Genomic DNA, 288358 nt, shown 5'->3' with positions numbered 1-288358 from the left:
AATACTGTGTCCTTATCCCCCTAACCCTCTACCCAATACTGTGTCCTTATCCCCCTAACCCTCTACCCAATACTGTGTCCTTATCCCCCTAACCCTCTACCCAATACTGTGTCCTTATCCCCCTAACCCTCTACCCAATACTGTGTCCTTATCCCCATAACCTTGTACCCAATACTGTGTCCTTATCCCCCTAACCCTGTACCCAATACTGTGTCCTTATCCCCCTAACCCTCTACCCAATACTGTGTCCTTATCCCCCTAACCCTCTACCCAATACTGTGTTCTTATCCCCATAACCTTGTACCCAATACTGTGTCCTTATCCCCCTAACCCTCTACCCAATACTGTGTCCTTACCCCCCTAAGCCTCTACCCAATACTGTGTCCTTATCCCCCTAACCCTCTACCCAATACTGTGTCCTTATCCCCATAACCTTGTACCCAATACTGTGTCCTTACCCCCTAACCTTCTACCCAATACTGTGTCCTTACCCCCCTAACCTTCTACCCAATACTATGTCCTTATCACCCTAACCCTCTACCCAATACTGTGTCCTTATCTCCCTAATCCTGTACCCAATACTGTGTCCTTAACCCCCTAACCTTGTACCCAATACTGTGTCCTTATCCCCCTAACCCTGTACCCAATACTGTGTCCTAACTCCCCTAACCCTGTACCCAATACTGTGTCCTTATCCCCCTAACCCTCTACCCAATACTGTGTCCTTATCTCCCTAATCCTGTACCCAATACTGTGTCCTTAACCCCCTAACCTTGTACCCAATACTGTGTCCTTATCCCCCTAACCCTCTACCCAATACTGTGTCCTTATCCCCATAACCTTGTACCCAATACTGTGTCCTAACCCCCTAACCTTCTACCCAATACTGTGTCCTTATCCCCCTAACCCTCTACCCAATACTGTGTGCTTAACCCCCTAACCTTGTACCCAATACTGTGTCCTTATCCCCTAACCTTGCACCCAATACTGTGTCCTTATCCCCCTAACCCTGTCTTCCAAACTGTGTCCTTATCCCCCAACACATTACCCAATACTGTGTCCTTATCCCCATAACCCTGTACCCAATACTGTGTCCTTATCCCCCTAACCCTGCACCCAATACTGTGTCCTTACCCCCTAACCCTGCACCCAATACTGTGTCCTTACCCCCTAACCCTGTACCCAATACTGTGTCCTTACCCCCCTAACCTTCTACCCAATACTGTGTCCTTACCCCCTAACCCTGTACCCAATACTGTGTCCTTACCCCCTAACCCTGTACCCAATACTGTGTCCTTATCCCCCTAACCCTGCACCCAATACTGTGTCCTTATCCCCTAACCCTGTACCCAAAACTGTGTCCTTATCCCCCAACACATTACCCAATACTGTACCCTTATCCCCATAACCCTGCACCCAATACTGTGTCCTTATCCCCCTAACCCTGCACCCAATACTGTGTCCTTACCCCCTAACCCTGTACCCAATACTGTGTCCTTATCCCCTAACCCTGCACCCAAAAATTTATCTTTACCGCCTAACCCTGCACACACTACTGTAACCCTTATCACTTATTTTACAATATATTGCATGTTACATTTTAAAATATTAAACATTGTAAAGAGGACATATATGTAGGAGGGTGCAAATTTACAGTTTGCAGGCGGCGCCGAGCCTGGAGGAAGGGGCATAAATAGTGTAAGAAATCCAATAATAATAAGAATTAATTGGTTAGTTAGGATTATCGGGTTTGATTATGCTGGTGAATGTGTAATTTATTTTACTGAGTTAATTAATATGAATGAATCCTTTGGATAAGCCTAAACAAGGTTCTGGCCAGGGACCCCCCAACACATGTGGTTAATGGTAGCCGCAGCTAGTCGCCATGTATGAAATAAATTACCAGCGCTAGGAGTGTCAAAAATGTATTCTAAACCTTGTCTGAACTGCCGCGGCCCGCTCCCTCTAAGTCGGCTGTGGCAGTAAGGCTGTTAACCCCGGTGCGCTGGAGGGTAGGGAAACACCGGACATGGCGTTTGTGTACCACAGCCCCAGACCCTCTCCAGCGGCTGCGGTGATATTATAGCATACCCTCCGACACTTCCGAGCTGAAAACCGGTACAAAATTGGAAAAGGGACATGGTCATGGATAAAGGAGGCGTGGCTAAGTGGCGCTCCCATAGGCTTCCATAGGAGACGCTGAAAACCGGTACAAAATTGGAAAGGGGTGTGGTCATAGATAACGGAGGCATGGCTAAGTGGCGCTCCCATAGGCTTCCATTGTAATGGGAGACGCTGAAAACCGGTACTTTTGGCCGTAACAGGCTACACAAAAAACGGTACTGTATCGGCCAAAAAGGTACAGTTGGAGGGTATGTTATAGGGAGGCAGATTGCTGCTGCTGCAGCCAGGACTACTGTCAGGGATGTGGCCAGGGCCTGACTGCCCATCTGGCATTTCTGGCAAACGACAGAAGAGCTGATGGGCAGGTGGGTCGGTTCAGTCCCACAGAGAGCTGGGAAGGTCTCGCGCAGCGCAGCCTCCGGCTCTCTGGTTTAGCCACCCCCAAGGTCTCCCCCGCCCCCAGCAAGCGTCGCCATAGAAATGGGGGGGTGCCACGAATCCACGCCCTCTTGACTCGCGGCATGCCCCTGTACATTGTGACGGCTCCCCCATCCCCCCGCGACGTGCGTGTTCACAAATGTCCGGAGAGAAAAGGAGGCCCAGTCTGTCGCTGGCTGTGGCTGAAGGCTATGTTGACCAGTGACGTGCGGTGGGGTGAGGCAGGTGAGGCAGAGCCCTTCCTGTCATACTTATGTTTGTGCCAGAGTTTTGACTGTGTAAAGTATATGAAAAATATAAATAATTTGTTTGAAATATCTTCTTTGCATTATTCTAATAATTTTTATAGCCAAAACTCTGGAGTAAAAAGTCTATGGCAGGGGAGGCAGTGCCTCACTTACCTATCTTTTCCGCTCATCTCTGATCAAAGCGCACCAAATTTTCAGGGGTTTATACTGCTGCACCTGTGTATAATGCCCAGATGTACCCTTTGACTCATAATAAGAATTTACTTACCGATAATTCTATTTCTCGTAGTCCGTAGTGGATGCTGGGACTCTGTAAGGACCATGGGGGATTAGCGGCAGGAGACAGGGCACAAAAAGTAAAAGCTTTAGGACTAGCTGGTGTGCACTGGCTCCTCCCCCTATGACCCTCCTCCAAGCCTCAGTTAGGATACTGTGCCCGGACGAGCGTACACAATAAGGAAGGATTTTGAATCCTGGGTAAGACTCATACCAGCCACACCAATCACACTGTACAACCTGTGATCTGAACCCAGTTAACAGCATGATAACAGAGGAGCCTCTGCAAAGATGGCTCTCAACAATAAAAACCCGATTTTTGTAACAATAACTATGTACAAGTATTGCAGACAATCCGCACTTGGGATGGGCGCCCAGCATCCACTACGGACTACGAGAAATAGAATTATCGGTAAGTAAATTCTTATTTTCTCTGACGTCCTAAGTGGATGCTGGGACTCCGTAAGGACCATGGGGATTATACCAAAGCTCCCAAACGGGCGGGAGAGTGCGGATGACTCTGCAGCACTGAATGAGAGAACTCCAGGTCCTCCTCAGCCAGGGTATCAAATTTGTAGAATTTTGCAAACGTGTTTGCCCCTGACCAAGTAGCTGCTCGGCAAAGTTGTAAAGCCGAGACCCCTCGGGCAGCCGCCCAAGATGAGCCCACCTTCCTTGTGGAGTGGGCATTTACAGATTTTGGCTGTGGCAGGCCTGCCACAGAATGTGCAAGCTGAATTGTACTACAAATCCAACGAGCAATCGTCTGCTTAGAAGCAGGAGCACCCAGCTTGTTGGGTGCATACAGTATAAACAGCGAGTCAGACTTTCTGACTCCAGCCGTCCTTGAAATATATATTTTTAGGGCTCTGACAACGTCTAGCAACTTGGAGTCCTCCAAGTCCCTAGTAGCCGCAGGCACCACAATAGGTTGGTTCAGGTGAAACGCTGACAACACCTTAGGGAGAAACTGGGGACGGGTCCGCAGTTCTGCCCTGTCTGAATGGAAAATCAGATATGGGCTTTTGTAAGATAAAGCCGCCAATTCTGACACTCGCCTGGCCGAGGCCAGGGCCAGCAGCATGGTCACTTTCCATGTGAGATATTTCAAATCCACAGATTTGAGCGGTTCAAACCAATGTGATTTTAGGAATCCCAGAACTACATTGAGATCCCACGGTGCCACTGGAGGCACAAAAGGGGGTTGTATATGTAGTACTCCCTTGACAAACGTCTGGACTTCAGGAACTGAAGCCAATTCTTTCTGAAAGAAAATCGACAGGGCCGAAATTTGAACCTTAATGGACCCCAATTTGAGGCCCATAGACACTCCTGTTTGCAGGAAATGCAGGAATCGACCCAGTTGAAATTCCTCCGTCGGGGCCCTCCTGGCCTCGCACCACGCAACATATTTTCGCCAAATACAGTGATAATGTTGTGCGGTCACCTCCTTCCTGGCTTTGATCAGGGTAGGAATGACTTCCTCCGGAATGCCTTTTTCCTTCAGGATCCGGCGTTCAACCGCCATGCCGTCAAACGCAGCCGCGGTAAGTCTTGGAACAGACAGGGACCTTGCTGAAGCAGGTCCCTTCTTAGCGGCAGAGGCCACGGGTCCTCTGTGAGCATCTCTTGAAGTTCCGGGTACCAAGTCCTTCTTGGCCAATCCGGAGCCACGAGTATAGTTCTTACTCCTCTCCGTCTTATAATTCTCAGTACCTTGGGTATGAGAGGCAGAGGAGGGAACACATACACTGACTGGAACACCCAAGGTGTTACCAGAGCGTCCACAGCTATTGCCTGAGGGTCCCTTGACCTGGCGCAATACCTGTCTAGTTTTATGTTGAGGCGGGACACCATCATGTCCACCTTTGGTTTTTCCCAACGGTTCACAATCATGTGGAAGACTTCCGGATGAAGTCCCCACTCTTCCGGGTGGAGGTCGTGCCTGCTGAGGAAGTCTGCTTCCCAGTTGTCCACTCCCGGAATGAACACCGCTGACAGTGCTATCACATGATTTTCCGCCCAGCGAAGAATCCTTGCAGCTTCCGCCATTGCCCTCCTGCTTCTTGTGCCGCCCTGTCTGTTTATGTGGGCGACTGCCGTGATGTTGTCCGACTGGATCAACACCGGCTGACCTTGAAGCAGAGGTCTTGCTAGGCTTAGAGCATTGTAAATTGCCCTTAGCTCCAGTATATTTATGTGAAGTGAAGTCTCCAGGCTTGACCACACTTCCTGGAAATTTCTTCCTTGTGTGACTGCTCCCCAGCCTCGAAGGCTGGCATCCGTGGTCACCAGAACCCAGTCCTGAATGCCGAATCTGCGGCCCTCTAGAAGATGAGCACTCTGCAACCACCACAGAAGAGACACCCTTGTCCTCGGAGACAGGGTTATCCGCTGATGCATCTGAAGATGCGATCCGGACCATTTGTCCAGCAGATCCCACTGAAAAGTTCTTGCGTGGAATCTGCCGAATGGAATCGCTTCGTAAGAAGCCACCATTTTTTCCAGGACCCTTGTGCATTGATGCACTGACACTTGGCCTGGTTTTAGGAGGTTCCTGACTAGCTCGGATAACTCCCTGGCTTTCTCCTCCGGGAGAAACACTTTTTTCTGGACTGTGTCCAGAATCATCCCTAGGAACAGCAGACGTGTCGTCGGACTCAGCTGCGATTTTGGAATATTTAGAATCCACCCGTGTTGTCGTAGTACTACTTGAGATAGTGCTACTCCGGCCTCTAACTGTTCTCTGGACCTTGCCCTTATCAGGAGATCGTCCAAGTAAGGGATAATTAAGACGCCTTTTCTTCGAAGAAGAATCATCATTTCGACCATTACCTTGGTAAAAACCCGGGGTGCCGTGGACAATCCAAACGGCAGCGTTTGAAACTGATAGTGACAGTTCTGTACCACGAACCTGAGGTACCCTTGGTGAGAAGGGCAAATTGGGACATGGAGGTAAGCATCCTTGATGTCCAGAGACACCATATAGTCCCCTTCTTCCAGGTTCGCTATCACTGCTCTGAGTGACTCCATTTTGAATTTGAACCTTTGTATGTAAGTGTTCAAGGACTTTAGATTTAGAATAGGTCTCACCGAGCCGTCCGGCTTCGGTACCACAAACAGTGTGGAATAATAACCCCTTTCCCTGTTGTAGGAGGGGTACTTTTATTATCACCTGCTGGGAATACAGCTTGTGAATGGCTTCCAATACCGCCTCCCTGTCGGAGGGAGACGTTGGTAAAGCAGACTTCAGGAACCGGCGAGGGGGAGAAGTCTCGAATTCCAATCTGTACCCCTGAGATACTACCTGCAGGATCCAGGGGTCCACTTGCGAGTGAGCCCACTGCGCGCTGAAACTCTTGAGACGACCCCCCACCGTACCCGAGTCCGCTTGTAAGGCCCCAGCGTCATGCTGAGGACTTGGCAGAAGCGGGGGAGGGCTTCTGTTCCTGGGAAGAGGCTGCCTGCTGCAGTCTTTTCCCCCTTCCTCTACCCCGGGGCAGATATGAGTGGCCTTTTGCCCGCTTGCCCTTATGGGGACGAAAGGACTGAGGTTGAAAAGACGGTGTCTTTTTCTGCTGAGAGGTGACCTGGGGTAAAAAGGTGGATTTCCCAGCTGTTGCCGTGGCCACCAGGTCCGATAGACCGACCCCAAATAACTCCTCTCCTTTATACGGCAATACTTCCATGTGCCGTTTGGAATCCGCATCACCTGACCACTGTCGTGTCCATAAACTTCTTCTGGCAGAAATGGACAGCGCACTTACTGTTGATGCCAGAGTGCAAATATCCCTCTGTGCATCTCGCATACATAGAAATGCATCTTTTAAATGCTCTATAGTCAATAATATATTGTCCCTGTCCAGGGTATCAATATTTTCAGTCAGGGACTCCGACCAAGCCACCCCAGCACTGCACATCCAGGCTGATGCGATTGCTGGTCGCAGTATAACACCAGTATGTGTGTATATACTTTTCAGGATATTTTCCAGCTTCCTATCAGCTGGTTCCTTGAGGGCGGCCGTATCTGGAGACGGTACCGCCACTTGTTTTGATAAGCGTGTGAGCGCTTTATCTACCCTAAGGGGTGTTTCCCAGCGCGCCCTAACCTCTGGCGGGAAAGGGTATAATGCCAATAATTTTTTAGAAATTAGCAGTTTTTTATCGGGGGAAACCCACGCTTCATCACACACCTCATTTAATTCATCTGATTCAGGAAAAACTACAGGTAGTTTTTTCACACCCCACATAATACCCCTTTTTGTGGTACTTGTAGTATCAGAAATATGCAAAACCTCCTTCATTGCCGTGATCATGTAACGTGTGGCCCTACTGGAAAATACGTTTGTTTCTTCACCGTCGACACTGGAGTCAGTGTCCGTGTCTGTGTCTGTGTCGACCGACTGAGGTAAAGGGCGCTTTAGAGCCCCTGACGGTTTTTGAGACGCCTGAACAGGCACTAATTGATTTGCCGGCTGTCTCATGTCGTCAACAGTCTTTTGCAAAGTGCTGACGCTATCACGTAATTCCTTAAATAAGACCATCCAGTCAGGTGTCGACTCCCTAAGGGGTGACATCACTATTACCGGCAATTGCTCCGCCTTCACACCATTTTCCTCCTCATACATGTCGACACACACGTACCGACACACAGCACACACACAGGGAATGCTCTGATAGAGGACAGGACCCCACTAGCCCTTTGGGGAGACAGAGGGAGAGTTTGCCAGCACACACCAGAGCGCTATAATATGTATAGGGACAACCTTATATAAGTGTTTCTCCCTTATAGCTGCTATGTAGTTTATATATGCCAAATTAGTGCCCCCCCTCTCTTTTTTACCCTGTTTCTGTAGTGCAGGACTGCAGGGGAGAGTCAGGGAGACGTCCTTCCAGCGGAGCTGTGAGGGAAAATGGCGCTTGTGTGCTGAGGAGATAGGCTCCGCCCCTTCTGGGCGGCCTTTTCTCCCGCTTTTTACAGAAAAACTGGCAGGAGTTAAATACATCCATATAGCCCAGGAGCTATATGTGATGTATATTTTGCCCAAAAAAGTGTTTATATTGCGTCTCAGGGCGCCCCCCCCCCCAGCGCCCTGCACCCTCAGTGACCGGAGTGTGGAGTGTGCTGAGAGCAATGGCGCACAGCTGCAGTGCTGTGCGCTACCTTTACTGAAGACAGGACGTCTTCTGCCGCCGATTTCTGGACCTCTTCTATCTTCTGGCTCTGTAAGGGGGCCGGCGGCGCGGCTCCGGGACCCATCCATGGCTGGGCCTGTGATCGTCCCTCTGGAGCTAATGTCCAGTAGCCAAGAAGCCCAATCCACTCTGCACGCAGGTGAGTTCGCTTCTTCTCCCCTTAGTCCCTCGATGCAGTGAGCCTGTTGCCAGCAGGACTCACTGAAAATAAAAAAAAACCCTAAGTCTAAACTTTTACTCTAAGCAGCTCAGGAGAGCCACCTAGATTGCACCCTTCTCGGCCGGGCACAAAAATCTAACTGGAGGAGGGTCATAGGGGGAGGAGCCAGTGCACACCAGCTAGTCCTAAAGCTTTTACTTTTTGTGCCCTGTCTCCTGCGGAGCCGCTAATCCCCCATGGTCCTTACGGAGTCCCTGCATCCACTTAGGACGTCAGAGAAATATTGTATGTAAATCTGGCTCTGGGGCCAGCTAATGCCTCCTGAGCCATTTAGCTCACTGCACGTCCCTGATGTTGACTGCTGTGGTTCCGGAGCCAAATCACAGCGGAGCAGCAGGGCTGAGTGCTGCACACACAGCGGGACCATGCTCTCTGTGCGGCGGTGGGGCTGCGTGTGAAGAACTGCTGCAGCCGGGTGTTCATACCTGGGACTGAAGGACTGATTGCCTACTGCTGGGGGCCTCAGCACTACAGGACTTCCGAGCTGAGTGGGTGCGTGCTGGGGGACAGGGAGAATCAGCCCCCCGGGCTCCAGTGCTGAGGGCAGGTAGTTCATATGATTAACCCCCAGTGTGCTGTGCTGCTTGTGGGGACAGTTCAGCAGTCTTTCAGGCTGCAGGGTTGTGTTATTGGAGCCCAGTGCTGCGCATAGTGTAAAACTAAAATGTATTAAAATATATAGGGGGGAATTCAAATGTTTGAAAAGTCAGTTGGGAGTCTGTTGTTTCCTATCTAATAGACAGACACCCAACCGACTTCTCAAACATTTGAATTCTCTCAATTGTGTTATATTGAACTGCAGCCAGGCTGCACAGCCTGGGCACGTGCACTGTGTAAAGCCTGATGCAGGGCACAAAATATGTATTTTAAAAGTATTTATATTTAAGATACCCGAATGTATTTTAAATGAAAGTGCACTTCTTTCTCTGGTGGTCTTGGAGGTATTCAGAGCTTTCGGTTGGCTACTATCTTCCCTGACCACCTCCTGTGGCCAAAAGACTCTGAATTGGGGACCTTGGTTGCAAATCTCTGGAGCTCAGTTTCAGGCTAGAGACGGTGAGCTGGGTTTATTAGCAGATTCCTGGAAGCAGACATAATGGAACCTGGGCTGGTCCTAAAGTGGGGTACAGACGGAGAGATCTGACTAGTTAAGCATGAATCTCTCTGTGTGTATGCCCCACAGCCAGGGCCGGCGACAGGGGGGGTCAAAGGGGACACCTGTACCAGGCCCAAAGGGGCCCCAAGCATATGTCACTTAGTGCACGACAGGCATGTGACCCATCTTGTCCAAATAGGGCAGCGAGCTGTAGGCAGTGTGGGCACATCCTCACAGTGACTGGAACCTCTTACACACAGCGACTGAGGGGGCCCCAGAGATATCACTGTACCGGGCCCCAATATTTCTGTTGCCAGCCCTGCCCACAGCGATAGCGATGCGTGGCCCGCGCTGCGCTGTCGCCGGTGCTAGATTGTCCCAATCTAGCACATCTAGCACATCGCTCATTTCACCGCTCAGCACACATCTCTCTAGCGTGTACGGGGCTTTACACTCCAGGTGACCGTCGGCACAGAGGAGTGACCACTCCCCACTGTCCATAGGCAGACTTGCCGACTTCTGGGCTGCTCTCTCCGGGAGAGAGCAGCCCGTCGGCTCAGCAGGGGGCGGGCGGACAGTGAAGTGACGTGGCAGGGGGGCGGGACGGGGGCGGACCAGAGGTGGGACGGGGCGTGGCTTTCAGATCGCGTCATTTAAGCCACGCCCCCCGTGGTGTAATGCCGCGATTACCGGCATTATACAGCAGGGGGCGTGGTTACGATGACGTGATTCAACAAGAATCGCGTCATCGCCTGCCCGGACCGCCCACTTTACTCGTGAAGTGGGCGGCGGGCAGGGGGTGACCCGCATAAATCGGGAGACTTGCCTGCGCTTCCGGGGGGCCGGGAGGGTCACCCGTTTTTCGGGAGCCTCCCGGCCATTCCGGGAGGGTAGGCAAGTATGTCCATAGGGGACAATGTTAAACATGCATGGGCACAAGGCATGCGCGGCACATGCACTTAATCTGATCGGGTAAAGACAATAGGGCGGAACTAACCCCTGTGGTACTGTATGTTGGATGAAGATAAAAGGAGGCCTGCAAGCCTCAGAATGTGTACATCTTCTGTGACATCTTGAAGTGTGGAACTGCTGTAACCATCTTGTATTCGGTATCGCCTTGAAAAAGGGACGAGTCTTCTTTAAGACTTTGTGCACACGTTTTCAAATTCCAATAGTAGGGTGCAGGTCTAATCAATTTGTATAACTGTAACAACATCACCTTTAAGGTGCAGTATGTGAGACCAGCACACCTGATAGTAGTAGAAAAAACTGACTCATCACATCTGTCCCAATTTTTGAGGGACAGTTCAGTTTTTTGGGGGGGACTGTCCCACCTGTGTGCCGCAGTGTCCTGTGATGGGGGAGGGGACAGTTGGGAGGCTCCTGTCAGTCACTGCTCTGCGTGCAGAGCAGCGGTGAATAGACGCTGTGCGCATGCGCCCAGCGCCTATTTACTAGAGTCCGAGGGACAGGGGGAATGCCAGCAGCTCACAGAGCACTGGCCACGCCCCCATAGTGATGGAAAATGGGGGCGTAGCTTGCCTGTGAAGCCTCACCCTCTTCCATAGGCCACACCCCATTCACGAGTGGGCGTGGCTTCACAGCACAAGAATGTCCCTCTTGATCTTTTACCAATGTTGGGAGGTATGGTATAATGACCAGAGCATTGGCATATAAAAAGATTTACATTTTGTATTTTCAAATGCAATCAATAATTGGGGTATAGCATAGTCACCCATCCAAAGTCATATCAGTTCAGCAGCCATAGTAGTCAACGGTTCCGTTTCGGTGCAGCAAGCACCTTCTTCCCGGACTGCCAGGCAGTAACTATGGACATGCAGACACGTCTCTTTATTAACAGTTTCTTATATATATATCTTCTATAGGGAAATAGGCATATATACACAAGGATAGGTGCTATCTATTGCATAATGGTCCACCAGATTCCAAAGGTTCCTGGTGGGCTGTATGATATGGTCATACAGCAATGATGAACCGGGGTCGAGAGGAAGGATGAGAAGACATGTGAGGATATGTGTGGACTGTGCAGAGTGGATGCAATTTGATAGGAAGGTTTATGAAAGTTATGTGGGCGGTTCAGGAATTTGATAGGCTTGCCTGAAGAGATGAGTTTTCAGGGAACGCTTGAAGGTTTGGAGACTAGAGGTAAGTCTTATTGAGCGTGGGAGGGCATTCCACAGAGTGGGTGCAGCCCAATGAAGTCCTGCAATCGTGAGTGGGAGCGAGTAATAAGTGTAGATGAGAGACGCAGGTCTTGTGAAGAGCGCGGAGGTCGGGTTGGTAGATATTATGAGATGAGTGAAGTGATGTACGTTTGTGTCGTTTGGTTAATGGCCTTGTGTGTCAGTAAAAGTATTTTATATTGAATACGGTAGAATACAGGTAACCAATGGAGGGACTGACAGAGTGGATCTGCAGACGATGAACGTCTAGCGAGGAAGATTAGCCTCGCAGCTGCAGTCAGAATGGATTGCCGTGGTGAGAGCCTATGTTTGGGAAGACCGGTCAGGAGACTATTACAATAATCAATGCGGGAGATAATGAGAGCATGGATTAGAGTGTTTGCAGTGTCTCGTGTAAGATATGGTCGTATTTTGGATATGTTTTTTAGATGCATGCAACATGATTTTGAGACAGAATGAATGTGGGGAACAAAGGACAGATCAGCATCAGGATGTCTCTTCAGTGTACATTAATGATTAAATAATTGCTGATATTCTGTTTGTAAAGTCCTTTTTATGTCTGTCTCTTAGGACTTATGGGTTTTCTACTCTATAATCACTTTTTATATATCTACATTCCAGAGCCCAGTGGAGCGGGCGATGAGTGTTATTGGTAACCATGGTTACCAGCCGGCGCCATGACGTCATTGGAATGCGACCGGAAACTGACAGGAAGGTCTCCTCTCCGGTCGGCAGACAGCACTGACGGGATTCTCTCTTCTTGATAAGGTATGTTCACGGTTTACTATGGTTGTTCACATTGACAAAGAGACGTGCAAGCCCCAAAATGTTGGATGGTTTGATGCCGTGAAATACACTCCTGATATCACAGCATGCTCAATTGGTAGGTTTGCTGCGACTCATGGAGGAACCCCTGTTAGTGGGAACCAATAAAATACATAAACACAATTCCAGAGTGCGCTTATAATTGACACCATAAAAACTTGGATGTCCATTAGAACAATTTATTTTCTCTTACGTCCTAGAGGATGCTGGGGTCCACATTAGTACCATGGGGTATAGACGGGTCCACCAGAGCCATTGGCACTTTAAAAGTTTAATAGTGTGGGCTGGCTCCTCTCTCTATGCCCTCCTACCAGACTCAGTCTAGAAAATGTGTTCGGAGGAGCCAGTCACAGCTAGGGGAGCTCCATAGGAGTTTTTCCAGTTTTATTATTTTAAATAGAGTTAGGCACAGGGAGACTGCTGGCAACGGCCTCCCTGCTTCGTGGGACTTAGGGGGGGGGGGGGGGGGGGGGGGGGGAGTAGTGACCGCCTGCGGGGTTTTGAGCTACTATCTCTGCTGACAGGACACTGAGCTCCTGAGGGTGATGATCATTAGCCATCCGAGGCGACCGCTCACTCCCGCAGCATGCCACCACTCCCTGACAGAAGCAGAAGATTCCGGTGGCGAGTGAGTCACCTGCCCCCTCAGCAAGCGGGGAGCCGGTGTGAAGATGGTGGCAACAGGGAGGGAGCGCAGTATTAACAGTGCTCTGGGGGCTCAACAGTACATAGTGTGGCACTGTGAGGGGCGCCCTGAGCCAGCGCCTATACCCTACGCTGGCACCACGGCTGTCAGGGACCTCGGTAACGCTGCCAGCAACATACCTCAGTCCAGTATAAAGAAGCAAAGTGCGGGAAGCAGCGCCATGTTCAAGGGGCGGAGCTTCTCCTCAGAGCGGACCCAGCAGCGTTCAGCGCCATTTTCCTGCCTGCAGAGAGACGCTGACAGTGAGAGATGTCCCTCCACGCAACTCCAGCTATCCTGTGCGGTACCACGGGCTTGTAGAAGGGGGGGGGGGGGGCTGTGATTTTACTATGTAGTCTATTAAGGTGCACAGTCAGTGCTAGGTAGAGGTATTGCACCTACCTAGGGTAGCGCTGTGTGTGTGCTGGTTCCAAGCTCTGTGTTCTCTGTGCTGTGGCATACTTGGGGGAAACCGTGTCCGACATTTTCCTGTGTGTGTGGGTGTCTGCATTCTTGACCTATTCAGTTCCAGCTGTTTTTATTCGACAAGTCGGGGAATTCGACTTGTCAAATAGTACGTGAATCGGCGGTATAGCTGCCAATTCATGTACTTTTGAGGGAAACGGGGCCAAATTCGACATGTGTTTCCAGACTGTCAAAAAAGGTGGTTTTACCTGTACCTGGATCTACCACTTTAAAAGAACCGGCTGATCGTAAGATTGATACTAAGCTCAAATCCATATACATTGCATCAGGAGTGGCGTTAAGGCCAACTATTGCCTGTACATGGATTTCTGAAGCCATAGTAAAGTGGTCCGGCACATTAATAGAGGATTTGGATACAATGGATAGAAGTGATATTGAATTGTTTTTACGTAACATACAGGATTCTGCGGGTGGAATCCATGAAGGACCTGGGTACGCTGACTGCACGGATATCTTCCATGTCAGTCTCAGCTCGCAGGGGACTCTGGCTATGCCAATGGTCTGCAGATGCAGAATCCAGGAGAAGTGTGGAGAACATACCCTAAACAGGTCAGGCTCTATTTGGATGCGTGGATTTTTCCACGGCAACCGCGTGGGTAAGTTACCTTTTCTTCCTTCTGCTATGCCTTCTACGAAGAAACCATTTTCTTCTGCAGCATCACTGTCCAAGCCTCCTACCACCTTCTTTAGAGGTGGTTGGGCAAAATCCAAAAAGCCTGCACCCGCAGGCTCCCAGGACCAGAAACCTGCTTCTGGTTCCTCAAAATCCTCAGCATGATGGTGGACCGCACAGCCTGGAGGACGGGCTGGTGGGTGCGAGGCTCAGACGTTTTAGCCACGTCTGGGTGTCGTCCAGCCTGGATTCCTGGGTACAGGATATTGTGTCCCAGGGGTACAGACTGGAGTTTAAGAACTTCTGCCTCCCCGATTCTTCAAATCAGGCTTGCCAGCTTTGCTGGCAGACAGGGCTATCCTACAGGAAGCCATCCAAAAATTGGAAAAGTCACAGGTCATTGTCCCAGTTCCGCCTCATATGCAAAACAAGGGTTATTATTCAAACCTTTTCGTGGTACCGAAACCGGATGGTTCGGTCAGACCAGTTTTGAACTTGAAATCGTTGAACCCTTATCTGAAGGTGTTCAAATTCAAAATGGAGTCTCTCAGAGCGGTGATTTCAGGTCTGGAGGAGGGAGAGTTTCTGGTATCCCTGGATATCAAGGATGCGTACCTACACATTCCGATTTGGCCGCCACACCAGGCTTATCTCAGATTTGCGCTGTTAGACAGTCACTATCAATTTCAGGCACAGCCATTCGGCCTCTCCATGGCACCGAAGTGATGGCAGAGATGATGGTCCTCCTCCGCAGACAGATAATTCCATATCTGGACGATCTGCTGATAAAGGCACCGTCCAGGGAGAAGTTGTTGCAGTCCTGAACCTTCCAAAGTCACATTTGGAGCCGACAAGGAGATTGTCTTTTCTGGGGATGATTCTCAACAAGGAAGTGCAGAGGGTGTTTTTACCGGAGGATAAAGCGTTGGTGATTGAAACAATGGTCCGGGATGTCCTGAAGCCTGCCCGGGTATTGGTTCATCAGTGCATTCGCCTTCAGGGGAAGATGGTTGCCTCCTACGAGTCTCTACAGTATGGAAGATTTCATGCTTGGGTTTTCCAACTGGATCTCCTAGACAAGTGGTCAGGATCTCACCTACACATGCACCAGAGGATACGTCTGTCGCCGAAAGTCAGGATTTCACTCCTCTGGTGGCTGCAAATGCCTCGCCTTCTGGAGGGCCACAGGTTCGGGATTCAGGACTGGATCCTCCTAACCACGTATGCAAGTCTCCGGGGATGGGGGCGCAGTCACTCAAGGGGAAACCTTCCAAGGAAGGTGGTCAAGCCTGGAATCCAGTCTTCCACTAAACATTCTGGAACTAAGAGCCATCTACAACTGTCTTCTCCAAGCGGCTCATCTTCTGCGTGATCGAGCCGTTCAAGTGCAGTCGGACAAAGTATCGACGGTGGCCTACATAAACCGACAGGGCGGAACGAAGAGCAGAGCTGCAATGTCAGAGGTAACAAGAATCATCCTCTGGGCGGAAAAACATGCGTTGGCGCTGTTAGCTATTTTCATTCCGGGAGTAGACAACTGGGAAGCGGACTTCCTCATCAAACACGATCTCTATCCAGGAGAGTGCGGCCTCCATCTGGAGGTGTTCACGGAGGTGAAAGATCTTTGGGGTGTACCTCAAATAGACATGATGGCCTCCCGTCTCAACAAGAAGCTTCGGTGGTATTGTTCCAGGTCAAGAGACCCGCAAGCCGTGGCGGTGGACGCCCTGGTGATTCCGTGGGTGTTCCAGTCGGTGTACGTGTTTCCTCCACTTCCACTCATTCCAAGAGTTCTAAAACTCGTAAGGAAAACAAGAGTTCAGGCAATCCTCATTGCTCCGGACTGACCAAGAAGTGCTTGGTACGCGGATCTTCTTGGTCTTCTGCTGGAGGATCTGAGGCCTCTTCCTCTTCCGGAGGACCTACTGCAACAGGGGCCGTTCGCTTATCAAGACTTAGCGCAGCTACGTTTGACGGCATGGAAGTTGAACGCCAGATATTAGCTCGGAAGGGCATTCCGAACAAGGTTATTCCTACGCTGATACAGGCTAGGAAAGGAGTAACGTCTAAACATTACCATCGCATTTGGAAAAAGTATGTATCTTGGGGTGACTTCAAGAAGTTTCCTACGGTGGAGTTTCAACTGGGATGGTTTCTCCTCTTCCTGCAAGCAGGTGTGGATATGAGCCTCAGGTTGGGATCCGTAAAGGTCCAGATTTCGGCCCTATCCATTTTCTTCCAGAAACAACTGGCTGCCCTCCCTGAGGTTCAGACTTTCTTGAAAGGGGTTCTGCACATCCAGCCTCCCTTTATGCCACCTACGGCACCCTGGGATCTTAAAGTGGTGTTACAGTTCCTCCAATCGGATTGGTTCGAGCCTCTACAGGAAATTGAGGTCAAGTTTCTCATGTGGAAGGCTATCACTTTGCTGGCCTAGGATGGGAAGTAACCTGGGGTTACAGCATAATATATGGAGGAGGGGTGCAGAGTATGCTGTATATAGCGGGAGCAGTGTAGGGAGGAGGGGTGCAGAATATGCGGTATATGGCCGGAGCAGTATATGGAGGAGGGGTGCAGAGTATGCTTTATATAGCGGGAGCAGTATATGGAGGAGGGGTGCAGAATATGCGGTATATGGCCGGAGCAGTATATGGAGGAGGAGGTGCAGAGTATGTTGTATATAGCAAAAGCAGTATATGGAGGAGGGGTGCAGAGTGTGCGGTATATAGCAGGAGCAGTATATGGAGGAGGGGTGCAGAGTGTGCGGTATATAGCAGGAGCAGTATATGGAGGAGGGGTGTAGAGTATGCTGTATATAGCAGGAGCAGTATATGGAGGAGGGGGTGCAGAGTATGCAGTATATGGCGGGAGCAGTATATGGAGGAGGGGGTGCAGAGTATGCTGTATATGGCAGGAGCAGTATATGGAGGAGGGGTGCAGAGTATGCTGTATATAGGAGCGTATATGGAGGAGGGGTGCAGATTATGCGGTATATGGCAGGAGCAGTATATGGAGGAGGGGTGCAGAGTGTGCGGTATATAGCAGGAGCAGTATATGGAGGAGGGGGTGCAGAGTATGTTGTATATAGCAGGAGCAGTATATGGAGGAGGGGGTGCAGAGTATGTTGTATATAGCAGGAGCAGTATATGGAGCAGGGGTGCAGAGTATGCTGTATATGGCAGGAGCAGTATATGGAGGAGGGGTGCAGAGTATGTGGTATATAGCAGGAGCAGTATATGGAGGAGGGGGTGCAGAGTATGCGGTATATAGCAGGAGCAGTATATGGAGGAGGGGGAGCAGAGTATGCTTTATATAGCGGGAGCAGTATATGGAGGAGGGGTGCTGAGTATGCGGTATATGGTGGGAGCAGTATATGGAGGAGGGGTGCAGAATATGCGGTATATGGCCGGAGCAGTATATGGAGGAGGGGTGCAGAGTATGCTTTATATAGCGGGAGCAGTATATGGAGGAGGGGTGCTGAGTATGCGGTATATGGCGGGAGCAGTATATGGAGGAGGGGTGCAGAGTATGCGGTATATGGGAGGAGCAGTATATGGAGGAGGGGTACAGAGTATGCGGTATATAGCAGGAGCAGTATATGGAGGAGGGGTACAGAGTATGCGGTATATGGAGGAGGGGTGCAGAGTATGCTGTATATGGCTGGAGCAGTATATGGAGGAGGGGGTGCAGAGTATGCGGTATATAGCAGGAGCAGTATATGGAGGAGGGGGTGCTGAGTATGCGGTATATGGGGGAGCAGTATATGGAGGAGGGGTGCAGAGTATGCTGTATATGGCTGGAGCAGTATATGGAGGAGGGGTGCAGAGTATGCGGTATATAGCAGGAGCAGTATATGGAGGAGGGGTGCAGAGTATGCTGTATATGGCTGGAGCAGTATATGGAGGAGGGGGTGCAGAATATGCGGTATATAGCAGGAGCAGTATATGGAGGAGGGGGTGCTGAGTATGCGGTATATAGCAGGAGCAGTATATGGAGGAGGGGTGCAGAGTATGCGGTATATGGGAGGAGCAGTATATGGAGGAGGGGTACAGAGTATGCGGTATATAGCAGGAGCAGTATATGGAGGAGGGGTGCAGAGTGTGCGGTATATAGCAGGAGCAGTATATGGAGGAGGGGGTGCTGAGTATGCGGTATATGGCGGGAGCAGTATATGGAGGAGGGGTGCAGAGTATGCTGTATATGGTTGGAGAAGTATATGGGAGAGGGATGTGCCCTGTATATAGGGGGCACCAGGGCTTAAAGTGGTCCTGGAGAGGTGGGGGAACTCAGCTCGCCCGCAACGCCGCAGAAAGGGGTGTGGCCTCACAAGGAAGTGGCGTGGCCACACAAAAGTACCATCAATTCAAAATAATGCTTCACAGTAGCACAATCTTATTCACATTGCCCGCCCCACATACTAGTGCCCTTTACACACACAATGCCCACAATAGCAGAGTCCCCCTTATACACAGTACGGCAGACAGAGCCCCCTTTTACACAGTACGGCAGACATAGCCCCCTTTTACACAGTACGGCAGACATAGCCCCCTTTTACACAGTACGGCAGGTAGAGCCCCCTTTTACACAGTACGGCAGACATAGCCCCCTTTTACACAGTACGGCAGGTAGAGCCCCCTTTTACACAGTACGGCAGGTAGAGCCCCCTTTTACACAGTACGGCAGACATAGTCCCCTTTTACACAGTACGGCAGGTAGAGCCCCCTTTTACACAGTACGGCAGGTAGAGCCCCCTCCAGGGGCAAATGCAGGATTTTATGAGGGGGTTTTCCAGATAGATATATGAAACGAAATAGAGGAGATGGCGCCAAGGGAGTTATATCAACGCCCTACCTAAAAACGGACCCTTACAGTACTCTCCGGATAAATGACGTCAGATAACAAATACTAACATAAAAATTTATTAAAACAACATATAAACCCGACACAAATATTCATAAGTATACAGAGTTGATACATTTACATTTGTCGCACAATTTGAACAATCAGTTTGTAGTGATGAGGAAAAAGCGTAGATATATCACTACGATTTCCTCCTTCTCCTTATTGTAGATTCGGAGGTAACATCAGATAATAGATCGATAAATAACCCAACGCGTTTCGTCTTGTTCCAAGACTTCATCAGGGGTAAAATCTCTTCATTTCAGAACATATTGTCAGCACATAAAAGGTCATTCAAAGATGTATGAACAACGTTTCAATATTTCAATGTTCTTGATTGATACAGCGAGGACCATACCTCATATATCATCAGCTTGAGTCTGACATTCAGATATTCGAATATGGGGAAGATTCATATGTGTATAGAATCTAACTGGTTCACAAGCATAAGGAACCTCATCGGTCAGCAGCTTGAACCTGACACTCAGAGACTCAGGAGTGAAGGCAATTCAAATGGGTATAATGTCTAACCAATTTAGAACACGTGGTAGATCCTCCAGTAGTGCAGTGCTGACAGCCAAGTCTCTGTATATATATATGTATATATATATATATATATATATATATATATATATATATATATATATATATATATATATATATATATATATATATATATATATATATATATATATATATATATATATATAGAGGCACTCAGAGTTTTAAAGAAGTGCAAAAACAGACAAAAAGAGTGACATGGCAAGAGAGGGTGTGAGAGACATGGAGATAGAGACATTGCGAGAGAGAGAGAGAGAGAGAGAGAGAGAGAGAGAGAGAGAGTGAGACATGGCAAAAGAGAGAGAGACATGGCAAAAGAGAGAGATGAGAGGGAGACATGGCAAAATAGAGCGACATGGAGAGAGAGAGAGAGAGAGAGAGAGAGAGAGAGAGAGAGAGAGACAGAGAGAGACAGAGAGAGAGCAACATGGAAAGAGATAATATTACCAGCAGCAGCAGCAGCAGCAGAAGCAGAAAGACTGGGCACCCAGAGCTGTGAAATGTAGCAGCAGTTACCCGGAGGTCTTCATGTGGAGGGCGAGTTGCGCTGGCAGGGAGATGGGGAGTGGGTACGAGCATTACTGGCCGCCGCTTAGACTCACAGTAAACTCCGGCGGCTGCAGGGGGGATCGGGCGTTACAGCTCGCGGCTCACACTCCGGCGGTAGCGGCAGCGGCAGAGGGAGGGGAGAGAGGGCACTTTGAATCTGGCACCGACTGTGCGCCATTCACGGCTCCTGGACCGCCAGCTAATGAGAAGCTGCCACTTGGCAGCTTCTCTTTGGCTGGCGGTCTGCGAGCCGTGATTGGCTCACGTCAGATTTTAAAAAAGCCTCCCCTTCTTCTGATTGGTGCTGCAGCTGGTCCGCGAGCCGTGATTGGCTGGCAACCGCTGCCACCTTTACAATGGAACAGGGACATGATGCTGTTGCCAGGCGGAGGCGGAACTGGTTCCGCCTGCAATTAGAGGTGACGGAACGCAGTTCCGCCCCGTTCCGGCCCACTTTAACCACTGGGGGGCACTATAAGGAGGGGTATAGGGGTGCAGTGTGTATATAGGAGCAGTATATGGTGGGGTGTGCAGTGTACATAGGGTGTGTGTGTCCTTGTCCCCATAGTGTCTGCCGGCAGCACCACAGAGGTGAGGAGCAGAATTAGATTAATGTAACCGTAAGAGGAAATCAAACAAAAGGATAGAAAATCCAGTCACATTTGAATGTGAAAGGTTGTTATAAATGGCAACTGCCACACCATAAACCTACCCCTAACCCCCACTCTATCTCTCTCCATATTTAGCAAGTGTGAAACAGTCAGATCAGTGTTGTTAGGTAATTATCAGCAGGCTGTTACATCTCCCTGCATTGTCACTTTCATATTCATTTGGTCTGTGCAGCGCCCTCCAGTGGCCAACGGTGCACATAACAGAGGTGAGGAGCAGTTAGCCTTTTATTATATAGGATATCAAATGTTTATACACAGGAATTGCCTATAGATATTTTTTTATGGGATGTGTGCGTGCATATAAATATACGAGTGTGTATGAATATATATATATATATATATATATATATATATATATATATATATATATATATATATAGAGAGAGAGACAGAAAGAGAGACACTATGGGGGTCATTCCAAGTTGATCGCACATAGCAACTTTTTGCTGCTCGTGCGATTAACCTGATGCCGCCTGTGGGGGAGTGTATTTTAGCATAGCAGGGCTGCGATCGCTTGTGCAGTCCTGCTATGCTAAAAAAGTTTCATGCAAAGCAAGACCAGCCCCGAAGCTACTTACCCTGTGCGATGGATCCTGCGATGAAGGTCCCAGCTCTGACGTCAGACATCCGCCCTCCAAATGCCTGGATCCGCCTGCGTTGGACTCACCACACCTGGAAAACGGTGAGTATCCGCCCCGGAACGCCTCTTGTCTGTCCGTCTTCTTGCCATCGCCGCTGCGATCACTTTTCTCACTGGTGGTGTCGTGGGCCGGCATCGATCGTCGCCAGGCAATGACGCGTGTGCGCAATGCGTCCACCGTGCATGCACATTTCCAACCCATTTACACCGCAGCGAAGAACCGCTGCATGTGAACGGGTCGGAATGACCTCCTATATGTAGTGTGTGTATGTGTATATATATATATATATATATATATATATATATATATATATATATATATACATATATGAATATGTACCACACCAAACTCATCAAATTATGGGGGTCATTCCGAGTTGTTCGCTCGTTGCCGATTTTTGCTATGCTGCAATTTGTTGCTAAATGCGCATGTGCATGGTACGCAGAGCGTATGCTCTTAGTTATTTAACAAAAAACGTAGCACTTTTGCTGTGGATTCTGCGGCGCTTTTCAGTCGCTCTGCTGATCGTTGAGTGATTGACAGGAAGTGGGCGTTTCTGGGTGGTAACTGAGCGTTTTCCGGGAGTGTGCTAAAAAACGCAGGCGTGCCAGGTAAAAACGCAGGAGTGTCTGGAGAAACGGGGGAGTGGTTGGCCGAACGCAGGGCGTGTTTGTGACGTCAAACCAGGAACTAAACGGACTGAGGTGATCGCAATCTAGGAGTAGGTCTGGAGTTACTCAGAAACTGCAAAGAATTATTTATTAGCAATTCTGCTAATTTTTCGTTCGCTATTCTGCTAAGCTATACACTCCCAGGGGGCGGTGGCTTAGCGTGTGCAATGCTGCTAAAAGCAGCTAGCGAGCGAACAACTCGGAATGAGGGCCAATGTTTTTATAGACCATGGTTGTGCACTGGGGCACAGTCATGTTGGAATAGAAAAGGGGCTTCCTCAAACTGTTGCCACAAAGTTGGAAGCCTAGCATTGGGGGTAATTCCAAGTTGATCGCAGCAGGAATTCAGTTAGCAATTGGGTTAAACCATGTGCACTGCAGGGGAGGCAGATATAACATGTGCAAAGAGAGATAGATTTGGTTGGGGTGTGTTCAATCTGCAATCTAAATTGCAGTGTAAAAATAAAACAGCCAGTATTTACCCTGCACAGAAATAAAATAACCCACCCAAATCTAACTCTCTCTGCACATGTTATATCTGCCCCCCCTGCAGTGCACATGGTTTTGCCCAACTGCTAAAGAATTTCCTGCTGCGATCAACTTGGAATTACCACCAATGTCCAAAATGTCTTGTTATGCTGAAGCATTAAGATTGCCCTTCACTGGAGATAAGGGGATTAGCCCACACTCTCCAAAACATCCCCAAACCATTATCCCTCCTCCACCAAACTTCACAGTTGGCAAAATGCAGTCAGGCCGGTATCGTTCTCCCGGCATCCGTCAAACTCAGACTCGCCCATCTGACTGCCAAACAGAGAAGCGTGATTCGTCACTCCACAGAACACGTTCCCACTGCTCCACAGTCCAGTGTCGGCGTGCTTTACACCACTCCATCCGACGCTTGGCATTGGACTTGGTGATGTGAGGCTTGTACGCAGCTGCTCGGCCTTGGAAACCCATCCATTAAGCTCCCACCACACATTAATGCCAGTGGAAGTTCGGAACTCTTCAGCTATGGAATCAGCAGAGCGTTGGCGACTTTATCGCACCATGCACCTAGCAGTCGTTGACCCCACTCTGTGATTTTACGTGGTCTTCCGCTTTGTGGCTGAGTTGCTCCTAAACGCTTCCACTTTCTAATAATATCACTTGCAGATGACCGTGGAATATCCGTCAGGGATGACATTTCACAAACAGTCTTCGTGCAAGGTGTTATCCTATCCCAGTACCACTGAGCAGTACCACACAGTCACTGAACTCTTCACAACGACCCATTGTGTATCACAAATGTTTGCAGATGGAGAATGCATTTCTAGGTGTTTGATTTTATACACTTGTGGCAACGGGTCACTTCTCACATGGCCCTAAATGTGTAGAGTTTGTATATTCTCTCCATGCTTGTGTGGGTTTCCTCCAGGTACTCTGGTTTTCTCCCGTAATCCAAAATATACTGCTAGGTTAATTGGCTCCTAACAAAAAATGAACCCTAATAAGTGTGTGTATGTACATGGGCAGATTAAATGGAACACAAATTAGTTTCTATCTGTACTTAGGCCCTCATTCCGAGTTGATCGCTCGGTAAATTTCTTCGCATTGCAGCGTTTTTCTGCTTAGTACGCATGCGCAATGTTCGCACTGCGACTGCGCCAAGTAATTTTGCTATGAAGATAGGATTTTTACTCACGGCTTTTTCATCGCTCCGGCGATCGTAGTGTGATTGACAGGAAATGGGTGTTACTGGGCGGAAACTGGCCGTTTTATGGGCGTGTGGATGAAAACGCTACCGTTTCCGGAAAAAACGCAGGAGTGGCCGGAGAAACGGGGGAGTGTCTGGGCGAACGCTGGGTGTGTTTGTGACGTCAAACCAGGAACGACAAGCACTGAACTGATCGCAGATGCCGAGTAAGTCTGGAGCTACTCTGAAACTGCTAAGAAGTGTGTAATCGCAATATTGCGAATACATCGTTCGCAATTTTAAGATGCTAAGATACACTCCCAGTAGGCGGCGGCTTAGCGTGAGCAACTCTGCTAAAATCGCCTTGCAAGCGATCAACTCGGAATGAGGGCCTTAGTGTATTGTTGGGTTTCGAATTGTCGGTTAAAATTGTTTTGTATAAAAAAATATTCAGGTTCTTTGGTTATCTTGGCTGGTCCATAGGAATAAATCATACAGTATTTTATTTTAAATAGAGAGAATGTCTCTGGGACAAATGAACCCATCCTTTCTGGAGTAATATTCTGTCAGCTGTTACTTTTGTTTCATAACATTTTGTATTTCTGCAGATGTTTTTTCTGTTTGTTCAGATTTTATATCCCTCCCCCTTATTGTTAACTTTCATAATGAAAAGAAAGATGTAATATCTTTACTGTCCATTAGGTGTCAGCAAATCACAGGCAAAAGCATCAGTTTGGAAGGGGAAAAGGGGTTCACAGGCTATAATGGAAGATTAATGGCCATTTTTGCGTATGCTGACTCTAGGATTATCATTCCTCTTGAAGCTGGCAATATCCCTCAAGATATTAGGAAGCTGGTAATATCCCTCAAGATATTAGGAATTTAATACCTACCGGTAATTCCTTTTCTCGTAGTCCGTAGTGGATACTGGGGATCTGTACTTTAGTACCATTGGGTATAGATCGGGTCCACTGGAGCCTGGCACTTTAAAAACCTTTAGTGTGTATTTCTACTGCAGGGTACACTGGGCTCCGCAAGGATAGACATTGAGGTGTAGAGTAGGATCTTGATCCGAGGCACCAACAGGCTCAAAGCTTTGACTAGTTTTGTAGTTGGTGCTGCAGTAAGCAGGCACATAACAGAGGGGCTGCTCCAGGCAGCCCTAAGAAGAGCTTTTTTTGAAGAAAAAAGTGAAGACTTCAAGGGCAGCAGCAGTGGTAAATGTCAGAAGACATTCACTGCTGCAGCTCCAGCTCTCCCCAGCGGCGCTGTACACTCCCGAGCCCTGGTTGCCGGGTAACTACAGCAGGAGGCTCCTGTTTTCTTCACATCAGGCACACATGACGGGGGCTCTCCGGGATCGCGTGGCCGTGCTTCGGGAGGTGGTAAGTGGGTCCCGCTTGCGGGACCCGGTCTTTATTGCGATCTGGAGCGGTCAGTGGGAGTCGGGCCGCGCGCGCTGGCGGTGGACACTGGCAGTACAGGCGATTCCACTAGATCACCAGGGCATGGGTGCAGGTCAGGTTTTCTCTCTAAACCATTTTCCAGTAGCCCACAGTACCCGGTGGTTTTGCCAGCAGGGGGATAAGGCTTAGACCTGAAGCCCCTCCCCCTGCCCCAGGGCGCCATTTCCCGCAAATGTTCCCGCCCTGGAGCTGCATATCTGTCTCTCCCTCACTCCCTGTCAGTGTCTGGGCGCCATTATCCCTCAGCTCACTGTTCCTGGGAATGCTTGGGCAAATCCTCCTTTGTAAAGCCGCCTGGTTGTCAGTGCTGTGACTTTACAAGACACTTAAGTATTCTACCTGCCTTTTTAGACAGTGCTAGTTAAGAAAGAGTGCACTTAGTCAGGGTTTTATACATCCAGTTCTTACTGTGTACTGTTATATCTATATAGCTGTATATATAAAGCTAGTTCAGTGCAGTATTATTGTTAGTAATAACCTCTGCATTGTACAGACTGTGACTATATGTGTGTGCATTGATAGCTGAGTGGTGTCCATTTCGTGTCTTTCACTCAACCTGCTATCCCTATATTCTATAACCTGAGGGGGGCTTGGTGCGTCAGGTTTTATATTAATATAGGATTTTCCCAAAGGTATACTTTAAACGTATTTCTCTCTGTGATTTTAGTCACCATATCTCTCCTTTATCTCTGCTAGTGCTGACTACACTGCGCAGGGGTTTGGGTTTAGAGGTATTGTGCTGCTGACAATTGTACTGTGTTACCTGATACTGCAAGTTATATCATGTCTGCTTCTGAGGGTAACGGTTCTGGGGCAGAACACACTGCCGGTGTTGCTGAAGCCACAGATCCCTATGAGTAGAATATAGCAGCTGTGGGCTCTGGTTCTGGGGGCTCCTTGCCCCCCAGTGGGACTGTGGCAACGGGGGTACATAATGACCTACCGTGGGACGCTTTTTCCACGCTTCTACATACGCTAGTTAATAAACTAACACCCCCTATGGGACCCCTATGCCGGTACAAACGTATGTGGTCCAAGCAGCTAACCCGCCGTGGGCGGACGATTTATCTGCTCAATTGAAGAAGTTGAACCAGTCCCTGACTACTAAAAAGTCTGACCATCGCTCGCCTAAGTCCAAGGGGTCCTCTAAGCGAGCGCTTGTCTCCTCACAATCCACTGCTGTCACTGACACTTCGTCTGATGAAGACGGCACTTACACTGACCCCACAGATTCTGACACAGATACGGCTGATGGGGAGGGTGGTTCACATGTGGATGTTCCTGATCTTTGGGAGGCTATTAAGTTAATTCTACAGATTACGGATGATCCGGAGCCATCCGTCCCTAAGAAACCAGATAGGTTCAAGCGTCAGAAGGTGATTAAACAAGTTTTACCTCACTCTGACCACCTAGTGGATATACGTCAGGAACCCTGGGAATACCCGGGTACGAAGTTTGTGCCTCAAAAGAAGATGCTGGCTCGCTATCCGCTCGCGCCAGAGCTGTCTAAGAATTGGGAAACGCCTCCTCCAGTAGACTCACATGTGGCTAGGATGGTGGTTTCCTCAGCTCTACCTGTCACTACCGTCACGTCTCTAAAGGAGCCTACAGATAAACATATGGAGGGTTGTCTGAAAGCGATTTACACCCTCACGGGTGCTACACAAAGGCCCACTATTGCAGCAACATGGGCTGCAGAGACTATTGAAGCATGGGCACTAGAGTTAGAAGCTGAAATCTCTTCTGACCATGCTAGACAATGCTTGTCATATATTGTCACAGCTTCTCGCTATATTAAAGAGGCGGCTTCCGATGCCGGTATCCTAGCAGCCAAGGCCTCTACTACGTCAGTCCTGGCTTGCCGGATATTGTGGCTGAGATCCTGATCTGTGGATCTGGACTCTAGAAAAACCCTGGAGCTACTCCCTTTCAAGGGAGATATTCTGTTTGGGGAGGACTTAAATAAGATAGTGGCTGACTTGGCTACTGCTAAAACTGCCTGTCTGCCAAGTACCGCTCCTTCTGTGTCGAAGGCTAAAGGTACTTCCTTTTGCCCCTTTCTCTAACGTCCTAAGTGGATGCTGGGGACTCCGTAAGGACCATGGGGAATAGCGGCTCCGCAGGAGACTGGGCACATCTAAAGAAAGCTTTAGGACTAACTGGTGTGCACTGGCTCCTCCCCCTATGACCCTCCTCCAAGCCTCAGTTAGATTTCTGTGCCCGACGAGAAGGGTGCACACTAGGGGCTCTCCTGAGCTTCTTAGTGAAAGTTTTAGTTTAGGTTTGTTATTTTCAGTGAGACCTGCTGGCAACAGGCTCACTGCATCGAGGGACTAAGGGGAGAAGAAGCGAACTCACCTGCGTGCAGAGTGGATTGGGCTTCTTGGCTACTGGTCATTAGCTCCAGAGGGACGATCACAGGTCCAGCCTGGATGGGTCCCGGAGCCGCGCCGCCGGCCCCCTTACAGAGCCAGAAGAGCGAAGAGGTCCGGGAAAATCGGCGGCAGAAGACGTTCCTGTCTTCAATAAGGTAGCGCACAGCACTGCAGCTGTGCGCCATTGCTCTCAGCACACTTCATACTCCGGTCACTGAGGGTGCAGGGCGCTGGGGGGGGGCGCCCTGAGACGCAATAAAACATTACAGAAATACCTTACATGGAAAAAAATGCATCACATATAGCTCCTGGGCTATATGGATGCATTTAACCCCTGCCAGAATATACAAAAAACCGGGAGATAAGGCAGCCGAAAAGGGGGCGGAGCCTATCTCCTCAGCACACTGGCGCCATTTTCCCTCACAGCTCAGTTGGAGGGAAGCTCCCTGGTTCTTCCCTGCAGACAGAAAGGGTTAAAAAAAGACAGGGGGGCACTAATTAGGCGCAGTATTAAAACATACAGCAGCTATAAGGGGAAAAACACTTATATAAGGTTATCCCTGTATATATATATAGCGCTCTGGTGTGTGCTGGCATACTCTCCCTCTGTCTCCCCAAAGGGCTAGTGGGGTCCTGTCCTCTATCAGAGCATTCCCTGTGTGTGTGCTGTGCGTCGGTACGTTGGTGTCGACATGTATGAGGAGAAAAATGATGTGGAGACGGAGCAGAGTGTCTGTAACAGTGATGTCACCCCCTAGGGGGTCGACACCTGAGTGGATGTACTGTTGAAAATTACGTGACAGTGTCAGCTCTATATAAAGGTTGACATGAGACAGCCGGCTACTCAGCTTGTGCCTGTCCAGACGTCTCATAGGCCGTCAGGGGCTCTAAGCGGCCGTTACCTCAGATGGCAGATACAGACGCCGACACGGATACTGACTCCTGTGTCGACGGTGAAGAGACAACCGTGATTTCCAGTAGGGCCACACGTTACATGATTGAGACAATGGAAAATGTTTTTATACATTTCTGATAATACGAGTACCACCAAAAAAGGGGTATTATGTTCGGTGAGGGAAAAACTACCTGTAGTTTTCCTGAATCTGAGAAATAAAATGAGGTGTGTGATGATGCGTGGGTTTCCCCCCGATAACAATTAATAATTTCTTAAAAAGTATTGGCTGCATACCCTTTCCCGCCAGAGGTTAGGATGCGTTGGGAAACACCCCCTAGGGGGGATAAGGCGCTCACACGCTTGTAAGAACAAGGGCTCTACCCTCTCATGAGATGGCCGCCCTTAAGGATCCTGCTGATAGAAAGCAGGAGGGTATCCAAAAAAGGTATTTACACACATACTGGTGTTATACTGCGACCAGCTATCGCCTCAGCCTGGAGGTGCAGTGCTGGGTTGGCATGGTCTGATTCCCTGACTGGAAATATTGATATCCTAGATAAGGATAGTATATTATTGCCTATAGAGCATTTAAAAGATGCATTTCTATATATGCATGATGCACAGCGGAATAATTGCCGACTGGCATCAAGTATAAGTGCGTTGTCCAAGTCTACCAGTAAAATGGGCAGGTGATGCGGATTCCAAACGGCATTTGGAAGTATTGCCTTTGAAAGGGGACATTTGGGGTCGGTCTTTTAGACCTGGTGGCCACGGCAACAGCTGGGAAATCCACGTTTGTACCTCAGGTCGCCTCTCAAAATAAGACGCCGTATTATCAGGCGCAGTCTTTTTGTTGGCAAGCGGACAAAAGGTTCCTCTTTTCTGCTCATGACAGAGGGAGAGGAAAAAGGCTGCAGAGATCAGCCAGTTCCCAGGAACAGAAACCCTTTTCCGCCTCTGCCAAGCCCTCAGTATGACGCTAGGGCTTTACAAGCTCAGGCACGGTGGGGGCCCGTTCTCAATGAATTTCAGTGCGCAGTGGGCTCACTCGCAAGTAGACCCCTGGATCCTTCAGGTAATATCTCAGGGGTACATATTGGAATTCGAGACGTCTCCCCCTCGCCGTTTCCAAAAGTCGGCTTTACCGACGTCTCCCTCTGACAGGGAGGCAGTTTTGGAAGCCATTCACAAGCTGTATTCCCAGCAGGTGATAATCAAGGTACCCCTCCTGCAACAGGGAACGGGGTATTATTCCACACTATTGTGGTACCGAAGCCAGACGGCTCGGTGAGACCGATTCTAAAATCTTTGAACACTTACATACAGAGGTTCAAATTCAAGATTGAGTCACTCAGAGCAGTGATTGCGAACCTGGAGGAAGGGGACTACATGATGTCTCGGGACATCAAGGATGCTTACCTTCATGTCAAAATTTATCCTTCTCACCAAGGGTACCTCAGGTTATGGTACAGAACTGTCACTATCAGTTCAGACGCTGCCGTAGGGATGGTCCACGGCACCCCGGGTCTTTACCAAGGTAATGGACGAAATGATATCCCTTCGAAGGAAGGAAATTTTAGTTATCCCTTACTTGGACGATTCCCTGATAAGGGTAAGATCCAGGGAACAGTTGGAGGTCGGTGTAGCACTATCTCAGGTAGTGTTGCGGCAGCACGATTGGGTTCTCAATATTCCAAAATCGCAGCTGGTTCCGACGACTTGTCTTCTGTTTCCTAGGGATGATCCTGGACACAGTCCAGAAAAAAGGTGTTTCTCCCGGAAGAGAAAGCCAGTGAGTTATCCGAGCTAATCAGGAACCTCCTAAAACCGAACCAAGTCTCAGTGCATCAATGCACAAGGGTTCTGGGAAAAAATGGTGGCTTCCTACGAAGCAATCCCATTCGTTAGATTCCACGCAAGAACTTTCCAGTGGAACCTACTGGACAAATGGTCCGGGTCGCATTTTCAGATGCATCAGCGGATAACCCTGTCACCAAGGACAAGGGTATCCATCCTGTGGTGGTTGCAGAGTGCTCATCTTCTAGAGGGCCGCAGATTCGGCATTCAGGACTGGGTCCTGGTGACCACGGATGCCAGCCTGCGAGGCTGGGGAGCAGTCACACAGGGAAGGAATATCCAGGGCTTAGGGTCAAGCCTGGATACATCACTTCACATAAATATCCTGAAGCTAAGGGCCATTTACAATGCTCTAAGCTTAGCGAGACCTCTGCTTCAAGGTCAGCCGGTGTTGATCCAGTCGGACAACATCATGGGCAGTCACCCACGTAAACACAGGGTGGCACAAGAAGCAGGAGGGCAATGGCAGAAGCTGCAAGGATTCTCCGCTGGGCGGAAAATCATGTAATAGCACTGTCAACAGTATTCATTCCGGGAGTGGACAACTGGGAAGCAGACTTCCTCAGCACGACCTCCACCCGGGAGAGTGGGGACTTCACCCAGAAGTCGTCCACATGATTAAAAAACTCGACCGGTATTGCGCCAGGTCAAGAGACCCTCAGGCAATAGTTGTAGACGCTCTGGTAACACCGTGGGTGTACCAGTCAGTGTATGTGTTCCCTCCTCTGCCTCTCATACCCAAGGTACTGAGGTTGATAAGATGGAGAGGAGTAAGCACTATATTCGTGGCTCCGGATGGGCCAAAAAGGACTTGGTAACCGGAACTTCGAGAGAGGCTCACGGAGGATCCGTGGCCTCTACCTCTAAGAAGGGACCTGCTCCAGCAAGGACCCTGTCTGTTCCAAGACTTACCGCGGCTGCGTTTGACGGCATGGCGGTTGAACACCGGATCCTGAAGAAAAAAAAAAGGCATTCCGGATGAAGTCATCCCTATCCTGATCAAAAGCCAGGAAGGATGTAACCGCAAAAACATTATCACCACAATTGGCGAAAATATGTTGCGTAGTGCGAGGCCAGTAAGGCCCGACGGAGGAAATTCAACTGGGTCGATTCCTACATTTCCTGCAAACAGGAGTGTCTATGGGCCTGAAATTGGGGTCCATTAAGGTTCAGATTTCGGCTCTGTCAATTTTCTTCCAAAAAAGAACTAGCTTCAGTCCCTGAAGTTTAGACGTTTGTAAAAGGGGTACTGCATATACAGCCTCCTTTTGTGCCTCCAGTGGCAATATGGGATCTCAATGTAGTTTGGGTTCCAAAAGTCACATTGGTTTGAACCACTTAAATCTGTGGAGTTAAAATATCTCACATGGAAAGTGGTCATGCTGTTGGCCCTGGCCTGGGCCAGGCGCGTGTCAGGATTGGCGGCTTTATCCTGTAAAAGCCCTTATCTGATTTTCCATTCGGACAGGGCGGAATTGAGGACTCGTCCTCAGTTTCTCCCTAAGGTGGTTCCAGCGTTTTCACCTGAACCAACCTATTGTGGTGCCTGCGGCTACTAGGGACTTGGAGGAATCCAAGTTGCTGGATGTTGTCAGGGCCCTGAAAATATGTTCCAGGACGGCTGGAGTCAGGAAATCTGACTCGCTGTTTATCCTGTATGCACCCAACATGCTGGGTGCTCCTGCTTCTAAGCAGACTATTGCTCGTTGGATTTGTAGTACAATTCAGCTTGCACATTCTGTGGCAGGCCTGCCACAGCTAAAATCTGTAAAAGCCCGTTCCACAAGGAAAGTGGGCTCATCTTGGGCGGCTGCCGAGGGGTCTCGGCTTTACAACTTTGCCGAGCAGCTACTTGGTCAGGGGCAAACACGTTTGCTAAATTCTACAAATTTGATACCCTGGCTGAGGAGGACCTGGAGTTCTCTCATTCGGTGCTGCAGAGTCATCCGCACTCTCCCGCCCGTTTGGGAGCTTTGGTATAATCCCCATGGTCCTTACGGAGTCCCCAGCATCCACTTAGGACGTTAGAGAAAATAAGAATTTACTTACCGATAATTCTATTTCTCGTAGTCCGTAGTGGATGCTGGGCGCCCATCCCAAGTGCGGATTGTCTGCAATACTTGTACATAGTTATTGTTACAAAAATCGGGTTATTATTGTTGGGAGCCATCTTTTCAGAGGCTCCTCTGTTATCATACTGTTAACTGGGTTCAGATCACAAGTTATACGGTGTGATTGGTGTGGCTGGTATGAGTCTTACCCGGGATTCAAAATCCTTCCTTATTGTGTACGCTCGTCCGGGCACAGTTTCCTAACTGAGGCTTGGAGGAGGGTCATAGGGGGAGGAGCCAGTGCACACCAGTTAGTCCTAAAGCTTTCTTTAGATGTGCCCAGTCTCCTGCGGAGCCGCTATTCCCCATGGTCCTTACGGAGTCCCCAGCATCCACTACGGACTACGAGAAATAGAATTATCGGTAAGTAAATTCTTATTTTCGTCCTTCAGGTAAAGCAAAAAGGTCAGGCGTACAACAAGCAGGCCCGCACTTCCAAACCTGGTAAGCCAAAGCCCAAAAGAGCCTGGGCGGCCCGTCAGTCAGCTTCCAAGGCCGATAAGCCTGCCGCATTACAGGGCGGGCCTCCCCCTGGGGGATCCCAGGGTGGGGGGCCGGCTTCTAGCGTATACCCAGGAATGGTTGAAGACCACTTCAGATGCCTGGGTACGGGAAGTTGTCGCTCGAGGTTACGCCATAGCCTTCAAAAACCGACCCCCTCATCGATTTTGCCAGACAGACGTCCCGTTGGACCAGACAAAGGCAAACACTCTGCATTCGGTGGTACAGACCCTCCTGGATACAGGAGTCGTAATACAGGTGCCTCTTGCGCAGAGGGGCCGGGGGTACTATTCTCCGCTGTTTCTAGTCCCGAAACCGAATGGGTCCTGCCGGCCCATTCTCAAACTCAAGGCATTGAACAGGTTTGTGAAGATTTCCAAGTTCCGTATGGAAACTCTTCGCTCTATAGTTCTGGCCTTGGAACCTGGGGACTACATGGTCTTCCTGGACATACAGGATGCTTACCTCCTATAGCAGCGTCACATCAGCAATATCTGAGGTTTGCTATTGGGAACCTCCATTACCAGTTTCGGGCGTTACCTTTTGGTTTAACAACGGCTCCGCGAGTCTTCACCAAAGTCATGGTTGTGATGACGGTGGTACTCCGTCGTCAAGGGGTCAGGATACTGCCATATCTGGACGACTTGTTAATCCTGGCAAATTCCCCAGAACTTCTCCTAAGTCATCTAGATATGACGGTCCGGTTTCTGCAAGCCCACGGGTGGCTCATCAACTGGAAGAAATCCTCCCTGATCCCGGCTCAGAGCATGGTGCATCTGGGAGCGCTATTGGACACTCACAACCAGAGGTTGTTCTTGTGTCAGGAGAAAGTCCTGAAGCTTCAGGACAGGATTCGTTGCTTCCTTTCTCGTCCGCAAGTGCCGATACATTCGGCGATGCAGGTGCTGGGCCTCATGGTATCAGCATTCAGAGGCTGATTCTAGCCAAGTGGGATGGCCTGCCTCACCGGATCAGGTGCTCTGGTGGCTCCAGGACCAACAATTGTGCAGGGGCTGTCCCTTCTGGATATCCAACTGGGTCCTGTTGACGACAGATGCCAGTCTAAGAGGTTGGGGCGCGATGCTGGAGCAACACTCCCTTCAGGGTCGGTGGACCAATGCATTGAACCTAGCCCAGCATTTAATTCAGAACCGTCCTGTTCAAGTGCAGTCGGACAACGCCACCACAGTGGCTTACATAAATCATCAACGCGGCACTCGAAGCCGTCTGGCAATGAAGGAAGTCTCACGGATTCTACATTGGGCGGCATGCCATCTTCCGGCCATATCGGCAATCTTCATTCCGGGAGTCCTGAATTGGGAAGCGGACTTTCTCAGTCGTCAGGACGTACACGCCGGTGACTGGGGCCTCCATCCAGAAGTGTTTCAACTCCTAGTGGAAAAGTGGGGTCTTCTAGACGTAGATCTGATGGCGTCTCGACACAATCACAAGGTTCCGGTCTTCGAAGCAAGGACAAGGGATCCTCAAGCAGCATTCATGGATGTGCTGGCGGTGCCGTGGAGGTTTCGGCTGCCGTACGTGTTCCCTCCGGTGTCACTCCTGCCCAGGGTAATTCGGAAGTTCAAGCACGAAAAAGGAATTCTGCTTCTCATAGCTCCAGCGTGGCCCAGACGGCACTGGTTCTCAGACCTGCAAGGCCTATCGTCGGAGCGTCCAATTCTACTTCCACAACGCCCAGACCTCCTCGTTCAGGGCCCCTGTGTCTACCAGGACCTAGCCCGGCTGTCTTTGATGGCGTGGCTCTTGAAGCTTCCGTCTTAAGGGCTAAAGGGTTTTCAGCGGCGGTCATTCAAACTATGTTGCGGGCCCAGAAACCGGCTTCTGCTCGGATTTACTATAGGGTCTAGCATTCTTACTTTGTTTGGTGCGCATCTAACGATTATGACTATTCCAAGTTTAGTATAGCCAAGTTATTGGCTTTTCTTCAGCAGGGCCTGGACTTAGGCCTGCATCTGGCCTCCCTCAAGGTTCATATTTCTGCCTTGACGGTGTGGTTTCAGAGAAAAATTGCGACCTTACCTGATGTGCATACCTTTACTCAGGGTGTGTTGCGTATCCAACCTCCGTATGTCCCGCTTGTGGCTCCTTGGGACTTGTCGGTGGTTTTGGAGGTGTTACAAGAGTCTCCGTTTGAACCTCTTGGTTCAGCTGATCTTAAGTGGCTTTCCCTTAAGGTGGTGTTTCTGCTGGCTTTTGCTTCAGCTAGAAGAGTGTCGGATTTGGGAGCCTTGTCCTGTAGTTCCCCATATCTGATATTTCACCGTGACCGGGCGGTTCTGCGGACTCGTCCCGGATATTTACCTAAGGTGGTCTCCTCGTTCCACCTTTACCAGGAGATTGTAGTTCCGGCACTTCTTTCTCCTGATCTGTCTCCCAAAGAGCGGTCTTTGGATGTGGTACGTGCTCTCTGTATCTATGTGAAGAGAACTGCTTCCATTAGGAAATCTGATTCTCTCTTTGTGCTGTTTGGATTTCACAAACAGGGTTGGCCTGCTCACAAGCAGACTTTGGCCAGATGGATTAGAATGGTGATTGCACATGCTTATGTGAGGGCTGGTCGGTCGGCTCCTGCTCACATTACGGCCCATTCTACTCGGTCTGTTGGACCTTCTTGGGCGGCCCGCCGTGGTGTGACCCTTGAACAAATGTGCAAGGCGGCTACGTGGTCCTCAGTGAACACGTTCATAAGGTTCTATGCCTTCGATACTGCCGCTTCCCAGGATGCTTCCTTTGGACGCCGGGTTCTTGTGCCCGCTACAGTGCATCCCCTCCCATAAGGAACTGCTTTAGGACATCCCCAATGTCTATCCTTGTGGAGCCCAGTGTACCCCGCAGCAGAAAACGAGATTTATGGTAAGAACTTACCTTTCTTAAATCTACTTCTGCGAGGTACACTGGGCTCCACAAGGCGCCCACCCTGACGCACTTAGCTTCTTTGGGTTGGTATGGCATTAGCCGCTGACACTTCTCCTGTCGTGAGAGTGTGGTGTATGTGGCTACTAACTGTTATCGTCTCTTTTCCTGCTACTGCATTGGGCTGGTTAACTAAAAACTGAGCTCCTGTGCAGGGAGGCGGGGTTATAGAGGAGGCGACGCTGTGCATTCTGGGAACAGTCAAAGCTTTGAGCCTGTTGGTTCCTCGGATCAAGATCCTACTCTACACCCCTATGTCTATCCTTGCGGAGCCCAGTGTACCTCGCAGAAAGATTTAACAAAAGTAAGTTCTTACCATAAATCTCGTTATGTGTGTGCTGGCTCCTCCCCTCTATGTCCCTCCAACCAGACTAAGTCTAGGAAACTGTACCCGAGGAGACGGACATAATCTGAGAGAGGAATAATACAACAGCGGTGCGGCAACAAGCCAACACACAACCAGAAAGCTACCCAGAACAGAGGATAGCAACACCAACCTAACCAGGATAGCCCGGCTATCCCAAAAACATAATGGGTCCGCAACGGCGGGCCAACCAAAACTTAGAAACATAGAAACATAGAATTTGACGGCAGATAAGAACCACTTGGCCCATCTAGTCTGCCTAAAGGATAAAATAAAAAAGGGGCAATCTCAACCCTTTTTTAACCTTGATTCTTACCCAGGTAACCAGGAATCGAAGCACTGAGGCGGGCGTCCAGTATCCACTACGGACTACGAGAAAAGGAATTACCGGTAGGTATTAAAATTCCTATTTTCTCCAACGTCCTAGTGGAACTGTACTTTAGTACCGTGGGGAAGTCCCAAAGCTCCCAAATGGGTGGGAGAGTGCTTAGACCCCTGTAACACCGCCTGACCAAACTGAAGGTCATCCTTGGCTAAGGTGTCGAACCGTTAGAACTTAACAAAAGTGTTCGAACCAGACCAAGTAGCAGCTCGGCACAACTGTAAGGATGAGACACCCCGATCAGCAGTTGAGTGGGCCTGAATAGACGACGGCAAGGGCAGGGCCGCCGAAGTATAGGCTTGTTGAATGGTCAACCTGAGCCAACGAGCAATTGATTGCTTAGGAGCTGGTCGACCAGTCTTGGTGGCATCATAAAGGACAAACAGCGAATCACATTTCCGATGACGAGCAGTCCGTTTGACATAAACTTTCAGAGCCCTCACCACATCCAAGGACTCTGGGCCAACAGAAGCAGCAGACAAGACTGAAACCACAATGGGTTGATTCACATGAAAAGCTGATACCACTTTTGGCAAAAACTGAGGACGGGTCCTGAGGTCCGCCCTGTCTTCATGAAAAATCAAATAAGGGCTCTTACAGGATAAAACCCCGAATTCAGAGACACGTCTGGCAGACGCCAATGCTAATAACATCCAGGTAAGAAATGTAAACACCCGATGTAAAGGTTTAAACCAGTCCGATTGAAGAAAGGACAGAACCACATTGAGATCCCACGGAGCCGTGGGAGGTACGAAGGGCGGTTGCATATGAAGAACTCCTGTTAGGAAAGTTTGTACTTCCAGTAGCATGGCAAGTTGTTTCTGGAAGAAAATAGAGAGCGCCAAAATCTGGACTTTGATGGAGACCAACCGAAGGCCCATATCCACTCCCGCTTGTAGGTAAATTAGAAAACGACCAACTCTAAACTCCACGGGAGAAACTTTTCTACTTTCACACCAGGAAACATACTTTTTCCAGATACGATGATAATGTTTAGACGTAACCATCTTCCTGGCATGGACCATGGTGGAAATAACCCAGGCGGGAAGACCTTTTCTTGCTAGAATCTCCCTCTCAACTTCCAAACCATCAAACGTAGCCGCTGTAAGTCTGGATAGACGAACAGACCTTGTTGAAGAAGATCCCTTTGGAGCGGCAGAGGCCAAGGATCCTCCAGAGCCATGGTTAGGAGGTCTGAGTATCACGCCCGTCGAGGCCAATCCTGGGAAATTAGAATTGCTTGAACGCTTTCCCTTCTTAGTCTTTTTAGAACCCTTGGGATTAGCAGTAGAGAAGGGAACAGGTACACAAACTGGTACGTCCATGGTGTCGTCAGCGCGTCCACTGCAACAGCCTGCAGATCCCTCGTTCTGGAACAGTAACGGCATAGCTTCTTGTTGAGACGAGAAGCCATCAGATCTATCGGCGCACATCCCAACCTGTGAATTAACTGTTGAAACACCTGGTGATGTAGGCCCCATTCTCCCGGATGGAGGTCGTGTCTGCTGCGGAAGTCCGCTTTCCAGTTGTCCACTCCTGGAATGAATATGGCTGAGATGGCCCTTGTGTTGGCCTCCTCCCAGACGATTATTCTTGACACTTCTTGCGTCGCCGCTCTGCTTCTTGTTCCCCCTTGTTGATTTATGGATCGCCTAATCCTTCAGGAGATGGGAAGCTTGCAGAAGAGCATTGTAAATCGCCCTGAGTTCCAGGATGTTTATCGGCAAAGCAGATTGGTGATGTATCGGCAAAAGCAGATTGGTGATGTAGGCCCCATTCTCCCGGATGGAGGTCATGTCTGCTGCGGAAGTCCGCTTTCCAGTTGTCCACTCCTGGAATGAATATGGCTGAGATGGCCCTTGTGTTGGCCTCCTCCCAGACGATTATTCTTGACACTTCTTGCGTCGCCGCTCTGCTTCTTGTTCCCCCTTGTTGATTTATGGATCGCCTAATCCTTCAGGAGATGGGAAGCTTGCAGAAGAGCATTGTAAATCGCCCTGAGTTCCAGGATGTTTATCGGCAAAGCAGATTCCTGAACCAACCATATCCCCTGGAACTGGGCCCCTTGGGTCAAAGCCCCCCAACCCCGGAGGCTGGCACCCGTTGTCAGTAGAATCCATGAGTGGATATTGAAATTCCTGCCTTCTACCAGGTGAGGAACTTGTAGCCACCATAATAGAAATCCAGGCTTTTGGAGATCAGGTCACTTCCTGATGCATATGAAGGTGAGACCCTGACCATTTGTCCAGCAGATCCAGCTGAAATGGCCGGGCATGAAATCTGCCGTATTGGATTGCCTCATAAGCAGCAACCATACTGCCCAGCACGCATATGCAAAGATGTATGGATACCTTGCGAGGACGGAGCACTGAGCGGACCATAGCCTAGATAGCCAAGGCCTTGTCCATTGGAAGAAACACCTTTTGAGACACTGTATCCAGTATCAGTCCCCGGAACTGAAGACGTTGGGTCAGTTCCAGGTGAGATTTCTGAAAACGTAGGATCCACCCATGATCTGTAAGCAGATGAGTCATCAGATCAATGCTGTGCAGTAGACGCTCCCTGGACATAGCCTTTATCAGTAGATCATCCAAGTAGGGAACTATGTTGACTCCCTTCATGCGCAGTTGCAGCATAATCTCCGCCATAACTTTGGTGAAGACCCTCGAAGCTGTGGACAGGCCAAAGGGCAAGGCATGAAACTGGAAATGGTCGTCCAGGATGAGAGGGCCACATGGAAATGTGTAGGTAAGCATCCTTGACATCTAGAGATACCAGGAATACCCTCTCCTCCAGACCGGACACCAATGCCTGCAGAGATTCCATTTTGAATTTGAACACCCGCAGATACGGGTTTAGAGATTTCAGGTTTAAGATGGGTCGCACCAAACTGGAGTAAAAACCCCTGTTGTTCAACGGAGGAGGTACCAGAACCACCACCCCTGTTTGCAAAAGTTTTTGAATAGCCTCTTGCAAGGTAACTTTTGCAGCAGGTAGAACTGGTAAGCCCGATTTGAAAAATCTGTGAGGAGGAAGTGCTTGAAATTCCAGCCGGTATCCCTGTGAAATGAGGTCCCTCACCCAAGGATCCCGGCAGGACTTCGCCCACAAGTGGGCGAAGTTGTAAAGGCAAGCACCCACCTGAAAGTCACCTTGCTGCTGTGGCCAACTGTCACGTGGAAGGCTTAGCGGCAGGGGATCCGGTCGTCTAGTCCTGGGATGCAGCAGTTGCGGGTTTACGGGACTTACCACGAGATCCTCTCGGAGTGGTGGAGACTCCCCGGCCCCTGCCTGTGAACCTTGCCACACGAAAGGACTGCAAGGAGGGTCCTGTGTAAGAATGTCTTGCAGGTGGCGCAGCCGATGGCAGGTAGGTAGACTTACCACCGGTTGCCTGGGAAATCCATTTATTTAATTAGGCCCCAAACAAGGCATCACCTGTAAGGGGAAGATTTTCTATACCCTTTTTGGAATCAGCGTCCGCTGACCATTGATGTAACCACAGAGCTCTGCATGCCGAAATTGCCATAGCAGTAGTGCGGCCATTTATCTTACACAATTCCTTTATAGCCTCACTCATAAAATTTGCAGCATCCTGTATGTGTTGCAGCAGAGTAATGACCTCATCCTGTGGCAGATTGTCTAATCCATTAATAATATTATCAGACCACTTGACCATTGCCCTGGAAATCAACCCACAAACTAGTGCTGTGCTACGCCTGCTGCCATATATATTGCCTTGAGTGGTCTCAATGTTACGGTCAGCAGGGTGACGGTCTGTAAGGGATATAGCCCCTGGAACCGGCAGTACCAATTTCTTAGACAGTCTGGACACAGACGTATCGACTGACAGGGGTTTTCCCATACCTTCCTGTCCTCAGCTGGGAGGGGAAAATCAGATAATAATTATGAGGAATTTAACATTTCTTGACAGGGATTACCCATGCCTCCCTGGCCAGGGAGTTTAATTCCTTTGACACAGGAAAGGTGGCTGAGGTCTTGGGCCTAACATTAAAATACAACTCCTCATCTGGTTCTGCCTCCTGATCTGGTATGTGAAGAACCTCTCTTACAGCATAAATGAGGGCCTCCACCACAGGGGACAGACAGCTGTACTCATCCATATCATCATCATCCACATCAGGCTGGTCAGTATCAGACTGGAGCACCTGTGGCTGTGAGCGTTTATGTGAAACCAACAGAGGGGGCTGAGAAGCCTTTCTGGTATCTGCTGTTTTAGCCATACAATCAATAGACTGTTTTACCACCTGTCTCTCCTTTTTAGCTGCAGATAATTCTGAATTTACATTCTGAATCATGCATTTAAAATTATCTAGCCAGTAAGGTGCCTGTGAACTGTGCCCTTGTGGAGATAGGGAGCACTGTTCACACATGAGGGACCACGCTGAAGAAGGGGTAGAGTTACAAGCAGCACATATAACCATGTCCACAGACATATTGTATACAACTGTAAGACAGCACAGCTCACTGAAACACCTCCACACAGACCCTAAAGAGCCCCTGGAGTGACACAGAGAAACGGAGACCAACACACAAAACACAGCAGCGCATTGTGCGAAATTATGTGTATAACCTTATAGATGTGCAGCGGTGCTACCGCTGGTGTTCTCCCCCCTGCTGTGACACCCTGGTACCAGTACAGAGTCTGCAACAGTGTGGGTCCATGGAGGAGCAGCGTGCATGCAGCCTGTGATCCGCAGCAGCAGGAAATGACGCCTTCCCGCCAGGGGTGTATCTAGGGGTCTGAGCGCCCCTGGCAAAGTAAGGAACTGGCGCCCCCCACCCAGGGACACAAAGTGGGGAGTTACAGATAGGTTGAGGTCAGGGACACTGAGGGAGAATTACAGGGAGGGTGCGGGTAGGGACAATGAGGTGGAGGGCTTACAGGGAGGATGAGGTCAGGGACACTGAGGGGCAATTACAGGGAGGGTGTGGGTAGGGACACTGAGGGGGAATTACAGGTGTGTGCGGGCAGGGACACTGAGGGGGAATTACGGGGAGGGTACAGGCAGGGACACTGAGGTGGAATTATAAGAAGATGGGGGCAGGGACACTGAGTGGGGAGTCACAGGAAGACGAAGGTCAGGGACACTAAGCAAGAATTACAGGGTGGGTTTGGCTAGGGAAAATGAGAAGGAGCGGCTACAGGGAGGCTGAGGTCAGGGACACTGGGGGCCAAATACAGGGAGGGTGCGGTAAGGGACACTGAGGAGTAATTACGAGGAGGGTGCGGGCAGGGGCACTGAGATGGAATTATGGGGAGGGTGCCAGCAGGGACACTGAGGAGGAATTACGAGGAGGGTGCGGGCAGGGACACCGAGATGGAATTATGAGGAGGGTGCAGGCAGGGAGATTGAGGAGGAATTATGAGCAGGGTGCAGGCAGGGAGATTGAGGAGGAATTATGAGGAGGGTGCAGACAGGAAGATTGAGGAGGAATTATGAGGAGGGTGCAGACAGGAAGATTGAGGAGGAATTATGAGGAGGGTGCAGACAGGAAGATTGAGGAGGAATTATGAGGAGGGTGCAGACAGGAAGATTGAGGAGGAATTATGAGGAGGGTGCAGGCAGGGAGATTGAGGAGGAATTATGAGGAGGGTGCAGACAGGAAGATTGAGGAGGAATTATGAGGAGGGTGCAGACAGGAAGATTGAGGAGGAATTATGAGGAGGGTGCAGACAGGAAGATTGAGGAGGAATTATGAGGAGGGTGCAGACAGGAAGATTGAGGAGGAATTATGAGGAGGGTGCAGACAGGAAGATTGAGGAGGAATTATGAGGAGGGTGCAGACAGGAAGATTGAGGAGGAATTATGAGGAGGGTGCAGGCAGGGAGATTGAGGGGGAATTATGAGGAGGGTGCTGGTAGGGACACTGAGGGGGAATTACGGGGAAGGTCTGGGCAGGGACACAGAGGGAATTACAGGAGTGTATGAGCAGGGACACTGAGGGGGCAGTTACAGGAATGGTGCGGGCAGGGACACTGAGGGGGAATTACAGGAGTGTATGGGCAGGGTCACTGAGGGGGCAGTTACAGGAATGGTGCGGGCAGTGACACTAAAGGGGAATTACAAGGAGGGTGTGGACAGGGGCACCGAGGGGATATATGCACACATACATACAGTTAAAAATCCCTCTCTAGGTGTGATTGCACTACATGTCCCAGCAAATCCAGTTGACAAGGTGTGCTGGGACTTGTAGTCTCAACACAGCTGGACAGGCAGTCACTGGTCTAGATACCTCTCCCTACAGAGATATTTATAACTTGTGAGCCAGACTGCCAGGATAGATCATGCAGGGCAGCTACGGTACCACAGAAAATGTACAGGTACTGTATGCTCATACTGCACTGCTGCTGATTGTAGTGACTGGTGTTTTCTGACAGACTGCGTGGGACCAATGAGAAAGGGAACGGATGAGGAAGAGGAGGTGCCTCGCCCCTCCCCGTACCTGGAAGTGCCCCGCTCCCTGGCTATATTCACCATCATTGTGACTGTAGTCACAGAGAGTGTCAGAGTGCAATATGCGTCTGAGAGTTGAGCAGTAGATGAGCACTGCTAAGGGATGTACTCAGTGAGAACTACTATGACATTCTACTGCCGGGCGGCGCCCCTGGCAAGTGCCATCCCGGCCAATAGGAAGATACACCCCTGCTTCCCGCCTCTGGTCCCGCTCTCCGGGAAACCCCGCCCCTTGTAATGGCATATGGTCCCATTAATGTTTATACTGGATGATTTGAACATAAAACAGTACACACAAAGCCTAAGTGACAGTGAGCACCGCGGGGCATGAGCCCTGAGCCAGTGTAATGACATGCTGCCAAACCGCACCGGGGACCTGCTATCCGGGACCCCGTTGTAACACTCACCGCACCTGACAGGGCTGCATGTGACAGGGGCAGTGACATGATGTGAGGAGGGGAATGGAGGCAGCAGGAAGCCACAGACTGAGGGTTATATAGTGGGAGGAGCAGGGTCCCCAGCAGCACAGAGTATATCAGGAGATGAGTGATGTGTCAGTGAGGACAGGGCTGCATGTGACAGGGGCAGTGACATGATGTGAGGAGGGGAATGGAGGCAGCAGGAAGCCACAGACTGAGAGTTATATAGTGGGAGAAGCAGGGTCCCCAGCAGCACAGAGTATATCAGGATATGAGTGATGTGTCAGTGAGGACAGGGCTGCATGTGACAGGGGCAGTGACATGATGTGAGGAGGGGAATGGAGGCAGCAGGAAGCCACAGACTGAGAGTTATATAGTGGGAGGAGCAGGGTCCCCAGCAGCACAGAGTATATCAGGAGATGAGGGATGTCAGTGAGGACAGGGCTGCATGTGACAGGGGCAGTGACATGATGTGAGGACGGGAATGGAGGCAGCAGGAAGCCACAGACTGAGAGTTATATAGTGGGAGGAGCAGGGTCCCCCAGCAGCACAGAGTATATCAGGAGATGAGTGATGTGTCAGTGAGGACAGGGCTGCATGTGACAGGGGCAGTGACATGATGTGAGGAGGGGAATGGAGGCAGCAGGAAGCCACAGACTGAGAGTTATATAGTGGAAGTAGCAGGGTCCCCAGCAGCACAGAGTATATCAGGAGATGAGTGATGTGTCAGTGAGGACAGGGCTGCATGTGACAGGGGCAGTGACATGATGTGAGGAGGGGAATGGAGGCAGCAGGAAGCCTCAGACTGAGAGTTATATAGTGGGAGGAGCAGGGTCCCCAGCAGCACAGAGTATATCAGGAGATGAGTGATGTGTCAGTGAGGACAGGGCTGCATGTGACAGGGGCAGTGACATGATGTGAGGAGGGAAATGGAGGCAGCAGGAAGCCACAGACTGAGAGTTATATAGTGGAAGTAGCAGGGTCCCCAGCAGCACAGAGTATATCAGGAGATGAGTGATGTGTCAGTGAGGACAGGGCTGCATGTGACAGGGGCAGTGACATGATGTGAGGAGGGGAATGGAGGCAGCAGGAAGCCACTGACAGAGTTATATAGTGGGAGGAGCAGGGTCCCCAGCAGCACAGAGTATATCAGGAGATGAGTGATGTGTCAGTGAGGACAGGGCTGCAAGTGACATGGGCAGTGACATGATGTGAGGAGGGGAATGGAGGCAGCAGGAAGCCACAGACTGAGAGTTATATAGTGGAAGGAGCAGGGTCCCCAGCAGCACAGAGTATATCAGGAGATGAGGGATGTGTCAGTGAGGACAGGGCTGCATGTGACAGGGGCAGTGACATGATGTGAGGAGTGGAATGGAGGCAACAGGAAGCCACAGACTGAGAGTTATATAGTGGGAGGAGCAGGGTCCCCAGCAGCACAGAGTATATCAGGAGATGAGTGATGTGTCAGTGAGGACAGGGCTGCAAGTGACATGGGCAGTGACATGATGTGAGGAGGGGAATGGAGGCAGCAGGAAGCCACAGACTGAGAGTTATATAGTGGAAGGAGCAGGGTCCCCAGCAGCACAGAGTATATCAGGAGATGAGGGATGTGTCAGTGAGGACAGGGCTGCATGTGACAGGGGCAATGACATGATGTGATAAGGGGAATGGAGGCAGCAGGAAACCACAGACTGAGAGTTATATAGTGGGAGGAGCAGGGTCCCCAGCAGCACAGAGTATATCAGGAGATGAGTGATGTGTCAGTGAGGACAGGGCTGCAAGTGACATGGGCAGTGACATGATGTGAGGAGGGGAATGGAGGCAGCAGGAAGCCACAGACTGAGAGTTATATAGTGGAAGGAGCAGGGTCCCCAGCAGCACAGAGTATATCAGGAGATGAGTGATGTGTCAGTGAGGACAGGGCTGCATGTGACAGGGGCAATGACATGATGTGATAAGGGGAATGGAGGCAGCAGGAAACCACAGACTGAGAGTTATATAGTGGGAGGAGCAGGGTCCCCAGCAGCACAGAGTATATCAGGAGATGAGTGATGTGTCAGTGAGGACAGGGCTGCATGAGACAGGGGCAGTGACATGATGTGAGGAGGGGAATGGAGGCAGCAGGAAGCCACAGACTGAGAGTTATATAGTGGGAGGAGCAGGGTCCCCAGCAGCACAGAGTATATCAGGAGATGAGGGATGTGTCAGTGAGGACAGGGCTGCGTGTGACAGGGGCAGTGACATGATGTGAGGAGTGGAATGGAGGCAGCAGGAAGCCACAGACTGAGAGTTATATAGTGGGAGGAGCAGGGTCCCCAGCAGCACAGAGTATATCAGGAGATGAGTGATGTGTCAGTGAGGACAGGGCTGCATGTGACAGGGGCAGTGACATGATGTGAGGAGGGGAATGGATGCAGCAGGAAGCCACAGACTGAGAGTTATATAGTGGGAGGAGCAGGGTCCCCAGCAGCACAGAGTATATCAGGAGATGAGTGATGTGTCAGTGAGGACAGGACTGCATGTGACAGGGGCAGTGACATGATGTGATAAGGGGAATGGAGGCAGCAGGAAACCACAGACTGAGAGTTATATAGTGGGAGGAGCAGGGTCCCCAGCAGCACAGAGTATATCAGGAGATGAGTGATGTATCAGTGAGGACAGGACTGCATGTGACAGGGGCAGTGACATGATGTGAGGAGGGGAATGGAGGCAGCAGGAAGCCACAGACTGAGATTTATATAGTGGGAGGAGCAGGGTCCCCAGCAGCACAGAGTATATCAGGAAATGTTTTTATTTAAAACTTGCATCAAAATTTACAATATATACAGAATAAAACAAATATATAAATACATTATACAAAATAATAATAATAATAATAATAATAATAATAATAATAATAATGATTAACAAACAACTCAAATTTACATCCCTTGAATAAATAATATACACTGTATATATAAATATTCAGAAATAATACTCCAAACCAACCACCACCCTCACCAACACTCCACCCAAATCTACACACTTATGTTTAAGAAAAACTGAGCAAATCTAGTTAAGTGTATGCAAACCTATTCCACAAAACATGAAAGTACTCAAAATCTATGGGATGTGAAAAGGAAGAAAAGACCCTAAAGCTAAATTTAGAGAGGACTTCTACCACCCACTCAAGGGGGTTTCAGGTGGCCCCACCAACGAGACCAGCTGACAGCATCCATCCTCTCCTTATCCAGGACCATCATCCTTTCCACCTCGTGCAGAATTAAATCCACCACCACTTCACAGGGAAGGACTTTATTTCTTATGGACACCTGACACCGTGCCATCCAAGTGTGATATCTAACTGCTAAACTGACTAAAAAAATGGTGGTCAAATTAAATCTACCATATCTTTTGAATGCTCCATAAGCCCACTCAGGGTAACTAAGCCCCGAAAGGCACGGGATACGTAAAGCTCTTGAAACTCTCTTGTAAATTTCTACGTTAAAGGGGCACCTGATGAAGAAATGGTCCATTGTCTCCACCTCCCCTAGACATTCCTCCCGTGGACAACCACGATCACTGGCATTTCTCCACATCATGTTCCCCTTTACGTAAAGCTTCCCGTGGAAAGAAAGCCAAGCAATATCTCTGAACTTCAACGGTATTCTCTCCGAATTAATCAGAGCCAACCCTGCTGAAGCGACATCACTCGGGCAATCCCTTAGTGACAGCGGAACATGAAAGTGGGTTCGCAAAATCCTCTCCCCCAACTCCTTCCTGGAAAGACTTTTGACTTCCCCCACTTCCAGTCCCCAACGCTTTATCACTTTCAAGCACTGGATAACGTAGATCGGGAGATACCCATGCCGAATTTGGGGACTCTTCACTTGGCCCCCTTCTAACCAAAACCTGAGGAAGGGAGACACCCAGATCTCAAAGCCACTTGCCCATCGAGGGGGAGTCTCTAACAGTAGGCTCCCAAAATTAAGTTTTACAAAGGTTGTTACAAAAAAGACCACAGGGTTGACCATACTCAAACCCCCGTCTTTCCTCGACTTATAAGTGATGCCCCTCTTGACTATATTTATTCTGTTCCCCCAAAGTAACATAAAGAACAGAGAGTTCAATTTGGTCCATAAAGATTGAGGCAAGAAGCACACATAGCTGACGTACAGAAAGATCGGGATCAGGTAGGTTTTGCACAAGTCAACCTTTTCCCTGTAAGAGAATTTCCATCTCTTCCAGCTCTCTACTTTCCGGGCAGCATTTTCCAGAGTTCTCTCCCAATTTAGAGTGGCATAGTCACCATGGTCGAAACAGATGCCTAAAATCTTTATCTGTGAACTGGCCAGGGGGAGGCTGTCCGGAAGGCAGAATTCCTCGCCTTCCTCCCCCATCCAGAAAACGTCACACTTCTCATGGTTTATTCTGGAGCATGAAGCTTCAGAGTATTCACAGATGAGATTTTCTACTTCACGTGCCTCTGCCACTGATGACAGAACCACTGTGACATCATCTGCGTAAGCCACTACCTTCAGAGGGAACTCCGGTCCCAGCTGCACTCCTCCCACTGCACCGTTCTCTACCCTTCTGATGAAGGGATCGATCGCGAATACATATAGAAGGGGGCTCAGGGGGCATCCCTGACGAACACCAGAGCTCACGCCAAAGGTAGGACCCACCCAACCATTAACAAGTGGGAAGCTCTCGGCCTGACTGTATATTGTTCTTAGCCAATTCACCACCCTGACTGGAAAACCATACCTTTCAAGCAAGGCCCACAGGTACTCATGATTTACTCAGTCAAAAGCCTTAGACTGATCTAATGCCAGCAAGTACTTTCCCCATTTCTCAGCACGGCACCGCTCTATGGCCTCCCGGACGCCAAGGACTGCACTAAAGGTGCTGCGGCCCTTCACAGTACAGTGCTGAGATGGAGAAAGCAGTTGTTCAGAAAATTCCAACAACCTATTAAAAAGTACTTTTGCCAAAATCTTTCTATCTGTATTGAGAAGGGCGATGGGGCGCCAGTTCTCAATGCGAGATGGATCCTTACCTTTGGACAACAATATGAGAGCAGATAACCTCATAGAAGGAGGGAGAATTCCCTCGTCCAGGCACTCATTATATACTTCTACAAGGCGGGGAATCAAGAGGTCTGCAAAAGCTATATAAAACTCAGATGTTAACCCATCTGGGCCTGGAGACTTCTTTAAATTTAACCCATCAATCGCCTTCCTGATTTCCTCTGCTGTCACATTATTACCCAAAGTTTCAAAAGAGGCATCTGGGTTACGAAGACCAGGAGTCTCCCTTAGAAATGTTTCCATCCTCTCTCTGATAAGTGGCTGCTCAGACAAAAGATCGGAGTAATAGGATCCAATAACATTCAGGATGCCTTCCTTGTCCTCTTGAAGGACACCCTGTCTGTCATACAGACCCCTCACCTCCTTCACCTCAACTGATTTTCCACAGCTCTGGTAGGGATCAGGTGAGTGGTACTTTCCAAAATCCCTCTCCAGAACCAAGGAATCTAGCCGGTTATACTGATATTCCTTCATCTGAGCCTTCACCCGGGAGATTTCCCCACTATCTCCACACTCAGAGATTAAGAAATCTAATTTCCTTCTCAGGTTCTGATAGATATTCCGTCTTATCAAGTTCTTTTTTGCTACCAGCCTACTGAAGAGTCTCCGAATTCTCTTTTTAGTATCTTCCCACCACTCAGATCTACTCCAACCCACCTCCAAAAGTGTTTCCTGGGATTGAAAGAAGTCTCTAAAGGATTGTCTAACCCTTTCTTCCTTTAGGAGCTCAGAGCTCAAGCGCCATAGGCCCCGTCCTTTCTGAGTAGCTTTTGAAGCATTCAAAGTAATAGAGAGAAAAGCGTGATCAGAGAACTCTACTAGCTTTACCTCTGGAGGCAAAGTTTTCGAAGTTCCCTTAACAAAAAACCTATCTATCCTAGACCTACGACTACCACTAAAATAGGTGTAACCCGTGAGGTCTGGGAAATGGCGAACATGCACATCCACCAGACCGGCCTGTCTAACCATGCTAACTAAAAAATTGGAATCAGGACCCAGTGTTGTCCTTGAACCTCCCCTGTCTTTTGGCCTGATAATGGTGTTGAAATCACCTCCAAAGACAATCTGCTGGGCCGTAAAAAGGAACGGTTTTATCTCCCTGAAGAGACATTTCCTGTCCCATGAAGACTGTGGCCCATAAATGTTAATGAGTCTCAGGTCATGTCCCCTCAGGTTGACATCCAAAATCATACACCTACCTGCCTGTAATTCTATAACCTTGTGCACGGTTACCATACCAGTAAAAAGTACTGCCACCCCACCGTACGGCTCGGCCGCAAGAGACCAGTAAGAAGGCCCACGCCTCCACTCACGCTTCACCTTGTGGAGAGTGTCCAACTTAGTAATTCTAGTCTCTTGCAAAAATAAAAAGTCAATCTCAATCGTATTGAAAAAATCAAAGGCCAGAAAACGAGCACGTTCGGAAATTACGGAAGCCACATTAATGGTGGCACATCGTATGGGTTGGGGATCCATGTTTCTTTTGGTTATAGAAGCAGAACCTTGCTCACTTTTCCTTTACATCTTTCCCTGACCCCATATTTGAAGACCCGGCCCCTTGTGTCTCTTTCCCTTTGGGAGGGGTTTCCCTCTCCCCAATGACACCCAACATGCCATCCCCCTTGCCTAACCCTTGGGACAGGCCATCCTTACTCTGTGAGGGTCCAGGATCTGGTGGTTTACGCTCAGACCTGTGTGTCAAGCCTGGAACCCCCCGTGAATCACATGCAGGTGCCCCACTCGGCTTATTTATTGAACCAGAAGAGTCCATGTTAATCTCTTCTTCCTCTACCTCTTGAGTCTCCTCTATTACCATTTCATCAATAGGAGTATGCCCGTTTCCAACTTCTGAATCCTTGGCCACCTCTTTTTCCACCAACTCCGTGCCCATGGGGTCCCATTCTAGACCCTCCTGTACCTCCTCTCCTCCGCTTTCTCCACTATCATCTTCTACCAGTACTTGTTTTTTCTTTTTCCTTCTTTTACTTTTACCCTTTTCAATAGTTACCCCTTCAGATGTTTTTTTATTCTGTTTTGCTTTTCTTTTACTCACTCTGGGTACAAAAATTGGTTCCCCACCATTCCTTGCCACCTCACCCTCCTCTTCCTCATCAGTGGAAAGCACATCAAATCTGTTAGTAAGGATTACCTGCTCATTATCACCTTTCCTCTTTTTTTTATTGTTACCGTTTTTCACCATTTGAAAGGCATCTTCCTTGTCTACAGAACTCCTTGTCCTTACTCCCACAAAAACTGGTCCCTGTTCTTTTCCCTGACCTTCTTTCTTATTCCTAGTTGTTTCCTCCCTCTGCTCTCTCTCACTTTCCATATTGTGACTTGCCCAGGGGCACCTGCTGTAAGGATGGCCATCCTCACCACACAAATTACATTTAACATTACTGCAATCCCTGGAAACATGTCCGATTTTCCCACATAATGTACATTTGGTAACATTACAATCACTGCTCATGTGTCGAAAATCCCCGCATTTGAAGCAGGTGCGGGGTTGCCCTGAATAAAAACATTGAACACGGTCTCGGCCTATATACGCAGCAGACGGCACATGTATAAAACCTCTGTCTGTACTTTTTAATTGGACCATGGCTGACCACGCTCCCCCCCAAACTCCCATTGTAAAACCAACCTTGATCAAGTTGGACTGTACAGTACAGAATCTGGATAACCAGAACAATATATCCTGGGCTGGAATTGACTCGTTCCTGACCAAGATTGTCAGTTTAACTTTATCCTGTTTAGTGACCAAGTTTGTTTTGTAACTACTGTAGGGTGCCACGGATCTGCATGCCTGCTACTTCGTCCAAAACGTCTGCAGTCCCTGATAGGACTGGAAGCTCACATCAAAATCTGGCGTCTTAACTGGATGGATGCAGGCATACAAATCCGAGGCATGGAACCCAAGACTGAAAATCATTTGTAGGAACACTTCTTTAGTGGGAACTTCACCTGTTCCTGCCCATTTAAACTGTAAAAGATTTCTTCTTTTACTGACCTGACCAGGCCCGACCATTACAGGTGACACATTATTAATAACATTTGGCCTTGCAGCCACGTTAGAATAAGACATTGTACCGGGAACAGGCTGTTCATTCACATTTCCAATAGCATTTGCATTAACCACATTTATATTGCTTAACCCTTCGCGCCTCTTTTGTTCCTGGCTAATCAATTCAGCAGCAGCCTTGACCCTGGCTGGGGCAGCCATCTGTCCATATACAGACTGAATAATGTCTTTACCACCATCTGATAGAGTATTTTTATCTAGTGCTGGCATACCCTGTGTTGTACTGCAGGATTGCACAGTGTCCCCACCAGCATTAACCCCCAGAGCCTCCCCAGTCACTGGCACATTACTGACATTTGCTAATTTACTTTGTACACCAACCTTTAACTTTATTTTCTCTGCATTTGTGGCCAACATTAGTTCTGCTTTAATTACCTCCATGCGCAATTGGAAGTCTGTGCGCTTTTCCTCTTCCTCAAGCTCATCCATGGCAGCCATCACTACAGAAGGAGGCCCCACTGCTGGGGGAGCAGGACCAAGCTGAGCTGCTGCTGATGTGGTAGACACCTCTGACCCCACTTGGACCGGCACACCTGCATTCTCCTGCACACCACTGTCAGTCTCCAGATCAGTCAGTAGGCCGGGGTGTGCACTGCTTTCTGTCTGCACTGGAGCCTCTGTGATCATGCTCTGGACACCACACCCGTCTGCTTCCTGAGAGCTCATCTGCATAGACACTTGCAACACCTGAGCTGCAGCTTGATCAGGTAACTCATGCTCTGCTGCTTGGTCAGGTAACTCTTGCACTGCTGCTTGTGCTGCCATTTCTTTGTCTTTTCTCTCTTGCCGCTTTTCATGCAGCTTGCTTTTTACCTTTTCTAGGTCTTTAGAAAGTGACTTGATGGCTTCTCTCAGCACAGGTCTTTCCCATTTAAAGCAAGAGTATCTTCTCTTTTTCTTATCAGCGATTCTTGCACTTATTCTTTTTGATTCTTTCTGCAGCTCCTCCACACTGAGGCTGTCAAAAGTCTCTTCCTCATCATCAGTACTTCCAGGAGACTCAGGCACATTCTCTTTGGCATCAAAGGGCTTCATCCCCTCCCCCACTACTTCACTGTCCATAGGGCAGACAGCGGCTGCTGCCACTCCACCCCATGTTACGGCACATGGGGGAGCACCCTCGGACAGTTTGGGGGGATTTGAAGGCTCTAGTTCCTTCACTAGAGCCACACCGACAGGGCAGGTAGCAGCCGCCACCGCTCGATCCTGTGCTTCCTCACACAGGAGAGCAGCACCCTCCGGTATGTTATGGGGAACTGACTGCGACTTCAGTTGCCTCACTGAATCTGCACCATTAGCACTGCCACTGCTGCCTCTTCTGGATGTCCGCGACTGGCCAGCCGCACAATCTGTCAGGGCACCGGAAGTCTTTAGTCTGGCTGCTGGTTTAGGGCCTGAGCCATGGCCTGCACTCTGGGAGCTCTCTCCCCCAGGAGGATCCATCCCCCTGGGGAAGCCAGCAGGGAAACTCCCTGCAGCACGATATCACAGCTACCACTGATGGAGCTCTCCCGCACACACCTGCTCACAGCACACAGAAGCACAAAGGGGCGGTGACAGGATGTGAGGAGGGGAATGGAGGCAGCAGGAAGCCACAGACTGAGAGTTATATAGTGGGAGGAGCAGGGTCCCCAGCAGCACAGAGTATATCAGGAGATGAGTGGTGTGTCAGTGAGGACAGGGCTGCATATGACAGGGGCAGTGACATGATGTGAGGAGGGGAATGGAGGTAGTAGGAAGCCACAGACTGAGAATTATATAGTGGGAGGAGCAGGGTCCCCAGCAGCACAGAGTATATCAGGAGATGAGTGATGTGTCAGTGAGGACAGGGCTGCATGTGACAGGGGCAGTGACATGATGTGAGGAGGGGAATGGAGGCAGCAGGAAGCCACAGACTGAGAGTTATATAGTGGGAGGAGCAGGGTCCCCAGCAGCACAGAGTATATCAGGAGATGGGTGATATGTCAGTGAGGACAGGGCTGCATGTGACAGGGGCAGTGACATGATGTGAGGAGGGGAATGGAGGCAGCAGGAAGCCACAGACTGAGAGTTATATAGTGGGAGGAGCAGGGTCCCCAGCAGCACAGAGTATATCAGGAGATGAGTGATGTGTCAGTGAGAACAGGGCTGCATGTGGCAGTGGCAGTGACATGATGTGAGGAGGGGAATGGAGGCAGCAGGAAGCCAGAGACTGAGAGTTATATAGTGGGAGGAGCAGGCTCCCCCAGCAGCACAGAGTATATCAGGAGATGAGTGATGTGTCAGTGAGGACAGGGCTGCATGTGACAGGGGCAGTGACATGATGTGAGGAGGGGAATGGAGGCAGCAGGAAGTCACAGACTGAGAGTTATATGGTGAGAGGAGCAGGGTCCCCAGCAGCACAGAGTATATCAGGAGATGAGTGATGTGTCAGTGAGGACAGGGCTGCATGTGACAGGGGCAGTGACATGATGTGATGAGGGGAATGGAGGCAGCAGGAAGCCACAGACTGAGAGTTATATAGTGGAAGTAGGAGGGGAATGGAGGCAGCAGGAAGCCACAGACTGAGAGTTATATAGTGGGAGGAGCAGGGTCCCCAGCAGCACAGAGTATATCAGGAGATGAGTGATGTGTCAGTGAGGACAGGGCTGCATGTGACAGGGGCAGTGACATGATGTGATGAGGGGAATGGAGGCAGCAGGAAGCCACAGACTGAGAGTTATATAGTGGAAGTAGGAGGGGAATGGAGGCAGCAGGAAGCCACAGACTGAGAGTTATATAGTGGGAGAAGCAGAGTCCCCAGCAGCACAGAGTATATCAGGAGATGAGTGATGTGTCAGTGAGGACAGGGCTGCATGTGACTGGGGCAGTGACATGATGTGAGGAGGGGAATGGAGGCAGCAGGAAGCCACAGACTGAGAGTTATATAGTGGGAGGAGCAGGGTCCCCAGCAGCACAGAGTATATCAGGAGATGGGTGATATGTGAGGACAGGGCTGCATGTGACAGGGGCAGTGACATGATGTGAGGAGGGGAATGGAGGCAGCAGGAAGCCACAGACTGAGAGTTATATAGTGGGAGAAACAGGGACCCCAGCAGCACAGAGTATATCAGGAGATGAGTGATGTGTCAGTGAGGACAGGGCTGCATGTGACAGGGGCAGTGACATGATGTGAGGAGGGGAATGGAGGCAGCAGGAAGCCACAGACTGAGAGTTATATAGTGGGAGGAGCAGGGTCCCCAGCAGCACAGAGTGTATCAGGAGATGAGTGATGTGTCAGCGAGGACAGGGCTGCATGTGACAGGGGCAGTGACATGATGTGAGGAGGGAAATGGAGGAGGTCACAGACTGAGAGTTATATAGTGGGAGGAGCAGTGTCCCCAGCAGCACAGAGTGTATCAGGAGATGAGTGATGTGTCAGTGAGGACAGGGCTGCATGTGACAGGGGCAGTGACATGATATGAGGAGGGGAATGGAGGCAGCAGGAAGCCACAGACTGAGAGTTATATAGTGGGAGGAGCAGGGTCTCCAGCAGCACAGAGTATATCAGGAGATGAGGGATGTGTCAGTGAGGACAGGGCTGCATGTGACAGGGGCAGTGACATGATGTGAGGAGGGGAATGGAGGCAGCAGGAAGCCACAGACTGAGAGTTATATAGTGGGAGGAGCAGGGTCCCCAGCAGCACAGAGTATATCAGGAGATGAGTGATGTGTCAGTGAGGACAGGGCTGCATGTGACAGGGGCAGTGACATGATGTGAGGAGGGGAATGGAGGCAGCAGGAAGCCACAGACTGAGAGTTATATAGTGGAAGTAGCAGGGTCCCCAGCAGCACAGAGTATATCAGGAGATGAGTGATGTGTCAGTGAGGACAGGGCTGCATGTGACAGGGGCAGTGACATGATGTGAGGAGGGGAATGGAGGCAGCAGGAAGCCACAGACTGAGAGTTATATAGTGGAAGTAGCAGGGTCCCCAGCAGCACAGAGTATATCAGGAGATGAGTGATGTGTCAGTGAGGACAGGGCTGCATGTGACAGGGGCAGTGACATGATGTGAGGAGGGGAATGGAGGCAGCAGGAAGGCACAGACTGAGAGTTATATAGTGGGAGGAGCAGGGTCCCCAGCAGTACAGAGTATATCAGGAGATGAGTGATGTGTCAGTGAGGACAGGGCTGCATGTGACAGGGGCAGTGACATGATGTGAGGAGAGGAATGGAGGCAGCAGGAAGCCACAGGCTGAGAGTTATATAGTGGGAGGAGCAGGGTCCCCAGCAGCACAGAGTATATCAGGAAATGTTTTTTTATTTAAAACTTGCATCAAAATTTACAATATATACAGAATAAAACAAATATAAATACATTATACAAAATAATAATAATAATAATAATAATAATAATAATAATAATAATAGATTAACAAACAACTCAAATTTACATCCCTTGAATAAATAATATACACTGTATATATAAATATTCAGAAATAATACTCCAAACCAACCACCACCCTCACCAACACTCCACCCAAATCTACACACTTATGTTTAAGAAAAACTGAGCAAATCTAGTTAAATGTATGCAAACCTATTCCACAAAACATGAAAGTACTCAAAATCTATGGGATGTGAAAGGAAGAAAAGACCCTAAAGCTAAATTTAGAGAGGACTTCTACCACCCACTCAAGGGGGTTTCAGGTGGCCCCACCAACGAGACCAGCTGACAGCATCCATCCTCTCCTTATCCAGGACCATCATCCTTTCCACCTCGTGCAGAATTAAATCCACCACCACTTCACAGGGAAGGACTTTATTTCTTATGGACACCTGACACCGTGCCATCCAAGTGTGATATCTAACTGCTAAACTGACTAAAAAAATGGTGGTCAAATTAAATCTACCATATCTTTTGAATGCTCCATAAGCCCACTCAGGGTAACTAAGCCCCGAAAGGCACGGGATACGTAAAGCTCTTGAAACTCTCTTGTAAATTTCTACGTTAAAGGGGCACCTGATGAAGAAATGGTCCATTGTCTCCACCTCCCCTAGACATTCCTCCCGTGGACAACCACGATCACTGGCATTTCTCCACATCATGTTCCCCTTTACGTAAAGCTTCCCGTGGAAAGAAAGCCAAGCAATATCTCTGAACTTCAGCGGTATTCTCTCCGAATTAATCAGAGCCAACCCTGCTGAAGCGACATCACTCGGGCAATCCCTTAGTGACAGCGGAACATGAAAGTGGGTTTGCAAAATCCTCTCCCCCAACTCCTTCCTGGAAAGACTTTTGACTTCCCCCACTTCCAGTCCCCAACGCTTTATCACTTTCAAGCACTGGATAACGTAGATCGGGAGATACCCATGCCGAATTTGGGGACTCTTCACTTGGCCTCCTTCTAACCAAAACCTGAGGAAGGGAGACACCCAGATCTCAAAGCCACTTGCCCATCGAGGGGGAGTCTCTAACAGTAGGCTCCCAAAATTAAGTTTTACAAAGGTTGTTACAAAAAAGACCACAGGGTTGACCATACTCAAACCCCCGTCTTTCCTCGACTTATAAGTGATGCCCCTCTTGACTATATTTATTCTGTTCCCCCAAAGTAACATAAAGAACAGAGAGTTCAATTTGGTCCATAAAGATTGAGGCAAGAAGCACACATAGCTGACATACAGAAAGATCGGGATCAGGTAGGTTTTGCACAAGTCAACCTTTTCCCTGTAAGAGAATTTCCATCTCTTCCAGCTCTCTACTTTCCGGGCAGCATTTTCCAGAGTTCTCTCCCAATTTAGAGTGGCATAGTCACCATGGTCGAAACAGATGCCTAAAATCTTTATCTGTGAACTGGCCGGGGGGAGGCTGTCCGGAATGCAGAATTCCTCGCCTTCCTCCCCCATCCAGAAAACGTCACACTTCTCATGGTTTATTCTAGAGCATGAAGCTTCAGAGTATTCACAGATGAGATTTTCTACTTCACGTGCCTCTGCCACTGATGACAGAACCACTGTGACATCATCTGCGTAAGCCACTACCTTCAGAGGGAACTCCGGTCCCAGCTGCACTCCTCCCACTGCACCGTTCTCTACCCTTCTGATGAAGGGATCGATCGCGAATACATATAGAAGGGGGCTCAGGGGGCATCCCTGACGAACACCAGAGCTCACGCCAAAGGTAGGACCCACCCAACCATTAACAAGTGGGAAGCTCTCGGCCTGACTGTATATTGTTCTTAGCCAATTCACCACCCTGACTGGAAATCCATACCTTTCAAGCAAGGCCCACAGGTACTCATGATTTACTCGGTCAAAAGCCTTAGACTGATCTAATGCCAGCAAGTACTTTCCCCATTTCTCAGCACGGCACCGCTCTATGGCCTCCCGGACGCCAAGGACTGCACTAAAGGTGCTGCGGCCCTTCACAGTACAGTGCTGAGATGGAGAAAGCAGTTGTTCAGAAAATTCCAACAACCTATTAAAAAGTACTTTTGCCAAAATCTTTCTATCTGTATTGAGAAGGGCGATGGGGCGCCAGTTCTCAATGCGAGATGGATCCTTACCTTTGGACAACAATATGAGAGCAGATAACCTCATAGAAGGAGGGAGAATTCCCTCGTCCAGGCACTCATTATATACTTCTACAAGGCGGGGAATCAAGAGGTCTGCAAAAGCTATATAAAACTCAGATGTTAACCCATCTGGGCCTGGAGACTTCTTTAAATTTAACCCCTCAATCGCCTTCCTGATTTCCTCTGCTGTCACATTATTACCCAAAGTTTCAAAAGAGGCATCTGGGTTACGAAGACCAGGAGTCTCCCTTAGAAATGTTTCCATCCTCTCTCTGATAAGAGGCTGCTCAGACAAAAGATCGGAGTAATAAGATCCAATAACATTCAGGATGCCTTCCTTGTCCTCTTGAAGGACACCCTGTCTGTCATACAGACCCCTCACCTCCTTCACCTCAACTGATTTTCCACAGCTCTGGTAGGGATCAGGTGAGTGGTACTTTCCAAAATCCCTCTCCAGAACCAAGGAATCCAGCCGGTTATACTGATATTCCTTCATCTGAGCCTTCACCTGGGAGATTTCCCCACTATCTCCACACTCAGAGATTAAGAAATCTAATTTCCTTCTCAGGTTCTGATAGATATTCCGTCTTATCAAGTTCTTTTTTGCTACCAGCCTACTGAAGTCTCCGAATTCTCTTTTTAGTTTCTTCCCACCACTCAGATCTACTCCAACCCGCCTCCAAAAGTGTTTCCTGGGATTGAAAGAAGTCTCTAAAGGATTGTCTAACCCTTTCTTCCTTTAGGAGCTCAGAGCTCAAGCGCCATAGGCCCCGTCCTTTCTGAGTAGCTTTTAAAGCATTCAAAGTAATAGAGAGAAAAGCGTGATCAGAGAACTCTACTAGCTTTACCTCTGGAGGCAAAGTTTTCGAAGTTCCCTTAACAAAAAACCTATCTATCCTAGACCTACGACTACCACTAAAATAGGTGTAACCCGTGAGGTCTGGGAAATGGCGAACATGCACATCCACCAGACCGGCCTGTCTAACCATGCTAACTAAAAAATTGGAATCAGGACCCAGTGTTGTCCTTGAACCTCCCCTGTCTTTTGGCCTGATAATGGTGTTGAAATCACCTCCAAAGACAATCTGCTGGGCCGTAAAAAGGAACGGTTTTATCTCCCTGAAGAGACATTTCCTGTCCCATGAAGACTGTGGCCCATAAATGTTAATGAGTCTCAGGTCATGTCCCCTCAGGTTGACATCCAAAATCATACACCTACCTGCCTGTAATTCTATAACCTTGTGCACGGTTACCATACCAGTAAAAAGTACTGCCACCCCACCGTACGGCTCGGCCGCAAGAGACCAGTAAGAAGGCCCACGCCTCCACTCACGCTTCACCTTGTGGAGAGTGTCCAACTTAGTAATTCTAGTCTCTTGCAAAAATAAAAAGTCAATCTCAATCGTATTGAAAAAATCAAAGGCCAGAAAACGAGCACGTTCAGAAATTACGGAAGCCACATTAATGGTGGCACATCGTATGGGTTGGGGATCCATGTTTCTTTTGGTTATAGAAGCAGAACCTTGCTCACTTTTCCTTTACATCTTTCCCTGACCCCATATTTGAAGACCCGGCCCCTTGTGTCTCTTTCCCTTTGGGAGGGGTTTCCCTCTCCCCAATGACACCCAACATGCCATCCCCCTTGCCTAACCCTTGGGACAGGCCATCCTTACTCTGTGAGGGTCCAGGATCTGGTGGTTTACGCTCAGACCTGTGTGTCAAGCCTGGAACCCCCAGTGAATCACATGCAGGTGCCCCACTCGGCTTAATTATTGAACCAGAAGAGTCCATGTTAATCTCTTCTTCCTCTACCTCTTGAGTCTCCTCTATTACCATTTCATCAATAGGAGTATGCCCGTTTCCAACTTCTGAATCCTTGGCCACCTCTTTTTCCACCAACTCTGTGCCCATGGGGTCCCATTCTAGACCCTCCTGTACCTCCTCTCCTCCGCTTTCTCCACTATCATCTTCTACCAGTACTTGTTTTTTCTTTTTCCTTCTTTTACTTTTACCCTTTTCAATAGTTACCCCTTCAGATGTTTTTTTATTCTGTTTTGCTTTTCTTTTACTCACTCTGGGTACAAAAATTGGTTCCCCACCATTCCTTGCCACCTCACCCTCTTCTTCCTCATCAGTGGAAAGCACATCAAATCTGTTGGTAAGGATTACCTGCTCATTATCACCTTTTCTCTTTTTTTTATTGTTACCGTTTTTCACCATTTGAAAGGCATCTTCCCTGTCTACAGAACTCCGTGTCCTTACTCCCACAAAAACTGGTCCCTGTTCTTTTCCCTGATCTTCTTTCTCATGCCTAGTTGTTTCCTCACTGTGCTCTCTCTCACTTTCCATATTGTGACTTGCCCAGGGGCACCTGCTGTAAGGATGGCCATCCTCACCACACAAATTACATTTAACATTACTGCAATCCCTGGAAACATGTCCGATTTTCCCACATAATGTACATTTGGTAACATTACAATCACTGCTCATGTGTCGAAAATCCCCGCATTTGAAGCAGGTGCGGGGTTGCCCTGAATAAAAACATTGAACTCGGTCTCGGCCTATATACGCAGCAGAAGGCACATGTATAAAACCTCTGTCTGTACTTTTTAATTGGACCATGGCTGACCACGCTCCCCCCCAAACTCCCATTGTAAAACCAACCTTGATCAAGTTGGACTGTACAGTACAGAATCTGGATAACCAGAACAATATATCCTGGGCAGGGATTGACTCGTTCCTAACCAAGATTGTCAGTTTAACTTTATCCTGTTTAGTGACCAAGTTTGTTTTGTAACTACTGTAGGGTGCCACGGATCTGCATGCCTGCCACTTCGTCCAAAACGTCTGCAGTCCCTGATAGGACTGGAAGCTCACATCAAAATCTGGCGTCTTAACTGGATGGATGCAGGCATACAAATCCGAGGCATGGAACCCAAGGCTGAAAATCATTTGTAGGAACACTTCTTTAGTGGGAACTTCACCTGTTCCTGCCCATTTAAACTGTAAAAGATTTCTTCTTTTACTGACCTGACCAGGCCCGACCATTACAGGTGACACATTATTAATAACATTTGGCCTTGCAGCCACGTTAGAATAAGACATTGTACCGGGAACAGGCTGTTCATTCACATTTCCAATAGCATTTGCATTAACCACATTTATATTGCTTAACCCTTCGCGCCTCTTTTGTTCCTGGCTAATCAATTCAGCAGCAGCCTTGACCCTGGCTGGGGCAGCCATCTGTCCATATACAGACTGAATAATGTCTTTACCACCGTCTGATAGAGTATTTTTATCTAGTGCTGGCATACCCTGTGCTGTACTGCAGGATTGCACAGTGTCCCCACCAGCATTAACCCCCAGAGCCTCCCCAGTCACTGGCACATTACTGACATTTGCCAATTTACTTTGTACACCAACCTTTAACTTTATTTTCTCTGCATTTGTGGCCAACATTAGTTCTGCTTTAATTACCTCCATGCGCAATTGGAAGTCTGTGCGCTTTTCCTCTTCCTCAAGCTCATCCATGGCAGCCATCACTACAGAAGGAGGCCCCACTGCTGGGGGAGCAGGACCAAGCTGAGCTGCTGCTGATGTGGTAGGCACCTCTGATCCCGCATGGACCGGCAAACCTGCATTCTCCTGCACACCACTGTCAGTCTCCAGATCAGTCAGTAGGCCGGGGTGTGCACTGCTTTCTGTCTGCACTGGAGCCTCTGTGATCATGCTCTGGACACCACACCCGTCTGCTTCCTGAGAGCTCATCTGCATAGACACTTGCAACACCTGAGCTGCTGCTTGATCAGGTAACTCATGCTCTGCTGCTTGATCAGGTAACTCTTGCACTGCTGCTTGTGATGCCATTTCTTTGTCTTTTCTCTCTTGCCGCTTTTCATGCATCTTGCTTTTTACCTTTTCCAGGTCTTTAGAAAGTGACTTGATGGCCTCTCTTAGCACAGGTCTTTCCCATTTAAAGCAAGAGTATCTTCTCTTTTTCTTATCAGCGATTCTTGCACTTATTCTTTTTGATTCTTTCTGCAGCTCCTCCACACTGAGGCTGTCAAAAGTCTCTTCCTCATCATCAGTACTTCCAGGAGACTCAGGCACATTCTCTTTGGCATCAAAGGGCTTCATCCCCTCCCCCACTACTTCACTGTCCATAGGGCAGACAGCGGCTGCTGCCACTCCACCCCATGTTACGGCACATGGGGGAGCACCCTCGGACAGTTTGGGGGGATTTGAAGGCTCTAGTTCCTTCACTAGAGCCACACCGACAGGGCAGGTAGCAGCCGCCACCGCTCGATCCTGTGCTTCCTCACACAGGAGAGCAGCACCCTCCGGTATGTTATGGGGAACTGACTGCGACTTCAGTTGCCTCACTGAATCTGCACCATTAGCACTGCCACTGCTGCCTCTTCTGGATGTCCCCGACTGGCCAGCTGCACAATCTGTCAGGGCACCGGAAGTCTTTAGTCTGGCTGCTGGTTTAGGGCCTGAGCCATGGCCTGCACTCTGGGAGCTCTCTCCCCCAGGAGGATCCATCCCCCTGGGGAAGCCAGCAGGGAAACTCCCTGCAGCACGATATCACAGCTACCACTGATGGAGCTCTCCTGCACACACCTGCTCACAGCACACAGAAGCACAAAGGGGCAGTGACAGGATGTGAGGAGGGGAATAGAGGCAGCAGGAAGCCACAGACTGAGAGTTATATAGTGGGAGGAGCAGGGTCCCCAGCAGCACAGAGTATATCAGGAGATGAGGGATGTGTCAGTGAGGACAGGGCTGCGTGTGACAGGGGCAGTGACATGATGTGAGGAGGGGAATGGAGGCAGCAGGAAGCCATAGACTGAGATTTATATAGTGGGAGGAGCAGGGTCCCCAGCAGCACAGAGTATATCAGGAGATGAGTGATGTGTCAGTGAGGACAGGGCTGCATGTGACAGGGGCAGTGACAGGATGTGAGGAGGGGAATGGAGGAGGCAGGAAGCCACAGACTGAGAGTTATATAGTGGAAGGAGCAGGGTCCTCAGCAGCACAGAGTATATCAGGAGATGAGTGATGTGTCAGTGAGGACAGGGCTGCATGTGATAGGGGCAGTGACATGATGTGAGGAGAGGAATGGAGGCAGCAGGAAGCCACAGACTGAGAGTTATATAGTGGGAGGAGCAGGGTACCCAGCAGCACAGAGTATATCAGGAGATGAGTGATGTGTCAGTGAGGACAGGGCTGCATGTGACAGGGGCAGTGACATGATGTGAGGAGGGGAATGGAGGCAGCAGGAAGCCACAGACTGAGAGTTATATAGTGGGAGGAGCAGGGTCCCCAGCAGCACAGAGTATATCAGGAGATGAGTGATGTGTCAGTGAGGACAGGACAGCATGTGACAGGGGCAGTGACATGATGTGAGGAGGGGAATGGAGGCAGCTGGAAGCCACAGACTGAGAGTTATATAGTGGCAGGAGTAGGGTCCCCAGCAGCACAGAGTATATCAGGAGATGGGTGATATGTCAGTGAGGACAGGGCTGCATGTGACAGGGGCAGTGACATGATGTGAGGAGGGGAATGGAGGCAGCAGGAAGCCACAGACTGAGAGTTATATAGTGGGAGGAGCAGGGTCCCCAGCAGCACAGAGTATATCAGGAGATGAGTGATGTGTCAGTGAGGACAGGGCTGCATGTGACAGGGGCAGTGACATGATGTGATGAGGGGAATGGAGGCAGCAGGAAGCCACAGACTGAGAGTTATATAGTGGAAGTAGGAGGGGAATGGAGGCAGCAGGAAGCCACAGACTGAGAGTTATATAGTGGGAGAAGCAGAGTCCCCAGCAGCACAGAGTATATCAGGAGATGAGTGATGTGTCAGTGAGGACAGGGCTGCATGTGACAGGGGCAGTGACATGATGTGAGGAGGGGAATGGAGGCAGCAGGAAGCCACAGACTGAGAGTTATATAGTGGGAGAAGCAGAGTCCCCAGCAGCACAGAGTATATCAGGAGATGAGTGATGTGTCAGTGAGGACAGGGCTGCATGTGACAGGGGCAGTGACATGATGTGAGGAGGGGAATGGAGGCAGCAGGAAGCCATAGACTGAGATTTATATAGTGGGAGGAGCAGGGTCCCCAGCAGCACAGAGTATATCAGGAGATGAGTGATGTGTCAGTGAGGACAGGGCTGCATGTGACTGGGGCAGTGACATGATGTGAGGAGGGGAATGGAGGCAGCAGGAAGCCACAGACTGAGAGTTATATAGTGGGAGGAGCAGGGTCCCCAGCAGCACAGAGTATATTGGGAGATGAGTGATGTGTCAGTGAGGACAGAGCTGCATGTGACAGGAGCAGTGACATGATGTGAGGAGGGGAATGGAGGCAGCAGGAAGCCACAGACTGAGAGTTATATAGTGGGAGGAGCAGTGTCCCCCAGCAGCACAGAGTATATCAGGAGATGAGTGATGTGTCAGTGAGGACAGGGCTGCATGTGACAGGGGCAGTGACATGATGTGAGGAGGGGAATGGAGGCAGCAGGAAGCCACAGACTGAGAGTTATATAGTGGGAGAAACAGGGACCCCAGCAGCACAGAGTATATCAGGAGATGAGTGATGTGTCAGTGAGGACAGGGCTGCATGTGACAGGGGCAGTGACATGATGTGAGGAGGGGAATGGAGGCAGCAGGAAGCCACAGACTGAGAGTTATATAGTGGGAGGAGCAGGGTCCCCAGCAGCACAGAGTGTATCAGGAGATGAGTGATGTGTCAGCGAGGACAGGGCTGCATGTGACAGGGGCAGTGACATGATGTGAGGAGGGAAATGGAGGAGGTCACAGACTGAGAGTTATATAGTGGGAGGAGCAGTGTCCCCAGCAGCACAGAGTGTATCAGGAGATGAGTGATGTGTCAGCGAGGACAGGGCTGCATGTGACAGGGGCAGTGACATGATGTGAGGAGGGAAATGGAGGAGGTCACAGACTGAGAGTTATATAGTGGGAGGAGCAGTGTCCCCAGCAGCACAGAGTATATCAGGAGATGAGGGATGTGTCAGTGAGGACAGGGCTGCATATGACAGGGGTAGTGACATGATGTGAGGAGGGGAATGGAGGCAGCAGGAAGCCACAGACTGAGAGTTATATAGTGGGAGGAGCAGGGTCCCCAGCAGCACAGAGTATATCAGGAGATGAGTGATGTGTCAGTGAGGACAGGGCTGCATGTGACAGGGGCAGTGACATGATATGAGGAGGGGAATGGAGGCAGCAGGAAGCCACAGACTGAGAGTTATATAGTGGGAGGAGCAGGGTCCCCAGCAGCACAGAGTGTATCAGGAGATGAGTGATGTGTCAGTGAGGACAGGGCTGCATGTGACAGGGGCAGTGACATGATGTGAGGAGGGAAATGGAGGAGGTCACAGACTGAGAGTTATATAGTGGGAGGAGCAGTGTCCCCAGCAGCACAGAGTGTATCAGGAGATGAGTGATGTGTCAGTGAGGACAGGGCTGCATGTGACAGGGGCAGTGACATGATATGAGGAGGGGAATGGAGGCAGCAGGAAGCCACAGACTGAGAGTTATATAGTGGGAGGAGCAGGGTCCCCAGCAGCACAGAGTATATCAGGAGATGAGTGATGTGTCAGTGAGGACAGGGCTGCATGTGACAGGGGCAGTGACATGATGTGAGGAGGGAAATGGAGGAGGTCACAGACTGAGAGTTATATAGTGGGAGGAGCAGTGTCCCCAGCAGCACAGAGTGTATCAGGAGATGAGTGATGTGTCAGTGAGGACAGGGCTGCATGTGACAGGGGCAGTGACATGATATGAGGAGGGGAATGGAGGCAGCAGGAAGCCACAGACTGAGAGTTATATAGTGGGAGGAGCAGGGTCCCCAGCAGCACAGAGTATATCAGGAGATGAGTGATGTGTCAGTGAGGACAGGGCTGCATGTGACAGGGGCAGTGACATGATGTGAGGAGGGGAATGGAGGCAGCAGGAAGCCACAGACTGAGAGTTATATAGTGGGAGAAACAGGGACCCCAGCAGCACAGAGTATATCAGGAGATGAGTGATGTGTCAGTGAGGACAGGGCTGCATGTGACAGGGGCAGTGACATGATGTGAGGAGGGGAATGGAGGCAGCAGGAAGCCACAGACTGAGAGTTATATAGTGGGAGGAGCAGGGTCCCCAGCAGCACAGAGTATATCAGGAGATGAGTGATGTGTCAGTGAGGACAGAGCTGCATGTGACAGGGGCAGTGACATGATGTGAGGAGGGGAATGGAGGCAGCAGGAAGCCATAGACTGAGATTTATATAGTGGGAGGAGCAGGGTCCCCAGCAGCACAGAGTATATCAGGAGATGAGTGATGTGTCAGTGAGGACAGGGCTGCATGTGACTGGGGCAGTGACATGATGTGAGGAGGGGAATGGAGGCAGCAGGAAGCCACAGACTGAGAGTTATATAGTGGGAGGAGCAGGGTCCCCAGCAGCACAGAGTGTATCAGGAGATGAGTGATGTGTCAGCGAGGACAGGGCTGCATGTGACAGGGGCAGTGACATGATGTGAGGAGGGAAATGGAGGAGGTCACAGACTGAGAGTTATATAGTGGGAGGAGCAGTGTCCCCAGCAGCACAGAGTGTATCAGGAGATGAGTGATGTGTCAGTGAGGACAGGGCTGCATGTGACAGGGGCAGTGACATGATATGAGGAGGGGAATGGAGGCAGCAGGAAGCCACAGACTGAGAGTTATATAGTGGGAGGAGCAGGGTCCCCAGCAGCACAGAGTATATCAGGAGATGAGTGATGTGTCAGTGAGGACAGGGCTACATGTGACAGGGGCAGTGACATGATGTGAGGAGGGAAATGAAGGAGGTCACAGACTGAGAGTTATATAGTGGGAGGAGCAGTGTCCCCAGCAGCACAGAGTGTATCAGGAGATGAGTGATGTGTCAGTGAGGACAGGGCTGCATGTGACAGGGGCAGTGACATGATGTGAGGAGGGAAATGGAGGAGGTCACAGACTGAGAGTTATATAGTGGGAGGAGCAGGGTCCCCAGCAGCACAGAGTATATCAGGAGATGAGTGATGTGTCAGTGAGGACAGGGCTGCATGTGACAGGGGCAGTGACATGATGTGAGGAGGGAAATGGAGGAGGTCACAGACTGAGAGTTATATAGTGGGAGGAGCAGTGTCCCCAGCAGCACAGAGTGTATCAGGAGATGAGTGATGTGTCAGTGAGGACAGGGCTGCATGTGACAGGGGCAGTGACATGATATGAGGAGGGGAATGGAGGCAGCAGGAAGCCACAGACTGAGAGTTATATAGTGGGAGGAGCAGGGTCCCCAGCAGCACAGAGTATATCAGGAGATGAGTGATGTGTCAGTGAGGACAGGGCTGCATGTGACAGGGGCAGTGACATGATGTGAGGAGGGGAATGGAGGCAGCAGGAAGCCACAGACTGAGAGTTATATAGTGGGAGAAACAGGGACCCCAGCAGCACAGAGTATATCAGGAGATGAGTGATGTGTCAGTGAGGACAGGGCTGCATGTGACAGGGGCAGTGACATGATGTGAGGAGGGGAATGGAGGCAGCAGGAAGCCACAGACTGAGAGTTATATAGTGGGAGGAGCAGGGTCCCCAGCAGCACAGAGTATATCAGGAGATGAGTGATGTGTCAGTGAGGACAGAGCTGCATGTGACAGGGGCAGTGACATGATGTGAGGAGGGGAATGGAGGCAGCAGGAAGCCATAGACTGAGATTTATATAGTGGGAGGAGCAGGGTCCCCAGCAGCACAGAGTATATCAGGAGATGAGTGATGTGTCAGTGAGGACAGGGCTGCATGTGACTGGGGCAGTGACATGATGTGAGGAGGGGAATGGAGGCAGCAGGAAGCCACAGACTGAGAGTTATATAGTGGGAGGAGCAGGGTCCCCAGCAGCACAGAGTGTATCAGGAGATGAGTGATGTGTCAGCGAGGACAGGGCTGCATGTGACAGGGGCAGTGACATGATGTGAGGAGGGAAATGGAGGAGGTCACAGACTGAGAGTTATATAGTGGGAGGAGCAGTGTCCCCAGCAGCACAGAGTGTATCAGGAGATGAGTGATGTGTCAGTGAGGACAGGGCTGCATGTGACAGGGGCAGTGACATGATATGAGGAGGGGAATGGAGGCAGCAGGAAGCCACAGACTGAGAGTTATATAGTGGGAGGAGCAGGGTCCCCAGCAGCACAGAGTATATCAGGAGATGAGTGATGTGTCAGTGAGGACAGGGCTACATGTGACAGGGGCAGTGACATGATGTGAGGAGGGAAATGAAGGAGGTCACAGACTGAGAGTTATATAGTGGGAGGAGCAGTGTCCCCAGCAGCACAGAGTGTATCAGGAGATGAGTGATGTGTCAGTGAGGACAGGGCTGCATGTGACAGGGGCAGTGACATGATATGAGGAGGGGAATGGAGACAGCAGGAAGCCACAGACTGAGAGTTATATAGTGGGAGGAGCAGGGTCCCCAGCAGCACAGAGTATATCAGGAGATGAGTGATGTGTCAGTGAGGACAGGGCTGCATGTGACAGGGGCAGTGACATGATGTGAGGAGGGGAATGGAGGAGGTCACAGACTGAGAGTTATATAGTGACAGGAGCAGGGTCCCCAGCAGCACAGAGTATATCAGTAGATGAGTAATGTGTCAGTGAGGACAGGGCTGTATGTGACAGGGGCAGTGACATGATGTGAGGAGGGGAATGGAGGCAGCAGGAAGACACAGACTGAGAGTTATATGGTGACAGGAGCAGGGCCCCCAGCAGCACAGAGTATATCAGGAGATGAGTGATGTGTCAGTGAGGACTGAGCTGCATGTGACAGGGGCAGTGACATGATGTGAGGAGGGGAATGGAGGCAGCAGGAAGCCACAGACAGAGAGTTATATAGTGGGAGGAGCAGGGTCCCCAGCAGCACAGAGTATATCAGGAGATGAGTGATGTGTCAGTGAGGACAGGGCTGCATGTGACAGGGGCAGTGACATGATGTGAGGAGGGGAATGGAGGCAGCAGGAAGCCACAGACTGAGAGTTATATAGTGGGAGGAGCAGGGTCCCAGCAGTACAGAGTATATCAGGAGATGAGTGATGTGTCAGTGAGGACAGTGCTGCATGTGACAGGGCAGTGACATGATGTGAGGAGGGGAATGGAGGCAGCAGGAAGGCACAGACTGAGAGTTATATAGTGGGAGGTGCAGAGTCCCCAGCAGCACAGAATATATCAGGAGATGAGTGATGTGTCAGTGAGGACAGGGCTACATGTGACAGGGGCAGTGACATGATGTGAGGAGGGGAATGGAGGCAGCAGGAAGCCACAGACTGAGAGTTATATAGTGAGAGGAGCAGGGTCTCCAGCAGCACAGAGTATATCAGGAGATGAGTGATGTCAGTGAGGACAGGGCTGCATGTGACAGGGGCAGTGACATGATGTGAGGAGGGGAATGGAGGCAGCAGGAAGACACAGACTGAGAGTTATATAGTGGAAGGAGCAGGGGCAACAGCAGCACAGAGTATATCAGGAGATGAGTGATGTGTCAGTGAGGACAGGGCTGCATGTCTGCTAAAGAAGGCGGATCCGTTGTACTCGGAGCGGAAGAAGTTCAATGGAAGAGCTTTAAGCATTTCCACCGTAGACTACTGTGTTTGGTGCATTTTAGGAAGTTTTCCCGTGTTAAAAAGGTCCACAATGGGAGCCAAGTGCACAACACAGGGACGTTCAGCAGTCAGGGTTCAGACTGCAGATTTCAGACCCAGGGGGTCAGTTCGGTTAGTAATGTGGTGGAAGTATGGTCCCCACACTGAGACCTTTTGTGATGAATGGACACGAATGACTGTGGGGGATAAAGCACCATTTCCAGGGATGGTGTCTGCTCTGCAAGGTTTGTTGGGATGCTGGTGGGAACCGGAAGGTAAGAATGCAAAGCTATTTTAAATCTGTAAGTTTCTGTTTTGCGCCAAATGCGCACACAATACAAGCATACACCTGTACTCTGCATATCTGATCATATTGTTGCAAAACAAGGTAAAATAACTTCAGGGGCTCGCATGGTGTGTGATTTCTTAGTGACAAAGGAAGCCGCATGGTTTGTCCTCCATTTTGGACTAATCACATGGCCTGTCCACCATTTTGTGTAACCCTCATGGATGTGGAAGGGGGAGGAGCAGCGGACATTTTGGGAAGGTCATTTTTTCTAAATGGCTGATTTTCACTGCCCGAATAATCAGCCATCCTTGGTCAAAAAGAAATCACCATTTATGAGTTACCAATGCATTTATTTAACCCATGCCATAGTCAAGTACAAATAGATTCAGATGGGGCTTAATAAAAGTTAATAATAAGATGAATACGTGATGTAAGAACCACATACAGATATAAACAAAGTTTTTTTCATTACCTCTAGGATTCAGTTAAACTCTGCTTGTTGTAAGATAGCCATTGAAATGCAAATTTAACCTGTGTAACTGCTTTTCCTAGCAGTGAAAAACCACCTTCACAGACAGTCAAAAGCACACAGCATTCATATGCAAATTAGAAGCACTTAATAAGTAAATGAGTCTCAAGAGACCAGTGAATGGTACACATATAATATTATAATTATGTGTGTGTGTTTATATCAATGTATGTTCTGCAAGATAGCTATCCAATATGAATCATACTATTGGAAGCATTGATTACTAGATTCATTTAGACCTGTATTTTGTGTATTCTGCATATCTACTCACTTGTTGCCATTAGCATTTGATTATTAGATACATTTTGACCCATGCTGAAAAATTTGTTGCTCTTTAGTAAAAATATAGAGTAATATTTAAGGGAGTATGTGTAAAACACGCACGCAGCCTGGCCTAGTTATAAAGGTTTATACAGGAGATACTGTGTGGTGTGGGTAAGCAATTATAGTTAAATATTGTTTACATTTATAGAAGTGTGGTATTTGTATTACTGCGGACGTATCCGGCCTTTGTACACATGTCCCGGAAAGCGTGCGGGACTGCGTATGCAACGCAAAGGCCTACACACGTGGCGTATTTTACGCAACGTGCGTACAGGTACGCCCACTAAATACAAAACACACAATAGCATTGTTTCAGGTTAGTCGATATGGTAGCCATTGTCACAACTGAGGGCCTGAGCTGACGGGAGGCAGCCTCAGTTGTAGGGGCTGAGATGTACCGGAACCTGGGAGGTTGTATCAGACCCCTGGACATGTAAGTAACATGAATAATAACTGCCCGAAGGCGTGACCACGACAACTTAGATAAAAGTCAATGATGTTTATTATGACAACTCCGCATCACAGCAGCAATAAAAGAAAACGTAAAAGTCAGCAAAGAATAAATACAGTTCCTGAGTACTACAGCATGGCAGGAGCCACAGGGCACTGGTAGTGTGAGATAGTTCTTATGATCTTCTAGATGGAAAGTCCTTACCAGGCCCGGCTGTAGCAATGGAGATAACCCAGGATTGTACCAGCTGGTGTTCCAGGAAGAGCTGGGTTGCTGAAGGTAAAACAGCTGCTGTGGATACTGGCTGGAACCAGACTGTTGTTAGCACGGAGTGGATACTGGCTGGAACCAGTTAAATAATAAATGAACTTTGGGAGCGATGAAATGTGAACTGAAATGTAGAACTTGAGAGCGGAGAAATAATAATTCCGGTGGAGAGTGGTAAAGTGTAGAAAGGACACCGGCCCTTTAAGGGAAGCTGTACTCTGCTGGAAGCTGAGGCTGGAAGCAGGTAGTGTTGTAGCTGGAAACAGATGAATCCACAATGGATTGGAGAGTCAGGCTACACCGCAGGTGGAATGCTGGTGCGGGTCTCTATGGTGGAAGTCTTGAGACAGGAGCTGGAACCTGGAAGACAATCATAGAAGAGAGACAAACAGGAACTAGGTTTGACAACCAAAGCACTGACGTCTTCCTTGCTCAGGTACAGCTTACTTATACCTGCAGCAAGGAAGGGGTTGGCTAGGCAATTATGCAAATCAACAACACAGACAGCAGATTGGTGGAAATGATCAGATGACAGAATCCAAGATGGCTGCGCCCATGCAGACACTTGGAGGGAAGTTTGGTTTGTAATCCATGTGGTCTGGGAAACAGTAATGGCGGCGCCGGCCACCGGAGACAGGAGACGCCAGGCTGATAGATGCACATTTAACCACGCGGGCACAGCGGAGGCCGCGGCTGATGAAAAGACCACTCTGCATGTGGAAACTCAGGAACAGCGGAATCCGGTCCTGGAACGCTGAGCCCGCCTTAGGAGGCATCTGAAGGGTAAGTAATGGCGTCCAGATACCCGGATCGTGACAGCACCCCCCCCTTTAGGAGTGGCCCCAGGACACTTCTTAGGCTTTAAAGGAAACTTTGCGTGGAAATTTCGGACCAAGGCAGGAGCATGGACGTCAGAGGCATTGGTCCAAGAGCGTTCTTCAGGACCATAGCCCTTCCAGTCAATGAGATACTGAAGTTGACCGTAACGGTGACGTGAGTCCAGGATCTTGGCCACTTCATACTCAACGCCTCGTTGAGTTTGGACTTTCGGAGTTGGTGGAAGTGAGGAATGAAACCGATTCAAGATTAGCGGTTTCAACAGGGAAACATGGAATGTCCTGGGTATTTTTAAGAAGGGAGGTAACTGGAGTCTGTAAGCAACAGGATTGATGACTTGATCAATTTTAAAAGGACCGATGTAGCGAGGTGCAAACTTCATACTGGGAACTCTTAACCTCAAATTCTTCGTGGATAACCATACCCGATCACCCACCTTGAGAGCAGGAACTGCTCGACGCTTCTTATCCGCAAACTTCTTGTACCTGAACGATGCCTTGAGCAGAGCTGATCGTACGCTCTTCCAGATATTGGCAAACTGATGCAAGGTGATATCCACTGCGGGAACAGAAGTTGCTGGAAGCGGTTGGAACTCAGGGACTTTAGGGTGGAATCCAAAGTTGGTGAATAATGGTGTTGAGGAAGATGAAGAATGATACTGGTTGTTATGACAGAACTCGGCCCAGGGAAGTAATTGAACCCAGTCATCTTGAGAGGAGGACACATAGATGCGGAGGAAGGCCTCCAAGTCCTGATTCACCCTCTCAGTTTGACCATTGGTCTGAGGATGGTAAGCCGTGGAAAACTTTAACTTGACTTGGAGGACTTGACATAAACTTCGCCAGAATTTGGCTGTGAATTGAACTCCTCGATCTGAGATAATTTCTTCTGGAAGACCGTGGAGTCGGAAGATCTCTTGTATGAATACTTGAGCCAACTTGGAAGCTGACGGAAGACCGGTGAGAGGAATGAAGTGTGCCATCTTGGTGAACCGGTCAACTACCACCCAGATGGTATTGAACTTGTTGCACATGGGCAAATCTGTAATAAAATCCATCGACAAATGGGTCCATGGTCGACGGGGAACAGATAGTGGAACCAGTTGCCCCGCAGGCGACTGGCGGGATACTTTATGTTGAGCACACTTTGGGCAAGATGCAATAAACTCCAAAACGTCCTTTTTCAGAGTTGGCCACCAATAGGACCTAGAGATAAACTCCAGGGTTTTTTGGATACCTGTATGTCCGGCAAAACGGGAAGCATGGGCCCAATGCATGAGCTTCTTCCTTAGTGTCGGCTTCACAAAACTTTTCCCTGATGGGGGCGTAGAGTCCATCCCTACCGTGGAGAATGCCAACGGATTTATAATAGGATGCTTGTCTGAAGACTCTGACTCATTTTCTTGCTCCCATGAGCGGGAAAGGGCATCGGCCTTGCGATTCTGAGAGCCCGGACAGAACTGGAGTTTAAAGTCGAACCTGGAAAAGAAAAGTGCCCATCTGGCCTGACGAGGGTTGAGACATTGTGCGCCTTTTAGATATAGAAGGTTCTTGTGGTCTGTAAGGATGGTGATTGAATGAGAAGCTCCCTCCAACAGATATCTCCACTCCTCTAGAGCGAGCTTGATGGCTAGCAACTCCTGGTCGCCAATGGCATAGTTGCGCTCCGCTGGGGAGAACTTCCGTGAGAAGAAACTGCAAGGATGTAAATGACCATCTTTAGCCCTCTGAGATAACACCGCTCCTACTCCAACGGAGGAGGCATCCACCTCTAAGATGAAAGGAGAGTCGATGTCAGGCTGTTTCAGGACAGGTGCAGAGATGAACCTCTGTTTTAAAAGATGAAAAGCTTGCATGGCTTCTTCAGACCACTTGGACGGGTTAGCACCCTTCTTGGTGAAAGCAGTAATAGGCGCCACAATGGTGGAAAAGTCTCGTATAAACTTTCGGTAATAATTGGCGAACCCTAAGAACCTCTGGACCCCTTTGAGGGTTAAGGGTACCGGCCAATTCTGGATTGCTTGTAGTTTCTCAGGATCCATCTCTAGTCCGGAACCGGACACAATGTACCCTAGAAACGGAATGGACTTGACTTCAAAGACGCATTTCTCTAATTTGCAGTAGAGATGATTGACACGGAGACGGGACAGAACCTCCTTTACCCAAAAACGATGTTCCTCTAAATCGTTGGCAAAAATGAGGATATCATCTAGATAGACCACGACATGACGGTATAGAATGTCTCTGAAGATCTCATTGACGAAATGCTGGAAGACAGCTGGAGCATTGCTCAATCCGAAGGGCATGACGAGGTACTCATAATGTCCGTCACGGGTGTTAAATGCGGTCTTCCACTCGTCACCCTCACGGATCCGGATGAGATTGTATGCACCTCTCAGGTCCAGCTTTGTAAAGATGGTAGCTCCGCTAACTCTGTCAAAGAGCTCAGTAATCAGGGGTAAAGGATAGCGGTTCTTGATGGTAATGTCGTTCAAACCTCTGTAGTCGATGCACGGCCGCAGACCACCATCTTTCTTCTTTACAAAAAAGAAGCCTGCGCCGGCTGGAGAAGAAGAAGGTCGAATGAACCCCTTTGCTAGGTTCTCTTTAATGTATTCCTCCATAGAATGTGTCTCGGGGAGAGACAACGGATAAGTTCGGCCTCGAGGTGGAACCTTCCCTGGAACGAGATCAATCGGGCAATCCCATTCTCTATGAGGAGGAAGGATATCAGCAGAAGCTTTACTGAACACATCCGTGAAATCTTGATATGGAGGAGGTGGAACATCAGACGACCTGGGGGTGGAAGAACAGACAGGCAACACTTTAAACAAACATGTCTTAGTACAGGAGGAACCCCATGCCAGGATTTGCGTAGTCGTCCAATCAATTGTAGGATTGTGAAGACGGAGCCATGGAAGGCCCAGGACCACAGGATGTGTGGCTCTTGGAATCACTAAAAATGAAATAAGTTCGGAATGAAGAACTCCCACTCTCAGACGAACTGGTAGAGTCCTTAGAGAAATAACTGTATCAAAAATTTTAGTGCCATCCACAGCAGTTAAGGAAAAGGACGAAGGAAGTCTCTCGGTGGGTAGGGACCACCGTTTAACATAGGCTTCAGTAATAAAGTTCCCAGCTGCTCCGGAATCCAGGAGGGCAATGACGTTCTGATAACGTTGAGCAACTTGAAGCGAGACTGGGAGGTTACAATCTTGAGGAGATGGAGAGGAGATCATTACTCCTAGCCGGCCCTCTCCTTGGCGAGCTAGGATTTGGAGTTTCCCGGACGTTTGGGACAGGCATTAATGGTGTGAGACGGAGCTGCACAATACAGACAGAGAAACTCGGAGAGACGTCTTCGGCGCTCAGCAGGAGTTAAACGGGAACGGCCAATTTGCATGGGTTCATCTGTAGTTGGTGACAGTTGGCGAGGAGGAGGAGTAGAAGATTTTGGAGCAGATGATCTTCCACGCTCAGTTGCTCTCTCTCTGAAACGTAAGTCAACTTTCGTACAAAGTGAGATTAGCTCATCTAACTTGGAGGGTAAGTCTCTGGTAGCTAACTCATCTTTAATACGCTCGGATAAACCATGCCAGAATGCAGCATACAGGGCCTCGTCGTTCCATGCCAGTTCGGATGCCAGGATCTGGAACTGTATAAGATATTGTCCTACAGTACGTGATTCCTGGCGTAAACGGAGAATCTCAGACGAAGCTGAAGTTACCCGGCCTGGCTCGTCGAAGATGCGCCTGAATGTTGACACAAATGCAGTGTAAGAAGATAGCAGGGTGTCGGACCTCTCCCATAACGGTGATGCCCAATCAAGGGCTGAGCCACTGAGAAGAGAAATAATGTAGGCAATTTTTGTACGGTCACTGGGAAAATTGCCAGTTTGTAGCTCAAACTGAATCTCACACTGGTTGAGAAATCCCCTGCAGAATCTTGGAGATCCGTCAAATTTTGCTGGCGTTGGAAGATGAAGACGTGGAGCAGAAATGGGTAAGGTGGGTGGGGTTATAGCTGGAGTCACTGTGGTTGACGCACCAGACGCGCCTGATCCACGGAGAGTTGTCTGAATCCCATCCAGCCGAGTAGAGAGATCCTGGAGACAGCGGATGATGTGGCCCTGTGCAGCTTCCTGATGTTCTAGTCGGGCTGCCAGTTCTTGCATCGGCCTGGCCGCTTGATCCTGGTCTCCGGCTGGATTCATTAGGTCAGTGCTTACTGTCACAACTGAGGGCCTGAGCTGACGGGAGGCAGCCTCAGTTGTAGGGGCTGAGATGTACCGGAACCTGGGAGGTTGTATCAGACCCCTGGACATGTAAGTAACATGAATAATAACTGCCCGAAGGCGTGACCACGACAACTTAGATAAAAGTCAATGATGTTTATTATGACAACTCCGCATCACAGCAGCAATAAAAGAAAACGTAAAAGTCAGCAAAGAATAAATACAGTTCCTGAGTACTACAGCATGGCAGGAGCCACAGGGCACTGGTAGTGTGAGATAGTTCTTATGATCTTCTAGATGGAAAGTCCTTACCAGGCCCGGCTGTAGCAATGGAGATAACCCAGGATTGTACCAGCTGGTGTTCCAGGAAGAGCTGGGTTGCTGAAGGTAAAACAGCTGCTGTGGATACTGGCTGGAACCAGACTGTTGTTAGCACGGAGTGGATACTGGCTGGAACCAGTTAAATAATAAATGAACTTTGGGAGCGATGAAATGTGAACTGAAATGTAGAACTTGAGAGCGGAGAAATAATAATTCCGGTGGAGAGTGGTAAAGTGTAGAAAGGACACCGGCCCTTTAAGGGAAGCTGTACTCTGCTGGAAGCTGAGGCTGGAAGCAGGTAGTGTTGTAGCTGGAAACAGATGAATCCACAATGGATTGGAGAGTCAGGCTACACCGCAGGTGGAATGCTGGTGCGGGTCTCTATGGTGGAAGTCTTGAGACAGGAGCTGGAACCTGGAAGACAATCATAGAAGAGAGACAAACAGGAACTAGGTTTGACAACCAAAGCACTGACGTCTTCCTTGCTCAGGTACAGCTTACTTATACCTGCAGCAAGGAAGGGGTTGGCTAGGCAATTATGCAAATCAACAACACAGACAGCAGATTGGTGGAAATGATCAGATGACAGAATCCAAGATGGCTGCGCCCATGCAGACACTTGGAGGGAAGTTTGGTTTGTAATCCATGTGGTCTGGGAAACAGTAATGGCGGCGCCGGCCACCGGAGACAGGAGACGCCAGGCTGATAGATGCACATTTAACCACGCGGGCACAGCGGAGGCCGCGGCTGATGAAAAGACCACTCTGCATGTGGAAACTCAGGAACAGCGGAATCCGGTCCTGGAACGCTGAGCCCGCCTTAGGAGGCATCTGAAGGGTAAGTAATGGCGTCCAGATACCCGGATCGTGACAGCCATGCGATAATAGCACAAATTGATCAGTGTCCAAAATTTAGTTTAAATACCTTTTTTTCTGTATTACCTCTGGGGAAAGCTATCAGTTAACAGGAAAGGATTTTTCTGATTAGAAAACTATAGAATGATAGTTTGGGCTGAAAAAGGTATGAGTGTATTGAACCCCACTTGGTGGTCTTGGTGATCTTGGTGAAGCTTGGTGAAACTTGGTGAAGCACGGTCTAGGTGAACACGTGCGACGGAGTGTGATAAAGTTTTCGTGGTATTACGCTCCGGCTGTTTTGGAGCACAGTAGGGAGACTCCAGTGATCCTACCACTTATAGATAGCAAGTGTCTATAAGCGGTACGATTGGACCGCACGGTTGTATGGGCAACACGTGATGCAACGTGATACGAGGTTTTGCATATTTGTGCGTAAATCTCGTCATCATACGCGTTATAGGAAGCACATGCAAGCATGATTTGTGTAAAGTAAAGGTTTAGGAAATTTTCGCTGGTCTCTCAGGAAAATCTCTAGAGGTAGGGCCTGCAATGGCTACACGTGTCTGCTAAAGAAGGCGGATCCGTGGTACTCGGAGCAGAAGAAGTTCAGTGGAAGAGCTTTAAGGATTTCCACCATAAACTACTGTGTTTGGTGCATTTTAGGAAGTTTTCCCGTGTTAAAAAGGTCCACAATGGGAGCCAAGTGCACAACACAGGGACGTTCAGCAGTCAGGGTTCAGACTGCAGATTTCAGACCCAGGGGGTCAGCTCGGTTAGTAATGTGGGGGAAGTATGGTCCCCACACTGAGACCTTTTGTGATGAATGGACACGAATGACTGTGGGGGATAAAGCACCATTTCCTGGGATAGGTAGTTTTGACTCAGAGGTATTACATAATCTAAGGCTTAGGATTTGTCTGATAAAATCCCAAAAACAGAGGATCAGACACACAAACTGTTTTCATTTATGGCAACGAGAGAGAGTGATATACAGAGGGAACTAGCTTACACAGCTGGTTCTAACCCTAGCAGGAAACTGATAGCAACCGCACCGCCACCGTACATTACAGTAGAGAAAATGGCTACAGTGAATGACATACTGATATATGATAAGAGTGCACTTAATAAATGTATTAATGACAATAAGAGTAAACGTAATAAATGTATTAATGACGATAAGAGTAAAACTGATAAATGTATAAATTCTAACCCGTGCAAGTTGCACCCCATTTTAAACTTCCCTCAGGAGTACAAGCAAGAAAGTGAGCCCAGCACGATGTCGGCACTTTCTCTAGCAGCCACCATACAGGACACCCAGGTGGGCACGGCCCAATCGGTAAAGGCAGTAGTAAAGCCCCCTAATGGAGGGTCAGGTGAGGTCGTGTCCACAGGTAAGTACGGTATTGTACATTATGCACAGACAATTGCACCTCACATTGTAGAGTCAACACAAAATGGTGTAATTGAACTAAATCCTGTCAGGGTGATCGCAGTCCCCAATGGGAGGACTGACGCTCAGGAAGTCACTCCCGTCAAGGACATTGCTATACATTGTCCCTGGTCCCGGGCAGAATTGAGGACAATTATGTCTGAATTTCCCGATCCCAGAAAAGATCTAGCCGCATGTCAGAAGTTTATTAAAGAATTAGGTAATGCCACCGAACCCACAAACTAAGATTGGCGAACAGTGCTACGAGTATGTCTACCCGCCAATATTGACCCTGCAAAATTTATTACTGATTGTAAATTAGACGCAGAAGTACCTCTCACTGAGGAATACACTCAGGAGAATGTACGACAGATCAATCTGCAATTAGGAGTATATTTCCCAACTGTTGTCAAATGGAATAAAATTTTCTCCATTAGACAAAAAGAAGGTGAAAATGCTTCTGACTATTTCCACCAAGCACTGCAGGAAATGGCTAGGTATACTGAGATCAAAGACATTAAGGATAATGTATATCATAGAGAAGTAGCGGTGTCCGTATTAATGGAAGGTTTAAAAGAAACGTTGAGAACCAGGGTACAAACCACTCTACCTAACTGGAGAGGTATCTCGGTGGCTGCATTAAGAGAGTCCGCTATCGAGCATGACCGTAATATCCAGAGAACCAGGGAAGCACAGGGAGAGCAGTTGATGGTGATGAGCATCCAAGCACTGGAAGAGGCATCAACTCGACCAAAACCCCAGGCTCCTGGCACATGGAGGAAGCCAAGAGTTTGTTATCTGCGTAAAAGGGAAGGGCATTATGCCAGCAACTGTAACAGCACACATAAATTCAGACCCCCTAGACAAGAACACGAGCAAAGTTATAACACACGTAATTGGGATCAGGGATCATATAGGAAAAACTTTGGCCCGCACCTGTAGTCTGCAGCCAGTGAAGTTGATTGTGAGCCTTGGAAGTAAACCTGAGGTCACAGTTGATGTAGTTGGCAGATCATTTCTTGTAGATACAGGGGCGGCCAGGTAAACTCTGTGATTTATCTTTAAATGTTTCCTCTTCATCTCTGATGTTCACCGACAGAACTACAGCTCAAACGTCATATGTCTACTCTGTCTTTTCAGAGGTCTGCCCAACCCCAGTATATCTCACCAGCATCATTGTGCCTGGCCATGCACAGAGGGTGGAGAGTGGAAATACTGGTGGGGGAAGACTGTGCAGAGATACCGATAGACATGATGGTGTGACAGCCTGATGGTGAACGGAAATCTGACAATTTTTCTTTTTATTATTCTCTCTCTTTGTTTTTTCATGTTCTACGGATGGTATTTCACACAACAGTTAAACACATGGTAATGCAAGATTTATGCTTCCCACAGAAAGGTCGCTGACTCGGAAAGAATATCGTATCACTGAAGTGTCCGTTCCGGGAAGACTGGGAGGCACCACTGTTGAGACGACATCTGAGCAAGAAGAACAACAAGACTAAAGGCGGTTATCGTACCAGTTTTCTTTCCCTTCTATTATTTTCTTTACCTCCCATTACCACTCTTTCTTTCTCCTCCTGCAAGATGGACTTACCCCAAGAGACTGCTTTCCGTTTTTTCCTGTTGACCCTGTTGTTGACCAGAACAGTCTATTTCAGTGAGAGTAACAGAGAGGTCGAGAAAGGATCTGGAATGGGTTCTGATGACAAGGACGGATTTGTAGAATTCCAAGAGCAACACAGTCACCGAGCAAAGGCGAGTATCAGAAAACGATCTGGTAGTCATGACACTAGGAGACATTGTGAAGGATTGTTAGCTGAGGAGAATTGTATCTGTAGGAATTGTGAAAACATAGTTGAGGACGGGTGCATCCAGAGATGTCAGTCCAGCCTTAATATCAACATGGACCGTCATCCATTGAGTGACTACCACTCATTAGTGGGTAAGGTTTTAAACCAAACGTAATGCTGGGTGTGCTCACAACTACCTCAAGGTCAGAGCAAGTCAGGACTAGTACCATACCCTTAAACAATAGATGAGGTACTTGAATTAAGGGGTGGGAGACCGGTGGACAAGACATTTAATATTTCTAGGCCTCCTAGTTTGAAGCTCCACCAATATCATGTGGATAGGTCCTTAGTATGTTTTAACATTTCCAATCCCCGAAAGCCGGAAAATTGGGAAGTGACATGGAATAACCAAACCATGGCATTTTCACCCAGAGCCGATAGAATGCCTGTAGACCCTGAACTTATACGCCAAATAGCCGACGGTGGGAGGTATTTTCGGTACAGGTATACTCTAGGAAGTAGGACCATGCGGGTTGGAGAAGTATCACCAGAATACTGTGCGCATATCATAGAGCCTGATACGTGTACTAAACAGATGAGAGATATAGGGATAGGATTTTTCACCTGGAAGGTTTGCAATATGGTGATGTCATATTCTGTCCCATATGTTCTCCCCGATGATGCATATTTCATATGTGGGAGGAAGGCGTATAAGTGGTTTGCCCCAAACTCAGAGGGATTGTGTTACATTGGAAGAGTGTTGCCAGAAGTAATGACCATTACCCATATAATAAGATGAAAGACGTTCACCGCAGTGCTCAAGCTCCTTATACTCACACTCACTACGAACACATTGTTAAGAGACACCTTATAGATAGGACAGAGCACGCAGCCTCTGATTTGATCCATGAATCCACCGGGATTCAATTCCTACTCGCGTTAGATATCACCCGTACCGCCAGAGGAATTATACATTTTAGGTACATCCATGCGCTAGCGAACCTGATAGACAATATCACCGAGATGTATGATGACACCTTCAGGTATACTGGGAGGGAATTGCAAGCTTACAAAACGGAACTGATCCAGCACAGGATGGTTCTCAATTACATCACAGCGGTGATAGGCGGGTATTGTGTCACCCTAGCAACTCAGTATGGTGTGAAGTGCTGTACATATATCACAAACAGCACTGATGACCCAACCCAGGTCATAGATCAAAAGATGGACGATATCTTGCAACTGAAGTGGGAGTTCCGAAGGAGACACAACCTTACCCTTACTGCTGTGAGTAATGAACTGACCGGCTGGGTCTCATGGTTGAACCCACGCAATTGGTTCTCAGGTTTAGGAGAATGGGCTCAAAATGTTATCGTGAATGTAGGAAAATTTCTCCTTTGTATCCTGGGAGTTGTCATAATGATTGGTTTGATATTTAGATGCGTTCGGATTTTAATGCAGTGCAAGCGCAGTACCAAAGTGATGAGTTTGAGGAGCGAGGGCATTGTTACAACAACTGGTTTAATTTATGACCCATCAATTGAGACAATGCTGTGATAAGACGTGATTCCACGGTCCGTTTCTTTCACCCGTTTCTCCTTTGTTTTTCTCCAAGGTAAAAAGACATCCACTCGGAAGAAGACCTTTGATGAACATTTCTACAGTCCTTTGATGGACATTTCCACAGACTTTGCGAGACACTTTAGAGACTTTAAAAGACTTCGTATGGACACTTGAAAGACTTTGATTATCACCCACAGCAAGGATACAGCCATCCGGACAAGACTTCAACAGACACCCAAGGACAATTACACACATTATTATGTGAATGTATTTGTGACATGTTTCTTATCTTCATCTCTACAACCTTCAGGAAGTGACACACATAGTCGACAGGTGATATAGGTACATATATTAGCACTCACATGTTTTTCCCCCCTCCATGTATCATCAACTAATGTGCACCCCATTTGTTGGAACAAGAAGCCGAAGAGAGCTCGGTAGTGTTTGTTGGCCCACTTATAGACCCTTAATACGGGATAAGAAGGATTTAATGTATACTTCGCAATACCTCGAAGCTTATCTAGAACATGTACGGCACGATGATACATGCCCCTCAGACATGAATTTCATACACACATGCTTTTTACTATCCCACTAGGTCATACATTTCCCACCTTCTCCTCTCCTCCCTCCACCCAATCATTTATAGGTATTTCATTGTATTGTATATTTTTCTGCTTAATTGTTTAGATAGTGGCAGTTATTGTTGACTGCCAAAGGGTGGACTGTCAAAGTAAAAAAATATCATGATACATATCCCTTGTACTAACCCCTCATGCACATGCACGCTGCTCGTGCACCTGGTCCCCCGTGCGTACACATACCCGCAAATTGCCTAAGAAATGCTCCAGCGACTCGTGCGCATGATGTGTATTTACGGCGGAGTTTGTGAGCGTGTAGCGTGCGACTTGAACGTAGCTTATTTAACCCAAATACTGCATTTTGTAGATATTGTTCCCCTAGACCATGTCAGCGAGTATGATTAGTTTAAACAGTTCCTGGACAGAGAGATTCCTCTTTGCATGATAGGAAGGGTCAGATAAAGGATGAAAGGTGGTGTCTAGTATCCAGCTGTAGGGTATTTTAAGGGTAACATTCCGGTGTTAGTTAGGAAAGGATCGCTCGCTCCTGCGTATAGTTATGTACAGAAGTAGATTATGAACATTAACTGTATTTGCTGTAAATTACACATGCGGCGGGAATCCAGAGGATACCACCCACAAGAGCAGTTGGGGAAAGACACAGCCCACCTGTTCAAATCCACCTATGACCTTTGCTGTAATGTAGAGACATATCCCTGTGTCCAATGAACAAAGGGATTACAGTGACCATTGTATTGTTTTGGATGAAGTGAATAAATAGAGCTTGCAGCAGGCTTGGACACACAAGACTCTGAAGGCTTTCTCCCTGATAGCTGAGGACTGAATTCAGGTTGCGCTTGCGAAACATTCTCACGTATGTTTATTCTCTGTAGCCATCATTATTCTCTGTTATTCTGTTAGATTTCCATGTTAGCTTGTAGTGTATAACTTGTATCTGTTTACCCCTTTTTCTCTGAATAATCCACTGTGGTGTTAGAATCCAGTAGTTTACCACAAACAGAGTTGTGTTTTCATTTTCCTGCCTGGGCTTTTAAAGTAGATTAACTTGTTTAACCTGTTTTGGATTAACCTGCATTGTTAAGGTGTATGCACTGCAGATACTTTGTATCGCCAGTGCTATTTAAGGTTTAAAGTATAAGCATATCATTACATTGTTTCATTAATAAGGTTTACAGTATTTCAATCAGTGTGCGTACGTGCCGCGTGTACGTTGTACCCACAGCACGGCGTCTGATACGCTAAGTGCGTATCAAATACGTTACTCAGTACGCAAATAGCGTACTTAGTCCGTAGTGTGTGTAATAAGTCTAGCGGCCATAGCGGCTCCACGGTAACAGTGTATAGCTTTATGTTTTAAGATAATGGCCCTCATTCCGAGTTGTTCGCTCGCAAGCTGCTTTTAGCAGCTTTGCACACGCTAAGCCGCCGCCTACTGGGAGTGAATCTTAGCTTATCAAAATTGCGAATGAAAGATTAGCAAAATTGCGAATAGACACTTCTTAGCAGTTTCTGAGTAGCTCCACACTTACTCGGCATCTGCGATCAGTTCAGTGCTTGTCGTTCCTGGTTTGACGTCACAAACACACCCAGCGTTTGTTCAGACACTCCTCCGTTTCTCCAGCCACTCCCGCATTTTTCCCAGAAACGGTAGTGTTTTTTCGCACACACCCATAAAACGGCCAGTTTCCGCCCAGAAACACCCACTTCCTGTCAATCACATTACGATCACCAGAACAAAGAAAAAACCTTGTAATGCCGTGAGTAAAATACCTAACTGCATAGCAAATTTACTTGGCGCAGTCGCACTGCGGACATTGCGCATGCGCATTAGCGACTAATCGCTCCGTTGCGAGAAAAAAATAATGAGCGAACAACTCGGAATGACCCCCAATATTTGACATTATCAGAGCGAACAACTCGGAATGAGGGCCATTGTCCCTGTATTTAAACCGCCCTGGGCGGACACTCTGTCTACCTAATTACAACAATTAAATCAATCTTTGGTTAGACAAAAGTCTACCCCGTGCCCCTCTGGGGCCAAGGGGTCATCTAAGCGGACCATTTCTTCCTCACAATCCACAAATAAATCGGATAATTCTTCCGATGAGGATGGGGAATATACTGATACGTCAGCCACTGATACAGTTGCTTCTGAAGAGGAATCTACAACCCAGGTTGATGTTCCTGACCTAGTGGAGGCTATTAAGCTAATTCTCCAAATAGATGTTGACATTGAGCTACTACTGCGTCCAAGAAACCTGAGAAGTTTAAACGTCAGAAGGTTACTAAAGTAGTATTTACATTCTGACCATTTAGTTGAAATACGTCAGGAATCCTGGTCGTTTCCAGGAAAGAAATTTTCCATGTCTAAAAAGATGCTAGCTCGTTATCCTCTCCCTACGGAGTAACAAGTGGTAAACTCTGCCGACGGTGGACTCTCATGTCACCCGTCTCGTGGTGTCATCTACTCTGCCTGTCACCTCACTGAAGGAACCGACGGATAAGCGGGTCCTCCACCCGCTTATCCGTCGGTTCCTTCAGTGAGGTGACAGGCAGAGTTGCCTGAAGTCTGTTTAGTCTCTTACTGGTGCAGTGCATAGACCCACTATGGCAGCCTCCCGGGCTGCAAAACAAATTGAAACATGGGTTCAGGCAGTTGAGGATAGTCACAACTGAGGGCTGAGGCTGACCTGGGGAAGCCTCAGATATAGGGGCTGGTGTGAAAGTGAACCGTGGAGGTAGACTTGGGTTCCTAGACATACAGGAATTCTAGCACCATTTGCCCGAAGGCGTGACCACGACAACAGAGTTGTAAAAGCAAAAGTCAGTTTATTGAACACACAGTAAAGACACTCTGGTTATGCAGTAACTACAGTAGTAGATGTGCAGAGAGATATCGCAGTACAGTTCCTAGAAGCGCAGAGGTAATAAGTGCTGTGGCTTTGCAGAACAGAATGGTATAGTCCTTGCCAAATCCGGAGCTAGGAAGTCCGTATGCCACAGCTAACCGCTGAGGTAATTAACAAGCTGGTACTACACCGCAGATAATACACAGAGGCTGGGTAAACACGGGTGTACAGTAGTTGAGGTAATACTTGGTAGTACTGCAGAGAATACCGGATGGAACCGGATTGAACAAAAGGAATACTGAGCTCACCAATGAAGTCCGATAGTGAGCATCAATGGAGACTGTGGTTCGATGTTGTGTGGTCACGGATGCAGAGCGATATCGGAGTACCGCTGGTAATGTAGAATAACGCTGGAGATGATGCAGGCACCGCTGCAAGGCTGTTAGTGAAACAGGAACACTGTAGAAAGCTGGAAACCCGTGATGAACACACAGAGCCGGCCCCACGCATACGCAAAGTACGTGGCTGTGTTGAGCGCAAGATAAGAAGGGCGCTGCCGCAGATACCCCGCCACCCGTAGCCACTGTAGCTGCGCCTCTCCCGGCTGACTTTTACATGCTGGCGGCAACTCTGGGAAGAGGAGGGGGTCCGCGGCGCTAGATCGCCACCAGCATAAGAACACTGTAGGTAGGTCCCGCCGCGCAGGCTGTTATGCGGGCGGGCTGGGGGGTTAAGGTTTATGCGGTCCTAGAAAGCAGCAGTTGTAAGCTCCGCCACCACAATCCTGACTCCCTCCTCCTGTCCTGTGAAACACTGCCATAATCTGAAGCAGGGACGCTTCACTTGCCCGCCCTCCCTGCACTGTATAGAGTAATGCAGAGATATTGTATTCTGTGTTTCAGCATATGGGAGGGCAGCAGGGGTGTATATAAGTTTATGTTTGGGGGGATGGGCATGTACAGGCAGGGATGTATATATGTACTGTATATATGTGGGGGGGGGGTGTACATGTACAGGAGGGGGTGTATATATGTACTGTATATGTGTGTGGGGGGTGTGCATGTGCAGGAGGGTGTATATACTGTATGTAAATTGGGGAGGGGTATGTGTATATGCATATGGGGGTATGTCAATGTGCAGGAGAGGTGTATAAATGTATATCAGGGGTTATGTGTATATACGGGAGGGATGTATATATGTATATGGGGCATACTTGCCGATATTTTAAATCTCCTCTCCGGGAGATGACCGGAGAGGAAAAGCAGGTGGGCGGTGATGAGGGAGGAGCCAAGCTGATTACATCAGCAGGCCCGCCCACCCACCGGGAAAAGACGGTAATTGGATGAAATTTGGCTAGGGGCGGGGCTAAAATGACACGATTAGCATCTGATCGTGTCATTAGGCTCCGCCCCCCACCTGGTCCGTGATTTTGCGGTGTTATTCTCCCTATTCTGCCCACTTCACTAGGAAGTGGGCAGAATGCGGGAGGGGTGCCCACTCTTCCGGGGGCTGCGGTGGACTACCCGAAAACCGGGTGTCTCCCGCAGAATCCGGGAGAGTAGGTAAGTATGATATGGGGAGGTATGTGTATGTACAAGTCTTAAGAGGAGTGTATATAAACAGTATAACGGTGTGGTGGTGGGGTATATGTGTCTATATACACAGTATATTGGTGGTGTGGGTTTGTCCATGGACCCCATCGTTAAGCAGCTGCCAGCCCCCAGGAGAGAGATGCTCCGACCCCCTACAAGCCCGAGCCAATGTGACCATGGTAGGCGCCAAGCAGGCTCTGGGCCTCTGCAGGGAGGGAGAAGCAGGGATCCATGGAAGGGACTGGATGCAGCCGCTGGGAATCATGTTTATTGCGGATCAGCTGGAGTGGCTGTCTGGGGAAGTTTGGTAATGGGGGCAGCTGGCCTTTGGCTGTTGAATTGCGACTCCATGCATGCGTACAGTGCACGTAAATGTGTGTGAGGATGTGTGTGTGTGTGTCATACAGTTGGTTCTACTGTGGCGTAGCGTGTATAAGGTGCTCTACCATGGCATAATGTGTATGAGGGGCTCTGCTGTGGCATAACTTGTAAGAGCAGCTGAACTGTGGCGCATTGTGTATAAGTAGCTCTACTGTGGTGTAACATGTATAAAGGGTTCTACCATGGTAATGTTTAAAAGGGACTCTGCTGTGGTGTAACGTGTATAAGGGTCTCTACTGGATGGTGCAACATGTATAAGGGGTACTACTGTGTGGTGTAATGTGACTAACGGACACCACTGTGCGGTGTAATGTAAATAGTGGACACCACTTTGCTGTCTAATGTGAATAGCAGACACTACTGTGTGGTGTAATGTGAATAGAGGACCGCACTCTGTGTTGTAATGTGAATTGGTACTATTCTGTGGTCACGCCCCTATATATTCCACTAAGGGGCGCCAAAATATATATTCGCTTACCAAAAAAATTAGGCTCAGGCAGGCCCTGTGAACATACCATGGGGTAAATTTACTAAGATGGGATTTCTATTTAAGATGGGATGTTGCCCATAGCAACCAATCAGATTCTACTTCTCATTTATCTAGCACCTTCTAGAAGTTAATACCTGGAATCTGATTGGTTGCTATGGGCAACATCCCATCTTAAATAGAACTCCTATCTTAGTAAATTTACCCCCATGAAGCATAGAGAGCGATGCTGCAGAGAGTGGAAGCAAAGGACGATCCCAGGACACAGCTGGAGGTGAAGTAGGACCAACGCTGAGAGTGGGAAGCCGGTGTCAGATCGCAGGAGATAACCAGGAGCAATGCCGGAACACTGCAGAAGTCAGGCTGCACCGCGGGATGGTAGCGGGTGCAAGTCTCTTAGTGGAGCTGGATCACAGGAGCTGGAATACCTGGAGAAACAAGCTGTAGAATCCACAAACAGGAGAGACATGCAGGGGCGGATTGGGACGCCGGGACACCGGGCCAGTTCCTGGTTGGCCGGTCCCATTGTCCCCTTAGCGGGCTGACTCACCCCTCCACCTGGCCTCCGGCCGCGATCGGAGCTCAGCTCCGATCAGGCAGAGCTTGGAAACGGCCCCTGCACACAGTGCACAGCAACTGCCAGTGATGCTGCAGTCCGTGCAGCACTTCCTCATACAGCAAGCTCCGGACTAGACATGACGTCATGTAGGGGGCGTGGCTAGCACTCGGCACTGCTCTGCTGCAGAGAGAACTGGAAGTGACTGAACAGACGACTACAGGGGCAGAAGAGGTTCAGTAGCTCAGTGCACGGTAAAGTACAGTATGATGTAGTAGAAGAAAGGATGAGGGAGAGGACAGAGAGGTATATGGATTACTAATGAAAATAAAAGTGGAGTGAAAGAAAATAAATTGAGGTGGCAAAGAAAAGTATGTGATAGAGAGAGTGAGAGAATAAGGCAAGTAAGAGGCTCTATGTCAGGGATTAGAAGAAAAATATGTCAGTAAGCTATTATGGAGAAAAAGGAAGACAAAATAAATGAGACTAAAGTATAAAGACTAAAGAGGCTTCAAAGAGTGTAAAGAGTCAAGAAAAGGGAACAGGTACTTGTGTGTTGTTGTAATATAGAGGGACAGGGACTTGTGTGTTGTAATATAGAGAGACAGGTAATTGGGTGTTGTAATATAGAGAGACAGGTACTTGCGTGTTGTAATATAGAGGGACAGGTACTTGCGTGCTGCAATATAGAGGAACAGGGACTAGCGTGTTGTAATATAGAGAGACAGGCACTTGCGTGTTGTAATATAGAGGGACAGGGACTTGCGTGTTGTAATATAGAGAGACAGGTACTTGGGTGTTGTAATATAGAGAGACAGGTACTTGCGTGTTGCAATATAGAGGAACAGGGACTTGCGTGTTGTAATATAGAGAGACAGGCACTTGCGTGTTGTAATATAGAAGGACAGGGACTTGCGTGTTGTAATATAGAGAGACAGGTACTTGCGTGTTGCAATATAGAGAGACAGGTACTTGCGTGTTGTAATATAGAGAGACAGGGACTTGCGTGTTGTAATATAGAGAGACAGGTACTTGCGTGTTGCAATATAGAGAGACAGGTACTTGCGTGTTGTAATATAGAGAGACAGGGACTTGCGTGTTGTAATATAGAGAGACAGGTACTTGGGTGTTGTAATATAGAGAGACAGGTACTTGCGTGTTGTAATATAGAGGGACAGGTACTTGTGTGTTGCAATATAGAGGAACAGGGACTTGCGTGTTGTAATACAGAGACAGGCACTTGCGTGTTGTAATATAGATGGACAGGGACTTTTGTGTTGTAATATAGAGGCACAAGTACTTGTGTGTGTTGTAATACAGAGTGACAGTTACTTGCGTGTTGTAATATAAAGGGACAGGGACTTGCATGTTGTAATATAGAGAGACAGGCACTTGTGAGTTGTAATATAGAGGGACTTGCGTGTTGTAATACAGAGTGACAGGGACTTGCGTGTTGTAATATAGAGGGACAGGGACTTGCGTGTTGTAATATGGAGGGACAAGTACTTGTGTGTGTTGTAATACAGAGTGACAGGGACTTGCGTGTTGTAATATAAAGGGACAAGGACTTGCATGTTGTAATATAGAGAGACAGGCACTTGTGAGTTGTAATATAGAGGGACAGGGACTTGTGTGTTGCAATATAGAGGAACAGGGACTTGTGTGTTCTAATATAGCGGGACAGGGACTTGTGTGTTGTAATATAGAGGGACAGGGACTTGTGTGTTGTAATATAGAAGGACTGGGACTTGTGTGTTCTAATATAGCGGGACAGAGACTTGTGTGTGTTGTAATATAGAAGGACAGGGACTTGCATGTTTTAATATAGCGGGACAAGTACTTGTGTGTGCTGTAATACAGAGGGACTTGTGTGTTGTAATATAGCGGGACAGGGACTTGCGTGAGTTGTAATAAATAGGGACATGTACTTGGGTTTGGTAATATAAAGGGATAAGGATTTGTGTGTTTTCTAACACAGAGGGACAGGTACTTGTGTGTGTTGTAGTATAGAGGGACAGGGACTTGTGTGTGTTGTAGTATAGAGGGACAGGGACTTGTGTGTGTTGTAGTATAGAGGGACAGGGACTTGTGTGTATTGTAGTATAGAGGGACAGGGACTTGTGTGTGTTGTAGTATAGAGGGACAGGGACTTGTGTGTGTTGTAGTATAGAGGGAAATGGATCTGTGTGCGGTATAATGTAGTATGAGAGCGTGGACAGATAAAAAATTAAGGAAACTAAAAAGAGAAATTTGGAGAAAGTAAAGGACGAAGAGCAAAGATAATGAGAATAATATTACTATGATAAAATAAAGGAGAGACTATATAATAAGTGAAGTGGAACAAGAGTAAAGTGTAGGGCATGACAGAATGTACAAAGAAGAAAGAGGATAAAAGGTACAGATGAGACAGTGCGGTTCGGTATGATTTACCGTCTGTATCCCGACATCGGCATCCTGAGCGGTAGAATGCCGGCAGGGGGTCGAGCAAAACGAAGCCCCTTGCAGGCTCGGTGGCAAGCTTCAATCACCTCAGGTTCTATTCTCCCTCTATGGGTGTTGTGGACACCCATAGAAGGGGAATGATCTACTTCACCGGTATATCGGCAGCAGTATAGTGCCCCCCGCCGTCGGGATCCCGGCATCGGTATTGTGACAGTCGGGATCTCGACGAGTTAACCGCATACCACAGAATGTAACAAAAATATAGTGTAGGAGCATAAGGAATCTAGCAGAACTGAGGATTCAAGTTCAGAATATGGGATCCCTTGGATTAGTATAACTACACTGGTCAAAACAATAAATGTACCATCGTGGGCTTGCGTCGCTTGCCATACTTCGGGCGGGGCGGCTCGCTCCACTTTGCTTGCCACAGGTTACTGTTCCCATTAGATGCCCACGTGAATAGTGAAACTAATAGACCAGTGTTCCCATGTTCTGAACTTGAGCCAGACTAAGCAATGACCACTGATTAGGACAGTAAAGTACTGTATATAGTGAGAATAGACAAATGCCACCATGGAAGGGTTATGTAGTAGAATTAGCATAAATGTTAGCGGCCCAACTGCAGCAAAAGATGCAAGGATGGCTGTGTCAGGCTCTATGAAGAGTATCCCACCCCTCTTAACATACCCCACCCCTTCAACAGACCCCGCCTACATTAGGGCTGCTTCCAGAAATTTCCCGGGCTGGTTTTCCATCCCAATCCGCCCCTGGAGACATGTGTACAAGGTTAGACAACCAAAGCACTGACGATTATCCAGCACTGGAGCAGGATATATTTACCAGCTGGTGAGCAGGCATTGGCTGGATAATTAAGCAGAGTCCAGTGTGCAGCGGATTGGCTGTAGAATAACATGTGATGTGAACAAACATGGCTGCGCCCATGTTTGAGTTAGGAGGGAAAGACTGTTTATAACTTGAATGTGGTAATCAGCAGTAATGGCGGCGGAGGGCAGGAGACGCCATACTTTAGAACAAGTGGGTTTTAACAGTTATGTTGCCATGACAGCGCTGCAGGGATCACAGGAAAGAGACTTGAGGCAATGGAATACAGCGCGCTGCACGCAGACAGCGCAGATGGAATCCAGGCTTGGAACGCTGGGCCAATCTCAGGAGGCTTTTGTAAGGTAAATATTGATGAGAAATTACCCGGATCGTGACAAGGATGAGCTGCCTCAGGATATTTCTGACACTGCCAGACAATATCTGTCTCACATTACCACAGCCTCCCACTATATTCAGGAGGTGGCCTTTGATGCAGGTGTAATGGCGGCCAAGGCGTCTACTACGTCTATCCTGGATCGCCAAATTCTGTGGTTGAGGTCCTGGAAGGTGGACCTGGACTTTAAAAAGACCCTGGAGGTACTCCCTTTTAAAGGGAGACATCCTATTTGGGGAGGATCTGAACAAGATTGTGACTGACTTGGCGACTGCCAAGACTGCGTTTCTCCCAAGTACTAATCCTTCTGCTCCGAAGGCTAAGAGTACCACTTTTGGTCCCTTTCGACCTCCAGGAAAAGCAAAAGGTCAGGCGTACCCGAGACAGGCTCGTGCTTCCAAAACCACTAAGCCCAAATCTAAACAATCCTGGGCCGCCCGTCAGCCTGCTTCCAAACAAGATAAGCCTGCTGCATGACGGGGTGGGCCTACCCCTAGGGGACCCCAGGGTGGGGGGCCAACTTCTGCAGTTCGCCCAGGCCTGATTAAAGACCACTTCGGACGCCTGGGTTCAGGAAGTGGTCTCTCACAGGTACGCAATCTCTTTCAAGAGACGTCCCCTTCGCCAGTTTTGCACAACAAGTATGCCTGCGGATTCGTTAAAAGCACAAGCTCTACACTTGGTTGTGCAATCCCTCCTGGACACAGGAGTGGTAGTGGCGGTACCTCTGTCCAAGAGAGGCAGGGGATACTATTCGACCCTGTTTCTAGTTCCAAAGCCAAATGAGTCCTTCCAGCCTATACTCAACCTCAAATCATTGAACAAATTTGTGTGTGTGTCCAAATTCCGTATGGAAACTCTGCGCTCTATTGTGCTGGCCATGGAACATGAAGACTATATGGTATCCCTGGACATACAGGATGCTTACCTGCACATACCTATTGCCATATCACATCAGCAATATATCTGCGGTTTGCTATTGGCAACCTACATTATCAATTCCAGACCCTGCCTTTTGGATTGGCTACGGCCCCTCGGATCTTCACCAAGGTCATGGCCGTGATGACGGTTCTTCTCCGCCGTCAGGGAATCAGGATCCTGCCGTATCTGGACAACTTGCTGATCCTGGCGAACTCCCAAGAGGTTCTCCTCAGTCATCTGTAACTGACGGTCCAATTCCTACAAGCCCTCGGGTGGCTCATCAACTGGAAAAACTCCTCGCTGGTCCCCTGCTCGGAGCATGGTGCACCTGTGGACACTACTAGACACACAGCCAACGATTGTTTTTGTCTCCAGAGAAAGTCCTGAAGCTTCTGGACGGGATCAGATATTCCCTTTCTCACCTGAGTGTCGATACACTCAGTGATGCAAGTGCTAGGCCTCATGGTGTCAGCTTTCGACATGGTAGAGTACGCTCAATTTCATTCCCGCCCTCTGCAGAGGTTAAACCTTTCCAAGTGGGACGGCCTGCCTCATCGGATCAGGTCTCAAATGATCTCCGTGACTCCGGAGGTTCATCTGTCACTGAGCTGGTGGCTACAGGACCAACAATTGAGCAGGAGCCGTCCCTTCTGGATCTCCAACTGGGTCCTCCTGACAACGGATGCCAGTCTGCGGGGTTGGGGCACGGTGTTGGAGCAACACTCTCTCCAGGGTCGGTGGACCAGGGAGGAATCTCTCCTCCCGATAAACATTCTGGAATTGCGGGCAGTGTTCAATGCATTGACACTGGCCCTGCCTCTAGTACAGAACAGGCCTGTTCAAGTTCAGTCAGACAACGCCACCACGGTGGCGTACATAAATCAACAAGGCGGCACTCGAAGCCGCATGGCAATGCTGGAAGTATCAAAAATCCTCCTTTGGGCGGAACGCCATCTGCCAGAAATCTCGTCAGTGTTCATTCCCGGAGTCCTCAACTGGGAAGCGGATTTCCTCAGTCGTCAGGACGTTCACGCTGGAGAGTGGAGTCTTCAACTGGACATCTTTCAACTCCTAGTGGACATGTGGGGCCTACCAGATGTAGACATGATGGCGTCTCAACACAATCACAAGGTTCCGGTCTTCGGATCAAGGACTGCTCTAGCAGCGTTCGTGGCACTGTCAATTCCATGGAACCTTCGGCAGCCATACATGTTCCCTCCAGTATCACTCCTGCCCAGGGTACTTCAGAAGTTCAAGCAAGAAAGAGGAATACTACTTCTAGTCGCTCCAGCGTTGCCTAGACGGCATTGGTTCTCAGACCTGCAGGTTCTATCGATAGAGCGTCCTCTTATACTTCCTCAACGCCCAGACCTCATCGTTCAAAGCCCTTGTGTCTATCCGGACCTGGCCAGACTGGCTTTGATGGCGTGGCTCTTGAAGCTTCATTCCTGAGGGCCAAAGGATTCTCTGAGGCGGTTATTCAAACTATGTTGAAAGCCTGCAAACCGGCTTCTGCACGGATTTATTATGGGGTATGGAACTTCACATGGTGTGCTGCTATGATGCCTATTCGTTCAGAACTTCCAGACTGTTGGTTTTTCTACAACAAGGCCTAGATTTAGGCCTTCGTTTGGCCTCCCTCAAGGTTCATATATCTGCCTTGTTGGTGTGGTTTCAGAGGAAAATTGCTTCTATTCCTGACGTTCATACTTTCACTCAGGGTGTTTTATGGATTCAGCCTCACTATGTCCCTCCTGTGGCTCCATGGGATCGGTCTGTTGTCTTAAATGCCCTACAAGAGTCTCCGCCCTCATTCCGAGTTGATCGCTCGCTAGCTCTTTTTAGCAGCCGTGCAAACGCATAGTCGCCGCCCATAGGGGAGTGTATTTTCGCTTTGCAGGAGTGTGAACGCCTGTGCAGCAGAGCGGCTGCAAACACATTTTGTGCAGAACTAGACCAGCCCGGCAGTTATTTATTTTGTGCGATGATTGCAGCGACGAGTGACACAGTAATGACATCAGATACCCGCCCAGTAAACGCCCGGCCACGCCTGCATGTTTCCAAACACTCCCAGAAAACTGTCAGTTGACACCCAGAAACTCCCACTTCCTGTCAATCTCCTTGCGTCCACCAGTGCGACTGAAAGCGTCGCTAGAACCTGTGCAAAACCACAATACTCATTGTACCTGTACGACGTGCGTGTGCATTGCTGTGCATACGCATATTAGCCCCATTCTGCCATAAGCTTGGCTGCAAAAATCCATAGCAAACGATCAACTCGGAATGAGGGCCTCCATTTGAACCTCTTGAGTCTGTGGATCTTAAATGTCTTAAGATTGTTTTTTTTACTGGCTATTGCCACTGCTAGGAGGGTTTCGGACTTCAGCGTTTTTTTTTCCTGTTGTCCACCCTTTCTGATTTTTCACTGTGACTGGGCAGTTCTTCGAACTCGCCCTGGTTATCTACCTAAGGTGGTATCATCTTTTCATCTTAACCAAGAGATTGTGGTTCCAGCCTTTATCTCTTCTGGTTTGCCCTCCAAAGAGCAGTCTTTGGATGTGGTACGTGCTCTCCGTATTTACGTAGAGAGGACTGCCTCCCTCAGGAGCTCAGATATCCTTTTTGTACTTTTGGTTTTCACAAACGTGGCTGGCCTGCGAATTAGCAAACCTTGGCCAGATGGATTAGAATGGTGATTGCCAGTGGCGGATTTAGGGGGGGGGGGGGCACTCGGGCCCGTGCCCCCCCCTGTCATTTGTGACACCCCCCCCCCCCCCGGTGCCGCCGCATAGGGAGATGACGGGCGCCCGCTGAGATTGTGTTACCAGCGGGCGCCCGTCTCCCTGCACAGTGGCAGCCGGAGGCAGGAGCTCAGTACTGAGCTCCGGCTTCCGGCGCTGTCACTGTGCGCTATGGGAGAGACGTCAGTCATGACGTCTCTCTCATAGTGCTGAGTGACTGAGGAGCGGACGCCAGGAGGAGGACTGCAGCGGCGCGGGAACGGGGCTCGGTAAGTATGTTTTTTTCTTCCTTAATGCATCTACTGGGGGCTAACTATGGGGGACATTACTACTGGGGGGCATCAACAAGGGGCATTACTACTGGGGGGTCAAACTACTGGGGGCATTATAACTGGGGCATCTACTGGGGGAATCATTACTGAGGGGTCATCTATTGGGGGCAGCTACTAGGGGCCATATTTACTGGGGGCCATTACTACAGGGGGGTCATCTATTGGGGCAAACTCGTAGGGGGGCATTATTACTGGGTGTCATCTATTGGGGCAGCTACTGGGGGGGCATCTACTGGGGGCATTACTACTGGGGGGGTCATCTATTGGGGGCAGCTACTGGGGCATTACTACTGGGGGGTCATCTATTGGGGGTAGCTACTGGGGGACATCTACTGGGGGCATTATTACTGGGGGGCATTACTACTGGCGGGTCGTCTATTGGGGGCAAACTTCTAAGGGGCATTACTACTGAGGGCAAACTACTGGAGGACATTATTACTAGGGGGCATCTACTGGGGGCAAACTGCTGGGGGACATTATTGGGGGCCAACTACAAAGGTGCTAACTACTGGCGGTGTAACTACAGGGGCATTACTACTTGGGGGCTAAACTAAAGGGAGGGGGGTAAACTACTGGGGTCATGACTGCAGGGGAATTACCACTGGGGGCATTACTACAGGCAACATTACTACTGGGGGCAATACGGGCATTGCATAAGGGGCACCACTACTATGGGGTCTATATAAGGGGCACTACCAGTACAGTGGACATTGCATAATGAGGGCTACAACTGTGGGCATTGTATAAGAAGCGCCACCTCACATGCACCGAAGCCGCACGCAAATGTACTTGCCCCTTCCATGGTGCCCTCCCTATCATTTTCTTCTGGATCCGCCCCTGGTGATTGCACAAGCCTATGCGCAGGCTGGTCTTCCAGCTCCTGCTGCTATCAAAGCCCATTCTACTCGGTCTGTTGGACCTTCTTGGGCGGCCCGCCGAGGCGCGTCCATTGAGCAATTGTGCAAGGCAGCTACCTGGTCCTCAGTGAACACGTTCATCAGGTACTATGCCTTTGATACTTCCGCGTCGCAGGATGCTTCCTTTAGACGCCGGGTTCTTGTGCCTGCTAAGGTGCGTCCCCCCCCTCCCATGAGGAACTGCTTTAGGACATCATCAATGTATTCCCTGTGGAATCCCAGTGTACCCCGCTGCAGAAAAGGAGATTTATGGTAGACTTACCATGGTTAAATCTCTTTCTGCGAGGTACACTGGACTCCACAGGGCGCCCACCCTGACCACTTAGCTTCTTTGGGTTTGTATGGCATTAGCCGCTAGTCCCTTCTCCTGTCGTGAGAATGTGGGTCTATGTGACTAACATCCACCTTCTCTTTTACCTGCTACTGCACTGGACTGGTTAACGAAACTGAGCTCCACTGCCTGGAGGCGGGGTTATAGAGGAGGCGGTGCAATGCATCCTGGGAACAGTCAGAGCTTTAGCCGGTTGGTACCTCGGACCAAGATCCAACTCTACACCCCAATGTATTCCCTGTAGAATCCAGTGTACCTCGCAGAAAGAGATTTAACCATGGTAAATCTACCATAAATCTCTCTCTCTATATATATATATACGGTGTATATATATATATATCTATATACACATACATATACACACACAGACACATTTGACAGTGGGCCTTGAACATGGGCCCATTAAGTTCTTAAAACACCCCAGAGTGATGCTATGAGATTTCCTTGATTGACAGGTTCTGGTGATTTGTGTTAGCCTATCAGGTGTAAGGAGGCGAGTTTTATTGCAGTAATATAATCTGGAAAAGGCTCTTACTCTTTACCTGTTGGAGGTTCCCCCCGCCACTTATTTACTGCTTAACCTGGTTATTATTATTATATTGGGCAGTGCCGATGGTCTACAGTGCTTCCTCCGCCACCCATTACTCCAATTTATTATTTAATTTAATAGAATAAGTTACCTAACCTTTATCACCACCTACGTTGTTGTGTATTCATTATAGTGGCGGTGTGAGGAGAATGTCATATCGCGGTTTTGAAACATTTTTCTCCAGCTTTATTCAAGTTATACATGAGTTACCATTACAAGAGAGTGCACTCCATTTAACCCTTTATTTATCTTTAAAATTTTATTCAAGAGACGCACAGCAGATCAAGTCAGAATACAGCTTCAGTTTTATCAAGCACAAAGCAATACAATTACATCATTTTATTGTTAATTGAATCCTTGTTCTTATACATTCAAATATTATTATTAAGTAACAGTCAGGCTTTCCTTTCTAATAACTTTTCCACGCACATCTGTTTGTGCACGGTACTGTTTCTTGTACATGCGTAAAAGTTAGTTCCTCATCTTATAAGTAACTTTCATACATTACATAGGCTAAGGCATCACCTAAGTGTAGTAGGGGGTGCATTTTCCTATATGTACTTGTAAATTATGATTAATCACCTACTAACAGTTAATATACCACAGTTCTACAATAAATGGCAAGCTGTCCTTTATGTGATTCCCGTGTTCCGATATCCTGATCTTACAGAAGATAGCATGTCAGCAAGTTTGTAGCGAGGGGCTTTTCTTTAAGTAGCAATGAACAGTCGCCCCATAGACGACACTTGATAGGACTTGCTGACACACATGCATGTTGGAAATGTGGCACTCCTCAGGCGGATATGCTTCACTGTCTGTGGACATGTCCCTTAATCAGACAGTTTTGGATTCAGATACGAAACTACTTGACGGCCAATCTGGTAAATTATTGGAGTTTGTCTCCGGAGTGGGCGCTCTTTGGTATTATACCACCAAATCAGCGCCTCTCTTTGGGCAGTAAAAAACTGTTGCTGGCAGTTAGTTTGGCGGCTAGAAAAGCCATCCTGCAGGTGTGGATAGCGAAGGATCCACCAACTCTATCATTATTTAAAGCCAAATTATTCTACCTCTTTAGGATGGAATGGATGAGTGTCCTGCTGGAAAAAGACACCAAGATACACAATTTCTTTGAGGTTTGGGAGAGTTATATAATGACCTTGACAACGACGGTTAGGAAACAGCTCCATGACTCATTGTCCAACACAGAATGGTTTCTAACTAGAATGGCTGCGGGAGATCCGCCAATTGTGCTTTAAACGTTAATTGACATACGGGGCACTGTGGAGGGGTTGGGGGGGAATGCGGTACGGCACGGGTGTTACACATGTGTGTACATACACGTATGTGTATATTTTTTATTTATTTTTTTAATTATTTTAATTTCTTTCTTTTCTTTTGCTCGAAAATATATATATATGGGTCAGTCGGCTGAGTTGAATTTCAGATCCGTAAATCAGACGATCTTTAGAGATCATGATACTTACAATTGTGATGCTATTGACTGCTTATAACAGATATATCCCTTGATTAAGGACTCAATTGTATTTTTCTTGTTCTGTTTCCTTACAATACCCTACTATCTAAGATTTGAGACATATTGAACATTTATGTATGTATAACATGTATTGCTTCAATAAAAAAATTATGTTAAAAAGTAGCAATGAACAGCGCAGATGTCCGGTTTCTTGCAGTTTCTCGGAGAGCACAACTTGCATGTAGTAATAACTGACAATGGGCGGCTATTGTACATTAACCACTTAACTGACGATTTTTCCCTTCAAAAGTGTTAACATTGTTTTTTTAAATTTATTTTATTTAATAAAGTTGAAAAAGTATTTTTTAAAAATATTTAAACATTATATTATGCACATCTGCAGAACGGATCTCCTCGTCAAAAACGGGGGGATAGGGAGCGACGGCGCAGTTGCATGAAATCTGACCATGCCAGTTAAGTGTACCAGAGAGTGATCAGGTGTGACACAGATGCGGATTATGATCTGTGGCACCATCACTGTCCAGGGCTCATTATTGATCATGTGGTGCTATAAACCGAGGGAGACTCAATCCTGGTCTTCCACCCACATCCGTGCTCCCTTAACAGAAGGACAATCCCCCGGTGACATCTTCAGACCTGATTGTGTGGAAAGGCTCAATAGGCACCAGTGGTGACAGCAACTTAAATTTGCACCACTGGGACGTAAATACAGGAGACAATGGAGGCTGTTCACTTCCGAGCGCCAGCCCTGGAGAGGACAGCTTGATCTCCGCCATTGCTCCAGTTTCTGCTTCATGCGCCACAGAGCAGCAATATGCAGGGAGCATATGCTGAGGTCCTTCCTCTCCCACAGTCCCCACCCAAGTCCCAGGCTAGAGACAGAACTCCAGCAAGGAAACAGCACCCATGTACATAAAAGGACGGCATGGCCCCTCCCTCCTTTGTTGGTTCATCCCCCTGACCTGCTGCCTCTGGACCTGCTGACTCTGCTGTTGCTGTGGGAGCAGCAAACAGCAAGAACAGAAGACCTCGATCAGCAACAGGTAGGTGTTTGTGTGCTGGGGTTTTACTAGTTAATAGGAGGAGGGTGTGTCTGGGTATTGCTATGGTGTTGGCAGTGAATGCAGGGGTAGGAGAGTGTGCAAATGGGTGCTGCTGAAGAGTTGGGAGTGAATTTGGGTTAGGGGGGAGTACATGTGAGTGCTGCTGGGACTGTGGTATTGGTAGTGAATGCAAAGGGGTGGGGATTAGCACCAACAACTATATTGTTTCCAGGCTCCTAGTATGAACTTATGCCACTGATTTCCACCTATGTCTTTGACTCACATTTACGTCTGCCTGGCAGCTTATACAGTATACTGTAAGTGACCTAAATGGCTGCCTGAAGACTTTATCATCAACAGACTGGTTACAGCGGCGATGGAGTTTGCAGCACCCCCCCAATACCTATTTTCCACAGGCAAAAGGCTAATTTCTAACAATGATGGGGAGGTCAGATTGTGGCTTTGTCCTGATGATCAGGGGAAGGGTCTGGGTGGTTGGGGTTTATTCATCCTGCCAGCAAGGTGAGCAGATCATTTAGGATATTTATATAGAATTCCCAGTGACATTTAGAGCTTAAAGAGAAATGTCACAGCAGTCATTGTATTATAATTATAAGAGTAACAATTGTAATTTCTTTAGTTCAGAAAATAATTTAGCAGATTATTATTATAATTTTTTTTCTTTTTACTAGGCCTCCTATAAAAGGAACATCACATTTTATATAAAGGTGTCCTTCTGTATTTCAGTATTGTATGGTGAATCATTACCAACAACCGTGTCTGAGGTATCCATGGGGGAATTTTCTAAACCGTTGTCACTGAAGTCGGGATCATTTTCCCAGAGACGTTTCAGTTTTCTGATAATGGGCTGCATGTGTACTGGATGCGTAACTTTGTAGATATAATCCTTTAATGATGGTTTATTTGTAACAATTTCCTTAAATGCTTGACGCAAGACTGGAATCGCTACAGCTCCATAAATAACTATGTCAACAATGGACCTTCCACACTCTATCACACGTAATTTTCTCAGTGGAGAAGGAACTGAAAACCCAGCTGAGTGCATTGCCACAAGGTTTCCACATTCATCAAATACTGGAGCCCCGGAAGCCCCTTCATAAAGACGTGTATTATAAGTCACCAACCTTCGATCCTCCATTTCAGACCATTTAGGCAATCTCATTAAATGGAAATCTGAAGACTCCTTGACAATTGTTTTCTGAATAGCCTCAGTACGGTCATGGAAGTTGATCACTGAACACAAATCAATTTGTTTGCACTGACCTCCTGGATGGCCGATGATGGCAGCTGTGCCACGTTCTGGGGGAAGAGCTAAATACTGTAACAAGCCTTCTACAGGAGAAAACTCTGCAACACTAAATAATGCATAATCGTTTTCCACAGAATGTGCTAGAATTTTAATAGAGAATTCATATTTTGAATTACCCACATCTACTTGTTTATCTGGACTTTCATAGACGAATATTATACGAGCTTTGCAATCACCAGTTTTAGTCAGAAGACTTTCTACTACATGGCAACAGGTGAGGAACAGATTATCAATCAGGGCCATACAGGTTCCTTGACGCATGTTACCACCTTCTGTAATCAATATCATTGCCACACTATCAAGGGGCCTTGTAAGGATTCTCATGGTACTCGCATATAGGACAGCTTTTTCTGTATTTTGACTGTAATCCTCCTTGATGAGACGCCATGCATTTCCAGGGCCATTGTTCTGGACATACACATTAACAATATTTTTAACTCTCTCTGCCATTTTTATATAAGCCTCTGTAGACATGAAATCCCCTGGGTCATCACTGGGTGGGTTAGTGGGAACAATAGGATTGGACTCCGAACCATCATCATGTGATCCTACATTTTTATGCTTGCCTACATCCTTATTGTTACCTGCTACACATATGGTGTATGTATCATCTTCTAGGACAGATAATGTCAGTGAAGGCTCATGTACTTTTGTCTTCGTCCCCTCAAGACGGAGCACAGTGAAGTTCTTAAATCTCTTATCATGTTTCAGAGCATGTTCAATGGTTTCATCTTCATATCCAAAGACTGCCAGTGCTGCGTTGTCATCAAGATCGAGTTTGTTGTAATGCAAAATTATTTTTGCACCTCCCAATGGAGTCTTTCCTTTTTTGTTTACTTTAAAAAACAACCCACCACTTCTTTTTGGGTAAGCCGACGTCTCTGGTGGCTTTTTATCTTTTTTCTTTATATAGATTTGTTTTAAATCAAGAGTTTCATCTTTCCCCAGAGGACCACACGGCGCTGACGGATTAATTTCTGCATTACAATTATTACCAAAAACAATCAGATACGATGAATTTTTATAATGGTTTGTAAAGTGATTTGATTTCTTTAGGGCATCAAAAATGCTTTCATACGGCTCTGCCCTGATTTCCATATATTTACTGCCAGTTTTACCACCCCATTTAAAGCTCAGGGTGAATTGTTCTGTAGCTACTATCTGCTTCTGAGCGCTGCCAGACTCCATCTTTTCTTTCTGTAAAAATAAAATACAGTTGTATTACTGAAAGAATTTGCATTTAGAACACACCCATTAAACATACAGAAATATCAGACAATGAGTCGCATGCAGGGCTGATACTGGTGGAGTTAAGCTCGTTAACTACTACAGTGCAGGGAGGTAACTAATCAGACGCATGCAGATTGTCCTTCTTATAATAATAATAATTTTATTTATATAGCGCTCTTTCTCCAATGGGACTCAGATACATAGCGTAATATAGTACAGAAAATAATGAGGTACAGAACAGATTTTCATAAAATACAGAAGCATGTAGATACTAAAGGGACATTATGGAAATGCTTGAGTAAACAGGAAAGTCTTGAGTCTACTTTTGAAGGATTCTATAGTTGGGGCCTCTCGCACTGTGCGGGGAAGCGAGTTCCATAGAGTCGGAGCCGCATGACTAAAAGCTCCACCCCCAGATGAATTACGGGAGATTCTAGGTACTGCTAAAAGTCCTTCATCTACAGATCGCAGTAATCGAGTGGGGCAGTATGGGGTCAGTAGCTGCTTCTTATGTGCGTTATTGGAGTGTCGCAGAAGTTTTTTTTTTTTTAATTTACATATTTTTAAATTTTTTTAAGCAGAGCACCAAATAAGTCACAGGGGGATATCCTATTAGCCCCTGTAAAACGTCAGGTGTGAAAACGTACGTTTTTTCCCCCTACGTTTAACCACCCATTCTACCAATCCAGATCGATCGCCTGTAAAAAAAAAAAAAAAAAAAAAAAAAAAAAGATTTTACTTACCGGTAAATCTATTTCTCGTAGTCCGTAGTGGATGCTGGGGACTCCGTAAGGACCATGGGGAATAGATGGGCTCCGCAGGAGACAGGGCACTTTAAGAAAGAATTTGGATACTGGTGTGCTCTGGCTCCTCCCTCTATGTCCCTCCTCCAGACCTCAGTTAGAGAAACTGTGCCCGGAAGAGCTGACAGTACAAGGAAAGGATTTTGGAATCCAGGGCAAGACTCATACCAGCCACACCAATCACACCGTGTAACTTGTGATAAACGTACCCAGTTAACAGTGTGAACAACAACGGAGCATCAGATCAACCCTGATGCAACCATAACATAACCCTTATTTAAGCAATAACTATATACAAGTATTGCAGAAGAAGTCCGCACTTGGGACAGGCGTCCAGCATCCACTACGGACTACGAGAAATAGATTTACCGGTAAGTAAAATCTTATTTTCTCTAACGTCCTAGTGGATGCTGGGGACTCCGTAAGGACCATGGGGATTATACCAAAGCTCCCAAACGGGCGGGAGAGTGCGGATGACTCTGCAGCACCGAATGAGCAAACACAAGGTCCTCCCTCAGCCAGGGTATCAAACTTGTAAAACTTTGCAAAAGTGTTGGAACCTGACCAAGTAGCTGCTCGGCAAAGCTGTAATGCCGAGACCCCTCGGGCAGCCGCCCAAGAAGAGCCCACCTTCCTTGTGGAGTGGGCTTTTACTGATTTTGGCAGCGGCAAACCAGCCGCAGAATGAGCCTGCTGAATCGTGTTACAGATCCAGCGAGCAATAGTTTGCTTTGAAGCAGGAGCACCCAGCTTGTTGGATGCATACAGGATAAACAGCGACTCAGTTTTCCTGACTCTAGCCGTTTTGGCTACATAAACCTTCAAAGCCCTGACCACATCTAGTACCTCGGAATCCTCCAAGTCACGAGTAGCCACAGGCACCACAATAGGTTGGTTCATATGAAAAGACGACACCACTTTTGGCAGAAATTGTGGACGATTCCGCAATTCTGCTCTGTCCATATGGAAAACCAGATAGGGGCTTTTATGCGACAAAGCCGCTAATTCTGACACACGCCTAGCCGAAGCCAAGGCTAATAGCATGACCACCTTCCACGTGAGATATTTTAACCCCACGGTTCTAAGTGGTTCAAACCAGTGTGACTTCAGGAAACTCAACACCACGTTAAGATCCCAAGGTGCCACTGGAGGCACAAAAGGGGGCTGAATATGCAGCACTCCCTTTACAAACGTCTGAACTTCAGGCAGAGAAGCCAGGTCTTTTCGAAAGAAAATAAACAGGGCCCAAATCTGGACCTTAATGGAACCCAATTTTAGGCCCAAAGTCACTCCCGACTGTAGGAAGTGAAGAAACGGCCCAGCTGGAATTCCTCCGTGGGGGCATTCCTGGCCTCACACCAAGCAACATATTTTCGCCATATACGGTGATAATGTTTAGCCGTCACGTCCTTCCTAGCCTTTATCAGCGTAAGAATAACCTCATCCGGAATGCCTCTTTCTGCTAGGATCCGGCATTCAACCGCCATGCCGTCAAACGCAGCCGCAGAAAGTCTTGGAACAGACAGGGCCCCTGTTGCAACAAGTCCTGTCTCAGAGGCAGAGGCCATGGGTCCTCTGTGAGCATGTCTTGCAGATCTGGATACCTAGTCCTTCTTGGCCAGTCCGGAACAATGAGTATTGCTCTCACTCCTCTTTTCCTTATGATTCTCAGCACCTTGGGTATGAGTGGAAGAGGAGGGAATACATAAACCGACCGGAACACCCACGGTGTCACTAGTGCGTCTACAGCTATCGCCTGAGGGTCTCTTGACCTGGTGCAATACCTCTGTAGCTTTTTGTTGAGGCGGGATGCCATCATGTCCACCTGTGGCAGTTCCCACCGACTTGCAATCTGCGTGAAGACTTCTTGATGAAGTCCCCACTCTCCCGGGTGGAGGTCGTGCCTGCTGAGGAAGTCTGCTTCCCAGTTGTCCACTCCCGGAATGAACACTACTGACAGTGCTCTTACGTGATTCTCCGCCCAGCGAAGAATTCTAGTGGCTTCCGCCATCGCCAGCCTGCTCCTTGTGCCGCCTTGGCGGTTTACATGAGTCACTGCGGTGATGTTGTCTGACTGAATCAGCACCGATTGGTCGCGAAGCAGGGTCTCCGCTTGACGTAGGGCGTTGTATATGGCCCTTAGTTCAAGGATATTGATGTGAAGGCAAGTCTCCTGACTTGACCACAGACCTTGGAAATTTCTTCCCTGTGTGACTACCCCCCACCCTCGGAGGCTTGCATCAGTGGTCACCAGGACCCAGTCCTGAATGCTGAATCTGCGTCCCTCTAGAAGGTGAGAACTCTGCAGCCACCACAGGAGTGACACCCTCGCCCAGGGGGACAGGGTGATTAACCGATGCATCTGAAGATGTGATCCAGACCACTTGTCCAGTAAGTCCCATTGGAAGGTCCTCGCATGGAACCTGCCGAAGGGAATGGCCTCGTATGATGCCACCATCCTTCCCAGGACTCGAGTGCAGTGATGCAGTGACACCTGTTTTGGTTTTAATAGATTCCTGACCAGTGTCATGAGCTACTGAGCACTCTCTATCGGGAGATAAACCCTTTTCTGGTCTGTGTCTAGGATCATGCCTAGGAGAGGCAGATGAGCTGTAGGAACCAACTGCGACTTTGGAATATATAGAATCCAGCCGTGTTGCCGTTACACTTCCAGAGAAAGTGATATGCTGTTCAGCAACTGCTCTTTTGATCTCGCTTTTATGAGGAAGTCGTCCAAGTACGGGATAATAGTGACACCTTGCTTCCGGCAGGAGCACCATCATTTCCGACATTACCTTGGTGGATATTCTCGGGGCCGTGGAGAGACCAGCAACGCCTGAAATTCGTAATGACAATACCGTACCGCAATTCTGAGGTACGCCTGATGAGGTGGATAAATGGGGACATGAAGGTATGCATCCTTTATGTCCAGAGACACTATAAAATCTCCCCCTTTCAGGCTTGCGACGACCGCTCTTAGCGATTCCATCTTGAACTTGAACCTTTTCAGGTATATGTTCAGGGATTTTAATTCAATATGGGTCTGACTGAACCATCTGGTTTCGGGACTACAACATGGTCGAATAATAACCCTCTCCTTGTTGAAGGAGGGGAACCTTGACCACCACCTGTTGAAGATACACTTTGTGAATTGCAGTTAACACTATTTCCCTCTCGTGGGGGGAAGCCGGCAGGGCCGTCGGTGAGGGGGCATCTCCTCAAAGTCCAGCTTGTATCCCTGAGACACAATATCTATTGCCCAGGGATCCAACAGGGAGTGAACCCACTTGTGGCTGAACTTACAAAAGGCGTGCCCCCACCGGGCCTAGCTCCGCCTGTGGAGCCCCAGCGACATGCAGTGGATTTTTGTAGAGGCCGGGGAGGACTTCTGTTCCTGGGAACTCGCTGTGTTGTGCAGTTCCTTTCCTCTGCCCCTGCCTCTGGCAAGAAAGGACGCACCTCAGACTTTCTTGTTTCTTTGTGTTCGAAAGGCTGCATTTGATAATGTCGTGCTTTCCTAGGCTGTGCAGGAATATAAGGCAAAATATGAAATACCAACCAAATAATATGCTAACATCCTATATGGACTATTAATATATAGGGTACAATAGCATGAAGTGCGTTGATCACTTAAGGATAGCCATTACAGCTACCTAATGTCTCACACTATACAAACTTTGGGATAATTCTAACTAATTTGCAACACAAATTAATAGTACAAATTTATGTGACTGGTAACTTGGTGGCATCAAGGGATATAAAAGACAATGCAGCATAATTCTATTGTACCCTATATATTAATAGTCCATATAGGATGTTAGTTAGCAAATTATTTGGTTGGTATTTCATATACATATATATACTGACGTACTATAGCATTTATGACGGTTAATGTGTATGGCTTAGGTATAATGTATTGCATACCATACAGTATGCTTTATCATAGCAACTAGTATTTCGTCTAAATGTTAGCACTATATATATGATCATCTGTTAGCATACCTATATGTCAGTTTTCTGTATATGATGTTGGTGTAGATGCTTGCAGTATGCATTGATATCATGTCCGCTACTTCTTTTACTTTCAGCTGTACGTCTGTTAGTTTTTACTGTGTGTTGTAACTATGGTGACGGGGAGCACGGTACGGGATGATGACGCAGTATTACGTCATCTCCAGGCGCGCTGGACGGAGCGGGCGGCGTCCCGTAGCCCACAGCGCGCACTTGCACATGGGTGATGGTAATCTTTAAAAAGGTAAGATCTGTACACTTGTCTGATTTGACCTGAGGAAAATGACTTAATAAATGTCATTGAAACGTTGTCTACTACCTGCCTGAAAGCGCTATTATTTGAGACACCAGGAGTGCCGCGTTCTTTGTATCTATGCATGACCCTACACGGAGGCACCCGGTGCAGTAAGGTAATTTTATAGGAGAGCCGGATCCAGGGGACATTGTATTACATAGTGCTCGGAGCAGGCATCTCCAATGCACTAATGATCAAGGCTCCCTTCTCACTGAAATGTTCTTATCACTCTGATTCCTCTGCCAGTTTGCGCAGCTGTTATACAGCGTCAGCACTAGCACTTTATTTATGCACTTTGTTTTGCACATTATATGTTTACAATAGAGCTGCTATCGGACGTACTACTGAACACAGAAGTGGGTGGGCATCTATTATTATATCCTGTTGGTGTTGTTTTTGCTGCAAACTTTTCCTGTGGTTAATATGGCTGAATCAAGCACTGATATTGGGGACTGTCCGCAATTATCCAACTATGCTATCGGAGATCTGCACGGCTACTCTGAAGCTGAGGCTGAGCAAATATTATATAATGAAATCATGGAGGCCCAATAGCAAGCTAATACACCTGACAGCTCTTTTAGGGAATTGCTCAAATTACACCGAAAAGAGATAGATTATTACTATCACTGCATCTCTTTGTCGATTATAGAGCAACAAAGATTCCCAGGGGCCTGCGGGTTAGGAACTCACCCACTATAGGCCGCAATGATTTAGGCTTTTGCAAAAAGTGGGTGGGTATCCTTAATAAATGCTCTATGGACCTTATGCTCCTAATAATCGAGCAATCCACCAAAGAAATTAATAACATCAAAACTAAAATAGCGGAATTTGAGGCAGTTCATAAACCCATTCTGCAGGCTGATGTGGGCACCAATTGGTATGAAAAGCTGAATGGGCAACTGCAAATCTACAAACGTGACCTTATTAAATTTAAGGCACAGAAACACAGTAAAGTCAATGGCGATTATGACAACCATAATGTCTATAAATGGACAGATCCATCTACTCGGTATGTACATAAACAGCCATTCTTTCGCCGTAGACGCTATAAAGAGCGAGATTTGGAAACATCACATGAGCATACCCTCACTTCTAGTGAGTCTGACTCCGCTGGACAATCAACTCAAGCGGGACGCCCTTTAGGGGCTTCTATCCGTACTCCGACCAAAGACAAAAGAGAGTTCGACGTACGCCCACAAGAAGGAGCAAACAATGGCAGAGGCAGAGTGGGGAGTCCACCCAAACAACAGAGACGCTAATAGTGAATCTATCTGATTATGAACTATCTGCTGTGGAACAACGTGTGCTCTCCAGGGGTTTATCCTTCGTCCCGGCATGCAAACAAGATCCATTTGAATGGCAGATTGAGAAATACCGCTTGCAACGTCAGCTTAAGCTTAAAGAATACTTCAATAAACAACCTACTACTACGGAACGCTCAGATATACCAGCCAAGTTGCAAAAGATATTGCCCAAATCTAAATTCGAGCCCCAGTCTCATAATGCGTCCATAAAGACATTTACTCGTCTTCTTGATCAACAAACTAGTGCCCATATGGCCCACCAGGAACCGATACGTCATAATCTAACTAAAGCAGAACATGAAGCGCTATGCCAATTATCTGCACAAGAAAACCTTATCTTCCGCCTGGCGGACAAAGGGGGAGCCCTTGTAATCCAAAACCTACAGGAGTATAAAGCAGAAATTGAACGTCAACTACAAGACTCTGAAACATATTGCCTCCTACATAGGGACCCGACTGGTGAATATAAGGAACAACTTACCAGGACTCTTGACAACGCAGTCCGGGAAGGACTAATTTCCAATACCATCCGTGATGCCCTTATTCCCGCTTATCCGGTTATGCCGGTTTTATATACGACACCTAAGATTCATAAGTCCCTCCATAACCCACCTGGGCGTCCCATCATATCGGCTAGATCATCCCTTTTTCAACCCGTAGCACTATTTTTAGATGCTCTTATGCAGCCATGTATACAGGTCCACCCCCGGTTTCTACTCGACACCACTACCCTTTTGCGTAAACTTCAACAGTTACCTAATTTTGACACAGAAGTACGGCTTTGTAGTATTGATGTGCAAAATCTGTATACCGTCATACCGCATGAGATGGGTATGGCGGCAGTAGAGCGTTATTTAGCGAACCACAGGGAATACCAGGGTCCAGACCTTCATTTATGTATGCAGCTCTTAAAGATGACGCTTCAAAAAAAATGTTTTGTATTTGATGGGAAAATATACCTGCAGCGTAAGGGCTGCGCTATGGGGTCCTCTGTGGCCCCTGCATATTCTAACATTTTTATGTTTGAAATTGAGCAGCAAATATTTTTTGATAATTCAGATGTAGCTGGCAATATTTAGTTTTTTTGCCGCTACATCGACGACTTATTTTTAATCTGGCAGGGCCCCCAGGATATGCTTGAGGCCACTATTCAGGGGCACAATGCTAAACAACATCCGATTAAATTGACATATACAATTAGTGATCAGTCAATTATCTAGATGTAGAAATTTCCATACATCAGGGCCGTATTGTAACATCACTTTACCGTAAGCCCACTGATAAAAATAATGTTTTACATTATCATAGTTTCCACCCGCAGCCCCTCAAACGTGGCCTTCCGTTTTCTCAGCTTTTGCGTATCAGACGCATAACATCTGATCCCATTGCAGCGAATTCACAAATGGATGTGATGATTGTTCAGTTTCTACAACGTGGGTACCCGATTAAACTCTTACATGAGGCAAAACAAAAAGTATTAAATATACATAGAAATACATTGATTGATCCTCCCCAGATACATGAGCCACAACGCCCCATGATTCCTTGGGTGACACAATATCATTCAGCCAGTACGGGTATGAATCAAATTTCAAAAAAATTATGGCCCATTGTGCAAAGCGACCCCGACTTACAGCTACATAACACTAAATTAATGTCTTGTTACAAACGTAACAAGAACATCCGAGACATATTGGTTAAAACGGACGTCTCCAAATATCCTGCTAGTCCCAACCCTATGGGGGGTAGACGCAGGGGCTGTATTCGTTGTACGTGCACAACCTGTCAATTTATGGTAGCGGGAGACACGTTCCAACATCCCCATTCGGGTAAGACGCTTTATATTCTACATACCCTGACATGCACCACCCGCTTTGTGGTATATCAGCTGATGTGCCCCTGTGGGCTGTCATATATTGGCAAAACCCAACGTATGTTTAAAGAACGTATGGCAGCCCACAGGTCAGCGATTAAGTTGGCTATTACCAAGGGCACCAGTGAACAACCTGTGGCCAGACACTTTGCCACCCAGCAGCATTCACTAACTACACTTAGATACCGCATGATCGATCATGTGCCGGCCACTAGACGCGGCGGTGATCATGGTGCTAAGTTACTTCGACTCGAGACCCGGTGGATTTACCGTTTAGATACGGTTCACCCACGTGGCCTTAATGAGTCACATGGCTTTAATAGTTTCCTGTAGAGGGTCTCCGAATTATGTTGCATTGTCTTTTATATCCCTTGATGCCACCAAGTTACCAGTCACATAAATTTGTGCTATTAATTTGTGTTGCAAATTAGTTAGAATTATCCCAAAGTTTGTATAGTGTAAGACATTAGGTAGCTGTAATGGCTAGCCTTAAGTGATCAACGCACTTCATGCTATTGTACCCTATATATTAATAGTCCATATAGGATGTTAGTTAGCATATTATTTGGTTGGTATTTCATATACATATATATACTGACGTACTATAGCATTTATGACGGTTAATGTGTATGGCTTAGGTATAATGTATTGCATACCATACAGTATGCTTTATCATAGCAACTAGTATTTCGTCTAAATGTTAGCACTATATATATGATCATCTGTTAGCATACCTATATGTCAGTTTTCTGTATATGATGTTGGTGTAGATGCTTGCAGTATGCATTGATATCATGTCCGCTACTTCTTTTACTTTCAGCTGTAAGTCTGTTAGTTTTTACTGTGTGTTGTAACTATGGTGACGGGGAGCACGGTACGGGATGATGACGCAGTATTACGTCATCTCCAGGCGCGCTGGACGGAGCGGGTGGCGTCCCGTAGCCCACAGCTTGCACTTGCACATGGGTGATGGTAATCTTTAAAATTTAATATCTGTACACTTGTCTGATTTGACCTGAGGAAAATGACTTAATAAATGTAATTGAAACGTTGTCTACTACCAGCCTGAAAGCGCTATTATTTGACACACCAGGAGTGCCGCGTTCTTTGTATCTATTTATATATATATATATATATATATATATATATATATATATATATATATATACTAGGTGATTCATCGCGCCCTACGGGCGCTCTTCACACCGTCGTTAGGGGCTATGCCCCGTTAACCTCTGCACGCCTTTGAACATACGCAGGGCGGTCGATAACAGAATCAGAAATGCAGGGCAGTATAGAGGGCATACAGAAATGGGTTCCGGTTGAGATAAGATAGAGAGGCGTAGGGGGAGAGAAAGGGAATGTACAGACACGCTGTGCGATCGGTAAAGGATAGGGAGAGGCAGGGTGGTAGGGAGAGGATAAAGAGAGGGAAGGTGTTAGACAGAAAATACCGTTGCAAGGGGCTACGATCCATTATCCCCTGCACGGGCTTCAGCTATGCTATAATTGTTATTATATGGAGTCTTAACTATTTTTTTTTTATGGCAGTGGGTAAATATTGTAAGGGGGTAGGGCGTGCGATTGTCAAGGGGGCGTAGGCCTTTGTGAGGGCGTGCAGAGTGGCCGCAGGGCACAATGAATAACAGTGTAGAGTGTAGTGTATATTGCTAGGGTCTGCATTATGAAGTACCAGATGAGTAACAGCAATGCACTGTAGATAAGATACGAAGGTGCTGTGGCCACAGGTAGCAGAGCCGCTTATACACACAATGGCCACAGGTAGCAGAGCCGCTTATACACACAGTGGCCACAGGTAGCAGAGCCGCTTATACACACAATACCCACAGGGGGCAGAGGCGCTTATACACACAGTGCCCACAGATAGCAGAGACGCTTATACACACAATACCCACAGGTAGCAGAACCGCTTATACACACAATACCCACAGGTAGCAGAACCGCTTATACACACAATAGCCACAGGGGGCAGAGGCGCTTATACACACAGTGCCCACAGATAGCAGAGACGCTTATACACACAATACCCACAGGTAGCAGAACCGCTTATACACACAATACCCACAGGTAGCAGAACCGCTTATACACACACAATACCCACAGGGGGCAGAGGCGCTTATACACACAGTGCCCACAGATAGCAGAGCCGCTTATACACACAATACCCACAGGTAGCAGAACCGCTTATACACACAATACCCACAGGTAGCAGAACCGCTTATACACACAATACCCACAGGGGGCAGAGGCGCTTATACACACAGTGCCCACAGGTAGCAGAGCCGCTTATACACACAATACCCACAGGGGGCAGAGGCGCTTATACACACAGTGCCCACAGGTAGCAGAGGGGCTTATACACACAGTGCCCACAGGTAGCAGAGGCGCTTATACACACAATACCCACAGGTAGCAGAGCCGCTTATACACACAATGGCCACAGGTAGCAGAGCCGCTTATACACACACAATACCCACAGGTTGCAGAGGCGCTTATACACACAGTTGCCACAGGTAGCAGAGCCGCTTATACACACAATGCCCACAGGTAGCAGAGCCGCTTATACACACACACAATACCCACAGGTAGCAGAACCGCTTATACACACAATACCCACAGGTAGCAGAGCCGCTTATACACACATTACCCAGAGGTAGCAGAACCGCTTATACACACAATACCCACAGGGGCAGAGGGGCTTATACACACAGTGACCACAGGTAGCAGAGGGGCTTATACACACAATGGGCACAGGTAGCAGAGCCACATGTACACACATTACCCACAGCTAGCTGAGCTGCTTATACACACAATACCCCCAGGTAGCAGAGGCGCTTATACACAGTGCCCACAGGTAGCAGAGGTGCTTATACACACAATGGGCACAGGTAGCAGAGCCACGTGTACACACAATACCCACAGGTAGCAGAGCGGCATATACACACAATACCCACAGGTAGCAAAGCCGCTTATACACACAGTGACCACAGGTAGCAGAGCCGCTTATACACACATTACCCAGAGGTAGCAGAACCGCTTATACACACAATACCCACAGGGGCAGAGGGGCTTATACACACAGTGCCTACAGGTAGCAGAGGGGCTTATACACACAATGGGCACAGGTAGCAGAGCCACATGTACACACATTACCCACAGCTAGCTGAGCTGCTTATACACACAATACCCCCAGGTAGTAGAGGCGCTTATACACAGTGCCCACAGGTAGCAGAGGTGCTTATACACACAATGGGCACAGGTAGCAGAGCCACGTGTACACACATTACCCACAGGTAGCAGAGCGGCGTATACACACAATACCCACAGGTAGCAAAGCCGCTTATACACACAGTGACCACAGGTAGCAGAGCCGCTTATACACAATGGGCACAGGTAGCAGTGTTGCTTATACACATAATGGCCACAGTATTAGTGTTTATAATTAATCCAATGTCCATTGGTAACAACTATACTCACAAAAGTTTGGGGGGTTTGGAAAGGGGGTGGGTTCAGTGAGGTTCCTATCCGTGGGAATCACTTGTAGCGGCTGTGGATGGTGATTCGATGTGCTACGTGTGGTGGAGGGTTGGGTGTGGGAGGGGGTCCAGAGGTGTTGTGGGTGGCGGAGGGGTGGGTGCAGGGGCACGGATGGCGTAAAGCGTGCAGAGGTCCTGTGGGTGGGGGAGGTGTAGAGGGGGCGCGGATGGGGAGTGCAGTTGCTGTTGGTGGGGGAGGGGTGGGTGCGGGGGACTGTGGATGAAGGAGGGGGTATGGAGGTGATGTGTGTGGGAGGGGCGATGTAGGGGTGTGCGTTTGGAGGTGCAGGGTGGGTGAGCTTAGGTGATGGGTTTCAGAAGTGCTGTGGGTGGAAGAGGTGTGGGATGGCACGGATGGGGGATGTAGGTGTTATGGATGGGGGAGGGGTGGATGCGGGGGAGCTGTGGATGGGGGAGGGAGTCCGGAGGTGGTTCGGGTGGTGGTCCAGAGGTGTTGCGGGTGGGGGAGGGGCAGGTGTGGGAGGTCCGCAGATGAGGAGGGTGCCTGTAGATAATGCGGGCGGGTAGGTGCTGTGGTTGTGGGAGTGGCGGGGGTGTTGCGGGTGGGGTACGTGATCTGGATGGGGTAGGTGATGTGGATGTGCGGTAGCTAGGGGAGGGGGTCCGTGGGCGCTGTGGATGAGTGAGTAGTGGGTGTGGGGTTACGGCGGTTGTGGTGGGCCAGGTGTGCTGCTGCAGTGGGTGGGGGAGGGTGCCGGTGCAGGGATACCGCAGTTGGGGTAGGGCGGTTGGTGCAGCTGCGGCGGGTAGGGGAGGGGCAGGAGAGGGGGTGCGGCGGTGGGGAAGGGGCGGGTGTGAGGATGCTGCGGGTGGGGTGGGGGGGGGGGGGGGGAGGGGGTGTGGATGGGGTCTGTAGATGCTGGTGGTGGAGGGGCAGGTGCAGGAGGCTGTGGATGAAGGAGGGGGTCTGGAGGTCCTGTGTGTGGGGGAGGGGCGATGTAGGGGGAGGTGGGGTTGCAGAGGGGGAGGTTGGGTGATGGTTTGTAGAAGTGCTGGGGGTGGGGGAGGTGTCTGTAGATGATGGGGGTGGGGGAAGTGCTGGGGGTGGGGGAGTGGTGGTGGTCCGGATGTGCCACGGGCAGGGGAGAGGCGGGTGCGGGGATGGGGCGGATGGGGGAGGGGATCAGAGGGCGCTGTGGGTGGGTGAGGGGCTGGTGCGGGGTTAACGCAGTTGGGGAGGGCCGGCTGTGGTGGTGTTGCGGGTGGTGGAGGGGCAGGTGCGTGGGTGTTGGGGAGAGGCGGGTGCAGGGGTGCTGTGGGTGGGGGCCATTTGGCGGGGTGGTGCGGTTGGGTGGGAGAGTGCCACGGATGCGGGTGGTGCTGCTTGAAGGGGAGGGGTGTGGGAGCAGGGGTCCTGTGCGTAGGGGAGGGGCGGGGTGCCATGGGTGGAGGGTTGGGAGCAGGGGTGATATGGGTGTGGGAGGGGTTGTGGGAGAAGCTGGTGTGGGAGTGCCGTGGGTGGGGGAGGGGGGGCTGCGGGTGGGAGTTTGGTGCCATGGGTGTGGGGACAGGTGCGGGGGGCAGGGACGGGTGCAGTAGTGCTGCGTTTGGGGTGCGGGAAGCGGCTGCGGGGGTTTCCAAGGGTTGGCGCGGGTGGGGGAGGGGGTGCGGGAGCAGGGGTGTTGCGGATGGGGGAGCGGCAGGTGCAGGAGGGGCAGATGCGGTGGTGGTGCGGGTGGGGTGGAGGGGTGTAGCGGGGTGGAGTGGTGGAGGGGCGGGGGTGCCGCGGGTGGGGGCAGTTTGCCGGGGTGGTGCGGTTGGGGGTGGGTGTGAGGGTGCTATGGTTGCAGGGGCGGGTGGGGGGGTGCTGCAGGTAGGGGAGGGGTGGGGGCGCGGGAGCAGGGGTGCTGTGCGTAGTGAAGGGTCGGGGTGCCATGGGTGGGGAGTTGGGAGCAGGGGTGATGTGGGTTTGGGAGGGTTGGGGGGGCTGTGGGAGAAGCTGGTGTGGGAGTGCCGTGGGTAGGGGAGGGGGTTCTGGGCGTGGGGGCGTTGTGCCATGGGTGGTGGACAGGTGTGGGGGGGCAGTGGCGGGTGCAGTGGTGGTGCGGATGGGGGGTGGAAGGCGGCTGCGGGGGTTCCGAGGGTTGGGGGTGTGGCGTGGGTGGGGGAGGGGGTGCAGGAGCAGGGGTGTTGCGTATGGGGGAGGGGTGGGTGCAGGAGGGGCAGATGCGGTGGTGGTGCGGGTGGAGGATGCAGGGGTGTAGCGGGGGGAGAGGTGGGTATGGGGGTGGAGTGGGGGGGTGTCACGGGTGGGGAAGGGGGCGGTTTGCCGGTGTGGTGCATTTGGGGGGGTGGTGGGTTTGAGGGTGCCACGGTTGCAGGGGCAGGTGCTACAGGTAGGGGAGGGGTGGGGGTGCGGGAGCAGGGGTGCAGTGCGTAGGAGAGGGGCGGGGGTGCCATGGGTGGGGGTGTTGAAAGCAGGGGTGATGTGGGAGGGCTGTGGGAGAAGCTGGTGTGGGAGTGCCGTGGATGGGGGAGGGGGGGTGCTGGGGGTGGAGGGACAGGTGCGGAGGGGGGGCAGGGGCTGGAGCAGTGGTGGTGCAGTTGGGTGGTGGGAGGCAGCTGCTGGGGTTCCGTGGTCCGGGTGCAGGAGGGGTGGGTGCAGGATGGGTGAAGGGTGCAGCAGGGGGGAGAGGTGGGTATGGGGGAGGGGCAAGGTTGCAGCGGGTGGGGGAGGGGCGGGGGGTGCTGCAGGTGTGGGAGCTACGGGTGGGGGCGTGAGTGCAGCGGGTGGGAGCGGATGTGGGACATGCGTTGGGTGCCGCAGGGGGGGCCAGCGGGTGTTGGTGCTGTGGGTGGGGGAGGGGGCAGAGTGCCACGGGTGGTGCGGGTGTTGGTGCTGCGGGTGGGGGAGGGGGTGGAGTGCCACGGGTGGTGGGTGGATGCGGTGGGTGTCGCGGGTGTTGGTGCTGCGGGTGGGAGTGCCGCGGGTGGGGGGCGAATGCGGTTGGTTGCCTCGGGTGTTGGTGCTACGGGTGGGCGGGAGTTCCACGGGTGGGTGGCGCGGGTGTCTGTGCTCTGGGTGGGGGAGGGGACGGGAGTGCCGCGGGTGGTGGGTGGATGCGGCGGGTGTTTGTGCTACGGGTGGGGGCGGGAGCAGTGGCGCCACAACGTGGGTGCGGCCCGCACCCGGGTGTTACCCTCTGAGGGGTGACACCAAAGTGCCGGCTCCTGTCACAGTGCAGAAGCCAGCACTGCAGATTCAGCAGTGTCCGGGTGAAGGCAGTATGCCCCGACCCACAATGTGCCGAAAACGGGGGTCGGGACGCGAAGCCACGCCCCTTCCGCGAAGCCACACCCCCTTTTCACCCGCGACCGCGGGTAAGTGACGGGTGGATGCCGCGGATGGGAGAGGGAGCGAGAGCAGCTGCCAGTGCTCAGCATGTCCCCCTGAACTCTGCAGCAGCCGCTAGTCTGTGAGGCGGGTAGTGTGAGTTCCGCTCACAGTCAGCGGCTGCGGTGTCACCAGAGAGAGTGTACGGGGAGAAGGGAGACGGGGGACTGGGCGGAGATGGGGAGGGGACTGGGCGGAGAGAGGGAGGGGACTGTTCCTGGCCAGATCTGTGCCTGTGACTCCACCCAGCGTTACGGCCAACACAGAGTCACAGACTTGGGCAAATATATAGGAGATATACACACACACATACTAGGGTCTCAATCTCTGCTGATAAGGTACCTGTCCACGCTGCCACAGCGCTATAAACCCATGCCGACACCATCGCCGGTCTGAGTAGTGTACTAGAATGTGCACTCTATCTGCAGGATCCCTGAGAATAGCTGTTACGTCAGGGCTACCTTTTGGGCAAACATGACACACTAGGGGAAGATTCCCATCACATCCTGGCCCTAGTAGGGAAAGGATACTCCCTGAGAATTCGTTGTGGGAAACTGCAGTCTCTTGTCTGGAGATTCCCGCTCTTTTTCCTCATGAGAGGAGAGAAATTTACCTCAGCTTTCTTCCCCTTAAACATATGTACCCTCGTGTCAGGGACAGATGAGTCATCAGTGATATGCAAATCATCTTTATTACAATAATCATATATTGAATACTTTTCTGCCATTTTGGCTGTAACTTTGCATTATCGTAGTCGACACTGGAGTCAGATTCCGTGTCGATATCAGTGTCTATTATTTTGGATAGTGATCATTGAGAGACTCTGAAGGTCTCTGCGTCATAGGGACAGACATGGGTAGATTCCCTGTCTGTTCTCTAATCTTTTGTGCAATAAAATCACCTTAGCACTTAATTACACATATCCAAACAGGTGTCGGCGTTGTCGACGGAGACACCCTCACACACGCATTTGCTCCATCTCCTCCTTAGGGGAGTCTTTTACCTCTGACATGTCGACACACACGTACCGACACACCACACACACAGGGAATGCTCATCTAAAGACAATTCCCCCATAAGGCCCTTAGGAGAGACAGAGAGAGAGTATGCCAGCACACACCCCTGCGCTATTAACCCAGGAATAACACAGTAACTTAATGTTAACCCAGTAGCTGCTGTTAATATTGATTTTTGCGCCTAATTATGTGCCCCCCCCATCTCTTTTTACCCTCTTCTACCGTGTAACTGCAGGGGAGAGTCTGGGGAGCTTCCTCTCAGCGGTGTTGTGGAGAAAAAAAATGGCGCTGGTGAGTGCTGAGGAAGAAGCCCCGCCCCCTCGACGGCAGGCTTCTGTCCCACTTTAATGTACAATTTTTGGCGGGGGCTCATACATATATACAGCGCCCAACTGTATATATGCAAACTTTTGCCAAAGAGGTCTCTAATTGCTGCCCAGGGCGCCCTCCCCCCCTGCACCCTACAGTGACCAGAGTATGTGGGTGTAGTGTGGGAGCAATGGCACACAGCTGCAGTGCTGTGCGCTACCTCAGTTTGAAGACTGGAGTCTTCTGCCGCCATTTTCGAAGTCTTCTTGCTTCTTTCACCCGGCTTCTGTCTTCCGGCTCTGCGAGGGGGACAGCGGCGCAGCTACAGGATCGGACGACAAAGGGTGAGATCCTGTGTACGATCCCTCTGGAGCTAATGGTGTCCAGTAGCCTAAGAAGCAGGACCTATCGGCAGAGAGTAGGGCTGCTTCTCTCCCCTCAGTCCCACGACGCAGGGAGTCTGTTGTCAGCAGATCTCCCTGAAAATAAAAAAAAACCTAACAAAATACTTTCTTATAGCAAGCTCAGGAGAGCTCGCCAAGATGCACCCAGCTCGTCCGGGCACAGATTCTAACTGAGGTCTGGAGGAGGGACATAGAGGGAGGAGCCAGAGCACACCAGTATCCAAATTCTTTCTTAAAGTGTCCTGTCTCCTGCGGAGCCCGTCTATTCCCTATGGTCCTTACGGAGTCCCCAGCATCCACTAGGACGTTAGAGAAAATCCAATTTGCAACAGACAGAGGATTCAATTCCTGGGTCTCATTTTAGATACGATACATCTGAAGGTGTTCCTTCCAGAAGACAAGAGTCGAGACATCAAGGAAATGGTACGTCAGTTTCTACAGAACCAGACGGTCTCTCTGCATTTTTGTGTATAGCTTCTAGGAAAGATGGTAACATCTTTTGAAGCGATCCAATATGGCAGACTACATACCAGACCCTTTCAGCTAAATCTGATTGCTCAGGGGGCAGGCATGCATTTACTTCTTCACCTGAAGGATTCGCTTGTCGCCTCAGGCCAGGACCTCGTTAATTTGGTGGTTGGTCCACAAGAACCTAGCGGCAGGAAAGAGGTTCGTAATCTGGGATTGGAAAATTTTGACGACACATGGCAGTCTCAGAGGATGGGGGAACAGTACTGGACTACCATCAGTTTCAGTGAAGATGGTCACCGCACGAGGTCAGCCTTCCAATAAATGTACTGGAGCTAAGAGCCATTTTGAATGCACTACTTCTGGTGGGAAACCTAGTTTGGGCTCAGCACATGAGAGTGCAGTTGGACAAGGTGACGGCAACAGCATACATAAACCGTCAGGGAGGAACAAGAAGCGGCATAGCTTTAAAGGAGGCCACAAGGATTCTGTCTCAGACAGAAAAGCACAACATAATCCTGTCGGCTGTCTTCACCCCAGTAGTGGACAATTGGAAAGCAGACTACCTCAGTTGTCAGCATATGCATTCAGGAGAGTGGTGTCTACACCCACAGGTATTCGATGCAGTGGTAAGAAGGTGGGGTCTACCGCAGGTAGATCTAATGGCCTCTCGGAACAACCATCAGCTGCCACTATATGTGGCCAGAACGCAGAATCCAGCAGCAGAGGTGGTGGATGCACTGGCGATTCCCTGGACATACGAACTAGTGTTCATCTTTCCTGGCGTTTCCCTTGTTGCCAAGAGTGTTAAAAAAGGTGAAACAGGAAAGAGTGTGAGTATTTTTGATAGCACCAGATTGGCCTCGCAGAAGGTGGTACTCGGACCTGAAGGGACTCCTGGCGGAAGATCCTTGGAAACTGCCGCAGAGGGAGGACCTGTTGTCACAAGGCTCATTTCTTCACCCAGATCTGAACCGTTTACGTTTGACAGCATGGTTCTTGAGACCAGGATACTAAGAGACAAAGGTATCCTGAAAATAGGATTTTGGTACTTACCAGATAAATCCTTTTCTTTGAATCCACAGGGGGCACTGGAGTACTCTTGGGATATGGACGTGCGTTAGCAGGACAGGCACTGAATATTTAAATTAGTAACTCTCCTCCCCTCCATACTCTCATAGTACCTCAGTGTTTTTACTGAGCCGAACAGGAGCGATAGAGAAGATTAACAATGGAGAATTACATATAACATAACGGACAACAATGAAGTTGACACATAACGTAAAGGACAACTAAACAGTTGACACAATAATCGATATAACCTGAACATTTGAACAAGTCAGTGAGAATGTGTTACCATAACATCCACTGAACTTACCCCAATACAGGCAAAAACTGCTCTGGGTGGGCGTCCAGTGCCCCCTGTGGATTCAAAGAAAAGGATTTATCTGGTAAGTACCAAAATCCTATTTTCTTCTTCATCCACTAGGGGTCACTGGAGTACTCTTGCGACGTACCAAAGTTTTTCCCGTGGGCGAGAGAGCTGTTTGGCACCTGTAACACTAGACAGCCAAAGCTAGGTGCTGATGCCGCAAACATATCAAACTTGTAAAAGCGCACAAACGTGTGCACTGATGACCATGTAGCCGCACGGCAAAGCGTAGAGGCCCCACGACCTGCTGCCCATGAAGTTCCCACAGAACGTGTGGAATGAGCTGAAACCGATACCAGCGGCTGTAGCCTGGCATGAAGATAAGCCTGACGTATGGTCAGCTTATTCCATCTGGACAAGGTCTGCGTGGACGCTGGCCAACCCATCTTGACAGCATCATAGAGAACAAACAACGTATCCATTTTACGTACTGTAGACGTTCGGGCTAAATAAACGCGTAGTGCGCGTACCACATTCAAAGTAGCTAAAGCTCCTGAACCTTCTGATAATACAGGAACTACGATTGGTTGATTGATGTGAAAAGATACTACCTTTGGTAGGAAAGCTAGATTCGTCCAAAGTTCCGCTCTATCATCATGAAACACCAGATACGGTGGCTTACATGACAAGGCACCCAAATCTGAAACACGCTTTGCTGAAGCTAAGGCTAGGAGAAAAAATAAGATTTTTACCGGTAAATCTTTTTCTCCCAGTCCGTAAAGGATGCTGGGGACTCCGTAAGTACCATGGGGTATAGACGGCTCTGCAGGAGACATGGGCACTGTAAAGCTTTAGAATGGGTGTGCACTGGCTCCTCTCTCTATGCCCCTCCTCCAGACCTCAGTTAGGACTGTGCCCAGAGGAGACTGACAGTACGAGGAAAAGGATTTTGTTATCTAAGGGCGAGATGCACACCAGCCTACACCATACACACCGTACAACATTGTATACAATAACCAGTTAACAGTATGAACAAAACAGCATCAGCCAGAGGCCGATCTCAACTGTAACTTAACCCTTAAGTATACAATAACTATATACAAGTCTTGCAGAATGTTTCCGCACTGGGACGGGCGCCCAGCATCCTCTACGGACTAGGAGAAAAAGATTTACTGGTAGGTCAAATCTTATTTTCTCTTACGTCCTAGAGGATGCTGGGGACTCCGTAAGGACCATGGGGTTTATACCAAAGCTCCAGAACGGGCGGGAGAGTGCAGCACCGACTGAGCAAACACGAGGTCCTCATCAGCCAGGGTATCAACTTGTAGCACTTAGCAAAAGTGTTTGACCCCGACCAAGTAGCTGTTCGGCAAAGCTGTAATGCCAAGACGCCTCAGGCATCCGCCCAAGAAGAACCCACCTTCCTAGTGGAATGGGCCTTTACCGAATTCGGTAACGGCAATCCAGCCGTAGAATGAGCCTGCTGAATCGTGTTACAGATCCCGCGAGCAATAGTCTGCTTATATGCATGAGTGCCAACCTTGTTGGCTGCATACAGGACAAACAGTGCTTCTGTTTTCCTAACCGTAGCCGTTCTGGCTAAATAAATCTTTAAGGCCCTGACCACATCAAGGGACTTAGAATTCTCCTAGGATCCCGTAGCCACAGGCACCACAATAGGTTGGTTCATATGAAACGACGAAACCACTTTAGGCAGAAATTGAGGAAATTGAGGACGAGTCCTCAACTCTGCTCGATCCGCATGGAAAATCAGATAGGGGCTCTTGAAAGACAAGGCCGCCAACTCGGACACCCGCCTCGCAGATGCCAAGGCCAATAACATGACCACTTTCCAAGTGAGAAACTTCAATTCAACTGTTTGAAGCGGTTCAAACCAGTGTGACTCAAGGAAACATAACACCATGTTGAGGTCCCATGGTGCCACTGGGGGCACAAAGAGAGGTTGGATGTGCAACACTCCTTTTACCAAAGTCTGGACTTCTGTGAGAGAAGCCAATTCCTTCTGAAAGAGTATGGATAAGGCAGAAATCTGCACATTAATGGAGCCTAACTTTAGGCCCATATCCACTTCTGTCTGTAGAAAATGGAGAAAACGTCCTAGTTGGAAATCCTCAGTAGGAGTATCCTTGGGTTCACACCAAGACACATATTTTCTCCAGATACGGTGATAGTGTTTCGCCGTAACATCTTTTCTAGCTTTAATAAGAGTAGGAATGACCTCCTCTGGAATACCCTTTTTAGTTAGGATTTGGTGTTCAACCGCCATGCCGTCAAACGTAACCACGGTAAGTCTTGGAACACGCACGGCCCCTGTAGTAGCAGGTCCTCCCTGAGAGGAAGGGGCCACGGATCTTCTGAGAGTAGTCCCTGAAGATCTGCATACCAGGCCCTTCGAGGCCAATCTGGAACAATGAGTATCGTCCACACTCTTGTTCGTCTTATGATTCTCAATATTTTTGAGATGAGAGGAAGTGGAGGGAACACATAGACCGACTGAAACACCCACGGTGTCACCAGGGTGTCCACCGCCACTGGCTGGGGGTCCCTTGACCTGGAACAATACGTCCAAATCTTCCTGTTGAGGCGTGATGCCATCATGTCTATTTGAGGAGGTCCCCAAGGACTTGTCACCTCTGTAAACACTTCCTGATGAAGTCCCCACTCTCCTGGATGGAGATAGTGTCTGCTAAGGAAGTCTGCTTCCCAGTTGTCCACTCTGGAAGGAAGACCCCTGGCAGAACGCTTACATGATTTTCCGCCCAGCAAAGAATCCTGGTGGCTTCTGCCATTTCTGCTCTGCTTTTTGTCCCGCCCTGGCGGTTCACATGCGCCACGGCTGTGACGTTGTCTGACTGGATCAGAATAGGTAGGTTGCAAAGAAATTCTCCGCTTGTTGGAGGCCGTTGTAAATGGCCCTCAATCTCAGCACATTGATGTGTAGGCAAGCCTCTTGGCTTGACCATATTCCCTGAAAATTGTTTCCCTGTGTGACTGCTCCCCATCCTCGGAGGCTCGCGTCTGTGGTCACAAGAACCCAATCTTGAATACCGAACCTGCGACCCTCTAGAAGGTGAGCACTCTGGAGCCACCACAGGAGAGAGACCCTTGCCCGGGGGTACAGGTCAATCTTCCGATGCATGTGCAGGTGGGACCCTGACCACTTGTCCAGAAGGTCCCACTGAAAAGTCCGTGTGGAATGGCCTCGTAGGCCGCCACCATCTTTCCTAATACATGAGTGCATTGATAAACGGACACTCTTTTTGGCTTGAACAGGTCTCTGACCATGTTCTGGAGTACTTGGGCTTTTTCCTCTGGGAGAAAGACCTTTTGTGTGTCCAGAATCATGCCCAAAAACGACAGTCGAGTTGTTGGAACCAACTGCGACTTTGGTAGATTTAGGATCCAGCCGTGTTGTTGTAGTATTCTCAGGTAGAGAAATACGCTTTGTAACAATTTTTCCATTGAACTCGCCTTTATCAGGAGATCGTCCAAGTACGGGATAATTGTGAAGCCTTGCTTGCGCAGGAGCACCATCATTTCCGCCATTACCTTGTCGGGGCCGTGGAAAGCCCAAACGGCAACGTCTGAAATTGGTAATAACAATCCTGTACAGCGAATCTCAGGTACGCCTGATGAGGAGGATAAATGGGGACATGAAGGTAAGCATCCTTTATGTCTAGTGACACCATAAAAACACCCCCTTCCAGGCTGGAGATCACTGCCCGGAGAGATTCCATCTTGAATTTGAACCTTTTCAGATATAGGTTCAGGGATTTTAGATTCAGAATGGGCCTGACCGAGCCATCCGGTTTCGGGACCACAAAGAGGCTTGAATAAAAACCCTTCCCCTGTTGTAGAAGGGGAACCTTGATAATCACTTACTGATGATACAGTTTCTGTATGGCAGCTGCCACTGTTTCCCTCTCTGGGGAGGAAACTGGCAAGACCGATTTGAAAAATCGGTGAGGAGGCACATCTTCGAATTCTAGTTTGCATCCCTGGGATACAATTTCTACCGGCCAAGGATCCAAGTCCGACTGAACCCAGACTTGGCTGAAGAGTCGAAGACGTGCCCCCATCGGCGCGGACTCCCTCAGCGGAGCCCCAGCGTCATGCAGTGGATTTTGTAGAGGACGGGGAGGACTTTTGTCCCTGGGAACTAGCCGTAGCAGGCGTTCTTTTCCCCCTACCTCCACCCCTGGCAAGGAAGGAAGAGCCCCGACCCTTTCTGAACTTATGCGATCGAAAGGACTGCATCTGATATTGAGGTGTTTTCTTTTGCTGTGGGGGAACATAAGGCAAAAGAGAAGATTTACCCGCGGTAGTTGTGATTACCAGATCTGCGAGGCCCCAAATAAAACTACACCTTTGTAAGGCAAAGTCTCTATATGTTTGAATCAGCATCACCTATCCATTGGCGGGTCCACAGGGACCGTCTAGCAGAAATTGCCATGGCATTGGCTCTTGAACCCAACAGCCCAATATCTCTCGCAGCTTCTCATATATAATGCTGCGTCTTTAATGTGACCCAAGGTCAACAAAATGGATTTAAAGGTAGTTTCCTGTCTGCGATCAGCAGGGTCCTTGAGAGCTGCCGTATCAGGGGATGGTAGCGCCACCTTTTTTGACAAGCGCGTTAAAGCCTTGTCCACCGTGGGTGAGGATTCCCACCGTAACCTGTCCTGGGAGTGGAAAGGTTACGCCGTAATAATTCTCTTGGGAATCTGCAGTTTCTTATCTGGAGTTTCCCAAGCTTTTTCAAACAGGGCGTTCAGCTCGTGAGATGGGGGAAAAGTTACCTCAAGTTTATTTTCCTTAAACCTGCAGACCCTCGTGTCAGGGACAGAGGTGTCCTCAGTGATATGCAAAACATCTTTTATTGCAACAATCATATATTGAATACTCTTGGCCATCCTTGGGTGCAACTTAGCATCATCATCGTCGACACTGGAGTCGGAATCCGTGTCGGTATCAGTGTCTACTACCTGTGAAAGGGGACGTTTATGAGACCCCGAAGGGCCCTGTGACACAGTCAAAGCTATGGATTGACTCCCTGCTTTTTCCTTGGACTCAGCTTTGTCCAATCTTTTGTGTAATAAAGTCACATTAGCATTTAAAACATTCCACATATTCAACCAATCAGGTGTCGGCGGCGCTGACGGAGACACCACAATTATCTGCTCTGCCTCCTCCCTAGATGAGCCTTGCACCTCAGAAATGTCGACACACACGTACTGACACCCCCACACACACTGGGATACCTAATATTATGGGGACTGACCCACAATAAGGTCCTTAGGAGAGACAGAGATAGAGTATGCCAGCACACACCCAGCGCCAAATAATGTGCCCCCCCCCCCCCCCCTCGTTTTGGCCCTCTGTACTAGCTAACAGCAGGGGAGAGTCCGGGGCCGCTTCTCTGCAGCATGCCGAGGAGAAAATGGCGCTGGTTAGTGCTGGAGGATCAAGCTCCGCCCCCCGACGGCGGGCTTCGGTCCCGCTCCAAATCTTTATACTGGCGGGGGATTTGGAATTATATAGCCTCTACAATATATATATATATATATATATATATATATATATATAGTACTCTGCCAGTCTTATCTGAGGTATATTTATGCTGCCCAGGGCGCCCCGCCCCCCCCCCCTGCGCCCTTACTGTGGCGCCTGTGTGTGAGCTGGGAGCAATGGCGCGCAGCATTACCACTGCGCGTTACCTCATGAAGATCTGAAGTCTTCTGCCGCCTTTGAAGTCTTCTTTCTTCTTATACTCACCCGGCTTTAATCTTCCGGCTCTGTGAGGACGACGGCGGAACGGCTCTGGAACGAACGGCGAGGGCGAGACCTGCGTTCCGACTCCCTCTGGAGCTAATGGTGTCCAGTAGCCTAAGAAGCAGAGCCTATCATTTAAGTAGGTCTGCTTCGATCCCCTCAGTCCCATGAAGCAGGGAGCCTGTTGCCAGCAGTGCTCCCTGAAAATAATAAACCTAACAAAAGCTTTTTCAGAGAAACTAAGGAGAGCTCCCCTGCAGTGCACCCAGTCTCCTCTGGGCACAAGAACTAACTGAGGTCTGGAGGAGGGGCATAGAGGGAAGAGCCAGTGCACACTCATTCAAAAGTCTTATAGTGTGCCCATGTCTCCTGCGGAGCCGTCTATACCCCATGGTCCTTACGGAGTCCCCAGCATCCTCTAGAACGTAAGAGAAATTGTTTTCCAAGTGAGAAATTTAACATCCACTTGTTGTAAGGGTTCAAAATATGAAGACTGTAAAAAATCTAAAACCAAGGTGGTATAAATGGAGGCTGTACTCTGAGGACACCTTGCAGGAAGGTGTGTACAGTCGGCAAGAGAGCCAAACGCCTTTGAAAGTAAATTGACAAGGCAGAGACCTGTACCTTTAGTGTAGATAGACGTAGTCCTCCATTCAATCTAGTCTGTAAAAATAGCAAAAAACAGGATAACTTGAAAGATGATGTCGGAAATTTCCGAGCTTCACACCAACCTATATAGGCACGCCAAACTCTGTTATAATGAGCTGCCGTAACTGGCTTCCTAGCACGTAACATGGTTGGTATAACCGATTCCGGAATCCCCTCTCTTCTTAAGAGGGCGGTTTCAACAGCCACCCCGTCAAACGCAGCCGCGCTAAATCGGGGTAAAGGAATAGACCCTGTTGTAACAGGTCCGGACGTAGCGGGAGCGGCCAAGGATAGTCTGCGAGTAGCCTGCGGAGATCCGAGAACCATGCTCTCAGTGGCCAATGAGGTGCCACTAGTATGACTGTGGTGGACTCTTGTTTGATCCGCTTTAGCAACAGAGGAAGCAGCGGAAACAGATACACGAGGCTGTACGGCCACGCGATCGTGAGAGCATCCACTGCCACTGCCTTTGGATCGTGTGTTCTTGACACATACTGGGGTGTTTGAGGATTGTGGCGAGATTCCATCAGGTCCACTTGTGGGTAACCACACCTCTGGACCAACATGTGAAAAACTTCTGGATTTAAAAGCCCATTCTCCTGGATGAAAATCCAGACGGCTGAGATAATCCGCCTCCCAGTTGTCCACTTCCGGTATGAACACTGCCGACAATATCACCTGGTGATGCTCGGCCCAATTAAGGATTTTGAGCAACTCCCCAAATGGCCATGCGGTTTCTTGTTCCTCCTTGTTTGTTGATGTACGCGACTGCCGTCACATTGTCTGACTGCACCTGGACAGTCTGAGACCGGAGCATGTGTACTGCTTGTCGCAGCGCGTTGTATATTTATTTATTTATTTTATTTATTAACAGTTTCTTATATAGCGCAGCAAATTCCGTTGCGCTTTACAATTTGAAATAACAATAACAAACTGGGTGATAACAGTCATAGAGGTAGGAAGGCCCTGCTCGCAAGCTTACAATCTATAGGGAAATAGCACCTTTCCTTGTGTACATATGCCTATCTATTGCATAGAATGAGAAGACGTGAGGATGTGTGTGGACTGTACAGAGTGGATGCAATCTGATAGGAAGGCTTATGACAGTTATGTGGGCGGTTCTGGAATTTGATACGCTTGCCTAAAGAGGTGAGTTTTCAGGGAACGCTTGAAGGTTTGGAGACTAGAGGAGAGTCTTATTGTGTGTAGTAGGGCATTCCACAGAGTGGGTGCAGCCCGATGAAAGTCCTGCAGTCGTGAGTGGGAGCGAGTAATGAGTGTGGATGAGAGACGCAGGTCTTGTGAAGAGCGAAGAGGTCGGGTTGGGAGATATTTTGTGATAAGCGAAGTGATGTACGTTGGTGTAGTTTGGTTAATTGCCTTGTATGTAAGTAACAGTATTTTATATTGAATACGGTAGAGTACAGGTAACCAATGGAGGGACTGACAGAGTGGATCTGCAGACGATGAACATCTAGCAAGGAAGATAAGCCTCGCCGCTGCATTCAGAATGGATTGTAGTGGTGAGAGTCTCGTTTTGGGAAGACCAGTTAGGAGACTATTGCAATAATCAATGCGGGAGATAATGAGAGCATGGATTAGAGTTTTAGCAGTGTCTTGTGTAAGGTATGGTCCTATTTTGGATATGTTTTTTAGATGCATGTAACATGATCTTGAGACAGATTGAATGTGGGGAACAAAGGACAGATCAGAGTCAAGGAGGACACCTAGGCAGCGAGCTTGTGGGGTAGGGTAGATAGTCGAGTTTTCAACAGTGATAGATATATCAGGTTGCTACCTACTATTGGCCGGTGGAAATATAATTAACTCTGTCTTTGAAATATTAAGTTTGAGGTGGCGAGATGTCATCCAGGATGAGATGGCAGAAAGGCATTCAGTGACACGGTCCAGTACAGATAGGGACAAGTCAGGGGAGGATAGGTAGATTTGAGTATCATCTGCGTACAGATGATACTGAAAACCAAAAGAGCTGATTAGTTTACCAAGAGATGAGGTATAGATAGAGAAAAGCAGAGGACCCAAGACTGAGCCTTGCGGTACTCCAACTGAAAGAGGTAGCGAAGAGGAGGTAGATTCAGAGAAGCGAACACTGAAGGAGCGATTAGATAGGTACGATAGGAACCAAGAAAGGGCTGTGTCTTTAAGACCTAGGGATTGTAGTGTCTGTATGAGAAGAGAGTGGTCTACAGTGTCAAATGCAGCAGATAGATCTAGAAGAAGTAGTGAGTAGTGGCCTTTAGACTTCGTAGTGACCAAATCATTAAATTTCACTTAAGTCAGTGCTGTCGCTGTGGAATGTTGGGAACGGAAACAGCCTGACTGAAGTGGGTCCAATAAAGTGTATGAGTTAAGAAAGTGTGTGAGTCGAGTGTAGGCAAGTCTCTCAAGTAGCTAAGAGAGACAAGGGGGCTGAGAGATAGGGCAGTAGTTTGAGAGAGCATTAGGGTCAGAATTTAGTTTCTTTTAAAATGTGAGTAATCACTGCATGCTTGAAGAGTGAAGGAAAAAATAAGATTTTAAACCTACCGGTAAATCTTTATCTCCTAGTCCGTAGAGGATGCTGGGGACTCCGTAAGGACCATGGGGTATAGACGGGCTCCGCTGGAGACATGGGCACTATAAAGAACTTTTAGTATGGGAGTGCACTGGCTCCTCCCTCTATGCCCCTCCTACAGACCTCAGTAAGAGAACTGTGCCCAGAGGAGAAGGACAATACGAGGAAATGATTTTGTTAATCTAAGGGCAAGAGTCATACCAGCCCACACCAACCACACCATATAACCTGGAATATACGCAACCAGTTAACAGTATGAACAAAAACAGTATCAGTCAAAGACCGATTCCAACTGTAACATAACCCTTATGTAAGCAACAACTATATACAAGTCTTGCAGATTTAGTCCGCACTGGGACGGGCGCCCAGCATCCTCTACGGACTAGGAGAAAAAGATTTACCGGTAGGTTTAAAATCTTATTTTCTCTTACGTCCTAGAGCATGCTGGGGACTCTTTAAGGACCATGGGGTTTATACCAAAGCTCCCAATCGGGCGGGAGAGTGCGGATGACTCTGCAGCACCAACTGAGCAAACGCGAGGTCCTCATCAGCCAGGGTATCAAACATGTAGAATTTTGCAAAAGTGGTTGAACTCGACCAAGTAGCTGCTCTGCAAAGCTGTAATGCCGAGACGCCTCGGGCAGCCGCCCAAGAAGAGCCCACCTTCCTAGTGGAATGGGCCTTTACTGAATTAGGTAACGGCAATCCAGCCATAGAATGAGCCTGCTGAATCGTGTTACAGATCCAGCGAGCAATAGTCTGCTTAGAAGCAGGATCACCAACCTTGTTGGCTGCATACAGGACAAACAGAGCCTCTGTTTTCCTAACCCTAGCCGTCCTGGCTACATAAATCTTTAAGGCCCTGACCACATCCAGGGACTTGGAGTCCTCCCAGTCCCCCGTAGCCAGAGGCACCACAATAGGTTGGTTCATATGAAATGAAGAAACCACCTTAGGTAAAAATTTAGGACGAGTCCTCAACACAGCTCTATCCACATGGAAAATCAAATAGGGGCTCTTGTGGGACAAGGCTGCCTATTCAGACACCCGCCTTGCAGATGCCAAGGCCAATAACATGACCACCTTCTACGTGAGAAATTTTAATTCAACCGTTTGAAGAGGCTCAAACCAGTGAGATTTCAGGAAACTTAACACCACGTTAAGGTCCCACGGTGCCACTGGGGGCACAAAGGGGGGCTGGATGTGCAGCACTCCCTTCACAAAAGTCTGAACTTCTGGGAGAGAAGCAAATTCCCTCTGAAAGAATATAGATAGGGCCGAAATCTGTACCTTAATGGAGCCTAACTTCAGGCCCATATCCACTCCTGTCTGTAGAAAGTGGAAAAACAGGCCCAGATGGAAATCTTCCGTAGGAGCATTCTTGGCTTCACACCAAGATACATACTTCCTCCAGATACGGTGATAATGCTTTGCCGTCACCTCCTTCCTAGCCTTTATCAGAGTAGGGATGACTTCCTCCGGAACACCTTTCCCAGCTAGGATTCGGTGTTCAACCGCCATGCCGTCAAACGTAACCGAGGTAAGTCTTGGAACACGCAGGGCCCCTGCTGCAACAGGTCCTCCCTGAGAGGAAGAGGCCACGGATCTTCTGTGAGCATTTCCTGAAGATCTGCGTACCAGGAACGTCAAGGCCAATCTGGAACAATGAGTATTGTCTGTACTCTTTTTCGTCTTATGATTCTCAATATTTTTGTGATGAGAGGAAGAGGAGGAAACACATAGACCGACTGAAAAACCCATGGTGTCACCAGGGCGTCTACTGCTACTGCCTGAGGGTCCCGTGACCTGGCACAATACCTCCGAAGCTTCTTGTTGAGGCATGACGCCATCATGTCTATTTGAGGAATTCCCCAGAGACTTGTTATCTCTGCAAAAACTTCTTGATGAAGTCCCCACTCTCCTGGATGGAGATCGTGTCTGCTAAGGAAGTCTGCTTCCCAGTTGTCCATTCCTGGAATCTGGAATGAAGACAGCTGACAGAGCGTTTACGTGATTTTCAGCCCAGCGAAGAATCCTGGTGGCTTCCGCCATCGCCATTCTGCTCCTTGTCCCGCCTTGGCGGTTTACATGAGAAACGGCTGTGACGTTGTCTGCTTGAATCAGAATAGGTAGGTCGAGAAGAAGATTCTCCGCTTGTCGTAGGCCGTTGTATATGGCCCTCAATTCCAGTATGGTGATGTGTAGACAAGCCTCCTGGCTTGACCATAGTCCCTGAAAATTTCTTCCTTGTGCGACTGCTCCTCATCCTCGGAGGCTCACGTCCGTGGTCACCAGAACACAGTCCTGAATGCCGAACCTGCGACCCTATAGAAGGTGAGCACTCTGCAGCCACCACAGGAGAGACACCCTGGCCCTGGGGGACAGGGTTATTTTCTGATGTATTTGTAGATGGGACCCGGACCACTTGTCCAGAAGGTCCCACTGAAAAGTCCTCGCATGAAACCTGCCGAAGGCGATGGCCTCGTAGGCTGCCACCATCTTTCCCAGAACTCGAGTGCATTGATGAACTGACGTTGTTTTTGGTTTTAGCAGGTCTCTGACCATGTTCTGGAGATCCTGGGCTTTTTCCAATGGGAGAAAAACCCTCTTTTGTTCTGTGTCCAGAATCATGCCTAGGAATGATAGCCGAGTCGTTGGAACCAATTGTGACTTTGGCAGATTGAGGATCCAACCGTGCTGTTGCAGCAATCTCAGTGAGAGCGACACGCTCTTCAGCAATTGATCTCTCGATGTCGCCTTTATCAGATGATCGTCCAAGTATGGTATAATTGTGACTCCCTGCCTACGCAGGTGCACCATCATCTCCGCCATTACCTTGGTGAAAATCTCCGGGGCCGTGGAAAGCCCAAACGGCAATGTCTGAAACTGGTAATGACAGTCCTGTACAGCGAATCTCAGGTACTCCTGATGAGGGGGATATATGGGGACATGAAGGTATGCCTCCTTTATGTCTAGTGACACCATAAAATCCCTCCCTTCCAGGCTGGATATTACAGCTCGGAGCGATTCCATCTTGAATTTGAACTTTTTCAAGTACAGGTTTAGGGATTTTAGATTTAAAATGGGTCTGACCGAACCATCCAGCTTCGGGACCACAAACAGGGTTGAATAATACCCTTTTCCCTGTTGGACCAGGGGAACCTTGACAATCACTTGCTGTTGACACAGCTTTTGAATTTCAGCTAACACTACTTCCCACTCCAAGAGTGAAGCTGCCAAGGCCGACTTGAAAAATCGGCGAGGGGGCACCTCTTCGAATTCCAGCTTGTAGCCTTGGAAACAATTTCCATCGGCCAAGGATCCGCGTCTGGAAGAACCCAGATCTGGCTGAAAAGTCGAAGGCGTGCCCCCACTGGTCCGGACTCCCTTAGAGGAGCCCCAGCGTCATGCGGTGGATTTTGCAGAAGCCGGGGAGGACTTCTGCTCCTGGGAACTGGCCGAAGCAGGTGTTCTCTTTCCTCTACCCTCACCTCTGGCAAGGAAGAAGGAGCCCCGACCTCTTCTGGACTTATGCGACAGAAAGGACTGCATCTGATACTGTGGAGTTTTCTTTTGCTGTTGGGGAACAAAAGGTAAAAAGGTAGATTTACCCGTGGTAGCTGTGGAAACCAGGTCCGCGAGCCCATCCCCAAACAACACTTCACCCTTGTAAGGTAAAACCTCCATATGCTTCTTTGAGTCTGCATCATCCGTCCATTGGCAGGTCCATAGAGCTCGTCTCGCAGAAATAGCCATGGCATTGGCTCTGGAACCTAGAAGCCCCACGTCTCTTTGAGCGTCCCTCATATATAAGACTGCGTCTTTGATGTGGTCTAAGGTTAATAAAATGGTATCCCTGTCTAGGGTATCCAGGTCAGCTGACAAGGTATCTGTCCACGCTGCAACTGCGCTACATACCCATGCCGATGCTATTGCCGGTCTGAGCAAAGCAGCCGTATGCACATAAAATAAGAATTTACTTACCGATAATTCTATTTCTCGTAGTCCGTAGTGGATGCTGGGACTCCGTAAGGACCATGGGGAATAGCGGCTCCGCAGGAGACAGGGCACAAAAGTAAAAGCTTTAGACCTAGGTGGTGTGCACTGGCTCCTCCCCCTATGACCCTCCTCCAAGCCTCAGTTAGGATACTGTGCCCGGACGAGCGTACACAATAAGGAAGGATTTTGAATCCCGGGTAAGACTCATACCAGCCACACCAATCACACCGTACAACTTGTGATCTGAACCCAGTTAACAGTATGATAACAGAGAAGCCTCTGTAAAGATGGCTCATTACAACAATAACCCGATTTTGTTAACAATAACTATGTACAAGTATTGCAGACAATCCGCACTTGGGATGGGCGCCCAGCATCCACTACGGACTACGAGAAATAGAATTATCGGTAAGTAAATTCTTATTTTCTCTGACGTCCTAAGTGGATGCTGGGACTCCGTAAGGACCATGGGGATTATACCAAAGCTCCCAAACGGGCGGGAGAGTGCGGATGACTCTGCAGCACCGAATGAGAGAACTCCAGGTCCTCCTTAGCCAGGGTATCAAATTTGTAGAATTTTACAAACGTGTTCTCCCCTGACCACGTAGCTGCTCGGCAAAGTTGTAAAGCCGAGACCCCTCGGGCAGCCGCCCAAGATGAGCCCACCTTCCTTGTGGAGTGGGCATTGACAGATTTTGGCTGTGGCAAGCCTGCCACAGAATGTGCAAGCTGAATTGTACTACAAATCCAACGAGCAATAGTCTGCTTAGAAGCAGGAGCACCCAGCTTGTTGGGTGCATACAAAATAAACAGCGAGTCAGATTTCCTGACTCCAGCCGTTCTGGAAACATATATTTTCAGGGCCCTGACTACGTCCAGCAACTTGGAGTCCTCCAAGTCCCCAGTAGCCGCAGGCACCACAATAGGTTGGTTTAGGTGAAACGCTGAAACCACCTTAGGAAGAAATTGAGGACGAGTCCTCAATTCCGCCCTATCAGAATGAAATATCAGGTAAGGGCTTTTATAGGATAAAGCCGCCAATTCAGATACGCGCCTGGCAGAAGCCAGGGCCAACAACATTACCACTTCCCATGTGAGATATTTTAATTCCACAGTGGCAAGTGGTTCAAACCCATGTGATTTTAGTAATCCCAAAACTACATTGAGATCCCAGGGTGCCACCGGGGGCACAAAGGGAGGCTGTATATGCAGTACCCCCTTGACAAAAGTCTGGACTTCAGGAACTGAAGCCAATTCTTTCTGAAAGAAAATTGACAAGGCCGAAATTTGAACCTTAATGGACCCTAACTTTAGGCCCATGGACAGTCCTGTTTGCAGGAAATGTAGGAAACGACCTAGTTGAAATTCCTCTGTCGGGGCCTTTTTGGCCTCGCACCACGCAACATATTTTCGCCAAATACGGTGATAATGCTGTGCGGTTACATCCTTTCTAGCTTTAATCAGGGTAGGAATAACTTCATCTGGAATGCCTTTTTTCTTCAGAATCCGGCGTTCAACCGCCATGCCGTCAAACGCAGCCGCGGTAAGTCTTGGAACAGACAGGGTCCCTGCTGAAGCAGGTCCCTTCTTAGCGGCAGAGGCCACGGGTCCTCTGTGAGCATCTCTTGAAGTTCCGGGTACCAAGTCCTTCTTGGCCAATCCGGAGCCACTAGAATAGTTCTTACTCCTCTCCGTCTTATAATTCTCAGTACCTTGGGTAAGAGAGGCAGAGGAGGGAACACATACACCGACTGGAACACCCAAGGTGTTACCAGAGCGTTCACAGCTATTGCCTGCGGGTCTCTTGACCTGGCGCAATACCCGTCTAGTTTTTTGTTGAGGCGTGACGCCATCATGTCCACCTTTGGTTTTTCCCAACGGTTCACAATCATGAGGAAGACTTCCGGATGAAGTCCCCACTCTCCCGGGTGTAGGTCGTGTCTGCTGAGGAAGTCTGCTTCCCAGTTGTCCACTCCCGGAATGAACACTGCTGACAGTGCTATCACATGATTTTCCGCCCAGTGCAGAATCCTTGCAGCTTCTGTCATTGCCCTCCTGCTTCTTGTGCCGCCCTGTCTGTTTATGTGGGCGACTGCTGTGATGTTGTCCCACTGGATCAACACCGGCTGACCCTGAAGCAGAGGTCTTGCTAGGCTTAGAGCATTGTAAATTGCCCTTAGTTCCAGTATATTTATGTGAAGTGAAGTCTCCAGGCTTGACCACACTCCCTGGAAGTTTCTTCCTTGTGTGACTGCTCCCCAGCCTCTCAGGCTGGCATCCGTGGTCACCAGGACCCAGTCCTGAATGCCGAATCTGCGGCCCTCTAGAAGATGAGCACTCTGCAGCCACCACAGAAGAGATACCCTTGTCCTTGGAGACAGGGTTATTTTCTGATGCATCTGAAGATGCGATCCGGACCATTTGTCCAGCAGATCCCACTGAAAAATTCTTGCGTGGAATCTGCCGAATGGAATCGCTTCGTAAGAAGCCACCATTTTTCCCAGGACCCTTGTGCATTGATGCACTGACACCTTTCCTGGTTTTAGGAGGTTCCTGACTAACTCGGATAACTCCCTGGCTTTCTCCTCCGGGAGAAACACCTTTTTCTGGACTGTGTCCAGAATCATCCCTAGGAACAGCAGACGTGTCGTCGGAATCAGCTGCGATTTTGGAATATTTAAAATCCACCCGTGCTGTTGTAGTACTTCTTGAGATAGTGCTACTCCGACTTCTAACTGTTCTCTGGACCTTGCCCTTATCAGGAGATCGTCCAAGTAAGGGATAATTAATACGCCTTTTCTTCGAAGAAGAATCATCATTTCGGCCATTACCTTGGTAAAGACCCGGGGTGCCGTGGACAATCCAAATGGCAGCGTCTGAAACTGATAATGACAGTTCTGTACCACGAACCTGAGATACCCCTGGTGAGAGGAGCAAATCGGGACATGGAGATAAGCATCCTTGATGTCCAGAGACACCATATAGTCCCCTTCTTCCAGATTCGCTATCACTGCTCTGAGTGATTCCATCTTGAATTTGAACCTTTTGATATAAGTGTTCAAAGATTTTAGATTTAAAATCGGTCTCACCGAACCGTCTGGTTTCGGTACCACAAACAGTGTGGAGTAATACCCCTTCCCTTGTTGTAGGAGGGGTACTTTTATTATCACCTGTTGGGAGTACAGCTTGTGAATGGCTCCCAATACCGCCTCCCTGTCTGAGGGAGCTGTTGGTAAAGCAGACTTCAGGAACCGGCGAGGGGGAAACGTCTCGAATTCCAATTTGTACCCCTGAGACACTACTTGCAGGATCCAGGGGTTTACCTGCGAGTGAGCCCACTGCGCGCTGAAATTTCTGAGACGACCTCCCACCGTACCTGAGTCTGCTTGTAAGGACCCAGCGTCATGCTGAGGACTTGGCAGAAGCGGAAGAGGGCTTCTGTTCTTGGGAAGAAGCTGTCTGCTGCAGTCTTTTTCCCCCTTCCTCTGCCCCGGGGCAGATATGACTGGCCTTTTGTCCGCTTGCCTTTATGGGAACGAAAGGACTGATGCTGAAAAGACGGTGTCTTTTTCTGCTGAGAGGTGACTTGAGGTAAAAATGTGGATTTCCCAGCTGTTGCCGTGGTTACCAGGTCTGATAGACCGACCCCAAATAACTCCTCCCCTTTATACGGCAATACCTCCATGTGCCGTTTTGAATCCGCATCACCTGACCACTGTCGCGTCCATAACCCTCTTCTGGCAGAAATGGACAGCGCACTTACTCTTGATGCCAGAGTGCAAATATCTCGCTGTGCATCACGCATATATAAAAATGCATCTTTTAATTGCTCAATAGTCAATAAAATACTGTCCCTGTCTAGGGTATCAATATTCTCAGTCAGGGAGTCTGACCACGCCACCCCAGCACTGCACATCCAGGCTGAGGCGATTGCTGGTCGCAGTATAACACCAGTATGTGTGTATATACTTTTAAGGATATTTTCCAGCCTCCTATCTGCTGGCTCCTTAAGGGCGGCCGTTTCTGGAGACGGTAACGCCACTTGTTTTGATAAGCGTGTGAGCGCCTTATCTACCCTAGGGGGTGTTTCCCAACGAGCCCTAACCTCTGGTGGGAAGGGATATAGTGCCAATAATTTTTTAGAAATTAGCAATCTTTTATCGGGGGAAACCCACGCTTCATCACACCCTTCATTCAATTCATCCGATTCAGGAAAAACTACGGGTAGTTTTTTCACACCCCACATAATACCCCTTTTCGTGGTACTTGCAGTATCAGAGATATGCAAAGCCTCCTTCATTGCCGTGATCATGTAACGTGTGGCCCTACTGGAAAATACGTTTGTTTCTTCACCGTCGACACTGGAGTCTGTGTCTGGGTCCGTGTCGACCCACTGAGGTAACGGGCGTTTTATAGCCCCTGACGGTGTTTTAGACGCCTGGACAGGCACTAACTGAGCTGCCGGCTGTCTCATGTCGTCAACAGTTTTCTGTAACGTGCCGACACTGTCACGTAATTCCTTAAATACGGCCATCCATTCAGGTGTCGACTCCCTAGGGGGTGACATCACCATTATAGGCAATTGCTCCGCCTCCACATCATTTTCCTCCTCATATATGTCGACACACACGTACCGACACCCAGCACACACACAGGGAATGCTCTAATAGAGGACAGGACCCCACTTAGCCCTTTGGGGAGACAGAGGGAGAGTTTGCCAGCACACACCAGAGCGCTATATATGTATAGGGACAACCTTACAATAAGTGTCTATCCCTTATAGCTGCTTATATCTGTATATTTAGCCAAATAAGTGCCCCCCTCTCTTTTTTACCCTGTTTCTGTAGTGCAGGATGCAGGGGAGATTCTGGGAGCCTTCCTACCAGCGGAGCTGTGTGGGAAAAATGGCGCTGTGTGCTGAGGAGATAGGCCCCGCCCCCTTCTCGGCGGGCTCTTCTCCCGCATTTTTCTGGAAAACTGGCAGGGGTTAAATACATCCATATAGCCCAGGAGCTATATGTGATGTATTTTTTTGCCAAAATAGGTAATTTCATTGCTGCCCAGGGCGCCCCCCCCCAGCGCCCTGCACCCTCAGTGACCGAAGTGTGAAGTGTGCTGAGAGCAATGGCGCACAGCTGCAGTGCTGTGCGCTACCTTATGAAGACTGGAAAGTCTTCTGCCGCCGATTTCTGGACCTCTTCTTGCTTCAGCATCTGTAAGGGGGCCGGCGGCGCGGCTCCGGGACCCATCCATGGCTGGGCCTGTGATCGTCCCTCTGGAGCTAATGTCCAGTAGCCAAGAAGCCCAATCCACTCTGCACGCAGGTGAGTTCGCTTCTTCTCCCCTTAGTCCCACGTTGCAGTGAGCCTGTTGCCAGCAGGACTCACTGAAAATAAAAAAAAACATAAGTATACTTTTACTTCTAAGCAGCTCAGGAGAGCCACCTAGATTGCACCCTTCTCGGCTGGGCACAAAGAACTAACTGAGGCTTGGAGGAGGGTCATAGGGGGAGGAGCCAGTGCACACCACCTAGGTCTAAAGCTTTTACTTTTGTGCCCTGTCTCCTGCGGAGCCGCTATTCCCCATGGTCCTTACGGAGTCCCAGCATCCACTTAGGACGTCAGAGAAATAGACTTTAAAGTGGTCTCCTGTCTGCGATCAGCAGGATCCTTGAGGGCTGCCGTGTCCGGAGATGGTAGCGCCACCTTCTTGGACAGGCGTGTTAAAGCCTTGTCCACCCTGGGAGTGGATTCCCAACATACCCTGTCCTGTGCAGGGAAAGGATACGCCATAAGAACTCTTTTGGGAATCTGCAATTTTTTATCTGGAGTTTCCCAAGCTTTTTCAAATAACTCGTTAAGCTCATGGGACGGGGGAAAGGTTACCTCAGGTTTCTTTTCCTTAAACATGTGTACCCTCGTGTCAGGGACCGAGGGGTCATCTGTGATATGCAAAACATCTTTTATTGTGATAATCATACACTGAATACTTTTTGCCACCCTTGGGTGTAATTTTGCATCATCGTAGTCGACACTGGAGTCAGAATCCGTGTCGGTACCAGTGTCTACTATTTGAGATAGGGGACATTTTTGAGACCCAGAAGGGCCCTGTGACCCAGTCCAATCCGTGGATTGACTCCCTGCTTTCTCCATGGACTCTGCTTTGTCCAGTCTCTTATGTAATGAGCCCACACTTGCTTTTAACATATGCCACATGTCCATCCAATCATGAGTTGCCGACAGAGACACACCACTCATCTGCTCCACCTCCTCCTTGGACGAGCCTTCCGCTTCAAACATGCCGACACGCACGTACCGACACCCCCACACACACAGGGATCTAACTATAAGGGGACAATTCCCCAACAAGGCCCTTTAGAGAGACAGAGAGAGAGTATGCCAGCACACACCCAGCGCCAACTGACACTGGAATAAAACCCAGATAGCGCTTTGATATATATATATATATATCAATGTGTATACACTCACTACTCACTGCGCCAATAAATGTGCCCCCCTTCCCCCTCTTTCCAGCCCTCTGTCACCGAGTTCAGCAGGGGAGAGTCCGGGGAGCCAGCTTCTCTGCAGCGTTCTGTGGATAAAATGGCGCTGTTAGTGCTGAGGGATCAAGCTCCGCCCCCACCAGCGGCGGGCTTCGGTCCCACTTCAATATTCAAAAAATGGCGGGGGATCTCTGTATTCACTGCCTCCGCAGCCTAATTTGCCCATAAATGCCAGTCCAGAGGTTTATTGCTGCCCAGGGCGCCCCCCCCTGCGCCCTGCACCCATCATTGCCAGTTCTGTGTGTGTAGTGTGTGGGAGCAAGTAACGCTGCACGCTTACCTCAGTGAAGATCTGAAGTCTTCTGCCACCTTGAAGTCTTCTTTTCTTGTTATACTCACCCGGCTTCTATCTTTCGGCTCTGCGAGTAGGACGGCGGCGCGGCTCCGGGACGAACTGCGGGGTGAGACCTGTGTTCCGACTCCCTCTGGAGCTAATGGTGTCCAGTAGCCTAAGAAGCAGAGCCTATCATTTAAGTAGGTCTGCTTCTCTCTCCTCAGTCCCACGATGCAGGGAGCCTGTTGCCAGCAGTGCTCCCTGAACATAAAAAAACTAACAAAATTCTTTATTCAGAGAAACTCAGGAGAGCTCCCCTGTAATGCACCCCATCTCCTCTGGGCACAAAATCTAACTGAGGTCTGGAGGAGTGGCATAGAGGGAGGTACCAGTGCACACCCATACTAAAAGTTCTTTATAGTGACCATGTCTCCTGCAGAGCCAGTCAATAACCCATGGTCCTTACGGAGTCCCCAGCATCCTCTAGGACGCAAGAGAAATACCAGTAGAGAGAGAGAGATTACAGATGTTAGTTAAGGATGCCAGAGGGTTCAAGTAAAGAACGGAGCAGGTCACTGGCTGCTGAAGAGCATACCATTTCATCTCGGATCTTATCAATCGTAGGAAGCAAGATCCTGTGCCTTGATAGTGGCGGGTGGGGTAGGTGCCGGAAGATTCAGAAGTGATTTAAATGTATTAAAGAGTTGTTTGGGGTTAGAGGCTTGAGCAGAGATAAGAGTTTGGAAATATGTTTGTTTGGCAGTGTCCAGGGCATTTCTATAAGAGTGGTAGACTGTCTTATATGTGAGGTAGTCACTTGAAATACAAGATTTACGCCACTGACGTTCAAGTTTTCGTGTGAGTTTTTGTAGTTGTCTTGTTAATTTGGAGTGCCATGGTTGACATCTAGGTGTGATCGGTAGCTGGAGCCACTTCATCAAGGGCTAGTTCTAGAGTCTCATTCAGGTGTGATACAGCCATCTCAGGAGAGGTGAATGCATAAATAGGTGAAAGCAGTTGTTGGAGTGAAGTGGAAAGTTCTTGAAGATTAATTGTGTTAATATTTCTGCGGGTTTGAGGAAGATTGCAGGACTTCAGCAACACAGGGTTTGAATTAACAGAGGAGAGCATGCAGGTGATAAGGTTGTGATCTGAGAGGGGGAAAGGAGTGTTAGTGAGTTCAGAGATGGAGCATAGTCCTTAAGGCACATTTTAGTGATCTGGAGGGTGATGGAAGACATGTGATGTTTATGATGATTATATGTATATGATATATATTAGAGTATACTTGGCTGATTAAGCCTGGCTGATTGATCCAGAGTGTAGGACTCTAAGGGAGGAGGCTCAAAGGGAGCAGATAATAAGAATTTACACACCGGTAATTCTATTTCTCGTAGTCCGTAGTGGATGCTGGGAACTCCGTAAGGACCATGGGGAATAGACGGCTCCGCAGGAGACTGGGCACAACTAAAGAAAGGTTTAGGTCTATCTGGTGTGCACTGGCTCCTCCCCCTATGACCCTCCTCCAGAGCTCAGTTAAGATACTGTGCCCGGAAGAGCTGACACAATAAGAAAGGATTTTGAATCCCGGGTAAGACTCATACCAGCCACACCAATCACACCGTACAACTCGTGATATTAAACCCAGTTAACAGTATGATAACAATGGAGCCTCTGAACAGATGGCTCTCAACAATAACCCGATTTTTTAACAATAACTATTTACAAGTATTGCAGACAATCCACACTTGGGATGGGCGCCCAGCATCCACTACGGACTACAAGAAATAGAATTACCGGTGAGTAAATTCATATTTTCTCTGACGTCCTAGTGGATGCTGGGAACTCCGTAAGGACCATGGGGATTATACCTAAGCTCCCAAACGGGCGGGAGAGTGCGGATGACTCTGCAGCACCGAATGAGCAAACTCAAGGTCCTCCTCAGCCAGGGTATCAAATTTGTAAAATTTAGCAAAAGTGTTAGATCCTGACCAAGTAGCCGCTCGGCAAAGTTGCAGTGCCGAGACCCCTCGGGCAGCCGCCCAAGATGAGCCCACCTTCCTTGTGGAATGGGCTTTTACTGATTTAGGCTGCAGCAGTCCTACCGCAGAATGCACAAGCTGAATAGTGCTACAAATCCAGCGAGCAATAGACTGCTTAGAAGCAGGAACACCCAGCTTGTTGGGTGCATACAGGATAAACAGCGAGTCAGTTTTCCTGACTCTAGCCGTCCTGGAAACATAAATTTTCAGGGCCCTGACTATGTCCAGTAACTTGGAATCCTCCAAGTCCCTAGTAGCCGCAGGCACCACAATAGGTTGGTTCAAGTGAAAAGCTGATACCACCTTCGGGAGAAACTGAGGACGAGAGTCCTCAACTCTGCCCTATCCATATGGAAAATCAGATAAGGGCTTTTACAAGACAAAGCCGCCAATTCTGATACACGCCTGGCCGAAGCCAGGGCCAACAGCATGACTGCTTTCCACGTGAGATATTTCAAATCCACGGTTTTAAGTGTCTCAAACCAATGTGATTTCAGGAACCCCAAAACCACATTGAGATCCCAAGGTGCAACTGGAGGCACAAAAGGAGGCTGAATATGCAGAACTCCCTTGACAAATGTCTGAACTTCAGGCAGTGAAGCCAGTTCTTTCTGAAAGAAAATCGACAGAGCCGAAATCTTGACCTTAATGGACCCCAATTTGAGGCCCATCGTCACCACTGCTTGCAGGAAATGCAGGAATCGACCCAGTTGAAATTCCTCCGTTGGGGCCTTCCTGGCCTCACACCAAGCAACATATTTTCGCCAAATGCGGTGATAATGTTTTGCAGTTACATCCTTCCTGGCTTTGATCAGGGTAGGGATGACTTCCTCCGGAATGCCCTTTTCCTTCAGGATCCGGTGTTCAACCGCCATGCCGTCAAACGCAGCCGCAGTAAGTCTTGGAACAGGCAGGGCCCCTGCTGCAGCAGGTCCCGCCGTAGCGGTAGAGGCCATGGGTCCTCTGAGAGCATCTTTTGAAGTTCCAGGTACCAAGCCCTTCTTGGCCAATCCGGAACCACGAGTATAGTTCTCACTCCTCCCCTTCGTATAATTCTCAGTACCTTGGGAATGAGAGGCAGAGGAGGGAACACATAAACCGACTGGTACACCCACGGTGTCACTAGAGCGTCCACAGCTATCGCCTGAGGGTCCCTTGACCTGGCGCAATATCTTTTTAGTTTTTTGTTGAGGCGGGACGCCATCATATCCACCTGTGGTCTTTCCCAACAGTTTACAATCAGTTGGAAGACTTCTGGATGAAGTCCCCACTCTCCCGGGTGGAGGTCGTGTCTGCTGAGAAAGTCCGCTTCCCAGTTGTCCACTCCCGGAATGAACACTGCTGACAGAGCTAACGCGTGATTTTCCGCCCATCGGAGAATCCTTGTGGCTTCTGCCATCGCCCTCCTGCTTCTTGTGCCGCCCTGTCTGTTTACATGGGCGACCGCCGTGATGTTGTCTGATTGGATCAGGCTGGTTTTGAAGCAGGGGTCTTGCTTGGCTTAGGGCATTGTAAATGGCCCTTAGCTCCAGAATATTTATGTGTAGTGAAATTTCCTGATTTGACCACAGTCCCTGGAAATTTCTTCCTTGTGTGACTGCTCCCCAGCCCCGAAGGCTGGCATCCGTGGTCACCAGGACCCAGTCCTGTATTCCGAATCTGCGGCCCTCTAGAAGATGAGCACTCTGCAGCCACCACAGTAGAGACACCCTGGTCCTTGTCGACAGGGTTATCCGCAGATGCATCTGAAGATGCGATCCGGACCACTTGTCCAACAGGTCCCACTGGAAAGTCCTTGCGTGGAACCTGCCGAATGGAATTGCTTCGTATGAAGCTACCATCTTTCCCAGGACCCTCGTACATTGATGCACCGACACCTGTCCTGGTTTTAGGAGGTTTCTGACTAGAGATGACAACTCCTCGGCTTTTTCCACTGGAAGAAACACTTTTTTCTGGTCTGTGTCCAGAATCATTCCCAGGAACAGAAGACGTGTCGTCGGGACAGGATGTGACTTTGGGATATTGAGAATCCAGCCGTGCTGTTGTAGTACTTCCCGAGAAAGTGCTACCCCTACCAACAACTGTTCCTTGGATCTCGCCTTTATCAGGAGATCGTCCAAGTACGGGATAATTAAAACACCCTTCTTCCGAAGGAGTATCATCATTTCGGCCATTACCTTGGTAAAGACCCTCTGTGCCGTGGATAACCCAAACGGCAGCGTCTGGAACAGATAGTGACAGTCCTGTACCACAAACCTGAGGTACTCCTGGTGAGGAGGGTAAATGGGGACATGCAGGTAAGCATCCTTGATGTCCAGGGAGACCATGTAATCCCCCTCGTCCAGGCTTGCAATAACCGCCCTGAGCGATTCCATCTTGAACTTGAATCTTTTTATATATGTGTTCAAGGATTTTAAATTTAAAATGGGTCTCACCGAACAGTCCGGTTTCGGTACCACAAACATTGTGGAATAGTAACCCCTTCCTTGTTGAAGGAGGAGTACCTTGATAATTACCTGCTGTGAATACAGCTTGTGTATAGCCTCCAACACTGCCTCCCTGGCTGAGGGAGTTGCTGGTAAGGCAGATTTTAGGAAACGGCGGGGGGGAGACGTCTCGAATTCCAACATGTACCCCTGAGATACTACTTGAAGGATCCAGGGATCCACCTGTGAGCGAGCCCACTGTGTACTGAAAATTCTGAGACGGGACCCCACCGTACCCGGGTCCGCCCTTGGAGCCCCAGCGTCATGCGGTGGACTTAGCGGAAGCGGGGGACGACTTCTGCTCCTGGGAACTGGCTGTATGCTGTAGCTTTTTCCCTCTACCTCTGCCTCTCGGCAGAAAGGATGCGCCTCTAGCCCTCTTGTTTTTATGGGGCCGAAAGGACTGTACTTGATAATACGGTGCTTTCTTTTGCTGTGGGGTAACTTGTGGCAAAAATGTTGATTTCCCAGCCGTTGCCGTGGAAACAAGGTCTGAAAGACCATCCCCAAACAGCTCCACCCCTTTATAAGGCAAAAGTTCCATGTGCCTTTTTGAGTCGGCATCGCCTGACCACTGCCGAGTCCACAACCCTCTCCTGGCGGCAATGGACATTGCGCTTATTTTTGATGCCAGCCGGCAAATATCCCTCTGTGCATCACGCATGTATAAGACAGCGTCTTTTATATGCTCTATTGTCAGCAAAATATTGTCCCTATCCAGGGTATCAATATTATCCGACAGGGAATCTGACCACGCAGCTGCAGCACTGCACATCCATGCTGAGGCAATAGCTGGTCGCAGTATAATGCCCGTGTGTGTATATATCGACTTAAGGGTAGCCTCCTGCTTCCTATCGGCAGGTTCCTTTAGGGAGGCCGTATCCGGAGACGGTAGTGCCACCTTCTTTGACAAACGTGTAAGCGCTTTATCTACCCTAGGGGGTGTTTCCCAACGTGACCTATCCTCTGGCGGGAAAGGGTACGTTGCTAATAACCGTTTAGAAATTACTAATTTCTTTTCGGGGGAAGCCCACGCTTCTTCACACACCTCATTTAATTCCTCAGATGCAGGAAAAACTACTGGTAGTTTTTTCTCACCAAACATAATACCCTTTTTAGTGGTACCTGGGGTAATATCAGAAATGTGTAATACATTTTTCATTGCCTCAATCATGTAACGGGTGGCCCTATTGGAAGTTACATTGGTCTCCTCGTCGTCGACACTGGAGTCGGTATCCGTGTCGACGTCTGTGTCTGCCATCTGAGGTAGCGGGCGTTTCAATGCCCCTGATGGCTTTTGAGACGCCTGGACAGGCACAAGCTGAGTAGCCGGCTGTCCCATGTCGTCAAACCTTTTATGTAAAGAGCTGACACTGTCACGTAATTCCTTCCATAAGTCCATCCACTCAGGTGTCGACCCCGCAGGGGGTGACATCACATTTACCGGCGTTTGCTCCGCCTCCATATCATTTTCCTCATCATACATGTCGACACAGCAGTACCGACACACCGCACACACACAGGGAATGCTCTGATAGAGGACATGACCCCACAAAGCCCTTTGGGGAGACAGAGGGAGAGTATGCCAGCACACACCAGAGCGCTATATAACACTGGGATATCACTATACAGAGTGTTTTCCCCTATAGCTGCTACATATACTGCGCCTAAATTTAGTGACCCCCCCTCTCTTTTTTACCCTTCTGTAGTGCAGGACTGCAGGGGAGAGCCAGGGAGCTGTGAGGGAAAATGGCGCCAGTGTGCTGAGGGAGATAGCTCCGCCCCTTTTTCGGCGGACTTTCTCCCACTTTTTCTGTAATTCTGGCAGGGGTTAATTTACACCTATATAGCCTCTGGGACTATATATGGTGTATTTTTTGCCAGCCAAGGTGTTAGTATTGCTGCTCAGGGCGCCCCCCCCAGCGCCCTGCACCCATCAGTGACCGGAGTGTGAGGTGTGCATGAGGAGCAATGGCGCACAGCTGCAGTGCTGTGCGCTACCTTGTTGAAGACCGAAGTCTTCTGCCGCCGATTTTCTGGACCACCTTCTTGCTTCTGGCTCCTCTGGAGCTAATGGTGTCCAGTAGCCTAAGAAGCCCAAGCTAGCTGCAAGCAGGTAGGTTCGCTTCTTCTCCCCTTAGTCCCTCGTTGAAAGTGAGTCTGTTGCCAGCAGATCTCACTGAAAATAAAAAACCTAAAATTATACTTTCTTTTCTAGGAGCTCAGGAGAGCCCCTAGTGTGCATCCAGCTCAGCCGGGCACAAAAATCTAACTGAGGTCTGGAGGAGGGTCATAGGGGGAGGAGCCAGTGCACACCAGATAGACCTAAAGCTTTCTTTAGTTGTGCCCAGTCTCCTGCGGAGCCGTCTATTCCCCATGGTCCTTACGGAGTTCCCAGCATCCACTAGGACGTCAGAGAAATATAATTTTAATATCAAAGCCTGGACTTAGCCTGGACTAAATACAGTAGGCAAAGGACTGCGATCTCCTCCTAACATCTTATTCTCTTACCTACAGGTAATAAAAATAATTACTACAACTCTCAGCAATTGCACAGTGATCTAGGATACTATACTCTACAGCAGGGCTGGCCAAACCGGTCCTCGAGATCTACCAACAGGTCATGTTTTCCAGGCCTCCAGGAGATCTGTAGGATTGTCAATTAGGAATGAATGCAGCACGTCTTAATTAGTAATGACTACACCTGGGTGGTCTGGAAAATATGAACTGTTGGTAGATCTCGAGGACTGGTTTGGCCAGCTCTGCTCTACAGTGTCTGTTTGCTTAGGTAATCAAAATAATTACTACAACTCTCAGCAGTTGCACAGTGATCTAGGATACTATACTCTACAGTGTCTGTTTGCTTAGGTAATCTGGAGTTATTGTTTTGTGCAGAATTTAGCCTGTTTAATTGTTAAATATTTGAGGAATTTGGGATGTCCTCCTCCCATAACATTATTTGTTTGTTTTAGCTTTATTGCCCACCAGTGGGTGTTGGGCAATAGGTGGGGTTTAAATCAGTGAACCTATACCTTACACATGTTAATGTTAGTTCATATTAGAGCAGTGGTTCCCAAACTGTGTGCCGTGGCACCCTGGGGTGCCTCGGGACCCTTGCAGGGGTGCCCTGGGTTGGTGGTCTAGGACCAATTCCAACTATTAATTGTCAATGTAATAGGTAAAAACAAGTGCTGGTGGCTGTCAGTAATAATATATGTGGACAAACAGAAGCAAATCTTGTCCCTCACCATATAACTGAACCTATGGATGACACAAACAAAATTTCAAAGAGAAACATTTGGCCTAGGGGTGCCGTGAAAAAAAATCTAATACTCTAGGGTGCCGTGATTCAAAAAAGTTTGGGAACCTCTGTATTAAGTATACTTGGCTGATTAAGTCTGGCTGATTGATCCAGGGTGTAGGACTCTAAGGGAGGAGGCTCAAAGGGAGCAGATATATAATTTTAATATCAAAGCCTGGACTTAGCCTGGACTTAACTGGACGAAAAACTGAAAGAAAACATCAAACAACAACCGATGAATTACTTATCAATATCAACTGCATATGCAAATTTATCACCCTCCAACTTTCACTCTGTGAACACTATGCAACCCATTTGCAGAAAAAAACATATGTAAGATCACGTTTCCATCCATAATCAGGATCACAAAGATCTTCTTTGGGACAATTGTGAGTTCATCTTCTCATCTACAAACACTTAAAATATCTAACAGAATTACCATTGCTCCTTAACCCTCTCACAATCCTTTCATTTCTTACAGCCCAAATACATTTCCGCACCCACTTTATCTACGCTTTTGACTCATTTCATACTAAATCTACACCCATTGAGCCTACACTGCTTTTCTCACCTGCATTTCTGCAATTCTTCTGCTCTGATTCCCTTCCAGTCTCCTCTCCTACTTCCACTTTCCCTCAACCTATTTACTTACTTAACACTATGTCAAGACTTTCTTGTACTCCCCACATCACTCAGTGTCTACCTAATAATGTATCTTTATCCTTCCACCCTAGTCTCCTACACCTCCTCCTCTGTCTCCCCTCCATCCCTCTGTTTCCTTCCCCCTCCTTTCCTGTTACCCCACTTTCATTTACCTCTGCCCCATGGTCCTGCTACCCAACAACTCAGCCCTGCTCCCTTTCTCCATTCCCTGTCACCTTCCCATACCCCCATCCACATCACACTGACCTCCTTCCCTGCCCACCTCCTGCAATTTCCCCTCTCAGCTCAGGCACCCGCACCATCACTACTCTCTCATCATCCCTGCCCTCAAAGCTAGTCTCACCTCATCGCTACAGCAACCCTGATAAGCTCATTCATATCTCTCCCACAAACTCATACCCCCTATCCTGTGCCCTCTGGAATGCCAGATCTGTTTGTAACAAACTGGTTCCCACTCATGACCTTTTCATTCCCAACTCCCTACACCTACCGCCTTCTGACACTACTTCTCCTGCTGCTCTCTCTGCTGGGGGCCTCACATTCACACACACACACCCCGACCTGGGGGTCGCCATGGGGGTGGTGTTGTGGTCCTTTTACCTTCTAGTTACTCCTACCAACTCATACCACCAGAACCATCCCTTACATTCTCTACATTTAAAGTCCATGCCATACGCCTCTTCCAACCATCTTAGAGTAGCTGTCATTTACGGCCCCCCTGGCACTGCTTCCAAATTCATCGACAACTTTGCTTCCTGGCTTCCTCACTTCCTCTCTTCTGACATTCCCTCCATTATCCTAGGCGATTTCAACATCCCTATTGACATCCCCACACAATCCCCTGCCTCTAAACTCCTTAACCTCACCTCTTCACTTGGTCACTCCTCACCCTCCCATGGGAATGGGAGTCCACTGGATTTGGTCTTCACTCACCGCTGTGATTTTTCCAACTCCCCATTTCCCCTCTCTGACCACCACCTACTCTCCTTTAACCTATCTCTCTCGACTTCCCCATCTCTACCTCCTAAGGCTACCATCACTAAGCGTAACATTGAAGCTATTGACACCACATTCCTTTCCTCTCTGTTTGATTCACTTCTCTCTCCTATTCTCTCTCTCTCTCATGCCCTGAACAAGCCACTTCCACATACAATGCATCCCTTACTTCTGCTCTTGACTCTGTTGCTCCACCAGCCACTATTCACCCTCGCAAATTAACACCTCAACCCTGGCACACCAAATGCACCAGATATCTGCAAAAATGCTCACGTACTGCTGAGCGACACTGGAGGAAATCACGCTCTAAGGCAGACTTCCTCCATTTCAAATTTATGCTCTCATCCTTCAGTGCTGCCCTTTCTCTTGCTAATCAGTCATATTTCAAGAACCTCATCTCCTCCCAGTCTTCCAACCCCCGGCGCCTCTTTGCCACTCTCAACTCACTCCTCTGCCATCCTCCACCTCGTCTCCCTTCCTCACTCTCTGCTCTTGACTTTGCCACTTACTTCACATCCAAAATTGACTCCATACGTCAGGACATCACATCACACCAGACCATTAGTAACCAGCTTTCTCCCATCCCTTACCAACCCTCCCCATCCCTCGCACCTACTCTGACATCTTTCTCCCATGTATCTGGAGAGGAAGTCATGGCCCTCATTCGTTCCTGTCCCCTCACCACCTCCCCACTTGACCCTATCCCCTCCCGCCTCCTCCGCTACCTCTCTCCTTCTGCTTGTTCCAATCTTTCCCACCTTCTCAATCTGTCCCTCTCATCAGGAACTGTCCCCTCTGCCTTCAAGCATGCACTCATCTCTCCTATTCTTAAAAAACCTACACTTGATCCAAACACTCTCTCCAACTACCGACCCATCTCTCTCCTCCCTTTTACCTCCAAACTCCTTGAGCGAATTGTCTGCAACCGCCTTACTTCCTTTCTTTCCTCACACTCACTGCTTGACCCATTCCAGTCTGGCTTCCGTCCTCTCCACTCCACTGAAACTGCCCTTACAAAAAGTATGCAATGACCTCCATGCTGCTAAATCTAAGGGACACTACTCTATACTTATTCTACTTGATCTCTCCGCTGCTTTTGACACTGTGGACCATCCTCTCCTATTGCAAATTCTTCACTCCATTGGTCTGTGTGACACTGCCCTCTCTTGGCTGTCCTCCTACCTTTCTGACCGTTCTTTCTCTGTCTCCTCTCATGACTCCACCTCCCCCTCACTTCCACTAACTGTAGGGGTACCCCAAGGTTCTGTCCTTGGTCCTCTTCTCTTCTCTCTCTATACATCCTCACTAGGTAAGCTCATTAGTTCTTTTGGTTTCCAATATAATCTCTATGCTGATGACACCCAAATCTATCTTTCCTCTCCAGACCTCTCCCCTGCTCTCCTCACTCGTATCTCCAACTGTCTCTCTGCTACCTCTTCCTGGATGTCCCAGCACTTTCTTAAACTTAACATGTCTAAGACAGAGCTGATCATCTTTCCTCCCTCCCGCATAACCTCACCTCCTACAATTTTATTATCTATTGATGACACTACTATCTCCTCTATCCCCCAAGTGCGTTGTCTTGGAGTAATCCTTGACTCCTCCCTCTCCTTCAAAACACACATTCAGCACCTCTCACAAACCTGCCATTTTCATCTAAAAAATATTTCCAGGATCAGACCCTTTCTGACCCAGGATGCTACTAAGACTCTTATCCACTCACTGGTCATCTCCAGACTGGACTACTGTAATCTGCTCCTGACTGGCATTCCTGACAAATACCTCTCTTCACTCCAATCTATCCTCAGTGCTGCTGCCTGGCTCATCTTCCTCACCAAACGCACTACGTCCACCTCTCCTCTCTTACTAGACCTTCACTGGCTACCCTTCCCTATCAGAATCCATTTCAAGCTTCTCACACTTGCTTACAAAGCCCTCACCCACTCCTCTCCCATCTACATCTCTGATCTTATCTCCCTTTACTCTCCCTCCCGTCCTCTTCGCTCTGCTAATGCACGCCGACTCTCCTGTCTACGGATTACCTCCTCCCACTCCTATCTCCAAGATTTTTCACGTGCTGCACCACTTTGGAATTCCCTACCTCTCCCCCTCAGACTCTCCACCTCTCTACAAAACTTCAAACGATCTCTCAAGACCCACTTCTTCACCAAACCCAGCCAAATCTCATCCTAACCCTCTGTTCTACGCTCTCTATGTACCCCATCTGTGTCACCCCTGTCTGTCTACCCCTCCCCTTTAGAATGTAAGCTCTCACGAGCAGGGCCCTCTTCCCTCATGTGCTTATCCTTTCTTACTTTAATAATCTTCAACTGCACCACATCCAGCAGTCTTCTGCCACCTGATACTTATTCCAGTGTCATCTGCTGATGTAGCTATGTTTATTTACCCTGTACTTGTCCTATACTGTCATCAACTGTAAATTGCTGTTTTCCTGTTTGATTATTTGTTTATGTACTCTGTAATTGTGCGCTGCGGAACCCTTGTGTAGCCATATAAATAAAGGATAATAATAATAATAATTATAATGATGAGGTTAGCTGGATTTCTATGTTGCTGTGAATCAGGTGTATGTGAGCGATGCAAGTGGCTGGGTCCTGGATTTGGTGAAATGTCACCAGCTATCAGAAGCAGGAGAGACAGATAAATGTGGGTTTCAGAGGTTTGTGAAAGTTTTTTATGGTGAGAGGTTGTAGATGTTATTGTCAATGAGTATAGGGAAGTAAAAAGCTCATGAGTGCTAATAAGAGGGGAGTGTAGAACTGAGGGGTCAACATGTACAGAGGGCTGAGTTTCTGGGAGACTGAATGATGCAATGGTCTTTATGAATACTCCATGAAGAGCAATGCAGAAAATCAATTTGTGGAATATAGTTAGTTTGAGATGAAACCAGAGTTATCTAGGCTGAGAATGTAAGGTTTCAAGTTAAAAGTTCAGGTGCCTATTTACTGGTGTTGTTCCGCTGTATGTTAGCTGTGCATGATGGAGCAAAGTGACAAACAGGTATGTACAATCACATGTAAATCACAATGTATATAGTTTTATACAAAATTGGTTGCATTTTGTTCTTAGAGGTCATGAGGATTGTAGTTGGTAAAATATATACATACGCTAAAAATGCACAGATGATTGGGAATGAAAGGAAGGGAGGATGGTTTTCTGTTTTGTCGGTGGAATGTTTCTGTCTGTTTTCGTCCTGGTAAGTCCTGGGTAAGTCTATATTGTAATATTTTCTTAGCCCTTTTAAACAGCCCTTATAATAAAGCCCTGTTCAGCCGGCTGTTGTTCAGTCAAGCATCTTTCCTTATGAATGGTAAGTATCCATGTGTGTCTAGTAATTGCAATCAAGGCCTAACATCCCACCCCCGTTTACAGAGCATGCCATAAAACTCAACTAAAACAAACACTAAGATAGCAGTTACCAACTATTTCAAAGCTGCAATAAAGTTTCATCCTAGAATACAATATAGCAACATCAATCTGCTGGCTATAACAGAAACCTGGCTCACACAATCTGACACAGCCTCCCCTGCAGCACTGGCACATGGTGGTCTCCTCTTTACACACACCTCCAGACCCGATAACCATAAAGGAGGAGGAGTTGGACTTTCTTTCCCAATCTTTTGCATACACTGTTCTACCACAGGTTCCATCACTCACATTTACATCATTTGAAGTACATTCCATTAGGGTTTACTCTCCTTTCTCTCTGCGTGTTGCAGCTATCTACCGCCCACCTGGGCATCCAAAACAATTTGAGTTCCAGGACATTTATAGACAGCAATCTTTTGTGATCTGCCCAGAGACCCTGAAGCTAACAATTTTGTATCACAGCTCCTCAACCTCTGAGACTCGCGTCCGTTGTTAGAATGATCCAATTCCAGACGCCGAACCTTTTTCCTGCGCTGAGATTGTGTACTTCGAGCCACCAGAGTAGTGATACTCTGGCCCGTGGGGACAACCGCACCCTCTGGTGAATCTGCAGATGCGAGCCTGACCACTGTGCGAGCACATCCAGTTGAAAAGGACGCAAATGAAATCTTCAGAATTGGAGCTCTTCGAAAGCCGCCACCATTTTCCCTAACAGTCGAATGCACAAATGTACCGAGACTGTGCGTGGCTTGAGCACTAACTGTACCAGAAGACGAATACTCTGTACCTAGAAGTTGACAATCGAACCGTGCTGAACTAGCACATTGTACGTCAGCAAGGCATGTTGAAGGAGTATCTGTTGAGACAGAGCTTTGATGAGCAGATCGTTCAAGTAAGGAACTATTATCACTCCAAGGGATCTGAGATGAGCTATCACAGACATCACTTTGGTGAATACCCGAGATGCTGACGAGAGGCCAAACGGTAGAGCCCGAAATTGATAATGGTTTTGCTGTACCGCAAACCTTAAGTACTTCTGATGCGGTGGCCAAATTGGAATGTATAAATATGCATCCTTGAGATCCAGCGCAATCATGAATTCCTGTGGCTCTAAACCTGCAATTACTGTCTGCAGGGATCCATCTTGAATCTGTAGTAAGTGATGTACTGATTGAGCCCCTTTAGGTTCAATATTGGTCTGACAGAGCCATCCGGCTTTGGAACTACAAAGACTGGAATAATAACCTTGACCTTGTTGGTGAACTGGGACCGGAATCAACACTGCTGAATCTAGCAGAGACTGAATCGCGATCTGCAGAACCGCCTTCTTGTCTTCTGACACAGGTGGTCCTGTCTTGAAAAAGCGCTCTGGAGGGAGACAAACTCTATTTTGTCACCTTTTAACACTAAATTGCGTCTGTGGATGTCTGGAACCACGCCAAATGGAACATCTGAAGGCGTGCCCCCACAACTGAAGATCCAAGATGGGCTGGGAGCCCGTCATGCCACTGGCTTGACGGTGGTCTTAGCGTCCTCACGACGGGTGGTGGTTTGTGGAAACCCACGTCCTCTACCACGCATACCCTGTGTGGTTGTTCCTCTACCACGGACTCGAAAGGGCTGAGGTCTAAAGAATTTGAATGCTGGTCCAGAGTATTTCCGTCTAGGTACCTGTAGCGGCAAAGGTAGGAAAACAGACTTTCCCCCCATGGTCTCAGAAATCCATTTATCCAATTCAGGACCAAACAACTTCTCGCCAGCGTAAGGTTACGCTTCTATTCCTCATTTGACCTCTGCCTTCGCCTGCCAAGAACGCAGCCAGAGAGCCCGTTGTGCCGTAACTAGTGACTCCGAAAGGCGAGAAGTGACCTGGCAGACGTCCGTAGAAGCTATACATAGGTACTCAGCAGCTTCACAGATTTGATCAGCGAGAAGTATAAGGTGGTCATCTTGTAGGGCGGACCTGAGCTGTGTTATCCATAATCATAGCCTTAGTTACCCAAATTCCAACCGAACCAGGTCTAAGCAGCACCCCTGCTGCTGTATACATTGACTTTAGCATCGCTCCTAGCTTACGCTCTGACGGGTCTTGAAGCGTAGTAGCAGTTGGTACTGGAATGGTTAACTTTTTAGAAAGTTTTGACACAGACGAATCCACCATTGGAGGATTTTCCCATTTAGATGTCAACGACTCTGGAAACTGGTAACTAGACAGAAACCGGCGAGGTACAGAAAACCGTTTATCCGGATTCTTCCATGCCTATATGAACTGCTTATTAAGAGATTCTGAAAAAGGAAAACATACTGGAGATCTGTCGTTTAGTAAATACCACCTCATCATTTGTAAGAGGGTCTTCAGTCTCTGTAAAATACAGAGACTGACGTACTGCCCTGATGAGATTATCAATGCCCGGGCTGTCAATATCCTCACTATCTGACTCCTAGTCCAATTCAATTTCCTCATGTTCTTCTTGCGCAGTGAGGTCTGGCATTGAATCGTCAGAATGCAACATAACAGAAACTGGTAAATTATAAGACAAATCATAACTACCTTTGTAACCTGAACTAGACTTGGACCTTTGCAAGGACTAAGACATTTCCCGAGACTCTTCTGGTATTTCTGCCGGTCTCACCAGAGCCTCAGATCTTGCCGCTTCCCGCTTTTGTCGAACGGCGGGCAATTCTGATTGCAACCCAGCCATTACATCTGCTGGTATTGCCAATTGAGGATCAGGGGATGAAATTGGAGTAGAAATCGTATTTGCAGCTGAATTTACAAAACATACCGTACATGTGGTAGATCTGTCAGGTAACGCACTCTTATAGGCCCTACACACTGGCCGATATACTGAAAGATATGAACGATCTCGTTCATAAATGAACGAGAACTCGTTCATATCTTTCAATGTGGAGACTTAAGCGATGAACGATGCGCGTCCCCGCGCTCGTTCATCGCTGGTCTCCCGTCGGCTGTGCATGCAGGCCAATATGGACGATCTCGTCCATATTTGCCTGCACTTCAATGCAGCCGCGTGACGGGGGGAGTGAAGAAACTTCACTCCCCCCGTCACTGCCCCCCCGCCGCCGGGTCGCTCGTCGGCCGTATCCGCCGTTGGGCAGCTCGGCGGCGGGTCGGCCAGTGAGTAGGGCCCCTTACAGACATTGCAGTTAAACTGCTTTTTTTTTATTTTGCCGATGTCTTACTCATTATGTACACAGACAACACAAATAGACAAAGACACACAAGTCCCACGACTCAGTAAATGTTACTAAGGTGTGTATACGGCCGATGTGCAGTGCACGTGACCAGACTATATGAAACCTGATCCAAAAGTCCTACTAACACCATCCGGCGGAGTTTTGTTGTAGGACAGCCCATCCTGAAAGAAGAAGCAGGAAGTCTAGTTAAAATGGCCTCCAGCCATGTGCTTACATTCCATGTATAACATAGAAACATTTCAGGATATAAAACCGTGCCCCTGGTACATCTATAACTCTTGTTAAAACAATGCAGTCTTTATTAATATAGGCTTAAAAGCCTGTTACAGATTAAACCATGCAGCCTGTATAGTGCTGCAGCAGTGGGCATTATCCCCCCCCCTGCAGCTGCGCTGCCTGTAATAGGGATAGACCGCGGCAGCAGTGAGCGCTGTCCGCGGTCTAAGTGAGGGTTTGAGCCGCCGCAGCTTCCCTCCTCTGCTCCCCCCCCGAATGTGCTACCTTAGTAAAGCGATGAGCCGGGGGGCGCTAGACGCGGTGTATCTGGCAGCGGCGCTGCTGTGACACTATCTCCCCATGTACAGCGACCGGGAGTTGGGGAGCGCGGCAGACTGGGGAGCGGCGGCGGACAGCGGGTGACTGGGGAGCGGCGGCGGACAGCGGGTGACTAGGGAGCGGCGGCGGACAGCGGGTGACTGGGGAGCGGCGGCAGACAGCCGGTGACTGGGGAGCGGCGGCAGACAGCCGGTGACTGGGGAGCGGCGGCGGACAGCCGGTGACTGGGGAGCGGCGGCGGACAGCCGGTGACTGGGGAGCGGCGGCGGACAGCGGGCGACTGGGGAGCGGCGGCGGACAGCTGGGGAGCGGCGGTGGACAGCGGGCGACTGGGGAGCGGCGGCGGACAGCGGGCGACTGGGGAGCGGCGGCGGACAGCGGGCGACTGGGGAGCGGCGGCGGACAGCGGGCGACTGGGGAGCGGCGGCGGACAGCGGGCGACTGGGGACCGGCGGCGGACAGCGGGTGACTGGGGACCGGCGGCGGACAGCGGGTGACTGGGGACCGGCGGCGGACAGCGGGTAGGAGCGGCAGCGTGAGATGACCGTCCCGATCCCCCAGAAATGTATAAATACCTGCTGTAATGTTGAGGCTATGACGGAGCTTCTCATACAGCTTCCTTCCTGCAGCCTCAGCTGTAAAAAAATAAAATAAAACCGAGTTGCTTCTAGTCTATGGCGGTGCTCCTTTCTGAGCGCCGACAAGCTAAGAGCTGCATGCAGCAGCTTCCACAATCCCAGACCCAAGCTTCTTTCTTAAGCTGGGAAGGGACTGAGTAAGGAAAAAGTAAAAATAAAATTAAAAGTATGTGTGGAAGAATCCACTAGTGCTTCTATCCTGTGAGGCACCAAAAAAAACTGAGGTACTATGGGAGTATGGAGGGGAGGAGAGTTATTAATTTAAATATTCAGTGCCTGTCCTGCTAACACCCATCCATATCCCAAGAGTACTCCAGTGACCCCTAGTGGATGAAGAAGAAATTAGATATTCCTACCATGTTGGCGGCAAAAAAGCCAGTCACTGCAGCACACTACTATAGAATCTGGAAGAAGTACATGGACTGGTGCCAGCCTAGGGGTTGGAACCCCAGAGAATTCCACCATATTAGACTGTTGAGGTTTCTCCAAACTGGTTTGGATGGAGGTTTGAGATTGGGATCCTTTAAGGTGCAGGTCTCGGCCTTTTTAATTATTTTCCAAAGACGTCTGGCCTCCTTACAGGAGGCCCAGACAATGTAACAGGGTGTGTTGAGAGTAGAACCACCTGTTCGTCCTCCCACGACCCCGTGAATCTAAATTTAGTGCTAGAATTTTTTGAGATCGCCCAATTTTCGAGCCTTTGGAAAGGGCGGATCTAAAATGTATGAGCTGGAAAACAGTCCTGCTCCTTGCTTTAACATCAGCAAGAATGGTCTCAGAATTAGGAGCCCTGTCATGTAAAAGTTTTTTTCATGAAGACAACAGCGGAGTTTTTACCTAAGGTGGTTTCGGGTTTCCACATAAACCAGCCCCTTTCCAAGAGGGGGACCTGTCCTTGGATGTGGTCAGAGCCTTATGGGTGTACGTACAGGCTACTGGTTCTATTAGGAAGTCTGACAATTTGGAGGGGTTAATCGGCTTCAAAACAAACCTTGGCCAGATGGATACGACTAACCATCAAACAGGCATATATTTCCAGTGGTAGGTGCTCATACCACCAGATCAGTGAGAGCTTCGTGGGCTGCGGCTAGAGGAGCTTCCACTGTCCAACTTTGCGGAGCTGTGACGTGGTCGTCAGCGCACACGTTCAGTGCTGTCAGCCTGCGTGTTATTCTAAAGTTAGTTCAAACATATATGTTAATGGTTATTGGATGCTGTTTGACATTGTAGTGTGGTTGGTTCCTTCCCAGATGGTTTTGTTCTTTCATGATCCCTCTTCTCCCAGTCAGTTTTTTAAACTGGAAGGATGGGCGGGCTTGAAGTGGGAGGAGCCAGCTGTGCATATTTAAAAAAAAAAAATAAGACTTTACTTACCGATAATTCTATTTCTCGTAGTCCGTAGTGGATGCTGGGAACTCCGTAAGGACCATGGGGAATAGCGGCTCCGCAGGAGACTGGGCACAAAAGTAAAAGCTTTAGGACTAGCTGGTGTGCACTGGCTCCTCCCCCTATGACCCTCCTCCAAGCCTCAGTTAGGATACTGTGCCCGGACGAGCGTACACAATAAGGAAGGATTTTGAATCCCGGGTAAGACTCATACCAGCCACACCAATCACACCGTACAACCTGTGATCTGAACCCAGTTAACAGCATGATAACAGCGGAGCCTCTGAAAAGATGGCTCACAACAATAATAACCCGATTTTTGTAACAATAACTATGTACAAGTATTGCAGACAATCCGCACTTGGGATGGGCGCCCAGCATCCACTACGGACTACGAGAAATAGAATTATCGGTAAGTAAATTCTTATTTTCTCTGACGTCCTAGTGGATGCTGGGAACTCCGTCAGGACCATGGGGATTATACCAAAGCTCCCAAACGGGCGGGAGAGTGCGGATGACTCTGCAGCACCGAATGAGAGAACTCCAGGTCTTCCTCAGCCAGGGTATCAAATTTGTAGAATTTTGCAAACGTGTTTGCCCCTGACCAAGTAGCTGCTCGGCAAAGTTGTAAAGCCGAGACCCCTCGGGCAGCCGCCCAAGATGAGCCCACCTTCCTTGTGGAATGGGCATTTACAGATTTTGGCTGTGGCAGGCCTGCCACAGTATGTGCAAGCTGAATTGTACTACAAATCCAACGAGCAATAGTCTGCTTAGAAGCAGGAGCACCCAGCTTATTGGGTGCATACAGGATAAACAGCAAGTCAGATTTTCTGACTCCAGCTGTCCTGGAAATATATATTTTCAGGGCCCTGACAACATCTAGCAGCTTGGAGTCCTCCAAGTCCCTAGTAGCCGCAGGCACCACAATAGGTTGGTTCAGGTGAAATGCTGACACCACCTTAGGGAGAAACTGAAGACGAGTCCTCAGTTCTGCCCTGTCCGAATGGAAAATCAGATATGGGCTTTTGCAAGATAAAGCCGCCAATTCTGACACGCGCCTGGCCGAAGCCAGGGCCAACAGCATGGCCACTTTCCATGTGAGATATTTCAAATCCACCGATTTAAGCGGTTCAAACCAATGTGATTTGAGGAACCCCAAAACTACATTGAGATCCCAAGGTGCCACTGGAGGCACAAAAGGAGGCTGTATATGCAGCACTCCCTTGACAAACGTCTGGACTTCAGGAACTGAAGCCAGTTCTTTCTGGAAGAAAATCGACAGGGCCGAAATTTGAACCTTAATGGACCCCAATTTGAGGCCCATAGACACTCCTGTTTGCAGGAAATGCAGGAATCGACCCAGTTGAAATTCCTCCGTTGGGGCCTTCCTGGCCTCGCACCACGCAACATATTTTCGCCAAATGCGGTGATAATGCTGTGCGGTCACATCCTTCCTGGCTTTGATCAGGGTAGGAATGACTTCCTCCGGAATGCCTTTTTACTTTAGGATCCGGCGTTCAACCGCCATGCCGTCAAACGCAGCCGCGGTAAGTCTTGAAACAGACAAGGTCCTTGCTGGAGCAGGTCCCTTCATAGAGGCAGAGGCCACGGGTCCTCTGTGAGCATCTCTTAAAGTTCCGGGTACCAAGTCCTTCTTGGCCAATCCGGAGCCACGAGTATAGTTCTTACTCCTCTCCGCCTTATAATCCTCAGTACCTTGGGTATGAGAGGCAGAGGAGGGAACACATACACTGACTGGTATACCCACGGTGTTACCAGAGCGTCCACAGCTATTGCCTGAGGGTCCCTTGACCTGGCGCAATACCTGTCCAGTTTTTTGTTGAGGCGGGACGCCATCATGTCCACCTTTGGTTTTTCCCAACAATTCACAATCATGTGGAAGACTTCTGGATGAAGTCCCCACTCTCCCGGGTGGAGGTCGTGCCTGCTGAGGAAGTCTGCTTCCCAGTTGTCCACTCCCGGAATGAACACTGCTGACAGAGCTATCACATGATTTTCCGCCCAGCGAAGAATCCTTGCAGCTTCTGCCATTGCACTCCTGCTTCTTGTGCCGCCCTGTCTGTTTACGTGGGCGACTGCCGTGATGTTGTCTGACTGGATCAACACCGGCTGACCTTGAAGCAGAGGTCTTGCTAGGCTTAGAGCATTGTAAATGGCCCTTAGCTCTAGTATATTTATGTGAAGTGATGTCTCCAGGCTTGACCACAAGCCCTGGAAATTTCTTCCCTGTGTGACTGCTCCCCAGCCTCTCAGGCTGGCATCCGTGGTCACTAGGACCCAGTCCTGAATGCCGAATCTGCGGCCCTCTAGAAGATGAGCACTCTGCAACCACCACAGGAGACACACCCTTGTCCTTGTGGACAGGGTTATCCGCTGATGCATCTGAAGATGCGATCCGGACCATTTGTCCAGCAGATCCCACTGGAATGTTCTTGCGTGGAATCTGCCGAATGGAATCGCTTCGTAGGAAGCCACCATTTTTCCCAGGACCCTTGTGCATTGATGCACTGAGACTCGGCCTGGTTTCAGGAGGTTTCTGACTAGCTCGGATAACTCCCTGGCTTTCTCCTCCGGGAGAAACACCTTTTTCTGGACTGTGTCCAGAATCATCCCTAGGAACAGAAGACGTGTCGTCGGAATCAGCTGCGATTTTGGGATATTTAGAATCCACCCGTGCTGCCGCAGCACTACTTGAGATAGTGCTACTCCGACTACTAACTGTTCCCTGGATCTTGCCCTTATCAGGAGATCGTCCAAGTAAGGGATAATTAAAACGCCTTTTCTTCGAAGAAGTATCATCATTTCGGCCATTACCTTGGTAAAGACTCGGGGTGCCGTGGATAATCCAAACGGCAGCGTCTGAAACTGATAGTGACAGTTCTGTACCACAAACCTGAGGTACCCTTGATGAGAAGGGTAAATTGGGACATGGAGGTAAGCATCCTTGATGTCCAGAGACACCATATAGTCCCCTTCTTCCAGGTTCGCGATCACTGCTCTGAGTGACTCCATCTTGAATTTGAACCTCTGTATGTAAGTGTTCAAAGACTTTAGATTTAAAATAGGTCTTACCGAGCCATCCGGCTTCGGTACCACAAACAGCGTGGAATAATACCCCTTGCCCTGTTGCAGGAGGGGTACCTTAATTATCACCTGCTGGGAATACAGCTTGTGAATTGCCTCCAATACCGCCTCCCTGTCGGAGGGGGACGTTGGTAAAGCAGACTTTAGGAAACGGCGAGGGGGAGACGTCTCGAACTCCAATTTGTACCCCTGAGATACTACCTGAAGGATCCAGGGGTCCACTTGCGAGTGAGCCCACTGCGCGCTGAAATTCTTGAGACGGGCCCCCACCATGCCTGAGTCTGCTTGTAAGGCCCCAGCGTCATGCTGAGGACTTGGCAGTAGCGGGAGAGGGCTTCTGTTCCTGGGAACTGGCTGTCTGCTGCAGCCTTTTTCCCCTTCCTCTGCCACGGGGCAGAAATGAGGAGCCTTTTGCCCGCTTGCCCTTATGGGGACGAAAGGACTGAGCCTGATAATACGGCGTCTTTTTATGCTGAGAGGCGACCTGGGGTAAAAATGTGGATTTCCCAGCCGTTGCCGTGGCCACCAGATTCAGGAAAAACTACGGGTAATTTTTTCTCACCAAACATAATACCCTTTTTAGTGGTACTTGTATTATCAGAAATGTGTAAAACATCTTTCATTGCCGCAATCATGTAACGTGTGGCCCTACTGGAAGTCACGTTTGTCTCTTCACCGTCGACACTGGAGTCAGTATCCGTGTCGGCGTCTTTATCTGCCATCTGAGGTAACGGGCGCTTTAGAGCCCCTGATGGCCTTTGAGACGCCCCGACAGGCACAAGCTGAGTAGCCGGCTGTCTCATGTCATCAACTGTCTTTTGTAAAGAGCTGACACTTTCACGTAATTCCTTCCATAAGCCCATCCACTCAGGTGTCGACTCCCTAGGGGGTGACATCTCTATTACAGGCAATTGCTCCGCCTCCACATCATTTTCCTCCTCATACATGTCGACACAAACGTACCGACACACAGCACACACACAGGGAATGCTCTGATAGAGGACAGGACCCCACTAGCCCTTTGGGGAGACAGAGGGAGAGTATGCCAGCACACACCAGAGCGCTATATATATATACAGGGATAACCTTATATAAGTATTTTTCCCCTTATAGCTGCTGTATATGTTAATACTGCGCCTAATTAGTGCCCCCCCTCTCTTTTTTATCCTTTTCTGTAGTGCAGGATGCAGGGGAGAGTCAGGGAGACGTCCTTCCAGCGGAGCTGTGAGGGAAAATGGCGCCAGTGTGCTGAGGAGATAGGCTCCGCCCCCTTCTCGGCGGACTTTTCTCCCGCTTTTCTGTGGAATCTGGCAGGGGTTAAAATTCATCCATATAGCCCTGGGGGCTATATGTGATGTATTTTCGCCAGCCAAGGTGTTTTTATTGTTGTTCAGGGCGCCCCCCCCCAGCGCCCTGCACCCTCAGTGACCGGAGTGTGAAGTGTGCCTGAGGAGCAATGGCGCACAGCTGCAGTGCTGTGCGCTACCTTGGTGAAGACAGGATGTCTTCTGCCGCCGATTTTCCGGACCTCTTCTTGCTTCTGGCTCTGTAAGGGGGCCGGCGGCGCGGCTCTGGGACCGGACTCCGAGGCTGGGCCTGTGTTCGGTCCCTCTGGAGCTAATGGTGTCCAGTAGCCTAAGAAGCCCAAGCTGGCTGCAAGCAGGCAGGTTCGCTTCTTCTCCCCTTAGTCCCTCGGTGCAGTGAGCCTGTTGCCAGCAGGACTCACTGAAAATAAAAAACCTAAAACTAAACTTTTACTAAGAACTCAGGAGAGCTCCTAGAATGCACCCTTCTCAGCCGGGCACAAAAATCTAACTGAGGCTTGGAGGAGGGTCATGGGGGGAGGAGCCAGTGCACACCAGGTAGTCCTAAAGCTTTTACTTTTGTGCCCAGTCTCCTGCGGAGCCGCTATTCCCCATGGTCCTTACGGAGTTCCCAGCACCCACTAGGACGTCAGAGAAATATATTATTACATTGTGCTACCTCCGGTCTGCATCCTTCACACCCCCAGCTGTTTAGATCTCCAATATCCCCGAGTAGATTCAGAGAAATGGATTTATCGGTAAGTGCCAAAATCCTCTTATTTCAGCATAATGCAAGCCTCATAAAAAAAATAAGAATTTACTCACCGGTAATTCTATTTCTCGTAGTCCGTAGTGGATGCATGGAACTCCGTAAGGACCATGGGGAATAGCGGGCTCCGAAGGAGGCTGGGCACTCTAGAAAGATCTTAGACTACCTGGTGTGCACTGGCTCCTCCCACTATGACCCTCCTCCAAGCCTCAGTTAGGTACTGTGCCCGGACGAGCGTACACAATAAGGAAGGATTTTGAATCCCGGGTAAGACTCATACCAGTCACACCAATCACACCGTACAACTCGTGATATTATACCCAGTTAACAGTATGAAACAACTGAGCCTCTCAACAGATGGCTCAACAATAACCCGATTTAGTTAACAATAACTATGTACAAGTATTGCAGATAAACCGCACTTGGGATGGGGCGCCCAGCATCCACTACGGACTACGAGAAATAGAATTACCGGTGAGTAAATTCTTATTTTCTCTGACGTCCTAGTGGATGCTGGGAACTCCGTAAGGACCATGGGGATTATACCAAAGCTCCCAAACGGGCGGGAGAGTGCGGATGACTCTGCAGCACCGAATGAGAGAACTCCAGGTCCTCCTCAGCCAGGGTATCAAATTTATAGAATTTTGCAAACGTGTTTGCCCCTGACCAAGTAGCAGCTCGGCAAAGTTGTAAAGCCGAGACCCCTCGGGCAGCCGCCCAAGATGAGCCCACCTTCCTTGTGGAATGGGCATTGACAGATTTTGGCTGTGGCAGGCCTGCCACAGAATGCGCAAGTTGAATTGTACTGGAAATCCAACAAGCAATAGTCTGCTTAGAAGCAGGAGCACCCATCTTGTTGGGTGCATATAGGATAAACAGCGAGTCAGATTTTCTGACTCTAGCCGTCCTGGAAACATATATTTTTAGGGCCCTGACCACGTCTAACAACTTGGAGTCCTCCAAGTCTCTAGTAGCCGCAGGCACCACAATAGGTTGGTTCAGGTGAAACGCTGACACCACCTTAGGAAGAAACTGGGGACGAGTCCTCAATTCTGCCCTATCCATATGGAAAATCAGATAAGGGCTTTTACAAGACAAAGCCGCCAATTCTGATAGAAGCCAAGGCCAATAACATGACCACCTTCCACGTGAGATATTTCAGATCCACGGTTTTTAGTGGTTCGAACCAATGTGATTTTAAGAAACTCAACACCACGTTGAGATCCCAAGGTGCCACCGGGGGCTGAATATGCAGCACTCCTTTTACAAAAGTCTGAACTTCAGGTACTGAAGCTAGTTCTTTTTGAAAGAAAATCGACAGAGCCGAGATCTGTACCTTAATGGAGCCCAGTTTTAGGCCCATATTCACTCCTGCTTGCAGGAAATGCAGAAATCGACCTAGTTGAAACTCCTCTGTTGGGGCCTTTTCGGCCTCACACCATGCAACATACTTCCGCCATATGCGGTGATAATGATTTGCTGTAACCTCTTTCCTGGCTTTAATAAGCGTAGGAATGACTGCCTCCGGAATGCCCTTTTCCTTCAGGATCCGGCGTTCAACCGCCATGCCGTCAAACGCAGCCGCGGTAAGTCTTAGAACAGACAGGGCCCCTGCTGGAGCAGGTCTTGTCTTAGTGGTAGAGGCCACGGGTCCTCTGAGATCATCTCTTGAAGTTCCGGGTACCATGTTCTTCTTGGCCAATCCGGAACCACGAGAATTGTGTTTACCCCTCGCCTTCTTATTATTCTCAATACCTTTGGTATGAGAGGCAGCGGAGGAAACACATACACTGACTGGTACACCCAACGGCGTCACCAGAGCGTCTACAGCTATTGCTTGAGGGTCCCTTGACCTGGCGCAATACCTGTCTAGCTTTTTGTTTAGACGGGACGCCATCATGTCCATCTGTGGACGACCCCCACTGGTGAACAATCATTTGGAAGACTTCTGGATGAAGTCCCCACTCTCCCGGGTGGAGGTCGTGTCTGCTGGGAAAGTCTGCTTCCCAGTTGTCCACTCCCGGAATGAACACTGCTGACAGTGCTAGTACATGATTTTCCGCCCATCGGAGAATCCTTGTGGCTTCTGCCATTGCCATCCTGCTTCTTGTGCCGCCCTGACGATTCACATGGGCGACTGCCGTGATGTTGTCTGACTGGATCAGCACCGGCTGGTGTAGAAGCAGGGATTTTGCTTGACTGAGGGCATTGTAGATGGCCATTAGTTCCAGAATATTTATGTGCAGGGAAGTCTCCTGACTTGACCATAGTCCTTGGAAATTTCTTCCCCGGGTGACTGCCCCCCAGCCTCGAAGGCTGGCATCCGTGGTCACCAGGACCCAGTCCTGTATGCCAAATCTGCGGCCCTCCAGGAGATGAGCACTCTGCAGCCACCACAGAAGAGACACCCTGGTTCTGGGAGACAGGGTTATCAAGCGATGCATCTGAAGATGCGATCCGGACCACTTGTCCAACAGGTCCCATTGAAAAATTCTGGCATGGAACCTGCCGAGTGGAATTGCTTCGTAAGAAGCTACCATTTTTCCCAGGACTCGCGTGCAGTGATGCACCGATACCTGTTTCGGTTTCAGGAGGTCCCTGACTAGAGAAGACAACTCCCTGGCTTTCTCCTCCGGGAGAAACACTTTTCTGGACCGTGTCCAGAATCATCCCCAGGAACATTAGAGGTGTCGTCGGCATCAGCTGTGACTTTGGGATATTCAGAATCCAGCCGTGCTGGTGTAGCACTTCCTGAGATAGTGCCACTCCCACCACCAACTGTTCCTTGGACCGTGCCTTTATTAGGAGATCGTCCAAGTACGGGATAATTAAAACTCCCTTTTTTCGAAGGAGTATCATCATTTCCGCCATAACCTTGGTAAATATCCTTGGTGCCGTGGAGAGTCCAAACGGCAGCGTCTGGAATTGGTAATGGCAATCCTGTACCACAAATCTGAGGTACTCCTGGTGAGGATGGTAAATAGGGACATGCAGGTAAGCATCCTTGATGTCCAGAGAAACCATGTAATCCCCCTCGTCCAGGCTTGCAATAACCGCCCTGAGCGATTCCATCTTGAACTTGATTTTTTTTATGTACGTGTTCAAGGATTTCAAATTTAAAATGGGTCTCACCGAACCGTCCGGTTTCGGCACCACAAATAGTGTGGAATAGTAACCCCGGCCTTGTTGAAGTAGGAGTACCTTGATCATCACCTGCTGAGAATACAGCTTGTGAATTGCCGCTAGCACCGCCTCCCTGTCTGAGGGAGCAATCGGCAAGGCAGATTTTATGAACCGGTCGGGTGGAGCCGTCTCGAATTCCAGCATGTATCCCTGTGATACCACTTGAAGAATCCAGGGATCCACCTGTGAGCGAGCCCACTGATCGCTGAAATTTCTGAGGCGGGCCCCCACCGTCCCTGGCTCCACCTGTGGAGCCCCACCGTCATGCGGCGGACTTGGAAGAGGAAGCGGGGGAGGACTTTTGTTCCTGGGAACCTGCTGTCTGTTGCAGCCTTTTTCCCCTACCTCTGCCCCTAGACAGAAAAGACCCTCCTTTTCCACGCTTGCTTTTCTGGGTCCGAAAGGACTGAACCTGATAAAATGGCGCCTTCTTAGGCTGCGAGGGGACATGGGGTAAAAATGCTGACTTCCCAGACGTTGCTGTGGAAACTAGGTTGGAGAGACCATCCCCAAATAATTCCTCCCCTTTATAAGGCAAAACTTCCATGTGCCTCTTGGAATCTGCATCTCCCGTCCACTGACGAGTCCATAAGCCTCTCCTAGCAGAGATGGACAATGCACTTACTTTAGATGACAGCCGGCAAATTTCCCTCTGTGCATCTCTCATATATAAGACTGAATCTTTTATATGGTCAATTGTTAGGAGAATAGTGTCTCTGTCTAGTGTGTCAATATTTTCTGACAGTTTATCTGACCAAGCAGCTGCAGCACTGCACATCCAAGCTGACGCAATAGCTGGTCTAAGTATAATGCCTGAGTGTGTGTATACAGACTTCAGGATTGCCTCCTGCTTTCTATCAGCAGGCTCCTTAAGGGCGGCCGTATCCTGAGACGGTAGTGCCACCTTTTTTGACAAACGTGTGAGCGCTTTATCCACCCTAGGGGCTGTTTCCCAACGTGACCTATCCTCTGGCGGGAAAGGGAACGCCATTAGTACCTTCTTAGGAATTACCAATTTTTTTATCAGGGAAAAGCCACGCTTCTTCACACACCTCATTTAATTCATCTGATGGGGGAAAAACTACGGGTAGTTTTTTCTCCCCAAACATAATACCCTTTTTAGTGGTACCTGGATGTAAATCAGAAATGTTTAGCACCTCTTTCATTGCCTCAATCATGCAGTGAATGGCCTTGACAGGCATTAGATTTGACTCATCGTCGTCGACACTGGTGTCAGTATCCGTGTCGACATCTGCATCTGCAAACTCAGGTAGCGGGCGTTTTAGAGCCCCTGACGACCCCTGAGACACCTGGACAGGCACGAGCTGAGATCCCGGCTGTCCCACATTTGGCATGTCGTCAAATTTCTTATGTAAAGAATCTATACGTGCACTCATCTCTTTCCATAAGCTCATCCACTCGGGTGTCTGCCCCGCAGGGGGTGACATCCCTTCTAAATGCATCTGCTCCGCCTCCACCTCATTATCCTCATCAAACATGTCGACACAGCCGTACCGACACACCACACACACACAGGGAATGCTCAAACAGAGGACAGAACCCACAAAAAGCCCTTTGGGGGGACAGAGTAAGAGTATGCCAGCACACACAAGAGCGCTATATATGTACAGGGACTAACTGAGTTATGTCCCTAATAGCTGCTTTTCAATAAAATATATATAAATATATATATATATATATATATATATCTTGCCAAATTTAATGCCCCCCCTCTCTTTTCCCTCTTACTGTTACTGTAGATTGCAGGGAAGAGCCAGGGAGCTTCCTTCCAGCGGAGCTGTGAGGGAAAAATGGCGCCAGTGTGCTGAGGAGATAGGCTCCGCCCCTTTTTCGCTGCCTATTCTCCCGCTTTTTATGGAATTCTGGCAGGGGTATTTACCTCATATATAGCCCCTGGGGCTATATATTGAGGTATTTTAGCCAGCCAAGGTGTTTTTATTGCTGCCTCAGGGCGCCCCCCCCAGCGCCCTGCACCCTCAGTGACCGCAGTGTGAAGTGTGTATGAGGAGCAATGGCGCACAGCTGCAGTGCTGTGCGCTACCTTGGTGAAGACTGAGTCTTCATGCCGCCGATTTTCCGGACCATCTTCTTGCTTCTGGCTCTGTAAGGGGGACGGCGGCGCGGCTCCGGGACCGAACACCAAGGACTGGGCCTGCGGTCGATCCCTCTGGAGCTAATGGTGTCCAGTAGCCTAAGAAGCCCAATCCGGCTGCAAGCAGGCGAGTTCGCTTCTTCTCCCCTTAGTCCCTCGCTGCAGTGAGCCTGTTGCCAGCAGGTCTCACTGAAAATAAAAAAATCTAAGACTATTACTTTCTAAGAGCTCAGGAGAGCCCCTAGTGTGCATCCAACCTCGGCCGGGCACGAAATCTAACTGAGGCTTGGAGGAGGGTCATAGTGGGAGGAGCCAGTGCACACCAGGTAGTCTAAGATCTTTCTAGAGTGCCCAGCCTCCTTCGGAGCCCGCTATTCCCCATGGTCCCCAGCATCCACTAGGACGTCAGAGAAATAAAAATAAAATTGTATTCCATGTTGTTGTGGCCCATACAGAGCCCAGACCTGACCTTAACGCCATTAAACACCTTTGGGATTAACTGAAATGAGAACTACTGAAGAACGCTTTTGTAGTTGATTAGATGTGAAATCCTCTCATCCAAAATCTAGTGTCAAGCCTTCCCATGATAAAATAGGTTGCTGTAGCACTAAAGGTGGGCAGGTCTATTGTTTGTCAGGTGCACAACCCTATAAGTGACACAACCTTCTCAACTGTATGGCGGGTTCGGTATGTTATCCCAGTCATCCGGATGCCAGTGGTCAAATGACCAACACCGGCATCCAGACATTGAAGATTCTGAGGTCGGAGGGGGTGGCGGCCAGGGCAATCCCTTGGGCAGTAGAGGCTAAGGCTAACCACCCCCTTAGTGCCTAACCCTACCCTCCCCAATACAAGCCCTTGGGATGTCAACCGTCGGTCTTCCGGCGCCAGTCTCCCGAGTGGTGTTGGGATTCCGGTGTCAGCCACATGGCCGCCAGGATCCTGTCCATCCCTTTATGACGTTCTTTGGATTTTTAGCTTAACCTTTATTAAGCAGATTTTTTAAGGAAAAATGTGGAAGTACTGAGAGGGACACAAACTCATAACTGTAGGGGCACTTTCCTACATCTATGCCTGTTATTACCCAGTTTTATTTCATTACTGTTGTTCCCATTTGCAAAGCGCAACAGAATTTGCTGCGTTATATAAGAAACTGTTAATAAATAGGTACAGATGCTCTGTGTAAGTATTATGGGCAGTAAATCATGCCTCCTCCCCTTCTGATGTATGGTTTTACCTTTTCTGTGAATTTTTTTTGCCTTTTCTCTTCCACAGGGATTTGTTTGGAGGCAGCTGAACGTTTTCTCTTCCCCGATGTAGAGGGATTATGCAGCTGCAATGAAATGATGAGTTAGGGATGTCCAACAGATATATACAATGTACAAGGTAACCCCTTTACTCACATCTCCTTCCAAACTATTGTTTTAGATAGACAAATACAAAAAAAATGTATGAACTGTGTAATAATGATAAATACACACAACAATTGTATTATATTTAGGGGTTCTTTAGGAGCACTTTTTTTTGTAGAGGGAATATGTGAGGCCCTCAAAGAAAAGATTATCCCAGTAAAACGAAAAGCTAGGCATAATAACTTACACATACTGTATTCTGGAAAAGTTTAAGAGAAAAGAAAACAAACACTGTAGGAATGTAAACACTCCTCTTTCAGCTTATTATACTATTTGGGGCCCTATTTATCAATATAACCTACCAAATAATATTTGCCAATGCTGCTTTTTGCAGCCAATGTTTGATTAAGTGGCAATTTTGACTATGTAATTTCCACAGAACTCGTCAGAGCTCAGAACCACCAATTTTGGACTATGGGGGTAACTCAGATTTGATCGCAGCAGCAAATTTGTTAGCTAATGGGCAAAACCATGTGCACTGCAGGGGGGGGCAGATGTAACATGCGCAGAGAGATGTGGGGGGGTTATTTTGTTTCTATGCAGGGTAAACAACTTACCGTTGTTAAATCTCTTTCTGCGAGGTACACTAGGCTCCACAGGGAAGGACATTGGGGTGTAGAGAAGGATCTTGATCCGAGACACCAACAGGCTAAAAGCTTTGACTGTTCCCAGAATGCTAAGCGCAGCCTCCTCTATAACCCCGCCTCCATGCACAGGAGCTCAGTTTTTGTTAACCAGTCCAATGCAGAAGAAAGGGGCTCCTGCCCTTCTGTAGTAGCTGAAATAATCTTCTTTGATTCCGACCCAAAGAGAACTCACCTTCAAAGGGTACCGCCGCCAAGGTCTGTTTGGAGTCACAATCGGCATTCCAAACCCGAAGCTAAAGAAACCGTCTTGCTGACACTATCAAGGCAGAAATACGGGAGCGCCGTTTAGTAGAATCAATCAAGGCCTCACCCACATAAGTAAGAACCTCCGAAATTTGTTCTGCTAATTGAATGTCTTCTGATGGATCGTCAGACTGCATTCCAGATATGACCTGTGTTAGTCAGTCATCCGCGGCCCTGAGGATCCAAGCGCCAGCTAGAATCGTAATGAAGAAAACAGATTTAGGCATTGCTGCCATCGTCCTATCTGTAGGATCTTTCAATGTCACCGACTGTACCGAAGGAATAGCCGTAGCTCCTGCTAAATGGGAAATGGAAGCGTCTACCTTTGGGGCTGTTTTCTGTAAAAGAATATAGAAATTTTAACTGCTGAGGGACTTGGGAACGAGAAACCGGCTTAAGTTAGGGCTCCTTTAAATATCCCTGTTAGTAACAGTCTGACGGATGGTGTCTATCAGCACTCTAACACCTGAGCTATTAGACCAATCACTTTCCCAGACCGAAACTTCGTCCCACTCTGGGTGTACGTCCCCATTTTCCCATGGAAATGATTCCAACTCCTCCCCCATAAAGTTATAGCGGGCAACGGTTGTGGCCGTGTTGTATCAGAAAAACTGCCGGTAGAGTTTATAAACTTGTTTAGGGATTGAGTTAAATTAGTAATACATGTGCCCATATTTTTTGAGCCCACAGAGACAGGTCCACAGAACTTCCCTGTTGGACCACCCCAGACGCACCAGAACATGTCCGTTCACATTGTACGCAGGCAATTTAAACCCCCGAGGGTGTCTTCCCCCTTGTAGATCTGTCTTTTTTTTTTTTTTTAAACAAATTCACTACCAAAGAACTATAAACACAGTAGAGTTGTGGACAGTATTGTGAAGCATACTGTGTAATTTATATTGAAACAAATACTGTTAACTTTAATAGAAATCCTCTAGGTGACACTAGGATTGAACCCAGGTCCCTCTATACCACAGATCTCTGTATAGAATAACACAATGCCCCCAAAGTATACTTGCTGTTAGGTGATCCCCCCTGAATAAAAAGGGTGAGTAGTACTGAAAACTTTTCCAAGTTGTGTGCTGTGTGCTGCACCGCGTCCCCCGTACTGCCTCTGGAGAAAATGGCGCCCGGCTCTGTATGTGAGGTAGTGCAGGGCGGGAATCCCTTCTTTGAAGCTAGTAAGCACCGGGTAAGCTCAGCATAGGCGCGCTATAACCGGAAGTCTGCAGATTCTGTGTTCGGGTAGCGGCTCCCGCGCACCGCTACATACAGCGTGTCTCTTCGGGAAGCGGCTCCCGGGTGCCGTTACCTACAGCATCTGTTGTTCTAGCAGTGGCTCCCGCACGCCGCTATGTACAGCGGCTCGATCGGTAGTGGCTCCCGTGCGCCGCTACTTACAGCGGCTCTGTTCGGCAGCATCTAGTAAACCCCCAGGGAGTGACTCACCACTCTCCCGGGCTACTCAGAGGTGACCCCCCCCTGTAGCAGAAATAAATAAATGCTTGTAAGGGAGGTTGGGGGGGGGGAGGGATGGAGGGGGAACATGCAAAGGTAATAAAAAATAAAATCTAATATATATATATATATATATATATATATATATATATATATATATAATGAAGGGAGACGGCGGCACTCAGACTTTCACTTCCAAGTAAATTATCGCAAGAAGTGCATTTAATCGTCAACGTTTCGGGGGACAAACCCCCTTCCTCAGGACACTGCAAACTCAGTTTGCAGTGTCCTGAGGAAGGGGGTTCGTCCCCCGAAACGTTGACGATTAAATGCACTTCTTGCGATAATTTACTTGGAAGTGAAAGTCTCTGAGTGCCGCCGTCTCCCTTCATCCTGCATATTGGGGCTGCCATACCCCTAGGAGGGCACCGGAGCAATACCCCTATGGGGATCATGGAGTGCCGGGCTGTTACCATGGACTATATATATATATATATATATATATATATATATATATATATATATATATATATATAATATAGAAAGATATAGGAAAGGATAGACCAATACTGTCAGAGAGATTGTGTCTATCCTGTACCTTCTCACTGCCGACTTCTTATAAATAGGAATCCAGCCCCAGTGACCGAAGTATGGTGACCTCCAGCGGCAGATTATAGAGTGGGACTTCTATCTAACCCCACTCTAGTAGTACCTGTCACCTGTATACAGGGACTAGGCACTCAAATCATAAAATAAGAAAAAAAACCTAACTAAAATCTTCAGAGAAAAAAATCTGTGTCTGTACTCCACAGGCACAAAACAAAAACTGAGGTACTGGCTAAGCAGGAAGGAGATGGGAGGGGTTAGAGGGGGGAGGAGTCAGGTTTTAATAGTTCTGTGCCAAACTCCACAACCACACACCTCTAACCCACAAGTAATGGCGCAGCGTCCCCCAGATGGATGAAAGAGAAAAGGCTTTTACATGATAAAACCGCCAATTCTGATACTCGCCTGGCCAAAGCCAAGGCCAATAACATGACCACTTTCCACGTGAGATATTTCAGATCCACGGTTTTAGGTGGCTCAAACCAATGAGATTTTAAGAAACAACACCACGTTGAGATCCCAAGGTGCCACTGGAGGCACAAACGGGGGCTGAATATGCAGCACTCCTTTTACAAATGTCTGAACTTCAGGTACTGAAGCTAGTTCTTTTTGAAAGAAAATCGACAGAGCCGAGATCTGTACCTTAATGGAACCTAATTTTAGGCCCATATTCACTCCTGCTTGCAGGAAATGCAGAAATCGACCTAATTGAAATTCCTCTGTTGTGGCCCTTTCGGCCTCACACCATGCAACATATCTCCGCCATATGCGGTGATAATGATTTGCTGTAACCTCTTTCCTGGCTTTAATAAGCGTAGGAATTACTTCTTCCGGAATGCCCTTTTCCTTCAGGATCCGGCGTTCAACCGCCATGCCGTCAAACGCAGCAGCGGTAAGTCTTGGAACAGACAGGGCCCCTGCTGTAGCAGGTCTTGTCTGAGCGGCAGAGGCCACGGGTCCTCTGAGATCATCTCTTGAAGTTCCGGGTACCACGCTCGTCTTGGCCAATCCGGAACCACGAGAATTGTGTTTATTCCTCACCTTCTTATTATTCTCAATACCTTTGGTATGAGAGGCAGAGGAGGGAACACATAAACTGACTGATACACCCACGGTGTCACTAGAGCATCCACAGCTATCGCCTGAGGGTCTCTTGACCTGGCGCAATACCTCTAGTTTTTTGTTTAGGCGGGACGCCATCATGTCCACCTGTGGACGATCCCACTGATTTACAATCATTTGGAAGACTTCTGGATGAAGTCCCCACTCTCCCGGGTGGAGGTCGTGCCTGCTGAGAAAGTCTGCTTCCCAGTTGTCCACTCCCGGAATGAACACTGCTGACAGTGCTAACACATGATTTTCCGCCCATCGGAGAATTCTTGTGCCGCCCTGTCGATTCACATGGGCGACTGCCGTGATGTTGTCTGACTGGATCAGCACCGGCTGGTGTAGGAGCAGGGATTTTGCTTGACTTAGGGCATTGTAAATGGCCCTTAGTTCCAGAATATTTATGTGAAGGGAAGTCTCCTGACTTGACCATAGTCCTTGGAAGTTTCTTCCCCGTGTGACTGCCCCCCAGCCTCGAAGGCTGGCATCCGTGGTCACCAGGACCCAGTCCTGTATGCCGAATCTGCGGCCCTCCAGAAGATGAGCACTCTGCAGCCACCACAGAAGAGACACCCTGGTTCTTGGAGACAGGGTGATCAAGCGATGCATCTGAAGATGCGATCCGGACCACTTGTCCAACAGGTCCCACTAAAAGATTCTGGCATGGAACCTGCCGAATGGAATTGCTTCGTAAGAAGCCACCATTTTTCCCAGGACCCGCGTGCAGTGATGCACCGATACCTGTTTTGGTTTCAGGAGGTCTCTGACTAGAGAAGACAACTCCCTGGCTTTCTCCTCCGGGAGAAACACTTTTTTCTGGACTGTGTCCAGAATCATCCCCAGGAACAGTAGACGTGTCGTCGGAACCAGCTGTGATTTTGGGATATTCAGAATCCAGCCGTGCTGATGCAGCACTACCTGAGATAGTGCTACTCCCACCAACAACTGCTCCTTGGACCGTGCCTTTATTAGGAGATCGTCCAAGTACGGGATAATTAAAACTCCCTTTTTTCGAAGGAGTATCATCATTTCCGCCATAACCTTGGTAAACACCCTCGGTGCCGTGGAAAGTCCAAACGGCAGCGTCTGGACTTGGTAATGGCAATCCTGTACCACAAATCTGAGGTACTCCTGGTGAGGATGGTAAATGGGGACATGCAAGTAAGCATCCTTGATGTCCAGGGATACCATGTAATCCCCCTCGTCCAGGCTTGCAATAACCGCCCCGAGCGATTCCATCTTGAACTTGAATTTTTTTATGTATGTGTTCAAGGATTTCAAATTTAAAATGGGTCTCACCGAACCGTCTGGTTTCGGCACCACAAATAGTGTGGAATAGTAACCCCTGCCTTGTTGAAGTAGGGGTACTATGATTATCACCTGCTGAGAATACAGCTTGTGAATTGCCGCTAGCACCGCTTCCCTGTCAGAGGGAGCAATCGGCAAGGCAGATTTTAGGAACCGGTGGGGTGGAGACGTCTCGAATTCCAGTTTGTATCCCTGAGATACTATTTGAAGGATCCAGGGATCCACCTGTGAGCGAGCCCACTGATCGCTGAAATTCTTGAGGCGGGCCCCCACCGTCATGCGGCGGACTTGGAAGAAGAAGCGGGGGAGGACTTTTGTTCCTGGGAACCTGCTGTTTGTGCAGCCTTTTTCCCCTACCTCTGCCTCTAGACAGAAAAGACCCTCCTTTTCCATGCTTGTTTTTCTGGGTCCGAAAGGACTGAACCTGATAAAATGGCGCCTTCTTAGGCTGTGAGGGGACATGGGGTAAAAATGCTGATTTCCCAGACGTTGCTGTGGAAACTAGGTCCGAGAGACCATCCCCAAATAATTCCTCCCCTTTATAAGGCAAAACTTCCATGTGCCTTTTGGAATCTGCATCTCCTGTCCACTGGCGAGTCCATAAACATCTCCTAGCCGAAATGGACAATGCACTTACTTTAGATGCCAGCCGGCAGATCTCCCTCTGTGCATCTCTCATATACAAGACTGAGTCTTTGATATGGTCTATAGTTAGCAGAATCGTGTCTCTGTCTAGTGTGTCAATATTTTCTGACAGTTTATCTGACCACGCAGCGGCAGCACTGCACATCCAAGCTGACGCAATAGCAGGTCTGAGTATAATGCCTGAGTGTGTGTATACAGACTTCAGGATTGCCTCCTGCCTTCTATCCGCAGGTTCCTTAAGGGCGGCCGTATCCTGAGACGGTAGTGCCACCTTTTTTGATAAACGTGTGAGCGGTTTATCCACCCTAGGGGGTGTTTCCCAACGTGACCTATCCTCTGGCGGGAAAGGGAACGCCATTAGTACCTTTTTAGGAATTACCAATTTTTTATCAGGGGAAAGCCACGCTTCTTCACACACTTCATTTAATTCCTTTGATGGGGGAAAAACTACGGGTAGTTTTTTTCTCCCCAAACATAATACCCTTTTTAGTGGTACCTGGATGTAAATCAGAAATGTTTAACACCTCTTTCATTGCCTCAATCATGCAGTGAATGGCCTTAATGGGCATTAGATTAGACTCATCGTCGTCGACACTGGTGTCAGTATCAGTGTCGACATCTGTCTGTGGTAACGGGCGTTTTACAGCCCCTGAAGACCTTTGAGACAACTGGACAGGCACAAGCTGAGAACTTGGCTGTCCCACATTTGGCATGTCGTCAAATTTTTTATGTAAGGAGTCTATACGTGCACTCATTTCTTTCCATAAGCTCATCCACTCAGGTTTCTGCCCCGCAGGGGGTGACATCCCTTCCAAAGGCATCTGCATATACAAGACTGAGTCTTTGATATGGTCTATAGTTAGCAGAATCGTGTCTCTGTCTAGTGTGTCAATATTTTCTGACAGTTTATCTGACCACGCAGCGGCAGCACTGCACATCCAAGCTGACGCAATAGCAGGTCTAAGTATAATGCCTGAGTGTGTGTATACAGACTTCAGGATTGCCTCCTGCCTTCTATCCGCAGGTTCCTTAAGGGCGGCCGTATCCTGAGACGGTAGTGCCACCTTTTTTGATAAACGTGTGAGCGGTTTATCCACCCTCACACGTTTCCTCCACATCATTATCCTCATCAAACATGTTGACACAGCCGTACCGTCACACCGCAGACACACAGGGAATGCTCTAAACGAGGACAGGACCCACAAAAGCCCTTTGGGGGGACAGAGTGAGAGTATGCCAGCACACACCAGAGCGCTATATAATGCAGGGACTAACTGAGTTATGTCCCCTATAGCTGCTTTTAACTATAATATATATACTGCGCCTAAATTTAATGCCCCCCCCCTCTCTTTTTTACCCTTACTGTGTTGCAGACTGCAGGGGAGAGCCAGGGAGCTTCCTTCCAGCGGAGCTGTGAGGGAAAAATGGCGCCAGTGTGCTGAGGGAGATAGCTCCGCCCCTTTTCCGCTGACTATTCTCCCGCTTTTTTCTGGAATCTGGCAGGGGTATTTACCACATATATAGCCCCTGGGGCTATATATTGTGGTATTTTTGCCAGCCAAGGTGTTTTTATTGCTGCTCAGGGCACCCCCCCCAGCGCCCTGCACCCTCAGTGACCGGAGTCTGAAGTGTGTGTGAGGAGCAATGGCGCACAGCTGCAGTGCTGTGCGCTACCTTGGTGAAGACAGTCTTCATGCCGCCGATTTTCCTGGACCTCTTCTTGCTTCTGGCTTTGTAAGGGGGACGGCGGCGCGGCTCCGGGACCGAACATCAAGGCTGGGCCTGCGGTCGATCCCTCTGGAGCTAATGGTGTCCAGTAGCCTAAGAAGCCCAATCCGGCTGCAAGCAGGCGAGTTCGCTTCTTCTCCCCTTAGTCCCTCGCTGCAGTGAGCCTGTTGCCAGCAGGTCTCACTGAAAATAAAAAACCTAAGTCTATCTTTCTTTCTAAGAGCTCAGGAGAGCCCCTAGTGTGCATCCAACCTCGGCCGGGCACAAGATCTAACTGAGGCTTGGAGGAGGGTCATAGTGGGAGGAGCCAGTGCACACCAGGTAGTCATAAATCTTTCTAGAGTGCCCAGCCTCCTTTGGAGCCCGCTATTCCCCATGGTCCTTTCGGAGTTCCCAGCATCCACTAGGACGTCAGAGAAAATAAGAATTTACTTACCGATAATTCTATTTCTCGGAGTCCGTAGTGGATGCTGGGGTTCCTGAAAGGACCATGGGGAATAGCGGCTCCGCAGGAGACAGGGCACAAAAGTAAAGCTTTCCGATCAGGTGGTGTGCACTGGCTCCTCCCCCTATGACCCTCCTCCAGACTCCAGTTAGATACTGTGCCCGGACGAGCGTACACAATAAGGGAGGAATTTTGAATCCCGGGTAAGACTCATACCAGCCACACCAATCACACTGTACAACCTGTGATCTGAACCCAGTTAACAGTATGATAACAGGGGAGCCTCTGAAAAGATGGCTCACAATAACAATAACCCGATTTAGTTAGCAATAACTATGTACAAGTATTGCAGATAATCCGCACTTGGGATGGGCGCCCAGCATCCACTACGGACTCCGAGAAATAGAATTATCGGTAAGTAAATTCTTATTTTCTCTATCGTCCTAGTGGATGCTGGGGTTCCTGAAAGGACCATGGGGATTATACCAAAGCTCCCAAACGGGCGGGAGAGTGCGGATGACTCTGCAGCACCGAATGAGAGAACTCCAGGTCCTCTTTTGCCAGGGTATCAAATTTGTAGAATTTTACAAACGTGTTCTCCCCCGACCACGTAGCTGCTCGGCAGAGTTGTAATGCCGAGACCCTTCGGGCAGCCGCCCAAGATGAGCCCACCTTCCTTGTGGAATGGGCCTTAACAGATTTAGGCTGTGGCAGGCCTGCCACAGAATGTGCAAGTTGAATTGTGCTACCAATCCAACGAGCAATCGACTGCTTAAAAGCAGGAGCACCCAGCTTGTTGGGTGCATACAGGATAAACAGCAAGTCAGATTTCCTGACTCCAGCCGACCTGGAAACTATATTTTCAGGGCCCTGACAACATCCAGCAACTTGGAGTCCTCCAAGTCCCTAGTAGCCGCAGGTACCACAATAAGCTGGTTCAGGTGAAACGCTGACACCACCTTAAGGAGAAACTGGGGACGAGTCCGCAGCTTTGCTCTGTCCGAATGGACAATCAGATATGGCTTTGTGAGACAAAGCCGCCAATTTTGACACTCGCCTGGCCCCGGCCAGGACCAACAGCATGGCCACTTTCCATGTGAGGTATATCAAATCCACAGATTTGAGTTGTTTTAAACCAATGTGATTTTAGGAATCCCAAAACTACGTTGAGATCTCCCAGTGCCACTGGAGACATCAAAGGGGGGTTGTATATGCAGTACTCCCTTAACAAACTTCTGGACTTCAGGAACTGAAGCCAATTTCTTTTCTGGAAGAAAATCGACAGGTCGAAATTTGAACCTTAATGGACCCCAATTTGAGACCCATAGACACTCCTGTCTGCAGGAAATGTAGGAATTAACCTAGTTGAAATTCTTCCGTGGAGCCTTCCTGGCCTCACACCATGGAACATATTTTCACCTAAGCGGTGATAATGTTGTGCGGTCACCTCCTTCCTGGCTCTGACCAGGGTAGGGATGACCTCTTCCGGAATGTCTTTTTCCCTTAGGATCCGACGTTCACCCGCCCTGGCGTCAACGCAGCTGCGGTAAATCTTGGAACAGACATGATTCTTGCTGAATCAAGACCCTTCTTAGTATCTCTTGAAGTTCCGGGTACCAAGTCCTTCTTGGCCAAACCGGAGCCACGAGTATAGTTCTTACTCCTCTCCTTCCTATCATTCTCAATACACTGGGTATGAAATGGCAGAGGATGGAACACATACACCGACTGGTACACCCACGGTGTTACCAGAGCGTCCCAGCTATTGCCTGAGTGTCTCTTGACCTGGCGCTTCATGTGGGACGCCATCATAACCACCTTTGGTCTTTCCCAACGGTTTACAATCATGTGGAAACTTCCAGATTAAGTTCCCACTTTTCCGGGTGGAATTCATACATGCTGAGGAAATCTTCCCAGTTGTCCACTCCCGGAATGAACACTGCTGACAGTGTTATCACATGATTTTTCGCCCAGCGAAAAATCCTTGCTAACATTGCCCTCCTGCTTCTTGTGGCGCCCCGTCTGTTAACGTGGGCGACTGGTATGATGATGTCCTACTGGATCAGCACCGGTTGACTTTGAAGCAGAGGTCTTCCTAGGCTCAGAGCATTGTAAATTGCCCTTAGCTCCAGTATATTCATGTGGAGAGAAGTCTCCAGACTTGACCACACTTCCTTGGAAATTTCTTCCCTGTGTGACTGCTCCCCAGCCTCTCAGGCTGGCATCCGTGGTCACCAGAACACAGTCCTGAATGCTGAACGTGCTGCCCTCTAGAAGATGAGCACTCTGCAGCCCCCACAGAAGAGACACCCTTGTCCTTGGAGACAGGATTATCCGCTGATGCATCTGAAGATGCGATCCGGACCATTCGTCCCGCAAATCCCCCTGAAAAATTTTTTTGCGTGAGATCTGCCGAATGGAATCGCTTCGTAAGAAGCCACCATTTTTCCCAGGACTCCTGTGCATTGATGCACTGATACCTGGTCTGGTTTTAGGAGGTTTCTGACTAGTTCGGATAACTCCCTGGCTTTCTTCTCCAGGAGAAAACCTTTTTCTGGACTATGCCCAGAATCATTCCTAGGAACAGCAGACGTATCGTCGGAAAACGGCTGCGATTTTTGGAATATTTAGAATCCACTCGTGCTGTCGTAGAACTACTTTAGATAGTGCTCTTCCGACGTCCAACTGTTCTCTTGAACTTGCCCTTTTCAGGATATCATCCAAGTAAGGGATAATTAAGATGCCTTTTTTCTTTGAAGAAACATCTTTTCGGCCATTACCCTGGTAAAGGCCCGGGGTGCCGTGGATACTTCAACGGCAGCGTCTGAAACTGATATTGACAGTTCTGTACCACGAACCAGAGGTATCCTTGTTGAGAAGGACAAATTTGGACATGGAGGTAATCCTTGATGTCCAGGGACACCATATAGTCCCCTTTTTGGTTCGCTATCACTGCTCTGAGTGACTCCATCTTGATTTGAACCTTTTTATGTAAGTGTTCAAAGATTTCAGATTTAGACTACGTCTCACCAAGCCGTCTGGCTTCAGTACCACAATATAGTGTGGAAGACTAATACCCTTTTCCTTGTTGTAGGAGGGGTACTTTGATTATCACCTGCTGGAAATACAGCTTGTGAATTTTTTCCCAATACTGCCTCCCTGTCGGAGGAAGCCGTTGGTAAAGCAGATTTCAGGAACCTGCGAGGAAAAGATGTCTCGACTTTCCAATCTGTACCCCTGGGATAATACTTGTACGATCTAGGGGTCAACTTGCGAGTGATCCCACTGCGCGCTGAGACTCTTGAGACTACCCCCCCCACCTCACCTGAGTCCGCTTGCACGGCCCCAGCGTCATGCTGAGGACTTGGCAGACGTGGTGGAGGGCTTCTTTTCCTGGGAAGGGGCTGCCCGCTGCAGTCTACTTCCCTTACCTCTATGTCTGGGCAGATATGACTGGCCTTTTGCCCGCTTGCCCTCATGGAAACGGAAGGATTGAGGCTGAAAAGACGGTGTCTTTTTCTGCTGAGATGTAACTTGGGGTAAAAAGGTTGGATTTCCCAGCTGTTGCCGTGGTCCCCAGGTCCGATGGACCGACCCCAACTAACTCCTTCCCTTTTTACGGCAATACTTCCATGTGCCGTATGGGATCTGTATCACCTGACCACTGTCGTGTCCATGACATCTTCTGGGAGATATGGACAACGCACTTATCTTGATGCCAGAGTGCAAATATCCCTCTGTGCATCTCGCGTACATATATATAGAATGCATCCTATTAAATGCTCTATATCAATAATATATTTTCAGTCAGGGAATCCGACCAAGCCAACCCAGCACTGCATCTCCAGGCTGATGGCGATCGCTGGTCGCAGTATAACCACCGTATGTGTGTATATACTTTTTAGGATATTTTTCCAGCTTCCTATCAGCTGGCTCCTTGAGGGCGGCCGTATCTGGAGACGGTAACGCCACTTGATAAGCGTGTGAGCGCCTTATCCACCCTAAGGGGTGTTTCCCAACGCGCCCTAACTTCTGGCGGGAAAGGGTATAACGCCAATATTTGCTATCGGGGTAACCCCACGCTTCATCACACACTTCATTTTATTTTATCTGATTCAGGAAAAACTACAGGTAGTTTTTTCACTCCCACATAATACCCTTTTTTGTGGTACTTGTAGTATCAGAAATATGTAACACCTCCTTCATTGCCCTTAACGTGTGGCCCTAATGAGAAATACGTTTGTTTATTCACCGTCTACACTGGATTCAGTGTCCGTGTCTGTGTCGACCGACTGAGGTAAATGGGCGTTTTTAAAGCCCCTGACGGTGTTTCTGAGACGCCTGGACCGGTACTAATTGTTTGTCGGCCGTCTCATGTTGTCAACCGACCTTGCAGCGTGTTGACATTCTCACGTAATTCTCTCAATAAGCCACCCATTTCGGTGTCGACTCCCTAGAGAGTGACATCCCCATTACAGGCAATTGCTCCGCCTCCTCACCAACATCGTCCTCATACATGTCGACACACACGTACCGACACACAGCACACACACCGGGAATGCTCTGACAGAGGACAGGACCCCACTAGCCCTTTGGAGAGACAGAGGGAGAGTTTGCCAGCACACACCAAAAACGCTATAATATATATATATATATATATAGGGACAACCTTATATAAGTGTTTCTCCCTTATAGCATCTTTATATATATATATTAATATCGCCAATTAATGCCCCCCCTCTCTGTTTTAACCCTGTTTCTGTAGTGCAGTGCAGGGGAGAGCCTGGGAGCCTTCTCTCCAGCCTTTCTGTGAGAGAAAATGGCGCTGTGTGCTGAGGAGATAGGCCCCGCCCCTTTTTCGTCTGGCTCGTCTCCCGCTCTTCAACGGATTATGGCAGGGGTTAAATATCTCCATATAGCCTCTGGGAGCTATATGTGAGGTATTTTTAGCCAATATATAGGTTTTCATTTGCCTCCCAGGGCGCCCCCCCCCCAGCGCCCTGCACCCTCAGTGACTGCGTGTGAAGTGTGCTGAGAGGAAAATGGCGCACAGCTGCAGTGCTGTGCGCTACCTTTAGAAGACTGCAAGAGTCTTCAGCCGCCGATTCTGGACCTCTTCTTACTTCAGCATCTGCAAGGGGGCCGGCGGCGCGGCTCCGGTGACCATCCAGGCTGTACCTGTGATCGTCCCTCTGGAGCTGATGTCCAGTAGCCAAGAAGCCAATCCATCCTGCACGCAGGTGAGTTCACTTCTTCTCCCCTCAGTCCCTCGTTGCAGTGATCCTGTTGCCAGCAGGACTCACTGTAAAATAAAAAACCTAAGCTAAACTTTTTCTAAGCAGCTCTTTAGGAGAGCCACCTAGATTGCACCCTTCTCGGCCGGGCACAAAAATCTAACTGGAGTCTGGAGGAGGGTCATAGGGGGAGGAGCCAGTGCACACCACCTGATCGGAAAGCTTTACTTTTGTGCCCTGTCTCCTGCGGAGCCGCTATTCCCCATGGTCCTTTCAGGAACCCCAGCATCCACTAGGACGATAGAGAAATAAGATTTTAAACCTACTGGAAAATCTTTTTCTCCTAGTCCGTATAGGATGCTGGGGACTCCGTAAGGACCATGGGGAATAGACAGGCTCCGCAGGAGACATGGGCACTATACAGAAACATTAGAATGGGTGTGCACTGGCTCCTCCCTCTATGCCCCTCCTCCAGACCTCAGTCAGAGAAACTGTGCCCAGAGGATAAGGACAGTACGAAGAAAGGATTTTGTTAATCCAAGGGGAAGATTCATACCAGCCCACACCATCCACACCGTATAACCTAGAATATACGAACCAGTCAACAGTATGAAACAAAACAGTATCAGCCAGAGACTGATCAAAACTGTAACATAACCCTTATGCAAGCAATAACTATATACAAGTCTTGCAGAAATATGTCCGCACTGGGACGGGCGCCCAGCATCCTCTACGGACTAGGAGAAAGAGATTTACCGGTATTATTATCCTTTATTTATATGGCGCCACAAGGGTCCCGCAGCGCCCAATTACAGAGTACATATGCACATAATCAAAATAGGAAAACAGTGACTAACAGTTGAAAACAAATAGGACAAGTACAGGGTAACTAAGCATAACTACACCAGTAAATGACAGAGATAAGTTCCAGGTGGCCAAAAAACTGTGTGATTTGGGCAGTTGAGAATAATTAAAGTAAGAAAAGGGTAAGCACATGAGGGAAGAGGGCCCTACTCGTGAGAGCTTACATTCTAAGGAAGGTTTAAAATATTATATTCTCTTACGTCCTAGAGGATGCTGGGGACTCCGTAAGGACCATGGGGATTATGCCAAAGCTCCCAAACGGGCGGGAGAGTGCGGATGACTCTGCAGCACCAAATGAGCGAACTCTAGGTCCTCCTCAGTCAGGGTGTCAAACTTGTAGAATTTAGCAAAAGTGTTTGAACCCGACCAAGTCGCCGCTCGGCAAAGCTGTAATGCCGAGACGCCTCGGGCAGCCGCCCAAGAAGATCCCACCTTCCTAGTGGAATGGGCCTTCACCGAATTAGGCAACGGCAATCCAGCCGTAGAATGAGCCTGCTGAATCGTGTTACAGATCCAGCGAGCAATAGTCTGCTTAGAAGCAGGAGCAGACAAACAATTTGGAAGCTGCTCAATCATACCTGGAGATAATTATATATCAGGTGCTGGAAGGGGGAGGGGTCATAGACAGACAAACAAAGAGGAAGGGGGGTGCAAATCCCCACCCCCAAATTCCCTTTCGCACACTGAAAATTACCTGTAACCATCCCTGAATCTATCTGGTAATAAAATTCAGAGAATTCTCTGAATTTTATTACCAGATAGATTCAGGGATGGTTACAGGTAATTTTCAGTGTGCGGAAGGGAATTTGGGGGTGGGGATTTGCACCCCCCTTCCTCTTAGAAGCAGGAGCGCCAACCTTGTTGGCTGCATACAGGACAAACAGAGCTTCTGTTTTCCTAATTCGAGCAGTCCTGGCTACATACATTTTTAAGGCCCTGACTGCATCAAGGGATTTGGAATCCTCCAAAACTCCCGTAGCCACAGGCACCACAATAGGTTGGTTCATATGAAAAGAGGAAACCACCTAAGGCAAAAAATTAGGACGAGTTCGCAACTCAGCTATGGCCACATGGAAAATGAGATAGGGGATTTTGTGAGATAAAGCCGCCAACTCGGACACTCGCCTTGCAGACGCCAAGGCCAACAACATAACCACTTTCCAAGTGAGATATTTTAATTCCACGGTTTGAAGAGGCTCAAACCAATGAGACTTAAGGAACTGTAACACCACGTTCAGGTCCCATGGTGCCACTGTGGGCACAAAAGGAGGCTGGATATGCAGCACTCCCTTCACAAAAGTCTGGACTTCTGGTAGACAAGCCAATTCCTTCCGAAAGAAAATAGAAAGGGACGAAATCTGTACCTTAATGGAACCTAATTTTAGGCCCAAATTCACTCTAGTCTGTAGGAAGTGGCGAAAACGGCCCAGATGGAATTCTTCCGAAGGAGCATTCTTGGTCTCACACCAAGACACATACTTCCTCCAGATACGGTGATAATGTTTCGCTGTCACCTCCTTCCTAGTCCTAATCAGAGTAGGAATGACCTCATCCGGAATGCCCATTTTCAGCTAGGATCCGGCGTTCAACCGCCATGCCGTCAAATGCAGCAGCGGTAAGTCTTGGAACAGACAGGGCCCCTGTTGCAACAGGTCCTCTCTGAGAGGAAGAGGCCACGGATCTTCTGTGAGCATTTCCTGCAGCTCCGGATACCAGGCCCTTGGAGGCCAATCTGGAACAATGAGAATTGCCTGTACTCCTTTTCATCTTATGATTCTCAATATTTTTGAGATGAGAGGAAGAGGAGGGAACACAGACTGACTCGAACACCCACGGAGTCACCAGGGCGTCCACTGCTACCGCCTGAGGGTCCCTTGACCTGGCACAATACCTTGGGAGCTTTTTGTTGAGGCGTGACGCCCCTTTGCCATCTGTGAAGTCTTCTTTCTACGTATACTCACCCGGCTTCAATCTTCCGGCTCTGCAAGGAGGACGGCGGCGCGGCTCTGGGACGAACGGCAAGGGTGAGACCTGCGTTCCGATCCCTCTGGAGCTAATGGTGTCCAGTAGCCTAAGAAGCAGAGCCCATCACTGAAGTAAGTCTGCTTCTCTCTCCTCAGTCCCACGATGCAGGGAGCCTGTTGCCAGCAGGACTCCCTGACAATAAAAAACCTAACAAAATTCTTTATTACAGAGAAACTCAGGAGAGCGCCCCTGTAATGCACCCTATCTCCTCTGGGCACAGGATCTAACTGAGGTCTGGAGAAGGGGCATAGAGGGAGGAGCCAGTGCACACCCATTCTAAAGTTTTGTTATAGTGCCCATGTCTCCTGCGGAGCCCGTCTATTCCCCATGGTCCTTACGGAGTCCCCAGCATCCTCTAGGACGTAAGAGAAAAATCAGATATGGTGACCTACAAGACAAGGCACCCAAATGAGACACCCGTCTAGCAGAGGCAATAGCCAGCAGAAACAATACCTTAAGGGAAAGCCACTTAAGGTCTGCAGATTCAAGAGGCTCAAACTGAGACCCTTGCAACACCTCCAAAACCACCGACAAGTCCCAAGGAGCCACAGGCGGCACAGAGAGGTTGAATCCGCAACACACCCTGAGTGAACGTATGTACATTAGGGAAAGTCGCAATTTTTCTCTGGAACCAAACAGACAAGGCAGAAATATGAACCTTGACGGAGGCCAGGCGAAGGCCCAACTCCAGGCCCAGTTGTAGAAAGGCCAAAAGTTTGGTCATGCTAAACTTGTAAGCGTCATGATTGTTAGATGCGCACCAAGCAAAGTAAGAATTCCAGAACCTATGGTAAATCCGAGCAAACGCCTTTACGGGCCTACAACATAGTTTGAATGACCGCCTCAGAAAATCCTTTGACTCTCAAGACGGAAGCTTCAACAGCCTCGCCGTCAAATCCAACCGGGCTAAATCCTGATATACATCAGGGCCCTGAACGAGGAGATCTGGGTGCTGTGGAAGTAGAAGGGGACGCTCTATCGAGAGACCCTGAAGGTCTGAAAACCAATGCCGTCTGGGCCACGCGGGAGCGATCAGAAGTAGCATTCCTCCTTCTTGCTTGAACTTCATTAATATTCTGGGGAGTAGGAAAACCGGAGGGAACACGTATGGCAGCTGAAAGTTCCATGGAATTGCCAGTGCGTCCACGAACGCTGCTTGAGGATCCCTTGTCTTTGCTCCGAAGACTGGAACCTTGTGATTGTGTCGAGACGCCATCAGGTCCACATCTGGAAGGCCCCACCTGTCCACGAGGAGTTGAAACGCTTCTGGATGGAGGCTCCAGCCTTCGGCGTGTACGTCCTGACGACTGAGGAAGTCCACTTCCCAGTTTAGGACCCCCGGAATGAATACTGCCGATATGGCTGGCAGATGGCGTTCCGCCCACTGAAGGATCCTTGATACTTCCCTCATTGCCATGCGGCTTCCAGTGCCGCCTTGATGATTTATGTACGCCACCGTGGTGGCGTTGTCCGACTGTACTTGAACAGGTCTGTGTTGTACTAAATGCTGGGCCAAATTCAATGAGTTGAACACTGCCCGCAACTCCAGAAGGTTTATTGGGAGGAGAGATTCCTCGTTGGTCCTCCGACCCTTAAAGTGAGTGTTGCTCAAACACCGCACCCCAACCTCTCAGACTGGAATCCGTCGTCAGAAGATCCCAGTTGGAGATCCAGAAGGGACGACCCCCTGCTCAATCGTTGGCCCTGAAGCCACCAGCTCAGTGACAGACAGACCTCCGGACACAAGATCATTTGAGACTTGATCCGGTGAGGCAGGCCGTCCCACTTGGCCAGAATCAACTTCTGTAGAGGGCGGGAATGGAATTAAGCATACTCTACCATGTCGAAAGCCGACACCATGAGACCTAGCACTTGCATCGCCGAATGTATCGACAGTGCGGACGAGATAGGAAGCATCAAAACCTGTCCTGAAGCTTCAGGACTTTCAACTGAGACAAGAACAACCGCTGGATGTGAGTGTCCAAGAACGCCCCCAGGTGTACCATGCTCCGAGCAGGAACCAGGGCTGATTTCTTCCAGTTGACAAGCCACCCGTGGGTTGTCATGACCTGGACAGTCAGATCTAGATGACACAGACGATTTGTTGATCCTGGCAAATTTCCCAGAAATTCGCTTAGGTACGGCAGGATCCTGACCCCTTGACGGCAGAAAGTAGCCATCATCACCGCCATCACTTTGGTGAAAACTCATGGAGCCGTTGTCAAACCAAAGGGTAAAACCCGAAATTGGTAATGAAGGTTGCCCACCGCAAACCTCAGGTACTGCTGATGGTACACTGCAATAGGAATATGCAGGTAGGCATCCTGTATGTCCAGGGAGACCATATAGTCCCCAGGCTCTAAGGCCAGAACAATAGAGCAAAGAGTTTCCATATGGAACTTGGAGATCTTCACGTGCTTGTTCAAGGACTTGAGATTGAGCATGGGCTGCGAGGACCCGTTCGGTTTCGGGACTAGAAACAGAGGTGAATAGAACCCTTTGTCTTGCTGAGCCAGAGGCACCCGTACCACCACTCCTGTGGTCAGGAGGGATTGTACCACTGAATGGAGAGTGTTTGCCTTATCGGATCCACAGGGACATCTGTCAGGCAAAATCGATGAGGGGGGCGATTCTTGAAGGGTACGGCGTAACCTCAAGTGACGACTTCCCTTACCCAAGTATCCGAAGTAGTCTTCAACCATTCCCGGGCAAAACCTAGAAGTCGGCCCCCCACCCTGGGGTCATGCGGCAGGCTTGGCAGTTGTGGAAGCTGTCTGATGGGCAGCCCAGGCCCGCTTCAGTCTGGGCTTGGCAGGTTTGGAAGCACGAGTCTGCTTCGGGTACGCCTGACCTTTTGCTTTACCTGGTGGACGAAAGGGGTGAGGGAAAGTACTTTTAGCCTCCTGTGCGGAAGGAGCCGTACTAGGTAGGCAAGCTGTTTTAGCATTAGCCAGATCAGCCACAATCTTATTCAGGTCTTCACCAAGAAGAATGTCTCCTTTAAAAGGAAGCACCTCCAGAGTTTTCTTAGCATCCATATCCACCAACCAGGATCTCAACCACAGGATACGGCGAGTCAAGATGGACGTAGTAGCAGCCTTGGCCGCCAGCACCCCGGCATCAGAAGGCGCCTCCTTAAGGTACAGAGAAGCCATGGCAATATATGAGAGACATTGTCTAGCATGATCAGAAATGTCGGAATGGCAGCTCTGCCTCCAGCTCCTGAGCCCATGCTTCAACAGCAGCCCAAGTTGCTGCAATGGTTGGCCTATGCACAGCCCCCATTAGGGTATAAATCGCTTTTAGACAACCCTCCACACATCTATCAGTCAGCTCCTTCAGAAAGGTGACGGTAGTTACTGGCAGAGCTGAGGAAACTACTACGCGAGCCACATGAGAATCTACAAGCGGAGGAGTTTCCCAATTTTTACATAGCTCCGCAGAGAGGATAGCGAGCCAAGTCTGTTATGCGGTGTGAATTTCGTACCTGGATTTTCCCAGGATTCCTGACGTATGTCAGTCAGGTGTTGAGAATGAGATAAAACTAGTTTAACCACTTTCTTGCGTTTAAATCTGTCTGGATTTTTAGAGACAGCCGCAGGCTCAGGTTCATCAGTGACCTGAAGAATGAGCCTGATGGCCTCAATCAAATCAGGGACATCCACCAGTGACTTGCCTTCCCCATCAGAAGCATCAGAGTCAGTGTCTGTGGGGTCAGTATACGCACCATCCTCCTTAGGGGATGTGTCTGGGACAGTGGTGGATTGCGAGGATGTAGCGGCCCGCTTAGAAGACGACTTAGTCTTAGGAGGGTGAGAGTGAGAATTATGTTTAGTCAGCGATCGGTTCAAGTGCTGTAACTGTGTTGAGATTTTATCTGCCCACGGCGGATTGACTGTAGGGACCATAAATTGCTGCAGTGGAATAGGGGGTCCCACAAGGGGTGCAAGTTTAGTTACCAGCGTATTCAACAATGTGGAGAAGGTAGCCCAAGGTGGGTCATTAGTTGCTCCAGGTGCTACAGCCCCAAAGGGGGGTAAGGACCCCCTGAACTCTCTGCTGCCATGTTATCCTCAAAACTTACTGCAGCATCACCACCACGCAATGTGGGAGAAGCCCCAGCTCTGTTGCATCGTGTAGCTGACATAACAATAAGCACAATATCAGGCAACCTAGTACAATCTTAGCAGCGATATACCTTAGAAAGAATTCCCAGTGTAGTGTGTCAGCAAAAACCGTGAATCCAAGAGATATATGGGGACTATAAATCACAAAAAAAAAAAATACACAGCAAGTATATCTTGTGAAATGGAAATGCCTATATCAGTTTATAAACCTGACGCACTTAGCCCCCTTAGGTTACAATATATAGGAGCAGCACGCTGAGTGAAATACCTGAGACGGCAGCCACGCAGCAGCTACATGCACACACACATATAGTCACAATAGGACAATGCAGAGATTATACCACACAATAAAACTGCACTGGACTAGCAATACAAAGTAATACTCAGTATAGCTATATATGAACACAGTAGATATAACAAAACACATTAGATACTGGATGTATATCACAGGGTGTTTGTACCACACAACCTTGAATGCATGCACTCTTTCTAAACTAACACTGTCCCGTGAAAGGTAGAATACTTAAGTGTCCTGTAAAATGCACAGCGCGGGCGAGCAAGCGGCTTTACAGAGGAGGATTTGCCCCAGCAGTCCCTGGAACAGCGCAGCTCCGTGTGATGGCGGCTGACAGGGAGTGAGGGGGAGATATGCAGCTCCAGGGCGGGAACATTTACCCAAATGGCGCCCTGGGGCTGGGGCTACAGGTTAGGCCTTATCCCCCTGCTGGCTTCCCCACCAGGCGCTGCAGGCTGCAACAAAACAGGGTTTTAAGAAGAGAAAAACTCCCACCTGTGCCCTGTGTCCAGCTCCCCATGGTAGTGTCGAATCGCAATAAAAGCGGGCCAAAGATAACCCTTACCTTCCCTTGTACCTGCGGCCACGCGATCCTGGAGGGCAGCGGCAAGTGTGTTTGACTAACAGGAAAGACACCGGAGCCTCCGCTGTAGTTACCCGGCAACCAGGGCGTGGGAGTATACAGCGCCGCTGGGGGAATTATGGAGCTGCAGCAAAGGACGTCTGACATTCATGAAAGCTGCAGCCCTTGAAGTCTTCAAATTTCTTATTTTTTCTGAAATAGCTTATAATATAGGCTGCAGCAGCAGCACCCCTGTTGATTGCCTGCTTACTGTATGGCACCAACTTACAAACTGAGCTCCTGTGCACGGAGGCGGGGCTATAGAGGAGGCAGCGCTGTGTATCTTGGGAACAGTCAAAGCTTTGAGCCTGTTGGTGCCTCGGATCAAGATCCTACTCTACACCCCGATGTTATTCCGTGTGTAGCTCAGTGCACCCCACAGCAGAAATAACCCTGACTAAATGAACTTTTTCTTAACTAACACTGTCAGAAGACATGTAGAATACTTAAGTGTCCTGTAAAATGCACAGCGCTGACATGCAGGCGGATTTACAGAGGAGGATTTGCCCAAACAGTCCCAGGATCAGCTCAGCTTGTCCTAATGGCGCCCAAATGCAGACAGGGAGTGAGGGAGAGAGAGATATGCAGCTCCAGGACGGGAACATTTACACTAAATGGCGTCCAGGGCTGGGGGAGAAACTACAGGTCAGAGCCTTATCCCCCTGCTGGACTTCACCACCGGGTACTGTGGGCCTTAGTAAACGGATTTTTTTGAAAATCCGACCTGTGCTCTTGTCCGGGTGGTCTAGTGGGGTCCTTGTACTGCAACAGATCGCGATTTCCTGCGGGTCCCTCCTAGGGACCCTCTTACCTCCCCAACGTGTCCGGCCACGCGATCCTGGAGGGCAGCGGCGGTGTGTGTGACTGAGGAACCGGAGCCTCCGCTGTAGGTACCCTGCAACCAGGGCGCGGAAGTGTACAGTGCCGCTGGGGGTGGTGATGGAGCTGCAGCAGAAGATGTCTCACTGACATCTAACACAGACAGTGCCACTGCTCCAACCCTTGAAGTCTTCAATTTTCACTTTGAAAAGCTCTTCTCAGGGCTGCAGGAACAGCCCCCCTGTTGTATGCCTGCTTATTGCATGGCACCAACTACAAAACTGAGCTCCTGTGCAGGGAGGTGGGGTTATAGAGGAGGCGGCGCTATGCATTCTGGGAACAGTCAAAGCTTTTAGCCTGTTGGTGCCTCAGATCAAGATCCTACTCTAACACCCCAATGTCATTCCCTGTGGAGCCCAGTGTACCCCGCAGCAGAAAATAAGATTTTACTTACCGATAAATCTATTTCTCGTAGTCCGTAGTGGATGCTGGGACTCCGTAAGGACCATGGGGAATAGCGGCTCCGCAGGAGACAGGGCACAAAATAAAAGCTTGAGTATCAGGTGGTGTGCACTGGCTCCTCCCCCTATGACCCTCCTCCAAGCCAGTTAGGATACTGTGCCCGGACGAGCGTACATAATAAGGAAGGATATTGAATCCCGGGTAAGACTCATACCAGCCACACCAATCACACCGTACAACTCGTGATCTGAACCCAGTTAACAGTATGATAAATGCAAAGGAGCCTCTGAAAAGATGGCTCAACAATAATAACCCGAATTTTTTTGTAGCAATAACTATATACAAGTATTGCAGACAATCCGCACTAGGGATGGGCGCCCAGCATCCACTACGGACTACGAGAAATAGATTTATCGGTAAGTAAAATCTTATTTTCTCTAACGTCCTAAGTGGATGCTGGGACTCCGTAAGGACCATGGGGATTATACCAAAGCTCCCAAACGGGCGGGAGAGTGCGGATGACTCTGCAGCACCGAGTGAGAGAACTCCAGGTCCTCCTCAGCCAGGGTATCAAATTTGTAGAATTTTGCAAACGTGTTTGCCCCTGACCAAGTAGCTGCTCGGCAAAGTTGTAAAGCCGAGACCCCTCGGGCAGCCGCCCAAGATGAGCCCACCTTCCTTGTGGAATGGGCTTTTACTGATTTTGGCTGTGGCAATCCTGCCACGGAATGTGCAAGCTGAATTGTACTACAAATCCAACGAGCAATCGTCTGCTTTGAAGCAGGAGCACCCAGCTTGTTGGGTGCATACAGGATAAACAGCGAGTCAGATTTCCTGACTCCAGCCGTCCTGGAAACATATATTTTCAAGGCCCTGACAACGTCCAGCAACTTAGTCCTCTAAGTCCCTAGTAGCCGCAGGTACCACAATAGGTTGGTTCATGTGAAATGCAGAAACCACCTTAGGTAGAAATTGAGGACGAGTCCTCAATTCCGCCCTGTCAGAATGAAAAATTAGGTAAGGGCTTTTACATGATAAAGCCGCCAATTCTGACACACGCCTGGCTGAAGCCAAGGCCAACAGCATCGACACCTTCCACGTGAGATATTTTAAATCTACCGTAGACAATGGTTCAAACCAATGTGATTTTAGAAATCTCAACACAACATTGAGATCCCAAGGTGCCACTGGAGGCACAAAAGGAGGCTGTATGTGCAGCACCCCTTTCACAAATGTCTGAACTTCAGGTACTGAAGCCAGTTCTTTCTGGAAGAAAATCGACAAGGCCGAAATTTGAACCTTAATGGACCCTAATTTTAGGCCCATAGACAGTCCTGTTTGCAGGAAATGCAAGAAACGACCCAGTTGAAATTCCTCTGTAGGGGCCTTCTTGGCCTCACACCACGCAACATATTTACGCCAAATGCGATGATAATGTTTTGCGGTTACTTCCTTTCTGGCTTTTACCAGAGTAGGGATGACTTCTTCTGGAATGCCCTTGTCCTTCAGGATCCGGCGTTCAACCGCCATGCCGTCAAACGCAGCCGCGGTAAGTCTTGAAACAGACAAGGCCCCTGCAGTAGCAGGTCCTTTCTTAGAGGTAGAGGCCACGGTTCGTCCGTGAGCATCTCTTGAAGTTCCGGGTACCAAGACCTTCTTGGCCAATCCGGAACCACGAGTATAGTTCTTACTCCTCTCCTTCTTATGATTCTCAATACTTTTGGTATGAGGGGCAGAGGAGGGAACACATACACTGACTGGTACACCCACGGCGTTACCAGAGCGTCCACTGCTATTGCCTGAGGGTCCCTTGATATAATATCTGTCCAGTTTTTTGTTTAGACGTGACGCCATCATGTCCACCTTTGGTTTTTCCCAACGGTTTACAATTTGGTGGAAGACTTCTGGGTGAAGTCCCCACTCTCCCGGGTGAAGGTCGTGTCTGCTGAGGAAGTCTGCTTCCCAGTTGTCCACTCCCGGAATGAACACTGCTGACAGTGCTATCACATGATTTTCCGCCCAGCGAAGAATCCTTGCAGTTTCTGCCATTGCCCTCCTGCTTCTCGTGCCGCCCTGTCTGTTTACGTGGGCGACTGACGTGATGTTGTCCGATTGGATCAACACCGCCTGACCCTGAAGCAGAGGTTTTGCTTGAATTAAGGCATTGTAAATGGCCCTTAGTTCCAGAATGTTTATATGAAGAGATGTTTCCATGCTTGACCACAAGCCCTGGAAATTCCTTCCCTGTGTGACTGCTCCCCAGCCTCTCAGGCTGGCATCCGTGGTTACCAGGATCCAATCCTGAATGCCAAATCTGCGGCCCTCTAGTAGATGAGCACTCTGAAGCCACCACAGGAGAGACACCCTTGTCCTTGGCGACAGGGTTATCCGTTGATGCATCTGAAGATGCGATCCGGACCATTTTCCCAGTAGATCCCACTGAAACGTTCTTGCATGGAATCTTCCGAATGGAATCGCTTCGTAAGAAGCCACCATTTTTCCCAGGACCCTTGTGCACTGATGCACTGAGACCTGTCCTGGTTTTAGGAGGTTCCTGACTAGCTCGGATAACTCCCTGGCCTTCTCCTCCGGGAGAAACACCTTCTTCTGGACTGTGTCCAGAATCATTCCTAAGAACAGTAGACGTGTCGTTGGAATCAGCTGCGATTTTGGGATATTTAGAATCCATCCGTGCTGACTTAGCACTACCTGAGATAGTGCCACTCCGACTTCTAACTGTTCCTTGGTTCTTGCCCTTATCAGGAGATCGTCCAAGTAAGGGATAATTAAGATGCCTTTTCTTCGTAGAAGAATCATCATTTCGGCCATTACTTTGGTAAAGACCCGAGGCGCCGTGGACAATCCAAACGGCAGCGTCTGAAACTGATAATGACAGTTTTGTACTACAAACCTGAGGTACCCTTGGTGAGAAGGGTATATTGGGACGTGGAGATAAGCATCTTTGATGTCCAGCGACACCATATAGTCCCCCTCTTCCAGGTTCGCTATCACCGCTCTGAGTGACTCCATCTTGAATTTGAACCTTTTTATGTAAGTGTTCAAAGATTTTAGATTTAAGATTGGTCTCACCGAGCCGTCCGGCTTCGGTACCACAAATAGTGTGGAATAATACCCCTTCCCCTGTTGTAAGAGGGGTACCTTGATTATCACCTGCTGGGAGTACAGCTTGTGAATGGCTTCCAGAACTGCCTCCCTGTCGGAGGGAGACTTTGGTAAAGCAGACTTCAGGAACCGATGAGGAGGAAACGCCTCGAATTCCAGTTTGTACCCCTGTGATACTACCTGTAGAATCCAGGGATCCACTTGCGAGTGAGCCCACTGCGCGTTGAAATTCTTGAGACGGGCCCCCACCGTGTCTGAGTCTGCTTGTAAAGCCCCAGCGTCATGCTGAAGACTTGGCAGAAGCAGGGGAGGGCTTCTGTTCCTGGGAAGCGGCTGCATGGTGCAGTCTTTTTCCTCTTCCTCTGCCCTTGGGCAGAAAGGAGTGGCCTTTTGCTCGCTTGTACTTATGGGAACGAAAGGACTGAGTTTGAAAAGACTGTGTCTTTTTCTGTTGATGTGAAGTAACCTGGGGTAAAAAGGTGGATTTTCCAGCCGTTGCCGTGGCCACCAGGTCTGTTAGACCAGCCCCAAATAACTCCTCCCCCTTATACGGCAATACTTCCATGTGCCGTTTGGAATCTGCGTCCCCTGACCACTGTCGGGTCCATAATGCTCTTCTGGCAGAGATGGACATTGCGCTTACTCTTGATGCCAGGGTACAAATATCCCTCTGCGCATCACGCATATATAGCAATGCATCCTTTAAATGTTCTATAGTTAACAAAATATTGTCCCTATCCAGGGTATCAATATTCTCAGTCAGGGAATCCGCCCATGCGACTCCAGCACTGCACATCCAGGCTGATGCGATTGCTGGTCGCAGTATAACACCAGTATGTGTGTATACACTTTTCAGGATATTTTCCAGCCTCCTATCAGCTGGTTCTTTGAGGGTGGCCGTATCAGGGGACGGTAACGCTACTTGTTTAGATAAACGTGTGAGCGCCTTATCTACCCTAGGGGGTGTTTCCCACCGCGCCCTAACCTCTGGCGGGAAAGGGTATAGTGCTAATAATTTATTAGAAATTAGCTGTTTTTTATCGGGGGAAACCCACGCTTTATCACACACCTCATTTATTTCATCAGACTCAGGAAAAACTATTGGCAGTTTTTTCACACCCCACATAATACCCGCCTTTGTGGTACTTGTAGTGTCAGAAAGGTTCAATGCCTCTTTCATAGCCGTGATCATGTAACGTGTGGCCCTACTGGACATTACGTTTGTCTCGTCACCGTCGACACTAGATTCAGTATCTGTATCTGGATCCGTGTCGACCCACTGAGGTAGCGGCCGTTTTAGGGCCCCTGAGGGTGTCTGAGACGCCTGAACAGGCACTAATTGATTTGCCGGCTTTCTCATGTCGTCAACAGTTTTTTGTAAATTGCTGACATTATCACTTAATTGCTTAAACACAATCATCCAGTCAGGTGTCGACTCCCTAGGGGGTGACATCACTAACACAGGCAACTGCTCCGCCTCCACCTCATTTTCCTCCTCATACATGTCGACACACGCGTACCGACACACAGCACACACACCGGGAATGCTCTGATAGAGGACAGGACCCCACTTAGCCCTTTGGAGAGACAGAGGGAGAGTCTGCCAGCACACACCCAGCGCTATATATATATACAGGGATAACCTTATATAAGTGTTAAACCCTTATAGCTGCTGTTTTGTTATAATCTGCTGCCAAAATGCCCCCCCTTCTCTTTTTTACCCTGAATCAGAAGCAGGACTGCAGGGGAGAGTCAGGGAGCCGTCCTTCCAGCGGAGCTGTGAGGGAAAAATGGCGCCAGTGTGCTGAGGAGATAGGCCCCGCCCCTTCACGACGTCCTCATCTCCCGCTTTTTCTGTGTAAAATGGCAGGGGAAAAAATACATCCATATAGCCCTGGAGCTATATGTGATGTATTCCTTTAGCCAGCTAAGGTATTTGATTTATATTGCGTCTCAGGGCGCTCCCCCCCTAGCGCCCTGCACCCTCAGTGACCGGAGTGTGAAGTGTGCTGAGAGCAATGGCGCACAGCTGCGGTGCTGTGCGCTACCTTAGTCTTGAAGACAGGATGTCTTCTGCCGCCGCTTTCACCGGACCTCTTCGTCTCTTCTGGCTCTGTAAGGGGGACGGCGGCGCGGCTCCGGTGACCCATCCAGGCTGAACCTGTGATCGTCCCTCTGGAGCTAATGTCCAGTAGCCTAAGAAGCCCAATCCACTCTGCACTCAGGTGAGTTCGCTTCTTCTCCCCTTAGTCCCACGGTGCAGTGAGCCTGTTGCCAGCAGGACTCACTGAAAATAAAAAAACCTAACTAAACTTTTATCCTAAGCAGCTCAGGAGAGCTACCTAGTTTGCACCCTTCTCGGCCGGGCACAAAAATCTAACTGGCTTGGAGGAGGGTCATAGGGGGAGGAGCCAGTGCACACCACCTGATACTCAAGCTTTTATTTTGTGCCCTGTCTCCTGCGGAGCCGCTATTCCCCATGGTCCTTACGGAGTCCCAGCATCCACTTAGGACGTTAGAGAAATAATGGCTGCTTTATTTTTACACTGCAATTTAGATTTCAGTTTGAACACACCCCACCCAAATCTAATTCTCTCTGCATGTGTTACATCCGCCCCCCCTGCAGTGCACATGGTTTTGCCCAACTGCTAACAAATTTGCTGCTGCGATCAGTCAGGTCTGAATTAGGCCCTATGTGCGATTTTGACTATATACAATTTTGAGTATACTACAAACTAGACTGTACACAATATAGTCAAAATTGCCTTGCCTACAGAGTCTATTTTTTCTTGCGATATCGACCCCACGGGAGTGCACATCGGTGTGATATTTGCTAACTTTTCTTACATTTTTTACTATATAGTGAAAATCGTAAGCACACATCGCACAGTGTGTATGCATCTTTAGTGTCTGTGGCAGCAGTAAACAGATGGAATCACACTACATATATCTAGCTTCCAATAGGCTATTCAATTAAATTCATCATCCCTCCCCATTACATCAATCCAGAGGTATTAAACTTTTGTTATATTTGTATTAAACAGTAGGTAACATAGAAACACCTTTGCTACATAAGGTGAAAGATGTCCATAACGCAAGGGAAAATACTTATCTTAGTTGTATGTATGTAAATGCCAGAAGCATTACTGGTAAAAAGGGTGAACTAGAAATACTTGCAGCAAGCAAACAGTATGATATTATAGGCATTACTGAAACTTGGTGGGACGAATCTCATGATTGGACAGTCAGTCTAGAGGGCTATACACTGTTTAGGAGAGACAGACTAAATAAAAAGGGTGGAGGGGTGTGTCTGTACGTAAAGCCGTTTTTAAAACCTAATATATGGGAAGATATTCAGGAGGGGACTGTAGACACTGTCGAAACATTATGGGTAGAAATTGCATGCGGGGAAAAAGGAATAAAAAAAGTTAGTATTGGGTGTATGCTATAGGCCGCCTGGTATCAACGCACTTGATGAGGAATTGTTACTAAAGCAAATTGAAAGATTAGCAGGAGTAGGAGACTGTGGGGTATATGCAATTGTGGTCGAATTCCCGAAATTGTCGAATTTCGGGTCATTTTCGACCAAAAAAAAAAAATCGCCTATGCAATGCAGTGCTTTCCGACCAAAAAACGGACTTTCAAAATTCGACTTTTTGAAATTCGACTTTTTGCAAATTCGACTTTTCTGCAATGATACAAGTGCTGCAATTCGACCAAAGCATATTCAATTCAAGTTTGGAAATTCGACAGCAGTGCTTTTAGACAGCAAATTCGTCATTTTCAATCCGCCACACTTTGGAGGGTGAAAACAAATAAAAAAATTTTAAACATGTTTTTTTTGGTGTTTTTTTTTTGGGAATAGCAGATCTATTTATATTAGAAGGGATTAGGTACTTTTTTTTTTTTTTTTTTTTGGGAGGCACAAATATTATTTATATATTGTTTAAAATATTATTATTATTATTATTTTTTTTTTTTTATGCTGGAAGGGTAAAATCATAAAAAAAATGGCGTGGGGTCCCCCCTCCAAAGCATAACCAGCCTCGGGCTCATTGAGCTGGTCCTGGTTCTAAAAATGCGGGGGAAAAATTGACAGGGGATCCCCCGTATTTTTAAAACCAGCACCGGGCTCTGCGCCTGGTGCCAAAAATACGGGGGACAAAAAGAGTAGGGGTCCCCCGTATTTTTAACACCAGCATCGGGCTCCACTAGCTGGACAGATAATGCCACAGCCGGGGGTCACTTTTATGCCGTGCCCTGCGGCCGTGGCATTAAATATCCAACTAGTCACCCCTGGCCGGGGTACCCTGGGGGAGTGGGGACCCCTTCAATCAAGGGGTCCCCCCCCCCCCCAGCCACCCAAGGGCCAGGGGTGAAGCCCGAGGCTGTCCCCCCCCATCCAATGGGCTGCGGATGGGAGGGCTGATAGCCTTTTGTGATAGAAAGATATTGTTTTTTCCATTAGTACTACAAGTCCCGGCAAGCCTCCCCCGCAAGCTGGTACTTGGAGAACCACAAGTACCAGCATGCGGGAGAAAAACGGGCCCGCTGGTACCTGTAGTACTACTGGGAAAAAAATACCCAAATAAAAACAGGACACACACACCGTCGACAGTAAAACTTTATTACACACTACCGACACACACATACTTACCTATGTTCACACGCCGACATCGGTCCTCTTCATGTAGAATCCACGGATACCTGAAAAGAAAAGTTCAATATACTCACCTCAACCAGGGTCCAGAGATAAATCCACGTACTTGGCAAAAAAATAAATCGCAAATACCCACTCCATAACGGACTGAAAGGGGTCCCATGCTGACACATGGGACACCTTTCCACGAATGAGACCTGTCAGTGACAGCTGTCACTGACAGGTCTCTAAACCAATCAGGAAGCGCAACTTCGTTGCGCTCACCTGATTGGCTGATCGCTGTCTGAACTCAGACAGCGCATCGCATAGCTCCCTCCATTATATTCAATGGTGGGAACTTAGCGGCTAGCGGTGAGGTCACCCGCCGGTCAGCGGCTGACCGGCGGGTGACCCCACCGCTACCCGCAAAGTTCCCACCATTGAAAGTAATGGAGCGGCTTTGCGAGGCGCTGTCAGAGTCCAGACGCGCACAGCCAATCAGGTGAGCGCCACGGAAGTAGCGCTTCCTGATTGGCTGAAGGGACATCAGTGACAGGAGTCACGTGATGTCCCGGCATTCGGGGAAAGGAGTCTAATGTGAAAACATTGGACCCCTTTCATTAGTCCGGTGGATCGTGTTCGTTTTTTTTTTTTACCAAGTACGTGGATTATACCCTGGACCTGGATGTACCTCTGGACGCTGGAAGGTGAGTACCATTTTTTCACAGGTACCCTCGGATCGTCGGAGACCGTGGCAGTCGGCGTGTCAACATAGGTAAGTATGTGTGTGTCGGTGTATGAAATAAAGTTTTACTATCAAGGTGTGTGTGTCCTGTTTTTATTTGGGTATTTTTTCCCCAGTAGTACTACAGGTACCAGCGGGCCCGTTTTTCTCCCGCATGCTGGTACTTGTAGTTCTCCAAGTACCAGCTTGCGGGGGAGGCTTGCTGGGACTTGTAGTACTAATGGAAAAAACAATATCTTTTATTTTACAACAAAGGCTATCAGCCCTCCCATCCGCAGCCCATTGGATGGGGGGGGGGGGGGGGGGGGGACAGCCTCGGGCTTCACCCCTGGCCCTTGGGTGGCTGGGGGGGGGGGGGGGACCCCTTGATTGAAGGGGTCCCCACTCCCCCAGGGTACCCCGGCCAGGGGTGACTAGTTGGATTTTTGATGCCACGGCCGCAGGGCACGGCATAAAAGTGACCCCCGGCTGTGGCATTATCTGTCCAGCTAGTGGAGCCCGATGCTGGTGTTAAAAATACGGGGGACCCCTACTCTTTTTGTCCCCCGTATTTTTGGCACCAGCATCAGGCGCAGAGCCCGGTGCTGGTTTTAAAAATACGGGGGATCCCTGGCCAATTTTTCCCCTGCATTTTTAGAACCAGGACCAGCTCAAAGAGCCCGAGGCTGGTTATGCTTTGGAGGGGGGACCCCACGCCATTTTTTTTTCCGGGTTTTTCCCGTTTTTTAAAATCGCGGCAAAATCCGCCAAATCGGCCGATTTTCGCCCGCGATTCTGGCGAATCCGTTTTTCATTGAATATGGTGAATCCCGGCAGGCACCTGGCGAATTTGGTCGAATTAAAAAACGGCGATAATTGCCGCGAATTCGACCGCAATTGCATATACCCCATAGTAGTGATGGGAGATTTTAACTATCCAGAGATAAACTAGAAAAACGATTCATGTGATACTGCTAGGGGCAATATGTTTTTATACACACTTAATAATAACTACTTAGTCCAACTAATTAAGGAACCAACTAGGTACAATGCAATCTTAGACCTGGTATTAACAAACAATGGGGATTTGGTATCCGGTATTATAGTAGGGGAATCCATAGGAAACAGCGACCACAATATGGTCACATTCAATATCAGTTTTTATAAATAGCCCTATACTGGCTCAACTAGGACTCTAAACTTTAGCAAAGCAAATTTTGAAAAGATGAGGGTATTTTTCAGGGATATTAAATGGGAAGGTTTGTTTTTAGGAAAAAATACTACGGAGAAAATAAGAATTTACTCACCGGTAATTCTATTTCTCGTAGTCCGTAGTGGATGCTGGGTACTCCGTAAGGACCATGGGGAATAGACGGGCTCCGCAGGAGACTGGGCACTCTTAAAAGAAAGATTAGGTACTACATCTGGTGTGCACTGGCTCCTCCCTCTATGCTCCTCCTCCAGACCTCAGTTAGGGAAACTGTGCCCGGAAGAGCTGACATTACTAGGAAAGGATTCAGAATCCAGGGTAAGACTCATACCAGCCACACCAATCAAACTGTACAACTCGTGATAAATATACCCAGTTAACAGTATGAACAATAACTGAGCCTCTTTCAACTGATGGCTCATAACAATAACCCTTTAGTTAAGCAATAACTATATACATGTATTGCAGATAGTCCGCACGTGGGACGGGCTCCCAGCATCCACTACGGACTACGAGAAATAGAATTACCGGTGAGTAAATTCTTATTTTCTCTGACGTCCTAGTGGATGCTGGGTACTCCGTAAGTACCATGGGGATTATACCAAAGCTCCCAAATGGGCGGGAGAGTGCGGATGACTCTGCAGCACCGAATGAGCAAACTCAAGGTCCTCCTCAGCCAGGGTATCAAACTTGTAGAATTTTGCAAAAGTGTTTGAACCCGACCAAGTAGCAGCTCGGCAAAGTTGTAAAGCCGAGACCTCTCGGGCAACCGCCCAAGAAGAGCCCACCTTCCTTGTGGAATGGGCTTTTACAGATTTAGGATGCGGCAGTCCAGCCGCGGAATGTGCAAGTTGAATCGTGCTACAGATCCAGCGAGCAATTGTCTGCTTTGAAGCAGGAGCACCCATCTTGTTGGGTGCATGCAGGATAAATAGCGAGTCAGTCTTTCTGACTCTAGCTGTCCTGGAAACAGATTTTCAGGGCCCGGACTACGTCCAGCAACCTGGAATCCTCCAAGTCCCGAGTTGCCGCAGACACCACAATAGGTTGGTTCAAATGAAAAGCTGATACCACCTTTGGGAGAAATTGGGGACGAGTCCTCAATACTGCCCTGTCCATATGGAAAATCAGATATGGGCCTTTACACGAAAAAGCCGCCAATTCTGACACTCGCCTAGCCGAAGCTAAGGCCAACAGCATGACCACCTTCCATGTGAGATATTTTAACTCCACTGTCTTAAGTGGTTCAAACCAATGTGATTTCAGGAAATCCAACACCACGTTGAGATCCCAAGGTGCCACTGGAGGCACAAAAGGGGGCTGAATATGCAGCACTCCCTTAACAAACGTCTGAACTTCAGGCAGTGAAGCCAGTTCTTTTTTAAAGAAAATAGACAGGGCCGAAATCTGGACTTTAATGGAACCCAATTTTAGGCCCATAGTCACTCCTGACTGTAGGAAGTACAGAAATCGACCCAGCTGGAATTCATCCGTTGGGGCCTTCCTGGCCTCACACCAAGCAACATATTTTCGCCATATGTGGTGATAATGTTTCGCTGTCACATCCTTCCTAGCCTTCATCAGCGTAGGAATGACTTCATCTGGAATGCCCTTCTCCGTTAGGATCCGGCATTCAACCGCCATGCCGTCAAACGCAGCCGCGGTAAGTCTTGGAACAGACAGGGGCCCTGCTGTAGCAGGTCCTGTCGGAGCGGCAGAGGCCATGGGTCCTCTGAGATCATCTTTCGTAGTTCTGGGTACCAAGTTCTTCTTGGCCAATCCAGAACGATGAGTATAGTTCTTACTCTTTTTCTCACTATCCTCAGTACCTTGGGTATAAGAGGAAGAGGAGGGAACACAAACAGACTGGTATACCCACGGTGTCACTAGCGCGTCCACAGCTATCGCCTGAGGGTCCCTTGACCTGGTGCAATATCTTTTTAGCTTTTTGTTGAGGCGGGACGCCATCATGTCCACCTGTGGCCGTTCCCAACGGTTTACAATCAGCTTGAAGACTTCTGGATGAAGTCCCCACTCTCCCGATGGAGGTCGTGCCTGCTGAGGAAGTCTGCTTCCCAGTTATCCACTCCCGGAATGAACACTGCTGACAGTGCTAGCACGTGATTCTCCGCCCATCGAAGAATCCTTGTGGCTTCCGCCATCGCCATCCTGCTTCTTGTGCCGCCCTGTCGGTTTACATGGGCGACCGCCGTGATGTTGTCTGACTGAATCAGCACCGGTTGGTTTTGAAGCAGGGGTTCTGCTTGACTCAGGGCATTGTAAATGGCCCTTAGTTCCAGAATATTTATGTGTAGGGAAGTTTCCTGACTTGACCATTGTGCTTGGAAGTTTCTTCCCCGAGTGACTGCCCCCCAACCTCGGAGGCTTGCATCTGTGGTCACCAGGACCCAGTCCTGTATGCCGAATCTGCGGCCTTCGAGAAGATGAGCACTCTGCAGCCACCACAGCAGAGATACCCTGTCCCTCGGGGACAGGGTGATCAACCGATGCATCTGAAGATGCGATCTGGACCACTTGTCCATTAGATCCCACTGGAAGATCCTCGCATGGAATCTGCCGAAGGGGATTGCTTCATAAGAAGCTACCATCTTTCCCAGGACTCGCGTGCAGAGATGATAATTCCTGGGCCTTCTACTCCGGGAGAAACACCTTCTTCTATTCTGTGTCCAGAATCATGCCCAAGAACAGCAGACGCGTCGCAGGAATCCAGCCGTGCTGATGCAGCACTTCCTGAGATAGTGCTACGCTGACTAGCAACTGCTCTTTGGACCTCGCCTTTATCAGGAGATCGTCCAAGTATGGGATAATTATAACTCCCTTCTTTCGGAGGAGTATCATCATTTCGGCCATTACCTTGCTAAAGACCCTCGGTGTCGTGGACAGACCAAACGGCAACGTCTGGAATTGGTAATGAACTGAGGTACTCCTGGCGAGGTGGGTAAATGGGGACATGTAGGTATGCGTCCTTGATGTCCAGCGACACCATAAAATCCCCCTCTTCCAGGCTTGCAATAACCGCCCTGAGCGATTCCATCTTGAACTTGAACTTCCTTATATAAGTGTTCAAGGATTTTAAATTTAGGATGGGTCTCACCGAACCGTCTGGTTTCGGTACCACAAACATTGTGGAATAGTAACCTCGCCCCTGCTGAAGGGGGGGTACCTTGATTATCACCTGCTGAATATACAGCTTGTGAATAGCCGCCAGTACTACCTCCCTTTCTTTGGGAGCAGCTGGCAAGGCTGATTTGATGTAACGGCGAGGGGGAGTGGCCTCGAACTCCAGCTTGTATCCCAGAGATACCACTTGCAGAACCCAGAGATCCACCTGTGAGCGAACCAACTGGTCGCTGAAGTTCCGGAGACGCGCCCCCACGTCATGCGGTGGACTTAGAGGAAGCAGGGGAGGCTTTTTGTTCCTGGGAACTGGCTGTCTGGTGCAGCTTTTTCCCTCTCCCCTTGCCTCTGGGCAGAAAGGAAGCGCCTCTGATCCGCTTGCCTTTCTGAGGCCAAAAGGAAACCTGAGGTAAAAATGTCGACTTCCCAGCTGTAGCTGTGGATACGAGGTCTGAGAGACCATCCCCAAACAATTCCTCACCCTTATAAGGCATTACCTCCATGTGCCTTTTAGAATCAGCATCACCTGTCCACTGCCGAGTCCATAACACTCTCCTGGCAGAAATGGACATTGCATTAATTCTAGATGCCAGCCGGCAAATATCCCTCTGTACATCCCTCATATATAAGACGACGTCTTTAATATGCTCTATGGTTAGCAAAATAGTATCCCTGTCGAGAGTATCAATATTATCTGACAGGGTATCAGACTAAGCTGCTGCAGCACTACACATCCATGCTGAGGCAATTGCAGGTCTCAGTATAGTACCTGAGTGTGTATATACAGACTTCAGGATAGCTTCATGCTTTCTATCCGCAGGCTCCTTTAAGGCGGCCGTATCCCGAGACGGCAGTGCCACCTTTTTTGATAAGCGTGTGAGCGCCTTGTCCACCCTAGGGGATGTCTCCCAACATAACCTATCCTCTGGCGTGAAAGGGTACGCCATCAGTAACCTCTTAGAAATCACTAGTTTCTTATCGGGGGAACCCCACGCTTCTTGACACACTTCATTCAACTCATCAATGGAGGAAAAGTCACTGGCTACTTTTTCTCCCCAAACATAATACCCTTCTTAGTGGTACCCGAGTTAAAGTCAGAAATGTGCAACACATTTTTCATTGCCGTAATCATGCAACGGATGGCCCTTGTGGATTATACATTTGTCTCATCCTCGTCTACACTGGAGTCAGACTCCGTGTCGACATCTGTGTCTGCCATCTGGGGTAGCGGGCGCTTTCGAGCCCCTGATGGCTTTTGAGACGCCTGGGCAGGCACGGGCTGAGAAGCCGGCTGTCCCACAGCTGTTACGTCATCGAGCCTTTTATGCAAGGAGTTGACACTGTCTGTTAAAACCTTCCACATATCCACCCACTCAGGTGTCGGCCCCGCAGGGGGTGACATCACACTTATCGGCACCTGCTCCGCCTCCACATAAGCCTCCTCATCAAACATGTCGACACAGCCGTACCGACACACTGCACACACAGGGAATGCTCTGACTGAGGACAGGACCCCACTAAGTCCTTAAGGGAGACAGAGAGAGAGTATGCCAGCACACACCACAGCGCTATACATCACAGTGATTAACACTTTTGTACTGAGTGATTCTTCCCAATAGCTGCTATTATACACAATTTGCACGTACATTTATGTGCCCCCCCCTCTCTTTTTTACCCTTCTCGTAGTGTATACTGCAGGGGAGAGCCTGGGGAGCGTCCTCCAGCGGAGCTGTGAAAAGAAAATGGCGCCGGTGTGCTGAGGAAGATAGCCCCGCCCCCTCCGTGGCGGGCTTCTCCCGCTTTTTTAATAATGTTAATGGCGGGGGATTAGGCACATATACAGTGTTATACACTGTATTATGTGCAATTTTGACAAAGGTATAGATATTCCAGCCCAGGGCGCACGCCCCCCCCCCCCCCCCCCCACGCCCTGCACGCACCAGTGCCCGGAGCGTGTGGTGTGCTCTGGAAGCAATGGCGCACAGCTGCAGTGCTGAGCGCTACCTTATTGAAGACCGGAGTCTTCAGCCGCTGATTTTCTCCTGTTCTTCTGTCTCTGCAAGGGGGATGGCGGCGCGGCTCCGGGAACGGACGATCCAGGTCGGGCCCTGTGTTCGATCCCTCTGGAGCTAATGGTGTCCAGTAGCCTTAGAAGCAGAAGCTAGCTGCAAGCAGGTAGGTTCGCTTCTTCTCCCCTTAGTCCCTCATAGCAGTGAGTCTGTTGCCAGCAGATCTCACTGAAAATAAAAAACCTAACAAATACTTTCTTTTCTAGGAAGCTCAGGAGAGCCCCTAGTGTGCATCCAGCTCTGGCTGGGCACAGATTCTAACTGAGGTCTGGAGGAGGGGCATAGACGGAGGAGCCAGTGCACACCAGATGTAGTACCTAATCTTTCTTTTAAGAGTGCCCAGTCTCCTGCGGAGCCCGTCTATTCCCCATGGTCCTTACGGAGTACCCAGCATCCACTAGGACGTCAGAGAAATGGGAGGTACTAAAATTCCTGCTAGCTAAAAATACACTGAAATTTATTCCTATGAGTAGCAAAAGAAGGAATAAAAATCATAAACCGATGTGGCTTAACAAAAAGATTAATGAACTTATGGGCAAGAAAAGGCGAGCATTTAAAAAATACAAATCTGACGGGGAAGCAGAGTCATTTCAGCACTATAAGGAATGTAACAAAATTTGCAAAAAGGAAATAAGAGCGGCTAAAGTAGAAACTGAAAAACTAGTAGCAAAGGAAAGCAAAGCGAATCCCCAAAAATTATTTAAATACATTAATAGCAAGAGATTAAAGAAGGAGAGTATAGGCCCTTTAAAAGACAAGTTGGGAGTCTTAAGCAAAAATGATAATGACATAGCGGACACACTAAATTAATTTTTTTCAACAGTATTCACTAGACAGGACCCATTTCAGGGACTGACACACAATCTCAATAATGAGAATATCCCACTGATAGGTACTTATTTAAGCGAGGAAGTAGTCTGTGACCGATTAAAACATTTAAAGATTAATAAATCACCAGGGCCCGATGGTATTCACCCAAGGGTTCTAATGGAGCTTCACTCTGAACTGGCAAAACCGCTATCTTTGATCTTTAAGGATTCAGTTATATCAGGTATGGTTCCCAAAGACTGGCGTATAGCGGAAGTAGTGCCTATATTCAAAAAGGGAAGTAAAGCTGAACCAGGTAATTATAGACCAGTTAGTCTTACATCTATAGTGGGGAAAGTATTGGAAGGTATTCTAAGAGATAGTATTCAGAAGTTCCTTGAAGTCAATAAGGTCATTAAAAGGAATCAACATGGGTTTATGAAGGACAGATCCTGTGAAACCAACTTACTTGGCTTTTATGAAACAGTAAGTGCAAACCTAGATCAGGGTAAAGACGTGGATGTAATCTTTTTAGACTTTGCCAAAGCGTTCGATACTGTACCACACATGAGACTTTTCTACAAGCTACAAGAATCAGGGCTAGGAAGTACAATATGCACTTGGGTCAAAAACTGGTTAGATAATAGGGAGCAGCGCATTGTGGTTAATGGATCTTTTTCAACTTGGACTGAAGTGCTAAGTGGTGTGCCTCAAGGCTCAGTATTAGGACCGGTATTTTTCAATATTTTCATTAACGACCTAACAGAAGGTCTAGAGAGCATGGTGTCAATTTTTGCAGATGATACCAAATTGTGTAAGGCTATAAATACAGAGGAGGATGCCGAGTCTCTTCAGAACGACTTAGTTAAATTAGAAGCATGGGCAGCCAAATGGAGAATGCGCTTCAACACAGACAAGTGTAAGGTAATGCACTGTGGTAACAAGAATAAAAATTACACCTACCTACTAAATGGGGTAACATTAGGGGATTATGTACTGGAAAAGGACTTAGGTGTCCTCATAGATAGCAAACTTAGCAGTAGTACCCAAAGTAGGACTGCAGCAAAGAAGGCTAATAAGATATTAGCATGCATAAAACGGGTATTGATGCTAGGGACGAGTGTATTATACTCCCGTTATATAAATCACTAGTGAGGCCACACCTTGAATACTGTGTACAATTCTGGGCACCGTACTACAAAAAGGATATCCTGGAGCTTGAAAAGGTACAGAGGAGGGCGACCAAACTAATTAAGGGCATGGAGACGATGGAATACAAGGAAAGGCTTGAAAGACTAGGCATGTTTACATTGGAAAAGCGGAGACTAAGAGGGGATATGATCAACATCTACAAATATATAAGGGGACAATACACAGAGCTTGCGCGGGACCTGTTTTTGGTTAGATCAACACAGAGGACTCGTGGACACTCGCTCAGGTTAGAGGAGAGGAGATTCCGCACAATACGGCGTAAAGGCTTTTTCACGGTAAGGACAATACGTATTTGGAATTCCCTGCCCGAGGGAGTTGTAATGGCGGAATCTGTCAACACCTTTAAGAATGGGTTAGATAAATTCCTAATGGATAAGGATATCCAGGGGTATGGGGCATAGTCATGCATTATAGTTACTATAAATAGGGATAAAATGCAATGGCTGACAGCAGCATCAGTCAGAAATTTTAGTCAAATCATCATGCATAGGAGACCACAAATAGGTTGAACTCGATGGACAATTGTCTTTTTTCAACCTCAGATACTATGTTACTATGTTACCTTACTTAGGGTTTGAAAGTACCACCAATTAACCAGCTATTTCCACTTTTGACTTTTCTCCTTATAATCATAACCATCTAAGGTGTTTCTATGTTTCCTACTACTGCACATTACTAATTTCCATACCATTCTGGCCTACTCAGATCAATTCTGGTTTATAACACACAAACTACGCGCTGAGCTTTTTAAGAATTTAGAGTTTGCACCACTATAGCCCTCTTAAGACTCTGGATAAATGTGGAGGTTGTGCAAGGTTTATAGAGTTATCGTATATACTAGAGTACAAATCGACCCGAATATAAGCCGAGGAACCTAATTTTACCACAAAAACCTGGGAAAACTTATTGACTCGAGTATAAGCCTAGGGTGGGAAATGCAGCTCTAGCCGTACACAGCCCTCAGTGCCAGATATGCCCTCATACTGCCAGATGTGCCTTCATGCTGCCAGATATGCCCCACAGTGCCAGATATGCCCCACAGTGCCAGTTTGTTATTACCCTCCGTCGCTCCTGCGCTGTCCCGTCGCTCCTGCGCTGTCTTCTGAAGGAGGGACACGGTGGGCACAGCGCGCGGCTCTCCTGTGTCCCTCCTGCGTCTCCGTGTGTTAAAGTGCCGGTTCGTGCACTTCCTTTAACACATACATGCCGCCGGAGAAGCAGGAGGGACACAGGAGAGCCGCGCGTTGTGCCCTCCGTGTCCCTCCTACAACTGACGCGAGTAAAAGCTGAAGTGGCTTTTTCAGCACAAAAAAAGGTGCTGAAAAAGTCGGTTTATACTCGAGTATATACGGTAATATCACAGCAGTATGATCTGTGATTAGAGAGAAGCAGCCTCAGTAGAAGAATGAGTTATGTTAGGGAGACCATGAATCCTACGGGCGTATGTTCATATTAAGCCGGACAGAACTTGTGTAGGGACTGCTCTGTGACTGATCCTCCAATGCAGAACATCTAGTGTAATATGGTGGAATTACAGTATATGGTGAACAGAAATCATCACTATAAATAGTGTGTCATTTCCATTAGATCACAGATAAGTTTTATACCTTTTCATTGGATCTTTTATTCTTTTCCCTCTCTCCAAGGTCCTGTAGCCAGTATGGATTACTCTTCTTTTTGACAGTATCAGACTGCTGACCCTTAATTGAAAGACAAGAGGATGATTTGTGGGAGATCTTGTAGTCACATATTCTCTTCTGAGTTCCTGAAAACTGATCCAGAGCATTAACAGAGAAATGGAATAAGTATTTGAAGAATGATCATCATACAAGAAGTGTTTCCTTGGTGAATGATGGTGTATAGTAAAATGCTTTAAGGTGCTACAAAAAATAAAGATTTTGTGAGTACAGTAATAAACAATTTTTTGTAAATAGTCACAGAGAGATATACTTAACAAATCAAATAGGAACTCTGAATTGTCGTCCAGTCGTAGTGAGAGGTTGATGCAACTTGCAGATAGGAAATATTCTAACTGCTAATGATAGTTATCAAACATATCTAATGAATTTATTGGGGCCGATTCTGATTCACACACAAGTCACAATGCACATGTATCATTTCAGCATACTTCCGAAGAAATTGCCGTTTGCACATGCTCTGAATTAGGTCTCCGCACACATACGGAGATGTACGGATTGATCTGGAACTCGACTAATTACACTTTCCATCATATGGGTGTTTTGGAATGCTAAATAAGCGGCAACCATGTAATTTCAATATGGGTGTGGCTTCCAACTCCTGCGCAAGTTTGCACAGTGGGCAGAGGTCAGGCTTCCACATGCAGATACCAAAACCAATTTTTCAGTTTGCATAAACAGAACATGTCTCCTAGTTATAGAGGGGAAGAATAATTAACTATTTACTATTTATTCAATCTCCCTGCAACTTTATTGCCTATGTCAGGCCATGCACTATAATGCATATGCATTGTATACAGATTTTTAATGCTCTATTTCTTAAAACTGTACTGCTAGAAAAAAAATAAGAATTTACTCACCGGTAATTCTATTTCTCGTAGCCCGTAGTGGATGCTGGGGACTCCGTAAGGACCATGGGGAATAGACGGGCTCCGCAGGAGACTGGGCACTCTATAGAAAGATTTAGGACTATCTGGTGTGCACTGGCCCCTCCCCCTATGACCCTCCTCCAACCCTCAGTTAGGAACTGTGCCCGGAAGAGCTGATACAATAAGAAAGGATTATTGAATCCCGGGTAAGACTCATACCAGCCACACCAATCACACCATATAACACGTGATAGGAGCCCCGGTTAACAGTACGATAACAAATGGAGCCTCTGAAGAGACGGCTCACAACAAAACCCGATTTTTGTAACAATAACTATTTACAGGTATTGCAGACAATCCGCACTTGGGATGGGCGCCCAGCATCCACTACAGACTACGAGAAATAGAATTACCGGTGAGTAAATTCTTATTTTCTCTGACGTCCTAGTGGATGCTGGGAACTCCGTAAGGACCATGGGGATTATACCAAAGCTACCAAACGGGCGGGAGAGTGCGGATGACTCTGCAGCACCGAATGAGAGAACTCCAGGTCCTCCTTAGCCAGGGTATCAAATTTGTAGAATTTTGCAAACGTGTTTGCCCCTGACCAAGTAGCTGCTCGGCAAAGTTGTAAAGCCGAGATCCCTCGGGCAGCCGCCCAAGATGAGCCCACCTTCCGTGTGGAATGGGCTTTTACAGATTTAGGCTGCGGTAAGCCTACCGCAGAATGCGCCAGCTGAATAGTGCTACAAATCCAGCGCGCAATAGACTGCTTAGAAGCAGGAGCACCCAGCTTGGTGGGTGCATACAGGATAAACAGCGAGTCAGTTTTTCTGACTCCAGCCGTCCTGGAAACATAAATTTTCAGGGCCCTGACTACGTCCAGCAACTTGGAATCCTCCAAGTCCCTAGTAGCCGCAGGCACCACAATAGGTTGGTTCAAGTGAAAAGCTGAGACCACCTTTGGGAGAAAGTGAGGACGAGTCCTCAATTCTGCCCTATTCATATGGAAAATCAGATAAGGGCTTTTACAAGACAAAGCCGCCAATTCTGAAACCCGCCTGGCCGACGCCAGGGCCAACAGCATGACCACTTTCCACGGAGATATTTTAAATCCACAGTCTTAAGTGGTTCGAACCAATGTGATTTCAGGAATGCCAATACCACATTGAGAGCCCAAGGTGCCACTGGGGGCACAAAAGGAGGCTGAATATGCAGAACTCCTTTGACAAAAGTCTGAACTTCAGGCAGTGAAGCCAGTTCTTTCTGGAAGAAAATCGACAGAGCCGAAATCTGGACCTTTATGGACCCCAATTTGAGGCCCAACGTCACCCCTGCTTGCAGGAAGTGCAGGAATCGACCCAGTTGAAATTCCTTCGTCGGGGCCTTCATGGCCTCACACCAAGCAACATATTTCAGCCAAATGCGGTGATGTCGTCTTGCGGTGACATCCTTCCTGGCTTTGATCAGGGTAGGGATGACTTCCTCCGGAATACCCTTTTCCATCAGGATCCGGTGTTCAACCGCCATGCCGTCAAACGCAGCCGCGGTAAGTCTTGGAACAGACAGGGTCCCTGCTGCAGCAGGTCTTGTCTGAGCGGCAGAGGCCAAGGGTCCTCTGCAAGCATCTCTTGAAGTTCCGGGTACCAAGCTCTTCTTGGCCAATCCGGAACCACGAGTATGGTTTTCACTCCTCGCCTTCTTATTATTCTCAGTACCTTGGGTATGAGAGGTAGAGGAGGAAACGCATAAACCGACTGGTACACCCATGGTGTCACTAGAGCGTCCACCGCTATCGCCTGAGGGTCTCTAGACCGGGCGCAATATCTTTTCAACTTTTTGTTGAGGCGGGACGCCATCATGTCTACCTGTGGTTTTTCCCACCGGTTGGCCAGCATTTGGAAGACTTCTGGATGAAGTCCCCATTCTCCCGGGTGGAGGTCGTGCCTGCTGAGGAAGTCTGCTTCCCAGTTGTCCACACCCGGAATGAACACTGCTGTCAGTGCTAACACATGATGCTCTGCCCATCTGAGAATCCTTGTGGCTTCTGCCATCGCCATCCTGCTTCTCGTGACGCCCTGTCTGTTTACATGGGCGACCGCCGTGATGTTGTCTGACTGGATCAGTACGGGCTGGTTTTGAAGCAGGGGTCTTGCCTGGCTTAGGGCATTGTAAATGGCCCTTAGCTCCAGGATATTTATGTGAAGAGAAATCTCCTGATTTGACCACAGTCCTTGGAAATTTCTTCCCTTTGTGACTGCCCCCCCAGCCCCGAAGGCTGGCATCCGTGGTCACCAGGACCCAGTCCTGTATTCAGAATCTGCGGCCCTCCAGTAGATGAGCCCTCTGCAGCCACCACAGCAGCGACACCCTGGTTTTGGACGACAGGGTATCCGCTGTTGCATCTGGAGATGGGACCCGGACCATTTGTCCAACAGGTCCCACTGGAACGTCCTTACGTGGAACCTTCCGAATGGAATTGCTTCGTATGAAGCTACCATTTTTCCCAGGACTCGTGTGCATTGATGTACCGACACTTTTCCTGGTTTTAGGATGTCTCTGACCAGAGATGACAATTCCTCGTCTTTTTCCAGTGGAAGAAACACTCTCTTCTGGTCTGTGTCCAGAATCATTCCCAGGAACAGAAGACGTGTCGTCGGGACCAGCTGTGACTTTGGAATATTGAGAATCCAGCCGTGCTGTTGTAGCACTTCCCGAGAAAGTGCTACCCCCACTACCAACTGTTCCTTGGACCGCGCCTTTATCAGGAGATCATCCAAGTACGGGATAATTAAAACTCCCTTCTTGCGAAGGAGTATCATCATTTCGGCCATTACCTTGGTAAAGACCCTCGGTGTCGTGGATAACCCAAACGGCAGCGTCTGGAACTGATAATGACAGTCTTGTACCACAAATCTGAGGTACTCCTGGTGCGGAGGGTAAATGGGGACATGCAGGTACGCATCCCTGAAGTCCAGGGAGACCATGTAATCCCCCTTCTCCAGGCTCGCAATAACCGCCCTGAGCGATTCCATCTTGAACTTGAACCTTTTGATATAAGTGTTCAAGTATTTTAAATTTAAGATGGGTCTCACCGAACCGTCCGGTTTCGGTACCACAAACATTGTGGAATAGTAACCTTTTCCTTGCTGAAGGAGGGGTACCTTGAGGCAGATTTTAGGAAACGGCGGGGGGGGGGGGGGGTTGCGGGGGGGAGACGTCTCGAATTCCAGCCTGTACCCCTGAGCTACTACTTGAAGGACCCAGGGATCCACTTGTGAGAGAGCCCACTGTGTGCTGAAAAACCTGAGACGTGCCCCCACCGTTCCCGGTTCCGCCTGAGCAGCCCCAGCATGCTGTGGACTTACCGGACGCAGGGGAGGACTTCTGCTCCTGGGAACTGCCCCTGACCAAGTAGCTGCTCGGCAAAGTTGTAAAGCAGAGACCCCTCGGGCAGCCGCCCAAGATGAGCCCACCTTCCTTGTGGAATGGGCATTTACAGATTTTGGCTGTGGCAGGCCTGCCACAGTATGTGCAAGCTGAATTGTACTACAAATCCAACGAGCAATAGTCTGCTTAGTAGCAGGAGCACCCAGCTTATTGGGTGCATACAGGATAAACAGCGAGTCAGATTTTCTGACTCCAGCCGTCCTGGAAATATATATTTTCAGGGCCCTGACAACATCTAGCAGCTTGGAGTCCTCCAAGTCCCTAGTAGCCGCAGGCACCACAATAGGTTGGTTCAGGTGAAAGGCTGACACCACCTTAGGGAGAAACTGAGGACGAGTCCGCAGTTCTGCCCTGTCCGAATGGAAAATCAGATAAGGGCTTTTGCAAGATAAAGCCGCCAATTCTGACACGCGCCTGGCCGAAGCCAGGGCCAACAGCATGGCCACTTTCCATGTGAGATATTTTAAATCCACAGATTTAAGCGGTTCAAACCAATGTGATTTGAGGAACCGCAAAACTACATTGAGATCCCAAGGTGCCACTGGAGGCACAAAAGGAGGCTGTATATGCAGCACCCCCTTGACAAATGTCTGGACTTCAGGAACTGAAGCCAGTTCTTTCTGGAAGAAAATCGACAGGGCCGAAATTTGAACCTTAATGGACCCCAATTTGAGGCCCATAGACACTCCTGTTTGCAGGAAATGCAGGAATCGACCCAGTTGAAATTCCTCCGTTGGGGCCTTTCTGGCCTCGCACCACGCAACATATTTTCGCCAAATGCGGTGATAATGCTGTGCGGTCACATCCTTCCTGGCTTTGATCAGGGTAGGAATGACTTCCTCCGGAATGCCTTTTTCCTTTAGGATCCGGCGTTCAACCGCCATGCCGTCAAACGCAGCCGCGGTAAGTCTTGAAACAGACAGGGTCCTTGCTGGAGCAGGTCCCTTCTTAGAGGCAGAGGCCACGGGTCCTCTGTGAGCATCTCTTGAAGTTCCGGGTACCAAGTCCTTCTTGGCCAATCCGGAGCCACGAGTATAGTTCTTACTCCTCTCCGCCTTATAATCCTCAGTACCTTGGGTATGAGAGGCAGAGGAGGGAACACATACACTGACTGGTATACCCACGGTGTTACCAGAGCGTCCACAGCTATTGCCTGAGGGTCCCTTGACCTGGCGCAATACCTGTCCAGTTTTTTGTTGAGGCGGGACGCCATCATGTCCACCTTTGGTTTTTCCCAACGGTTCACAATCATGTGGAAGACTTCTGGATGAAGTCCCCACTCTCCCGGGTGGAGGTCGTGCCTGCTGAGGAAGTCTGCTTCCCAGTTGTCCACTCCCGGAATGAACACTGCTGACAGAGCTATCACATGATTTTCCGCCCAGCGAAGAATCCTTGCAGCTTCTGCCATTGCCCTCCTGCTTCTTGTGCCGCCCTGTCTGTTTACGTGGGCGACTGCCGTGATGTTGTCTGACTGGATCAACACCGGCTGCCCTTGAAGCAGAGGTCTTGCTAGGCTTAGAGCATTGTAAATGGCCCTTAGCTCTAGTATATTTATGTGAAGTGATGTCTCCAGGCTTGACCACAAGCCCTGGAAATTTCTTCCCTGTGTGACTGCTCCCCAGCCTCTCAGGCTGGCATCCGTGGTCACCAAGACCCAGTCCTGAATGCCGAATCTGCGGCCCTCTAGAAGATGAGCACTCTGCAACCACCACAGGAGAGACACCCTTGTCCTTGGGGACAGGGTTATCCGCTGATGCATCTGAAGATGCGATCCGGACCATTTGTCCAGCAGATCCCACTGGAATGTTCTTGCGTGGAATCTGCCGAATGGAATCGCTTCGTAGGAAGCCACCATTTTTCCCAGGACCCTTGTGCATTGATGCACCGAGACTCGGCCTGGTTTCAGGAGGTTTCTGACTAGCTCGGATAACTCCCTGGCTTTCTCCCCCGGGAGAAACACATTTTTCTGGACTGTGTCCAGAATCATCCCTAGGAACAGAAGACGTGTCGTCGGAATCAGCTGCGATTTTGGGATATTTAGAATCCACCCGTGCTGCCGCAGCACTACTTGAGATAGTGCTACTCCGACTACCAACTGTTCCCTGGATCTTGCCCTTATCAGGAGATCGTCCAAGTAAGGGATAATTAAAACTCCTTTTCTTCGAAGAAGTATCATCATTTCGGCCATTACCTTGGTAAAGACCCGGGGTGCCGTGGACAATCCAAACGGCAGCGTCTGAAACTGATAGTGACAGTTCTGTACCACAAACCTGAGGTACCCTTGATGAGAAGGGTAAATGGGGACATGGAGGTACGCATCCTTGATGTTCAGAGACACCATATAGTCCCCTTCTTCCAGGTTCGCGATCACTGCTCTGAGTGACTCCATCTTGAATTTCAACCTCTGTATGTAAGTGTTCAAAGACTTTAGATTTAAAATAGGTCTCACCGAGCCGTCCGGCTTCGGTACCACAAACAGCGTGGAATAATACCCCTTTCCCTGTTGCAGGAGGGGTACCTTGATTATCACCTGCTGGGAATACAGCTTGTGAATTGCCTCCAATACCGCCTCCCTGTCGGAGTGGGACGTTGGTAAAGCAGACTTTATGAAACGGCGAGGGGGAGACGTCTTGAACTCCAATTTGTACCCCTAAGATACCACCTGAAGGATCCAGGGGTCCACTTGCGAGTGAGCCCACTGCGCGCTGAAATTCTTGAGACGGGCCCCCACCGTGCCTGAGTCCGCTTGTAAGGCCCCAGCGTCATGCTGAGGACTTGGCAGAAGCGGGAGAGGGCTTCTGTTCCTGGGAACTGGCTGTCTGCTGCAGCCTTTTTCCCCTTCCTCTGCCACGGGGCAGAAATGAGGAGCCTTTTGCCCGCTTGCCCTTATGGGGACGAAAGGACTGAGCTAGATAATACGGCGTCTTTTTATGCTGAGAGGCGACCTGGGGTAAAAATGTGGATTTTCCAGCCGTTGCCATGGCTACCAGGTCTGATAGACCGACCCCAAATAACTCCTCCCCTTTATAAGGCAATACTTCCATATGCCTTTTTTAATCCGCATCACCTGACCACTGTCGCGTCCATAACCCTCTTCTGGCAGAAATGGACAGCGCACTTACTCTTGATGCCAGTCGGCAAATATCCCTCTGTGCATCTCACATATACAGAAATGCATCTTTTAAATGCTCTATAGTCAACAATATACTGTCCCTATCTAGGGTATCAATATTGTCAGTCAGGGAATCCAACCAAGCCACCCCAGCACTGCACATCCAGGCTGAGGCGATTGCTGGTCGCAGTATAACACCAGTATGTGTGTAAATACATTTTAGGATATTCTCCTGCTTTCTGTCAGCAGGTTCCTTGAGGGCGGCCGTATCAGGAGACAGTAACGCCACCTGCTTTGATAAGCGTGTGAGCGCTTTATCCACCCTAGGGGGTGTTTCCCAACGCGCCCTAACCTCTGGCGGGAAAGGGTATAATGCCAATAATTTTTTAGAAATTATCAGTTTTTTATCGGGGGAAACCCACGCTTCATCACACACCTCATTTAATTCCTCAGATTCAGGAAAAACTACGGGTAGTTTTTTCTCACCGAACATAATACCCTTTTTGGTGGTACTTGTATCAGAAATGTGTAAAACATCTTTCATTGCCGCAATCATGTAACGTGTGGCCCTACTGGAAGTCACGTTTGTCTCTTCACCGTCGACACTGGAGTCAGTATCCGTGTCGGCGTCTGTATCTGCCATCTGAGGTAACGGGCGCTTTAGAGCCCCTGATGGCCTTTGAGACGCCCCGACAGGCACAAGCTGAGTATCCGGCTGTCTCATGTCATCAACTGTCTTTTGTAAAGAGCTGACACTGTCACGTAATTCCTTCCATAAGCCCATCCACTCAGGTGTCGACTCCCTAGGGGGTGACATCTCTATTACAGGCAATTGCTCCGCCTCCACATCATTTTCCTCCTCATACATGTCGACACAAACGTACCGACACACAGCACACACACAGGGAATGCTCTGATAGAGGACAGGACCCCACTAGCCCTTTGGGGAGACAGAGGGAGAGTATGCCAGCACACACCAGAGCGCTATATATATACAGGGATAACCTTATATAAGTGTTTTTCCCCTTATAGCTGCTGTATATGTTAATACTGCGCCTAATTAGTGCCCCCCCTCTCTTTTTTACCCTTTTCTGTAGTGCAGGACTGCAGAGGAGAGCCAGGGAGACATACTTCCAGCGAAGCTGTGAGGGAAAATGGCGCCAGTGTGCTGAGGAGATAAGCTCCGCCCCCTTCTCGGCTGACTTTTCTCCCGCTTTTCTGTGGAATCTGGCAGGGGTTAAAATTCATCCATATAGCCCTGGGGGCTATATGTGATGTATTTTCGCCAGCCAAGGTGTTTTTATTGTTGCTCAGGGCGCCCCCCCCAGCGCCCTGCACCCTCAGTGACCGGAGTGTGAAGAGTGCCTGAGGAGCAATGGCGCACAGCTGCAGTGCTGTGCGCTACCTTGGTGAAGACAGGATGTCTTCTGCCGCCGATTTTCCAGACCTCTTCTTGCTTCTGGCTCTGTAAGGGGGCCGGCGGCGCGGCTCTGGGACCGGACTCCGAGGCTGGGCCTGTGTTCGGTCCCTCTGGAGCTAATGGTGTCCGGTAGCCTAAGAAGCCCAAGCTGGCTGCAAGCAGGCAGGTTCACTTCTTCTCCCCTTAGTCCCTCGGTGCAGTGAGCCTGTTGCCAGCAGGACTCACTGAAAATATAAAACCTAAAACTAAACTTTTACTAAGAACTCAGGAGAGCTCCTAGAATGCACCCTTCTCGGCCGGGCACAAAAATCTAACTGAGGCTTGGAGGAGGGTCATAGGGGGAGGAGCCAGTGCACACCAGGTAGTCCTAAAGCTTTTACTTTTGTGCCCATTCTCCTGCGGAGCCGCTATTCCCCATGGTCCTTACGGAGTTCCCAGCATCCACTAGGACGTCAGAGAAACTACAGGTAGTTTTTTCTCACCAAACATAATACCCTTTTTTGTGGTACCAGGGTTATCATCAGAAATGTGTAAAACATTTTTCATTGCCTCAATCATGTAACGGGTGGATCTATTAGAGGGTACACTTGTCTCATCATCGTCGACACTGGAGTCGGTATCCGTGTCGACATCTGTATCTGTCACCTGAGGTAGCGGGGCGTTTTATAGCCCCTGATGACATTTGAGACGCTTGGACAGGCACAAGCTGAGTAGCCGGCTGTCCTATGTCGTCAAACCTTTTATGTAAGGAGCTGACACTGTCACGTAATTCCTTCCATAAGTCCATCCACACTGGTGTCGACCCCGCAGGGGGTGACATCACATTCACAGGCATTTGCTCCGCCTCCACATCATTATCCTCATCATACATGTCGACACAGCAGTACGGACACCCAGCAGACACACAGGGAATGCTCTTACAAAGTACAGGACCCCACAAAGCCCTTTGGGGAGACAGAGGGAGAGTATGCCAGCACACACCAGGGCGCTATATAACACAGGGATATCACCTATACAGAGTGTTTTCCCTTATAGCTGCCTATATAATATATATACTGCGCCTAAATTGTGCCCCCCCCCCCCCCCCCCTCTTTTTTACCCTTTCTGTAGTGCAGGACTGCAGGGGAGAGCCAGGAAGCTTCCTTCCAGCGGAGCTGTGAGGGAAAAATGGCGCCAGTGTGCTGAGGGAGATGGCTCCGCCCCTTTTTCGGCGGCCTTTCTCCCGCTATTTTATCGTTTCTGGCAGGGGTTAATATACACCTATATAGCCCCTGGGGCTATATATGGTGTTAGTTTTGCCAGCCAAGGTGTTAATATTGCTGCTCAGGGCGCCCCCGCCCCCCCCCCCCCCCCAGCACCCTGCACCCATCAGTGACCGCAGTGTGTGGTGTGCATGAGGAGCAATGGCGCACAGCTGCAGTGCTGTGCGCTACCTTGGAGAAGACAGAAGTCTTCAGCCGCCGATTTTCCGGACCACCTTCTTGCTTCTGGCTCTGTAAGGGGGACAGCGGCGCGGCACCGGGAACGGACGACGAGGTCGGGTCCTGTGTTCGATCCCTCTGGAGCTAATGGTGTCCAGTAGCCTAAGAAGCCCAAGCTACCACCAGTTAGGTAGGTTCGTTTCTTCTCCCCTTAGTCCCTCGCTGCAGTGAGCCTGTTGCCAGCAGTTCTCACTGTAAAATAAAAAACCTAAACTATACTTTCTTCTAGGAGCTCAGGAGAGCCCCTAGTGTGCATCCAGCTCGGCCGGGCACAGAAATTAACTGAGGCTTGGAGGAGGGTCATAGGGGGAGGAGCCAGTGCACACCAGATAGTCCTAAATCTTTCTATAGAGTGCCCAGTCTCCTGCGGAGCCCGTCTATTCCCCATGGTCCTTACGGAGTCCCCAGCATCCACTAGGACGTCAGAGAAATAGGATATTAATTAGCTACCGGTAAATCCTTTTCTCGTAGTCCGTAGAGGTTGCTGGGGTCCACATTAGCACCATGGGGTATAGTCGGGTCCACTAGGAACCACTGTCACTTTAAGAGTTTAATAGTGTGGGCTGGCTCCTCCCTCTATGCCCCTCCTACCAGACTCAGTCTAGAAACTGTGCCCGAGGAGATGACATACTTCGAGAGAAGGAAATACACAGATAGTGGTGAGATTCATACCAGCTCACACATACAAGGCACACCAAGCCAACAAGCTTGAAACTCAGCAACCGCTGAAACATTACTTACCAAGTAACACTGCAGTACTCAACTAAAACGAAGTTGTACTGAACCTAATAACATTTGCAGGAAAACGAAGCGTTGGGCGGGCGCCCAGCATCCTCTACGGACTACAAGAAAAGGATTTACCGGTAGGTAATTAAAATAAGAATTTACTCACCGGTAATTCTATTTCTCGTAGTCCGTAATGGATGCTGGGGACTCCGTAAGGACCATGGGGGAATAGACGGGCTCCGCAGGAGACTGGGCACTCTAAAAGAAAGATTAGGTACTATATCTGGTGTGCACTGGCTCCTCCCTCTATGCCCCTCCTTCCAGACCTCAGTTAGGGAAACTGTGCCCGGAAGAGCTGACAGTACAAGGAAAGGATTTGGAATCCAGGGTAAGACTCACACCAGACACACCAATCACACTGTACAACTTGAGATAACCATACCCAGTTAACAGTATCAACAACAACTGAGCCTCAATAAACGAATGGCTCATAACAATAACCCTTTATTAAGCAATCTCCTATATATTTGCCTTAGTCTGTGACTCTGTGCCCGTAACGCTGGGCGGAGTCACAGTGGCTGCATGCAGGCCAGGAACAGTCCCCTCCCTCGGGCCGCCCATCCCCGCCAAGTGCCCTGTCTCTCTCCTCCCTGTACGTACCCTGGTGATCCTGCAGCCGGGGAGCGGGGACTGTAATAAGAGGATATAGCACTGTACCTGGCCCCAGCAGTTAGCAGTTTGTGCTGGCCGCCGTTGTCATGGTTACGCTGGGCCGGGCCTCCCCCTATTACCGCCGCGGCCTAGATTTGGGATGGGCCCGGACAGGCAGCACCGGAGGAGGGCGGAGAGGCGGGTCCGCAGCTATACGTCCGCTGTACGGCGAGCAGAGACCGGGAGTTACCGGGACACGCGCGCCGCCATGCTGGAAGGGGACGCGTCTACACTGACAGCAGCAGAGCAGGGACCTGGGCTAGGCCGCGCCCAATCCGATGTGTCATCTGTCCGGGCCCGCCCGTAGTGTGTGCTGCTGCAGTGGTGGTGTCTGTGTGACAGGAACATGATCATCACCCGGCCACACTGATCCTATATCTATTATTCATCTCATATATAACTATAACATTATCTATCTATATATACTGTAGATAGACAGAAAGATAATGTAAATAGACAGATAGATAATGTTATAGTGTCCTGTTTTTATTTGGTTATTTTTTCCCCAGTAGTACTACAGGTACCAGCGGGCCCGTTTTTCTCCCGCATGCTGGTACTTGTGGTTCTCCAAGTACCAGCTTGCGGGGGAGGCTTGCTGGGACTTGTAGTACTACTGAAAAAAACAATATCTTTTTATTATCACAAAAGGCTATCAGCCCCCCCATCCGCAGCCCATTGGATGGGGGGGGACAGCCTCGGGCTTCACCCCTGGCCCTTGGGTGGCTGGGGGGGGGGGGGACCCCTTGATTGAAGGGGTCCCCACTCCCCCAGGGTACCCCGGCCAGGGGTGACTAGTTGGATATTTAATGCCACGGCCGCAGGGCACGGCATAAAAGTGACCCCCGGCTGTGGCATTATCTGTCCAGCTAGTGGAGCCCGATGCTGGTGTTAAAAATACGGGGGACCCCTACTCTTTTTGTCCCCCGTATTTTTGGCACCAGCATCAGGCGCAGAGCCCGGTGCTGGTTTTAAAAATACGGGGGATCCCTGGCCAATTTTTCCCCGGATTTTTAGAACCAGGACCAGCTCGATGAGCCCGAGGCTGGTTATGCTTTGGAGGGGGACCCCACGCCATTTTTTTTTCGGGTTTTTCCCGTTTTTTCCCGTTTTTTAAAATCGCGGCAAATCCGCCAAATCGGCCGATTTTCGCCCGCGATTCTGCCGAATCCGTTTTTCATTGAATATGGTGAATTACGGCAGGCACCTGCCGGAATTCACCTGGCGAATTGAGTCGGGAAAAAAAACGGCGAAAAATTGCCGCAATTCGCCGTGAATTGCATATACCCCTTAGTCCGTAGAGGATGCTGGGGATGCTTCAAGAACCATGGGGTATAGACGGGATCCGCAGTAGACATGGGCACACTATAAGACTTTGAATGGGTGTGAACTGGCTCCTCCCTCTATGCCCCTCCTCCAGACTTCAGTTATAGGAACTGTGCCCAGGGAGACGGATAATTCGAGGAAAAGGATTTATTTAATTATTTTAACTAAGGTGAGATACATACCAGCTCAAACCACCAACATGCCGTACAACAGGGCATTCAACAACACATGCAACGGAATGAATAATAACAGTCACAGGATGACTGAACTCAATGCAACATGAGCGTAACGATAACCAAACTGCAGATACAGTACGCAATGGGACGGGCGCCCAGCATCCTCTACGGACTAAGAGAAAAGGATTTACCGTTCGGTATTAAAATCCTATTTTCTCATACGTCCTAGAGGCTGCTTCAAGAACCATGAGGTTTATACCAAAGCTCTAGAACAGGCGGGAGAGTGCGGATGACTCTGCAGCACCGATTGACCAAACAAGAGGTCCTCCTCAGCCAGGGTATCAAACTTGTAAAACTTTGCAAAGGTGTTTGAACCCGACCAAGTAGCAGCTCCGCAAAGTTGTAATGCCGAGACTCCCCGGGCAGCCGCCCAGGATAAGCCCACCTTTCTGGTAGAGTGGGCTTTCACCGATTTCGGTAACGGCAATCCTGCCGTAGAATGAGCCTGCTGAATCATATTACAGATCCAGCGCGCAATAGTCTGCTTAGAAGCAGGATTCCCAATTTTGTTGGGAGCCCACAGGACAAACAGAGCCTCTGTTTTCCTAATCTGCGCTGAGAGACTTTGACTCCGCCAAGGCGTCAGTGGCCACTTGCACCACAATTTGCTGGTAAACATGAAAAGATGATACCACTTTTGGCAAAAACTGCTGACGAGTTCTCAACTCCGCTTTATCAGCATAGAAAATCAAATAGGGGCTTTTGTGAGACAAAGCCGTCAACTCAGACACTCTCCTTGCAGACGCCAAGGCCAACAACATGACCACTTTCCAAGCATGGAATTTTAACTCAACCTTGCGCAAAGGTTCAAACCAATGTGATTGCAAGAATTGCAACACCACATTATGGTCCCATGGTGCCACTGGGGGCACAAAGGGAGGTTGGATGTGAAGCACGCCTTTTACGAAGGTCTGAGCTTCCGGAAGGAAGGCAAATTCTTTTTTAAAAAAAGATCGACAAGGCCAAAATCTGTACTTTAATAGAGCCTAACTTTAGGCCTGCATCCACACCTGCTTGTAGGAATTGGAGCAAACGCCCCAGGTGAAATTCTTCCGTAGGAGCCTTCTTGGATTCACACCAAGACACATTTTCTCCAAATACAGTGGTAATGCTTTGCCGTTACTTCTTTTCTAGCCTGAAGAAGAGTAGGAAAGACTTCACTGGGAATACCCTTTCGGGCTAGGATCTGGCGTTCAACCGCCACGCCGTAAAACGCAGGCGCGGTAAGTCCTGATACACGCACGGCCCCTGTTGTAACAGGTCTTCCTGAAGAGGAAGAGGCCAGGGATCTTCTATGAGCAACTCCTGAAGATCTGGGTACCAGGCCCTGCTTGGTCAATCCGGAACAATGAGGATCGCCTGAACCCTTGTTCTTCGTATAATTTTTATCACCTTTGGAATGAGTGGAATTGGAGGGAACACATAGACCGACTGAAAACACCCACGGTGTCACCAGGGCGTCCACCGCTATCGCTTGAGGGTCCCTTGACCTGGAACAATATCTCTGTAGTTTCTTGTTGAGGCGGGACGCCATCATGTCCACTTGAGGAATTCCCCAACGACTTGTCACTTCTGCAAAGACCTCTTGATGAAGACCCCACTCTCCTGGATGGAGATCGTGTCTGCTGAGGAAGTCTGCTTCCGAGTTGTCCACTCCTGGAATGAAGACCGCTGACAGAGCGCTGTCATGCCTTTCCGCCCAGCGAAGAATCCTCGCGGCCTCAGCCATCGCCGCTCTGCTCCTTGATCCGCCTTGGCAGTTTATGTACGCCACTGCTGTCAAGTTGTCTGACTGAATCAACACCGGCAGACCTCGAAGCAAATGTTCGGCTTGCAGTATGCCGTTGTAGATGGCACTTAATTCCAGAATGTTTATGTGTAGACAAGCTTCCTGGCTTGACCACTTTCCCTTGAAATTTCTCTCCTGTGTGACTACTCCCCAGCAACGGAGGCTTGCATCTGTGGTCACCAGGATCCAATCCTGAAACCCGAACCTGCGCCCATCCAGAAGGTGAGAACTGTGCAGCCACCACAGAAGTGAAATTCTGGTCCTGGGAGATAGAATTATTCTCCGGTGCATGTCCAGGTGAGACCCGGACCACTGGTCCAGCAGGTTCCATTGAAACACTCTGGCATGGAACCTGCCATACGGAATGGCCTCGTAGGCCGCCACCATCTTCCCCAGCAACAGAGTGCAGTGAAGAACGGACACCTTTGCCGGTTTCAGAATCTGTTTTACCATGTTCTGTATTTCCAGAGCTTTTTCCACTGGAAGAAAAACTCTGCAATTTTGTATCCAGAATCATACCCAGGAACGACAGCCGTGTCGTTGGATCCAACTGTGATTTTGGCAAATTTAGGAGCCATCCGTGTTGTTGCAGAATAGTCAGTGAGAGCGCAACATTTTTCAGCAATTGCTCCTTGGACCTCGCCTTTATGAGGAGATCGTCCAAGTACGGGATAATTGTGATTCCCCGCTTGCGCAGGAGAACCATTATTTCCGCCATTACTTTGGTGAAAATCCTCGGAGCCGTGGACAGCCCAAACGGCAACATCTGAAATTGGTAATGACAATCCTGCACAGCAAACCTCAGGTAAGCCTGATGTGGAGGATATATGGGGACATGTAAGTATGCATCTTTTATGCCGACTGACACCATATAATCCCCCCTCCTCCAGACTGGAGATCACTGCTCATAGAGACTCCATCTTGAATTTGAATTTCTTTACAAAGAAATTGAGGGATGTTAGGTTTAGAATCGGTCTGACTGAGCCATCAGGCTTTAGTACCACGAACAGGCTTGAATAAAAATCTTCACCCTGTTGAAACGGGGGTACCGTGACAATCACTTGATTTTGACACAACTTTAGTATCGCAGTTCTTACGCTCTCCCTTTTTGGAAGAGAAGCTGGCAAGGCCATTTGAAAAATCGGTGAGGGGGAACGTCTTGAAACTCTAACTTGTACCCCTGGGTTATTATGTCTACTATCCAGGGATCCAAGTCCGAGTGCACCCAAACCTGACCGAAGAGTTTGAGACGTGCCTCCACTGGTGTGGACTCTCGCAGAGGAGCCCGAGCGTCATGCGGTGGATTTGGTAGAAGCCGGAGAGGACATCTGCTCCTGGGTACTTGTCACAGCCTGTGACCTTTTTCCCCGACCTCTCCCCCTCGCAGCAAGGAAGGAGGACCCACGTCCTTTTTTGAATCTATTGGGCCGAAAGGACTGCATCTGATAGTGAGGCGATTTCTTTTGCTGTGCAGGGACATAAGGTAAAATTTAAGACTTACCTGCGGTAGCCATAGTCACCAGGTCAGTGAGGCCGTCGCCAAACAAAACCTTACCGTTAAAAGGTAGAACCTCAATCGCCTTCTTAGAGTCAGCATCAACATTCCATTGATGTAACCACAACGCTCTCCTTGCTGAGATCGCCATGGCATTGGCCCTTGAACCCAATATCCCTTACAGCTTCTTTTAAATATGCTGCAGCGTCCCTGATGTGACCCAGAGTCAAAAGTACACTATCCCTGTCTAGGGAATCTACCTCAGATGACAAGGTATCTGCCCACTTTTCAATAGCGCTACTCACCCATGCCGAAGCAACGGCAGGTCTGAGCAACGTACCTGTAGTGACATAAATGGATTTTAGTGCATTTTCCTGCTTACGATCCGCAGGATCCTTTAGGGCTGCCGTGTTAAGGGACGGTAGCGCCACCTTTTTGCATAGACGCGATAAAGCTTCGTCTACCGTGGGGATTAACTCCCACCTTTCCCTGTCCCCCAGAGGGGAACGGATAAGCCACTGGAATTCTTTTCGGAACCTGAATCTTTTTGACAGGATTATCCCTCGCCTTTTCAAACAGCGCGTTCAGTTCATGAGAGGGAGGAAACGTTACCTCGGGTTTCTTTCCTTTATACATACAGACTAGTGATGAGCGGGTTCGGTTCCTCGGAATCCGAACCCGCCCGAACTTCAGCTTTTTTTACACGGGTCCGAGCAGGCTCGGATCCTCCCGCCTTGCTCAGTTAACCCGAGCGCGCCCGAACGTCATCATCCCGCTGTCGGATTCTCGCGAGGCTCGGATTCTATATAAGGAGCCGCGCGTCGCCGCCATTTTCACACATGCATTGAGATTGATAGGGAGAGGACGTGGCTGGCGTCCTCTCCGTTTAGAAGAAATAGATAGAGACTTAGAGTGAGACACTTGATTTACTGGAGCTTAGGAGTACTCAGAGAGTGCAGAGTTTACTAGTGACTGACCAGTGACCACCAGTGCAGTTTTATATTTAATATTATATAATCCGTTCTCTGCCTGAAAAAAAACGATACACAGTGACACAGTATACCATATCTGTGCTCAGCCTCAGTGTGCTGCATCATCTATGTATATCTGACTGTGCTGAGTGCTCACTGCTCACACAGCTTAATTGTGGGGGAGACAGGTGAGCAGTTATAGCAGGAGTACATATTTTAACAGTGCACACTTTTGCTGCCAGAGTGCCACTGCCAGTGTGACTGACCAGTGACCACTGGCACGGACCACCAGTATATTGTGATTGTCTGCCTGAAAAAGTTAAACACTCGTCGTGTGGTGTTTTTTTTATTCTATAAACGCATTCTGCTGACAGTGTCCAGCAGGTCCGTCATTATCATTATATAATATATACCTGTCCGGCTGCAGTAGTGATATATATATATTTTTTGAATCATTATCATCCAGTCTATATTAGCAGCAGACGCAGTACGGTAGTCCACGGCTGTAGCAGTAGCTACCTCTGTCGCAGTCGCTCGTCCATCCATAATTGTATACCACCTACCTGGGGTGTTTTTTTTCTCTCTATCTTCTTGATACTAGTAGCTTACTTTAGGAGTCTGCAGTGCTGACAGTGTCCAGCAGGTCCGTCATTATCATTATATATACCTGTCCGGCTGCAGTAGTGATATATATATTTTGAATCATTATCATCCAGTCTATACTAGCAGCAGACGCAGTATGGTAGTCCACGGCTGTAGTTACCTCTGTGTCGGCAGTCGCTCGTCATCCATAAGTATACTAGTATCCATCCATCTCCATTGTTTACCTGAGGTGCCTTTTAGTTGTGCCTATTAAAATATGGAGAACAAAAATGTTGAGGTTCCAAAAATAGGGAAAGATCAAGATCGACTTCCACCTAGTGCTGAAGCTGCTGCCACTAGTCATGGCCGAGACGATGAAATGCCATCAACGTCGTCTGTCAAGGCCGATGCCCAATGTCATAATACAGAGCATGTAAAATCCAAAACACCAAATATCAGTAAAAAAAGGACTCAAAAATCTAAAAGAAAATTGTCGGAGGAGAAGCGTAAACTTGCCAATATGCCATTTACCACATGGAGTGGCAAGGAACGGCTGAGGCCCTGGCCTATGTTCATGGCTAGTGGTTCAGCTTCACATGAGGATGGAAGCACTCAGCCTCTCGCTAGAAAAATGAAACGACTCAAGCTGGCAAAAGCACAGCAAAGAACTGTGCGTTCTTCGAAATCCCAAATCCACCAGGAGAGTACAATTGTGTCGGTTGCGATGCCTGACCTTCCCAACACTGGACGTGAAGAGCATGCGCCTTCCACCATTTGCACGCCCCCTGCAAGTGCTGGAAGGAGCACCCGCAGTCCAGTTCCTGATAGTGAGATTGAAGATGTCAGTGTTGAAGTACACCAGGATGAGGAGGATATGGGTGTTGCTGGCGCTGGGGAGAAAATTGACCAGGAGGATTCTGATGGTGAGGTGGTTTGTTTAAGTCAGGCACCCGGGGAGACACCTGTTGTCCGTGGGAGGAATATGGCTATTGACATGCCTGGTGAAAATACCAAAAAAATCAGCTCTTCGGTGTGGAAGTATTTCAACAGAAATGCGGACAACAGGTGTCAAGCCATGTGTTGCCTTTGTCAAGCTGTAATAAGTAGGGGTAAGGACGTTAACCACCTCGGAACATCCTCCCTTATACGTCACCTGCAGCGCATTCATCATAAGGTCAGTGACAAGTTCAAAAACTTTGGGCGACAGCGGAAGCAGTCCACTGACCAGTAAATCCCTTCCTCTTGTAACCAAGCTCACGCAAACCACCCCACCAACTCCCTCAGTGTCCATTTCCTCCTTCCACAGGAATGCCAATAGTCCTGCAGGCCATGTCACTGGCAATTCTGACGAGTCCTCTCCTGCCTGGGATGCCTCCGATGCATCCTTGAGTGTAATGCCTACTGCTGCTGGCGCTGCTGTTGTTGCTGCTGGGAGTCGATCGTCATCCCAGAGGGGAAGTCGGAAGACCACTTGTACTACTTCCAGTAAGCAATTGACTGTCCAACGGTCCTTTGCGAGGAAGATGAAATATCACAGCAGTCATCCTGCTGCAAAGCGGATAACTGAGGCCTTGACAACTATGTTGGTGTTAGACGTGCGTCCGGTATCCGCCGTTAGTTCACAGGGAACTAGACAATTTCTTGAGGTAGTGTGCCCCCGTTACCAAATACCATCTAGGTTCCACTTCTCTAGGCAGGCGATACAGAGAATGTACACGGACGTCAGAAAAAGACTCACCAGTGTCCTAAAAAATGCAGTTGTACCCAATGTCCACTTAACCACGGACATGTGGACAAGTGGAGCAGGGCAGACTCAGGACTACATGACTGTGACAGCCCACTGGGTAGATGTATTGCCTCCCGCCGCAAGAACAGCAGCGGCGGCACCAGTAGCAGGATCTCTCAAACGCCAGCTCGTTCCTAGGCAGGCTACGCTTTGCATCACCGCTTTCCAGAATACGCACACAGCTGAAAACCTCTTACGGCAACTGAGGAAGATCATCGCAGAATGGCTTACCCCAAATGGACTCTCCTGTGGATTTGTGGCATCGGACAACGCCAGCAATATTGTGCGTGCATTACATCTGGGCAAATTCCAGCACGTCCCATGTTTTGCACATACCTTGAATTTGGTGATGCAGAATTATTTAAAAAACGACAGGGGCGTGCAAGAGATGCTGTCGGTGGCCAGAAGAATTGCGGGCCACTTTCGGCGTGCAGGCACCGCGTACAGAAGACTGGAGCACCACCAAAAAGACCTGAACCTGCCCTGCCATCATCTGAAGCAAGAGGTGGTAACGAGGTGGAATTCAACCCTCTATATGCTTCAGAGGATGGAGGAGCAGCAAAAGGCCATTCAAGCCTATACATCTGCCCACGATATAGGCAAAGGAGGTGGAATGCACCTGTCTCAAGCGCAGTGGAGAATGATTTCAACGTTGTGCAAGGTTCTGCTGCCCTTTGAACTTGCCACACGTGAAGTCAGTTCAGACACTGCCAGCCTGAGCCAGGTCATTCCCCTCATCAGGCTTTTGTAGAAGAAGCCGGAGGCATTGAAGGAGGAGCTAAAACAGAGCGATTCCGCTAGGCATGTGGGACTTGTGGATGGAGCCCTTCATTTGCTTAACCAGGATTCACGTGTGGTCAATCTGTTGAAATCAGAGCACTACATTTTGGCCACCGTGCTCGATCCTAGATTTAAAACCTACGTTGGATCTCTCTTTCTGGCAGACACAAGTCTGCAGGGGTTCAAAGAACTGCTGGTGAGAAAATTATCAAGTCAAGTGGAACTTGATCGGTCAACAGCTCCTCCTTCACATTCTCCCGCAATTGGGGGTGCGAGGAAAAGGCTCAGAATTCCGAGCCCACCCGCTGGCGGTGATGCGGGGCAGTCTGATGCTGACATCTGGTCCGGACTGAAGGACCTGCCAACGATTACGGACATGTCGTCTACTGTCACTGCATATGATTCTGTCACCATTGAAAGAATGGTGGAGGATTATATGAGTGACCGCATCCAAGTAGGCACGTCAGACAGTCCGTATGTATACTGGCAGGGAAAAGAGGCAATTTGGAGGCCCTTGCACAAACTGGCTTTATTCTACCTAAGTTGCCCTCCCTCCAGTGTGTACTCCGAAAGAGTGTTTAGTGCCGCCGCTCACCTTGTCAGCAATCGGCGTACGAGGCTACTTCCAGAAAATGTGGAGAAGATGATGTTCATTAAAATGAATTATAATCAATTACTCCTTGGAGACATTCACCAGCAGCAATTGCCTCCAGAAAGTACACGGGGGGATCTGAGATGGTGGATTCCAGTGGGGACGAATTAATAATCTGTGAGGAGGGGGATGTACACAGTGAAAGGGGTGATGAATCGGACGATGATGATGAGGTGGACATCTTGCCTCTGTAGAGCCAGTTTGTGCAAGGGGAGATTGATTGCTTCTTTTTTGGTGGGGGCCCAAACCAACCAGTCATTTCAGTCACAGTCGTGTGGCAGACCCTGTCGCTGAAATGACGGGTTGGTTAAAGTGTGCATGTCCTGTTTATACAACATAAGGGTGGGTGGGAGGGCCCAAGGACAATTCCATCTTGCACCTCTTTTTTCTTTTTTTCTTCTTTGCGCTGTTTGGGGAGTGTTTTTTGGAAGGGCCATCCTGCGTGACACTGCAGTGCCACTCCTAGATGGGCCAGGTGTTTGTGTCGGCCACTTCGGTCGCTTATCTTACTCACACAGCTACCTCATTGCGCCTCTTTTTTTTCTTCTTTGCGTCATGTGCTGTTTGGGGAGTGTTTTTTGGAAGGGCCATCCTGCGTGACACTGCAGTGCCACTCCTAAATGTGCCAGGTGTTTGTGTCGGCCACTAAGGTCGCTTAGGTTACTCACACAGCTACCTCATTGCGCCTCTTTTTTCTTTGCGTCATGTGCTGTTTGGGGACTGGGGAGTAGTTTTTTGAAGGGCCAGCCTGCGTGACACTGCAGTGCCACTCCTAGATGGGCCAGGTGTTTGTGTCGGCCACTTGGGTCGCTTAGGTTACTCACACAGCTACCTCATTGCGCCTCTTTTTTTTCTTCTTTGCGTCATGTGCTGTTTGGGGGGTGTTTTTTGGAAGGGCCATCCTGCGTGACACTGCAGTGCCACTCCTAGATGGGCCAGGTGTTTGTGTCGGCCACTAGGGTCGCTTAGGTTACTCACACAGCTACCTCATTGCGCCTCTTTTTTTTCTTCTTTGCGTCATGTGCTGTTTGGGGAGTGTTTTTTGGAAGGGCCATCCTGCGTGACACTGCAGTGCCACTCCTAGATGGGGCAGGTGTTTGTGTCGGCCACTTGGGTCGCTGAGCTTAGTCATCCAACGACCTCGGTGCAAATTTTAGGACTAAAAATAATATTGTGAGGTGTGAGGTGTTCAGAATAGACTGAAAATGAGTGTAAATTATGGTTATTGAAGTTAATAATACTATGGGATCAAAATGACCCCCAAATTCAATGATTTAAGCTGTTTTTTTAGGGTTTTTTTTGAAAAAAACACCCGAATCCAAAACACACCCGAATCCGACAAAAAAAATTCGGTGAGGTTTTGCCAAAACGCGTTCGAACCCAAAACACGGCCGCGGAACCGAACCCAAAACCCGAAAAATTTCAAGTGCACATCTCTAATACAGACCCTAGTATCAGGGACAGCAGGGTCCTCATTGATATGTAGTACGTCTTTTATTGCCACAATCATGTACTGAATACTCTTAGCCAGTTTTGGATGTAATCTGGCATCACTATAGTCGACACTGGAATCAGAATCCGTGTCGGTATCTGTATCTACTATCTGGGCAAATGCACATTTCTGTGACCCCGAAGGGGTCTGGGTCTGTGACAAAGCATCTTCCATGGATTTCCTCCAAGTTTGGGTCTTAAACTCAGATTTATCAAATCTCTTAGCTAACTTAGTCACGTTTGCATTTAAAACACTCAACATATTCACCCAATCATCCGTCGGCGGTGCCGACACTGTTACTCTCACAGCATTTTCTGTCCCCACTCCAGCCTCCTCCTGGGAAGAGCATTCAGCCTCAGACATGTCAACACACACGTACCGACACCCACAACCACACTGGGGCTATAGGAGACAGACCCACAATAAAGCCTGCAGGAGGGACACAGAGAGAGTTCTGCCAGCTCACACCCAGCGCCTATCACGGTACTGAGGCCAGTAAAGTGACTGCCCAGACTTGTTAGCGCTTTTTTTATATAAACCAATCGGCACCAAATTACTTTTTAATTAGTGATTTTAGGGGACCATTTCTTTGCTTTCTATCAACTGTTACGCTTCTGTCCTGATCTGCCTGTTTTCTGGGCAACTGCTTTCCACCCTGGTTCTACAGCTCAGCAGTTCTGAGAGCATTTAGCTGGATACACACTAGGCCGACAGATGGGCCGAGCAGTCCATCTGCTGACCTGTGTGTACCCAGCAGTGGGTGGCACATGTTCTGAGCAGCTCTCTGTGATTCTGCTTCACTACTACTCAATCAGCACTGTCACTTTTGGATACTCATATGATCCTATCCCAGCAGCTGATTGGGTGAAACCCACATAAATACACTCAGTGCATTCACTGCTTTGCCATTGTTGTGTTTTACCTAGGCTAGCTCCTTTACATCTTGTCCCCGAGAGATTACTATTCTCTCCTGCTGCTGGATTCCTTGTGTTTGACTAGGTTACATTCTCTGTTTAATCCAGGGGTGTGCAATTATTTCAGCTGGCGGGCCACTTGACACTCCAGCGAATACTCGAGGGCCGCACAGAAAATATCGTGACCACGCATCGCGTCGCATGGTACCTAAAACGTGCATACAATCCTTCGATTTATCTCACAAATGCGGTGGAAATCGAAGGATTGTACCTGATAACTCACAAGTGTATGAGCTAGATAAGAGTTATCATCTTCCCTCCAGTCTATCCCCTCCCTGGACAAAATAATCAGCTCCCCCCATCTCTGGACAAAATAATCACCCCCCCTTCTCCCACTCCCTGGACCAAATAATCAGCTTCCCCCCTCCCCAGACAAAGTTACCAGCCTGCACACTGATGGGAGGCAGCGGGCCGGGCAGGTTCAGTTCGCGGGCCGCACTTTGCCCACCCCTGGTTTAATCCCTGCTTCTTCTTGAACTCTCTGCCTGTATTTGACCTGTGTACTTCTGCACTTTGACCCAGCCTTCCTATGACTATTTACTATTGACTGATAACAACTGTATACTACCCGGATTAAGTCCTTACCGCATCGGAGTACCAGTGAATAATGAGGGTGTGGGAAAAGTGGTTGTTATTAGTGAAAAACTTCCTGCACCATAATTTCTGCATAGTAGTTATCAGTCGCCGAGAGCAGGGCTCAAAACACCACCCTGTCTGGTCTGGTTATGCTGTTGTTTTGTGGTAGATCTTTAATAGTTTCTTCAGTATAGCCAATTTTCTAAATGCCTCAATGTTCAGCAAATTGTACTAATTAAGGAGAAGACATTGAGGTGGCATAAAGTGAGAAGTAATTTACTAGTAGTAAACATTAATATTCAGCAATCTGCATTCCTAATTTATTTTTAAAACAAAGAGTTTTCCAACCCTCTAGATTTAGAATTATCTTCAGCTAATAGTCTATTTTAGGGTTTCTCAACTCCAACCCTCAAGTATCCGGCACAGGTCATGTTTTGAGGATTTCAGTCTGTGGAAACAAGTGGGATAATTACTGACCAGTGCTGCAAGTATGGCGGTATGGGGTGGTACTACGTATCTGTAAGAAATTGCCATCCGGTACGTAGAATCACCGGCCCGACTGCCATGCTTGCAGCTGCTGCTGTGCAAGGGGAGAAGAGCGCAGCGCAGGGGAGAAGAGCGCAGCGTACGCCTCTCCCGCCCCTCAATGCTCCGTGAAGTCTGGCCTCCGGCGGTGGTGTGAATCTCAAATGAGGAGCTGTTTTGTTGGCCAATCACAGTTCGCGGACCGGCAGCCGCGGATCCTGATTGGCTGCTGGTCTGCGAGCTCTGATTGGCTAATAAACCGGCGCTTCATTTGAGATAAACACAGCCAGAGACCAAACTTAACTGAGCATTGATGGGCAGGAGAGGTGCACGCTGCCTCTCTGTGGGGGCATATTTGAGTCTGGAACCGAGGGGACATATCAGACATTGTAGGAGCATATCTGGCACTGCTGGGGGCATATGTGTATCTGGCATTGTGGGGGCATGTGTGTATCTGGCACTATTGGGGTCATATGTGTATCTGACCCCCCACCTGTGTATCACTCCCCCATTTTCAATGGCCACGCCCTGTGTGGCACACAGTACCACTTTAAAAATTTTTCTACTTGCACCACTGTTACCCAGCGACACAGATTAACTCACATGTGCATGAGTTGAGATGTCTAGAAAACATGACCTGTTGGTGGCACTTGAGGACTGGAGTTGGTCTGCTTTGTGATGCAATTTACCTTTTCTGTAGATTGTGGTGTCTTTACACTGCTTTCATTTCCAGAATCTGAATAGTTTTCTTTGTCTGTGGATTTATTACAACTCTGATCCTTCTGAAAAGAAGATGAGAAACAACATTATTTACTGGTATCTCTCTGATCCAATATCTTTTGTCATCTCTAGCTACTCTTTCATCCACTAGGGGACACTGAAGGTGTAGACACTGGGGTATAGACGGGAGGTTATCGGGAGCTGGCACTTTAAGTGTATAGACACCAGTGACGTGGGGTGAGGCAGAGCCTTTCCTGTCATACTAACGTTTGTGGCAGAGTTTTGACTGTGTAAAGTATATGAAAAATACAAAGAATATTGTATGTTTAGCAATGTACCGAGGGAGCCAGTCACACTGTGCTGTGCTCCAGCCAGCTATAGTTTCAAGCAACCTGACTGTCATGAAGGGGGGCGCCTGCAACTATCCATTTCCAAGGCAGACATGGAGTGCTGTGGGGCAAAGGCGGGGGTGGCGTCATCCAAACGGAGGGCGTGGCGATGAACGCTGCGGCTGCATGACGTCACGCACAGGCGCCATGATCAGGAAGACGGCGGCTGGCCTCCTACAGGCGCAACCCTAATTTCTGCGATAGAGAAGAAATTGTGGTGCAATTACAATTTCTGCTTGGTCAAGGAGGGGGGTGGTCGGTCAGCATGCTGGGCAGTCTTGCCCTGTGATGGGCGGCCCCCAACATGCGATCACAAGGATTGTAAAACTCTGCTACTTAGCAGAATTTTAAATCCTTACTGAATAAGGCCCCTTGTCCCTACCGCTCACCGTGCTCCTGAGGTCTACTGCAACAGTGAGTACAGCGTGGTCCCGAAAAGCGCACCCGCCCCTCTCCCCCTGTGCACTTCCTCCATAGCAGAGCAGACTTTTGTCGGGCAGGCAACAAGCCGTGGCTCCTTGGTCATGCAGCATGGAAAGATGGTGGCTGTAGGGGGAAGCGGAGGCTGCGTGGGATATAAAATGTACTGCTGCAGCACTATATTACTGCTCGGGGCATGCTGTCAATGGCAGTGACAGCTACAATGAAGGCTCTGAGCAGGCAGTCCATCACAGCGGGGAGGGCTCCTGCTGGAAAAGACTATTGCTCATTGGATTATCACTGTCTCCTTGCCTTTTACAGCTAAATTAGATGCAAAAAGGCGCCATTTTGCAACAGCCACTGTGGAGTCTGCCAGATCCCGTCCACCTCCTACAGATCCCTGGTCACTTTCCCTCTGGAGGTTGTGAGTGCACATGGGGTAGTTTGGTTGTGGTTTAGAGACTCTAGTGGAAAAGAGCCTCTGTGGCTTAAAGTGCGCTCTCTCCCTCTATGCTGTCTGCCTTTTCTCCTGTCGCTACAGTCAGATGGATAGCTGTTAGCGGTCGCACGGTGGCCGTGGGGAGACGCGGGTCCCGGCTGTTGCCTGGTGACCGAGACGCCGCATCTCTCCTGGCCGATAGGGATGTTGTTCCCCACCTGGAGCCTGGCAACAGGCCGGCGCTATGCATGGTGGGTGTCGCCGGGCGCCTAGTAACAGGGACGCTGGAGGCAGACTGTGTTCCCCGTTGCTCAGTAATTAACCTAGTGTTACGTGCAGCAGGACAGCTACACAAAATTATTTTTATTAGGACTCCGGAGTCTGGAATGTGCAGGCTCCTGTTATATTCTGTTTCCGGTGCTCTCCTCCAATGCTGGTTATAGTTCCTACTTTCTGTTTGAAACTGCAAGCCCTATGAGCTCTTGTACAAAGAAACTCTACAAGTCTTAGTCCTGTCTGTATTCAGTCAACCTTGACTTCAGGTGCAGTGTGGTTTATTCCACACAGATGTTTGTTTTTTTACCTTGTCTGTACTTTTTGGTTTTTCTGCTGTCATTGTTATTTTACACAGCTGTTTCACATAACCACCGCATTTTCCTCTTCTCCCTTCTTCACAGTTTACATTGCCGCAGTCCTATTAGCCTGTCCTCTGACCCATTACTGAATCAGTCTCTCTCTTTCAGTCTTTTCCACCGTCCGATAACTCTGGTCATCTTGAAAGCAAGCCCATAATGTCACCAGTGGCATAAATCCTGGTGGGCATCCCAGTAACGGTAGGCACATCTAGCCTTAAGGGAAAAGAGGCTCTTATAGGCAAGAAGACCTGCTGGTGCACTCTACATGTCTTACCGTCGGGTGACTGGGGTTATTGTCCAGAAGAACAACCACGTGTCCAGTTCATCTTACTCATCACCTTCAGTCACCCAGTTCTCCTCATCATTCTGTCCAGCTACTGTGTGTGTTTCTGTTAGTGTGGAACTCTCTGTATCAGATTGCAATAACAGGCAGGAGAGAGCCCCTAAAACATCACAAAAACTTTTTGTTTGCACCAGAAGCAATGAAAAATCGACTCAGCTATCCACTGAGTGTTCTAGCTTGTGTATAATGCCTCCAGTAATTCAAGTAACCCCAGTGGGATTCTGCTTCAGCAGGAGTAATGGTGAAACTTACATAAGAACTGGCTGACTCCCGCAGAGATAGTGAATTGGCCAGATCGGGTGGTCCTTCCCTGGAGTCTTTGTACTCTTCTTTATCCACAGAACCAGCCTAAGCAGCAGGGCTAGCCAAGTCGGTGGAAGACTGGTGAAGCTTATGGATTCTTCTGCCAGGCAGACATTAACAGCTCTTGTGCATACTCTTAAGAAAAGGGCTATTCCGGCAATCTTTCATTCGGATGAGTTGGATGTGGAACTCCTGGCACAGGAAGGAGAAGAGGAAGCAGAACTCCGTGAGATGTCAGAGACTGAGGTTCCCACTTCACAAGATCATGTTCAAGGGGTAGAAGCACTCATTCTGGCAGTCTGTCAAGAATTAAACATTATGGATACGGTGGTGCCAGCCTTCACGTACACTACCTAATTTTGTAAGGTGTTCAGTAAACCTTTCCTTTCTCACACAAACTAGATGAGCAGATGTCGGAAACACCAAACGTTTTCAGGTACCAAAGCAGTTTCTCTCTATTTACCCTTTCCCAGCGTCTATGACAGGAAAATTGAAAACTCCACCTCCAGTGGATTCGTCAGTCTCCAGACTGTCAAAGAAGACTGCAGTACCAGTCCCAGGAGACACGTCTCTAAAGGATACATGTGAACAGAAGTTAGAGACTACTCAAATTCATTTATATGGCTGCAGGAGCTTCGCTCAGACCGGTATTGTCCGGCTTTTGGGTTAACAAGGCAGTAGAGCACTGGGCAGCCAAGTTGGTTAAGGATGTGGAGTCGGGTGCTATCGCGGCCCGGTGGGCTCTTTGGCTACGTTCCTGGCAGGTGGGGATGCAGAATCCAAATGACCTGTTAAGGCAATACTGTTTACAGGAAAGATTCTCATTGGGTCCAAACTGGATCTTTAAAGCCATGGGACGCAAGTCTACTTTTCTCCCAACAGCAGTTCCACAGACCAAATGGGCCCTTCATTCCACTCCTTTTGGGCCCCGCAGTGCTTTCGGAGTAGATCCAGAGGTGTTGCCACCCAGACAAGAGATGGAGGAGGCCGTGGTCGTCAGCAAGCCACTGCTCATTGCCAGGAGCCAAAGCTTACCAAAAAGACACTGGCATTGCAGGCTTTCTTCCCACATTCGGTCTCCCATGGTGGGGGCTCGTCTCCGGAACTTCCAGAAGACCTGATTCCACACATCCAACAAAGTGTGGTTTCACAATCTAGTGTCCAGGAGTTACAAGATCTATTTCAAAGTTTTGACACCGATTCACTTCTTCACTGCTGGTCTGCCAGCAACAGAAGACAAACAGATGTCTCTTCAGGGACCAGTTCAGTCACTGCTGAAATCAGCAGAGTTAATGCCGGTCCTGGCCCACAAAAAGGGTTAGCGTTACTACTCCAATCTGTTTGTATCTCTGAATCAATACCTGACCCACTACAGATTCAAGATGTAATTGATAAATTCAGTGATTGCGGGTCTAGAGCCCGAAGAATTTCTGGTATGTTTGGACATAAAGGATGCATACCCGCACATCCTGATTTGGGAACCACATCAAGCGTTCCTGAGGTTTGCAATACAGCAAGATCATTTCCAATTCAAAGCGCTACCGTTCGGGCTGTCCTCAACTCCCCGGGTGTTCACCAAGGTCATGTCAGTCATGGTGGCACATTTCAGATCCTTGGGGGTAACAATCTTGTAACTAGACAACCTGCTGATCAAGGCTCCATTGGAGGATCTTCTCAAGGAACATGCTTTGCTCACCTACAGTATCCTGACACAACATGGTTGGATAATTAACTTCATGAAATACGGCCTCATCCCGACCCAGATTCTCCAGTTTCTGGGAATGATCCTGGATACGAGGTTCAGAATGGGCCTGACCGAACCATCCAGATTCGGCACCACGAAAAGGTTCGAATAGTAACCTTTGGTCAGCATGTGAGGTGACAATGACCTGTGCCTCCACCAGCTTTTGGACAGCGTCTTGCAGCACCGTGCAGTCCTCCAACAGAGTTGGTAAGCCTGACTTGAAAAAGCGATGAGGAGGGAGACTTTGAAATTCCAGCCTATATACCTGAGACACAATATCTATCACCCAGGGATCCAGGCCACACGATACCCAGACATGACAGAACTGTCTGAGTCTCGCTCCCACTGGCCCCACCACCGAGGCGTGCAGTCCACCGTCATGCGGAGGACTTTGGCGTACCCGAAGTAGGCTTTTGCTCCTGGGAACCTACAGTGGGAAGTTTCTTGGACTTAACCCGACCTCCCCTAAAGAAGGTATTGGATGTTCTGGCATTTCTGGGCTTGTTAGGCCGAAAGGACTGCATTGCAGATGAAGAGAAGGATTTCTTCGGAGCAGGTGCTGCTGAGAGAAGAAACGGAGACTTACCCGCTGTAGCGGTGGATATCCACGCGTCTAGAGCTTCCCCAAAGAGAGCTTGACCTGTATAGGGTAGGGACTCCACACTCCTTCTAGATTCCGCATCGGCCGACCGCTGGCGCAGCCACAGTCCCCGAAGAGCTGAAACAGACATGGAAGAAATTCCCGCAGCCATGGAACCCAGGTCTTTCATGGATTCTAACATAAAACCTGCAGAATCATGTATGTTGCGTAAATACAATGCAACGTCATCCCTATCCATAGTATCCAAATCCTCAAGTAAGGTAGACGACGACTTTACTATTGCCTTTGCAATCCATGCAGTAACAATAGTGGGACGCAATATGGCCCCTGAAGCAGTATACATTGATTTAAGAGTGTTATCAATTTTCCTATCAACCGGCTCCTTTAAGGCGGTAGATCCTGGAACAGGTAAAACCACCTTCTTTGAGAGTCTGGACACAGAGGCGTCAACAATCAGCGAATTTTCCCATTTTTTCCTATCCTCCTCAAGGAAAGGAATTGCCACCTGGACCCTTTTAGGGACCTGGAATTTTTCTCAGGGTTTTCCCATGCTTTTTCAAATATAGCATTCAATACCTTTGATGCAGGGAAGGTTAGCGAGGCTCTTTTATTTTCAGTGAAAAATAGGATTTTAATTACCTACCAGTAAATCCTTTTCTCGTAGTCCGTAGAGGATGCTGGGGTCCATTTTAGTACCATGGGGTATAGACTGTTTCGCAGGAGCCTTCGTCACTTTAAGACTTTGCAACAGTGTGAACTGGCTCCTCCCTCTATGCCACTCCTCCAGACCTCAGTATAGGAACTGTGCCCGAGGAAATGGACAACTTCGAGAGAAGGAATTAAGATTCAGCTAGTGGCGAGATTCACACCAGCTCACACCATACAAACCATGCAACACAACATGGCATTCAACATAAACCATGCCAACGAGCATGAATAACGTAACAGCAACTCCTGTATGACCTCATAACACATGAGAACTTGAGTCAAAAGACAAAAAATAAGATTTTAAACCTACCGGTAAATCTTTATCTCGTAGTCCGTAGAGGATGCTGGGACTCCGTAAGGACCATGGGGATAGATGGGCTTCACAGGAGACATGGGCACTTTAAGAAAGACTTTGGATCTGGGTGTGCACTGGCTCCTCCCTCTATGCCCCTCCTCCAGACCTCAGTTAGAGAAACTGTGCCCAGAGGAGACGGACAGTACGAGGAAAGGATTTTTGTTAATCTAAGGGCAAGATTCATACCAGCCACACCAATCACACTGTATAACTTGTGATAAACTATCTAGTTAACAGTATGAAAAACAACATATCATCGGTCCAAAACCGATGAAACTATAACATAACCCTTATGTAAGCAATAACGATATACAAGTCTTGCAGAAGTAGTCCGCACTTGGGACGGGCGCCCAGCATCCTCTACGGACTACGAGAAAAAGATTTACCGGTAGGTTTAAAATCTTATTTTCTCTAATGTCCTAGAGAATGCTGGGACTCCGTAAGGACCATGGGGATTATACCAAAGCTCCCAAACGGGTGGGAGAGTGCTGATGACTCTGCAGCACCGATTGAGCAAACAGGAGGTCCTCCTCAGCCAGGGTATCAAACTCATAGAACTTTGCAAAGGTGTTTGACCGCGACCAAGTAGCAGCTCGGCACAGCTGTAGTGACGAGACCCCTCGGGCAACCGCCCAAGACGAGCCCACCCTCCTAGTGGAATGGGCCTTAACCGATTTTGGTAATGGCAATCCTGCCGTAAAATGCGCCTGCTGAATCGTGTTACAGATCCAGCGAGCAATAGTCTGCTTTGAAGCAGGGTTGCCAACCTTGTTGGCTGCATACAGGACAAACAGTGTTTCTGTTTTTCTGATCCTAGACGTTCTGGCCACGTATATTTTCAAAGCCCTGACCACATCAAGGGACTCGGAATCCTCCAAGTCACGTGTAGCCACAGGCACGACAATAGGTTGGTTCATATGAAAGGATGAGACCACCTTAGGTAGGAATTGAGGACGGGACCGCAATTCCGCTCTATCCATATGGAAAACCAGATAGTGACTATTATGTGATAAAGCCGCTAATTCAGAAACTCGCCTAGCCGAAGCCAAGGCCAACAACATGACCACCTTCCAAGTGAGATATTTCAACTCCACTGTTTCAAGTGGTTCAAACCAATATGACATAAGGAAACTTAACACCACGTTAAGGTCCCAAGGCGCCACCGGAGGTACAAAAGGAGGCTGAATATGTAGTACTCCCTTCACAAAAAAGTCTGTACTTCAGGTAGAGAGGCCAATTCCTTTTGAAAGAAAATGGATAAGGCCGAAATCAACTTTAATGGAGCCTAATTTTAGGCCCAGATTCACTCCAGTTTGTAGGAAGTGAAGAAAACGGCCTAGATGGAATTCTTCCGTAGGAGCATTCCTGGCCTCACACCAAGAAACATATTTTCACCATATTCGGTGATAATGTTTAGATGTCACGTCCTTCCTAGCCTTTAGTAGCGTAGGAATGACCTCATCCGGAATACCTTTTTCCGCTAGTATCCGGCGTTCAACCGCCATGCCGTCAAACGCAGCCGCGGTAAGTCTTGGAACAGCCAGGGACCCTGTTGCAACAGGTCCTGTCTTAGAGGAAGAGGCCACGGATCTTCTGCGAGCATTTCCTGCAGATCCGGACACCAGGTCCTTCGTGGCCAATCTGGAACAATGAGGATTGTTCTCACTCCTCTTTTTCTTATTATTCTCAACACCTTGGGTATGAGAGGAAGAGGAGGAAATACATAAACCGATCGGAACACCCACGGTGTCACTAGTGCGTCTACAGCTACCGCCTGAGGGTCTCTTGACCTGGTGCAATACCTCTGTAGCTTTCTGTTGAGGCGGGACGCCATCATGTCTATCTGGGGCAGTCACCACTGACTTGCAATCTGTGCGAAGACTTCCAGATGAAGTCCCCACTCTCCTGGATGCAGGTCGTGTCCGCTGAGGAAGCCTGCTTCCCAGTTGTCCACTGCCAGAATGAACACTGCTGACAGTGCGCTTACATGATTTTCCGCCCAGCGAAGAATCCTGGTGGCTTCTGCCATTTCCACTCTGCTCTTTGTGCCGCCTTGGCGGTTTACATGAGCCATTGCAGTGATGTTGTCTGACTGGATCAGAACCGGTAGGTCGCGCAGCAATGTCTCCGCTTGCCAAAGGGCGTTGTATATGGCCCTCAGCTCCAGGATGTTGATTTGAATACAAGTTTTTTTTAAGACCTTGGAAGTTTCTTCCCTGTTTGACTGCTCCGCCACCTCGGAGGCTCGCGTCCGTGGCTACCAGAATCCAGTCCTTGATGGCGAACCTGCGACCCCGCAGAAGGTGAGAACTCTGTAGTCACCATAGGAGAGACACCCTGGCCCTAGGGGACAGGGTGATTAACTGATGCATTTGTTGATGTGATCCGGACCTTGTCACATAGATCCCATTGGAAGGTCCTCGCATGGAACCTGCCGAAGGGAATGGCCCCGTAAGATGCCACCATCTTTCTCAGGACCCGAGTGCAGTGATGCACTGACACCTGTTTTGGCTTTAATAGTTTTTTAACCAGAGTCATTAGTTCCTGGGCCTTATTCATCGGAAGATAAACCCATTTCTGGTCCGTATCCAGAATAATACCCAAGAAGGGCAGACAAGTCATAGGAACCAACTGTGACTTCGGGATAATGAGAATCCAGCCGAGTTGCTGTGACACCTTCAGCGAAAGTGACACACTGTTCAACAACTGCTCTTTTGATCTCGCCCTTATTAGGAGATCGTCCAAGTATGGGATAATTGTGACTCCTTGCTTGCGTAGGAGCACCATAATTTCCGCCAAATACCCTGAAATTGGTAATGACAATACTGTATCGCAATTCTCAGGTACGCCTGATGGGGTGGATAAACGGGAACATGAAGGTATGCAGCCTTTATGTCTAGATACACCATAAAATCCCCCCCTTCCAGGCTGGCGATGATCGCACTAAGCGATTCAACCTTGAATTTGAACCTTTTCAAGTATAGGTTCAGAGATTTTAATTTTAAAATAGATCTGACCGAACCGTCCGGTTTCGGGACTACAGCCAAGGTTGAGTAATATCCCCTTCCCGGTTGAAGGAGGGGAACCTTGAGCACCACCTGTTGGAGATACAATGAGTGAATTGTATTTAATATTATCTCCCTTTCTGGGGGAGAAGCCAGTATGGCCAATAAGGAAGACCGGCGAGGAGGCACCTCTTCGAATTCCAGCTTGTAACCCTGAGAAACACTTTCTATTGCCCAGGGATCCACCTGTGAGTGAACTCAGATGTGGCTAAAGAGTCGAAGACGTGCTCCCACTGGGGCAGACTCCCTTAGGGGAGCCCCAACGTCATGCGGTGGATTTAGTAGAGGCCGGGGAGGACTTCTGTTCCTGGGAACTAGCTGTGCCCTTACCTCTGGTAAGAAAGGACGCTCCGTGTACTTTCTTGTTTTTCTGCGACCGAAAGGACTGCATTTGATAATGTCGTGCTTTCTTAGGCTGTGAGGGAATATAAGGCAAAAGATCAGATTTACCAGCTATAGCTGTGGAGACCAGGTCCGAGAGACCTTCTCCACACAATTCCTCACCCTTGTAAGGTAAACCCTCCATATGCCTGTTTTAGTCGGCATCACCTGTCCATTGCATGTTCCACAGGACACGTCTAGCAGAAATCGACATAGCGTTGACTCTAGAACCCAGCAGACCAATGTCTCTTTGGGCATGTCTTATATATAAGACAGCATCTTTTATATATCCTAGGGTCAACAACATGGTATCCTTATCTAGGGTTTCAATCTCCGCTGATAAGGTATCTGTCCACGCTGCTACAGCGCTATAAACCCCTGCCGACACAATCGCCGGTCTGAGTAGTGTACCAGAATGTGTGTAAATGGACTTCAAAGTACTTTTCTGCATGCAATCTGCAGGCTCCCTGAGTGTAGCTGTATCTTATGTCAGCGCTACCTTTTGGGTAAACGTGTTAACGCCTTGTCCACCCTAGGGGAGGATTCCCATCGTATCCTGGCCCTAGCAGGGAAAGGATACGCCATGAGAATTCCTTTGGGAAACTGCAGTTTTTTGTCTGGAGATTCCCGCTCTTTTTCACACAATTCATTTGGTTCATGAGAGGGGGGAAATCAGCTTTCTTCCCCTTGAACATGTGTACCCTCGTGTCAGGGACAGATGGGTCATCAGTGATATGCAAAACATCTTTTATTACAATAATCATATATTGAATACTTTTCCGCCAGCTTTGGCTGTAACTTTGCATCATCGTAGACGACACTGGAGTCAGACTCCGTGTCGGTATCAGTGTCTATTATTTTGGATAGTGATCATTTTGAGACTCTGAAGGTCCCTGCGACATAGGGACGGACATGGGTAGATACCCTGTCTGTTCTCTAATCTTTTGTGCAATAAATTTACTTCAGTACTTAATTCCACATATCCGGTCAGGTGTCGGCGTTGTCGACGAGGACACCACACACACATTTGCTCCATCTCTTCCTTAGAAGAGCCTTTTACCTCAGACATGTCGACACACACGTACCGACACACCACACACTCAGGGAATCCTCTTATCTGAAGACAGTTCCCCCACAAGGCCCTTTGGAGAGACAGAGAGAAAGTATGCCAGCACACACCCCAGCGCTAATACCCCAGGAAAAAACACACAATGCGTTTACCCAGTAGCGCTGTAATACTATTAGTTGCTGCCAATTATGTGCCCCCCCTCTTCTCTGAAACCCCCTTTCACCGTGGATAAGCAGGGGAGAGTCTGGGGAGCTTCCTCTCAGCTGTGCTGTGGAGAAAATGGCGCTGGTGAGTGCTGAGGGAGAAGCCCCACCCCATCGGCGGCCGGCTTCTGTCTCGATTAAATATAATAAAAACTGGCGGGGGCTCATTATATATATATATATATATATATATATATATATATATATATATATATATATATATATATATATACACATATATATATACACACACACACACACACACACACACACACACACACACACACAGTGCCTAGCTGTATATATATATCTCTTTTGCCAGAAATGAGGTTTATATTGCTGCCCAGGGCGCCCCCCCTGCGCCCTGCACCCTTACAGTGACTGCCGTGTGTGAGGTGTGTGGGAGCAATGGCGCACAGCTGCACTGCTGTGCGTTACCTCAGTGAAGATCATGAAGTCTTCTGCCGCCTCTGATACTCACATACTCACCCGGCTTCTTTCTTCCGGCTCTGCGAGGAGGACGTCGGCGCGGCTCTGGGACGGACGGCGAGGGTGAGACCTGCGTACCGATCCCTCTGGAGCTAATGGTGTCCAGTAGCCTAAGAAACAGAGCCCTGAAACTCAGAGAAGTGGGCCTGTTTCTCTCTCCTCAGTCCCTCGATGCAGGGAGTCTGTTGCCAGCAGGCTCCCTGAAAATAAAAAACCTAACTAAAATACTTTGACAGGAAACTCAGGAGAGCTCCCTGAAAGCACCCAGTCTCCACTGGGCACAGTATCAAACTAAGGTCTGGAGGAGGGGCATAGAGGGAGGAGCCAGTGCACACTCAGATCCAAAGTCTTTCTTAAAGTGCCCATGTCTCCTGCGGAGCCCGTCTATCCCCATGGTCCTTATGGAGTCCCAGCATCCTCTAGGACGTTAGAGAAACATAATGCAGGAAAAAGAAGCATTGGGCGGGCGCCCAGCATCCTCTACGGACTATGAGAAAAGGATTTACCGATAGGTATATTAAAGTCCTATTTTCTCTTACGTCCTAGAAGATGCTGGGCTCCACATTAGTACCATGGGGATGTACCAAAGCTCCCACTACGGGCGGGAAAGTGCTAATGTTCCTGTAGCACTGACTGACCAAATAAAAGGTAGTCAGCAGCCAAGGTGTCAAACCTGGAAAATTTATCAAACGTGTTTGCACCTGACCAAGTAGCCGCTCGGCAAATTTGCAAAGCCGAGACACCCCGGGAAGCTGCCCAGGAAGAATCTACTATTCTTGTAGAGTGGGACTTTACCGAAGTCGGTATCGGCAATCCTGCCGTGGAATGAGTATGCTGAATAGTACTCCCAATCCAGCGCGCAATAGTCTTAGAAGCAGGACCCCCAATCTTGTTGGGGTCATAGAGGACAAACAGAGCCTCTGTTTTCCTAATTCGAGCCGTTCGTGCAACATAAGTCCTCAAAGCCCTGACGACATCTAAGGACTTGGGAACGGCTGGGGTGTCAGAAGCCACCTAGCACCACAACAGGTTGATTAATATGAAAAGAAGACACAACCTTCGGAAGAAATTGCTGATGTTTTTCTTAGTTCAGCCCTATTTTCATGAAAAATCAAGGGTGCTTGTGAGACAAAGCCCCTAACTCAGACACGCATCTGCCTGACGCCAAGGCCAGCAGCATGATCACTTTCCAAGTGAGAAACTTCAACTCCCCCTCCTGCAGAGGTTCAAACCAGTCCGACTTGAGGAACTGCAACACCACATTAAGGTCCCATGGTACCGCAGGGGGGCATAAAATAGGATTTTGATAAATTACCGGTAAATACTTTTCTCCTAGTCCGTAAAGGATGCTGGGGACGACATCAAGACCATGGGGTATAGACGGGATCCACAGGAGACATGGGCACTCTAAAGACTTTTCTTTGGGTGTGAACTGGCTTCTCCCTCTATGCCCCTCCTCCAGACCTCAGTTGCAGGAACTGTGCCCAGGGAGACTGAAATTTAGAGGAAAGGAATTACTTAACTAGTGGTGAGATATCTACCAACTCACACCCTCAACCATGCCGCACACATGGCATTCAACATAACACGCCAACAGGCATGAACCAATTGCAGCAACATGCTGAAACCAAGATAACACAACTTGTGTAACTAATAACTAAACTGCAGGTAAACTACGCACTGGGACGGGCGCCCAGCATCCTCTACGGACTAGGAGAAAAGGATTTACCGGTAGGTTATCAAAATCATATTTTCTCATACGTCCTAGAGGATGCTGGGGACGACATCAAGACCATGGGGTCTATACCAAAGCTCCAGTACGGGCGGGAGAGTGCGGATGACCCTACAGCACCGATTGACCAAACTTTAGGTCCTCATCGGCCAAGGTGTCAAGCTTGTAGAACTTAGCAAATGTGTTTGATCCCCCGGGCAGCAGTCCAGGATGAGCCCACCTTCCTAGTTGAGTGGGCCTTTACCGACGTTGGTAACGGCAATCCAGCCATAGTATGAGCTTGCTGAATCGTATTTCTAATCCAACGTGCAATAGTCTGCTTGGAAGCAGGACAGCCAATTTTGTTGTGATCAAACAGGACAAACCGAGCCTCTGTTTTCCGTTTACGAGCCGTTCTAGCAACATAGATTTTCAAAGCTCTAACCACATCTAGAGACTTTGAATCAGTGAATGTGTCAGTAACTACTGGCACCACAATAGCTTGGTTAATGCGAAAAGCAGAAACCACCTTTGGAAGAAAATGTTCGCAACTCTGCCCTATCTTTATGGAAAATCAGGTAAGGACTCTTGTGAGACAAGGCCCCCAATTCAGACACCAGCCTTGCGGATGCCAAAGCCAAAAACATCACCACTTTCCAAGTGAGAACTTCAACTCTATCTTTTGTAGAGGCTCAAACCAAATCGACTGAAGGAACTGCAATAGCACGTTAAGGTCCCATGATGCCACTGGAGGCACGAATGGAGGCTTGATGTGCAGAACCCCTTTCATAAAGGTCTGAACCTCTGGAAGACAGGCCAATTGTTTCTGGAAGAACACTGACAAGGCCGAAATCTGGACCTTGACTGATCCCAATCGGAGGCCCGCCTCCACACCACCCTGCAAAAAAATGGAAGAAAACGTCCCAACTCAAACTCTTCTGGAGGAGCCTTCTTGGATTCACACCAAGACACATATTTTCTCCAAATACGATGGTAATGTTTCGACGTTACTCCCTTTCTGGCCTGAATAAGGGTGGGGATGACCTCCTCGGGAATACCCTTCCAGGCTAGGATACGGCGCTCAACAGCCATGCAGTCAAATGTAGCCGCGGTAAGTCTTGATACACGCACGGCCCCTGCTGCAGCAGGTCCTCTCGAGGAGGAAGAGGCCGAGGATCTTCTATGAGCAACTGCTGAAGATCTGGGTACCAAGCCCTCCTTGGCCAGTCTGGGGCAATGAACCCTTGTTTTTCTTATGATCCCGAGTACTTTTGGGATCAGCGGAAGTGGAGGGAAGATATACACTGACTGAAACACCCACTGGGTCACCACTGCATCCACTGCTACTGCTTGAAGGTCTCTCGACCTGGAACAGTATCTCTGAAGCTTCTTGTTGAGACGAGACGCCATCATGTCTATTAGAGGAACTCCCCAAAGAATTGTCACCTCTGCGAAGACTTCTTGGTAGAGGCCCCACTCTCTTAGATGGAGATCGTGTCTGCTGAGGAAGTCTGCTTCCCAGTTGTCTACTCCCGGAATGAATATTGCCGACAGAGCTTGTAGATGTTTTTCTGCCCAGCCTCTGCCATTGCTGCTCTGCTTTTCGTTCCACCCTGCCTGTTTATGTATGCGACTGCTGTTACATTGTCCGCCTGAATCTGCACAAGACGGTCTTGAAGAAGATGTACCGCTTGTTGAAGGCCGTTGTAAATGGCTCTTAGCTCCAGAATATTTATGTGAAGGCAGGATTCCTGTTGTGACCAACGTCCCTGGAAGTTTTCTCCCTGAGAGACTGCTCCCGGGCCTCGGAGACTTGCATCCATGGTTACCAGGACCCAGTCCTGAATCCCGAACCTGCGTCCATCTAGCAGATGAGAGCTGTGCAACTACCACAGGAGCGAAATCCTGGATTTTGACGACAGGATTATCTTTCTGTGCATGTGTAGGTTTGACCCCGACCACTTGTCCAACAGGTCCCACTGGAATACTCTGGCATGGAACCTGCCAAACTGTATGGCCTCGTAGGCCGCCACCATTTCCCCAACAACCAAATGCACTGATGGATCGATACATTTGATGGTTTCAATATCTGTTTTACCATTTTCTGGATTTCCAGAGCCTTTTCCAGCGGAAGAAATACTCTCTGAACTTCTGTGTCCAGAATCATCCCGAGGAAAGACAACCTTGTCGTCGGTTCCAACTGTGACTTTGGGTAATTTATGATCCACCCGTGTTGTTGGAGTATTGACAGAGAGAGATATGTTTTGTAACAACTGCTCCCTGGATCTCGCCATTATCAGGAAGTCGTCCAGATAAGGAATTATGTTGACTTCTTTTCTGACGAAGGAGAACCATCATCTCCGTTATTACCTTGGTGAATACCCTCGGCGCCGTGGAGAGACCGAACGGTAACGTCTGGAATTGGTAATGGCAATCCTGAACCTCGAATCTCAGATAAGCCTGGTGAGGAGGATAAAAGGGAACATGCAGGTAAGCATCCTTTATGTCCACCGACACCAAGTAGTCCCCCTCCTCCAGACTGGCAATAACCGCCCGAAGTAATTCCATCTTGAACTTGAACCTTTTCAGGAAGAAATTCAGATCTTTTAGATTTAGGATCGGTCTGACCAAGCCGTCCGGCTTCAGAACAACAGAGATGCTTGAATAAAAACCCTGCCCTTGTTGTGACAACGGTACCAGGACTATGACCTGGTCTTGACATAATTTTTGGATTGCCGCTGTTACTGCTTCTCTCTCTGGCGGAGAAGCTGGCAAGGTTGATTAGAAAAATCGGCATGGGGGAACGTCCTGAAACTAGTTTGTATCCCTGGGATACTATTTGCAACACCCAGGGGTCCAGGCCAGACAGAATCCAAATTCTGGCTGAAGAGTTGGGGATGTGCTCCCACCCGAGCGGCCTCCCGCAAGGGAGTTCCAGCGTCATGCTGGGGATTTGGCAGAATTAGGGGTAGACTTCTGCTCTTGGGAACCTGGAGCCGGTGTGGGCTTCTTTACCCTTCCCCTACCTGCAAAGAAGGCGGAACGTCTCGTCTTTGTTTTTATTGGGCCGAAAGGACTGCATTTGCGGGTGATAGGTCTTTTTCGCAGGCGCAGAGGGAAAAAATGCTGACTAAGCTGCGGTAGCCGCCGAGACTAACGCATCCAGGCCATCGCCAAATAAGGCCTCACCTTTATATGGGAGAGCCTCCATGTTTCTTTTGGAATCTGCATCCGCGTTCCACTGGCGAATCCACAACGCACGCCTAGCTGATACTGCCATGGTAGCGGCTTGTGAACTCAAGAGTCCAATATCCTTCATTGCTTCCAGCATGTAGACGGCAGCGTCCTTGATATTCCCTTACTTAAGGAGTATCTAATTTTTATCAATCGTGTCAATTTCTGATGACACGCTTTCTGACCATTTTTCAATAGCGCGACTCACCCATGCGCAGGCAGTAGTGGGCCTGAACACTGTGCCATTGGTAACATAAATGGATTTCAATGTCGTTTCCATTTTGCGGTCTGCCTGCTCTTTAAGAGAAGCCATGCCAGGAGCAGGGAGAATTACCTTCTTTGTCAACCTGGAAAGTGCACTGTCTAACACAGGGAGTGACTCCCATTTTTTTCCCGTCTTCAACCGGGAAGGATAAGCTATGTGAATCCTTTTGGGAATACAAAATTTTTTATAAGGATTCATCCACATCCCTTCAAACAGAGCATTTAGTTCGTGTGAAGGAGGGAACTTGACTTTGGATTTCTTTTCCTTACATAAATAAGCTTTCTCCTGAGGTACAGCAGTGCTTTCTGTAACCTCCAACACGTCCCTTATAGCCACAATCATATATTGTATACTTTTTGCCAATTTATGATCTCGCTCTCTGGATTCACTATCGTCGACACAAGAATCAGAATCCGTGTCGGTATCAGTGTTTGCAACATTTGCAAATGGTCTCTTATGTGACCCAGAGGGGCCACCCGCATAAGGAATAACAGAATCCTGAAATATTACATCTTCCACAGATTTTCTTCAGCATGCAGCCTTAGATTCAGACTTATCCAATCTACGGTTAATCAGATGCATACTGTCACGTAGCTCTTTCACCCATGCAGGCTCTTGGTGTGCCGGTAGCGCCACCACATTACAACTCTGTGTCCCTAAAATGGCTTCCTACGGGGAGGAACTCCCTGCCTCAGACATGCCTCACACGTGTACACCACACTCACAGACACACTGGGACTTATTTTGGGGACAGACCCACAGTAAAATCTGTCAGAGGGACACAGGATAGGAGCAGCCAGTTCACAAACCCAGCGCCAGTATTGCCTGTGAACACAGTATGCCCACAGCCCATAAGCGCTTTTAAATAGTAATATACACTATTAAATGCACCACAATCGCTTTGTGCCCCCCCCCCCCCCCCCCCCTTTATAGCACCCTGTTTTTGTCAGAGGTGGAGGAGAGGACCAGCGTGTTCTCTGCAGCCTGGGGAGAGATAGAAAATGGATGGAGCTGAGTAGTGTGCTGGCTGCATGAGGAAGAAGCTCCGCCCCCACAATGGCGCATCCTCGCACTTCGTATATGACATTATTTATACTGGCGGGGGTAGGACTGTGCCAGTGGAATCTTATGCTCCCTTTTAGCCAGTATGAGGTATTTATCTTGCTGCCCAGGGCACGGCAACCCCCCCTGCAGTGCCTGTGTGTAGGCAGCAATGGCGCGCTGCGCTCCCGCCAGCCGCGCCGCACCTCAGCCTTCACTTACTTGATTGAAGATCAAAATCTACTAACTGCTGAAAAAGCGCCTCTGTAAATTTAATACCACATGAAATGTGTATAAATGTGTAATAATTGAATAATTAAATTTCTGAGTTACTGCGCTAGCCGACCAACTATGTGTAGTTGCGAAACAAAGAGAAAAAATACATAAAAAACGGCTGCGCTGTATATCAGAAATATAAAGAAGAGAGCCAACGTATAGAAATGACTGTTAAATAAAAAATATTTATACCAATTTAATAATACCAATGACTGCAGATAAAGTAAAAATGAAGGATAATAAAAAGCACACAACCCTTGTCACAGAGTGTCAGATGAACTAGAAATCTTCCGGTGTGATAATGAATGGAATAGGGGCAGCAGTCTACATCCACAGCTGCCAATGCTAGCTTCTATTCAGACACTGGAGAGTCCGTGACACAAATAAAGTTCCGGAACTAGTTGACTGTGCAGCACCCGTTAATACAATGATTAATACCTCTCCGGTGGGCTGTTAAGTGATCCGGGCGTCCCCGGTCAGTTGTCCTGCGGTGCCCACGTTAGCTGTGCAGCGGAGAGGAAAAGCCGCGCTGTGTGTTGTGGGTGCGGCTTTTGTGAAGAGGAAGGACCTGCCTCTTCACACACCCTGCACAGGTGTCCTCAACAGTGCATCTACCTCACAACTGGACGGCTATATCCCTGATGCCTCAATGCAAGTAGCAGCATCTACGGATCCCGACACTTCCAGCCAGCCCACAACACACGGCGCAGCTTTTCCTCTCCGCTGCACAGCTAACGTGGGCACCGCAGGACAACTGACCGGGGACGCCCGGATCACTTACCAGCCCACCGGAGAGGTATTAATCATTGTATTAACGGGTGCTGCACAGTCAACTAGTTCCGGAACTTTATTTGTGTCACGGACTCTCCAGTGTCTGAATAGAAGCTAGCATTGGCAGCTGTGGATGTAGACTGCTGCCCCTATTCCATTCATTATCACACCGGAAGATTTCTAGTTCATCTGACACTCTGTGACAAGGGTTGTGTGCTTTTTATTATCCTTCATTTTCATTTTTACTTTATCTGCAGTCATTGGTATTATTAAATTGGTATAAATATTTTTTATTAAACAGTCATTTCTATACGTTGGCTCTCTCTTCCTTATATTTCCGATATACAGCGCAGCCGTTTTTTATGTATTGATTGAAGATCATTCTTCTCATACTCACCTGTCTTATGACTTCTGGCTCTGTGAGGGGGGTGACGGCGTGCTGTGGGAGTGAGTATCTAGACACAGCTAGCGTTCAGTTCCCTTCAGGAGCAAATGGTGTCCTGTCAGCCAGAAGCAGAGCCATGAAACTGAGGAAGTTGGTTCTGCTTCTGCCCCCTCAGTCCCACGAAGCAGGGAGTATGATGCCAGCAGATCTCCCTGAAAATAAAAAACCTAACATACGTCTTTTCACAGAAACTCAGTAGAGCTCCTCAGAGTGAATCCAGTTGACCTGGGCACATTTCTAAAACGGAGGTCTGGAGGAGGGGCATAGAGGGAGGAGCCAGTTCACACCCAAAGAAAAGTCTTTAGAGTGCCCATGTCTCCTGCGGATCCCGTCTATACCCCATGGTCTTGATGTCGTCCCCAGCATCCTCTAGGACGTATGAGAAATGGTGGTTGGATGCGCAGAACTCCCTTAACGAACGTCTGAACCTCAGGAAGGGTAGCCAATTGTTTCTGAAAGAAAATGGACAAAGCCGAAATTTGGACCTTGATAGATCCCAATCTTAAGCCCGCATCAACACCAGCCTGTAGAAATAGAAGAAGACGTCCTAATTGAAACTCCATCGCAGGAGACTTCTTGGATTCACACCAAGAAACATTTTCTCCAAATACGATGGTAATGTCTAGACGTTACCCCTTTTCTGACCTAAATAAGTGTGGGAATTACTTCATTTGGAATACCTTTACAAGCTAGGATCTGGCGGTCAACAGCCATGCCATCAAACGTAGCCGTGGTAAGTCTGGATAAACCAGCGGCCCTTGCTGAAGGAGGTCCTCTCGAAGAGGAAGAACCCGAGGATCTTCCAACAGTAATTCCTGAAGATCTGGATACCAAGCCCTCCTTGGCCAATCTGGGGCGATGAGTATCGCCCGCACCTTTGTTCTTCTTATAATCTTGAGAGTTTTGAGTATTAGTGGAAGTGGAGGGAAGACATACACTGACTGGAACACCCACTGGGTTACCAGTGCATCCACTACTATTGCTTGTGGGTCTCTCGACCTGGAACAATATTTCTGAAGTTTTTTGTTTAGACGAGATGCCATCATGTCTACCTGAGGAACGCCCCAATAACATGTTATTTCTGCAAGCACTTCGGGGTGGAGATAGTGTCTGCTGAGGAAGTCTGCTTCCCAGTTGTCCACTCCCGGAATGAAGACCGCCGACAGAGCTATCGCATGTCTTTCTGCCCAGAGGAGTATTTTTGTCACCTCTGCTATGGCCGCTCTGCTTTTCGTTCCTCCTTGACGATTTATGTAAGCCACCGCTGTTACATTGTCTGACTGGATCTGGATAGGACGCTCTCGAAGAAGATGCGTCGCTTGTTGAAGGCCGTAGTAAACCACTCTCAACTCCAGAACATTTATATGAAGAAGAACTTCTTGACTGGACCACCTTCCTTGGAAAATTTTCATTTGCTTGACTGCTCCCCTACCTCGGGGACTTACATCCGTGGTCACCAGGATCCAGGCATGAATTCCGAACCTGCGTCCCTTCAGCAGGTGAGAAGTTTGTAGCCACCACAGGAGAGAAATCCTTGTCTTTGCTGACAAGATTATCGTTCGATGCATGTGAAGATGCGATATGGACCACTTGTCCAGCAGGTCCCACTGGAAAACTGGCATGGAATTGGCCGTATTGTAGTGCCTCGTAAACTGCTACCATCTTCCCCATCAGGCGGATGCACTGATGGATCAACACGCGTGCTGGTTTCAAAAGAAATTTGACCAGCCTCTGAATTTCCAGAGCCTTCTCCATATGTAGGAATACTTTCTGTACTTCGGTGTCCAGAATCATTCCCAAGAATGATAAACTCATCGTTGGTTCCAACTGGGATTTCGGAAGGTTGATAATCCAACCGTGATGCTGAAGCACCATCATGGACAGTGCGATGTTCTGCAACAAAGTTTCCCTGGATATCGCTTTTATGAGGAGATCGTCCAGGTAAGAGATGATGTTGACTCCCTTCTTGCGAAGGAGAACAATCATCTTCACCATCACGTTGGTGAATATTCTCGGAGCCGTAGAGAGGCCGAACGGCAATGATTGAAACGGATAGTGGCATTCCTGGACGGCAAATCTCAGGTATGCTTGATGTGGAGGGTATATGGGAACATGCAAATAAGCATCTTTGATGTGCACCGACACCATGAATTCCTCCTCCTCCAGATTGGAAATCACCGCCCTCAGTGATTCCATCTTGAATTCGAACCGTTCTAGTGAAGATTCAACAATTTTAGTTTTAAAATCGGTCTTATCGAGCCGGCCGGCTTCGGCACTACAAACAGACTTGAATAAAATCCTGTTTCTCGTTGAAGTACAGGAACCAAGGAAATGACCCTGTCTTGACATAATTTCTGGATTGTGTCCAGCACTTTTTTTCTGTCCTGAACAGAAACTGCTAAGGCTGATTTGAAAAATCAGCATGGGGGAAGATCTTGAAAGTCCAGTTTGTACCCTTGAGATACCATCTGTAGTACCCACGGATCCATATCTGAGTGAACCCAGATCCGACTGAAGAAAAGTAGACGGGCCCCCACCCGATTGGACTCCTGCAGGGGAGCCCCAGCATCATGCTGTGGTTTTAGCAGTAGCAGCGTTTGACTTCTGCTCTTAGGAACCTGCCGGGGTTGCATACTTCCGACCTCTTCCTCGCCCTCGATCCGCGAAGAAGGGGGTACCTTTTGCCTTTTTGTACTTGTTGGACCAAAAGTACTGCATCATATGTGTATGAAAATCTTTTTAGCTAGAGGTGGTGCAGAAGGCAGAAAAGCGGACTTGCCTGATGTCGTCGTCGAAATCATGGCGTCTAATTTGTCACCAAATAGTGACTCACCATTGTAGGGGAGTGCCTCAATATTTCTCTTAGATTCTGCATCAGCGTTCCATTGACGAATCAATAGAGCCCTGCGGGCTGAAATCGCCATAGCGGAGGATCTTGAATTTAATAAACCAATATCCTTCATCGCTTCTACCAAATAACCTGTAGCATCTTTGATATGACCGAGAGTGAGGATCAGGTCATCCTTATCAACTGTGTCTATATTAAGCAATAAGTTGTCTGACCACTTTTCTACAGCATTACCCACCCACGCCCATGCAATGGTGGGCCTGAGAGCCGTTCCATTAGCAATATACATGGATTTTAACGTAGATTATAATTTACAGCCAGCAGGATCTTTCAATGAAGCTGACGCAGGAGCAGGCAAAAGGATTTTCTTAGACATAGAAATTGAGGTGTCTACCATATGGGGAGATTTCTATTTGCATCTGTCGTCCTCAGGGAACGGATACGCAACTCTTTTGGGAAGCGAAAATTTATTTTCTGGGTTAGACCAAGAATCCTCAAGAAACGCATTCAAGTCCTTAGAAGGAGGAAAAGTCACCACCTGTTTCTTATTTAATTTAAAATAATCTTTTTCTTCAGGTAGTGGTGTTGTATCAGGAAATTCCAACACCTCTTTTATAGCGACTATCATACATTGAATGATTTTTGCTAATTTAGGATCAACCCCTCTCAACTTCCCAGTGTCAACATCCGTGTCGGAATCAGTGTCTGTGTCCCCATGCATAATTTGGGACAGAGACCTTTATTGTGAGCTGTTGTCAGTGGAGGAAAGTGAGGGAATCACAGATAACATGTCTTCCACAGACTGTCTCCATTACTTAGTCTGTTGTTTTTTTTTAGTAAGGTGTGACATATTTCTTTGCAACCGTCTTACCCATCCTGGTTCCTTTTGAGAGGGAAGGGCCACCATACTTCCCTCATGTGCTTCAAAAATGGGTTCCTCCGGGGAAGAATCCTTCCTGTGTTCTGACATGTCACACACGTGTACCACACACACAGACCTACAGGCACGCGGGGATTAATGGGGACAGACCTTCCTAAAGTCTGTAAGAGAAACACAGAGGGATTTGCCAGCACACACAATGCGCCCCGTATGTAATTTATATATATCACAAATTACCGTAATAACAATATCCCCCCCTTGTCCCCCTTAAAACCCCCTGGAATTTGTGACAGTGGTTTGAAGAGACAGCGTTGAGGAGCAGCACACCGCGCTTCTGTGGAGAGAAAATGGCGCCGATGAATGTACTGGCAACGCTGAGGAGAAGTCCCGCCCTTCTAATGGCACGCTTCTCCCTCAGAAAAACGAACATATTTTATACTGGCCGGGGCTGGCATCTCAGCTTTCAGGGAGATGCCTTTTGCCAGTGAGAGTAAGGATTTTCTATGTCCTCAGAGTGGAAGCGGAGGAAACACATACACCGACTGAAACCCACGGTGTCACTAGGCCGTCCACTGCTATTGCTTGAGGGGTTCTCAACCTGGAACAATATCTCTGAAGTTTCTTGTTGAGGCAAGACGCCATCATGTCTATTTGAGGAATTCCCCAAAGACTTGTCACTTCTGTGAAGACCTCTTGATGAAGACCTCACTCTCCTGGATGGAGATCGTGTCTGCTGAGGAAGTCTGCTTCTCAGTTGTCCACTCCTGGAATGAAGATCGCTGACAGAGCGCTTGTATGCCTTTCCGCCCAACGGAGCACCTTTGTGGCCTCTGCCTTTGCCGTTCTGCTCCTTGTTCTGCCTTGGCGGTTTATGTGCGCCACCGCTGTTATGTTGTCCGACTGAATCAGGACGGGTAGGCCGCAAAGCAAATGTTCCGCTTGAACTAGGCCGTTGTAAATGGCCTTTAATTCCAGAATGTTTATGTGCAGACAAGCTTCTTGGCTCGACCATTTTCCCTGGAAATTTTCCTCCTGGGTGACCGCTCCCCAACCTCAGAGACTCGCATCCATGGTCACCAGGATCCAATCTTGGATCCCGAACCTGCGACCCTCTAGGAGGTGGGAACTTTGGAGCCACCACAGGAGAGAAATCCTGGCCCTGTGAGATAGGCATATCTTCCTGTGCATGTGTAGATGGGACACGGACCACTTGTCCAACAGGTCCCACTGAAAAACTCTGGCATTTCCGTGTCCAGAATCAAGCCCAAGAACGACAGCTGTGTTGTCGGAATCAACTGTGACTTTGGCAAATGTAGAAGCCAGCCATGTTGTTGCAGAACAGTCAGGGAGAGTGCAACGTTTTTCAGCAACTGCTCCTTTGATCTCGCCTTTATCAGGAGATCGTCCAAGTACGGGATAATTGTGACCCCTTGCTTGTGCAGGAGCACCATCATTTCCCCCATTACTTTGGTGAAATTCCTCGGGGCCGTGGATAGACCAAACGGCAACATCTGAAACTGGTAATGACAATCCTGAACAGCGAACCTCGGGTACGCCTGATGAGGAGGATATATGGGAACAAGCAGGTAAGCATCCTGTATGTCGACTGACACCATAAAATCCCCCCCTGCCAGACTGGAGATGACTGCTCGGAGAGATTCCATCTTGAATTTGAACCTTTTTAAAAACAGATTGAGGGATTTTAAGTTCAGAATTCGGGACCACGAACAGGCTTGAATAAAAAACCTTCCCCCTGTTGTGACGGGGGTACCGCGACAATGACTTGATGCTGACACAGCTTGGGTATTGCAGCACACACTACCTCCCTTTCCGGAAGAGAAGCTGGCAAGGCCGATTTGAAAAATCGGTGTGGGGTCATGTCTTGAAACTCCAGTTTGTGTCCTTGGGTCACAATTTCCAGCACCCAAGGATCTAGGCCCGAGTGAACCCAGCCCTGACTGAAGAGCTGAAGACGCGCCCCCACCGGTGCGGACTCCTGCATGAGAGCTCCAGCATCATGCAGTGGATTTAGCAGAAGCCGGGGAGGACTTCTGCTCCTGGGAGCTAGCCACAGCAGGCGACCTTTTTCCCTTTTCCTTGCCTCTAGCAGCAAGAAAGGAGGACCCTCGTACTTTCTTGAATTTATTAGACCGAAAGGACTGCATCTGATAGTGAGGCGTTTTCTTCTGCTGTGTAGGGACAAAAGGCAGAAATGAAGACTGACCCACGGTAGCTGTCAAAACCAGGTCCGCGAGACCTTCTGCAAACAAAACTCCACCTTTATAGGGCAGAGATTCCATAGCCTTTTTAGAATCAGCATCCCCATTCCAATGATGTGTCCACAACGCCCTCCTAGCCGAGATTGCCATGGCATTGCCCTTGATCCCAAGAGGCCAATATCTCTCGCAGCCTCCCTTAGATAGACTGCAGCGTCCTTGATATGATCCAGCGTCAAAAGCACGCTATCCCTATACAGGGTGTCTGTCAGATGACAAAGTTATCTGCCTAATTTTCAATCGCGCTACTAACCCATGCCGATGCTAAGGCCAGCCTAAGCAGCGTACCCGTTGTAACAGATTTCAAAGTAGTTTCCAGTTTACGATCTGCAGGATCTTTAAGGGCTGCCGTGTCATGGGACGGTAGCGCCACCTTCTTGGACAATCGCGCCAGAGCTTTGTCCCCCGTGGGAGAGGACTCCCACCCTAACCTATCCTCAGAGGGAAACTGGTATGCCATAGAAATTCTCCTGGGAATCAGCCACTTTTTGTCAGGCGCTTCCCAAGCCTTTTCAAAAAGAGCGTTAAGTTCATGAGAGGGAGGAAACGTTACCTCAGGTTTCTTTCCTTTAAACATACAGACCCTTGTGTCAGGGACAGCGTGGTCCTCAGTGATATGTAAAACATCCTTTATAGCCACAATAATGTACTGCACGCTCTTAGCCAGTTTGGGATTCAACTTGGCATCATTATAGTCGACACGAGTCCGAATCCGTGTTGGTATCTGTATCTGCTATCTGGGTAAACGTACGCTCCTGTGACCCTGAAGTCTGAGTTTGTGACAAAACATCTCCCATGGATTATGTCCATGCTTGGTTCTGAGACACAGATTTGTCTAATCTCTTATGCAACAAAGCCACACTTGCATTTAAAACATTCCACATATCCACCCTATCAGCAGTCGGCGGTGCAGACGGAGTCACTCCCACAGTCTGTTCTGCCCCCGCACCAGCCTCCTCCTGGGAAGAGCAACCAGCCTCAGACATGTCAACACACGTGTACAGACACCCACAATCACACTGAGCTATAGGGGACAGACCCACAGTAAGGCCCTCCAGAGAGACCGAAAGGGAGTTTGCCAGCTCACACTCAGCGCCGCACCCGGTCTGAAAGAATTTACAAACCCCAGACCAAGCAGTGCTTTTATAAATAAATCAATACAACACCAAATATGCTGTGCCCCCCCCCCCCCCCGCTTTTGCACTCTGTTACTTGATACAGAAGTGAAGGGCCAGGACCAGCGTCTCTGCAGCTTGCTATGGAGAGGAAAAAAGCACTGATTAGAGCTGGAGGACGAAGCCCCGCCCCCTACATGACGCTCCTCTGTCCCGCGTTTATTTATACTGGCGGGGGTCTGTATACAGTGCCTATGCACTGTATACTGTCATGCCAGTGCCCAAAAATAAGATTTTACTTACCGATAAATCTATTTCTCGTAGTCCGTAGTGGATGCTGGGACTCCGTAAGGATCATGGGGAATAGCGGCTCCGCAGGAGACAGGGCACAAGAATAAAAGCTTTAGGATCAGGTGGTGTGCACTGGCTCCTCCCCCTATGACCCTCCTCCAAGCCTCAGTTAGGATACTGTGCCCGGACGAGCGTACATAATAAGGAAGGATATTGAATCCCTGGTAAGACTCATACCAGCCACACCAATCACACCGTACAACTTGTGATCTGAACCCAGTTAACAGCATGATAAACGAAGGAGCCTCTGAAAAGATGGCTCACAACAATAATAACCCGAATTTTTGTAACAATAACTATATACAAGTATTGCAGACAATCCGCACTAGGGATGGGCGCCCAGCATCCACTACGGACTACGAGAAATAGATTTATCGGTAAGTAAAATCTTATTTTCTCTGACGTCCTAGTGGATGCTGGGACTCCGTAAGGACCATGGGGATTATACCAAAGCTCCCAAACGGGCGGGAGAGTGCGGATGACTCTGCAGCACCGAATGAGAGAACTCCAGGTCCTCCTCAGCCAGGGTATCAAATTTATAGAATTTAGCAAACGTGTTTGCCCCTGACCAAGTAGCTGCTCGGCAAAGTTGTAAAGCCGAGACCCCTCGGGCAGCCGCCCAAGATGAACCCACTTTCCTTGTGGAATGGGCTTTTACCGATTTTGGCTGTGGCAGGCCTGCCACAGAATGAGCAAGTTGAATTGTACTACAAATCCAACGAGCAATCGTCTGCTTAGAAGCAGGAGCACCCAGTTTGTTGGGTGCATACACGATAAACAGCGAGTCAGATTTCCTGACTCCAGCCGTCCTGGAAACATATATTTTCAGGGCCCTGACCACGTCAAGCAACTTGGAGTCCTCCAAGTCCTTAGTAGCCGCAGGTACCACAATAGGTTGGTTCATGTGAAAAGCAGAAACCACCTTAGGTAGAAATTGAGGACGAGTCCTCAATTCTGCCCTGTCAGAATGAAATATTAAGTAAGGGCTTTTATACGATAAAGCCACCAATTCTGACACACGCCTAGCTGAAGCCAGGGCTAACAGCATCGTCACCTTCCATGTGAGATATTTTAAGTCCACAGTGGTGAGTGGTTCGAACCAATGTGACTTTAGGAACCTCAACACAACATTGAGATCCCAAGGTGCCACTGGAGGCACAAAAGGAGGCTGTATATGCAGTACCCCTTTTACAAATGTCTGAACTTCAGGTACTGAAGCCAGTTCTTTTTGGAAGAAAATCGATAGGGCCGAAATTTGAACCTTAATGGACCCTAATTTTAGGCCCATAGACAGTCCTGTTTGCAGGAAATGGAGGAAACGACCCAGTTGAAATTCCTCTGTAGGGGCCTTCCTGGCCTCACACCACGCAACATATTTTCGCCAAATGCGGTGATAATGTTTTGCGGTTACATCCTTCCTGGCCTTGACCAGGGTAGGGATGACTTCATCCGGAATGCCTTTTTCCTTCAGGATCCGGCGTTCAACCGCCATGCCGTCAAACGCAGCCGCGGTAAGTCTTGGAACAGACAGGGTCCTTGCTGGAGCAAGTCCCTTCTTAGAGGTAGAGGCCACGGGTCCTCCGTGAGCATTTCTTGAAGTTCCGGGTACCAAGTCCTCCTTGGCCAATCCGGAGCCACGAGTATAGTTCTTACTCCTCTCCTTCTTATGATTCTCAGTACTTTTGGTATGAGAGGCAGAGGAGGGAACACATACACTGACTGGTACACCCACGGTGTTACCAGAGCGTCTACCGCTATTGCCTGAGGGTCCCTTGACCTGGCGCAATACCGGTCTAGTTTTTTGTTTAGACGGGACGCCATCATGTCCACCTTTGGTTTTTCCCAACGGTTTACAATCAGGTGGAAGACTTCTGGGTGAAGTCCCCACTCTCCCGGGTGAAGGTCGTGTCTGCTGAGGAAGTCTGCTTCCCAGTTGTCCACTCCCGGAATGAACACTGCTGACAGTGCTATCACATGATTTTCCGCCCAGCGAAGAATCCTTGCAGCTTCTGCCATTGCCCTCCTGCTTCTCGTGCCGCCCTGTCTGTTTACGTGGGCGACTGACGTGATGTTGTCCGATTGGATCAACACCGCCTGACCCTGAAGCAGGGGTTTCGCTTGACTTAGGGCATTGTAAATGGCCCTTAGTTCCAGAATGTTTATATGAAGAGATGTTTCCATGCTTGACCACAAGCCCTGGAAATTTCTTCCCTGTGTGACTGCTCCCCAGCCTCTCAGGCTTGCATCCGTGGTCACCAGGATCCAATCCTGAATGCCAAATCTGCGGCCCTCTAGTAGATGAGCACTCTGCAGCCACCACAGAAGAGACACCCTTGTCCTTGGCGACAGGGTTATCCGCTGATGCATCTGAAGATGCGATCCGGACCATTTGTCCAGTAGATCCCACTGAAATGTTCTTGTATGGAATCTTCCGAATGGAATCGCTTCGTAAGAAGCCACCATTTTTCCCAGGACCCTCGTGCACTGATGCACTGACGCCTGGGCTGGTTTTAGGAGGTTCCTGACTAGCTCGGATAACTCCCTGGCCTTCTCCTCCGGGAGAAACACCTTCTTCTGGACTGTGTCCAGAATCATTCCTAGGAACAGAAGAAGTGTCGTTGGAATCAGCTGCGATTTTGGAATATTTAGGATCCACCCGTGCTGACGTAACACTACCAGAGATAGTGCTACTGCGACTTCTAACTGTTCCCTGGACCTTGCCCTTATTAGGAGATCGTCCAAGTAAGGGATAATTAAGATGCCTTTTCTTCGAAGAATCATCATCATCTCGGCCATTACCTTGGTAAAGACCCGAGGTGCCGTGGACAACCCAAACGGCAGCGTCTGAAACTGATAATGACAGTTTTGTACTACAAACATGAGATACCCTTGGTGAGAAGGGTAGATTGGGACGTGGAGATAAGCATCCTTGATGTCCAGAGACACCATATAGTCCCCTTCTTCCAGGTTCGCTATCACCGCTCTGAGTGACTCCATCTTGAATTTGAACCTTTTTATGTAAGTGTTCAAGGATTTCAGATTTAAAATTGGTCTCACCGAGCTGTCCGGCTTCGGTACCACAAACAGCGTGGAATAATACCCCTTTCCCTGTTGTAGGAGGGGTACCTTGATTATCACCTGCTGGGAATACAGCTTGTGAATGGCTTCCAAAACTGCCTCCCTGTCTGAGGGAGACTTTGGTAGAGCAGACTTCAGGAACCGGCGAGGGGGAGACGCCTCGAATTCCAGTTTGTACCCCTGCGACACTACCTGTAGAATCCAGGGGTCCACTTGCGAGTGAGCCCACTGCGCGTTGAAATTCTTGAGACGGGCCCCCACCATGTCTGAGTCTGCTTGTAAAGCCCCAGCGTCATGCTGAAGACTTGGCAGAAGCAGGGGAGGGCTTCTGCTCCTGGGAAGCGGCTGCATGGTGCAGTCTTTTTCCCCTTCCTCTGCCCCGGGGCAGAAAAGAGTGGCCTTTTGCTCGCTTGTATTTATGGGAACGAAAGGACTGGGTTTGGAAAGACGGTGTCTTTTGCTGCTGATGTGAAGTGACCTGGGGTAAAAAGGTGGACTTTCCAGCCGTTGCCGTGGCCACCAGGTCCGATAGACCAGCCCCAAATAACTCCTCCCCTCTATACGGCAATACTTCCATATGTCGTTTGGAATCCGCATCCCCTGACCACTGTCGCGTCCATAACGCTCTTCTGGCAGAAATGGACATAGCACTTACTCTTGATGCCAGGGTGCAAATATCCCTCTGTGCATCACGCATATATAGTAATGCATCCTTCAAATGCTCTATAGTTAACAATATATTGTCCCTATCCAGGGTATCAATATTTTCAGTCAGGGAATCCGACCACGCTACTCCAGCACTGCACATCCAGGCTGAAGCGATTGCTGGTCGCAGTATAACACCAGTATGTGTGTATATACTTTTTAGGATATTTTCCAGCCTTCTATCAGCTGGTTCTTTGAGGGTGGCCGTATCAGGAGACGGTAACGCTACTTGTTTAGATAAACGTGTGAGCGCCTTATCTACCCTAGGGGGTGTTTCCCAACGTGTCCTAACCTCTGATGGGAAAGGATATAGTGCCAATAATTTATTAGAAATTAGCAGTTTTTTGTCGGGGGAAACCCACGCTTTATCACACACCTCATTCAACTCATCTGACTCAGGAAAAACTATTGGTAGTTTTTTCACACCCCACATAATACCCTTCTTAGTGGTACTTGTAGTGTCAGAAATGTTCAATGCCTCCTTCATTGCCGTGATCATGTAACGTGTGGCCCTACTGGACATTACGTTTGACTCATCACCGTCGACACTAGACTCAGTATCTGTGTCTGGGTCTGTGTCGACCCACTGAGGTAACGGGCGTTTTAGGGCCCCTGACGGTGTCTGAGACGCCTGGACAGGCACTAATTGATTTGCCGGCTGTCTCATGTCGTCCACAGTCTTTTGCAAAGTGCTGACATTATCACTTAATTGTTTAAATACGATCATCCAGTCAGGTGTCGACTCCCTAGGGGGTGACATCACTAACGCAGGCAATTGCTCCGCCTCCACATCATTTTCCTCCTCATACATGTCGACACACACGTACCGACACACAGCACACACACCGGGAATGCTCTGATAGAGGACAGGACCCCACAAGCCCTTTGGAGAGACAGAGGGAGAGTCTGCCAGCACACACCCAGCGCTATATATATATATATACAGGGATAACCTTATATAAGTGTTATTCCCTTATAGCTGCTGATTCTATGGTTATTTGCTGCCAAAAGTGCCCCCCCCCTTCTCTTTTTTACCCTGATTCTGAAGCAGGACTGCAGGGGAGAGTCAGGGAGCCCGTCCTACCAGGGGAGCTGTGAGGGAAAATGGCGCTTGTGTGCTGAGGAGATAGGCTCCGCCCCTTCACGACGTCCTTATCTCCCGCTTTTTTGTGTAAAAATGGCAGGGGTTAAAATACATCCATATAGCCCAGGAGCTATATGTGATGTATTCTTTTGCCACCTAAGGTAATCTCTTATATTGCGTCTCAGGGCGCCCCCCCCCCAGCGCCCTGCACCCTCAGTGACCGGAGTGTGAAGTGTGCTGAGAGCAATGGCGCACAGCTGCGGTGCTGTGCGCTACCTTAGTCTGAAGACAGGATCGTCTTCTGCCGCCGATTTCACCGGACCTCTTCGTCTCTTCTGGCTATGTAAGGGGGACGGCGGCGCGGCTCCGGTGACCCATCCAGGCTGTACCTGTGATCGTCCCTCTGGAGCTAATGTCCAGTAGCCTAAGAAGCCCAATCCACTCTGCACGCAGGTGAGTTCGCTTCTTCTCCCCTTAGTCCCACGATGCAGTGAGCCTGTTGCCAGCAGGACTCACTGAAAATAAAAAAACCTAAATTTAAACTTTTATTCTAAGCAGCTCAGGAGAGCCACCTAGCCTGCACCCTTCTCGGCCGGGCACAAAAATCTAACTGAGGCTTGGAGGAGGGTCATAGGGGGAGGAGCCAGTGCACACCACCTGATCCTAAAGCTTTTATTCTTGTGCCCTGTCTCCTGCGGAGCTGCTATTCCCCATGGTCCTTTTACGGAGTCCCAGCATCCACTAGGACGTCAGAGAAATGAGGTTTAATTGCTGCCCAGGGCGCACCCCCTGCGCCCTGCACCCATATAGTGTCATTGGTGTGTGGGAGCAATGGCTCAGAAGATCAGAAGTCTTCTGCAGCCTCTTCTTGCTTCTGCTACTCACCCGGCTTCTCTCTTCAGGCTATGCGGGGGGGGGAACGGCGTCGCGGCTCCGGGAACGAGCAGCTAGGCGCACCAAGTGATCGGACCCTCTGGAGCTAATGGTGTCCAGTAGCCTAGGAAACAGAACCTTTAAACTCACAGAAGTAGGTCTGCTTCTCTCCTCTCAGTCCCACGAAGCAGGGAGCCTGTTGCCAGCAGTGCTCCCTGAAAATAATAAACCTAACAAAACTCTTTTCTAGAGAAACTCTGTAAAGCTCCCCTGGTGTGTGTCCAGTCTCTCTGGGCACAGAATCTAACTGAGGTCTGGAGGAGGGGCATAGAGGGAGGAGCCAGTTCACACGCATTTAAAGTGCCCATGTCTCCTGCGGATCCCGTCTATACCCCATGGTCCTTTTGGAGTCCCCAGCATCCTCTAGGACGAATGAGAAACAACAGTAATATACAGGTCTCATATGCAATATGTACTAAAATTAACAATTAATACTAACAAGTAGAGAGAATTTTTAGTACTGTATACCCTTCCTCCATAGAGTGGGATACAGGGAGACTCACCACACTTCCATATCCAAACAAATACGCTCGCAAGACGCTGAGTGGATTCAGACGCTACTGGGGTACACTGCCGTTCTGATAACTGATGCAAGACACGGACGCTCACTAACGGACACAGATGCTCAATGAAGTGCCACGTGTATGCAGACACTAAGGCCTACGACTCGGTCCGGCAAACTCTAGTGTACACAACCGCGGCGTCTAAGCTGTGACCGAGTACCCTCGCGGTAGTGTCTGAGACGGAAGCGAGGTCATTCAGTTCATGGACGGGAGACGCGCGGAAACTGGACATGAACTTGGGGGAGGGGCGGCCAGGAGAGCGTCTGATTCCCCCCATTGACTTAAACTTTAAGGATCGCGGCCTCAACCTAGTCCTGGCGCCTATGATCCCTAGAGCGTAGCGCTGTCGCACCAGACAGTGTTCGGCGCATCAACACACTGTTTGTAGTCTCCACCAATACAGTGTAGCTGTGTCTGGACCCCTCTAGTAAGAGGAAATCCATAGACTTACCTTCCCCCCCATGCTCCGGCCACAGCCTGGTTATGTCTGCTGGACCTGCTAGAACATCCGACACAGACACCCGTCGAGACAGCACTGTACCGCGAAGGTAAGCGTTGTTGCGACCCGGTGGGGAGTTGTTGGAGTGACTCTTTCTAGTATGCGTTTAAGACGCTGTTAAGAAAAGTCGCTCAAAAACATAGTAAGACTATAAAAATAAAATAATAAAAGCTTCAGGCTGCTATTAACAGCAGCCCTGTGACCATGGTCCGGCTTCCTGCCGCACCATACAAAAGCTGATTTGACTGAGTCAGTGGGCGGGATTATATGGTGAAGCCCCGATGCATCCTGTGGATAACCTGTGGAACCTGCCAGAGAAAAAGTTTTAACGTGCCCAGGGCTCCTGCGGAAATGTCTATACCCCATGGTACTAAGTGGTCCCTAGCATCCTCTAGGACGTAAGAGAAAGCACAATTAACCCACAAAGAGCCCTTCAAGAGAGACACAGCGATAGCATGGAGCCAGCACACGACGCCCTTGCCATTAATGTCACGCTTAGCCGGGTCGCAGACTAAGTACGTATATTAGGGACTCATTACACTAATAATCGCTCCCCCCTGCTATGACCCCCTGGTACCGCTGAGGTAATCTGGAGTCACTCTGGAGGAGCTGTGCGTCCCTGTCAGTCAGGGTCTGTGCCCGCTGCAGAGGAAAAATTGTGCTGCTGAGCTGCTGGATCCGCTCATAGTGAAGCCCCGCCCCTTCAATGGCGTGCAGTCTTCTCACTCTTTTTTATACTGGCTGAGGTAATTTTGGAGTCAGTCCCCTTTTAAGTTTGTAATGCCAGTCTGGGTACTGTGTACAGTGTACTGAGACTCAGCTCGCCCCCTCAGAAGCTGTGCGTCTGCATTGTGTACCGAGTCTGGAGACCCAGCCGCCCCAAGTAGAAGCCATGCATCTCCGTACCCTCATGCCGCCATAATGGCCGGTGACCCGCTAACTGGGTCGCCGGCTCAGTACTCACCACTCTTCATTCTTCAGGCTCTGTTAGAGGTGGTTGCGTGCTGCGAGAATGTACGCTCGCCGTGGTGGAGCTTGCGAATAGTTATCTCAGGAGCTCAGTGTCCTGTCAGTGGGCAACGGGACCATTAACCCTTCAAAGAGGTGTGAGGTGAGGTCAGGTGAGGTTGTCCCCCCCCCCCCTTTACCCCACGAAGCAGGCAGGGACTTAGAGGGAGGAGCCAGCGGACACTATCAAATTCGTAAAGTACCCAAGGCTCCTAATAGACCAGTCTATACACCATGGTACTAAATGGATTCCCAGTATCCCCAAGGACGTAAGGGAAAGGATTTTTCCCCACATACACTCACAAAAAAAAAAAAATAGCATCAGGAGCGGCATTTCTGAGCAATGTTTTGAAATTTTGACCACCTATATCTCAAACTGAGCAGCCTGGCAAGAGAAAAATTTTACATTGGTGAGTAGCTACGTGTCAGTAGAAGTGTACAAAGCATCATGAGTCAGTGGGTGTCATGCCTGTGGGAACTGACATGGAATGACCCTTTATTCATACATAAGGGGAGATCCAGAAACTTGTTCCCATTGCTCTCTCCCTGTAATTTTACTACTGCTGCAACCCCAGTTAAAATGGAGGATACTTTAGTTTTACTTTGAAAAAACTGTGTTTTATACCAAATGTATTGCACCATTATGTGCATCATGTTTTTATATTCCTGACCACGCTGGAAGCAGACATCCTTACCCAGTTTTAAAGGAGGGCTTGTTTTTAATGTCAAATTCTATGTAAAAAGGCTGCATAGATTAGCACCACTTTCCTCACCTAGCCCAATTAAAACAGGATTTTAATACCTACCCGTAAATCCTTTTCTCCTAGTCCGTAGAGGATGCTGGGTTCCACTTCAGCACCATGGGGTATAGACTGTTCCGCAGGAGCCATGGGCACTTTAAGACTTATCAAGGGTGTGAACTGGCTCCTCCCTCTATGCCCCTCCTCCAGACCTCAGTATAGGAACTGTGTCCAGGGAGACGGACATTTTGAGGAAAGGATTTACTTTTAATTTATCGGTGAGATTCCTACCAGCTCAAACCTCAAGCATGACGAACAACATGCCATTCAACATAACGCATGCCAACGGCATGAACAATTGCAGCAACATGCTGAAAATAATCGTAACACAACATTTGTGTAACTACAAAACTAACAACTGCAGGTAAATTACGCACTGGGTCGGGTGCCCAGCATCCTCTACGGACTAGGAGAAAAGGATTTACCGGTAGGTATTAAAATCATATTTTCTCATATGTCCTAAAGGATGCTGGGGTCCACTTCAGTACCATGGGGTTAAACCAAAGCTCCAGTACGGGTGGGAGAACGCGGATGACCCTGCAGCACCAATTGACCAAACTTGAGGTCCTCATCGGCCAAGGTGTCAAACTTCTAAAACTTTGCAAACGTGTTTGACCCTGACCAAGTAGCTGCTCGGCAAAGTTGGAACGCCGAGACCCCCGGGCAGCCGCCCAGGATGAGCCCACCTTTCTAGTAGACTGGGCATTTACCGACTTCAGTATCGGCAATCCTGCCGTGTAATGAGCGTGCTGAATCGTCCCTCTGATCAAGCGTGCAATGGTCTGCTTAGTAGCATACAGAACAAACAGAGCCTCTTTCCGTATCTGAGCTGTTCTTGCGATATAAATGTTCGAAGCTCTAACCACATCAAGAGACTTTGACGCAGTGAAGGTGTCAGTAGCCACTGGCACCACAATAGGTTGGTTTATATGGAAAGACGAAACCACCTTTGCAAGAAATTGTTGAGTTCTCAACTCTGCCCTATCTTCATGGAAGATCAGGTAAGGACTCTTGTGAGACAAGGCCCCCAACTCAGATACCCGCCTTGCGGATGCCTAGGCCAAAAGCATCACCACTTTCCAAGTGAGAAACTTCAATTCTATCTCCTGTAGAGGTTCAAACCAATGTGATTGAAGGAACTGCAATACCACGTTAAGATCCCATGGTGCCACCGGAGGCACAAATGGATGTTGGATGTGCAGCACCCCTTTCACGGACGTTTGGGCTTCTGGAAGGGAGGCCAATTGTTTTTTAAAAGAAAATTGATAAGGCCAAAATCTGGACCTTGAGATAACCAAATCGTAGGCCCGCCTCTACACCTGCCTGCAGAAAATGGAGAAAACGTCCCAACTGGAACTCTTCCGTAGGAGCCTTCTTGGATTCACACCAAGACACATATTTTCTCCAGACGTTACTCCTTTCCTGGCCTGAATAAGTGTGGGAATGACTTCTTTGGGAATACCCTTTCGGGTTAGGAACCAGCGCTCAACAGCCATGCCGTCAAACGTAGCCGCGGTAAGTCTTGATACACGCACGGCCCCTGCTGTAGCAGGTCCTCGCGAAGAAGAAGAGGCCGAGGGTCTTCTATCAGTAACTCCTGAAGATCTGGATACCAAGCCCTCCTTGGCCAGTCTGGGATAATGAGGATCGCTCGAACTATTGTTCTTTAGATCTTGAGAACTTTTGGAATTAGTGGAAGTGGAGGGAAGACATACACTGACCGAAACACCCACTGCGTCACCGGTGCATCCACTGCTATTGCTTGAGGGTCTCTCGACCTGGAAGAATATCTCTGAAGCTTCTTGTTGAGACGAGATGCCATCATGTCTACTTGAGGTACTCCCCAAAGACCTGCCACCTCTGCGAAGACTTCTTGGTGGAGGCCCCATTCTCCTGGATGGAGATCGTGTCTGCTGAGGAAGTCTACTTCCCAGTTGTCCACTCCCGGAATGAAAATTGCCGACAGAGCTCTTGCATGTCTTTCAGCCCAGAGGAGGATCTTTGTTGCCTCTGCCATCGCCGCTCTGCTTTTCGTTCCGCCCTGACGGTTTATGTACGCTACTGCTGTTACATTGTCCGACTGGATCTGTACTGGTAGATCATGAAGAAGATGCACAGCTTGTAGAAGGCCGTTATAAATGGCTCTCAAATCCAGAACGTTTATGTGAAGACAAGTTTCTTGACTTGACCATCTTCCTTGGAAGCTTTTTCCCTGTGTGACTGCACCCCAGCCTCAGAGACTTGCATCCGTGGTTACTAGGACCCAGTCCTGAATCCCGAACCTGCGTCCCTCTAGTAGGTGAGAACTGTGTAGCCACCACAGGAGCGAAAATAAGAATTTACTTACCGATAATTCTATTTCTCGGAGTCCGTAGTGGATGCTGGGGTTCCTGAAAGGACCATGGGGAATAGCGGCTCCGCAGGAGACAGGGCACAAAAGTAAAGCTTTTACAGGTCAGGTGGTGTGTACTGGCTCCTCCCCCCATGACCCTCCTCCAGACTCCAGTTAGGTACTGTGCCCGGACGAGCGTACACAATAAGGGAGGATTTTGAATCCCGGGTAAGACTCATACCAGCCACACCAATCACACCGTACAACTTGTGATCTAAACCCAGTTAACAGTATGATAACAGAGGAGCCTCTGAAAGATGGCTTCCTAAACAATAACCCGAATTAGTTAACAATAACTATGTACAAGTATTGCAGATAATCCGCACTTGGGATGGGCGCCCAGCATCCACTACGGACTCCGAGAAATAGAATTATCGGTAAGTAAATTCTTATTTTCTCTATCGTCCTAAGTGGATGCTGGGGTTCCTGAAAGGACCATGGGGATTATACCAAAGCTCCCAAACGGGCGGGAGAGTGCGGATGACTCTGCAGCACCGAATGAGAGAACTCCAGGTCCTCCTTTGCCAGGGTATCAAATTTGTAAAAATTTACAAACGTGTTCTCCCCTGACCACGTAGCTGCTCGGCAGAGTTGTAATGCCGAGACCCCTCGGGCAGCCGCCCAAGATGAGCCCACCTTCCTTGCGGAATGGGCCTTAACAGATTTAGGCTGTGGCAGGCCTGCCACAGAATGTACAAGTTGAATTTTGTTACAAATCCAACGAGCAATCGACTGCTTAGAAGCAGGTGCACCCAACTTGTTGGGTGCATACAGTATAAACAGCGAGCCAGATTTTCTGACTCCAGCCGTCCTTTAAATGTATATTTTTAAGGCTCTGACAACGTCCAACAACTTGGAGTCCTTCAAGTCGTCTGTAGCCGCAGGCACTACAATAGGCTGGTTCAGGTGAAACGCTGATACCACCTTAGGGAGAAAATGCGGACGCGTCCGCAGCTCTGCCCTATGTCGAATGGAAAATTAAATAAGGGCTTTTATAAAACAAAGCCGCCAGTTCAGATACTCTCCCGGCCGAAGCCAGGGCCAGTAACATAGTCACTTTCCATGTGAGATATTTCAAATCCACATTCTTTAGTGGTTCAAACCAATTGGATTTGAGGAAATCTAAAACTACATTTAGATCCCACGGTGCCACCTTAGGCACCACAGGAGGCTGTATATGCAGTACTCCTTTGATAAAAATCTGGACCTCAGGGACTGAGGCCAATTCTTTTTGGAAGAATATTGATAGGGCCGAAATTTGAACCTTAATAGATCCCAATTTGAGACCCATAGACAATCCTGATTGCAGGAAATGTAGGAAAACGACCCAGTTGAAATTCCTCCATCGGAGCACTCCGCTGCTCGCACCACGCAACATATTTTCGCCAAATACTGCGATAATGCTTCGCGGTGACTTCCTTCCTTGCCTTTATCAAGGTAGGAATGACTTCTTCTGGAATGCCTTTTCCTTTTAGGATCTGGCATTCAAACGCCATGCCGTCAAACGCAGCCGCGGTAAGTCTTGAAAAAGACAAGTACCCTGCTGAAGCAGGTCCCTTCTCAGAAGTAGAGGCCACGGATCGTCCGTGACCATCTCTTGAAGTTCCGGGTACCAAGTCCTTCTTGGCCAATCCGGAGCCACTAGTCTTACTCCTCTTTGCCGTATAATCCTCAATACCTTTGGTATGAGAGGCAGAGGAGGAAACACATATACCGACTGGTACACCCAAGGTGTTACCAGCGCGTCCACAGCTATTGCCTGCGGATCTCTTGACCTGGCGCAATACCTGTCCAGTGTTTTGTTGAGGCGAGACGCCATCATGTCCACCATTGGTTTTACCCAACGGTTTAATAGCATGTGGAAAACTTCTGGATGAAGTCCCCACTCTCCCGGGTGAAGGTCGTGTCTGCTGAGGAAGTCTGCTTCCCAGTTGTCCACGCCCGGGATGAATACTGCTGACAGTGCTATCACGTGATTCTCCGCCCAGCGAAGGATCCTGGCAGCTTCTGCCATTGCCCTCCTGCTTCTTGTGCCGCCCTGTCTGTTTACATGGGCGACTGCCGTGATGTTGTCCGACTGGATCAACACCGGTCTTCCTTGAAGCAGAGGTTCCGCCTGGCTTAGAGCATTGTAGATTGCTCTTAGTTCCAGAATGCTTATGTGAAGAGACTTTTTCAGGCTCGACCACACTCCCTGGAAATTTCTTCCCTGTGTGACTGCTCCCCAGCCTCTCAGGCTGGCATCCGTGGTCACCAGGATCCAATCCTGCATGCCGAATCTGCGGCCCTCCAATAGATGAGCCTCCTGCAACCACCACAGAAGGGATACCCTTGTCCTCGGCGACAGGGTTATCCGCAGGTGCATCTGAAGATGCGACCCTGACCATTTGTCCAACAGATCCCTTTGCATGGAATCTGCCGAAAGGGATTGCTTCGTAAGAAGCTACCATTTTTTCCCAGGACTCTTGTGCATTGATGTACAGACACCTTTCCTGGTTTTAGGAGGTTCCTGACCAGGTCAGATAACTCCTTGGCTTTTTCTTCGGGAAGAAAAACCTTTTTCTGAACTGTGTCCAGAATCATCCCCAGGAACAGCAGACTAGTTGTCGGCATTAATTGGGATTTTGGAATATTCAGAATCCATCCGTGCTGCTTTAGCACCTCTTGAGATAGTGCTAAACCCATCTCTAGCTGTTCTCTGGACCTTGCCCTTATTAGGAGATCGTCCAAGTATGGGATAATTAATACGCCTTTTCTTCGAAGAAGAAATATTATCTCGGCCATTACCTTTGTAAAGACCCGAGGTGCCGTGGACAAACCAAACGGCAGCGTCTGAAACTGATAGTGACAGTTTTGTACAACGAACCTGAGGTACCCCTGGTGTGAGGGGTAATTGGAACGTGGAGATACGCATCCTTGATGTCCAAGGATACCATAAAGTCCCCTTCTTCCAGGTTCGCTATCACTGCTCTGAGTGACTCCATCTTGAACTTGAACTTCTTTATGTACAGGTTCAAGGACTTCAGATTTAGAATAGGCCTTACCGAGCCATCCGGCTTCGGTACCACAAAAAGAGTGGAATAATACCCCTTCCCTTGTTGTAGAAGAGGTACCTTGACTATCACCTGCTGAGAATACAGCTTGTGAATGGCTTCCAAAACCGTCTCCCTTTCTGAGGGGGACGTTGGTAAAACAGACTTCAGGAAACGGCGAGGTGGCTCTGTCTCTAATTTCAACCTGTACCCCTGAGATATTATCTGCAGGATCCAGGGATTTACCTGCGAGTGAGCCCACTGCGCGCTGTAATTCGTAGACGACCGCCTACCGCCCCCGAGTCCGCTTGCGAAGCCCCAGCGTCATGCGGAGGCTTTTGTAGAAGCCGGGGAGGGCTTCTGTTCCTGGGAAGGAGCTGCCTGTTGCTGTCTCTTCCCTCGTCCTCTGCCTCGTGGCAGATATGAATAGCCCTTTGCTCTCTTATTTTTAAAGGAACGAAAGGGCTGCGGTTGAAAGGTCGGTGCCTTTTTCTGTTGGGGAGTGACTTGAGGTAGAAAGGTGGATTTCCCGGCCGTAGCCGTGGCCACCAAATCCGATAGACCGACCCCAAATAACTCCTCTACGCATCGCCTGTCCACTGTCGTGTCCATAAAGCTCTTCTGGCCGAAATGGACATAGCACTTACCCGTGATGCCAGTGTGCAGATATCTCTCTGTGCATCACGCATATAAAGAAATGCATCCTTTATTTGTTCTAACGACAGTAAAATATTGTCCCTGTCCAGGGTATCAATATTTTCGATCAGGGACTCTGACCAAACTACCCCAGCACTGCACATCCAGGCAGTCGCAATAGCTGGTCGTAGTATAACACCTGCATGTGTGTATATACCTTTTTGGATATTTTCCATCCTCCTATCTGATGGATCTTTAAGTGCGGCCGTCTCAGGAGAGGGTAACGCCACTTGTTTTGATAAGCGTGTTAGCGCTTTGTCCACCCTAGGAGGTGTTTCCCAGCGCTCCCTAACCTCTGGCGGGAAAGGGTATAAAGCCAATAACTTCTTTGAAATTAGCAGTTTTTTTATCGGGGCACCCCACGCTTCATCACACACGTCATTTAATTCTTCTGATTCGGTAAAAACTACTGGTAGTTTTTTCACACCCCACATAATACCCTGTTTAGTGGTACCTGTAGTATCAGCTAAATGTAACATCTCCTTTATTGCCAAAATCATATAACGTGTGGCCCTACTGGAAAATACGGTTGATTCGTCACCTTCACCACCGGAATCAGTGCCTGTGTCTGGGTCTGTGTCGACCGACTGAGGCAAGGGGCGTTTTACAGCCCCTGACGGTGTTTGAGGCGCCTGGACAGGCACTAATTGAGTGTCCGGCCGCCTCATGTCGGCAAACGACTGCTTAAGCGAGTTGACGCTATCCCGTAATTCCACAAATAAAGGCATCCATTCTGGTGTCGACCCCCTAGAAGGTGACATCCTCATATTTGGCAATTGCTCCGCCTCCACACCAATAACGTCCTCATACATGTCGACACACACGTACCGACACACAGCAGACACACAGGGAATGCTCTATACGAAGACAGGACCCACTAGCCCTTTGGGGAGACAGAGGGAGAGTCTGCCAGCACACACCAAAAAGCGCTATATATGACAGGGATAGCCTTATGATTAAGTGCTCCCTTATAGCTGCTTTTATATTAATATATTGCCATTTATTTTGCCCCCCCTCTCTGTTATACCCTGTTTCTGTAGTGCAGTGCAGGGGAGAGACCTGGGAGCCTTCCTGACCAGCGGAGCTGTGACAGAAAATGGCGCCGTGTGCTGAGGAGATAGGCCCCGCCCCTTTTCCGGCGGGCTCGTCTCCCGCTATTTAGTACATTTAGGCAGGGGTAAATATCTCCATATAGCCTCTGGGGCTATATGTGAGGTATTTTTAGCCTTTTTAAAGGTTTTCATTTGCCTCCCAGGGCGCCCCCCCCCCAGCGCCCTGCACCCTCAGTGACTGCCGTGTGAAGTGTGCTGAGAGGAAAATGGCGCACAGCTGCAGTGCTGTGCGCTACCTTAAGAAGACTGCAGGAGTCTTCAACCGCCGATTCTGGACCTCTTCTTGCTTCAGCATCTGTGAGGGGGCCGGCGGCGTGGCTCCGGTGACCATCCAGGCTGTACCTGTGATCGTCCCTCTGGAGCTTCATGTCCAGTAGCCAAGAAGCCAATCCATCCTGCACGCAGGTGAGTTCACTTCTTCTCCCCTCTGTCCCTCGTTGCAGTGATCCTGTTGCCAGCAGGAATCACTGTAAAATAAAAAACCTAAGCTAAACTCTCTAAGCAGCTCTTTATGAGAGCCACCTAGAATTGCACCCTTCTCGGCCGGGCACAAAAATCTAACTGGAGTCTGGAGGAGGGTCATGGGGGGAGGAGCCAGTACACACCACCTGACCTGTAAAAGCTTTACTTTTGTGCCCTGTCTCCTGCGGAGCCGCTATTCCCCATGGTCCTTTCAGGAACCCCAGCATCCACTTAGGACGATAGAGAAATTCTGGCTTTGGACGACAGGATTATCCTCTGGTGCATGTGTAGGTGGGATCCGGACCACTTATCCAACAGGTCCCACTGGAATACTCTGGCATGGAATCGGCCAAACTGTATGGCCTCTTAGGCCGCTACCATCTTTCGCAACAACCGAATGTATTGATGGATCGACACTCTTGTCAGTTTCAAAATTTGTTTGACCATTCTCTGGATTTTCCAGAGCCTTTTCTACTGGAAGAAACACCCTCTGTACTTGTGTCCAGTATCATCCCCAGAAAGGACAATCTTGCCGTCGGTTCCAATTGAGACATTGGAAAACTGTGTTGTTGGAGTACTGACAGGGAGAGTGCAATGTTCTGCACCAACCGTTCCCTGGATCTCACTTTTATCAGGAGATCGTCCAGGTGAGGAATTAAATTGACTCCTTGTTGTCGAAGGAGAACCATCATCTCTGTTATCACCTTGGTGAACACCCTCGGTACCATGTAGAGTCTGAACGGCAATGTCTGGAACTGGTAATGGCAATCCTGTATTGCCAATCTCAGATAAGCTTGATGAGGAGGATAAATGGGAAAATGTAAGTAAGCATCTTTTATGTCTACTGACACCATGACGTCCCCTTCCTCCAGACTGGAAATCACTGCCCTCAGAGATTCCATCTTGAACTTGAACCTTTTCAGGAAGAGATTCAAATTTTTGAGGTTTAAAATTGGTCTGACCGAGCCGTCCGGCTTCGGAACTACGAAGAGGCTTGAATAAAAACCTTCTCCTTGTTGTGATAAGGGTACCAGGACAATGACTTGATCCTGACATAATTTTTGAATTGTAGCTGTTACAACTTCTTTGTCCGGAAGAGAAGCTGGCAAGGTCGATTTGAAAAATCGGCATGGGGGGTCTCCAGTTTGTATCCATGGAACACTATTTGCAAGACCCATGGGTCCAGGCCAGATTGAATCAAGATCTGACTGAAAAGTTTCAGACGTGCTCCCACCCGAGCAGACTCCCGCAAGGGAGCACCAGCATCATGCTGCAGATTTGGCAGAAGCAGGCAATGATTTCTGCTCCTGCGATCCTGGAGACGCTGTGGACTTTTTTCCTCTTCCCCTCCCTCTACCTGCAAAGAAAGAGGGAATATTTACCCTTTTTGTATTTGTTGGGCCGAAAGGACTGCATCTGAGTGATGTGTCTTTTTCGCCGACGCAGCAGCATAACGCAAGAATGTCGACTTACCTGCGGTAACCGCAGAGACTAAAGCATCCAGCCCATCTCCAAACAAGGCCTCACCTTTATACAGGAGAGCCTCCATATTTCATTTGGAATCTGCGTCAGCATTCCATTGGCAAATCCACAACGCCCTCCGAGCCGAGACTGCCATGGTAGCGGATTTTGAACCCAAGAGCCCAATATCTTTCATGGTTTCTAGCATGTACACAGCAGCGTCTTTGATATGACCTAACGTTAGGAGTATCTTGTCTCTATCTAATGTGTCATATTCAGATGACAAGTTATCTGATCATTTTTCGATAGCATTACTCACCCACCCACGCACATGCCAGGAAAGGATAAACAACCTGAATCCCTTTTGGAATCTGAAATTTCTTTTCAGGGTTTGTCCAAACTCCCTCTAAGAGAGTATTTAGCTCGTGAGAAGGAGGGAAAGTTACATTAATTTTCTTTTCCTTATAAAAATAAGCCTTGTCCTGAAGTAAAGGAGGGGCTTCCTTAACTTCCAAGACCTCCTTTATAGCAACAATCATATATTGAATGCTTTTTGCCAATTTAGGATCTATTCCCCTAGAATCACTAGTGTCGACACAGGAATCAGAGTCCGTGTCGGTATCCGTTTGTACTATTTGTGCAAATGGTCTCTTATGTGACCCAGAAGGGTCGAATGTGGATGAAAAAGGCAGAACTATGAAAAATCACATCTTCCACTGATTTTCTCCAGTTTTCTGCATGAGACTCAGACTTATCTAATCTCTTACTGATATGATTCACACTATCACGTAATTCAGGCTCATGGTGTGCCGGCAGCGCCACCACATTACAACTCTGTGTCCCTAAAATGGCTCCCTCAGGGGAAGAACTCCCTGCCTCAGACATGTCACACACGTGTACAACCACACCACAGACACTCCGGGACTTATAGGGGACAGACCCCCAGTAAAATCTTTCAGAAGGACACAGAAGGATTTTGCCAGCTCACAACCCAGCGCTAGTGATAATAACCCTGTGTAACACAAAATGCCCACAGACCTGTAACGCTTTTATAATGATAAATTTACAATATAGCACCAATTTACACTGTGCCCCCCCCTGTTTTGCACCATGATACTTGGTTCAGAAGTGGAGGAGGACCAGCGGTTTTCTCTGCAGCTTGCTAGAGATGGCGCTGAGCAGTGTGCTAGCTGACTGAGGAAGAAGCCCCGCACCCCGTAATGGCGCATTTCTCCTCAGATTTCAATACTAATTTTTTATACTGGCGGGGGTAGGACTGTGCCTCAGCAACTTATATCCCCTTATTAGCCAGTTTTGATTAGGTTTCATGCTGCCCCCCCCCCCCCCCCCCATCCCGACCTGCACCCTGCAGTACCTGTGTTTGATGGGTAGCATGGCGCGCAGCGTTCCTGTCCGCTGCGCGGTACCTTTTAGCCGTCACGATGACTGAAGATCCTCTTCTGCGCACTCACCTGTCTTCTAACTTCTGGCTCTGTAAGGGGGGTGATGGCAGGTTGCGGGAGTGAGCGCATAGCCGCAGCTAGTGTTCAGTACCCTTCAGGAGCTAATGGTGTTCTGTCAGCCAGAAGCAGAGCCATGAAACTCTTCAGGAAGTTGGTTCCTACTTCTGCCCCCTAAGTCCCACGAAGCAGGGAGACTGTTGCCAGCAGTCCTCCCTGAAAATAAAAATCCTAACAAAGTCTTTCAGAGAAACTCAGTAGAGCTCCCCTGGAGTGCATCCAGTCTGCCTGGGCACATTTTCTAAACTGAGGTCTGGAGGAGGGGCATAGAGGGAGGAGCCAGTTCACACCCTTGAAAAGTCTTAAAGTGCCCATGGCTCCTGGGGAACAGTCTATACCCCATGGTACTGAAGTGGACCCCAGCATCCTCTAGGACGTATGAGAAAACTACCTTAGACAGAAGATAATTAACTGGTGGAAACTATTTTACCTGTTGTGCAGACTGTTGCACCTCTGGCTTCTCTCCAGTAAGATTTTCTTCCAATGAATCTAAACGGTTGCGGTCTCCAAGGGGCCGGGAAGGTTGCTGGCCCTGTTTTTAGAAAGATGGGATGAGAATTATATTTTCTTAACCATTTGCCACTGATGTGACCAGACCAGCTGGTCTTTCCCTGACATGGTCACGACCATGTCTGATGCGACCAGTCAGGAAGAAGATAATTAACTGGTGGAAACTATTTTACCTGTTGTGCAGGCTGTTGCACCTTTGGCTTCTCTCCTGTTAGATTTTTTTCCAATGAATCTAAACGGTTTCGGTCTCCATGGGGCCGGGAAGGTTGCTGGCCCTGTTTTTAGAAAGATGGAATGAGAATTATATTTTCTTAACCACTTGCCACTGATGCGACCAGACCAGCCAGGCTTTCCCTGACATGGTCACGACCATGTCTGATGCGACCGGTCAGAAAGAGCACTGTGCGGTTGCAAGAAGAGATTCTTCCAGCAGCTGCCACTATCAGAGGGACCTGACAGCCCCTCTGCTTCCTTGTTCCCTCCCCCAGTGTCTGCTGTGCAGCCGATCACTGTTGATCAGACAGCCCGTCAGTATCCTCTACCATGCAACTGCAGAGAATAGCAATTGCTGGAGAAATGTAAAAAAGGAGAATTCACCTACCCTGTGGAAACCCGACAGCTGCTCTGCAGTCGCCAGGAAAGAGTTGCGATGGTCTAACCATCTATGGACAGATGTATAGACTATCGATGTTTGTACCGATGGGTTTGGAGAGACTTAAGAAAGCTGCCTGCAGCTTCATGTTTGGTGACAGAAGCAGGACCTGTACTATCTACAGTCATTTAGATTGTCATTGAGTTTGGTGCCTTTCTAAAATTTGTCAATGTAACTCACTTAAGTGTTCATATTTTCCCCATGGTATCCCCACACCGATTGCCGGCCATGGATATGATAGGTAGGAGCCAAAAGTTGCTGGATGTTGTGCCTCCTTGTTGAGGATATCCGGGAATGTGGCACTGGGCCATGATGTCACAGCTGTGCACCATACTCAAAGTTTGACAGGAGCAAAGGATGCTGCCTCCTCTTCCTCTCCCCTGCTAAGGTCAGGGAAGACAAAAAACAGGCTGCAGGACCAGGGGCTGTAACACCATAGAGAAAATAAGAATTTACTTACCGATAATTCTATTTCTCGTAGTCCGTAGTAGATGCTGGGACTCCGTCAGGACCATGGGGAATAGCGGCTCCGCAGGAGACTGGGCACAAAAGTAAAAGCTTTAGGACTACCCGGTGTGCACTGGCTCCTCCCCCTATGACCCTCCTCCAAGCCTCAGTTAGGATACTGTGCCCGGACGAGCGTACACAATAAGGAAGGATTTTTGAATCCCGGGTAAGACTCATACCAGCCACACCAATCACACCATATAACTTGTGATCTAAACCCAGTTAACAGTATGATAACATGAGGAGCCTCCAGAACAGATGGCTCACTACAACAAAACCCGAATTTTGGCAACAATAACTATGTACAAGTATTGCAGACAATCCGCACTTGGGATGGGCGCCCAGCATCCACTACGGACTACGAGAAATAGAATTATCGGTAAGTAAATTCTTATTTTCTCTGACGTCCTTGTGGATGCTGGGACTCCGTCAGGACCATGGGGATTATACCAAAGCTCCCAAACTGGCGGGAGAGTGCGGATGACTCTGCAGCACCGAATGAGAGAACTCCAGGTCCTCCTCAGCCAGGGTATCAAATTTGTAGAATTTCACAAACGTGTTTTCCCCTGACCACGTAGCTGCTCGGCAAAGTTGTAAAGCCGAGACCCCTCGGGCAGCCGCCCAAGATGAGCCCACCTTCCTTGTGGAATGGGCATTGACAGATTTTGGCTGTGGCAAGCCTGCCACAGAATGTGCAAGCTGAATTGTACTACAAATCCAACGAGCAATAGTCTGC

The 288358-nt window shown here is 48.8% G+C and overlaps 1 protein-coding gene and 1 long non-coding RNA gene across 2 annotated transcripts; one reads left to right on the top strand and one right to left on the bottom strand.

Annotated features, from left to right (window-relative positions):
• The first annotated feature begins 89759 nt into the window (after window positions 1–89759).
• LOC134933850 (uncharacterized) lies at window positions 89760–214786 on the top strand. The gene is made up of 3 exons (XR_010179765.1): window positions 89760–89866; window positions 173191–173301; window positions 214531–214786. It is a non-coding gene; the product is annotated as an uncharacterized LOC134933850 (long non-coding RNA).
• On the bottom strand, window positions 99278–286737 carry LOC134933849 (serine protease FAM111A-like). Its single transcript, XM_063929362.1, has 6 exons — window positions 286637–286737; window positions 286384–286485; window positions 240221–240313; window positions 214492–214584; window positions 173153–173248; window positions 99278–104114 (listed from the first exon to the last, which is right to left on the bottom strand). Exon 6 carries the CDS (start codon window positions 104103–104105, stop codon window positions 102306–102308), a length of 1800 nt encoding a protein of 599 aa, XP_063785432.1. The 5' UTR covers window positions 104106–104114; window positions 173153–173248; window positions 214492–214584; window positions 240221–240313; window positions 286384–286485; window positions 286637–286737; the 3' UTR covers window positions 99278–102305.
• Between the last annotated feature and the right edge of the window lie 1621 nt (window positions 286738–288358).

This window comes from Pseudophryne corroboree, chromosome 6 (assembly GCF_028390025.1).
Source record: "Pseudophryne corroboree isolate aPseCor3 chromosome 6, aPseCor3.hap2, whole genome shotgun sequence".
Lineage (NCBI taxonomy): Eukaryota > Metazoa > Chordata > Amphibia > Anura > Myobatrachidae > Pseudophryne > Pseudophryne corroboree.
Note: the sequence above shows the minus strand (reverse complement) of the source record. Positions and strands in the feature narration are given on the sequence as shown.

What these genes read in the sequence shown, in the direction of transcription:
- LOC134933849 (XM_063929362.1), bottom strand. Translation starts at nt 104,105, where the DNA reads ATGGAGTCTGGCAGCGCTCAGAAGCAGATAGTAGCTACAGAACAATTC.